The sequence below is a fragment of the Lacerta agilis genome, chromosome 1 (assembly GCF_009819535.1).
Source record: "Lacerta agilis isolate rLacAgi1 chromosome 1, rLacAgi1.pri, whole genome shotgun sequence".
Classification (NCBI taxonomy): domain Eukaryota; kingdom Metazoa; phylum Chordata; class Lepidosauria; order Squamata; family Lacertidae; genus Lacerta; species Lacerta agilis.
In genome coordinates this window covers 9,754,289-10,007,880 of record NC_046312.1, presented here as the reverse complement: position 1 = coordinate 10,007,880, position 253,592 = coordinate 9,754,289, and the positions used below count along the sequence as shown (strand labels likewise).

The 253,592-nt window shown below is 45.8% G+C and overlaps 1 protein-coding gene across 1 annotated transcript; it reads right to left on the bottom strand.

Moving 5' to 3' along the window:
• Positions 1-13,185: 13,185 nt before the first annotated feature.
• SYNE2 (spectrin repeat containing nuclear envelope protein 2) lies at positions 13,186-221,581 on the bottom strand. The gene is made up of 111 exons (XM_033172755.1): positions 221,483-221,581; positions 207,951-208,012; positions 205,873-205,968; positions 205,043-205,120; positions 203,881-203,973; positions 202,583-202,764; positions 199,176-199,372; positions 198,715-198,815; positions 197,411-197,512; positions 194,840-194,977; positions 193,451-193,615; positions 192,551-192,663; positions 191,508-191,664; positions 189,187-189,283; positions 188,327-188,514; positions 186,704-186,868; positions 185,860-186,030; positions 185,001-185,189; positions 183,938-184,141; positions 183,120-183,275; positions 182,313-182,530; positions 181,167-181,242; positions 177,972-178,063; positions 176,890-177,013; positions 174,688-174,830; positions 172,178-172,325; positions 170,044-170,630; positions 169,419-169,598; positions 166,966-167,116; positions 163,981-164,139; positions 163,160-163,321; positions 161,174-161,275; positions 159,076-159,276; positions 157,530-157,701; positions 156,737-156,849; positions 154,708-154,910; positions 153,348-153,467; positions 152,386-152,674; positions 151,171-151,340; positions 150,600-150,843; positions 148,588-148,722; positions 146,749-147,015; positions 143,726-143,881; positions 141,105-141,364; positions 137,357-139,436; positions 136,085-136,407; positions 133,800-133,944; positions 132,013-132,231; positions 131,164-131,435; positions 129,031-129,199; positions 126,766-126,921; positions 124,121-124,261; positions 122,068-122,253; positions 120,916-121,053; positions 117,849-118,034; positions 116,520-116,645; positions 115,375-115,557; positions 114,154-114,285; positions 111,475-111,654; positions 107,192-107,281; positions 105,302-105,535; positions 100,699-100,881; positions 98,485-98,613; positions 96,775-96,887; positions 95,942-96,095; positions 94,305-94,433; positions 92,536-92,688; positions 91,055-91,264; positions 88,209-88,310; positions 86,379-86,483; positions 84,121-84,321; positions 81,307-81,477; positions 81,047-81,178; positions 79,563-79,759; positions 78,451-78,583; positions 77,433-77,615; positions 76,380-76,526; positions 74,889-75,065; positions 73,189-73,344; positions 69,886-70,035; positions 68,834-69,004; positions 67,350-67,483; positions 65,002-65,203; positions 61,713-61,889; positions 60,765-60,887; positions 60,004-60,158; positions 58,477-58,621; positions 57,067-57,161; positions 56,126-56,360; positions 54,761-54,955; positions 53,833-53,958; positions 51,550-51,702; positions 46,176-46,334; positions 44,668-44,837; positions 36,836-36,998; positions 36,011-36,198; positions 34,339-34,489; positions 34,036-34,218; positions 33,075-33,212; positions 32,339-32,533; positions 30,934-31,213; positions 29,209-29,277; positions 27,531-27,670; positions 25,885-26,005; positions 24,253-24,464; positions 22,694-22,894; positions 20,805-20,933; positions 17,417-17,608; positions 17,191-17,280; positions 15,358-15,407; positions 13,186-13,977 (listed from the first exon to the last, which is right to left on the bottom strand). The coding sequence occupies exons 1-111, from the start codon at positions 221,559-221,561 to the stop codon at positions 13,752-13,754; spliced, it is 20,058 nt and encodes a 6,685-aa protein (XP_033028646.1). The 5' UTR covers positions 221,562-221,581; the 3' UTR covers positions 13,186-13,751.
• Positions 221,582-253,592: the final 32,011 nt, after the last annotated feature.

The following is a 253,592-nucleotide window of genomic DNA, read 5'->3' as shown; positions in this document are numbered from 1 at the left end:
CTATGGGAATATATCAGTTTCCATGCAGTTAGAGCAGTCGGGCAGTGTGCTTCCCTGCCCTATGGGCTGCTGAGCCATATTTTGTACCTCGGCTGCCAACTTATGCACTCTCAATTTATGGCACGAAAACTAGAGCAAGGGCAGAGAACTTGTGACTGTCCAGATGGCAGCATCTCCAATGGACATGGATGGTGGGAGTTGGCATCCAAAAGCGCCTGCAGAGCCACAGAACAAACTCCCACCAGCCCCAAGCCAGTGGCATGCTCCCACCAGCCCCAAGAAAGAAGATTCCACCTAAACATTAGGAAGAACTTCCTGACAGTGAGAGCTGTTCGGCAGTGGAATTTGCTGCCAAGGAGTGTGGTGGAGTCTCCTTCTCTTGTAGGTCTTTAAGCGGAGGCTTGACAGCCATCTGTCAGGAATGCTTTGATGGTGTTTCCTGCTTGGCAGGGGGTTGGACTGGATGGCCCTTGTGGTCTCTTCCAACTCTAGGATTCTATGATTTGCGGCAATGGAAAGGGCTGCACTAGAATCTCCCAAACTTCTGTTCTGTGTGACAGCCCTTTTTCCTGAATTAAAACTGGAGGTGACACCTTTCCCTACTCTGGCCATAGCACACAAACAGTTTGCAATGTAGTCCGTAAAAGCTGAGGCCACAATAAATCTGTTGTAACGAAAACAATGTTAGAGTCTTGCAGCCCCTCGAAGACTCCCATCATGGCTACCCCTCTGCACATAGAAACAGCTTCTCTCTCAGTCCTTCACAAGTGTGACACTTTTTGTCCTGGCTCACCTGTCTCCCCATCTCTGCCTATCACTCCCTCTTCAAATCTCGCCTGAAAACCCTAACGTTGTGCACTTTTTAACATGGCATCTTGGACTGCGGTCGCTCAGTGCTCCCTCCTATTCCAGTGCTCGTACCTTCTGCCTGTTTGCTGTGGAAGCATTGTCGGATTATGTGTCATGTTGGCAGCATGCGGCCTCCCGACCAACCCCAGTGGGGCTTCAGCAGGAGATGTGCCACCAACATGGCACCTAATTGTGCAGTCAGTGGAATGGGAGCAATCCTAGAGACGGCGACAGCCACATGTTCAATGTCACGTGTCTCCCTCACTTTCACCGTGCCTTCATCTCCTCGTTGATTATATTTCACTGTTGCTTGTTTTGCCTCTTCTCTTTTGCTTTGTTCATTCTTTGTCGGTTGTAATCAGGGATCGTTTTACATCAGTGTGATGCCCGGAACGCAGCCCATCGGCACCAAATAAACATTGTGCAAACAAGCACTGCGAGACTTTTCTCCGTAATTGGACAATGTAGCAGGTGCATGGCCCTGTTTTGTACTGTATGTGCATGATGTACATAAATTGATGTCTCTGTATACATGACGAATTACGGCTAATTGTTAGAACTGACTCGTTTTAGGAGATTGGGTCCGAAGGGAAGGTGGGGGGGGGGCTAGATGAAAGGGCCATCGGCTCTTCCATACACACAGATGGCCAGCCGATTTTGCAAACACCCCCTGACGAATCTGTGTGTGAACCAGCCCAATGGAAGTTTGACAAGATGCTGTGAAGGAATGCTTCAAATGTTTGCGGGGGGGGGGGGGAATCTGTGAAGGCCCCGGAGATTTATTCTGTTTGCTGAGCTAAAATGGACTTTGGATGCAAATATCAAATATCAAAAGGCATCACATTTTAACAAGAGGTAGGAATAAATATCCACTGGAAAAATGCAGAGATGCTGCCAGGCATTTTTGTCTCTCTCTTACCAATGGGCCTTCTGACTCTTTGTAAAGCACAGAGTTTGGGGGGGGGGGTAGACAACACAGGTTACTTTTTAACTGGGCTATGCATAAATGGTGACTCGGGGGGGGGGATTCAACTTCCTCAGAATTTTAGCTTTCATTTTTAAAACCCCCACAAAGTTTCTAGTTTTTAGGGATGTAAAGTTTTTCTTGAAATGCCTCCAGGGTGCAGCTGAATGTTTCAATGCCCTGAGTAGCACATTGCCCAGGCTCACATAGAGCAAAGCCTGAACAAGTTAAGCAAAACAAGAGAACATATGCAAATTTACTTAATTCAAATGGGTTGCGGTTGTTTTAAATTATCTGAATTAGATCCATCCCGTACACAACTCTGGCAAGAATGTTAGAAGAGGTGCAAACGCAGCTGGAAAGCTCACTATCGATGTGTGTGGTGACACAGATATCATAGTGTCATGAAGGGGGTGGTCCAATCCAGAGGAAGAATAGGAGGAGCTCAGGAAGCTGGATCTGGGCAATCCTGGAGAGTGTCCTAGCAGATGAGGGAGGTGGAACCAGGAATTGGAGAAGCGTCTGAGTCTGGGGAGGAGGCCAGTAGTCCGGGGAATGAAGAGAGGAGGGGAGAGACCAAGGAGGTTGGCAGAGGGGTGTTCTGTCCCTTGACACTGGGCCCTCCTAATCGGATATCTCCTGCTGGGGAGCTGCCACCCCACCTCAGTATCTTCACCTACCAAATGAGACTAAATTGGATGCTGAGGTGGCGCTGACCCCCATGTCTGTCTGCAAGGGCGCAAGAAATGCCAGTGCGCACCTCACAAGCCCAGCCCACTCAAAGGAGTGCCAGTTCTGCAGAGTCCTGGGGCTCTGACTGCTTGCTGTGCTGTGTGCTCCACCCAAGGGCACATCCCTTGTTGCTCTTGCGCTTAGCTATGTATTTATACCTCCAATGTACCTTGCGCCTTGCTTATGTACCAATCTGACTTATGCATTAAAGCCTTCGCCAGAAACTGAGCTAGGAGTTCCAAGTTCTTCCTCTGACCGGCAGTGAGGGCCAGAGTCTAGCGGTCTGAAATTTCAGTGAAAAGCCATTTCTGCAAATTATTACTATTACGGTATTATCGTGCTGTGGGTTTTTTTCTCCCCAGGGTGTATGCTGCATGCCCGAGTTCCTTCTAATTCCTGGATCCAGAGGGCACTCATCAGGGTCTGGATAAAGCCTTTTCTTAATCTGCATTGGCATTGTTTGCAAAGTCATAGTCACGGGCCTTTCCAGATTGAGTTTCAAAATATGGCTCCTGGCTGCAGGGCCAGATTTTGGTTTGATGAGCCCCTAAACTACTCAAGGTAATGGGGCCCTTAATATGTCCAGCTGTCCTATGTCAACAACAAACGGTCGCTGTTTTTTTGTGTTGAATATATGCTATATGGTAATTTATGGACCTAAAGCCATTTGCACATAACAAAATCTTGTATTTTGGAAATGCATATCTAGGTTTTTTTTTCCTTTAAATTTTTTAGAGTGGGGCACTATGCTGTAGCTTGTTTAGCTTATACTGTACGTAAAAGAGAAGACTCCCTGGAAAAGACCCTGATGTTGGGAAAGATGGAGGGCACAAGGAGAAGGGGACGACAGAGGACGAGATGGTTGGGCAGTGTTCTCGAAGTGACTGGCATGAGTTTGGCCAAACTGTGGGAGGCAGTGGAAGACAGGAGTGCCTGGTGTGCTCTGGTCCATGGGGTCATAAAGAATCGGACACAACTAAGTGACTAAACAACAAAACAAATCTGGCACTGCCTGGCTGGCAGGAGCTTGGTGCGATTAGTTGCCCATCCAAGCAAGTGTCCTCCCAATGTCATTGTGCACCCCCCTCCTTTTAATTCAGCCACTTGAGTGCAATGCGGGCAGGGATATGCACCCTCATGCCCATATGAAGCATGCAGAAGGCTGCTGGTGTGCACGGGTTTCTCTGGTTTAAGGGGCACGGGCAAATGTGCTTAAGAGATCACTGAGATCATGGAGAATCCTGCCCTCTTCTGATCTCTGCTTGAACCCCCCCCCCCGAGTTGCATCAGTGCTCTTTTGCTGGATAGCAAAAAAGGTGGGGTTCCCTCACACGCACAAATAGGTCTTTGGGATTGTTCCTGTAATCAGATGCCTCACCAAAGCGTATTTTACATCACAGACGGTCTCATTCAGCTGGATATTGTTGGCGTCACAAAATTGGCAGTCCTTGGGCAAGAGATCACCAGCGGGCGACCTTAATCAGGCAGGAGGGCATGCAGGTCCAGTCCAGAAAGTTCTTTGGCAAATGATGATGTGCAAACAAGCAAAACCGTGATGTTAGATTATTCTCGTTATTTTTTTTCAGCGTCAGCTTCCAACTTTTAGTGATGCAACTATTGAACAGATAAAGCTGCCTTATCCTGATTTCTGGCCTAGCTCAGTACTGTCTTCTCTAACCCTGTTGAGGGTCTCAGGGGTCTTTCAGGAGGTTCCAAGGGGATTGAATTTAGGACCTCCTATATGCAAAGCATTGTGTGGTTCCTACTGTGCTGCATACACCCTACTATGGCCGTCCACTCCAGTGTTTCCTTTCAACTGCACAATGCTTGCTAATGAACATGGAATGACTTCCAGTTTCCATAGACCTTGTCCGTGCTTCCCTCCCGCCGATGATCCCCTCCAACTTGCTGCCCTTTGGAGCTAGCTATGCAGCCACACATTGCAACATTTGTTCGGCTCTGGGGGGCTTGTGGGGGGGGGTAGACACAGGGCTCCAGAGCATGGTTGTGCCAAACAGATGAGCAATTAATCTGACAGGGAATTCTTACATCCATTGGACAGTTGCAGAAGCACATTTGCACTCCTCTTCATATAAGAAACCTGCATGGAACAACTTAAACCCCAGTGGTTTCATGATTAGTATTGTTCGAAGAAAAAACTGCTCCTTTTCCCTTATGGGGTATCCAAGAGCCTGTATAGAGTCATTAATTAGGTTCCCTATCGGTAGCAGAAAATAACAGAGGCCAACCATTGAGAAGCAAGGTAGCTAGTAAGCCTGATCTTTATTAAGTGTTGCAACAGGGTGCTCACTCACCACATGCAGGAGGCAGGAGGGACCCAAAACAATGGTGCACAAGCCCTTATAGAGACTTTTGAAATTGCCTGCCGTGTAGCCCAAGACCGCCCCTCAAAACATCATACATACATCACTGAAGGAGGCGATCTCCAACAGAAATCCTGTTTGTCAGGATACCTGATAATGGTCACTGATTGACCCAGAACAAAGATGTGCAGGAACTTAAAAAAAAAAACAACTTTAGAAACCCCTAGGCTTAGCCAGAGACCACCCCAAAAGCATCATACATGTGTCACAGAAAGACAACAGACATTTGAGTATGGCTTGTCTCCTGTCTGTCGAGATAATGCTTGCTGATTGAATTACCTGGCCAGTTCCTTTGAGTCGGTGAATTCCTTAATTCTTGAATCCAGCTCACAGACCTGCCCTATTCATATACAGAATATGCCCTTAAGACAGGATTTGAAGGATTTGTAAATGAAAGAACTACAGGGGAAGGTTTCTCCAAGATATTCCTTCTGCAGAGGAAACATTTTGAGTCATTAGGAGAGCCGAGGTGGCATTTGGGATTGTTCTGTGTGCTTCAATTAAGTGTAACTTTCTCAGGGAATGTTACAGGTAGGTAGCCGTGTTGGTCTGCCATAGTCAAAACAAAATAAAAAATAAAAAATTCCTTCCAGTAGCACCTTAGAGACCAACTAAGTTTGTTCTTGGTATGAGCTTTTGTGTGCATGCACACTTCTTCAGATACCTTCTTCTGGTTCTTCTTGGTCTCTAAGGTGCTACTGGAAGGAATTTTTTTATTTTTTATTTTATTTTATAACACAGTACCTAAAAAATGGAATGGGAAGCAGAGGTTATCACATACAGGGAACTCCCGCTTGTTTTGTTGGCTTAGCTGCCTAGGATGCTTGAAACTCCCAGCGAGTTCCTTTCATGACAAGCAATTTAGCCTCTCCATTCATGTCTGCTTTGGCTGCGCATCTTTCCTCAGAGCCTGCATTGTTTCCCTGAATTGCTAAGTGCAAGTATTTGGAAATAAGTGCCTCTGAAATTAGCAGTGCTTGTTTCCACAGAAGGGAGTTTGTTGAGGCTAGAGAGCATTCTCTAGCTCCTGCCACACATACTGACTTCATTCCTTGCCTGCAGTGTTTTGCGAAACACAAGATAATTATGAATGTGCGTCTTTGCTGTTATCACCTTTGAACTCGAAGCGTTCTTGGGATTGTGCTTTGGTGCCTTTCAAAGTACGGTGTGAGCAGGAGCCAAGTTGGGTGGCGGGGGACGGGACTCTAACCCACTCTGAGCTCTTTCTACTAATGTAGACAAAACAAAATGAAAAATAAAAAAATTCCTTCCAGTAGCACCAAGGATTTTTTTTAATTTTTAGTGTTGTTTTGACTATGGCAGACCTGCCTGTAACTGCTACTAATGTAGAGTTTGTCTTTCAGTTTTACGATTGTAGGCTGCAGCTGGTGGATAGCATGCAAACGGTGGCTTAAATCTTGCCTCTCAATTTCATCCCTGGCATCAAGAGACCCTGGATGCTTGGTGAGGGATCTCTGAAGTGTAGCAGGCAGCTAAGAGGGTGTTGACAGCCAGGAACCGGACACATGAAAGCCACATCCACAACATGCATTCAAAGCTCTCTTATCTCACACTAGTAGACCCGGCCACGCATTGCTGTGGCTCATTTTGTGGAAACAGTCCTGAGACTTCCCCGCCACTTGTTGCTTTTTCCTCTCCGTTCACCCCTCCCTGTCCCCTCTCGTCACGGACTCTCTCTCTCCTCTCTCTTTTGTTTGTGCGCGGCTTCCCTCTGACGACCCCCCTGCCTCCCTCTCCTCTCTCCTCCTGGGCTGCCTGACCCCCCCCCCACTGGTAGGACACCCCGTTTTCGCTTCCCTCCCCACAGTTTTTCCATTTGAAATGCTCCCTGCCTCCGGTAAAAATGCTAGCTCTGTCCCCTGCGCACACAACCTCGCTTTCGCCTACCAAACTTGGGTTGGTTCTCCAGAACCAGCAATGGTGTCCAGCATGCCTTCAGCTTTGCTACGTTCCCCTCCCAGTTTCTGGGCTGTTAGCAGAGCAATGTTAGCTATTTCAGAGTCACTCACATAGCAGGAAGATGGTCTGTGTGTAAAGAAGCTGCAGCAATAAATCTCCCAGGAAGCACCTTCTTCCTTATGTAGAAGTTTTATTATTTACAGCACAAACGACCCGGCATGGCTAACTCCCGGCACAGCAGAACAGAAAGAGAAAGTGTCCCAAATGCTGACTCACAGAAAAACAGCACGTCATGTGATCAGCAGTTTTAACCCTGTAAGCTCTGAAATATATCATAGCCTGTGGTCTTTGACATCCACTGGTGGGCGCTTTTTTGCACAAATTCACGAATTCACCTGGGAAAGGTGTGATATTTTTGTAATCTAGGTACCTAAGAACCTTCCCATATGCCCAAGGAATGTTGTGTCCAAATTTGAAGGCAATCGGTCAAGCGATTACGGAGCATTGCGGCTACATCGAACTACCCATCTTGAACATTTATATATATATATATAGATTAACAGTCATGGCTTCCCCCCAAAGAATTCTGGGAACTGTAGTTTACCGCACATTTTTAATTTTTTAAATTTTTTTATTAGTTTTACATGAATTTATACACAATAACTTTAACCATTTCAAATCATAAACATAAAAAGGTTCTTTCAAACCTTCAGACCTCCTCCCCTCCCTCCATGGGTTCCATTTCCATTGAAAATGTTTTCTTTTTCTTCATCTTTTACCCCGTTACCCATCTGTTATATAATCATAGTTACCAAAGTTCTTTTCACACTACAAGTGTCTCTGCCCACTGAAGTCTGGCAGAGTCTTCACCCTCCTAATGGCTTTCATGTTGGATTAATGATTTGGCCATTATTAGCTATGCTAGGCTGGTCTGGCTCATCTGCTGAATCCAGCCACGTTTGGCACAGTTTGGTGTCCAAACTTTTTTCAAGGGCTAGATTTGATGAAGTGGAGGGCTGTGAGGTTAAACTTAACCGTCCAGGGGTCCTTTACCTTTTACCTTACATTTTGAAGCACAGTAAAGTGGTGCTGTGGGTTAAAACACACAGCCTAGGGCTTGCCGAACAGAAGGTCAGCGGTTCGAATCCCCGCCACAGGGTGAGCGCCTGTTGCTCTGTTGCTGCTCCTGCCAACCTAGCAGTTCGAAAGCACGTCAAAGTGCAAGTAGATAAATAGGTACCTCTCTGGCGGGAAGGTAAACGGCGTTTCCGTGCGCTGCTCTGGTTCGGCAGAAGCGGCTTTGTCATGCTGGCCACATGACCCGGAAGGTGTACGCTGGCTCCCTCGGCCAGTAAAGCGAGATGAGCGTCACAACCCCGGAGTCAGACATGACTGGACCTAATGGTCAGGGGTCCCTTTACCTTTACCTTTAAAAGCATTTGACTCCCTCCCCTCAAATCCTAGGAAATGTCATTTACCCCTCGCAGAGCTACAATTCCCAATGAACATAACAAACTGTAGTTCCCAGGGTACTTTGGGGGAAGCCACATGCCTTAAGCGGCCTATCCATCCACATGTATGTTGGCATTTTTTCACTTCTTTGTGTTAACTATTTTTAAATGTTTTTAATTGCCCAGTGAATGTTGGTTTTAAATTCTGTTTGACTGAATTGCCTTTGACTAGGCACGTTTATTTCCCGTGCAGAACATTGGACAAGTGGGAGCAGGGTTTTTTGTTTTTTGACTGGCCAGATTAAGACCAGTTGAAACCTTGTAGCTACAGCAACTTGTGGAGGAGGGATGTATGCAAAAGAAAAAAAGATGTTGTAGAATAAATTCTGGTTAAAGGAACCAAAATTTGATGTCTGTGATTGTTGTTGTTGTTGTTCAGTCGTTCAGTCGTGTCCGACTCTTCGTGACCCCATGGACCAGAGCACGCCAGGCACGCCTATCCTTCACTGCCTCTCGCAGTTTGGCCAAACTCATGTTATAGAAGCTCCAAATTCCCTTTTGCAGCTGTTTTATCCGTCCTTCTAAGTCAGGGGTCAGCAAACTTTTTCAGCAGGGGGCCGGTCCACTGTCCCTCAGACCTTGTGGGGGGCCGGACTGTATTTTGGAAAAAAATTATGAACGAATTCCTATGCCCCACAAATAACCCAGAGATTCATTTTAAATAAAAGGACACATTCTACTCATGTAAAAACACGCTGATTCCCAGACCGCCCACGGGCCGCATTTAGAAGGTGATTGGGCCACATCTGGCCCCCGGGCCTTAGTTTGGGGACCCCTGTTCTAAGTCATCACAACAGCCATGTGTGGTGGGTTAGGCTGAAAGTTGGTGACTGGCCCAAGGTAGGAAGTGAGCAAAAACAGCAATGCATTAAGTGCACATACTCGAGAGTATTTTCTTTGTTTAACAATATTGGCAACAAAAGAAAAAAGAATTGCTGTATGTGCTCAGGGGCTTGTTTTCATTTCCCCCCTTTATGTCCATGAAATTTTATGCTGTTATAAAAGCATTAGTCTTTTAAGAAACCAGAAGACTATTTTTGTGATAACTTATTTCATGGGTTCCTTTTTTTTTTTTGGAGGGAGCCCCTATTTTAGGAACTGCATCAGGGCCCCCAACCACCTTAATCCAGCCTTGGTTGTATCCAATGCCAGTTCTACTCAAGAGTAGACCTATTGAAATTGATGCACATGACTAAATTAGGCCCAGTAATTTTCGCAAATTGATCTGATCCGAGTAAAACAACCAGATACTGCTTCCCTGTTTTTACCCAGTCTCTCATTTCCTTCCCCTGAACTGAATTTTAGATTGTAAGCTCCTTGAGGGAAGAGATCTTCCCTCTTGCCCTCTGTAAAGCAATAGACACACCTTCAACTCTGTGGATTCAAGTTGGGTTGCCAAGCAGATATACTGGGAACTGTGAAATTTTCTGAACTTACTGTTCTTGCCATTTGGGCCAATACTAAAATTAGTACGCTAATTTAATGTCACTCCTCTGCACGCAAACCCACAATTGTAAGAACTATTAGCTATCCTGATGTTGTTAGTCTCAGCATCTGGTACGGCTGACTCACGTTTGTAGCAGAGATTGTGTTGGCAGAAAATATAAAAGGGGATGAGCAAGTTGTTTCTACTAATAAGCTGTCATGGAATGGCTGGATACAGAGGGTGGTGGGGAGGAGGCACCAGGTAGGGAACCCCCCTTGGGAAAGAACTGGAAATGGGGGGGGGGTTTGATCTCTTTGAAGAAAGCGTTAACTTCACTGATACCAATATTTTTTTATTGCTGCACCTATTCCCGATTCCGGCTGGTGACATGAGCCGAAATTGACATGGATTTGCTGCTAGGTTCTGTCTGTCTGTTGAAAACCAACGGGACCAAAAGAATTGTACACCTTAGTCCTGGGATGCCGAGTTGGCTCTTGGCCAGATGGGAGAGAGCTTAGCTGGCGAAGGACAATGGCCCACAGGTGAGCTTTTCTTTTTACAGCTATGGGAGATCTGGCCGTGATGGGGGATTTGTGGCCCTATGTGTGCACCAGTGACACTCCCATAATCCTCGAGCATTTCTTAATGGATAGGGGTTTCCCATGGACTGCAAAAAGATCAAACATATCCATCCTTAAAGAAATCAGCCCTGAGTGCTCACTGGAAGGGCAGATCCTGAAGTTGAGGCTCCAATACTTTGGCCACCTCATGAGAAGATAAGACTCCCTGGAAAAGACCCTGGTGTTGGGAAAGATGGAGGGCACAAGGAGAAGGGGACGACAGAGGACGAGATGGTTGGACAGTGTTCTCGAAGCGACTAACATGAGTTTGACCAAACTGCGGGAGGCAGTGGAGGATAGGGGTGCCTGGCGTGCTCTGGTCCATGGGGTCACGAAGAGTCGGACACGACTGAACAACTGAACAACAACAACAACAAGGGGTTTTCTTTCCCCTCTTCCCATTCTGCTGAGGGTGCTCATCTTTTCTGGTGGGCACTGCTTGATCTTTTGTGAATGAACCACTGAACTGCCGGTGGCAGCTGTGGCGGAATAATGCCTGGTTCATCATGGGTTAACCTATCACTCCCATGTTAGGTAGGTGTTCCCTGGGAGGCGGAGCTAGTTGGCATTCTAAAAGGAGGGGGAACAACCTTGAAAGGCAGTTGGGGGTTTGGCAGTTGGGTGTGGAGGTTTAGAAAGAGAAACTGCGAGGTTAAGCTTTGGGGAATGGGGGAAAAGGTCCTTACCATTGCTAAAGGGAGGCAGGAAATATTATAACTAAGCTGAATTACATGAGAAGAAGATTTGTACCAGTAATAACCCGAGACATCCATGTTTTCAAGTTACCTAATAAAGTTAAAAGTGCTTAAACGTTCGCTGACTGTGGCAGTGTATCAGTACCTTAAGAGGTGTGACTAAGAGGAGAGAACAAAGCTTTCCTGTGGAAGAGGAAACCGTTTGCTTGTTCTCCTGTCATACAGAGGGCTGGACAGTGAAGCCAAGTGTGCCACTTATTTGCCTAAAGGGGAGGCAAACTGCAGTAGTTGGGAACCCTGGGAGGGAGATCCCATAGGTGGCAAGAGGTTTTCAAACGTAGAGCCCTGAGGTACCCCAGAGACAACTCCCATATGAACACTGAAGGATTCATCCTAGTTGTCAGTGAAACTTAGGGAGAGTCACGGTTGGGGAAGTATTGAAAGGGGAGGGAGTAGGATCCCTCACAGCAGCTACCCATGGAACTACCTGATCTTCCCCCAGGTGTTCATTCGATCATCTTAGGCTGGAAGGAGCATCAATGGGCTGCCTCTTCCAGTTGAGCTTCTGGTGTGTCCCTGTGGCCTTTGGCTAGTCTTTCGTCCTGCCTTGCTCCTCAGTCCCGACTAATGGCTTGCCCCAATGGCTCTTGGTTCCTGCCTTGAACCAGACGGCTGCCTACCACGCCCCGCCCTCTCCCAATCCTAGCAGTGTTCCAGGAAACTAGATTTATAAAACATCAAGACAAACCAACTCAGGACTGCTGCACACAGCCGCAGAATTTTAATGAGGGGGTTGGGAAAGAAAGAAAGACGGACTTTGTATACACAGCCAATATATTTTGGATCCAGGTAAAACCGTTTCCGATCTCTCACCACCAGCTTCACCTTAAATGTGACAAAATTGCATTGCATTGCAAAGTTAGGGCGTGAGCCCCCTGGGCGCAAGATGAGCCCTGGATTCATCAGGCGTAAGAACCAGTTTGTAGCAATGGCTTAATCAAATGGCCCCAGGAAACATGAAGGAAACAGTCCACTCCTCACCACCACAGCAACTGTTATCCAGCGATATACTGCCTTGGAACATGGAGGCTCAGTGTAGCGAGGATGGCTTATGTACCATTAAAGCTGTGCACGAGCAGAGGGTTCACCATAATGGCCAATGCTTGGTTCCCCTTTCCCTCTTTAGTTCTCCCTCTCCTATCCAGAAACCACCGTGGAATTTGCTTCACCTTCAAGTGATTGTGCCCTTCGATTATTAAAAAATTATTTTTAAAAAACATCCACGTATCTTTCTTTTGGCTTACTGTAAATTATTCAAAAAAGATTAACACATAAACATCTTTTGATTAAAAAGCCGCAAGTTTACACCATCGATTCATATACAAGTGAGATAATCAACGCTAATTGTGGTCAGCACTTTTTAAATATAAAACTATGAACAATATAAGCCACCTACATGCAGCATTTTCATTTCTTTTTATTTAAAATAAAAGTACAAAAGAAGACATGAGACAAATCTGCAGTTCTAAGTACATACAGTGATACCTCGGGTTTAAGAACAGTCCTGTTTAAGAACGATTTGATTTACGAACTCCGCAAAACCGGAAGCAGTGTCCCGGTTTGCAAACTTTACCTCAGTCTAAGAATGGTATCTGAACGGTGGAAGGGAGGCCTCATTAGGGAAAGCAGGCCTCGGTTTAAGAACGGTTTTGGTTTAAGAACAGAGTTCCGGAACAGATTAAGTTCATTAACCGAGGTACCACTGTACTAAAATCTTTGTCATGGAAACTTGTATACAGTACAGTGGTACCTCGGTTTACGAACTTAATCCATTCCGGAAGTCCGTTCTTAAACCGAAACCGTTCTTAAACCGAGGCGCGCTTTCCCTAATGAGGCCTCTTGCCGCCAGTGCCCTTCCACCGTTCTGCTTCTGTTCTTAGACCGAGGTAATGTTCTCAAACCAAGACACTATTTCCGGTTTTGCGGAGTTCGTAAACCAAATCGTTCTTAAACCAGACTGTTCTTAAACCTCGGTACCACTGTATCTATCAATCTGTCTGTCTATCTATCTATCTATGTATTTGTTAACTGGAGAGAGAGGGTTGCTAAAATACTAAAGTATAACAAGTATTTTATATATATTTATATAAAATGAAACCTTTCTTTTCACTACAATATCAAAGTACGGAAATAGATTTCTTTGCATGCAAAGCACCAGCTGAAAAATGGGGTCTCTCCGTCACACTAAAAGCTATTCTCTACAGCATTCGTCGTTAGCTAAAAATCACATTATTTCAATGCAAACATGACACCACCTTGAAAATTCATCTCCAGAGGACATTCTGGCACGGAGGCCACCAGCCGATTGATCACACATTGTGCAAAGGTATACAGTATGCGGCTTACAGTTCAAAAATATATAGAAAAAAGTATTTTCCTGTACAAAACCGGGTTAACACCTGTCTCTGCGCCCCCCCCCCGCTTTCCAACCCACCCCAAATATTGAAATTGCTAGAGGATCTACTTCTTCAGTTGTGAAATCTGATGCATTCACTGTGTGAAGTCCTCAGAATGGCAATAGCAGCACGAGAAGAAGAGCCTGTTGAGGAGGTTCATTTTGGTTGAGGTGCAAAAAAGCCCTTGGGACGCTTCAAAAGGGAGGAGGCCCATTGACAAATCGCAGCATCGGGTGGAAAGACCGGGCAAAGTTGTTGCGGTGTGCACAGCTGTAATCTTCCTCTGAGAAAGGGGGCAGGGTGGCCAAAAGCAGGAGGAGAAGGAAGAGCAACTGAAGAGGGAACGCCATTCGCAGCACACGGGACAGGAAGCCGCGGGTCTTAGGAGCAGCTGGGCTGGCACTATCCTCGTCATCCCCTCTGCAAATATGGAAGAGAATTTATACATGAAGCTGCATTCCGCTGATTCGGAATTCATCTAGCCCAGGGTTTCCCAAACTTGGGTCTCCGGCTATTTTTGGACTAGTGCGAGCCAGTGTCGTGTAGTGGTTAAGAGCGCTAGACTCGTTATCTGGGGAACCGGGTTCGCTTCCCCGCTCCTCCACATGCAGCCGCTGGGTGACCTTGGGCTAGTCACACTTCTCTGAAGTCTCTCAGCCCCACTCACCTCACAGAGTGTTTGTTGTGGGGGAGGAAGGGAAAGGAGAATGTTAGCCGCTTTGCGACTCCTTCGGGTAGTGAAAAGCGGGATATCAAATCCAAACTATTCTTCTTCTTCTTCTATATCTCCCATCATCCATGAACACTGGCCCTGCTACGGTAGCAATGCATGATGGGAGTTGCAGCCCAACAACAGCCGGAGACCCAAGTTTGGAAAACGCTACTCTAGGGTGTCAAGATCAGCAGCTACTCTGGGCTGCTTCCAGCATATATAAAAACACAACACATTGAAAGGCTTCCCTATATTCTCTACTCAGACTGGCAGCAGCTTTCTGCAGAGCTGCTTTGAGGGCCACAAACCTTGCCCCTCCATTCTGTGCCCTCCACCCTGAGACACCGGGAGGAATTTTGATGTTGTGCTATTCCAACCGTTCCATCATTGCAAGCATTTCACCTTGGCAGATGGAATGATTCCATGCTCTCTTCTTTCCGTGTGTCATTCTGGGGGTTCTCCTGATGCCCCACATGACTTTTGGGGGGGAGGGGGGGGAATCTGTTGCACAAGTGGAAGTCGTTGTGCAGAGTTTCCGCTGGTGGGCCGCAGCTGAATCCCAGCCACTGTTGTGCATCTAGCTGCATCCGGCAGACCTCTTGGTTCTAGCAGATCTCACAAGCCTAATGTTTGCCCACCTCTTGAGTTAGCACTGCACAAATTATGGACATTCGAGTGCTGGTTGTGTGAATGCAATTAATGCGTTAAGAGAAGCCATAGGGAAGGCAAAGGCTCGGGGACTTGGGGCTGCGGAGTGGGCAAAAATCTCCTGTTCAAAGGTGTTTGCATTTCCTGGAAAGTTGCCGGTAGTGGCTCCCTATGAAATGCATACAGCACCTTTGATGAACCTTTTTTTTCTGTGTCTCTGCTCCGACTTTGGCAAAGAGGGAAAAGTGCTAAACTCCCCCTTCCTCCTTTCCATGGCCTTGATCCTGCTCAGATTTCCCCGTGGCTGCTATTTACATAACAAACAGGGTGTGTGTTAATTAACGTGTGATTATGAGCACATCTAGCTTGGCCCTATGACTGCCTTCAAAATGCAACCTCCATTTTTAAATTAAAGGAAAACGTGTTCCAAAACTTCTTACCTAATATCAGCGCCGCTCCCAGTCTCCAAGGTGTTCCTTCCACCAGCCTGCTTAAAATGGAGATTTATTACGGCGTTATTTAGTCGTACTTTCCTCAAGAAACGCAAGCGCAAAGAAGCGAATCCCAAGCGACCCGGTTACAGAGCTCAAAACGCTTCTGTGCCGCGGGAACGTCACAAGAAACGTGGGTATGACGAGTGGATGCTGCTCCACTAGGAGGAATGGGGGTATCACCCCACCAAATGCAGTCTTGTCTCAGACATCTCCCCCTCCAGCTGCCTACTGAACAACCAGTCGGGGGGGGGGGGGTGGCACTGCCTGTTAGCTTCCTCCTCCTTAGGGTTAGCACCCCTCTTGTAGAAATCAGCCTGGAGAAGGATGGGGACAAAACCAGACAGGGCTGCAGACACCATAAAGCTGTGCCCCAATGCTCATTTGGCAGAGTCCGTTCAGGAGGATCACATGGTCAATGCTATCAAGAACTTCCAAGTCAGCACTGTAGGGTCATACGCCTTTGCATCCCCCCAATGGTCAGGGTGACGAGGGCTGATTCAGCCCCATAACTACGCCTGAACCCCCATTGGAATGGGTTGAGGCATAGTCATACCTTGGCTTTCGAACATGTCAGTTCTCAAACATTTTGGCTCCCGAATGACGCAAACCCAGAAGTGACTGTTCTGGTTCGTGAACTACTTTTTGGAAGCCGAACACCCAAAGGGACTTCCGCAGCTTCTGATTGGCTACAGGAGCTTCCTGCAGCCAATCGGAAGCTGCGCTTTGGTTTCCGAACGTTTTGGAAGTCAAACGGACTTCCGGAATGGATTCCGTTCGACTTCCAAGTTACGACTGTATAGGCATGTGGCTTTCTTGGGTTCCATGATCACTGCAGATGGTGACAGCAGTCACGAAATTAGAAGACGCCTGCTTCTTGAGAGAAAAGCAATGACAAACCTAGACAGCATCTTAAAAAGCAAAGACATCACCTTGCCGACAAAGGTCCGTATAGTTAAAGCTATGGTTTTCCCAGTAGTAATGTACGGAAGTGAGAGCTGGACCATAAAGAAGGCTGATCGCCGAAGAATTGATGCTTTTGAATTATGGTGCTGGAGGAGACTCTTGAGAGTCCCATGGACTGCAAGAAGATCAAACCTATCCGTTCTCAAAGAAATCAGCCCTGAGTGCTCACTAGAAGGACAGATCCTGAAGTTGAGGCTCCAGTACTTTGGCCACCTCATGAGAAGAGAAGACTCCCTAGAAAAGACCCTGATGTTGGGAAAGATGGAGGGCACAAGGAGAAGGGGACGACAGAGGATGAGATGGTTGGACAGTGTTCTCGAAGCTACTAACATGAGTTTGGCCAAACTGCGAGAGGCAGTGAAGGATAGGCGTGCCTGGCGTGCTCTGGTCCATGGGGTCATGAAGAGTCGGACATGACTGAACGACTGAACAACAACAAGGCATGTGGCAAGGGAAGAGCTTGTAGCCTGGTCTTAAAAGAAGCATTCCAAACCAGGCTTCCACAACCTAGTGTCCTCTTGACCTATTGGACTACAACTCCCATCACTCCCAGCCGGCATGGTCCGGGAGGAGGGGAACTGCAGTCCAAATGTTCTGGAAGGCATTAGGTTGGGGGGAAAGTACTGAGCAGAAACCATGTATCCTTTAACATGGCCACGAATTACAGTGAGTTGCTGGACTGTCCTGACCAAACCGGGCGAGTCAGCTGTTTGTGTTAACTTGCAATAAAGCATTTCCGGATGGAAACAAGGTGAGGAGAAGGTAACAGACTGGAGAAAAACCAGAGGTTTGGAAAAGAATTGCCAAGCAGCTTGCCTTGTTTTTATATGTGCAAGGTTTCTCTGGTCGCTGAGGACAGCCTCCAGAGTCGAGTAGGTCCGCATCCTGCAGAAATCCACTTGTGTCCTAGGAGGAGGAAAATGGAAGATAACTTTACGTTCTGCAGAGTAAGAAAAGCTTTATCTCCCAGGAGTTATGCGCCACCCTTGGGAGATACAGAACTGCATCACCCTGGATTCAAGGACATGCATCCCAGCCTCACCGGCTTTCCATGCGAGACCTTTAAATCACTTGAGACTCTTTCCAGAAGCTGCTTCAGTTTCTTCCCAATAACGTGAACCTTCTCGTGAGCTTCAACGTAATCTCCTCCACCAGATTTGACGAGCAAGTGAGTGGAAATCTCCTGCAGAGTGTTGACTTGCGGCTGCCGTTCCAGAAGCTCTTTCTCTAGTTGCTTCGGCAAGGAAATGGAAGGAAATATTGACACATGTATGATTCTGCCCTACATAGAATCAAGGAGACCACTTGATCTGTCCAGCCCAGTGCTGCCTACTCTGATTGGGCAGCGGAGCTCCAAAAGCTCTATTTGATAGCCCTGATATCCTTCAAAATGGAGATGGCAGGAACTTTCCCTGGGAGCTTCAAGCGCATGCTCTGCTACTGAAATGTTGGGCAACAGCTACCGTATTTTTTGCTCCATAAGACGCACTTTTTTCCTCCTAAAAAGTAAGGGGAAATGTCTGTGCGTCTTATGGAGCGAATGCATGGTCCCTGGAGCCAAATTGCCCAGGAGGGAAAGGCAGATCCTGCCTTTTCTGTTTAAGAAAGAGCTAAAAGCTAACAAGAGGGGAAGAGAGTGTTGAAAGGAACCCGCTCAACAGCTGGTTGCAAGAGATCGGGGAGGGAGATAAGGGAGCTAGCTCCCTTCCTGCCCCGCCCAGGCCCCTTGCACAGTAGTTCCTTTGGGAGGGCTGAGGATCCTGGGAAATTGAGTTTTTCAGCCATTTGGGGCTTTCTGTTACTTTTCCTCTTGCTTTCTATTACTTGCTGGTGCTTACTGGTTTGCTTTCTTCTTGCTTCCTATTACCTACTGGTGCTTACTGGTTTGTACTGGTTTGCTTTCCTCTTGCTTTCTATTACTTGCTGGTGCTTACTGGTCTGTACTGGTTTGTACTGGTGCTTACTGGTTTGTACTAGTTCGCTTTCCTCTTGCTTCCTATTACTTGCTGGTGCGTACTGGTGCTTACTGGTCTGTACTGGTGCTTACTGGTTTGTACTGGTTCGCTTTCCTCTTGCTTCCTATTACTTGCTGGTGCGTACTGGTTTGTACTGGTGCTTACTGGTCTGTACTGGTTTGTACTGGTGCTTACTGGTTTGTACTGGTTTGCTTTCCTCTTGCTTCCTATTACCTGCTGGTGCTTACTGGTCTGTACTGGTTTGTACTGGTGCTTACTGGTGCTTACTGGTCTGTACTGGTGCTTACTGGTTTGTACTGGTTCGCTTTCCTCTTGCTTCCTATTACTTGCTGGTGCGTACTGGTTTGTACTGGTGCTTACTGGTCTGTACTCGTTTGTACTGGTGCTTACTGGTTTGCTTTCCTCTTGCTTCCTATTACTTGCTGGTGTGTACTGGTTTGTACTGGTTCGCTTTCCTCTTGCTTCCTATTACTTGCTGGTGCGTACTGGTTTGTACTGGTGCTTACTGGTCTGTACTGGTGCTTACTGGTTTGTACTGGTTCGCTTTCCTCTTGCTTCCTATTACTTGCTGGTGTGTATTGGTTTGTACTGGTGTTTACTGGTCTGTACTGGTGCTTACTGGTTTGTACTGGTTCGCTTTCCTCTTGCTTCCTATTACTTGCTGGTACATACTGGTTTCTACTGGTGCTTACTGGTCTGTACTGGTTTGTACTGGTGCTTACTGGTTTGTACTGGTTTGCTTTCCTCTTGCTTCCTATTACCTGCTGGTGCTTACTGGTCTGTACTGGTTTGTACTGGTGCTTACTGGTTTGTAAGCAATGCTTTTCCCCCTTTACAAAAGCTGCACAAATCTGAACTGATCTTCAAAAAGCAGGGCTTTTCCCTTTGCAAAAAAGCTGCAAAACTTTGAACTGATTCTCAAAAAAACAACAACATGGGTTTTAGAGGAGGAAAACCAGAAAAAAAATTTTTCCCCTGGTTTCCTCCTCTAAAAACGAGGTGCGCCCTATGGTCCGGAGCGTCCTATGGCGAGAAAAATACGGTAATATGTAGATGTGTTTCCAGGCCCAATTCAAGGGGCTCACATCAGTGCCTAAAGCCCCAAAGCAACTTAGGCCCCCAAGTATCTGAAAGATTGCCTCCCTCCCTCAAGACCCTCTAGGATGTTAAGAGAGGGTCAACACTCTCAGAAGTTCGATCACTGGGGCCCCAGGAGAGGGCATTCTCTATGGCAGCCCTTAAGTTACAGAATCACACAATCACAGAGTTCCCACCACACATGTGCATTTGACACCCTCACTATGCAGTTTCCTTAGCATGCTAAAACCATATGAGTGACAGATATTTTAGGACCCAACCTATTCTCTTCTTGCCTGTTGTCATATTTTAAATTGATTCTAGTATTGTCTCCACCCCCCATCATTCAGCCTGGGCACTGAGGTCCAGCTCCGAGGTCATTCTGGCAGTTCCCTCCCTGTGAGAAGTGAGGTTACAGGGAACCAGGCAGAGGGCCTTCTCGGTGGTGGCGCCCGCCCTGTGGAACGCCCTTCCATCAGATGTCAAGGAAATAAACAACTCTCTGACTTTGAGAAGACATCTGAAGGCAGCCCTGTTTAGGGAAGTTTTAAATGTTTGATGTTTTATTGTGCTTTTAATTCAGTTGGGAGCCACCCAGAGTGGCTGGGGAGGCCCAGCCAGATGGGTGGGGTATGTATGTATAAATAATGATGATGATGATGACGATAATAATAATAATAATAATAATAACAACAATAATAACAATAATAATAATTGCTGTAATCTGCCCCGGGATCGTATGTTGAAGGGTGAGTCCCTACAGAGGGTGGTGAAGACAGCACACGACATCATGGGCTGTCCCCTGAGTCCGCTAGACGTCATTGCAGGAGACCATTGCCTCAGAAGAGCGAGGAACATTCTCAGGGATGACTCACACCCTGGCCAGCACCTTTTTAATCTCCTGCCCGAGGGCAGGAGATATAGAAGCATGGTAAGCAGAACCAACAGGTTAAAGAACAGTTTCTACCCATGGGCCGTGAGGCTGCTGAATGGAAGGCAGCAACATTGCAGCTGACGTTCGGGGTTGGTGGTCGTACGACAGCACACAGAGTGTAACAAGGACTGAGAGATTGTGGGGGGGGGGAGAGGGGGGCTCCTTTAATCTCACTGGAAACATGTGGTACAGTGACAATAAAGTATTTCTATTGTATTTCTATTCTATTCTAATAAATCAAAATACCACTCCTACAACGACTATCACTAACCACGACAAGATAGGGCACAGGGAGGATCTGAAAAGCAGATTACTGGCATCCCACCATCAAACCAAATGCAGCAAAATAACATTGTACCTAACAGGAGCAAGTGAACTGGTGGGTCAATCATTTCTGTATGGATGCACCAAAAAGTTTTTTGTTGTTGTTGTTTTTAACCTACCATTAATTCTCTTCGGCTCTCCTGAACTGCGTGAGGATCAGCATTCAGATCCTTGATCTGTGCTTGATGCCTCCGAACCTCTGCAACAGCCAACCACAGCAGCAGGTTATGGTTTTGCTTATGGAAATCCTGCAGAGGAAAAGCATCCATTATTAGGAGGGGCAGCAAGGGGCAGCCTCGTCAGGTCACACCTGCTGACAAAGGCCGGTTTCAGACTGTCACTATTTTGCAGGCGGGATTCGAATGCATGCCAGCAAATTCACATTGAGAGGATTTGATGATTTGAACAATCTTTTGCGACAAGGAAAGGAAATGGGCCGGAAAGCATAGGATAAGAATTGCTTGATAACGTTGTGTCAAACCAGGATGAACGCTCCACAGCCCAGGTCTACCTCTTTGGAAACTTTGCACAAACAAATCAGGCTGAATGCTCAGTAAGTAGGCTATGCAGAAGGGACCCAAATAATACAGGGCCTTTCCAACTTGGGTTGAAAGGCAGTGTAATAAAAAATTAGGTTCGGCCCCAGAAGGGAGTCCACGAACCCGAGGGAGAGCCTCAGCAGGGCTCCCCTCCTGTCAAGAGCACCTAAGAACAAATAGAGACGATACAGAATCTCCCAAAGCAAGGCGATAGCCCTTTATTAGAAAACTGCTGCAGCAGGGTGTTTTGCAAGCAAAAAGACCTCCAACAAAGGCACGCAAGCTCCTATATAGACTTTTGAAATTGCCCCCCTCCAGCTCAATACCACCCCTCCATACATTAGAACTACATCACAAATTGGGAGGGTCTGGTAGCAGTGATCTGAGCATCTTGGACCCTGCCCCCATGTCTCCTCTTGCCCTCCACCAAAAACCCATCAAGTGAAACAAAAGATATTTACATTTCCCTATTTCCCAGCCAAGTTATTCACACCCTTTTGTCTGGCACTCAGGTATCAGGATGCCAGAGATTATCACTCAGGCAGGGGGCTGCTGAGTAGCTGGAGGGGCAACCCCCCCCCCCCCCCCCCGCTTTGTTCCTGAGACAAAGAAATATTTGGTCAGTTGGGAGTCAAAATGGAGTGAGGCCTGTCTTCCTGTGCTGTTTTTCAGACATGTGGCCTTATTTGTTTTGGTACATTAATAACAATTATTATATATAAATAAAATACCTTAAAATTCTTACAACAGCAGTAATAATATGCAGCACTTATATTGTGCTTTCTTGAATGCTCAGTGCCCCCTGCATACAGTCTCTCATTAATGCTTAAAGGCAGGTCAGTATTATCAGTTCCATATTGACTAACCATAGGTGGAGGGCTGAAGTTGACAGATCGTGGCTTGGCTAAGGCCACGTGTTCACGGCAGAAGAACATTTCCTGGTTTGCAATTTAGACTGTTAGCCACAATGCTTCACGAGCTGTTCCAGGCAAAGGAGGTCAGAACTGCAGGAGGCGGCCTTGCATCCTTATAAGTAAGTTACATTCTCACTTACGTAAGAATGCTATGCAACCACGGAGTGTTCTGCAAATGGCATTTCAAAGCAGTTTCTTAAATCTACCCAGGTTGGCTTAAGAACATAAAAAAGGCTGCTGGATCAGGCCAGCGTCTAGCCCAGCTTCCTGTGCTCACAGTGGCCAAGCAAATACCTATAGGAAGCCACCAAACAGAAACTGAGAGCAATGGCAATCTCCCTGCCTGTGATTCCCAGAAACTGGTACTCAGAGATGTACAGCCTCACAACAGTGGCAGCACAACAGGGACACCAGGATTAGTAGCCATTTTTCCATCCATAATCTTCTAATGTTCGTTTTCATTGGTTATCCCCGAGTTCCGGTGTTTTGAGAGATGGAGTAAAACCTTCTCCCTATCCACTTCTTATAAATAAGAAAGCAATGGGCTGCACTGACCTGGCAGCCCACCAGGGCTTCCTGCAAACTCTTCCTCCACTCTCCCATCAAATGAGTGGCCTCCTCCCAGCGCATATTGACTTGCCGAAGCCTGTTCTGGAGCTCTTTGGATCCAGCGCTGTCTCCTTGCCTGAAGTCCTTGCTGGTCAGGTTGGCAGAAAGCACAAGCGCCTTGTAGTTATCAAAGGCTTTGAGCATATCCTGGCGGGGAAGAAGCGGGTTAAGATTCTGCGTTTAAAAATAACTTGGGTTTTTAAGCAGCGGCACAACAACACAACCGGTTTACCAGTGAGATTCCCTTGCTTCTTTGTATGCCTACTCGACTGTTCCGATCTACAAAACTGGCACTGTGGCAAGTGCCACATAATACTTGTAAGAAATGGATCTTTTACATTTTGGAACTCCCTGCCTGTTGACAATTTTTTGTTGTTGTTGTTGTTTAGGCAAGCCGATCCAGACGTGTGAAAACGCTGACTTTTTTTCACCTGCTCTCCAGCTTATTGTTGATTGCAATTATTTTGGAAGGCTTGTTTGTAACTGTTGCCTACTGACAAATTTCATAGCTTTATTCTTTTTTTTTTTTGTAAACCTCTTTGAGGGTCCCCTCCCCCCTTCTGACAAGTGTTTCAGTCTGTGCTTTTGCATTTTTATCTGTAAGCTGCCTTGAGTCCTGGTCAGGGGTGGAATAGAAATAAATATAAATAAATTACAAAACAAACAAACAAACAAGGCTGTTCAAAACCTTCACTTGGGGGATAATCCTATGAAGGCTCCACAAGTGCATTCCAACAATTAGTTCATGACCACAAGTCCATGACTGATGTGAATTACAACCTGCTGAACTTTGTAACTAAGAAGTAGCGGCTGATTGTGCTGTGTTTTATACTTAAGGTTAAAGGTAAAGGGACCCCTGACCATTAGGTCCAGTCGCGGCGCTCATCTTGCTTTATTGGCTGAGAGCCGGCGTACAGCTTCTGGGTCATGTGGCCAGCATGACTAAGCCGTTTCTGGCGAACCAGAGCAGTGCACAAAACGCTGTTTACCTTCCCACCGGAGCGGTACCTATTTATCTACTTGCACTTTGTGCTTTTGAACTGCTAGGTGGGCAGGAGCAGGGACCGAGTTTTATACTTACTGTTGTTTATATCTATATATCTCATGTTTTGGATTTTTTTTTGGGAGGGATGTTCCATTGAGACTCAGGTGTAAGAAGGCAACAAATAAATTGAATTAAGAGTAGAAGTAGCAGTGATCATGATGATGGGCCAAGGCTAGCATCCTGGCCCCACTTATCTTAGCTAAGAACACCTGCATAGAACTAGAATCAAGCAAACTTCAAGGTCTATCACCAGCCGTTAGACACGGGAGCCCAAAGGAAGAAGCTCTAGGTGTAACTGCCTTCTGCAGATCAGATTCTGGCTATCTTACCTGTGGTCTTTCTTAAGAGATTGTCCCCTGCCATAAAGAGAGTGCAGGCCTGGAAGACCTTGTCTTGACCCAGCAAGGCACTTCTTAGTTTGGCTACAGGGATTATTTACCAGGACAAATGGTGAACTCACTTTCTGCTTCTTGACTCTTTGATGGATGGCCGTGATGCTGGTGGGCGGTTCTGCCTCCTGCAACATTTCAAGCTCCTTCTCTGTTTTATCCAGCCAAGCGTTGATATTTGTGAGGTCAGAATTCAGCTGCTCCCGCTGCTGCCGATTCTGCTTCATTCTCAGCTTGTTGCTTAAGTCTTGGGCTTGAATCAGCTCCCATCTCTCGAGGCCTCCTGCGGTTTGTTGCAAAATTATTCATGGTTTTTTTATTTTATTAAAAAAGCTTTGAAGCTTGACTCAGAGGAATATTATTTCAGGCACTCACTGGGTCCCCTGAGGAAACAGATCTTCTACCCCAGCCTAGCTACAAGATCTAACATTAAGCCTATGTGAATTTCTGGGTAGCCTTTTAGGGCTTCTATCCCTTTACAATAGCGTAGCATCGGTACCTTTTAAAGACACAATCAATAGCAGCCTTCACCAACCTCCAGATATTTTGGACTACCACCCCATGTAGTATTTTCTGCCATTTCTCTTTTTTAATGATCCCATCTGCTGCTTCTGCCTTTTAGTTACTATTTTTCATTTTTACATTAGCTGCCTTGGGGCGTTTGCCTTTAAATGGAAAGGGGCGAACATAAATGCTTCAACAGATAAAATAACCGCACCTGCTCACATTCATTTATTTTTAATCTTTGACTCTCTCCCCTTCCTCTGTTTAGAGATTTTAAGTTTGTTGGAGAAGGGATCTCTTATTTATTTGCTTTCATTCCTCTGTAGGGCACCATCTATTCTACACTGATGTTATAAATACATAGAAAAAAATGAAATCCTATTTCTCACACACTCTGCAAAGAAGGAGAAGAATCATAGAATCCTAGAGTTGGAAGAGACCACAAGGGCCATCCAGTCCAACCCCCTGCCAAGCAGGAAACACCATCAAAGCATTCCTGACAGATGGCTGTCAAGCCTCCGCTTAAAGACCTCCAAAGAAGGAGACTCCACCACACTCCTTGGCAGCAAATTCCACTGTCCAACAGCTCTTACTGTCAGGAAGTTCTTCCTAATGTTTAGGTGGAATCTTCTTTCTTGTAGTTTGAATCCATTGCCCCGTGTCCGCTTCTCTGGAGCAGCAGAAAACAACCTTTCTCCCTCCTCTATATGACATCCTTTTATATATTTGAACATGGCTATCATATCACCCCTTAACCTTCTCTTCTCCAGGCTAAACATACCCAGCTCCCTAAGCCGTTCCTCATAAGGCATCGTTTCCAGGCCTTTGACCATTTTGGTTGCCCTCCTCTGGGGCAAGAAGAAGAGTTTGGATTTGATATCCCACTTTATCACTACCCGAAGGAGTCTCAAAGCGGCTCACATTCTCCTTTCCCTTCCTCCCCCACAACAAACCACTCTGTGAGGTGAATGGGGCTGAGAGACTTCAGAGAAGTGTGACTAGCCTAAGGTCACCCAGCAGCTGCATGTGGAGGAGCGGAGACACAAACCCGGTTCACCAGATTACGAGTCTACCGCTCTTAACCACTACACCACACTGGCTCTACATAAACAGAGTTTATTACACACATACACATGGGCATATCTGTATCCATTTTGATACAGATCTATCTAAAAAAAAAAATATTACAGCTAAGTTACCTGGTTGTTTTTCTATGGCTGCAATGCCACCAAGGCTCTGGCTAGATTGGGGTTCCTCGCTAGGCAACATCCCAGAGATCTCCTGCATGTTGTCCAGACTCCTGCTGCTCCGTTGCTTCACCTGGAATATAACAACATAGAAAGCAGGGAATGACACATGACACAGGCCCATGTACACTGTCCTCGGCACATTGCTCAAAAGGGATGTTGCTGCCAGAGGTAACCATGAGACAATCCATTATCTGGGTCTTGTAAATCTGTGGATTTTAATCAAACCATTCAAAGCTCAGGAAACTGAAGAGTAAAAATACTTCTGTCACACTATGCAGCACTGAAATTACCTTTGCTACTCCATCTGTCAAAGACTTTAGCACTCCTTCATTCGTCTCCCATTATCACGCCATAATATTTTTTACCTTCGCTCAGAACTACGCCACCAATGTGCAATTAGCAATATCTGCAAATCCAGCTGCTGTTTATAAATGCTTAATGGATCTTCATGAGGTAGAAGAACTCAGAGAAGCGAGGAATAAGGAATCAGAAAGTATCCTATAGTCTAAACAGTGGAAAATTGCTTTTATATAGAATCTTTCCTTAAGATTCAAAATTGAGAGTGATCCAGCAAAAATTAATATTTTGAATATATTAGACTCAGCAATGAATGCCAAGGAAGGCACTGTATAATGCAGACAGATGTTCTCAGACAGATGCTGAGAACACCACATTGAGGCATATGATGTGGGCTTCTCCAGTGACACAGTATTTTTGGTCTGAAGTTGTTATACACATCAATTTTGTATTGCCCAAATCCAGATGTTCACATCATTTTAAATAAGATTCCTGTAGTATGGGGATTAATGGCAAGGCAACAAAAGTGGAATTTGCATGCCCGTATGTTTGCTAAGAGCCTGAAAGGATAAATACTCAACATCCATTATGATCTGAAGATCTACTGACCCTGGAAACATTTCAACATATTTCATGTAGGCACCAATTATGTGTTGATAACTTTTTATACACCTGGAAGGCTTATATTAACTTACATGTTTAAGATGCATATACAGATGGCAAATGCTTATATAATGTGTAATTATTAGTGTCGCTGTATTTGTATAGTAGTTCCTTTTATTAATTTATTGCATTTGATTTCTTTCCTTCCTCTTTCCTTTGCTAAATTTGCAAAAAAAAGAAGAAGAAGATTCCACCTAAACATTAGGAAGAACTTCCTGACAGTAAGAGCTGTTCGACAGTGGAATTTGCTGCTAAGGAGTGTGGTGGAGTCTCCTTCTTTGGAGGTCTTTAAGCGGAGGCTTGACAGCCATCTTTCAGGAATGCTTTGATGGTGTTTCCTGCTTGGCAGGGGGTTGGACTGGATGGCCCTTGTGGTCTCTTCCAACTCTATGAGTCTATGATTCTTCTCCTTCTTTAGAATCATGCACCTTTCATTGCTTAAGCCATACAATGTCTCTCCCCCCTGTCCAGTGCAAATCCCTCACCTTTTACTTCTAGCAGCATAGCTTTTGGTCAGGGGTGACAGTGGTCCAAGAACATAGGGAGGGGGCACAAGGTTGTCTGCCCCTGCCTTAACCTAATGGCCAATCCAGCCCTTTTAAGCTTGTGATGTACCTGCATCCAGTAGGACTTACATAGCCTGGTTTGTAGGGAGTGCTTGTCTCTGGGCTGGTCAACAGGACACTAGGAACCATCTCTCCCTGGTTGTATGGATGTTTACGGCAAACCGGGCTTTCCGGAGAGTGCCACGTGTGAGTCTCAGAAGCAGATTTTTCTGTGGTACGACATTGAAAAAGAAATACGCAGGAAGTTAGATGCCCAACTTTGGGGTGAAGGGTTGGGGTGGGGGGATATGAATGAATTAAAAGCATTCTGCAGAATAGGGGGAAACCAAGTTATGATGCGGGGCGGGGGGAATATATATGAAAGTTTTACCGTTTTTCCTTGCAAAGCATGCTTGTTTGCAAATGTATGTCGGCCGTGTTTCAGGGGCAATGAAATGAGAGCCATGCAGTTATGGGTGGGCACGCCCCCTCACCCCACCTTCCTGAAAAGGCCTACAGAGAGTATGAGTTAACAACACCACCAAAAAGTGCAGGTGGGAAAGATGACTCTGGGAGGGAGAGCTGGTCCTCCATGGGAGAAGGAAGGCGTGGCCCTTCTCAGGCAGCAAACTTTCGGGGTGCTATTACAAGGCAGCAAACGGTGGGTCACTTAGGCTGCGTACGCATTGTCCCATTCGTAGCACACAAAAAACTACAGTAGGTTTCCCCTCAATCTGGGATTCTGCCTGCTCATCCTCAAAACTGCTTTTTATAATCTAGATCCTGCTTGTCCACAAGGGTGGGTGTGGCTACTTGATATGCAATTGGAAAACCTCCTCCTGAGGTTATCCATGCCTTTTCCTCCCTGCACATGAATGAAGGAGGAAGCGGTGATTGCCTTCTTGGCGCACGCCCACCTACAATGCCATTGGGCAGGTGTGGATAAAGCCCCGCCTACGCTTGCTTTCGAATGGAATCCATCTGCCATGAGCTTTTGTTTTCAGAATGAAATCCAGTTTCTCAATAAGCGCTTTTCAGCGAGCACGGCTAGATTGTGTGTGGACTATATAGAAAAGGGTTTAGTTCCTCTTGATTTTAAAATAAAAAAGGTGTGCATGCAGCCTGCATCTATTGTGTTTCTGACCACTGAAGCAAGAAGGGAAGCCACTTTGAACCTTCCACTCTCAAGTATCAAAATGACTTTGACCATCTCTGCTGGAAAACAGGACTCCTTGGTGACGCATCTACATCTGCAACACACAAAGTGATAGTGCAGATGAAACTAACATGGATTCTGGAGAGAAGACCAAGTGCTCATTTTCAAAGCTAGGTGATCACTCTGTTCAGCCCAAAGCTGAATGGCAGAGGAGGCCTTAAAGCTAAGCTATGATGTCTGGAGAGCGATGTTCACGAACCAGCAAGATTTTCTGTTTGGTTGGGTTTTTTTTAACCTAGACCGCACCTGAAGGCTTATAGACTCCAATGCAAATCGAAACACAAATTTAACCATCTTTGTGCTGGAGTGGAGAACTAAGGGGGGAAAAAAGCACAATCTTGACCGTTCACTAATGATGACACATGTGCAAATGGTGCCGCATTAAACAAAAATGGGGGAAAAAAGAGAGAGAATCCACCATGAGCCAACCGGAGCATGGTGTTGACACAAGTCAGGGAGCCAGACACTTGCATTATGAGAGAGGTGTAAGGGAGCATAGCGTGCGCCACAGGGAGACTGTCATGTTGAGACACATGCAGCAGCAGTGCCTACCAGAAGCTGCTTTCAATGATTTTGTGGTCATTTTAAGAAAGGCCTCGGCATTTTCAGGGATTTCTACATCTGAAAAAAGAACAACATCACCGATTGCCTCGCCGGACAAAAGAGGCTGTGAGCGCACCCCACCCCCCACCCCCACAGGAGGTAAACGTAAGAGCAGCCCCCCCCCCCCCGAGAGATCCAGTCAAAAGTTTGCATAGCCTGGCATTGCATTTGTAACAGCTGGAAAGACTCTGGGGAGCTCAGAAGGAGAGTATTAAATCTACAACCCCACACCTGCTGCTAAGCTCTATTCCCCCGCCAAAGTCTTTGATATTTAGAGGTATGCTGTTTTTTTAAATGGAGGTTTTCCTATAGTTATCGTGGCTCAGCAGATCTCCCTCCATCTTTCTGCTTAGCAGCTGACTTTCCCTAGCAGTTGGGATGGGGCAGAGCAGGGAAAACCAGCCAGCAAGAAGAGAGATGATGAGAGATAGGTGGGAACAGCCAGCCATTGGCTCCTCCTTCACCGTGCATGTGATTTGTGTCCCCCTTGAAGTTCTGCTGCAATTACACTGGGGAGGGGGGGGGCGGTATTCAGAAAACCAGGCTATGATGGGAGACGGCCACAAGACTGCCCTGATCCTCCAGAAGTCCAGCTCCAGAACTGTGGGGGCAGAGTTCACATGGTGATATATGTACAAAGCTATTCAAAGTATATGATGTGGGTTTTTTTTGCCACTGCTTCCTGCGTTCCTAGCTGCATGCAAAGAGCCCTGCTGTAAGTAGCACAGAACATTAGGTGACGATCCTTTTGGACTGCACCATGTTAGTCTACTGGAATAGCTCAGTTGGTAAAAGAAGAGACTCAGGGTTATGGGTTTGAGCCCCATGTTGGGTGAAAGATTCCTGCATTGTATGGGGTTGGACTAGATGACCCTTGTGGTCCCTTCCAACTCTACAATTCTACGATTCTATGATATGAGGAGGGGCTCTTGCTTCTGAACGCTCCCTTCCCTGCATTAGGTCAGCCAGCACATCAAAGAGGGTAATGAAGCCTTTCGCCCCAATATACTAGTTTTCTACGTGAAGGTTTTGGTTTTTAGCAAAATAGCTCAGGCTATTTCTCCGTGTAGTTCAGAATGGTCTACTCTGACTGGCAGTGACTCTCGGGATCTCAAGGAACAAGTCTCTTAACCGGCGGCTGAATCTGGGACCCTCGCCAAGCAAAGTATGCGCTGTAAAGCTGAACTATGGTTACTCTATAAAGGGATGCATCCAAAAATATATACACTATTGGCCTGTATATAAGTCTCACTTTTTTTCCAAATTCTGACCGTGAAAAGTTAAAGTGCGGCTTAAATTCGCGACCTTACAAAAATGGCTTTTACGATATTGCTGCTGAGACAGACATATGGTAAAACGGAACGGGTGTGAGTGCCTGTGGAATTTTAAGGGAGCTGCTTAAATTTGGGTGCAGCTTATATTCGGGCCAATACAGTAATACTCATCCTGCACCTACCCTAGAGTGAAGGGACACAGCCCAGAATTCTCCCACCTGTACACGAAGGGCATCAATGAATCTTGCAAGAGATGGGAAAAGTTCTTGTGCAGACATGCCTTTGAATGGTTGCATTGCTAGCAGTTCAATATTCAAAAAGCTGGGCAGCTGGGCTTTTGCATGGGTGCCAAGGTTACCATTCCTTGCTGAAATGGGAGGAATCGCTAGGATGGACTCACCTGACAGATCACTGTAATACTGTTCTTCTTCCTCGTCTTGGGGACCGGAGTCTCCGACGTCCCCCGTGTGATCCCACTCCAACGGGATGGAGTCCACGCTGACGGGAGTCTCGCAGCCCGACCTCTCGTGACCCACTGCAGGGGGCACGAGGTGGCAGAGGGACTGCTGGGGCGGCAGCACTTCCTGCATGCCCTTTCGGCACCAGGGGTCACTCTGCATCCCCCTTGCATCTTCCATGTCAGCCTCGTTTTCAGAGGTCTCCTTTTCATCTTCCAGTCCCTAAAATGGAAGAGTTATCACTGAGCAAAATTATCACTGCCCCAAATACACTTGCCTTACTTACAAGTACATTGGAATTTGCCTTCTACCAAGCCAGACCTCTGCTCTATCTAGCTCAGTATTGTAAGACCTTCAGTCTATCTAGCTCAGTTTTGTCTACACTGGCTGGCAGCAGCTCTCCGGGGTTTCAGGCAGGGGCATCTGCCTGCGGATGCTGGGGACCAAACATGGAACCTTCTGCATTCAAAGCAGATGCTCTACCACTGAGCTTTGCCCCCCTCACTTTATTAACCCCCAATTTTAAACTGAATATTTTTTTTAAAGTGTTTTTTCTGAACTGGAGATGCCGGGGATTGAACCTAGGACCTTCTGAGGTATGGTTTCCCCTCTATCCATAGCATGATTCATCGCTCTGGCCTCCTTTGTGCCAGGTGATCTTCTTATACCTCTGCCTCAGGTGTGCTTGGAGACTCTGGAGCAGAAATTATTCAAGGACCAGAACATAGAGTCTCATGCAGGCACACAAGGAAGATGCGTAGTCTGACGAATCAAAGAATTATAGAATCACGGAACTGTAGGGTTGGAAAGGACCTTGAGGGTCATCTAGTACAAGGGCCCTTATATTTTGCACACAAGTATTATTAGTTTATGTTACGCAATGCATTTATTTTAGGGGAAGAAGGCTGGAGCTCAGTGGTAGCAGGTCCCAGGTTCCATCTCCAGCACTCTCAGCTAAGGCTGGGAATCTCTCCTGTATGAAACCCTGGAAGACCAGGCTAGGTAGAACTGACCTAGATGGAACAATGTCCTGACTTGGCAGTTTCCTACGCATTTCTGCCATCATGGAAGTAAAGACAGTCTAGATGGAGCTTCCAGCTGGTCTTGCATCAAGGCACTGACTTTAGCAAGACCTGCTTCGCTTCAGAAAGGTGGCTGTTCCATCTCCCCTCAGAAAATGGCCTACGAGCGAGTATGCCTTTCTTTGTAACTCAGGAACAAAATGTGTTTCCTTAAGGCCTTTTACTCTTGGGACCCCAGAGGCTTTTGGCAGTAGGTATATTCCGCCTCTTGCATGCAAGTAGAGACCAACAAGAAAGCTAAGAATGCAATCTTGATAGCTCTTACCGGGGGCCAGGATGCCAGTCTATGCTGGAATCGGGAGACACGGCCAAACACGTCCTGGTAGTATCTGTGGACTTCTTGCAGCTCCTCTTCAATCACAACAGCATCCGAAGGCTCGCTTTTCTGAATCAGGTGCTTCCCGGACATAGTAAGCTCATTGATCTTGTCGGTGTTTAGCAATATTTCCTGCTGGAAACACTGTTTGGAAGACAGGCAAGGATGCATTGCTCAGCAGGTTAATTCCCCTTTTGGATAGGGAATGTTTCACCCTGAGGTCTGGATTCTTAAGCCAATTCCTCATATATACAGTCAGTGTGTTTTGGGGGGCATGGGAATGGGGTGCTGTGCTGCTAGTCATATCTTGATAATAGTCTCGTGGATGTCAACACAACAACAACAAAAGGGGGGGCAGACATAGTAAATTTTTGCCAGTGAGAACCATGACACACACAAAAATCCACTGTATACTGTCTTGCTGAAACCCCCCACAAGTTGGGACCGAGAAGAAAGGTTGGTCCCCATTGGAGATGAGAGACATTCAAGTTCAGAGGATAAGTACTCCAATAAATAAATAAACAAAGGTAGCTTTGTTTCTATTCTTTCTTTCGGAATGGCAGGAAGCTTAAAGGGCTTGCAGCAAATTTCCCAGGGATATATATCCAAACAGGACACAGGCAGATGTTATAGGACTGAGGGGCGGTGTGGAACTTTTTTTAAAAAAAGGAAAAGCAATACCCACATTTAGCTGCCGCATTTTCTCATCCAAGTTGCTCTCTGAGAAGTGTTCCACGTTGGTCAGCTGCAGGTCCATTTCGGTCAGCCACACCAGGATGCTGTCCTTGGTCCCCACAAACTCCTCCCATTGATTGGTAAAGTGCTAAAGGAAATCACAGAAAGCAAATACGTCGACGTGACTGTTGGCATACAGCAAAACTGCTGCTTGTTTGCCAGAAGGAGGCGTACAAGGCGCCACCCAACCGCCTTAGGGACCCCACTCCAGATTTGTGTAGGGTTTACTTCCTTTAGCCATTTCCTTCTCCTATAGATGACCTGTAAGGCAGTGGGTATGGATTGCTCCTCAGGGTTTACTCCCAAAGCCTTTCGGAGTAGAGCCGAAAGACAGGGGAGATTTGGGATCAGAGTTTTCCTTCTCCTAGATAGGACTCCCTGCCCAGGTTGAGAATAATAATAATAATAATAATAATAATAATAATAATAATAATAATATATTTATACCCGCCCATCTGGCTGGGTTTCCCCAGCCACTCTGGGCGGCTCCCAAATGAATGTTAAAACAATACAGCGTTAGATATTAAAAACATCCCTAAACAGGGCTGCCTTCAGATGTCTCTTAAAAATAGGATAGCTGCTTATTGCCTTGACATCTGCTGGGAGGGCGTTCCACAGGGCAGGCGCCACTACCGAGAAGGCCCTCTGCCTTGTTCCCTGTAACCTCACTTCTCGCAGCAAGGGAACTGCCAGAAGGCCTTCGGAGCTGGACCTCTGGGTCTGGGCTGGAAGTCCCATCTGCCCCTCACTGCCCTCTGCAGCACGTGCAGAAACCGCTTTCTTGACTGTTGCACCCGCTATTTGGTCTCATCCGCTCAACCTGCTGGAGCCTGTCTTCATCGAGGGTTTGAGCCCCACCGACTACCCTCACCTGAAACCTGACAACCGTGGCACAGTCGGCCTGTGGTTACCTTGAGTCTCCTGAGAATTGCCGTGACGCGTTTCTGGAGGTTATCCCAGTCTTGGTTGCCCTTGTGGACCATCTGCTTCAGCTTGCTGGCTGAATCGGTGCGATTCTCCCGGGCCAACCGCCGGTACTGTTTATTGATCAGCTCCAGCTGGGTCAATCGCTCGTGGATTTGTCGCTGAAATGCCTGAGGTGAAAAAAAGCAACCCTTTCGTTTTCTTATGAGCAGCCTCATACCTGGCTCTGCTCAGGAATTCAAAGAAACAAATTCGGGGGGGGGGATAAGAACAAAAAGCAGGATGTTTACCTCAAATTTCTTCAAGTCCTCCTTGGCATTTGTGTATGAAACCTCAGAAGAGTTTGGATATGCCGCTGTCCTCTCGGCTGTCTTCAGCCAGTCCTCAAAGCGAGAGTAGTCCTCCAGGAACTTTTGCCAGAGTTGCCACGTTTCTTCAATCCTAAAGGGGAAACAAGCAGCAACAGCAGCATTTACCCCCAATGTACTTCATGTGGAACAACCACCAGCCTTCTGGAACCTCGAAGACTTAACACAGCCTGCCCAATTCCCCTTCCCCTCACAGTTCATCCAAACCACCCGCCTCTGCGGTGGCAACTGGTGAGATGTCATGGGTGAAGCTCTGGTGGCCTTCTGTGTTCCCAACACCACAGGCCACCGTCACTTAGCAAGAGGGAGAGGGGTGAGAAACAGGGAGTGTGGTGCATAGTGGTAGAGTCATTTCACCATTCCAGGTGCCATCCACTGCGCCAAGCTCCCTGCACTTCACCCCCGCAGTAAATGCCAGCGACCCACATCACTGGGAAGTGATTTCTCCCCTTTGCTCTGCCCCCCACTGCTGAGAGAAGGAAGATTGCATTTTGAAATGCAGGCTTTCCCCCTCTCAACTCCCACAGCAGCAGCAGCTGGGGGGATGGTAGCTGTGAGAACTACATCAATTACAGCGTGACAACATCATTACAATTTTATTATATGGTTAAGATATACATTGCCCATATATTTTCAAGCATGTTGTTGCAATACAGATAGCTTTAAAAGAATATTAGACAAATTCACAGAGGATAAGCTATCAATGGCTACAAGCGACACTGGGCATGCTCTACAATATGCTTCTGAATGTCAGTTGCTGAGAATCACAAACAGGGTCCTGCTTGTGGGCTTCCCATTGGATCCTCTGGTGAACCACAGTGGGAACAGGTTGCTAGCCTACATGGGTTATTGGCCTGATCAAACAGGACTCTTTGCGCACATGCCTTTAAAAGGAAAGAAAGCTAAGATTCTGAATTCTGGCCCTGAGACAACACCCTGCGCTTCTTCTGTATTCTCATAGCACCAAACCACACACAGAGTCCTGATAGTGGAACACAGGATGCTGCCTCATACAAGGTCAGGCAATTTGCCCATCTAACCCAATACTGTCAAAGGGCAAGGGTTTCTTCAGGGTGTCTGAGATTCTTTAGCTGGAGATGCCAGGAATTTAGTTGGGGACCTTCCATGTTTAGCTCAGGGGCAGAGTGCCTGCTTTACAGCCCCTTCCCTCTTGTTTATCCGCCTAGGCCACATTGCTTCCTCTGACCCAGTAGCAACCTCTCATATTGAAAGAGACCACTACCATCATCTGCCATGTCAAGGATGGGGAACCTGCAGCCTTTAGGAATTAGTTGGCCTTCAAATCCCATCACCCCCCCCCCCAGCCAACAGTGTGAGGGAAGTTCAGCAACATCTGTAGGGCCACATGTACCCCATCTCTGGCATTACATGATCCTGCTATCTAGACCTTTCTGCCACTGATCTCCTCTCCAGAAGGCTGCCCATGCAACCACATCCTTTTCAGGAATGATTCCTTGGGCCTTTTGATAGATAACGGCGAACGTTAAACCAGAAAACCAAATAAAATGTTGATTTAAAACAACAGACATTCCACCCCTCCTCCCAGAAACAGAGCGGGAGAAATGCCCCTCACTTCATCCGCCTCTCCATAGACATGGCACAGATGTTTCTCCACCGGCGGTCCAAACTTCTTGTGGTCTGCTGGATGGAGTCACATTCGGTCTGGTTGGCACAGGCATCGGAATCATTCAGCAAGACCTCGCAGATGCAGAAGACAGAATCGACATCAGGGCAGTGCTGATCAATGTCCCGCTGCAGATCCTATAACCACAAACAAACATTGTAATGTATTATAAATGTCTCAACAAAACTTTATTTTGCAATCATGGTATCTGGATATAGTTTGAATGCTTGACCTGCAGGTTTATATATCATTTAATGCGTCAATACACATGGAAGTCGTTAAAACTGCAGTTGTTGTATAAGGGGTTGTTGTTTTGACTGGCGTGTAAATAAAACTATTAAGATTTTGGAATGCAGAAATAAAGTAAATCTTCAAACCATCAATTCTAGCATGTGGGGGGGGGGCACCTAAATTATATAATTATATAATTTGGCATGATTGATATTAGTAACTGTATTATAATTTGCATTGTTATAATGAGGCTATTATTGGATTATTGTAATTGAAAACTAATAAAAATTATTATCCACAAACAAACAAGCAAAATCTTTGGTTATATGTAATAGTGTCCTCTTAAAAAAATTCCAGCTTTAATGCTATGACATCAGGCCATTTGACCAGCGGGTGGTTCCTATGTCATATTGTACACTGCTTAGATAAATGTTAAGCAGTCAAGATTTTTAAAAGAAAATAGAATAAATGAACACAGAAATAAACAAACAAAGCCTCAAGACGGCCCATCTATTTCATGTTCTCTGTTTTGCTCCACCTTACCTGCTGCTCTGCAAGTCTCTTCTTTATCTCCTGATCATCGCAGGTGTCATAGACAACAGGCTTCGAAAGCTCAGATTCAATGCGTGCCAGCCAGGTGCGAAGATTACTCATGTTTTTGTTGAGCAGCTGTATGAAAGAAAAGGTCTCCTTCAGCTTCTTCACCCTGCGATCGGGGAGTCAAAGGGCAGAAAGAATGTGAGAAGGCTGTAAAACAAGGCCAACTGATGATACTCATGCTCCTTCCACCACATACCGGCAAAACCAGGTTGTACAGTTTTAAAGAGCACTTGCCAGTCTTGAACAGCAGCCCCCCTTCCCCATCCTTCACTAAATCAGACCTTTTGCAACAAGGGAAACTAACAAGAAAATGAAATGGAATGTGTAAGATAACATTTCCTTAAGCAATGCTGCATAACTTCCCCACATACAAAACAGAATGCATGCTCAATGAACTGTGGACGCTTAATAATAAGACTGACTGATCAAAGAAGGCTGGTCGCTGAAGAATTGATGCTTTTGAATTATGGTGCTGGAGGAGACTCTTGAGAGTCCCATGGACTGCAAAAAGATCAAACTTATCCATCCTTAAAGAAATCATCCCTGAGTGCTTACTAGAAGGGCAGATCCTGAAGTTGAGGCTCCAGTACTTTGGCCACCTCGTGAGAAGAGAAGACTCCCTGGAAAGGACCCTGACGTTGGGAAAGATGGAGGGCACAAGGAGAAGGGGACGACAGAGGATGAGATGGTTGGACAGTGTTCTCGAAGCTACCAACATGAGTTTGACCAAACTGCGGGAGGCAGTGGAAGACAGGAGTGCCTGGTGTGCTCTGGTCCATGGGGTCACGATGAGTCGGACACGACTAAACAACAACAACAACCATGTATATACTGCAATATCAGAGTGGCGGACAGCAACAGAAAATAAAACATAATTGGAAACAATCCCAAACTATCATTACGATGACTGGCCAGTCAAAAAAATAAAAATAAAATAAAAATAAAGTGTGGAAGTCAAAAGTGAGGGAGCCGGCTGAATCTCTGATGGAAGAGTGTTGGATGCCTGATTTCTAGAAAGGGCCAATCCAGTCTCTGTAACGCAGAGGGCAATGAATAGCGCTAAGGCAGTCCTTGTTGTATCCTGGCCCCAAAGTTGTTCAGGGGTTTGTGTATGAACACAAGAACCTCAAAGGCAAATGTTTGCAGGGTAGGACTCGAACCACTGACTTCAAGTTACAAGAGAGGAGATTCCGTCTAAACATCAGGAAGAAATCTCTTGACAGTAAGAGCTGTTCAACAGTGGAACAGTCTACCTTGGGAGGTTGTGGAATCTCCTTCCTTGGAAGTTTTTAAGCAGAGATTGGATGGCCATCTGTCCTGGATGCTTCAGCTGAGATTCCTGCATTGCAGGGGGTTGGACTAGATGATTCTCGGGATCCCTTCCAGCATATGATTCTACGAAGCCATACTTGCAACATAATCCTATGCATGTTTACACAAGAGTAAGTGTGCATCGGAATGCAGTCTAGGGTTGCAGATGCAGCAGCTGTGGGTAGAAATACCCAGCTCTCTGAACACATAGCAGACCACCCCACCCCACCCGCCTTGCCCCACTGGCATGGATTACAAAGGAGCAGATGCAAGCCAGATCTGAGGATGCAGACTTTGCAATAAATGCTGCAGAGTCCAAATACCACCTTGTAGGAGTTTGTTGCCGATGAAATTGCTTCATTAGCTCCAAAGGAAACCACAGCCCCCAAAAGCGAGAAGCAGCATGGTGTCTACAGCTTTACTCCCCCCCCCCTGCTTACTTTTGTAATGCTAAATACCTCTGCAGCCAAGTTGGCCTAATTAACTAATTTGTCACAATATGCCATTTGTGGTTCCATCGGGCCAGCCGTCCCTTCTCTAGACGTAAAATGTAAAAAACGGAAGAAAAACAAACATGGCATGTTGGACAACCAGTTTCAGAAAGGCAAGAGCATTGAAGCGCAATGTTCCTCAGCGACTGGCTGTACGGTCCCTAAAGCATCCTCTTCCAGCCAAAGACAGGGAACAAGCCTAAGACAAATACAGGTTCCAAAATCTAACTAGCAAGCTTAAACTGGTCCTTTATTGGGGAGTGTATGTGTGTAGTAGATCCCTTTTGGGTTGGAAAGGCATAACAGAGGGGTATAATCTGTTGTCGTCAGGTCCCCCCTTCTCATGGGACACAAGGACCCTGGTGTCTGGCCCCTGCTGGTTGGGGTCTCTCCAGTGCCAGTCCAACATTTTAAGCCCTGGTTATTTTTTGCAAACACTTCTAGCAACAGGCCTGTCGTAGCCACTGGAGAGCAGGTCTGAATGACTACCTCGCAAATCAGATTGGAGCTGGCATGGTAGAAGAACGTCAAACAACGAAGACTGCACTGTGCCTTTCTGAATTGTGCATTTTTTAAAAAAAAACACCTATCTGTTAGTGCTGATGCTAAAACGTGAAAAACCCAAATATCTGCATTTTTCTTTTAATAGGACAGAATAAAAAAGGAAATGCATGTTTATTCCAGTGTAAACATCATCCTAGAGGCAGATGGTTGATATACTATTTAGGTTTAATAAAAAGGGGGTGAAATTAAAACACCAATGATAATCACCAGAACAGAGCATAATTGCATCTCCAATCTTCAAAAGATACAACCGGTGAACTGGATCCGAAGACTATACAGAAAGGTTTAGAAGGTAAAGATCACTAGAAAGCAGGCCCTGTTTTTATTTTTTAATTAAGAGGTAAGGTTAATGTGTTTCCGCAGTGCCTACAGGGGCGACGTCCCTCTCCTGCCTTTGTGTGGATGGACCCCACTAAGAACATTAATTACGAAATGCAACAAAAAGCAGAGCTTTAGGTATCAAGCAAAAAATAACCAGAAGCTTCGCACATGTTCAATTCATTTACCCCCCTGAGCGCACTAATCTCCTCCTCCTCCAACGGGCGGGTGTGGAGAGCAAACAGTTAATTTTAACAAAGGGGGAGGGGGAGGGATGCCCCTGGATGCCATTTATCCTCCTTGCTAACTGCCTCCACAACCCCCCTCCTCAGTCCTTTCTGTCAAAGCCAAAGTGCACACACAGATCTCCCATCCATCCTGGGAAGGACAGAGCCCATCCCTCCCCCCCCCCTTTGCAGGCAGCGACCGCACATCAGAGACACACGTCTCTTGTTCTTACTGGACCCTTCCGAGTACCAAAAAAAAAAGCACTTACTGTTTATAAGGGAAAACCATTCCTCAGCTTATCATTCCAAAGATGCAGGGATAGCATCCGACTGAGCTGAGCACTCGGGGAAGAGGAAACCCCTCCCTCTCTTCCGCGATTGCCCTATTTAACATCGATGCCTTAATATCTCCCATCGAGAGAAAGAGAGATGAGAGAGACGAGAGCAAGAGAGAGAAAAGAGCACACACAGACCTTTCCCTTCCTCCTCCTCCTCCTCTAAGCCCCCCGGGCAGAGAGTCAGAGACTGTGTACACTCACACATGCACACTGTATCACGCTGCTGAAGAGTGAATACCACCCTGGCTCCACGTTTGAACCTCACGAAGCTGCCATGACACTCCTTTCAAATGTTTGCTGCCCACATACGGAAAACCCCTTCGAAAACAGGTGGAGGTTTTTCAGGATTTGTTGAAGCCAAGTGATTGAGATGTAATATCTCTTAGAGAAATCACACACACACCACAGGTTTTGAAAACTGGCCGACGAAAACCAAGGAAATAATCAGACTGCATAATGCTCTGCTGAAGACAAGGAAGATCGATATTTCTTTGTCGCTTCTCACCATGTCCATCTATTCTGCACACACACATAAAATCCATCTAAATTTGTGAGCCTGAGATAAGGACATGTCAACTACTTGATGGAGAGTTGCGATTCACATAGACTTGCAAACAGCTGATCATAGAATTGCAGAATTGGAAGGGACTCTGAGCATCATCTAGTCCAGGGGTCCCCAAACTAAGGTCCGCAGGCCGGATACGGCCCGAGCAGCCAATTACCCGCCCCATGACAAGCCCTGCTGCCTGCTGCTTGCTCTTATCGGTGCGGCTGCCCATCTCTGGGTTGGCGTGGCGCTGGAAATAGCTTGTGCACATGCGCAAGCATAATTTCTGGCGCACTTCTGGGTCTGCAGAGGCCTGTGCGCACGCACACAAACTATTTCCGGCGCTGCGCCAACCCGGAAGTGCACCGGAAAAAGCAAGTGCACGCGCTCCCCTGCCCTCCAGCCTGCCGCGCGATCGGTGCCAGAGGAACCGGCCCGAGGCCGGGTAAGTTTGCCAACCCCTGATCTAGTCCAACCCCCTGCAATGCAGGAATCTTTTGCCCAACAAGGGACTCAAACCCACAACCCTGAGATTAAGAGTCACAGGTGGAATCTACATACATATTTTAAAAAGTTTTGAAAATGCTTTTTTTAAAAAGCGTTTTTAAAACCACATTGACTTTTCCATAAGGCTCCCCATCCCCATTGCATGGTGCCCTTAAAACACACTTAAAACGTTTTATTTGCAGCTGTATAGCCAAGTCCTCATGCTCTTCCGACTGAGCTCTATCCTCTTGTCCTGGGAGATATTAAAACAGCACCATGCTGCTATTACGCTATCTCTCATTTGATCAAATGACAGGATCTGGTTGCCGTCCATACAGACTGCAAATCAGTCCGTTCCAGCTTGGTGCAGTTTAATGAACTTAAAATGCCATTTTTTAAATTAAATTGAGCACTCAGCAAGGCAGGGAGGCAAAAACTGGGATCTTGGAGAACATAAGTATTTCTTTAAAAATCACCCCATACTTTTGTCCATCCACAGAGTAGCATTCAAAGAAAGTTCTAAAAATCCTTGCTGCATATCGTTTAAGTAACCTTCTCCCACTTCAGAACAACAATCTGCTGACCAAACTGCCGTTGGGCTTCAGCCATGGTGTGTGCAGTTGCTACAGACAGCCAAGTGTGTGGCTATTTACAAGCTTAGCATGCCAAGACAGAGCTCCCCCCCCCACTCCCCCTTGCCCCAGACACCACCTGTTGAATCAGGCACCACCTGTTTTGGCACAGATTTTGTCTAGGTTGCTATTGTTCCAGTTCAGGTGAACTACTACAGAAAACCTAACACAGAGACGATCCTAAAAGGCAAAGGAGCTGCACCATTCTGTCAAAGCTGTCCCTCTCATCATAACTTCCACATCTCGTTTTGTGTCTGTCTTTTGGGGAACAGCCCCGTTGGGTCAGATCAACTGGTCCAGTATCCTGTTCTGACTTTGGCCAACCAGATGCCCATGGGAAGCCCCAAAGCAGCACTCTTCCCACTTGTGAATACCAGCCTCCTTCCTTGGAGGTTTTTAGCGGAGGGTGGGTGGTCATTTGTCATGGATGCCAAGCCAGAATCCCCAGAGTAGTTTAACCATCAACCCTTCCCGTGAAACCTTTGGGAATTGTAAATCCACGAGGGGAATAAGGGTCTCGTAACAGCTCTCTGTGCCTTTAACAAACTACATTTCCTGGGGTTCTTTAGGGGGAGGAGTCACTGCTGTTTAAGGTGGTATCACAGTTTTCTAAACGCATTGCAAAGTTGGGGCATTAGGTCTAGATCCTGCCTTCCTGGTTCAGCGCTAACGTGCTGCGTAATGCATGAGGGCAGAATTATAGCATGCAGGCAAGCCTTAAGAAATTAATGCAAATCCAAAGGAGGCTGGAACAGTTGGTTATAGTCCCTTTTAATCCGGTATGCCATCACAAGTCCCCAGACAGCCCTTCCCCCCACGACCCACGGAAGAATCCCAAACATTGCTGTGTGAAGCAGTCTTTCAGAAGTACCCCAGAAATTCATTTGCATTTATCACAATTAAATGCGAGCAGATGTCCGCATGTTATTTTGTTATTGCTGCTGCTGCTGCTGTTTTTTCCCCCAGATGCACTGAGTTCCCAGAGCTCTTCCTGGTTAGACGCACAGCCTACTCCAGCTGCTTGCATGCACAGACAAAGCCTCTGAGAGCGGCACAAGCCAAGCGACTACAGGCACAATGGAAGCGCGAAAAGGCCCCTTGCAACTGGTGCCATATGGCAAAGCCGAGCTTGTCTCCATGAACTACGAGAAGCATGTCAAAGGGCTAAATGGAGAGCTCACCTAATTTGCCCATCTGTCTCAGCCCACTTATTGGTTTAAGGTGAAGCAAGTTGTTTACTGCAGCGCTGTTCTGACAACAGTTTTTGAACTGGTTTTGCTGCCACCGAAATGCATCCACAATACGTCTGCACCTATCATTGTGCCATATCATTATGCCTAAATGATATAATTTAGTTTGGTTAACTATAACATGCCGTTATGGAAGAACACATGGAACCCAACCAATCAGCTGGCATTTGTAGACAATCCTGCTAATATTAAATTGTCTGAAATTTGACAAGCAGGTCAGTGTTGACGTGTGAGTTCTAACAATCCCAAATCTGTCGAACTTCCAAAAACTCAGGCATACGCAAAACTGTGGACATGCATGATACCTAAATGTTAAGGGTATTACCGGTAACTTGTCTACCTGCAAAAGGTAGAGAAAGAGATAATATATATTCATGCAGTTTGTCAGTAAATACACATGCCAAGATCATAGTATTTTGGATATAACCAAGAATAGCTTAGGCTGGAATCCTGTGCTTCAAGAAACTTGGTCATTGACCATGACGGCAGCGCCTGATGGGAGCTTTAGTCCAGCAGCTCTGGAGGAACATAGCTTACCCATCCTTGCTATAGCCACTTGCCTGTGAATAAGCTCCATTGAACTCAATGGGGCTTTCTCCTGAATAAACATACATAGGATTGCACTGTTGTATCTGAAGTGCCATGAATGGAAGGAGAAAAACATATTAATGAACTCTTGCACAACTGCTAGCAGAGGACTTCTTGTGATGCATCGCCATAATACATTGGGAATTGTGTTAAAGCATGTGAATCGCATTCAAATGAAGAAGAAGATACAGGCTTCGGCAAAGAAACTCTAATGAGCCATGAAAAGAATACCACAAAAAATAAAATAGAAAATTCTTTCCAGTAGCACCTAAGAGACCAACTGAGTTTGTTCTTGGTATGAGCTTTCGTGTGCATGCACACTTCTTCAGAAGTGTGCATGCACAGGAAAGCTCATACCAGGAACAAACTCAGTTGGTCTCTAAGGTGCTACTGGAAAGAATTTTCTATTTTGTTTCGACTATGGCAGACCAGCACGGCTACCCACCTGTAACAAAAAAAATAAAGCTTGTGGAAAGTCAAGTGCAAATGGAAAAACCTCTCTGCACGAAATGATGGCAAAGGGAAACACATCTCACTCCACTTTGATATACAGATAATTTCAGGGCTTCTGCTCCAAATCCAAGTATCTGAATCCTGCTTCAGAAGCTGAGGACAAGTCTATCCATGATGCAGTTAAATCCAGCTTCAGGTAAGTCTGGGAATGACCATCCCCTGAAACCCTGCAGAGCCACTGCCAATCATTGCAGACAATAGGAATGAGATGGGCAAATTGTTTCACTTGGTAAAAGGCAGCATCCTATATTCATATGTTCACAATGGACTATATGCTTAACAGAGAGCTGCTGTCCAGAAACCAATCACACCTGAGGAGGGCACCTGTAGACAACGCATGCATTTGCTGCATCCACACTTTACATTTTATCTAAACATCTAACAAATGCAGTGCACGAAGCATCCTGAGAACTTTGCTGCTATCTCTGCATGAGTCTTTTGTGAAAATCACTGCCACATTCTGCTTCCAGTCCCAACCAAACTCACAAAGGGCGGCCTTTCCTTCCTTACCGTCCTCCAATCACATCAAAGAGATGCTTCCAGCGATCATTAATCTTGTTGAGTTTCTCGTCTATTTCAGCGGCTTTGCTCTCGTTGCTGGCCTTGATCAGCTGCTCACCCATTTGCTTCAGATGAACTAGATTGTTTTCACTAAACAGGCTGATTTCCTCCATGCAGTCCTAACAAATAATAATAATAATAACAATTGCAAGTGTTACTACACACACAAAAAGAGATTTCTCCATGGAACAAAACAGTAATGGGCAGTGTGATAGGGCACCACCACTCACCAGACTTTTGTTGGGTGGTTGCTGGACACTGAGAGGGAGGTGGTAGAGAGGTTGATGCAATGCAAAAGCATGGGCAGTGGGGCAGGATTGGCTCTTCCAGGGGTGTAGCAAGGGGGGGTGGGGGGCAGGCCGCCCCGGGTTCCATAATGGAGGAGGTGACAAATTATCAAGGAACAATTTTTTTTGTTTTTTGTTTTGTTTTTTTAAATGCCTGCTCCGAAGGTCTTATCTTACTACACTAGGGATTATATAGCTATATATGAAATTTCATGCATATCGGTTAATATCTTGACCCTCCTCCACCAAAATAGCTGTTCACTTGGCTGTTTTCCTATGTCATGAAGGCTGAAATTTCAGTTCAGAGAACACTTACTGTTCCCAACCCTAACCCTGTGGAAAGCCATCTAATTAGACTTTAATTTGATTTTGAGATGTTTTTAGGAGGTAATTTAATTATTGTTTGATTTTATACCAATGTTATGTATCTGATGTTAGCCACCCTGAGCCCGACTTCAGCCGGGGAGGGCGGGATATAAATAAAAGTTTATTATTATTATTATTATTATTATTATTATTATTATTATTACTTGTTATTATTCCTTTGTAAGAAAATATGAAATAACGTAAAACCATTTTTGTGGGTGGGGGGGATCAATGGGGGGGGGGGGTTGACAATAAATTTTCCGCACCGGGTACCACCTAACCTTCCCATGGCTCGGGAGGGGGGGTGACATTTTTTTTTTTGCCCCCAAGTACCAATTTACCTTGCTATGCCCCTGGGCTCTTCCAAGGTGTTCTCACTTCTTGCCTCCTCGTATGCAGCAGGGACATGATCAACTAGATGTCAGATGAGCATAACACCATTCACTTTTGGACAGAAACCACTGGAGTGTTGGCTAATGTTAGGAAAAGGAAGCTGGACTTGATTGGGATGTTTGCACTGTGCAAAGATATGGCTATGGGATCCACTCCCACTAGGCTTTCTAGAACTTCCCAATTTGGTCACCTGGAGGCAATTCATTGCAGAAAACTAGAGAACAGCACATTATGGAAAAAGCAGATGGCTCAAATCAGCAGGTTTGAAGCCCACAGCTGTGGATCAGAATCTTGGGAGTGTTTTTTTCCCCCTGGAACACCCAGGTAAGCATAAAACACGATAAGCCTGTCCTCCTTTTATCTAAAGCACTTGCTAGACTGTTGCTAGGAGTTTGCAAAAAGCCTGCCTACCTTCTCCAACTTGTCTATCATATCTTCAATGCTGACATCGGCTGACTGGAGCACCTTGCTTTCCATCTGCACCAGCCAAGCGCAGAGCTCTTTATTCTTCTCGTTGAACACAATCCAGGCATTGAGCCGGTCCTCAATCTCTTGCTTGCGCAAAGAAACCTATGGAAGAGGATATACATGACAGCTGCCTTTGTTATATCTCAGGAGGCAGCCAAAACTCAAGGCTGAATATACGCATCTGTTTCTTTCCCACAATAAATGATGTCAACAAGCTGGGCTAGAAAAGGTAGAATTCTCAAGCAATCGATTCCTCCACTTTGCTGGAAAATTTTATCTTCCCCATGAATAAAAGGCAACCAAGATTGTTGACAACAATGGGATGTAAAGGTGGTCCAGAAAACACCAGATTTCCTCACACGGAGACACCAGTCCTTTTAGTTGCCAAAATGGGGGACCCTTTTTCATGTTAGCAAAATATGAAACTTGAACACACAAAATATTAAATGTTCCATGCACACAATAGCACATAAAACACAGTTTAGAGTAATGTGCATGAGCTTTGCATTCTCCCTCTGGCATTGTTTTGTCATCCACCTGGAAGCTCAAACCTTGGTTTGAGTTTAAAATCATGATTAGCACAAGCTCAGCTTTCCCCTGGTGCCCGTGACCTGGTCTGCATGAACCTCAGGCTCATTTGCTTTTCCTTCCTCTCTCCTTCTCTGACGAAACTGCAAGGAGGGTGTTGGCAACTTTCATTTCCATTATCAACTAACCACAGTTTCTTTTTGCACTTGAAATTGGAAAACTGTGGTTAGGACCAACTATGGTTAGGACCATAACTATGGTTTATTGACATAGCCATGATTAATAAATCCTAGCTTTTTTCAATTAACCATTGTGTGTTCCCCACTCCCACCCCCAGTCAGGGGATGATATAGAGTAGGTGTTGGGAAACATACAATATCCACTATGTTGCATCATATTCTGACATATTACAGAATCATAGAATCGTAGAGCTGGAAGGGGCACTTGTGTTCATCTATTCCAACCCTCCTGCAAGGCAGGAACATGCAGCTGTCCCATATAGGGATCGAACCTGCAACCTTGGTGTTATTAGCACCATGCTCTAACCAACTGAGCTATCACAATTGTCTTTCTTCAAGAGGAGGAAGACCCCAGTTTTGATCCCCAGAATCTCTAGGTAGAGTTTGTGGACAAAAGCCTTCTGAAACCCTGGAGAGCCACTGCCAGTCAGTGTGGACAGAACTGAGCTAGATGAACTTGTGGTCTTACTCACTAAAACCCAGCTTCCTACATTGCTATGATAGGTACCCTCAGTAATGCATACCTGTTGGAAATTAAAAACATCTCTGCTCAACCGGGCATCCATTGATAGCTGATAAGTGACTTTCCCCCTCTTTGTTTACTGTGGTTACAAAGTGCAGCCCCCCCCCCCCCCGGTATATTTTGATTTGTTTTAATGTAATATTTTTGAACACTACAGAAACCCTTTCATAAAACAAACATAGGATAAGTTATGTTAAATGAAGCCAAGTTAAAGCAGGCACACAGCTGCCATTTTCAGCAGCAGGTGTGTGTCGCAGGTAACCTGCATCTCCATCCTCTGAGCTGCTCATTAAGTGGACTGTTTGTGTGCTCCTATGTCTTCCTCTGTATTGAAACAGTGACTTTAGCCCTGCCTGTGCTAAACCCCTGACCTCCTGGTACCCTGCCCCGACTGTGTCTGCTCCATTTGTTTTCCTCTCTCTTCCAGCAGGAGCATCTGGCTGGTTAATTCCATGGTTCTCCAGGACAGCTGCACTGCCTAGCTTTTAAATACTTACGGAGTCTGTGGCCTTTTCCGCGAATTGTTTTCAATGCAATATGCTTCTGTTGGACACTCCGGCTTAGGCCGATCTCTCAGAAAGCAAGTGGGGCATGCTAATTGCTGGATTTTGCACCTCAAACGTTTAACGAACCAAATATTTTCACCTTAGTTGCCAGGATTGTTTGGGACTTTTGTCCAATGCTTCAAGGAATCAGGACAGCTGGCCAGTCGCAAACCTTTGAGCCATGAGAGGAAGGCCCAGGTTCTAGTTTCTGCCATGGCCTGGTTGTTCCCCCTTGGGCAAATCATTATGTCTCTGGCCTGAGTCCCCAATTTGTATAATGGGAATAATGGTGACCTACTTGTTGTGTGGCCAAAACATAAAGGAATGTAAAGCAAGTCTGAGGCATGGGCAAGTTGGGTGGGGATCTTAAAACACACACACCCATCACCACCCCGATAAATCCCATCCAATGGAGTGGAAAACTCCTCTTGGTTCTCTCTCTGAGTGGTTGCACGCTTTTTAATGCCTTGGGGGCTCCAACATAGCACTGCTTTGCAGCGGTGCTATGAGGACGAGGCCCCAGAGGCATTGTGGAAGCATGGAAGTGGCAGAGGCAGCCCCCAGGCTCCAATGCTGAGCAAAATGGTAGCAAGTAAAGGTTGTGGGCTCTCCTTCCTAGGTGATTTGTAAGCAGAGGTTGGACGGCCACCTGCCATGGATGCTTTAGCTGAGATTCCTGCATTGCAGGGGGTTGGGCTAGATGACCCTCGGAGACCCTTCCAGCTCTACGATTCTGTAATAAGAGGATCAGGTTCTCTGCTACACAAAGCAGGAGAACAATGTAGGCTGCCACCTATTTAGGACCCAGACTCACACAGTTATGGGGAGTATATCTAAGAGCCTCGGCTACCATATTTTTGGAAAAGTTGTAACATCTTTCTTTCTTTCTTTCTTTCTTTCTTTCTTAAAAGCATCATTAAGCAATTGTTGGCTTTTAAGGAATTGTTGCAGAGTGAGAAACACAGGAAAGATTTCATATGATCCACGTTTCCCGCTTTGTGTATTGTGTATTAGAGAACCTGAACTCTTAATAATCTGCCCCACATACATCCCAAAATATCCTTTCCACGTCTCAATGCAAAGAAAACCCAGGATCAAACATTGGCCCTGAAGATTTAGCTCTGTCTACAGGAAACTAGTTGTGTGTTACAATGGGTGGCCCCAGACGTCTCCATCTGCATCCACCCACTGGCAGCTGTTGTTTGTTTGTTGTTATTAAATGAATTTCAAGGCCACTTTCCAGAGGAACTATCCCACACACCCCCAAGGCAGAATACAACAAAGCAACATTTAAAATTTAAAATAGCAGTAAAAAAAAAAATCTCCCCAAAATTAACAACATTGAAACAGCAGCAGCAGCAGCAGCAGCAGCAGCAGCAGCAGCAGCAGCAGCAGCAGCAGGTAAAACATTTCTTAACTAGAACAATCATAAAATCACTTGAATGCAGACCAGAGTAAAGCAGTTTTTAGTGTTTCCCTAAAGGTAAACAAAGCGGCAACTATATGAATCTCCCTGGTAAAGGCATTCCAGGGATACAAGGATAACAGTAACAGTAATAATATTCACCCACTTTACAAGATCATTATAGGGATTACAACAATTTAATATACATGTAGCACTTTGAATACATGAAATTACCATATAGATAACCAAATATTTATTATCTGTTATTTCTTTCACTAAGGCAGCATCTTCCTATCAGTGTTAGAAACAGAGATGTGAAAGCTAGGAGCTAAATAGCACCTTAAACCTAGGTTTAGACATACTTTTTATAACAAGAATACAAAGCTGAAAATGAATGAACTGCAGCTAGAAAATTATGTTCATTTTTCACATGGTCTAGTCCTTCCCCTGCCCACCTCCCTAATATTTTTAAGAGGATCCCCCTCTCCAGTCTTCGGAGAGTAGCAGGAAGCGGGGAGGCAGAAAAAGTTCCTTCTTTCCTTCCACTCTGCAGTTTTATCTGATATCTTAGGTGCAGTACTGCACCCAGAGCTCAGAAGCTGCTCATCCTAATGAAATTCCCTGTCACAAAATGCGCCTAGAACAATGGGAGTTTCGAACGCTGCTTCCTATAGAAAGGCATGTGAGATACACACACAACACAACACAACACAACACAACACAACACAACACAACAGGTTCCACCCCCCTCTAATAGTCTGGGCTGGTCTTTGCTAACCATTCCTACTAGTCCCCAGTGGCAAGGTCATGCTGGCCATGGCTGATGGGATTTGTAGTCCAAAAGAATTGGAGTGCGCCAGGTTGGCGACGACTTGGCTAAAGAATTCGCTACTTCACAGCAGCTGCTTTTAATAAGCACCAAAGTTAGCAAGAGGGTCATGTTTCACCTGGATGCATGAAACAAGAGGCTAAAATTTGCTTACTGCCAGCAATATTACCTTACTAAGCCAGTGAATTCGCTCCCACAAGAAGCAGTATGGGCACCAGCTTGGATGGCTTAAAAGAGGGGACTGGACAAAATGTTTCTGCTGTACCTCCACTGTTGGAGGCAGTTATGCCTCTGAATACCCGTTGCTGTGAATCGTAAGGGAACCAGCTAGTATTTACAAGACTCAGGGCATTCTCAGTGGTGGCCCCCAAACTCCCATCCAATGGACTTATGCTTTGGCCCTTCCGCTCTAGCATCCAGGTGGGCCTAGATTAGCTACCTCTGCAAGGCTGCCTTTAGTAGATTCCTTACATAGCTCAAAGGCAGTTTCTCCTATCAACCTGTTCTGCTGTGCCTGGTTTCCTATTTATGCCTTGACTTGCTCCTTTGCACAGCTCTTTCCTGTTAAGTCAGTATATAAGACAAATAAATAAATGCAATGCAGTTCAAAACTGCATATGGCTTTAGAACTGCACGAATACTACTTGGGGTGCGGGCGAGGGAAATAACGTGAATAGGTTTCCAATATCTGCTTGCAGTGCATTCACAGATGTAATCTCTCTCCGAAATTAAATTTCAAAAAGTTAAGCTTCTTTTGGAGAGAGAGAGAGAGAGAGAGAGAGAGAGAGAGAGCTGCCTGCTACCTGAGAACTATGAAAATACCAGGCGCTCTGAACACTGTAATACCTTTTCATCACTTGCATATGTATTTAAGCTTTGAACAAAAATAAATAAATCCCTAGATTTCAATTTGCTTCTCCCTGTATTGCTGCATTCTAAAACAGTTTTAAAAGTTTTGAGAAGTTCTCCTGGGAACTTTGTGGGGGGGGGAATAACACAGGAGGGGGGCACTTCTTTCGCACACTTTCGCCACAATAAAACTACATCTTCAGGAAGGGAAAGAAAAACACTACCCTCAGCCCCCCCCCCCAAAAAACCAGACCCCTTTTAAGACCCCTCAAGCAAAATCTCTCCTGCCTCTTTGTGCAAAACTGGAAGGCTTGCAAGGTTCCCTCCTGCCTCCCCAGAATTGCCTTCAGAAATCCCAGCCGGGGAAACAACAACCTCCGGCCCCTATAAGCCACTTACTCTTAGGCAGAGCTCTTCCCACTGTCTGTGCAAATGCTCTACTTGCTCTTTCAGCACCATCACATCTTCCGCAAGGATGTAGTGAGCCAGGCCCTTCATGCTGCCAAGTTTGTTTGCGTTTTGGTTCCAGTTGGCCAGCGACTTCTCCAGCTCCTTCATTGAAACACCAAAAGGGGAGGGGGGGTACAACAACAACAGACCCTTTCAGAGTAAGCTCTGGGAGAGGTGTGTGTGTGTGCATATTTTTCTCCAAACCTTTTGGTTAATCCTATGATTGGCCTGTAGGAGGGGGAAGGGAAATGGGGGGGAGGAGGCGGAGGAAGAGGGGAATTTGCATATAGGAGCAGTCTGTGACTAGATGGGAAGTGGGGGGGGGGGAGAGAGGAACCGCACTGTGGCAAACTGCAAACTGCAGTTGTAACTTTCAGAAAGGGGCAGTAATTCCATCCCACATCCTTGAGATGTTTGGGAAATCCAATAAAATGAAATTAAAGAGAGAGAGAATCTGTGGTGGGGTCCCGTTCATGCAATTACTGCTTGAAACTAGTAGAACAAACCTATGCATTTACAGGTAGGTAGCCGTGTTGGTCTGCCATAGTCAAAACAAAATAAAAAAATCCCTTCCAGTAGCACCTTAAGAGACCAACAAATTTGTTCCTATGCATGTCTACTCAGAAGCAAGACAGCCCCCCCCCAATTCTGTTCAGTAGAGCTTCTTCCTGTGTATAGGATTTCCAAGGTGGGGGGGGGGGAAGGAAACATGCTTTGAAGGCTTAGCGGCAGAGTGTTTTTGTGTCGTTCCCCCCCACCACCACCACCTCAACAACTTAGATCAATTTATCGTGCCATAAAACTACACTTCCATGATGCTTCAAGAAAATGGACTTTCCAGCAGCCACAGGTCTCTAGTGTTGTTTATGTTGCTGTGAGAAACTTTTTTAAAAAAACAAAATACCAGGCCTCTTTTGGAATTTAAAAGCTGTGCGGCAAAAGCATGGGTAGTTTATACATGAGTAGAAAGTGTGCTTTTATTTAAAATACATCTCTGGGTTATTTGTGGGGCATAGGAATTTGTTCTTCTTCTTCTTTTATTTTCAAAATATAATCCGCACCCCACCCCCCACAAGGTCTGAGGGACAGTGAACTGGCCCCCTGCTGAAAAAGTTTGCTGACCCCTGGGCAAAAGCCTCTCTGAGTTTATGTGAAAGTAACTCTTCAAGATGTCCTAGGAAAGTGCATGCAAGGTAGCAGCCTCAGATTGCAAATCTGCACAGGATTCATTTGCAAATCAAGAGCCATTTAGCATTTTTGAACTCATTTCCTCAAAACACTGGCAAACAGTCTGCCCTATGCCCCAGACTACAGTTATTCTTTTTTGTCCATCTTTTTATCTGACAAGCAACAGAACTGTGTGGATCCTAAGGGGGCAAAAGGGAGCTACAGAACTGCTCCAGATATTGGAGGGAGAAGGTGAGGTTGTAACTGCACAGGTATAAACCCTTCTCCACAGGCTGGTGTTTCCCATTCCAGATCTGCCATGCTGAAAACCTATACAACCAACTTGTAAAGGAGCTTGCGTCTAAACAGAATTATACCTGTTTTTCAAAGACTTATATCAGTTTACCAAGAGTGCCCCTGCCACTCTCAAAGCAGTACTTTAGCTTGCAACCTTAATTCCAAGAACATTAGCTCTACACTAGCTCAGCATGGTGCCCCAAACCTGCTTTCCAATGCTATTTGAGAGCATCAGAAGTTGGGAGTGTGGATATTCTTTGAATCAGCATTCCTCAACCTGGTGCTCTCTTGATGTTGTGGAGCTACAATTTGGGAGCTCTAGTTGAAAACATCTGGAGGGCGCCAGGTTGGGGAAAGCTGCCTCGAATCATTCAACTTGCATAAATTTACTAGGGCGAAAACAAACGAGAAGAGAAAGGCTCCTGTAGAAATTAGGAAGTCAACAGTCAGGATAGAGGAAGCCCATTTCCCAGAAGCACTTGAGGCTTCCGCTCCTCTGGGCAGTCAGGCTGGACTAGGACCTGGGAGACCAGGGTTCAAATCCCTACTCGGCCATGAAGTTCACTAGGTGACCTTGGGTCAGGCATTGCCTCTCACAGCCTAACAGGGTTGTTGTGGGAATTCATTGAGGATGAGAGAAGGGGGAATCATGTACGACACCTTGAGCTCAATGGAGAAAAAGTTGGGTTGTAAATGCAAAAGAGAAACAATCTTTTGGTTTCAAAAGCTAAACTAGGGAAGGAATTGACAATTCAGGGTCTTCTCTACCTTGACGTGTTCCTTGGCGGCCTGAAGCTCATCATGCTGGGCTGGAAGAGGGTCTTTTATTCTTGCCTTCAGCTCCTGCAACCTGTTGCCCAAGTTTTCAGCTTGGCTTTTGCAGCTCTCCCACGTCTGTAATTTCGAAGAGGGGAAAAGCAAGACATGAAGGGAAGCCAGTTGACATTGCTTAAAAGGATGGATGAAGCTAGTAACACCTAAGCCCTGAGCTATTTTGTTGTCCTCTTTACTAGACAGGGCAACTTGGTGTGCAGAGGTAGAAATTGACACTCAGGCCTCATTGCCCGACTCAGCATCCAAGCCAGGGCTAGTGTAAGAAAATTCAGAAGCATTCAGGATTTGGGGACCATTTGCAAACACTCAGGCCTTTGTAACATCTCAGGAGCCAGCAAAATAGGAGTGGATTCAGATCACAGGTGGCGCTGTGGTCTAAACCACAGAGCCTAGGGCTTGCAGGTCAGAAGGTCGGCAGTTCGAATCCCCGTCGGTCGGCCCCAGCTCCTGCCAACCTAGCAGTTCGAAAGCACGTCAAAGTGCAAGTAGATAAATAGGTACCGCTCCGGCGGGAAGGTAAACGGCATTTCTGAGTGCTGCTCTGGTTCGCCAGAAGCGGCTTTGTCATGCTGGCCTCATGACCCGGATGCTGTACACCAGCTCCCTTGGCCAATAAAGCGAGATGAGCGCCGCAACCCCAGAGTCGTCTGCGACTGGACCTAACGGTCAGGGGTACCTTTACCTTTACCTTTTACTGCCTTTGGGACAAGCTTTGTTCTACAATCTGTGATGGGTGTGTGTCTCGAAATGTACATGTTGCTTTCATCCTGTTCTCAAGATGAACCAACACCAGCTTGGAAACTCCATTATAGGAACATGGGGGTTCCGAACTCTCGCCCGGGTCTTCTCTTATGCTAAATACCTGCAGAGTGCGCTGAAGCTGCTTTCTGATATTCTCCAGCTGAAGCTCGGTTTTGTTCCAGGTCTCTTGCACATGCCTCATGTTGAGCTGTAGGGCAATTCTTGCCTCGGGGTTTGCCACGTCAAGTAACTTCTCCCCGGCTGCCAAGGTTAAGGAGTACTTGGTCTGCCACCTCTGAAGGAGGACCTCCTTTTTCTAAAAAGAAAACAGGAAAACATGCCCAAACTGTAATCATATGAACACACAGAGACATGGCCACAAAGCAATGAAACAATACCAAACAGTTTTAGTGGAGAAATAATTCCTTTTTAAGAACCGCTGTTTGGAGAGTTTTTGTTTAAAATGTCCTCTTGGTCTGGTTTCCGCAGGATTTGTACAACGATAAAAATGCCTAATATTTATGTACCAGATTTGAAAAGACAGAAGTGCTTAAAAATAATAATTCTCCCATGACTTCCTGTATGTTCACCAATAAATTCAAGGCAATGTGTGGGGTCCCTCTCAGTCATTTTATCCTCACTACTCTTGGTGGTAGGTTAGACCGACCGTGTGACTCTGTGGGCGTGTGTGCATGTGTGTAAAGCAGGCCTCAATGTCCGGTCACCCTGAGAACTTTGTTGCTGAGTCAGGATTTGAACAGAGGTCTCCACAGTCTATTCCAAATATTCTCTCCATTGCATACACTCCTACCAGGGGCAGGAGAGGAGCAACAGCCAGGACAACTGCAGAGCAGGTAGCACATCTACAATGTTCCTGCGCTACTTTTGTTGATGCTCCCCCAGAAAGGAGAAGCTCTCTTTGGAGAAAAAGAGATGAATTAATATTAGAGGTAGCTAGAATAACTGGATCCACTGCTTTACAAAAAAAGGGAAGTCAGTTTTTAACGCAGGGGTCAGCAAACTTAAAGCTTGTGGGATCTACTTTATTTTTCCCTAGGACCCTGAGGGTCACCAACTGGATCCAGGTGTGCAAAATATTGACTTAACCTGGCGGGCATTCTCCAATAATTAAGGAACAAGATGCCAGGAGTTTGTGATCAGGACCAAAACAAACCTCTTGAGTCCTTCCAGATATATAAAAAAAGACCCTACAGTTGGGTCTCTCCTCAAGCATTCTATTTCAGCAACCTGATTTATAGGTGGAATTATTTTCAGTTATTGCTATAGTTAAGACAACTGAGAGTCAGAAATTATTTTCCATCACACTGCAAACCACCTAGATTCTGAGCTGTCTTCTGCCCACCCCTAGTTTAACGGATGTCAACAGATGCCGAGTCCCCTTTAAGTTTTCCAAGCACTAGCAATTTTGATCTTTTAAAAATGCAACACTATCTGTTTCGTTGGTTGTAGGAAGAGGAGGCCTCACCTTGACGTTGTGACTCAGATTCCCGAGTTGGTGTAGACTATACTTCTCCTGACTCTCCACAGCAGCCACGAATCCACTTGTGTGCATGAGGATCTTCTTGATGTCTTGTAGTGAAGTTGTGAATTTTTGCCATTGCTTTACGAGATTGTCAACCTCGCCCTTTCTCTGCTGAGCTGCCCGGACGATGCTTTGCCACTGTTCCTTCAGCAGGGTGAGTTTGGAGAGAAACAGGGTCCTGAAGTGGTCAGAGAATAACTTGTCAGTCATGTAGCATATTCTTCTTCTTCTTCTTACTACTACTACTACAATTTATATCCCACTCTTCCTCTCCCAAAGGAGTCCAGGGCAGCAAACACACAAACGATAGAACAATTAAAAACAATTGCACTACAGATGTAGACTGGGAACAATTTCAACTTGAAAGGCTTGTTAGAAGAAGGTCTTCCATACACACACAAAACGCAACACAGATGTCACCTGTCTAATATGTGAAGGGAGGTTACAGGTGGGTAGCCGTGTTGGTCTGCCATAGTCAGGTATCTGAAGAAGTGTGCATGCACACGAAAGCTCATACCAGGAACAAACTCAGTTGGTCTCTAAGGTGCTACTAGAAAGAATTTTCGATTTTATGTGAAGGGAGGGAATGTCAAAGGTTAGATGCCACAACACAAAAGGCCAGATTCATATATTGTTTGGAACGGACCTTTTGATAACATGCTACCTGCAGGAGGCCCTCACCTGTGGCATGGAGTGATCACCTGGGTATATAAGGGGTGAGACAATATTCTGCTCAGTTCCACGACTCACTGTTTTAGGCACGGTGATTTATTATGACACCTTCAGCCCTCCCTTAAAAACTGTTGTCGCGTTCAAGCCTTAGGAGGCACACACACCGCAACCGCACCCCAATTTGAAACACACAACCGAGCCATGTATCTCACCGGTTTTCGGCTTCTCCCGATTCCAGCACGTGCAGAGCCTTGGACATGATAGAATTAAAAGTCTGCTGGTTCACCAAGATCTCCGCTTGCAATGTCTGTAAACATCGAAGGGAGTATTTTAATGATGCTTCACGCAAAGGGAAAGATTAAAACCACCGCACGAGTATAGCCCTTTGCAGAGCCCTAATCTGCCCGGGCACTTTATTTGCAAGAGTTCTGCTCCTGCTCTTTGCAGATGTGAAATCTACACCCACAAAGTGCAGCAGAGAAGTGTTTTGAGAATAAGGAAGGAGGGAAGGATGCCTTGCCCTCCTTCTTCCCACAAAGGATAAATGTGGCACGTTTACCTTGGGGGTGGGGGGCATCTTTCAGCCAAAGGGCCACCTCCCAGGAGTGGGCAGGGCCAGAAGTCAGGGCAGGAAAAAGAGGGCAGAGCAATGGCTGTGGCCCTTACTTCTGTACATTTGAGCCAGTACTGTATTTAACTAAATAATATTTTTAAGGCAGGGATGAAATTTGGGCACAGGAGGACTAAATAATAATAAAATATTACTACTACTACTACTATTACCAACACTACAAAATTCCAGCTGTTTTCTCCCCCCCCTTAAGTAACAGTTTACTGAGCTTTCAAAGCATACAGTTCTCACTGGGTCCCCAGTGAGGCACAAAACTTAGCTCCAGAGAGCAAATCCAGTTTCACCACACAGGATATCTAAGTCAGGCACACACACCGGCAGAAGGGAGCAAGGGAGAAAAGAGGCTGGAACAACACAGGGCAATGGATGCGTGTTTTCTACTCCAATGCTTCACCTATACTTTATCAAGCCCTGACCATGCCTTCACCTATGTCCTGAAGATGCAAGTTCCCTCAGTTAGCAGAACCATAGGCTGCAAAGTTTTGCTAAGATGTACCATCCCAGATTTCAAGTAAGGAACAGCATACTCTCTCATATAAAAAGCCTTCTGCATATAGAACACTTGCAAGTTAGGGACACAATTGCTTTTTTTTATTATTCACTTGTAGTGGAGCAATGGAGACAAGTTTTTCCTACTGTCCTGAGATAGGCAATTTGTGGTAATATCACAAATGTTATGGTCTGTTTTTCAGTATACCTAAAACCCTTTGCTTATTAGGGGCTACCCCACATCTTCTTTGCGCAGGTTAACTACCATAGTGTTATCTAATCTCTCAAAAGTAGGGGGTCCATGGCATGGCTTTTGAAAAATGGGGGGGGGGGAAGAGGTCCTCATTGATTAGCTAATTGGGAACCACTGCCCTAGAGAGACCTCAGGAAGTCTAATTGGCTTGAGAATGAAACTGTATAGCTCAAGACCCACAGCCAATGATTTGCTTAGTGTGGCAAGCTTTCTGCTCTGGATCGGGGCCAAGACAGTGAGGAACATTACCTCATACTCCCTCTGCTGTTTCCGCAGCCCCTCTAGGCTGCCCGCCATATCCTCCCTCAAGACCTCTTTCATCTTCTCTTGGAACAGCACCCACTTTTGACATCTCTGAATGAACTTGTCATCTGACTGAATGCCCTGCAGTTCACTGCAATAAAAAACAAAATTCGAAATCAGTTCTGCAGCCGCATATTCTGCCAGTTACACTTTTAGTCATGCATGATTGTAGGCCAGCTGGCAAGGGTGGCTTGTGCCCATAGGGACTGATGGGGCAGAACACAGGGAGCCCAACAGTAGGTGCGGCCAGATCCAATGACTGGCAGAACTTAACATGAATCAGAAGTGTGATGCAGCAGCAAAAAAGGCTAATGCTATTCTCGACTGCATCAACAGAAGTCTAATGTCCTGCATTTATTCATATGTGGTGGCACTGTGGTAAAATTAAAAAAATTTGGACCCAAATCTTTGAAGAAATTAAGAAGAAATTGAAATATAATATTAAAAGAAATCCGGAAGCCTTTTTAATAGGTATATTAGATGATGGAATAGGAAAGGAAAATGAAAAATTGTTTCTTTATGCAGTAGCGGCAGCAAGGATACTGGTTGCATCATATTGGAAGACACAAGAAGTACCTAGTATACAAGAATGGCAAGAGAAATTATATAGCTACCTGGATTTGGCAAAATTAACAGAATTAATAAGAGGCGGTAGTAATCAAAAATTTAACCAAAGTTGGGAGAAATTTGGAGTATATATGAAAAAACAGTGCCCGAATATAAAAACTTGGATCCATTTCTAATTTTCTGTATCGGTAATAAGGGGAAGGAAAGATAAGAAGTTAATAAATTCACAAGAAGTTTGGTTAAGTGGCTGAGGAATGCAGTATCGAGTAAATTAAGCAACCCGAGAGGAGGGCAGGCGGAAGCCTAAGTAAAGTTTATAATCAGGTATTATGATTTATGACTAATTTTGATTATGATTTATTTATTTAAGTAGTGAATATTGATATGTTATTAATAGAATTAATGAATATGCATGTCTTGTTTTGGTTATAATTTTTCTTTTTCTTTTGGTGTATTATTATTATTATTATTACTTTTTATGTTTGATATTTACTTTTAGGTTTAGGTTTTTTGTGTGTGTGTGATGTCTGTTTTGTTGTGTGTTGTTTTTAATGTATGAATGTTATAATTTTCAATAAAGATTTATAATTATAAAAAAAGAAGTCTAGTGTCCTGATCGAGGAAAGTCATAGACCTGCTCTGTTCTGTATTAGTCAGACGACACCTGGAATACTATGTCCAATTCTGGGCACCACAATTTAGGAAGGGTGTTGACAAGCTGGAAGGTGTGCAGAAGAGGGTGACCAAAATGAGGGAGTTGGGTATTTTTAGCCTGGAAAAGAGGAGTGTAAGGGGAGATAATGATGGGCATCATCAATTATCTAAAGGGCTTGTAGGAACCAAACAAATGGATTCAAGTTACAAGGAAGGAGATTCTGACTAAACATCAGGAAAACTTTTTTTTACCAGCATTTCTCCAGAGCCACAGCTTTCTTTTGAGTCCATTGCCAGTTCAGGTCCTGCAGTCTTTTTGCTGTGAAGTCACTGAGCGGAAACCTAAAGCTGAATTCATTCAGACTCTCCATCTCAGGTGATAAAGCTGTGAGGACCAACATCTGGCTCTGTGAAAAAGGACAAGACAGATGAGGCTGCTGGTTTTCAAAAGTCTATCATGCTTCCTGTTGGAAGACAGGATCAACAGTTCTTTTTGGCACAATGTGCAAAACACCAGGTGCCAGGAAAGCCAAAGGAACAAGAGCCACCAATTGCTATACAAGAAGAAGAAGAAGAGTTTGGATTTAATATCCCGCTTTATCACTACCTGAAGGAGTCTGAAAGTGGCTAACATTCTCCTTTCCCTTCCTCCGCCACAACAAACACTCTGTGAGGTGAGTGGGGCTGAGAGATTTCAAAGAAGTGTGACTATCCCAAGGTCACCCAGCAGCTGCATGTGGAGGAGCGGAGACGCGAACCCGGTTCACCAGATTATGAGTCTACTGCTCTTAACCACTACACCACACTGGCTCTCCAAGGAAGGACACCAGCTAGGGAAGGTCAGAATGGCCTCAAATGAATTTTTAAAAAGGCCCGTTTTGTTCTTGAAGAACTGATTATGCTCCCCTATCTTTTCCTCCCCTGCCGCCCAGAAGGGACTGGTGTGTTGCAGTTCCAAACATCTGGTGGGTACCAGGCTGGGAAAAGATGGCGTATGAGCTTTTATGGCTTACCATGAGTAGATCTGAGTCTTCAGTGCCTTGATTCAGATTTTCCAATACTTCCGTGGACCCTTTAACATGATTTTCCAGGTTTTCCAAGCAAGTCTCAAAACGCTTCAGCTGTAAAAGGTCAAACTGAGGAGAGAAATTAATATGCTGATGTTTGCAGAGGTTTAATTTTCATTTCGATTAGCCAATCACCTTATTTATTATTTTGAACTTTTCTTTCTTTCTTTCTTTTATATGATGCTCTATGTTGAACACTGTAAACTGCCCTGATACGGGGGTAAAAATCTGTACTAGGATGCTATCTTTATTAGCCCAGCGAAACTGTCACAAAATAACGTGCTTGCTTTTGCGTTATCTAGAACTCTCATAGAATCCTAGAGTTGGAAGAGACCACAAGGGCCATCCAGTCCAACCCCCTGCCAAGCAGGAAACACCATCAAAGCATTCCTGACAGATGGCTGTCAAGCCTCCGCTTAAAGACCTCCAAAGACAGAGACTCCACCACACTCCTTGGCAGCAAATTCTCAATTGGGCTAGAAGATGATTAAAGGGGAGGGAAAAGAAAATCTTCCAAGAGTCAAGACAGAATTTGGGAGGAGGCAGCTGGCATGCAAATGAGGCACCATGGAGTTGCAGCAATGCCTTTTGGGAAAAAGAAGCTTAACAATGGCTGCTTCGCCATCTCTGGAAACAGAAAAATGAGCTGTCTGCTGTTCTTAGGTGGAAATTTATTTTGCACCTGATCAGCTGGTGGGCCATCTAGTAAAAAACAGCACAGATCCTGCAAGCCTGAAGCCTGCCAATTCATGGTGCGGGCTTATAAATTTGTATGGCCAATGGCCTTTCCCAACAAATACATTTGGAAAAAAAATCACAGATTCCTCTCTCTTCCCACCACCAGAACCTGTTGACATGTAGGAGTTAACAACAAAGCGACCCACTCAGAAGTACCTCAAACTCATTTTCTTTCAACTGCAACATCTTCTCCAAATAGGAGATCCTTTGAAGTGGCTGGAGTTTTTCTGGAAGAAGTGGTTCTGTGGGCTCAGCCAGCTGAGCTATTTTATCTGCCAGCTCAGAAACGGGAAGAAAACTTTCTTTGATGTTCTGAAGGTCCAGTTTCAGCATCTGGAAAGAAAGGAAGATGCATCAAGAGAAAGAAACGAGGGCTCCTGGGTTATGGTGTTGGTTGCACTCTCATACTGATGTGTCCGCCCTCAGACCCAGATGTTTCCCTGTCCCTGGGCACAGTAGGACAGAAAGGAATTCACTTTTGTGGTTTGGAGTTCTCCAAATTTTGCGATGAAGTTCTCGTTTCCAAACACGTTATCAAAATGTGCATACAAACGACAGGATGAAATTCATTTGGAAATGTGTATTTTGTAATAAAATAGGCTCAGGATGTGTGTCATGCACCGGTTGGATGCAGAGGAATGGTGGGAGGAAACAGCTGGGGAACCACCAAGCGAAGAAGGCTCAGAGCTCAGGGGATGGTGGTGGGACAGCAATGAGTGGGCAGAGAGAGAGGACTGGGAAGAGGTGGTTTCGGAATCTGAGGGGGTAAATAGGGCTAAGTGAGCTGAGAGAGTCCGTGGCAGAGAGAAGTCCAGAATCAGAGGCAGAAGTGGAAGCAAGAGAGTGGGAGAAGAGAGGCCAAGAGGCAGAGATTAGTCTGGTTGGTGAAGAGTCACGGGTGTCTCCTACCCCAACCTCGCTGTCTCCCAGAACCAGAAGAGGCATGAAAAGGGTGGAGGAGAGCTTGGCTGCATGCAGGCGCAGTCTCTGATTGCTTGGGGAAAGCCCTGGAGAGGAGGGGACTTAGATGGCTGTGAAGAGCTGGGGCTTTCAGTCTTTCATGTGGTAAGACCCACAAGGAATGAGCTGCTGTGCTCATTAGGCCTGACTCTCTAACAAGACTGTGGAGATCATGTTTTTGCTAATAAAGAACTAAATCTAACTTTGATCAGAGTGGTTCAGGATGGTGCTGTTCTCTTATAGAACTGCAAGGAGGAGAGAAAAAGGGAGGGGGAAACCTGGCTGGATGCTGGAAGTGGAGAATTGTGACAAGCAGCCTTAAAGGTAGTGGAGGGTCAGTCAGGCTGTGTACCTGAGATTTCATGGGCTGCAATCCCTGCGCACAGATGATTAACATTACAAACAGAATTAAGATACGCATCGTACTCCTTGGTAGTTCTTTATCCGGGTGGGTGGGTGGAGATTTGGGAACATCTCTTCTGAAGTGTGTAATTTAATACAATTTCCACTTAACACCAGTTACCTAAAAAATCGTGCTTTATGGATGAGAATTGCAGCTGTGCTGTTAATGGGCATAAAGTAAGTCTAAAATGCTAATTTACTGCCATTAAGGACAAATTTTGCCAATGTGACTAATGCATGCCTGGCATCCAAAGCCCTTTTCTCTTCGCGGTGATGCTCTTTAAGGCCAAATGAGCCCGTTGCTTCAAAAACGATCCATTTAAATTTCTTCCCATTAGGCTTTGCATACAATTTATTAAGGGCACAAACACATTTCTATCCGCTCACGGGGGGAAAAACGCAAGCATAACTTTAACACAAGTCCTCAATCTCACCTAAAACTGTTAGCACAGGGAAAGGGTTAGACTTAAAAGCACATCAAGTGCCCAATTGGATTCCTAGCAGTCATTCACAACTGACAAGGGGTGTAACATACCTCCCCATCCATTAGGGTTCTTTCTCTGGTATTATTCTTCACAAAAGGAAGAAGAATAGTTTGGCTCTCCTCCACCGATATCGGGAAAGGGCTATTAGCACCGGGTGGATTTAATAGCTGCTTCATTTATGACAAAATTATCCTGGTTTTTCTTTGTCAGCAAGAGATACAAAACTGCCTCGTAAAAAGCCACTTCCATGTTAGAAGAAAGCCGAAACCCTTCCATCTCTGAGCTACTGGAGAGTTCTGCTGAGGCCTTCTGTTCAAGAAGACAATGAAACACTTTCCCTGAGGCTTGCGGTGCCAACCAATTCACCTAAGGCAAAGAAGGGTCCTGATCCGACAAAATTGCTGACATCTTTTGCCTGAGCCCAAGAAGCTTACCTTGGGGCAGGGGAAGAAAGCATTAAAGTATCTAGGCTGCATCAACAGAAGTTTAGTGCCCAGATCAAGGGATTGAATAGCCCCACTCTAGTCTGCCTTGGTGGACCATACCTGGAACACTGTGTCCAGTTATGGATTTCTTTCTTTCTTTCTTTCTTTCTTTCTTTCTTTCTTTCTTTCTTTCTTTCTTTCTTTCTTTCTTTCTTTCTTTCTTTCTTTCTTCCTTCCTTCCTTCCTTCCTTCCTTCCTTCCTTCCTTCCTTCCTTCCTTCCTTCCTTCCTTCCTCTTCCTTTCTTCTTCTTCTTCTTCTTCTTCTTCTTCTTCTTCTGAGACCCATCCAGATGGGCGGGGTACAAATAATAAATTCTCCTCCTCCTCCTCTTCTTCTTCTGCGATCACTCATAGCCGAGTAAGATTGTCTTCCATAAACACGGTTTTAACAATGAGTCCGTAAGTGACTATGGAGGCAAATTCTGGATACCCACATCCTTCCACAGTGGGGACATTGGTTCCCGGGCAGGAGTTGATCACGGTGTGGATTTGCCAAGCGTGCCTTCCTCTGAGCACGTTTCTCCCTTGCATCCTGAGTTCAAGTGTCTTCAAAGTCCATGACACCTTTGGTAAAGGCTGTTCTCCAACTGGAGCGCTCGCAGGCCAGTGTTTCCCAGTTGTTGGTGTTTATACTACATTTTTTTAGATTTGCCTTGAGACAGTCTTTAAACCTCTTTTGTTGACCACCAGCATTACGCTTTCCATTTTTAAGTTCGGAATAGAGTAGTTGCTTTGGAAGATGATAATCAGGCATCTGCACAACATGACCAGTCCAGCGAAGTTGATGTTGAAGAATCATTGCTTCAACACTGGTGATCTTTGCTTTATCCAGTACACTGACATTTGTTCACCTGTCTTCCCAAGTGATGTGTAAGATTTTTCAGAGACACCGTTGATGGAATCTTTCGAGAAGTTGGAGATGGCGTTTGTATGTGGTCCATGTTTCACAAGCATACACTAAGGCTGATAGCACAATAGCTTCGTAAACAAGCATTTTGGTTTCCCTGCAAATGTCCCGGTCCTCAAACACTCTGCACTGGCAGACAGAGCATCTCTTTCTCATTCTCCACCCACTTTCTAGGCAACCGCACCATGGAAATCCCATTAACCTACCTTCACATCCTCGACCTTCTGCATAAGGAAGCCCATCGTATGACCTGCAGCCACGTCTGCCAAAAGGGAACCGTATTGCTCTTCATACTTGTCCACCTTGGCCATGACTTCAGCATGTAGATCAATGTAAGATTCCCAGGGTTGTAAAGATGCTTGTGCTCTGTGTAGGTGATCTTCAATTTCTTTGTTCATCAGTGTCCATCTATAAAAAAAATAAATTAAATGCAGCATTATAGCAAACACTTCAATTACCTCTCACTTTCCTTAAGAGCACATCTACCTGGCCTTCCTACGGTTTGCTCATACTAGGGAAGAGCACTGAGTGACTTGCTCAGCATCGGACTGGGAAAATGTCTCGTGCCACGGTTGATGGCCGTGTGTTCTGAAGTGTGGAGGGGACTTATTTTCTTTCTTTAGGCGGATAAATGCATGGAGCTAAAATGCGCCACATCACCAGGCTGCTGATCACAATATTTTGCATGTGCGGTATGTCTGCCAGAAGCCTCAAAGGAAGTTAAAGGTAAAGGACCCCTGACAGTTAAGTCCAGTTACAGATGATTTGGGTTGCAGCGCTCATATCACTCTATCGGCTGAGGGAGCCGGTGTTTGTCCGCAGACAGATTTTCTGGGTCATGTGGCCAGCATGACTAAGCCGCCTGTGGCACAACGGAACACCGAAACCAGAGCAGCGCACGGAAACGCCGTTTACCTTCCTGACGGAGCAGTATCTATTTATCTACTTGCACTTTTTGGCATGCTTTCGAACTGCTAGGTGGGCAAGAGCTGGGACCGCGCAACGGGAGCTCACCCCGTCGCGGGGATTCGAACCGCTGACCTTCTGATCGGTAAGCCCAAGAGGCTCAGTGGTTTAGACCACAGCTGGCTCCTAATGCCCACCTTAGACAAGATGCCAAACTCATCTGATGGGACTTCCAAAGATTAGCTTCCCCGGTGATGGGAGCACCAAACTTGAAAATGAAACAGGAAGCACACAGGAAATCAGGAAAGGGAAAACTGTGGCCTTCCAGCTGTTGCAAGAATGCAACTCCCGTCATTACCTGGCCATTGGCTATGCTAGCTGGGGGGCAATAGGTGTTAGGGTTCAGCAATATCTAGAGGGCGACAGATTCCCAATCTATGCATTAAGCCATCAAGATGGCTTGGAGAATAAGCCGCCTAGCTCTGGCTTTTAGAGACTGAATCTCGCTTAAGCTCTGATCAAGGTTAAACAGTTTTTATTTGCCAAGGCATATGATGTTGTGATGCTGGTTAGTCTGCTGTATTGCTTTAGTTGCCATTAAACTGTCTATTTCTAAAACAAAGGTTTCGTCTTACTGCTTAATTATATTCATGTTTTGGTGTGATTAATTGTATATCACCAGGGTATATGACTGTATGCCTGAACACGACATGGCAACTGTGTTTCTACTGCGCATCTGGACACACCTACTAAATGCCCTGGTTCGCATGTAACAGTAAGCCAAACTATGGCTAAGCATGAATGTGCAAGCGTTTGGGTACTCGTGGTAAAAACTACAGCTGCTTCAGTTTCCCTGCTGTTGCACTACTTAGAGCTAAGCCATAGCACACACAGTTGCTATGTCTGTGCATTTCACCAAAGGGTAGAGATGCAGGCGAGCAAGAGCTGGATTTTATATTCCCACAAGCAGGATATTAACGATGGCAGGTTCCTTTTTCCAAGCACTCCGAAACCTGGGCAGCAGCTAAAAGCGTCCAATTTGAATGATCTCTCCTCCTCCCACATCCCATCCTGAGACAGGCAGCAGATGCAGACTCCATGGAATCATCATCCTTTAGCTTTTTCCTCCAACATCCCTCCCTCCCACTGCTGCTTTGTTTGCTATGTAGCCTGATGAAGATCTCTGCAGAATACAAAAGGTTGCACACTGCTTTGTGGCCCATTGACTAGCCTAATAAAAGCCTTGTCCAATATGCATTTTGGAATGTTGACTGATGGCAGGCTGATTATCACTGGGTTATTTGGGCTAGTGGCGATCAGCTTAAGCCAGTGGTTCTCAAACTTGGGTTGCCAGCTGTTGTTGGACTACAACTCCCATCATCCCTGACTACTCGTCCTACTAGCTAGGGATGATTGGAGTTAAAGCCCATCAATAGCTAGGGACCCAAGTCTGAGAAACATTAGCTTAAGCGTATCCACAGAACAACCACTCTGATTCTGGAGAGCAAGGATGACATCAGTAGAACTGTCCTGCTCACCTCAAAGTTAAACATTATGCAGCAATTGCCACTGCATATGAAAGCAATGACTTGCTGGGGCCAGACAACAGAATGGTTAACAAGCAAAATATAAAAAAATCTTATTGTACCTTCTGCGTGCCTCTTTGCATTTCTGCTCAATAATCTCAGAAAATGAGGGATCACACAGCTTCTTCAGGTTACAAGCAGCCGCTTGGAGTTTAGCCCAGATTTCTTCATTACTCTCTGCTTTATCTTGAAGAGACTGTGGGAAAGAAATGCCACATGGCTGGTTGTGAGTGCAGAGACATTCGAGGAGGCGGTTGTTGATATGCTAACCTGCATCTCTCCTCCCCAAGGGACCACATTTTAAAATTCTAAGCTGCCACAAATACACTGCCAGCTTTCCACTACAGGTAGGTAGCTGTGTTGGTCTGCCATAGTCAAAACAAAATAAAAAATAAAAAAATTCCTTCCAGTAGCACCTTAGAGACCAACTAAGTTTGTTCTTGGTATGAGCTTTTATTTATGCTTTTATGAGATATCTGAAGAAGTGTGCATGCACACGAAAGCTCATACCAAGAACAAACTTAGTTGGTCTCTAAGGTGCTACTGGAAGGAATTTTATTTATTTTTTATTTAGCTTTCCACTAGTAAGTGCTGCTGCTGCTGCTGTTCTGGTGAGATCTCACTCGCTTGCTTCTCCCAAGCTTGGAGAAGGGAGAAGAATCTATCAGACCTTGCACCAACTCCAGAAAGACTTGGAATACAGTGAGAAAGACTTCCCCTGCCCTCCTCCAGGCTTAAGAATGAGGGAATCTAAATCTAACCCACTTTGCACTTAAAGGGGTGGGGGGAGAGAAGATCCAAGACCCAGCACGAAAAGACATTGTGCTCCAGCCCCTTCAGCCACTTCCTAGCAAGGCTTCTGTGAGGGCTGCATATTATCATCTCAGTTTTGAACAGGCATGTGTATGTGTGTTTTGTTGTGCATACATTCAGTGCAACTTTTTCCATTATCGACAGTGGACCAGAGTGTTAATTTGCTTCTGTTGTACGGGACACGTAAGGCTTCTTTTAACTTGTTTTGGAGAAGACCAAAATCATCTGTCTGAAACGGGTCAGCTCACTGAATTCCTCATTGCAAGACACAGCATTCTTTATGTGCAGCATTTCAGATGATCTAACCCACCTTGACTTCAAACAAACCATGGTGATATGTGAAAGAGCCTTCAAGAACTCTTGGATACCCCTTCCTCTCCTTGCACACTGTAACTTCCTCTCCCTTTTTCCCGTTTTGCCCAGGTGAACTGGAAAAAGCATGGTTTATGAGTTTCCTGCAAACTCATTTGGAAATGAGGTACTGATCCTGGTGTCTAATCCAGTTTTGCAGGGCCCATGCAAACCATAGTTTGCCCATTTCATCTGAGACAGTAAACTATTATTTGCCTTAGACAGGAAGTGTGGAAGAAGGCAGGATAAGGCTAAGTGTGTGGGTTTAGGCGTCCATCAAGGCTCAATCACATACCAGTAAACCATGGCTTGGCGTTGCATCTGAAGCAGCCCTTTGTCTTTTTAGGAGGAGCATTTACGACTGCTGAAATGTGAAACATACCTGGAGATTTTCCACCTGGGTTTTTAGTGTCTCGAATGTAACCACGGGAGTCTTGCTAAGCTCCAGGCAATACAAAATTCTTGCAAGCATCAGTCTGACTTCATCCCAAGCTTGATCATAAATCTGCCACTGCTCTAAAGCAGACTCTGTTGAGGTCTTCAGCAGTGCAACCTGCAAACACCGGGCCCATGCTTAGACATGCAGACGCCATTTCTGCTTCGCAAAGTACACTTTTGAGATTACATATCAGGACACTTGGGAAATGTCTAAGGGGCACCCCACTGTTAAACACTAAGAGACACCCACTGTTCAGTGTTTTATTTTAGTACTTCCTTTCTAACACACGCTGGACAAAAAACACTCTAAGTATTTAACAAATTAATATATAACTGATTTCAGAGGGAACAGCGCATGCTTCCAACCAGATGTTAAAGGAAGGAAAAACATATCTGTGTATGGCATTAAAGTATTAGAATTATTTTCATTATCATCCTAATTTGAGGACAAAGCTCTAGCAGAGCTCATTCTAGGACGCCTGGTTAGAGGATGATATGCAGGAATAAATACACCGGGTTTTACACTTGCTGCTGACACCCCAGCAGGAAAACTCACGGATTCAGCAGCGCCTGAAGGGTTTTAAATTGCAAAAGGAACAGACAGCTCAGCTGTGAGCTCTCATTCCATGGCAGCTTAAATTTGCTAAGAAAAAATATTTTCTATTGCCATTTTAGAAATTTGGCACAGCCCTGCTTGCCAGCACCAAACAGGATTCAGGGAACCATGACAGCTAGTAGAACTCACCAGGTAAATGTCTAGGCACGCAAGTGGACTCTTGAGTTCAAGCCTGATCGCTGCCATGAGACCACTAGGGAGGGACCATAGCTCAGTCCTTGGGCAAGACACCCCCTTGCCCCCCTGGGGCCCCTCCCCATGGGAGTCTATTTCCTCACTGCTATTTTCTGATCCTAGCATGGCAGGAGTCAACTGAGCAATCTTCAGGAAGCCACCAAATATTAGACATAGGCAAAGGGAAAAAAGGAGAAAGTATCGACCTGGCTGGCAACTCTGGTCCTCATTTCATCTAAATTGCTGGTTCTCGGCATTGCCCCCACAGGATCCTCAGCACCACCTCCTAAAACTGGGTAACTCTGCTTCAGCTCATCCAGCTCCTTAGATTTAACTGCAAGCTGGTTTGCCAGTGCCTGGGGAAAAGGAAACAGGAGAGTATGAGAATTCTTCTCTGTGCATAATTCATCTTTCAGGACCAGACACCAGCTCTAATTCTTAACCATCAATGCTAGGAAATCTGTTTTGGCTGCGGCGAACAGAGGGCCTAGAAACAAACAAAGCAAAGGCAAAGCAGACAACAACAACAACAACAACAACAACAACACCCCCAAAACCAAATCACAAATTGGGGAGGCCGGTCGGTTTTGGAACTCTTTGATTGTGGACAACCCAGGGAGCCTTTGTGGTGTTATGGTCATAGTGCTGGACTAGGACCTGGGAGACTAGGGTTCAAATTCTTGCTTAGCCTAGCAACTAACTGACTGATCTTGGGCTAGTCACTGTCTCTCGGCCTAGCCTAACTCACAGGGTTGCTGAGAGGATAAAACGTGGAGGAGAAGATCCCATGTTTTATCGTGTTTTAAATATTCTGTTGGGAGCCACACAGAGTGCCTGGGGAAACCCAGCCAGATTTTTTTTTTGGGGGGGAATATAAATAATAAAAGATGATGATGATGTATGCCACACTGAGCTTCTTTGAGGAAAGGAGGGATAGAATTTTTTGGGGAGGGGATTATCCTACTATATGCTACAGTAAACAATTTTCTTTGCCCAACTGCAGAAAGAAAACTTTGACCCAGTGGCGGAGCTTCATTCTCTGGCACTGGGGGCGGGGAGCAGGCGGGGCGGGGCTGGCATGTGTCCCGGGGCGGGGGCGTGCTGCCCAAAGGGGCGTGACGCGCATGCTGGGGGCGTGGTGCGTCGCCCGCAGGGGCGTGGCGCACGTTCTGGGGGTGGAGTGCGCTGGCTGCGGGGCACCCAGTGCGGGCGGGGGGGCAGCCGCAATGGAACCCCACTGGGATCGTGCCAATGGGGGTGGTGCACTCCCATCGCCCCCCCTTCCTCTGCCCCTGCTCTGAACCCCAAACCTCCGCTGGAGAAGAAAAGGCTAGGGAGTAAACCCTACACAAATCCAGACTGGAGTCCCATAGGCACCTTGTACGCCTCTTTCCAGCAACTCCTGCAGCCAAGCTGATGCCAAATGTATTGCTCTGCTTTCCTTTGGACCACATCAGTGAGGCTGAGAGGGGGGTCTTGTTGTCTGGGCAGCCCAAGACCTCCATACGCACTGCCCAGACTTGCGCCCTGGGATGGCAAAGCTGAAGAAGTTTCCATAGGAAATGTGGAAAGCACAGCAGCATTTGATCAGGGGGAGGGGGTTGGCATTTTGAGGCCCTCTACGATCCTTTGCTCCTCCCTGTCATCAGCATAAATCATGCAAATAAGCACACCTTGCTCGTTTTGAATATATGATACAAGCCATATAGGCTTAGTGTAAAATGTAGTGGCTATTATATTATTCATTTATTTTCCTGCAATGCTTATACAAGTGCTTGAAAATTAAAAGTCGGTTCCCCCCCATTTCCCTTGTTTTTGCTTTTTTAAATAGTCGTCTTCAAGGATGTGGAAACATTCTTCCTGGCTTTATTTAACTTTTCCCTTCCCCTTCCCCTTCCTCTCTCCCGTAGTGAGTGTACCTGCTCACTAAGAGAGTTCCAATCTGTCCTTTTATTTATTCACCACGCTTCTTGCTGGCGAGTTGGAATGAATCCCTTTTGTCCCTCAGCTTGGGGGGGGGGGGACGATGCGAAAAGGCTCCAGAGAGCTTTAGTTAAAAAAACACTGTGGAGAATAAATAGCAAAAACTACCCACTATTTTGCAACGAGAGAGAAAAGGGGTAACCATGGCAATAAAACGAAAACAAAAGACTGTACCCAGGAGGGAAGGAATATCGTTGCAAATGCGGATTACCCTTATTGTCTGGAAAGTAATAAGGGCTCATCTGTCTGACCAGTCCAAAATGTGTTCTTAGAGCATTTTAGCCCTTGCAGATAACAACAAGAAGAGTTTGGATTTGATATCCCGCTTTATCACTACCCGAAGGAGTCTCAAAGCGGCTAACATTTTCCTTTCCCTTCCTCCCCCACAACAAACACCCTGTGAGGTGAGTGGGGCTGAGAGACTTCAGAGAAGTGTGACTAGGCCAAGGTCACCCAGCAGCTGCATGTGGAGGAGCGGGGAAGCGAACCCGGTTCCCCAGATTACGAGTCCACCGCTCTTAACCACTACACCACACACAAGTCCTCTAGGCCTCAGTTAAGAAGGCATAAGAACAAACGAGCTGGACCCTTCTAGTCCAGCATCCTGTTCTCAGAGTGGTCAACCAGATCCCTGTGGGAAACCCGCAAGGAGGACCAGAGCACAAGATTGGCTTGTTGGCTCCCAGAAACTGGTATTCAGAAGTGTTGCAGCCTCCGGCTGCATAGCCACCATGGTTAGAAGCCATTTTCCTAATCCTCTTTAGAAGCCATCCACGAGCTGTGTTAAGAAGGATTTTCTTTTATCTGTCTTGAATTTTCCAACTTTCAGTTTCACTGGATGCCCGTGAGCGGCGAGAGAGTTCCACCATGTCAAAGTGAGGTTACAGGGAACCAGGCAGAGAGCCTTCTTGGTGGTGGCGCCCGCCCTGTGGAACGCACTCCCATCAGATGTCAAGGAAATAAACAACCTTCTGACTTTTAGAAGACATCCCTGTTTAGGGAAGTTTTTGAATGTTTGGTGTTTTATCGTGTTTTTAATATTCTGTTGGGAGCCACCCAGAGTGGCTGGGGAAACCCAATGGGCGGGGTAGAAATAATACAATTATTATAATAAATTATTATTCCTCACCTTTTCTCTAAACTAAAAAATCCAACAACCCGTTGCAACCCATCTTCAGGATTCAGATTACTTATTATTCGACAGCAACAAGAATATTGATTTATAAGCCGTCTTTCTGAACCAAGTCCACTCAATTTGGATCAGAACACAGAAATCTGAACTAGCAGCCCCACCCAGTCATGAAACTCATTGACCTTGGGGTAGTCACTATGATCTTCAGCCTAACCTACCTAACAGGGCTGTTGTGAAAATAGCATCAGCAGGGGAGAGGAAGAACCATATACGCTGCCCTGAGCAGTTTGGAAGGAAAGTGGGATTTTTAAAAATTATTTTTTATTAGGGTCAGGCGCAATAAATCATGTGAATCTGAAATTCCCAAATGCAATAACGAGAACAAATGTTTAACCTTGCAGTCTTGTGCCGTGTCCTGGGCAAGAATGGAACTTGCTGGCTTCCCTGCTTGCTTGAGCCTTCTGCTTTGTGCTTCCAGCCAGCTGCCCAGGGACTGGGCTCTGCTCTCCTTTTCATCAGCTGATTCCAAAATGTGCTCCAGCTCCTTTATCTGCAAAGATTCCAGCGTGGAAATTTAAGGATGATTTGATTCGTAGAGGACAGAAAGGCATCTGGGGTTTTGCCCAAGTGTCTCCTCTCTGCTGATGGAAGGCACTTTGGCAGGGTGGACAAAAATCAATGATTAATTAAAAAAAAAATCAGATTTTTTAAAATTTAAATTGGATTTTTTAAAATTTAAATTGGATTTTTAAATAAAATTCTTTTGAAGGAAAAAATCTTTCCAAACATAGTTTTCTATTTAAGTAACATTATATTCCAAAGGCTATTCATCAGGAAACAAGAATTTGTTTTAAGTTTTTCATGTGTGCTAAAACTCAAGTCTGTTGTTTTTTTAATTGTTTAACCACATCAGTTAACAAACATGGATGCATATGCTATAACGCTATTGTTTTAGTTAAATACATTGTTTAAACTGTTATTAAGGAAATGATTATTTTTCTCCTTCCAATAAAGTACAGCAGAAAAGTTGTCCAAATATAGACGGTTAACTTATTAATCCTCACAATAATTTCTTAATTATCCGTCTATGTATTTCTAAGAGTACAACCAAATTAATAATTTTTGATACAACTGTAAAAACTACTCTGAAAACTTATTATTCCAAAAATGAAACCTTCATCCGGTTGTAAATATGAAGATTACACCACCTTGAATGAGTCTTTCTGTAAAATAATAATAATAATGATTTAAATCAAGTCTTGCTGACTAGTGATTTAAATCATGATTTAAATCAAGTCTTACTGACTAGTGATTTAAATCAAATCCACCCTGCACTTTGGTTCAGTGGAGGCTTCCGCCATGGCATGGAGAGGGAGGCAACTCCTTCACCTCAGCCATTCCTGCTCCCCCCATCCAGTAGCTGGAACACCTTGGGAAGAAGCAGGGGAGCTGACAGGTGGAAAATCACCTTCCTCTCCATTCTGCTGGAAGAAGCCTCCGCTGGATCTAAGTGCCCTCTGTCATTGGAGGGACACTGTTGGAGATAGACTTTTAAAACACCCTCTTTGGGAAACCACCAAAGATCATCTACAGTTTTTGCATCCCATATTCCCGCAACACATGGTGGGTGGGTGTGTGTGTGTGCCATTCCTCACAACGGATGTACTAAATTGAATGCAGGAAGCTGTAAATTTTGGAATCTTCCAAATGCACAGATATTGCTTGTTGTGTAGATTGGCCTGGTGAAATTGTGGGAAGAGCTCCTACACAAGGATTTTCAAATCTAGGTGCACCCATGCCCAGCTAAGTTATTTGGTACCTGAGGCAGAAAACCCCACAAGCACCTTTCCCCACTTCCTGCCAGTAAAATACAAATAAGAGCACATTAAATAAACTATTTTCTGCCCTTTCAGGACACCCCAAAATCTGCTCCCCGAGGCAGCTATTTGACTGCCTAATGAAAGGGCCGGCCCTGCCTCACAGTGTTTCAGGGGGCTGCGCTGGAGAAGAAGTTGTGTTAAGACTTCTCCATGTGCGGCTCTGGATCCACAGGACTCGTTCTCTGTGTAAATGAACTGCAAAGGATGAACAAACCTTTCCGCTCAGAGAGCCTCTCAACCGGTGCCACTGAAGATTCATTTCACCGAGACGCTCTGCGAACACCGTCCTCTCGTAACGCTTGTTCTTGACATCGCATGTTGTCATCTGCAGCAGTGACTGGTTAACATAATCTACTACCCCCTGTTTGAAGTTCATTTCCATCTCGTATTCCTAGAAAAGTAAATTTTGTTCTTCAGTCGTTCAGTCGTGTCCGACTCTTCGTGACCCCATGAACCAGACCACGCCAGGCACGCCTATCCTTCACTGCCTCTCGCAGTTTGGCCAAACTCATGTTAGTAGCTTCGAGAAAAGTAAATACAACCCCGTCAAAACAGAAAAGAAAATGGCATTTCCCATGCAGAAAACGCCATTACCACTTAATTTTATGGCATTTGAAATGGTGTTAACGCATAGAGGAACTATGACCCATAATCTCTGTGAATGTTTGTCCTTTGCTAATGCTTAAAATTAATGCATAATTTTGAATTATGGTGCTGGAGGAGACTCTTGAGAGTCCCATGGACTGCAAGAAGATCAAACCTATCCATTCTGAAGGAAATCAGCCCTGAGTGCTCACTGGAAGGACAGATCTTGAAGCTGAGGCTCCAATACTTTGGCCACCTCATGAGAAGAGAAGACTCCCTGGAAAGGACCCTGGTGTTGGGAAAGATTGAGGGCACAAGGAGAAGGGGACGACAGAGGACGAGATGGTTGGACACTTGGACAGTGTTCTTGAAGCCACCAACATGAGTCTGACCAAACTGCGGGAGGCAGTGGAAGACAGGAGTGCCTGGCGTGCTCTGGTCCATGGGGTCACGAAGAGTCGGACACGACTAAACGACAACAAAATGCTTTAAAAGTGTGGGCTTGTAGGTTAATGCACTTGCTAGCTCACTAATCCATCTGGGCAAAGATGGCATTTTCTTCTTGGCTTTTATATGCTTGAGAATCTATCTCACTGCACACTTAATGTGCATTTAGGGCTGCTCTGCTGTGACGGAATGTTACTGCTACCAAATGCACTCACAGGTAGCGGACAGTTGAAGAGCCTCGTATGGCATCTGTGAAGTAAGTGGGGTGGGTGGTGGGAGACCCATTGCAAAAGCATTTCTGGGCAAAAAGTGGCACAGTACCAGATGGAAGAGGTGCAGCATGTGTTCTGGATGCAGAAGGTCCCAAGTTCAATCCCTGGCATCTCCAGGCGGAGATGGTGTTTTGCAAAAAAGGCGAAAGCAGGGAGATGCCACAGTTAGAAGAAGTCAAGGCACCTGTGTGCAGTGGCTTTTATTCGTAAAATGCAAGGCACCCTTTACCCCAGGGCTTCAGCAAAGCTCTCCTTGTGCTCATGACTGGGCTCAGACAGTCAGACCCCAATTATAGGGTGACTGGAATAGGCCACACCAGGCAGATGCGATTCCCGTTTTGGATTCTTGCATTCTTGTGAATCAGCTTCTAGGACTCTCATTCTTCTAGTGCCCTACTCACCTTGTACTTCTTAAGAAGGCCTTTCACTTGGCATGTGGGACTCTGAGCATTCACAGGAGTTTCAACTCTTCTTTCTTGCTCAATCTGGTTCATCCGGTCCATTAATTCTGCGATCGCCTCATGAGACGGCAGCTTTGCCAGCTGAAGCTGGTCAGAAATTATGCAACAACGACAAAGGTAATACTCAATACCCCATCCTTCTGACTGGGTTGTCCCAGTCACTCTGGGTCTCTCTCGCTCTTTCTGTTTACAAGGAGGGGCTATGGATTCTTAAACTGTAGAATACCCTTAACCAAAACCCAGAGAAAACTAAAGGGATTGGTTTGAGATACAAGGTCTACTGATAATGGGAAGTGAGGGTGGATAGATGCAATGCATGCATGAACAGACTGAGGGAGGGAAGGATTGAGTCCTTTAATTAGCCGTTTCCTGACTGTATGTTTCAAGCTGCAATAGGGGCCCCCACAAGACAAAATGCTCCCCCATGCAAACAAGCAAAAAACAAATTCCCAGCACATAGAAACCCAGCATTTCAGGGAGGATTATAGCCTAGCCTTCTCCTAAATATGCTAGTTTTCTATGTGCAGGGATCAGGGTGCAGGCATGGTCTTTCAGAATGCCTAGCAACATTCTCAATGAACGATCCCTAACGCTCACACATTTTAAAAAACGCATGAGTTGGCAAGCGGGGACCAAGTATAGGAAGAGAGTCTACATTTTTAACTTTTAGGACAAGATTATTACTGCAAGTCAAAGCCAAAGGAGAGATATTGGGCTCTTATTTCAGTGGGACTTTAGCACACATGCCTCCCACTTTTTTTGATGGACTGCATCCTTGAGTTATATATAAATGCTTGCAATCAGTGACACATACAGAAGGTTAAGGAGGCTGCAATAACAGTAGTATTTAACACCTGGGTTTTGCTTTAGTAAGAAGGCACTGAATGCAAGAATGATTGGGCCACATAATTCAGCACTTTGCAATGAATACCCACAGCAGCCTATAGAGGTATTCAGGCCTGGAGGTTTTGGTCTTCTGATTTGCTTTTTTACCTGGAGAAACTTCTCCTGGATGCTTGGCAATTGAGCGATCAGGTCAGCCCATCTCTGGTCATACGTCGTCAAAGCTGACCGCAGCACTGCTGCATCGGATTGCTTAAGAAGCAAGAGCTGATTGCCAGTGCTTATGACTGATGACTTCAAGGAAGATTTGTCATCAACCTCTGTAGAAAATGCCTAGGAGTTGGAGAAACAATTTCACACGGGCATGACTTTCAAAGAAAGAAAATAAATGTACTGTGGGAGGGGGAAGAATAGATGCTGCTCTGATCACAGTGCGTTGGCTGCATTGCATCATGGAGCCGGTTTTAACTGAGAAAAGTTATTCCCTCTTTTTCACTCAAAAACTGAGAATGACCACGATGTAGTTCACAGTGACAGAAGCAAATTACAGAGACCATTCCTTGCTCGGCCATTTCTCTTGCTAGGTGACGTTTAGCCTGGCACCATCTCTCCGTTTGGCCTACCAGGCAGGGCAGATGTACAGATAAAATGGGGAAACCAGGTGTGTCATTGTGTACAGTCTGCCAGTTCCCTGGTATTTCTTTCCAGCTCTTTGAGCCAAGAGGATCAGCCCTTACTTCCTCCCCCTGGGCTGTTGATCAGATGGCCATGAGAATGTGGGAATGGACTTGCTCCGGGCTTCCCTGTCCTTTTCAGCTGCACCCCTGCTTTATTTACTTCCTGCATGAATGGAGGCATCAAGGAATGGTTGCCCTACACATCACCCAATGTAAGCTACCCTGGGCCCCTTGGAGGGACCGTAGAGTACAAACTCGACTGATACACAGAACTTGCTTTTTCCTTTAGGACTAACTGCAGTTGTTAACAGTCATCAACAGGTTTTCCACACCCATCAGCCAGTCACCCATTCCCACTACCCTTCTGAGTAATACCCCTCCTCACTCTACTTTGGCTTGATGGACTACGGCAACTTTTGTGTTTTTAACAGTGCAAACAAATCTACACATATCAATTCAGCTGGAAGCCACAAAAACACTGTTTGACTTACAATAAAGTCGCGTATATTGTTTCTGACAGTGTTCAAGTCCTGGGAGGCATTGAGCGACTGCTCCTTCCAGTCACGAATGCGCTGCTGAGCAGACCCCAGCCAGATTTCCAGCTCCTTTGAATCCCTGTTGTAGCTGCGAAAAGAAACCAAAGCTGGCATAATTCAGACTGAAATTCCCAGGTGTCAGAAAAGGTTATTTATGCATGCAGCAACTGCGGCCCGTGTTTTGTTAGCCCCCAAATGGAAAATGAGCGAGGTCCCAACCAAAGAAGATTGGCAACTTAAGTCGACAGAATATGCACAATTTGCATACTTAACCTATAGAATAAGGGAACAAGAAGAACATACGTTTAAAGAAGACTGGAAAACGTTTATTGACCATATGGAAAATAATTGTGTACAGCTGAAAACGCTGGTAGCATTAAGATAAATTCAACAGTGTAAATAAGTTTTGATGGATGCAATAATGGAATACTGAATGGTATAGTTTTTGTGAAATATGCAGGTATTTTTATGATATGTAAAATGAACCATGGAAAGAGAAGAAGGGAAGTCACTGATACCTTAAGGATGTTTAAATCAGTATTTTAAATTGTAAAACAGAAAATTTGATAAAAACCATATAAGAAAAGAAACAAACCAAAGCTACAACTAGAATAAACGAAAGATCACAGCAGTCTCCACGTTACAGGTGGTGAAGATGGAATAAAAGCGTTAGGGGAAATGTTAAAATAAATGTCCTCTACGCAGTCATGTTGAGCTATTGCTTGCTGCTGCAATGACTGCTCTGCAGCAGCCGTGATGGAAATGCCCCTCTCTCAAATAGCAACAAGGACAAAGTAGGACCAGGTGTTTTTGTCTATGGAATGGATTATTCCTTCAGCTGGGCAGTCTTCCTTATGGCAGGTGAAGCCTATGGGTGAGAATGATGTAAAATGCCCAGTCCACAAGTTTTTAGGGCTTACTGTGACTGCGGGAGGCAGTGAAGGATAGGCGTGCCTGGCGTGCTCTGGTCCATGGGGTCACGAAGAGTCGGACACGACTGAACGACTGAACAACAACAGTGACCGTAAAATACTAGGCTGAGGAACCTAGGAAAGTACTGCACCTACCTGGACAAGAGTTTGAGCAAAGTCTCAAGTCTCTGTAGCTCATGGGCAACTCTTTTGGAAAGAGAGGTCCACTGGTCCTCCAGCTTCTCAATCTGGACCTGCAATTCAGGACAGCTCACGAGCCCCATCAGGTTCTTCCCTTCCTTCACTACCTGGCAATACCCGGGCTGCTCTCCTTCCATTTTCATTTTGATTTGCTAAGAAAGAGCACAAAGATGACGCAGAGTTATAATGAGAGACAAGAGTTAGAGGCTGTTGGCTTTAGTCTCAGGCTTGCCATTCATTTTGGTAAGGAATAACAGCATGGCTGAAACAAATTATATTTATCAACCCCAAACAATTGCGTAATTTCAAATGAACCAATTGCTGGCTTCTGTGTTAATGAAGGGAAGAGCGTGGTAGCTCGGTGGTAGAGCACATATATTTCATGCAGAAGATCCCAGGTTTGTTCCCTGGCATCTCCAGGTTAGGAATGGGAATCTTTCCCTGGGAAACTTTGGAGAGTTGATGCCAGTCAGTGGGTCACAACATGCTGCCTTCCGGAGGTTGTTGGACTGCAATGCCCATAACTCCCTGACAACTGGCCACATCAACTGAGGAAAATGGGAGTTGTAGTCCAACAACATCCAGAGGGCAGCACTAGCTCAGAGTAGACAAAACTGAGCTAGATGAATGAATGGTCTGATTCTGTACAGGGTAGCTTCCAATGTTCCTAAGGAGAGGGGCTTTGATTCCTTCCTGTATCACCCAGCCCTCTCTGGTTCATCTTGTTCAAACCATTAGAGCTGATTGATGCCTCATTTCCCCCTATTTTCCCATTTTCCTCAAAGCCTTTACTTTGCATTGTCCACCCGCTTAATTTTCCTGGAAAAGGTTCTGAATGCCCCTCATGCTCTCCAACAGCAGATGCCTTCTTCATTCCAGCTTCCTGCTGGACACCTGGAAACTGAACCACCCTGGAAGTAAGGGGCCAACCCCAGCTGCGTCCCCACAAAGCCCCACCATTTTCTCATGCACCCCCAAATCCTAATGAGCCTCTACCTTAGGGCACTGCTATAATCCCAAGGGCTAGAAAGGTCACATGGGCTGATGGGTCAGGGGAGGGGCTACACGGTCGTGGGCGTGGCCAGAGCTGCGGGTGGGCGGTGCTTGGACTGGTGGCAAGTGGAACGGTTCACACATTTATTCATTTGCACATGCACAGTGGGGGGAGGGTCCCTTCTCGACACACACCCTCTACAACGCAGTCACGCCACCCAGTTCGCCAAACGTGGTTTACACGAGGAGAAAGGTGTGCGAGCTTCGAAGAGTGCACACCTGGCAGGGAGTCAGCGAAAGTGGAAGCGGGAATGTGGCGGCTTGGGCAGCTGCATAAGCCTCGCCAAAGGCCTCCAGAGCTTGCCCGAAATTTGACAGCGCGTTTCAGTCCATTGATGACAACAGGCACAAGGTGGGTTACCAAGATTCAGGGGACAGGCAAGTACCTGAAGAAGCTGAGTCCTTTCCATCAGCCTTTCTTCTGTCTCTTCCACCAAACCCACAGAAGGCACAGCGGAGGACCACGCCTCAAGTTTTTGGCAGAAAGACCCATAGCCGTCATCAAATGCTATCCAGTCCTAAGGGAGGAAATGCATTTTTAGCAGAACGTGTTATATTTAGGTGTCTCCCAACACCATTGTGTAAGAACCACGTCTACCGCAGACATATTTTTACTCCACACACACACCTCATTTTATCCCCTTACCTGTAACAGTCTTTCCAAATAGGCTCCGTGCTGGACTGCTTGCTGTTCCAAACATTTGTCTTCCTCTACCAGCTGACTCCAGGATTTCCCTCTCTTTTGTAACGCTGAAGGTGCCACCTTTTCGGAACACATCTGCACCAGCTGCCTGTGGGCCTTGTTGCAGAAAAAGCTCTGGATTTTAAAAAAAGGAAAGCCGCACTGAGGATAAATCAATGAATTCACATTTTAAAGAAACAAAAAAAACTATTTCCTTATAGGAGACTTTTATCCCTTCTTGTTGTTGCTGGTGGTGAAGGAGCAGCTGAATAATCAGGCAGGAGGGAGAGGATTTGGAAGCTGAGGGTTAGTTGGGCAGTGGGAGGAAGTTTGGGCGGTTGCAGGGGATGCTGACGGGGGATTGGGTCCCGTTGTGCTTTCTTAATTTTGAAAAGAAGAAAGCTTCGTTTGATTAAATGTATTACAAATTAGTGGGGACGAGTGATCTGGCCACCACTAATTTTAAAAAAAAAAATAGAGCCACATATTTTTTTTTTTGCGAGCCTAAGATCTATTGATCACGCAGAGCAAACATACCAGTTGAGCAAAGATAAGGAATCTCTGGCTTAGCAATGCAAGCCCACAAATGTAAAAGTTTAGATGCTGTCTCCCACAAAGTCAAACTATTGGCCTATCTTGCTCAGTCTTGTCTACAGCAGGGATTGGGAACTTGCAGCCTTCCTGGAGAGCCAGTGTGGTGTAGTGGTTAAGAGTGGTAGACTCGTAATCTGGTGAACCGGGTTCGCTTCCCTGCTCCTCCACATGCAGCTGCTGGGTGACCTTGGGCTAGTCACACTTCTCTGAAGTCTCTGTCCCACTCACCTCACAGAGTGTTTGTTGTGGGGGAGGAAGGGAAAGGAGAATATTAGCCGCTTTGAGACTCCTTCGGGTAGTGAAAAGCGGGATATCAAATCCAAACTCTTCTTCTTCTTCTTCCAATACATTTTTGGATTCCAGTTTCCATCAACCCCAGCCAGCATGGCCAGTGGTCAAAGATGGCAGGCGCTGCGTTCCAACAACATCTGGAGGGCAGCAGGTCCTCCCTCCCTGGTCTACAATGACTGGTACCAGTTTTCCAGGATTCAGGCAAGAGACTATCCTAGCCCTACCTGCAGACTGAACATGGGACTTTCAGCATCCAAAGCAACTGCCTGGCTGCCTGACCTGTGACAGGGCCTTTTCAGTGGTGGCTCCTTGGTTGTGAAATGCTCTCCTTAGTGAAGTGTGCCTGTCTGTCATCATTATCACCTTTCAGGAAGAATCTAAAAACATTCCTGTTTACCCAAGCGTTTGGGTTCCCGGCAACCTCCAGACCACCGGGCGGAAGAATATTTAAATTGTAATTTATTTTAAAAGGTTGTTAAACGTAACTACTACTAGATGGTTGGTTTTTTTAAAAAAAATTGTAATTGTTTCAGAATGTTTTAAATCTGCTTTAAAATTGTTTTTGCTTTTTAATTTTTTTTTATATTGGTTTGCCTCCCTGGGATCCTTGGAGAGGAAGGGTGATGTATAAATTCCATAAAATAAACAAACAAGATGCTCAGCCATTGAACTGCAGGCTTTCCCCCCCCCATTTGATCAATATGGAGAACCATTTGTCACCTTAATGCCTCATGCAAAGCTGTATTTTCATCTGCAATGCACTTTCCTTTCCTGTCCACTTGCACCATTTTCTACTCTGAAGAGGCAAAATTGCAGCCTCTTTCGTCTGATGGGAAGCAGACATGACTAACTGCTTCTCTTAACTTAACATTCAAAACAGCCGGGTAGGAATCGTTTCGTGTTTGTGCCATCTTTCTCTTGGGCAGTTTGTAAACATTAATCTTCATTAGCAGCGCTGTATTTTACGCCTGGCAAAGTAATTACAGCACCGGCTGGATTTTTCTGATTATCCATATTGCAATACACACACACACACACCCCACCCCACAAAATACCTTTGCTCATTTGTGATGCCAATTATGTTAAGAGCTGAAAGTGGGAAATAAACATGAAACCCTAAGCTCTCCCTTATTTTACTGCTCTGTGGGAAGCGCTTCATGTAGTCTTATACATTTCGTTCCACATACTGCTTTCTCCCATCACAGGGATGGGAGAGAGGTTAGATTCAGTTCGCTTTTAACAGCAAAACGTATCAAATACACACTTTCAGAAGCGACTTGAGAACCACAGCGCAGCCATCCTTCGAGATTTGCCCTCATCCGAATTTCACAACGCTGTCCTCCAACCAAACAATGTTTGCAAAAATGAATGTATTTGGGGTAAACGTGCATAAAAATGACTATATTAGGAAAAATTAGCAGGGAAATGCATGTCAACGGGATAAAATGCTTACAAAAATGTGTGACATATAGCCAAAACTCCACTATTGAGAATTGCAATGTTTAATTTTGCAAACCACTTAGAGGTTTGCTTGCAATCAGGTGGTATATCAATTTTGCTAAATAAAAATACAAAAATTCACACTAAAATGCAGAATGATTTTCATAAGGATTTTTTTAAAAAAAACAACTTGCAAACCGCTGCAGAAATGTGGAGAACTGAATTTAAGAGTGGGAAAATCAGAAAGGCGGGGGGGGGGGGACTGATGGCTCCTTCCATCCCTACTTCCAAAGAACTCAGGGTGGGATACATCAGAAGTCCCAGGCAATCTCCCATTTCTAATACTTTGCTTCAGATTTTTGTTTGCTACTAATCTCAAGGAGTAATAGGAATCGATATTATCTGGAAATGGAGAAGTTATTTGCTCAAGTTATTTGAGCAGAAATCCAGTACCTTGTGGTTTTGTAGATGAAACTGTAAATTAGTTCGACTGGTAGCTTTTAGCTTGATCTCTTGAGCAACTTTCTCTCGCCCAAGATCTGCAAGCTCAGCTAATCCCTGCAGCAAAGCTTCATATTGTTGTTCGCTAATAAGTGGAGAGGTCAGCTCCTTCTGTTTGTCTTGCAGGATCTCCCAAAGGTCATCTAACACATCCTGGAATTGAAACAAGTTTTAATTAATGTGTTTCTTTTGGTTGTTTGAGTTGAAAATACCGGATTAGCAACCAGAGCTTAGCCCAGTAGATCTAATGATACGTCGATAATAGTCTACAATCTTTTGTTGTTCAGACTGGTCAAGCCAAGAGCTGTAGTCATTGCCCCCAGGACCAGTCCTCTCCAGACAAATGTCCCTGGCCTTTATAGGAACATAGGAAGCTGCCTTATCCTGATTCAGATCATTGGTCCATCTACTCAGTATTGCCAACTCTGACTGGCACCAGCTCTCTAGGGACAATCCCCAGTGCTACCTGGAGTTGTCAGGGATTGAATCTGAGTGCAGAAAGGATGCTCTACCACGGAGCTGCGGCTTCTTCTGAGGAAAGTGCCAGTGATAGGTGTGCTGCGCTGGGTACCACTATATGAAGGCTCCTCAGGTGTCTTCAGGCAGCCATGCCTAACCACCCCCGCCCACCTTTCCTATGTAGGTATTGCAGCAAACAGAAAAATGACCCCTCTCTTGGAAATCCTAGTGCTGCCTACCCTGCAAGCTTTCTGGTTTGAGATCATCAAGTATGAGTAAGGAAAATGCAGCATCAGATTTGGCCTTAAGACTGCAATCTTAATTACACTTAACAAGGAGCAAGCCCCACTGAACATAGTGCGACTTACTTCCAAGTACACCTAAGTTTTCATTATGAAATTGCTTTAAAAAAAAGATTGAAGGCTTGAAGTGAAGTTAAATAAGACTCCTGGGTGCTTTTAGCCAAGAACTGAAAGGTTATTTTCAAATTATGGTATCTTCCTATATATGTAAAACGTAAGGCTGTTGTCATGCTGCGATTCCTGTAGCTGCCAACAGGCAACAATGTCAACTCCAGCGAGGCAACAGAATGGTAGGCACGCAGCCAAATCTTTATCAGCACTGAGCTTTTGGTAAAGTCAGCTTGCTGAAATAGTAAAGCCAAACCTTCAGCAAGGAATCATATACAGGCATGTGTCCCGGTTCTGCAAAGCAGAGTCTCCTATGCCTGGAAACCATCTCCTGGGCCTGAATGGGGATGTAGATCCATCACTTATGAATATGTACCCTCCACTACATTGCTATTCTCATCCTGGCACTCAACGAACTTGCTGGTGTAAATCTGCAGTCATCAATTGCTGGTTCAGGGCCAGGCTGCTTAATAACGGCATCGTTTGCTTAAATTTGGGGGCTTGCTCCAGGAAGTTTCGCAACATTTAATGTTCTAGGAAACACACGTTTCAAATAACTATACATGTTTCAAATAACTGCTTACATTCATTTTTAGCAATTACCGTATATCGCGGCGTATAAGGCGACTCGGCGTATAAGACGACCCCCCAACTTTTCATGTGAAAAAAGAGTTTGGGGTATACTCACCCAGCCCGGGCTCCATGGTGGCTGAGGTGGCGGCGGTGGCTGGAGCGGCGGGGAGAGCTTCCCCCGCGCCGCACAGGCGATCTCACAGCGGCCTCCATGGTTGCTGAGGCGGCGGCAGCGGCGGCTGGAGGGGTGGGGAGAGCCTCCCCCGCGCTGCACAGGCGATCTCCGCGCTTGCCGCCCAAGCGCACAGCGGCCTCCATGGCTGCTGAGGCGGCGGCAGCGGCGGGGAGAGCTTCCCCTGCGCTGCACAGGCGATCTCCGCGCTTGCCGCCCAAGCGCACAGCGGCCTCCATGGCGGCTGAGGCGGCGGCAGCGGCGGGGAGAGCCTCCCCCGCGCTGCACAGGCGATCTCCGTGCTTGCCAGCCAAGCACACGGCGGCTGAGGCGGCGCACGCACACACGCAGCCAGTGGTGGGGCGGAAATCCACATCACGTCAATGATGTTGCCGGCGTACAAGACGACCCCCGACTTTAGAGAAGATTTTTCGGGCTTAAAAAGTCGTCTTATACGCCGCGATATACGGTATCTTTTCTGGCCCTCCCATCCGCTTTGAGCATTCCCTAAATGTTGGGACCAGCTGTATTTAATGTTGCTCACTTCCACAGATACTGATAGTACTACACACATGCTATTTACTCGGGGTCTTTACCTCTAGTTTATGCACGTCATGGATTAGGGCAACAGGGACGTGACCTCTTAGTTTAGCAGTCTGCATCTCAAAGTTTTGCATTTCCAACTCATGGGCGTCCAGCCTCTGAATGAAAGAATGAGATGATTTGAGTTTAAGGCTGCGCTCATTGGCAGCAGTTATATTTCTGGTCAGCTGAAGGTCCCAACAGTGCTTAACAAACTTGCAAATTACATCTGTCAAGTAGAGGGATGAAACTGTAGCCCCAAACACAAACAGGAAGGAAGGAGAGAAACAGGCAAGAAAAAAATCACATCTAGTAAATCAAAGTGGCATCACCGGAGTGGGTTTTTGTCTAGAAAAAAAAGAACGTCTTAATCTACCGGTACTAGAGGCCACACCAACAAAATGTTGCCGATTGGAGTGCTTCTCATCAATGTTCCAGCAACCAAGCATACACTCTTCCTTCATAGTCTGTTTCCCCTTTTCTCCATTAACTAACAAATAATATTCTGTGTCTGCTGAGCAGCGTCAGTCTGCATTGGGCCATTCTGGAGAGTTGTCTCCTTGGTTTCTGCCAAAAACTTTTTTGTACCTCTACACACCTTGAGGAGGTATCTGCCCAAGGATACTGACTCCTTCCCCTCTTGTTTTTGTAGCTTTTTGTGCTTATACAAGCTTCGGTGTCTCCATCGGCAGGCTGGTACAGGTACAGCCCCTTCTCATTTCTCAGTTACGCTTTTGGCTACAGTCTTGTTGAAACTCACTATTCAAAGGAGTGTAGAGTGTAGCCTAGACAGGCAGCTGCTGCTGCTGTGACACTTTTTGCCAGGAAAGGATTAGTCTTTTGTGCCTTTTTCGCAAGCGCAAAGAAATTTGTATACTTAAAAGAACCTTGAGGCCAATGTTACGCATTGTACTATTATCAGCATTAAACCAATTTATAAACCCCTTCACAGCATTGATGCTTGATCTGGATGCTTCAGTTGAGATTCCTGCGCTGCAGGGGGTTGGACCAGATGACCCCCGAGGTCCCTTCCAACTCTACAATTCTATGATTCCGTGAAGCAGTAGAAATGGAATAAAAAGCCACAGAAATATAAGCTCTAGAAATGATAAAATCAGCTCACCAACTGCTGAAACAGAGGTTCTCAAAGGGTGTGGCAGGAGAGGGTGGCAAGGGAGACGGGGAAATTCAAGGACAATCAAAGAAACATTTCAGTGTAGTATTGTATTTTTATTTTATTTGGAGAATATGGATATCTTTTCAAAATGAGAGCATCAAGCGATACTGAGGACAATCCGACTTGTGAGTCAGAATCACAAATCCAGCACTACTATGAGTTTTATTCTTGTTTCCCAATGTATTTCTCATCAAAAAAATAATAATAATTCTGTGTGTAGCGCGAGCAAGTTTTTGTTTTGAAAGTGTGGCCCAGAGAAGAAAGTTTGAGAATCACACTGCTCTAAAACAATAAAACCATCTCTACAAATTCTAAAAACAACAACAATGAAACGAATTCCATCAGATGCAGAGCTGATCTTCCCTAAATGACTGCCTTCCTAAACGAACAGGTCTTCCGCAGGTGCCTGAACGCCTCTTGATAACTGGCACTGAGAAGACAGGACAGCAATGAAGCTCCGTCCTCACAACCCTACAGGCCGCTACTGCCCCCAGAAACTGGTCCGAACACAGAAGCTTATGGAAGCACGGTCATTACTGTTACCATTAAGCTCAGGGGAGAAACAAAACCGTCGCTCCAGTTTTGGAAAACAAAACTGCAAATAAGAGAAATTAGGTAAAATTGTCGAGTGATTGTACCTTATATTCATATGTTCCCGTTTAATTACCTGGAGCTGATCAGAGATACCGTGTTCACTCGTTGCACCGAAGGACTCTTGCAGTAAGGTTTGTTTCATAATCAACCTACCATACAATCGTCTGATTTCATTCTGTGACGGGGACAAGCGAAAAACCAAAGTGAACCCAGCGGTACACGATGCAGAATGAAAGGATAATTAAACCGCAGTTCAACCGGGCTATTTAATCAGCATCATTCTTTAAATACATACATATGCACAGAGAAAGAGAGTGTCCTGGAATTACCTGTTCTTGTAATAAAATAAAAATAAAATAAAATGATGCCCACTTTTGTAATCACCGACTAATCTGCATCAGGCGTGGGCCCATTAGGGAGGTCAAGGATTAAATAATCCCTACAGGAGATATGATTTAGCTCAGCGGTAATGAAGGACTGTCTCAAATTTGAGACTAATCCAGACAAGCTTCTTTGTAGGCAGTGTGTGTGTGTGTGTGTGTGTGTGTGTGTGTGTGTGCATAGTGAAACTGAAGTTTACTATCCTAGCCAACAGACATATCTGCTCCCTCTCTAAGGCCTGGCTGAATACAGTAGTACCTCTGCTTACGTACTTAATTCGTTCCGGTAGTCCGTTCTTAACCTGAAACTGTTCTTAACCTGAAGCACCACTTTAGCTAATGGGGCCTCCTGCTGCTGCTGCGCCGCCAGAGCACGATTTCTGTTCTTATCCTGAAGCAAAGTTCTTAACCTAAAGCGTTATTTCTGGGTTAGTGGAGTCTGTAACCTGGAGCGTATGTAACCCGAGGAACCACTGTATTCATATGAGTGTAATAATAGTAATAATAGTAATAATAATAATAATATTCTTATAACCTGTTCATCTGACTGGGTTACCCCTCCAACAAAATACAGAGGGGAATACAACCAAACAAACAAAACACATCAAACATTAAAAGCTTCCTGAAACAGGGCTGCCTTCAGGTGTCTACAAAAAGTTACATACATTGGAACCTCAGTTTTCGAGTGTTTCAGAACGCGAACGCCAAAAATCCAGAATTAAATGCTTCCATTTTTGAACGTGCCTTGAACGGCTTCTGCTGTGTGTTTTTCAATTCTCTCCATTGAAATGGCCGACAGCCCTTTGCGCCTCGGTTTTTGAATGTTTCTGAAGTCTTCTGGAATGGATTACGTTCGGAAACCGAGGTTCCACCGTAGTTGTTAAATGTAATGTGTCCATAAAACCCAGGGCCGTCTCATTCATAGGGGCTAGTGGCGCGGCGCGCCAGGGCGCCGGGCCCCCCAGGGGCGCCCCCGCGAGCCCGCCGGCATACCGAGCGCCCCCCTCCCCAACCCGGCCCCGCCCCCACGGGCGAGCTGTCGGCCGGGCGCTCGCGCGCCGGCGGTGCAGCCGCTGCCGCCCATGCCGCTCCCGGGAGCACCGGAAGGGCGCGCAGAGCCCCGCGCCGCTCCAGCGCAACACCCCTCATCCCCCGCTTGCCCACCCCTCCGAGAGGCGGCAAGCGCGGGAGGCGGCACCCCCAGAGGAGGGCTCGCTCCAGAGATCCTGGTGGCAAACTCATCTGGGAACGGCGCCTCCCAACTCGGGGCCACTTTTCCGCGGGGAGTGAAAGGCGGCACAGTAAAAACAATGGCTCACGGGGAAGGCAGCCGCGCGCTGCTCGTCCCTTAGGGGAACCTAACAGCTGGCCGCCCTCGCCTCCCATCCCGGGAGCACTGGAAGGGCGCTCGCCGCTCCAGCCCCACCCCCCTCATCCCCCGCTCGCCCACCCCCTTCCCAAGGGCCTCCTTAAGACGGCTATGGGTGGTGGCGGTGGAGAGGCGAGATAAGAGAAGAGGCACGATGTTGTGCCGGGGTTATTTGTCTTCGCTGGAGAGGCTGGCGGTGGGAGTGAAACGGGAATCACGTGGGGGGGGAGAGAGGAGATCACGACTGTTTTCCAACAACCCAAGAAGAAAGTGTGTGTGTGATTTTTGGTTTCTCTCTCCCCCCCCCCACGGGTGATCTCTTCCTTTCGCCTGCGCGCTTCCTCCTCTCTGTCTTTTACCCTGATGGAGAGTGGGTCGCTGAGAAGGTCTCCCTGGTGGCCGTAGTTTCCCCCCTCCCTTCCTGAAACCAAGGCGATTTTGAGGGTGAGCGGGAAAGGTGGTTTGAGGCAGATCCGGCCAAGGCGAGGCGGCCGTGCTGAGCTTTCAGCTGCCCGAGCAGCTAGCCAGGGAGGTCAGCACGCCGTTTTCTGGTTTTGCCCTGCTTTTTGGGTGTGTGCTAGATCTTCCCCACTGCACCTTACGAGAAGGCTGTTTACCAATGGGGGAAAGGGGGGGAGCTGCACCTGGCGAGCTGCTGCCTGCTTTGCAGCAGATGAAGGTGCAGGAGCTCAGTGAAGGGTCCGTGAGTGAAAATGGAAGTCCCAAGCTTGGGGGGGGGCGCCGGAGGGATTGTTGAACCATGGCGCGGGATAGGCTTAAGACGGCCCTGATAAAACCCAATGCACGTACCCCAAATTACAGAATCAAGTCTCCTATTATATGATTTCAAATGAAGAGGCCCTTGCTTTACTGAAGAGTCCCCCCAAAATTGAGTTACAGGTAGGTTGGTCTGCCATAGTCAAAACAAAATAAAAAATTAAAAAATCCTTACAGTAGCACCTTAGAGACCAACTAAGTTTGTTCTTGGTATGAGCTTTCGTGTGCATGCGCACTTCTTCAGATACCCCCCCAAATTTGATTGTGCATAATGTAAATTGGTGCAACATCATTTAATGGAGGGGGGATTGCAGAAATATGGCATGCACCTCTCTTGTGAGATGCAACTTAGATGGGCACTAGAGAATGGAAAGGAATACAATTGGGAAGTACCTGATATTGACTGTACTGGTCCAGCTCAGCTTTTATGGACTTGCTCCTCGAAGAGGCAGCTGCTTGGGTCGACTGCAGCCACGACTGCAAGTTGCTAAAACACTCGGAGAATCTATCAGCGTTACCACCAGCAGAGGCAATGGACTTCAGAAGGTCATCCTTTTTCTCACCAATATCCGCATGAAGCTTTTGCAGCTCTGCGGAGAGAGTCTGGAAAGAGAGAGAAAAAAAGAAAATGAGAAAGAGGCCGGCAAATATGGTTTTGTAAAAGGAATGGCAGGAATTCATCAAATCTAAAGTAAAAAGGACCGTATAAGAATACAACCATCCACTACTTTTGAGCTTGGTCACTTTGTGTTTTCAAGCAAGAGACCTGGGCTTTTTGCCTGTCGTGACTTTAGCTTGCACTGTGAGAAGGAAGGAAGGAAGGAAGGAAGGAAGGAAGGAAGGAAGGAAGGAAAGAAGGAGGGAAGGAAGGAAGGAAGGAAGAAAGAGCAAATCTTGGGGTTCCCCCAGGCATGCTAATACTACCATCTCAGTTACCCATTTTTAGGTACAATCTTGTTGCCACTTAGCTAAATCAGCCCTTCTTCTTAACTTTACCACTGCCACATCCGCCTCCACTAACCAACCCCTTGAAATTCAGAATAGCCTCAACAAACTGGGGCTCTCTGAGTGCTGTGAACTACATATCCCATCAGTCCTGACCAGCATGCTGACCAGTGCTGTGAACTACATATCCCATCAGTCCTGACCAGCATGTAGTCCAAAACACCTAGAGGGCCCAGGGTTGGTGCCGGCCACTTCAATTTTTAACTGGCCCCAGCCAACTCTCTACAGTGGATGGAACTGCAAAGTTTGCAGTGAAAATTGCACACACACACACACACACACACACACACACACGGGAACCCCCGCTTACATGGGGGTTCTTCTCCAGGACATGCGTAAGTCCGGTCCAGTCCGCCATCACCCCATTCCACCCCACCCACTTTCGGCACCAAAGAATAGTGTGTTGCCTCTATGATCAGGAAACTGGGAGTTGCCTCTATGATCAGGAAAGCAGAAATCAATCCAATCTGGATATTATTATTTTTACTCTATATTATTTTGCTGCAATTTCTACTATTTCACATAAATCATGTGGGGCCCTGAGGCTACTGTCGCTCGAATACCTTTATCCAGCAACCCTCAAAATTATCTGGCATTCTCCAGTCTTTCAAGCATATCTTTACAATCTCGAGGGTTAAAAGACTGATTTCCCTTCTACCTTTCTTTCAAACAAGAGCTGGTATTTTCAGGAAGCCGAGTCTTGCAATTTGCAACCGATGACACGAGACGTGCTTTCTCTGTGCAGAACTGTGCGGTACACACGGCTCTGCTCTTGAGAAAGCCACATACAGGTATCAGCCTTTGCCAACCTGGTGCCCTCCAGATGTTTGGGACTGCAGCTCACACCAGCCCAGACACTCCTTGTTTACCTCATAAAGCATCTGTTGCACAGGAGCTTCTTCACTGGTGAGTTCACACGTGTTTAACATCTGCTCCATGTCGTTCAGGCAGCGGCTGATTGCCAAAAGCAGCTCAAGGAGCTTCTGGTCCAAGCTTAAGGAAACTTCCCCCGTCATATTTTCCTGGAAGATGTGGAGATGCTGTTTCTCAGTTTTCTCTGAAGGCTTCATTCATTCATTCATTCACTCACTCACTCACTCACTCACTTACTTACCGGTAATTTTCCCCAGACCGCATGGCTGACACAAATGAAAACAATTGCAGATAAAATGCAAAAAGCTAAAACAAAACAAAACAAAACGCCTCTCACCCCCAAGCCTTCATAAGTCACCACTGCCTTTAAACACAACAACCAGCTTATTATGTTTATTAGGCATTCATTTTCACTTATTGTCAAGCACCTTGGTGGCTTGCTGTTAGGCAGAAAAGGGTGTAGGTGAGCCTTGAGGCCTGACAGCAGCTGTGGCCTGCTGGGTGTTGGACAATTTCAGATAGGCAGCAAAACATGGAGGGTATTAATGGAATGTTGCAATTTGGGGCTGGTCTATGGTTAGATGAAAGAGAGAGAGACGGAGAGAAAGAAGCAAGCAATGGAATATACAAGAGTATAATGTACTGGAAGCTTTCAGCAAAAGGGTGGTATTGTCATTTCAAAGCAAATCAATATGTGAAATGCAGCTCCCACTCTTTTGGCCTTGTTGTCCTTTTAGGGTTGCCTGCTTCTTGGGAGGAAAGCAATGACAATCCTAGACAGCATCTTAAAAAGCAGAGACATCACCTAGCCGAAAAAGGTCCGTATAGTTAAAGCTATGGTTTTCCAAGTAGCAATGTATGGAAGTGAGAGCTGGTCCATAAAGAAGGCTGATTGCCGAAGAATTGATGCTTTTGAATTATGGTGCTGGAGGAGACTCTTGAGAGTCCCATGGACTGCAAGAAGATGAAACCAATCCATTCTTAAGGAAATCAGCCCTGAGTGCTCACTGGAAGGACAGATCCTGAAGCTGAGGCTCCAATACTTTGGCCACCTCATGAGAAGAGAAGACTCCCTGGAAAGGACCCTGATGTTGGGAAAGATTTTGAGGGCACAAGGAGAAGGAGACAACAGAGGACAAGATGGTTGGACAGTGTTCTCGAAGCTACCAACATGAGTCTGACCAAACTGTGGGAACAAAATAGGAAATTCTTTCCAGTAGCACCTTAGAGACCAACTGAGTTTGTTCTTGGTATGAGCTTTCGTGTGCATGCACACTTCTTCAGATACACAGATACAAACTGTGGGAGGCAGTGGAAGACAGGAGTGCCTGGCGTGCTCTGGTCCATGGGGTCACAAAGAGTCGGACACGACTAAATGACTAAACAACAACAACAACAACACACTGCTGGCAGAATACCCCTACTATAGAAACAAAGTCTCTTACAACCACCCTTTCCTCGAGCTCCTGTTCCCCACTCCCCCCAGGGTCAAACTTTTTAAAAAGGTAAATTGCAGACGTTAAGACTCCAGATCTAGATTGGGAGCCTGGCGTGTCAGCTATGGGGGCTTTAAATCTCCCCACACCCCATGGCCCCCATATGGAACATCCCCTCTATGCTTGCTCTTTAGCATTGGGGGGAAAGATCCCGTTTGCTCTAATGGGATTTCACACAGACACACACATATCAATAAAGGCTCTGGATCTTGCCCACCAGCCACGCCAGCAATTTATGTAACTCTGGGGGGGGGGAATGCATTTAGTACCTGTGTCTGAACAGACGCTTCTTGGCTCAGATTGCCAAGCTGTGCCGTGTATGTTTTCAGCTCCTCGACGGTTGGAGTTCTCACACTCGCTGTGGCACCCTTGGGTAGAATATTTATTTTGGTAGAGATCTAACATTTGGAAAAGCAAAATGTGTTTGGACGAATGCTCCAGATTAAACTCATGGTGATACAGAATGTTCTTATAACAGCAGCAACTAGCTAGCTAGCTAGCTACAACATAAACCAATAATAAGTTCACCATCTTGGAATGGACACAGAAGTGTCCATTCTTTGTAGGTGGCTTGAAATCTGCTCACAACAAGAGCCTAGCATCTGCTGTGCCCGCACTGATATGTGCCAGCGAACATGTCTACATATGGCTGAAGCTCTGTCAGTGTGCGTTCTAGTTTTTCAAGGCGATAAACCCAACTTGGTAGGCACCTCTGAAGGATTTGGGAGTTTCAGCCTTCCTGAAATCCTTAGACATAAGAATGATGGTTTAACATGAAGAATAGACCCTCCAAACGTTTGTCATGTAGGTAATGGAACTAATATCATTCCGTTGTTCCAGACAGTAGGGCCTGAACAAACAAGTTCAAATGACAAGAACTGGGATTTCAACCAAAATTAAACAAGGATTCTCAGGTAACAAGCTGATCGCCAGCAGAATAGACTACCTGGGATGGTACAGGACTCTCCTTCGCTTGAGGTTTTTAAGCAGAGGATACTATAGCTATGGATCTCCTGCATTGGCAGACTAGGTGATATTTCGAGGTGCCATTTTGATCTGTGTCTTGTTGCCCTCTCCTTCTCCAACATGGGGGCAATATTACTGACCTATTTCAAACGCTTGCTATTAAAAAATCTGAAAGTCTTAGACACACCACTGTTGATTGTGTACATACTTGTCTCTTTTGTCTCACTGTCACCTTTTGGTCACAGGGGTTTTGCAGATTTGTGAAACCAATCCCCCACACACAGATGACTGGGGCCCAGTGCAGACAAAGCATGTCCTTATGGCTAGGAAGTTGGCAATATGCCACAACTCTCTCTTTCTCTCAGGCTCCATCTGCACTAAACATTTAAAGCAGTATCATACTGTTATAAACAGCCAAGACTTCCCCCAAAGACTCCTGGGACATGTAGTTTGGTAAGGGTGCTAAGAATTGTTTGGAGACCCCATTTCCCTCCCAGAACTACATTTCCCAGAGTTCCCTGGGGTTGATTGTTAAACCACTCTGGGAATGGCAGCTCTGTGAGGGGAACAGGGTTCTCTCAATGACTCTCAGTTCTCTTGATAGGCCAGTGGCCTATGTAGACCAGCATCCTGTTCTCACATTGGCCAACCCGGTGCCTGGAGGAAGCCTGCAAGCAAGGCATGTGTGAAGCAGCACTCTGCCCACCTGTGGCTTCCAGCTACTGGTATCCCCTCTGACAGCAGAGGCAGAACATTTTCCTAAAGATACTGCTGCAAAGGGTTGGCGCAAAGGGTCAAAAGGTGTATAATACTGAACCAAAGGAATTTGCTAGCTGTTGAAGTGCCACAGCTCTTGTGTTGTTTTTTTCTGCAACAGACTAACACAGCTACTCCTCTGGAAATTGTTGTTATTATGGGATGGGCAAATTAGTATACTAACCTGAGATTCAGGGAACTGACAGTGAGGAGGGTTCACCTTGAAGAGCAGCTCCTCCTGCAAATGTTGCCACTTGTCACCTGCTTGGTCCGTCGGAATCAGACCAAGGAGCTCACTTCCTGAGCTGGGTGCCTCGTGACTAGATCGGCACGTCAGACTGCCATGATCAGGAGATAAAATAATCGAGAGAGAAACCAACAGCTGTCAGTATAATACTGTTTATAACGCAGTCTGGTTTACTTAACCTGCTCTAAGAGAGGAAGTATCCAAAATCTGGGCTTTCACTAAAGCTGACAACCTGAACCCAAATATATTTATTTGATTTCTTACACATCCTATACCCTAAGGTCACAGAGCAGGTTATCACAACAAAACATACCATTATAAAGCAACCATAAATCAATGAAAGTGTAAAAAAAAACCCTATTAAAAACAGTTCCATTTATTTATTTTATATATATCCACCTTCTTTCCTCCAGGAGCTCAGGGGGATAGACTACAACACCCATCATCCACAGCCAGCTTAGCCCAATGGCCAAGGATCATGGGAGTTATAGTCTACCCATATCTGAGGGCCAAAGGTTGAAGAACACTGGTCTACACATACAGGCAGTGATTATCCAGGTTTTCAGGCAGGGGTCTCTCCCAGCCCCAACTGGGGATTTCTGGGGACTCAATTTGGTATTGACTTTCTGCATGCAAGGCAGATCCTCTCACAACACAACTCTATGTGTGTTTTCACAAAAAGCAGTTTCCTTGCCAACTTTGGGAGTATGTTGTTGTTGTTGTTGTTGTTGTTGTTGTTGTTGTTGTTGTTGTTGTTGTTGTTGTTATACCTTGCTTGCAATTCCAGAGTTTTGCCATCTGCAGATTGCGGCTGCATCTTCTCCATGTACACATCAATGAAGTCAACAAGATTGTTTTGTTCTGATAGCTGCAGCAGCAGCTCCTGCAAGTGAGGAAGAGAAACAAGAGGGGAAACTCAAAACGTGAAAAACTGGGGTTTTCTGAAAGCGACGTCTTGCCCCTTTTCACTGTCTTGGTGGCAGGAGCAATTTGGCTCAGATTGGGAGCCCTGAGGGCAGGGCACTGGTTTCCTCCTTTACTAGGATTTCTACACAGAGAAGGAAGCTGAATACAGTTGCTGTTGTTAATCACGATGATAGCAACAGCTTCGTACTTATGACCCCCTTCACCAGCAGGCCCCGTGGCTGGTTACAACAAACGAATGTTAAAAATGAAAAACAGTTAAAAGAGGTTACAGTCACAGGAATAGGGCATGCCCTGAAAAGACACATCTCAGGTATTAAAAGGCAAGGGTAAAGAGGTGCATCTTCAGCATTTACCAAAAGCTGCATAGTGAAGATGCCAGACATGTCTCTTGTGGTGAGGGCACTCCAGAATCTTGGGGTGCCAAAGAGAATTCTCTCTTCTGGGCAACCCACCGGATTTCTGAGGGAGATAGAACTCCCAAGAGCATGGGTAGGCAAACTAAGGCCCGGGGGCTGGATCTGGCCCAATCGCCTTCTAAATCCGGCCCGCGGATGGTCCGGGAATCAGCGTGTTTTTCATGAGGAGGATGAATCCTTTTATTTAAAATGGATCTCTGGGTTATTTGTGGGGCCTGCCTGGTGTTTTCACATGAGTAGAATGTGTGCTTTTATTTAAAATGCATCTCTGAATTATTTGTGGGGCATAGGAATTCGTTCTTTTTTTTCTTTTTGAAATATACTCGGAGTCCAGTGTGAATTTCATGCTCTTTATTCAGCTCATAGTAGTGAGGAATGCAGTTCCCCCAAAACGTTTGCTTTATATACACAATTTACACAATGGGCCCCACGTGATTGGCTAATTCCGGGATACTCCTGTATGCCAATCAGAGTGTGGATTCACTTCCACCTGGAGCTGGATTGGGTGGCTCCTGCGGACCAATCAGACTGCTGCAATCTCAATCCTATTGTTCTGGGACCAATCAGACTGCTGCAATCTCAATCCTATTGTTCTGGGACCAATCAGACTGCTGCAATCTCAATCCTATTGTTCTAGGACCAATCAGACTGCTGCATTTTGGATCCTATTCAACTCAGTACATAACACTTTTCAAAATATAATCCGCACCCACAAGGTCTGAGGGACAGTGGACTGGCCCCCTGCTGAAAAAGTTTGCTGACCCCTGCCCAAGAGGGTCCTCTCTTTGCCGAACTTAACAGTGTATTTCAGCCTCGGTAAAATAGGAATGTTTTTAAATTCCTCCTGAAAGTCAGTAAAGAGGTTGACAGACGCCCCTTGTCAGGAAGAGAATCTCATAAATGGGGAGCAGCCACCAGAAAGGCCCTGTCCTGTTTCAACACCAACTGGTGCAACCACCAACAAGGCCTCATCTGCTGAGCATCGGACCGGAGATGGTTGATACTGGGAGAAGGCGCTCGTTTAGGCACTTACGTGTGAGATGTATACGAGAGGCGGCAAAATTAAATAAGGCAGAACAATAGACAGCGAAACTATCTTGCCATGTTGTGGAGGAGGGGGAAAGGGAGCCGATTTACCTGCTGCTGCTCTAAACCATTCTGCCTACTGACGAGAGGCTGGTCCAAGGTAAGAAGCGGGAATGTGTCAGAGAGGTCAAAATAAAAAGGCTGAGTGAGCTCCTCAGAGGTGTTTTCCTCAGGGCTGATCTGTAGAGAGAGGCACACAGGTCAAAGGAACTTTTTAGGATACGATTGCAGCGACAGAAAGGTGAAGGAAGGTGGGAGCGCCTTAACATAGTTTTTTAATGCTAAATTTTGAACTCGGACACAGATTACCTGAGCACAAATAATGAATTGGCTTAGACAATTTAGAGGTGAAACTCGAAAAATTAGAATATCGTGGAAAGGTTCATTTCTTTCAGTAATTCAACTTAAAAGGTGAAACTAATATATGAAAAAGAATAAAATCAAAAATTCCTTCCAGTAGCACCTTAGAGACCAACTAAGTTTGTTCTTGGTATGAGCTTTCGTGAAAGCTCATACCAAGAACAAACTTAGTTGGTCTCTAAGGTGCTACTGGAAGGAATTTTTGATTTTATTCTGTTTTGACTATGGCAGACCAACACAGCTACCTACCTGTAACTGGAACTAATATATGAGATAGACTCATGACATGCAAAGCGAGATATGTCAAGCCTTTATTTGTTATAATTGTGATGATTATGGCGTACAGCTGATGAGAACCCCAAATTAACAATTTCAACTTTGGGGTTTTCATCAGCTGTGCGCCATAATCATCACAATTATAACAATCAAAAGCTTGACATATCTCGCTTTGCATGTCATGAGTCTATCTCATATATTAAACTCCAGCAGCTAATGAAAACAATTGCTTACATAAATGGACTTTTCCACGATATTCTAATTTTTCGAGTTTCACCTGTATATACCACTTACAGATGTTTTGGGTGGGGAATCTCTAAGTGGTTTACAAAATCAAGGTCATAAATAAAGATCCATTAAAAAAAATCAACCTAGAAAAACTCCATGTTATAAAATATCACACAACTATCAAGGAGCCTGCATTGTTTGGAATCCTGGCTAGTTAGGCTTCCAGACTGTGGGAGCCTCTACAAGCATTCTAACCATTATTGTTATTTATAGGATTTGTTGAATTATCTTGCCCGTGGCAACCCAAACCGACTTAAAACCAACCAAACAGGTACAGGGGGCTTCACCTCCAAATCTGAGAAAGGCCACACACAACATGGCCAGTGTAGGATGTGAGGGATCCTATTCCCTCCCCTTTCGATACTTCCCCAACAGTGACTCTCCCTAAGTTTCACTGACAACTAGGATGAATCCTTCAGTGTTCATATGGGAGTTGTCTCTGGGGGTACCTCAGGGCTCCACGTTTGAAAACCTCTTGCCACCTATGGGATCTCCCTCCCAGGGTTCCCAACTACTGCAGTTTGCCTTCCCTTTAGGCAAATAAGTGGCACACTTGGCTTCACTGTTCAGCCCTCTGTATGACAGGAGAATAAGCAAACCGTTTCCTCTTCCACAGGAAAGCTTTGTTCTCTCCTCTTAGTCAAACCTCTTAAGGTACTGATACACTGCCACAGTCAGCGAACGTTTAAGCACATTTAACTTTATTAGGTAACTTGAAAACATGGATGTCTCGGGTTATTACTGGTACAAATCTTCTTCTCATGTAATTCAGCTTTGTTATAATATTTCCTGCATCCCTTTAGCAATGGTAAGGACCTTTTCCCCCATTCCCCAAAGCTTAACCTCGCAGTTTCTCTTTCTAAACCTCCACACCCAACTGCCAAACCCCCAACTGCCTTTCAAGGTTGTTCCCCCTCCTTTTAGAATGCCAACTAGCTCCGCCTCCCAGGGAACACCTACCTAACATGGGAGTGATAGGTTAACCCATGATGAACCAGGCATTATTCCGCCACATAGGACAGGATTCCTCACCCCACCCTCTTCAACAAAACATTTAGAATTGTGTTAACAAACTGATTGCACAACCAGAGAGGTCTCCTGCAGCTGCTCGAAGGGGTTTGAGACTTCTCCCTGCAACAAGACGTGGCAATGCGGGCTGCTCCTGTTCCTAGCCAGTCAGCCATGCCCCTTTGCGGAATACTCCATTCCAACACGTATATAGCAAGACTGATATGAAAGCTTTGCAAACTGCAGCATGCGCATGCCCCGGCATCGCCACACCAACACATGCGCACAACAGCGACTCTCACGGTGGCCTTGTTTCTCGCGGTTTTGTTTTACCTGCTCTTCTGTGCTCTTCCCTTGGAGCATGCCCTGCACTCTTTCCAAGTTGCACTTCACATCTCTCAGCTTCGAAGACAGGCTCTCTGCCTCCTGTTGGAGGCCAGGGCCCTCACCGGTGTGTCTGTCTTTGCAGTCCTCCAATAGGTGTGCCACTTTCTGTTCAATCTCTGATAAGATAGCCTGGAAATTCAAGCAGTTAATCATTCATTATTATTTTTTTAATCACCGCAGAGTTTACTTACTGAAAACACCCTAAGCTCACATTCTGTATTACGGCAAAGGTTGGTAACAGGAACGTTTGGGAGGGTGAATCCAGAAGTGACTCATTTTTCCTTCTCCCTTGGGACAAAATCATTTATGTATTTGTGGTGGGTGTTAGAGGAGGAAGAGACAAACAGATACTTGCAAACTGTTCTGCAGCAACTTCAATACCCCTGTAGTCTTGTGGAAGACTAACCCTGTTAGACCATTGCAGCAAACAAACACCAGCAGAGGCCCGGAGCGCCACAAACGTTAATGCCTTAATAACTCTGTGTTTGTTTTCAAAGGTGCTCCAAGTCTTTGTTGCTTTTCCTGTAATCTCTGACGCAACCAGATACCGTTTTGCCCTAAGCAAGCCCAAATCTAATTAAGTCGGCATTCAGCCTTCCCATCCCATCTGATTATACCGAACTGCAGGCTAGGATTTTGCATTTCATTTATCTTTTCCTTTCTCCCCCCCCCCCCCCACCGCACTTTATGTTATTAGCTTAACATACAGACAACTCATGAGTCCTCCTGATTAAATCTGAAAGTTTGCTTACTTGTTTCACGCTACTGTTCATTTTGAAAGTTTTTTTTCTAAACAACAACAACAACAAAAACTCCTTCCAGTAGCACTAAGTTTGTTCTTGGTATGAGCTTTCGTGTGCATGCACACTATTCCTCCTTCCCTTAATTGTCCAATACAGCCATTAGCATTCCTGTTGGTGTGCATTACACTTTATAGAATAACATTTAACAACATGACTAAGGGATGTGTAATCCTCACAATGAACTTGTGAAACAGTGTTTTAACAATTTGCTCGCTTTTAAGCCTGCATATGCTTCTGTTGATGTTCACTCTCTTTTGCTTAAATGCTTGTTGTACATTGCTCTGAGCTACTTTGGGAAAAGGGTGATTCTTAAATAGCCTAAACCAGAGGTTTTCAACCTTTCGGGGTTCACAGCTCCCTTGACGAACTACATTCTTTTCTGCGGCACCTCTGAAGGGGCTCAGGAGCCCAGTTATGTCACCCCTTGCCAGCAGAGTTGGCAGCCCCTCACCTTCATCTCTTCTCCCCTCTCCTTGGGAGTCCTCCAGGCAGCTGCTGCTTCCACCCCTGGTCTCTGAACTGCACCCCCCCCACTGCCCCACAGGGGCCCAGGAAGCAAGCACCCCCTGACCAACCCCAGAGGCACCATTCACCTGGGGATCTTGTAGCCAGGGCTGCTGCAACAAACAGCTGTATAAGCCTTTGGGAGGCAGAGATGTAAGAGGGCATCTGACTTTCACAAGACATCTGAAGGCAGCCTTGTTTAGGGAAGTCTAGAGAAGTTTTGATGCTTTTGAATTATGGTGCTGGAGGAGACTCTTGAGAGTCCCATGGATTGCAAGAAGATCAAACCTATCCATTCTCAAAGAAATCAGCCCTGAGTGCTCACTAGAAGGACAGATCCTGAAGTTGAGGCTCCAATACTTTGGCCACCTCATGAGAAGAGAAGACTCCCTAGAAAAGACCCTGATGTTGGGAAAGATGGAGGGCACAAGGAGAAGGGGACGACAGAGGATGAGATGGTTGGACAGTGTTCTCGAAGCTACTAACATATGTTTGGCCAAACTGCGAGAGGCAGTGAAGGATAGGCGTGCCTGGCGTGTTCTGGTCCATGGGGTCACGAAGAGTCGGACACGACTGAACAACTGAACAACAACAGAGAAGTTTTTAATGTTTGAAGTTTTATTCTGTTTTAGTGTTCTGTTGGGAGCCGCCCAGAGTGGCTGACGAAACCCAGCCAGATGGGCAGGGAATAAATAAAATAATAATAATAATAATAATAATAATAATAATAATTATTATTATTAGTAGTAGTAGTAGTAGTAGTATTAGTATTAGTATTATTATCCCTACATTTGCATGAATTCAGGGCTGGTGAGGGGAGCCAAAGTGAAGGCAGGTTTCACAACAGCAAAGTATCAAAGACTGTCGATGCTCTCCTTTGCATTTTGGATTCACGCTCACGAGAATGAATTCGGTATCAGTATATGAGACACCCACAAATGCAGTCAAACTAATTTAGGTGCAACCACTCAGCACACTCATGTTCTCCGGATAGGTCTCCATGGTGTTCTTTCTGTTGGGGATGAAGATTAAGGTCTTAAGCCGAAGAAGAAAGAAGAGGAATTAAGCATTTTGGAAGCAGAATGCTGGCTAGAGGGTTTTAGGCTGAAGCTTATGAAAGGAAAGATAGAGAAGACTGTAGCAATATATGCTACAATCAGGGGAGAACATTCTCAAAAGGGGCAGAAGGGGAAACAGATGCTGGGTTGCATACACACTATTCCTTTAAAGCAGGGGTAGGCAACCTAAGGCCCGTGGGCCGGATGCGTCCCAATCGCCTTCTCAATCCGGCCCGCGGATGATCTGGGAATCAGCCTTGTTTTTACATGAGTAGAATGTGTCCTTTTATTTAAAATGCACCTCTGGGTTATTTGTGGGGCCTGCCTGGTGTTTTTACATGAGTAGAATGTGTCCTTTTATTTAAAATGCACCTCTGGGTTATTTGTGGGGTATAGGAATTTGTTCATCCCCCCCCCCAAAATATACCGGTAGTCCGGCCCCTCACATGTTCTGAGGGATGGTGGACCGGCCCATGGCTGAAAAAGGTTGCTGACCCCTGCTTTAAAGCACCTGTGAAGCATGTTCAATCCCTTAAAGAATTCTGGGCATTGTAGTTTGTTGCTGGGAATCTTAACCCTGTCGGGGGGGAAACTACAGCGCCCAGAATTCTCTGAGCGAAATAATGAATGTGGTATGTGCATTATAGCGTGTACACAGTCCCTGTCCTCCAATCAGCTCAGCCCATCTTATCGCCTAGCGAGGCATATGATCCATGGCATGGTAGCACATCTCTGGCACCTCACTGGAACCAGAATTGCACTTTCCAGAAATGCTGCAGAAACCAACCCCCTCTCCCTCCTTCTTTGGCAGCTTTACAATTCTGGAGATGAATTGGGTACGGGCTTGTTTTTTTAATTGGTTTCCATATGGAACACAACATGCTTTATTTGCAGCTGAGTCAGGTTCAGTTGAGTTTCGTTTTAGAGAGTTTATTTGTCATGCAAACATGATTTGTACATCTGAAATGTAAGGAACTCCCGCAGCCTAAGGGCAGAGGTGTGCATTCTCTACTGTGAACTGGAAGAAGAACCCCCACGCTTAACTTTAACAAAGACATAGTTTAAATTTTCCGCCAAGAAAAACTGCATGCTGCTACTGGTATGAATGTCTGTGCAAATTATTCTGTTCTAAGCATCGTGAGGAGAGGGAGGGTGCATATTGAGATATGCAGGGTACTATTACGATTATTATTAAAATTTCTATACCGCCCTTTATCCAAGGCTCACAGGGAAGTTTACAATATAAAAAGGGCATGATAAGTCCTGCTGCACATCACTAGAAACCCTGCTGGCTTTGGGAGATTTCATTAGGCACTGTCCATGCAGTTTAAAGCAATAAGGACTAGAAACTTGGCGTTGGTTTAAAACGAAAGTTGGGATTCTGGGGAGGTGAATGCTCTGCCTTCATGGCCCTTCCCAGCAGGTGTTGCAAGCTAGCACTGGAGGTGGGAGGATGCAGCAACTAACCGGCCAACAGCAGTCTGCAAATGCTGGCCATTCCACAGCACTGTGTCTGCACGGTGCTGACCTTTGTCCCCAAAGAAAACACCAAACAAACCATTGATAAGAGCTTAGTGCCCCCTTCCCCTCGGCTGCTGCAAAATGGCATTTCATCCACCACCAGTCCTTTCCAATGCCACGCTTGCCAGCGGACATGAATATACAAGGGAGTGGGAGGCCTTTGCAGGGGGAAAATGCAGTATGGGGAGTAATTAGCCACCCACCAGTCTCCCTTTGCTGCAGGAAGCTGTTTCCCTTCAAATCTGGGCTGCTTTCCAATCTCAGAGCCTGGCTGGAGGGAAAACTGGCGGGCGAGAGGGTGCTTGCAGGAGGAAATGCACATATATGTCCCTGGCTGGTGTGTCTCTCCTGCTCTGGCCCTGGCCCTGCATTCACTTGTGGTTGGGTAACATAGCCTGTATTTGCAGGTAACTCCTAGGGCCTGCCTAGGTTTGGCAGACAAGAACCCAGCTGAGGACATGGGGGAAAGCGCCCTTCTCTGTGTGCCCCTATACGGAATCCAGCCAGTCCCTGTTTACTGCAGCAGCGTCACACACAAAAAAAGAGTCAGAATCAGGAACGGCGAGGCTGCAAGCATTATGTAGGCGCACCGAAATGAGAGGCAAAGGTGATGTGGCTTACGAAACTGCTACAGCGACCTTTGGCCCGCTCAGCTCAGCTTACCTGGCATGCAACTAGACGCTGCTCCACTGTCTGTTGCATTTGGCGGGTCTGGCCTCCTGATCCCAGGGACTCTTTCGTTTGGTCTAGCCACCGTTCCAGCTCAGCAATTTGTGCCTGCCACACATGGAGGAGCCGGGCAAGCTCTGAGTCAGGCCTACCGGCACCCACAGGCTCCTCTGAATCTCCCAATAAGCATTCGGCAGTGTTTGTGACTCGACTGAAGGAAGCTTTGCCCTGTGGGGAAGAAGAGCCAAAGGCTGGAAGATCTGCGAGCGTGAAAATAGCTAACGTGCTCTCGGAAAGCAGCAAGAGCCGGGCGGATTAGGGGAGAAAAGAAAGGAAAAGTAAGCCCAGGTGCCAGCCGAGAGTCCCGTGATCTGGTGCAACAGGTTTCTTAGCAGCCGATTTGCATTTGCACAGGTAGACCTCAGCTCGCACAGGAAGTCTGCTGACTCACAGTTCATTAGGTGGCTATCCCGGCGGGACACGCACGCACCAGAAGTGTTTTTTCTGGTGCGTGCGGTTAAGATTCTACGCTCTGCACTTCAAAGCTGGTTTACATGCCAGCATATGACTTCTTTGTGCTGCTTTTGAGGTTTAGTATGAATAAGGATTTGGGCTAAAATTTTAAAAACATAAAATAAAATTAGGAAGGAAGGGAAGAGAGGAAGGAATATTTTCAGCCCTGCAACTATAGAGATAGGACTGATTTATTCCAGGTGGTGTCAAACTACAACTAAAATGCAAACAAAAGCCAATTTCCCCTCAATTCCTAACCTGATGGCAGTAGCCTTCTTCACTGCTGTTTCCCAGCAACAAATATTTACAGTGCAACCTTACATATGTCTACTCATGTCTCAGTGATTTCAGTTTGGAGCTGCCTACCAAGTAGGAGGGTACAGGATTGCAGCATCAGAGCTCTGTTGACTCCGATGCATAGAACTGCCGTGAATTTATCTGATCCTCTTTTTTAAACCACCTGAGCTAGAGGCAATCGCCACATCTAAACTGTGGAACTCCCTTCCCACAGAGGTGTGTCTTGGCACACCTTCACTGGACAACTTTTAACAAATAAGCTTTGCCTTGGCTTTTGACACTTGAGAGGTATATTGTATACTTCTCTGATTTTAAGTGGCTCAAAACTGCTTTTACTATTGTGTAATATTGTGCTTTAATAGTAACAATTTGTTTTAATCATTCTAACCCGCCCTGGGAACTTAGGTGAAGAGCAGGCAATAAACTGTAATAATAATAATAATAATAATAATAATAATAATAATAATAATAATAATAATAATAATAATAATATCCTGCGAACAGCAAATTCCATAAGGAAACTACATGGTATGTGAAGAACAAATTCCTTTTTGTCTGCCCTAATTTCTCACCACCAAGGCTTGAAAGAGAGAAAAAAGTTGTCCCTGTTTACTTTCTCCTGTGTATAAACCTGCATCATGTTTGCCCTCGCTTGTCCTTTTCCTAAACTAAAAACATAGGTTAACCTTTGATGGGATGTTATGTAGAGAATCAACATTTAGGCATGATGGATTATTGCATAGGCTTTCTCTCTAATCCAGCCTTCCCTAACCTGATGGCCTCTGGATATTATGGATCACAACTCCCATCAGCCACAGCCAGCATGGCCAATGGTCAGGGATGATGGGAGCCGTAGTCCAAGGCAGCTGGAGGGCAAGCGATTGGGGACATTGGCTTAAATCCTATGACTGTACGTACACTGCACAATGCAGCCTATATCTGCCTTCAGGTTCCCTCATTTCATTTTTTATTTCAATTTGCTGGTATAACAGGTAATCTGATCGTGATATTTTCAACAGCAGTTTTCTGGTAACAATCTGATAGTTTTAATGGACCAAAAATTAGCACACCTACCCCGCTTTGACTGCCAAGAGCCTCACCACTTCCTGCTCTTTGCAGAGACAAAGAAATTAACTGCTGGTCAGGCTCCTCAGCACCCACAGCCTGCAAAGAAAAGAAGAGACGAAGAAATGTTTTTTCTTTGATGGTGTCTCGGGGTACCTTTTTTAAGCCTGAGAGCCACATTCCCTTGTAGGCAACTTTCTGGGGGTGCCATTTGCCAATGTTGAGTGGAGCAAGAAGCAGAACTGGGGAGACTCTTAACTTTGCACAAGAAGCTACATTCCAGTCATGCAAAAGACGAGTGTCTCATCACACTTCCCAATGAGGCAGAAGCCTTCCAGGAAGGCATGGCTCGTTTTCTGTTTCATCCCAAACCTGTAAACTATTATTTGCAGTGTTAGAACAGGCCAGGATATTTAGCTATGGTTTGACGTTCACTAGGTATTTGGGCATGTTGCAAATGTGCTAACCACAGTTTCCCAGTTTGTGTGATACAAGAAACAATGGTTAGTAGGAAACCTTTTGGTTTGTTTCCTTGCTTGCAAAAAGGAAGGAACAGAGGGGCTATGCGCATGGCCAAAAGGCTCATCCATAAGTTGGCTTACAAAGCCAGGATATGATCCTCCATAAACAGTCTTCTTGGATCAGCATTGTTCTCAACAATTGCCCCCCTGCCAAACTGACAAAAGAACCAACTTTTTTTTAATCACTTCACGTCCTTTCACACAAACACACCCCTGCTCACAAACTTGCCAAAAGAGGCGGCATTCTCCATTGCTCACGGAAGCTTTCACAAAAAGCTCCCCTTTTTAAGCTCTGAGCTATATGTGATGCCTTTGTAAAAACGATGGAAACAAAATATCCTTAAATATATTTAGGAAAATTCAGCAGCTCCTGTGATAACTAAAATGGTTGTCCTAGTACACGGTAAAGAATTTTCCACCAAACTCTGTGAAGCAATTAGTCACTCTTTGAAGAATTAATCCAACCAATTCTGCATTATACTCACTTCATTGTGGAATGAATTGTCCTCAGCTTCTTCGACCAAGGAAGGGAGAAGAGACAGCGACCCTCGCTTTTTCAGCTAAAATGTACACACACAGATACAGCCCAGTTATTTGTAGTTGCGAAAAGGACTTTTCATTCAGTCCTCCTCAAAGTTCAATGTCCAGCCAGTTTCTCATGAGTGTAAAGCTCCAATTAATCCAGGCAAATTAATAGGGCCTGAGCCAACCAAAAATTAAAGTGCTTTTAAATCCCATAGATTTCAACAGGGTTTAAAACTGCACCTACCTTTCAAAGTCAACAGACCTTAAATAAAATACGCTGGATCCATGCCCAGTGCAAAAGAGCACAGTCTCAACAACTCTGATTAACGCCAAACCATCTAGCAATGTGGTTTGTTTACACAAGCCTCCCCCAACCTGGAGCCCAACAAATGTTTTGGACTACAACTCCCAAAAGGCACCACCAGTGTTGGCATTCCACCATCTCCTGAAGAAAACACCTGCTTAGGCAAGCATTTCCTCGAAGTCAACTTCTGGTTTTATTGTTTTGTGCCCTTTTTAAAACTGCTTTCACAGTCATGCTTTTTCATTGTTGTATATTTTGTAAATTTAGCACATTTCAATTGTGGATGTTTTTGATGCCCCAATGGAATTGTCCCTGTGTATTTTAATTATGTATTGGTTTTATACTTGCAAACCACTTAGAAGCCGTTTTGGCATGTAAGTGACATAATAATTAACAAGAATAATAGCTGGAGGCGAGGAGAGATGTAGTTCAAAATGTCTGGAAGGCACCAGTTGGGGAAGGCGGGTTAATATCAGTTCTCTTACGCAAAAAACGAGACCGGGGTGATCTGAAAGACCTCTGCTAACCAACCCTGCCATTCATTTTCCCATTCCAGTGTAATAAACCAATAAAAAACAAATGCTGTTACGAACCATGAATGACCCATGGCAATCAAAGGGAGTTGGGTGGGATGGGAAAACCGGCTGGCTGGCTGGCTGCCTTAGGATGGGGTAGGGAAAAACCTTTTGGGGCCAGTGGACCAAATCGCTATCTGGTCCCACCCCTGCAGGCCAACTTTGGCAAGTGGTGCAACCCACGTGCCAGTCACCGGATGCCATGATGCTGTTAGATGATTGACAGGTGAGCTATCCCACCATCCTGTCAAGGTCCCTTGTGCAGTGCTTCCTAAGTACCCGACAGCCAGCTGATTGTCAAACACCTATGAACTCCTAGTACTAGAGACTTATGACCTTAACTGGCAGGGCATGTGGGCAGGGTTCGGGGAAAACAGGCCTGTGGGCCAAAATTGGTTCACAGGTGAGAGCTTCCCCAGCCCTGCCTTAGGATAACCACCACTGATAACAACTTCCACCTTGTAATCATGTAAAACAAGCATTTTTGTTCTTTTTATTTACATTTTTAATACAGAGGCATATATATATATATAATCTCACATTCCCTTCCCTCCACCCCACAATTGTACAGCTTTCATACCAATCTCAACGTACAATACCTGGTGACTCCCCTTCCACCCTTTTCCTGGTTTCTTTATTTTTCTATTATATCGGGTATTCCAAATTTTTAATCTTCAAATTTCTTCTGCTGTTAAATTCTATTAGCTCCTAACTCTGCTGGTTTTACTCGAAAAGTGCTGGGTTGTTTACTTGTTTATACTGGTTCTTAAAAGATTCAATAAATGTTTTCCAACCCTCCTTATATTCTTTATCGTCCTTTTCTCTTTCCCTGTTCGTTACGCCTGCCAATTCAGCATATTCAAGCATTTTAAAGTGCTACTCTTCCTTGGTTCCCGTTCTCCACCTTTGTGCCTTTAAGATTCTAGCCGCAGTGGTGGCATATAATAATTTTTTTGTTTTGTTTTGTAGGGACTTGTGTTGTTACCATTCCCAAAAGGAATGCCTCGGGCTTTTTTGGGAAGGTTTATCTGAATATCTTTTTTTGATTCATTGTAAATTACTTCCTAGAATTCCCTGGTTACAGGACCAGGATCCTGGGGAAAGGATCCCTCTACTTCAATGCATTTACAACATTTACCCTTTCTCTTTTTTAAAACATTTTCGCTAGTTTGGCAGGTGTTAAATACCAGCAGTGGGCCATTTTCATCGTATTTTCCTTTAATGCGTAACACGCCATAAAATTCGTATTTACCATCCGTAAATTCTCCCACAGCTCATAATCAACGTTATGACCCACATCCTGTGCCCACTCAATCATACTTGATTTCACAAATTCCTCTTTTGTATCGCACTCTATAGAAGCAGTTTGTACATTTTTTATAATACTTTTACTTCTGTATCAAATAAATCCCTTGTGAGTTGGGACTGTTGTTCTGCAAATCCAATTTGTTTGTCCATCTTAAACAGTTTGTTAATCTGATGTATCTGTAACCAACAAGCATTTTGTTTCCTTTCTGAGTCCACAGTTGCAACGTATAAAACTATCGATACCTTTTCTGAGTGGCATGGAAACAATTGAAAAATAGAAACAGATAGCCCAGCAGCGAATTTCCACAATATTGAAGGGTGGAACTACAGTTGTACCTTGGTTTTCAAACAGCTTAGTCCTCGAAAGTTTTGGCTCCCGAACGCCGCAAACCCGGAAGTGCGCGTTCCGGTTTGCGAACTATTTTTGGAAGGCGAACGTTTGACGGGGCTTCCGATTGGCTGCCAGGAGCTTCCTGCAGCTAATGAGAAACCACGCTTTGGTTTCTGAACATTTTAGAAGTCCGTTCGACTTCCGAGGTACGACTGTAAAACCCACATGATTAAGAATGATGGCTCCGTTCCACCTCCAGTATGCCTCTGAATACCATTTGCTGGGAACATACAAGTGAGACTAGCACCCATGCCTTGCTTACAGGCTTCCGAGAAGAGGCACCTGGTCGACTACTTTGAGAACAAGATGTTGGACTGGATGGGCCATTGGCCGGATCCAGCAGCCTTCCTACATCCTTACCACCAACTCTATCTCCATGTTTATGTTTTGTTCTTCCCCAGTTCCCCGCATCATACACTTCCCCAACATCTTCCATCTAATAACGTGGAGCTGAGGGAGGAGAAACGTACAAACTAATGACCCTTAATACAAGCTACGAGGGAGCTGGGGATATACACAACACAAAGACGCCATTTTGGGTGGCAAATGGAACTGAAACTCTGGTAAGAAGTGGCTCTGGCCTAAAATAACCAACATCTAGAAGGGCTTCCTCATTTCGCTGCCCATACTCCTACAAAACTGCTTGAAGAGATACCGTATTCACCTACCTGCCAGTCAGCATCAGCTCCAGGTTCCTCCGGCTCCGGGGATTCCAAAATGTCCTCTAGCTCAGGCTGCTCTGGCCTCTGGTATAGCTCTGCCAAGGAATTCTTCATCCTCGTGAGAATGTCCTCCTTCCTCTGGCAAAGGAGGGTGATCCGTTGCTTTATGTCTTCCATCTCCTCACCCTAAGGAACAACGATGCTCAGATGTGACTTTTTTTCACGGGGGTGGGGAGGGGAAGCGCACAAACGGAAGGAAATAGCAAATAGTTTATGCCATCTTACTGGAGCCCGATCTCCGCGGTTCCCACTGGCTCTCTGTCTTACGCGGAAGTAGCGCCCCATTGCTGCTGAAAACCAGAGCAAAGGCCTCAGCATGAAAACAAGAGCCTTCTGGATGCGTCTTCGGCCGGCCATGGCTTGCCAGGCAATGTGGAGCTTCAGTAAAGAGCACCACTCTGGGTGGCAAATGGACATGTGAGGCTTGCGGGAGCAGAATTCCTGGAGGGTGAATGCTCAGGAGTTCTTCCTTTGACAGGCTCAGTCACTAATCTAAATAGGTCAACTATAATACACTAGCACTTCCTGAAAGTCTGGAAGGTGTTTTGTTTTTTTGTTTTTGTTAAACAACATTTCCCTCCTATTCCAAGTGGCACAAAACCAGGAATTAAGGAGTCTGTGTAGTTTTTACACAAGAAGCCGGAAAACACCTCAAGAAAATGCAAGCAGGCATCCTTCCCTGTCTCTGCTTCTCTGTTCCTGTGTCCTCACCGAACAGATTATTTGTGTGTAGGAAGGAATCATCCTAACCACCAGGCAATTATGCAATTTAATTAGGGCTTTAGTATATACATTGCAATACTGTAGGTGCGAAATGTGACACTGTTACTAATGTTGCTGTAATTTGGAGAGCCAAAAGGTGTTAGTTGCATGGCCTGGTCACTTCCTTTCTTTTCCACCTATATAGTAGACTTGCGTGTTCTCCTGTGTCAAGCTAATCCACTTGAGTCCCCATTTCTTGCTTAACAGCTCCTCTTTGGCTGCTCACTCAGGAAGAAGAGTGTGCCACCCCACCATCTGGTATAATTTGAAATGGCTGCTACAGGCTTATTAAAGCTGGCACTGCATGGGCAGGAGGGCTTTTGGCACAGGGCATTCCCTACCTGACCAGCACTTCCCCTGCTGCTGTGCCCTTGCAGGATGGGATCCCGCTGTGTTGAACTGACACTCAAGAGCGCAATGGGCCCAATGCTTACTAATGTAATATCCATGCATCTGAAGAAAGTAAATGTTAAAACTGTTTTGTTTTGTTTTTTGTCTGAATCAAAATTCCAAAAATTCTGGGATCTGCAACAAAAAGCTGAAGCATGGAGTGCTCCTCCCTCCAACCCAGAACCTCTTTCAGAACATTCCATTCTGTTTCTCCCTTACATACTCAGTTTTAGCTCCCTCCCTCAACTCTGCCAAGAGTCAATCATCATTCTGGACCCTTTTTACGTCCCTAAAAATATGTTGTGTTTCTGAGAACTTCTGATTTCCCCCTAAGCCTGTTTGTTGCTTCTCTTTCTCTGTGTGTGGTGACATTTTGGCTACATTAGGATCCACATTCTGAGAATGGGTATTAATATTAGTATATGCTATACAACATGTACCAGAATACTAACCTAAGTCCAAGTGAATTCCTAGGAAACTACTTTCTTGTACTTTTAATTAGTATTATAACTTTAAGTCCATTTTCAATTAAACTGTTTCATCCTTTGCCAGTTCTCCCAAACCCTTAGCAAGATTTCATTTTATCACATTCATCTGTTTCAACTCACACACATGTTGTTATTTTAGCAGCTGCCAATAAGTTTGGGATCAAAAATCTATTCCAGTGCTGTGGGTTAAACCACAGAGCCTAGGGCTTGCTGATCAGAAGGTCAGCTGTTCGAATCCCCGCGATGGGGTGAGCTCCCGTTGCTCGGTCCCAGCTCCTGCCCACCTAGCAGTTCGAAAGCACATCAAAGTGCAAGTAGATAAATAGGTACTGCTCTGGTGGGAAGGTAAACGGTGTTTCCGTGCGCTGCTCTAGTTCACCAGAAGCAGCTTATTCATGCTGGCCACATGACCCGGAAGCTGTATGCCGGCTCCCTCGGCCATTAACGCGAGATGTCCCTTTACCTTTACCTTTAAGCTTCAAAAGAGAATGGCTGTTTCATTTGCCTGCTTTTTTAAAGAAAAGAAAAGGGTATATAATTTGGCCATGTTTTCTATTTATCTCTGCATCATCTTCTCTGCAGCTGACTCTTCCAACTGGAAAATTTCCAATTAGGAAATTTTCACCTCTTTCTGGAACCGCCCCTTCACATTGTTTACAGTTTTGAGTCTGAAATGCAATTAGTTTCTGGCAGGCTAGATAAATGTAAAAACAATTAGCACTCTGGGTGGTTCCAGTTAATTTATGTGGCAGATGCAGAAGTGGGGAGGGAAGGACTCTGGAAAGAGCCAATGAACACACTGGAACACACCAGAAGAGGAATGATGAAAGGGCAGGCAACCTGTTGTCATTGGGACTACAACTCCCATCATCCCTGGCAACCAGACACGCTGACTGAGGCTGATGGGAGTTTTAGATACTGCAGTTAAGTTCAGAGCACAGCAGGCATCCGGCACAGATGGAGGAGGGTGGAATGCAAACCTCACCTCTGGGTAGGAGGCAGCCTGAGCAGGCCATGGGATTTCTGTAGCCAATTCCTCCAAGCCACCCCTCATGAACTGGAACTGCTTCAGGGAGTCTATTTCTTGCTCGCTCTCTTCCAGCTCTTTCACAATGGGCTGTAAAACAATAATTACTATTAGCTGTTTTGAAGTGGGAGGAACACATGGCCCCGTAACCTAATAAACCATCAAACACCCACACCGCACAGCCCATGTTCAGCTCATAAAGGATGAGTCAACACATTAAGGAAAGTAAAACAGAGAAAGGGGTGGAGTTGCTTCGTAGCAGGTCAGGCCACCATTCAGCCCAAAGATTGTCTACACTGAGTGATGGAAGAACTTCACAGTTAAGTGTCTGCAGAGACAACTGCATTTGCTCATAGAATTACGAAGGACAATATTTCATTTGCTGCATTAGGGAATACAGGGTTGCCATTTTTCAGAAAGTAAAAACCAGGACACCCCAAAAGAGTTGTTGAACTTTTTTTTAGGATGACCCCAAATTGGTTGAACTTTACAAAAAAAAAAAAATTCCTTCCAGTAGCACCTTAGAGACCAACTAAGTTTATTATTGGTATGAGCTTTCGTGTGCATGCACACTTCTTCGGATTGAACTTTCTTTTACAAAAACACCAAAAAAGGGTGCTTTTTCGATTGACTTCTCTAAGATCCAGAACAAAGCGCCACCTTTCAGATATTCCACCTTTGAAATCCCTGTAATGTCCAGGAAAATCAGGATGTATGGTAGCCCTAATATCGATGGTACTACAGATGAAGTATTCAAAACAGGCAGAGGGAAATCATTGTTGAAGCAATGAAGAAAGAAGCAGCAGCAGAAGCAGCTGGACTGCCCAGATGTGGATCTGTATTGTAGAATGTGTGATGTGCAGCCATGATTCATATCTGAACTATACTGCTTAGGAGAAGTGACTGTGTTTCTGAATGGGAAAACACGATGTGTTCTTAAGCCAATTGCGGAAACTGAAATGCACACGATGCACAACTGTGAAGTTAACTTTAAAAAATCCAGGCATTTCCAAAGTTCTGTGCCTTGGGTTAAATAATCAACGAAAACAAATGCAGAAGACCTGATGGACAGGTGGTTTGTTCAGTGACTGTCACAATCTTGTCCGGTCACAAAGAAATTACTTAACATGACAGGATGTTTTCTGACACTCCAGCACCTATGTCGTATTTGGTTTTTACCTCGAGCACTGCGTTTTGTTCCTTGGTAATACTTTCTAAGGTCTTCAGCTCTTTCAAAAGTTGCTTTGTTCTTTGGAACACAGAGAGGGGTTGCATCCTCAAGCCTGGTAACCTCAGACTCTCTTTATAAGACTGGATTTCAGCAACTGCCTTCTGCATGGGGCTGATATGGGCCATTATAACCTGAAAAGGTAAGGTGCAGGATCAGTGCAACGGTATGAAGCTTGAATGGGTTGGTGGGGGTATAAAATAATGCTCAGGACGATCAGAACATTTCACATACATGATCTCGGAAAATATTATTAAAGAGGAACACATATTGATAATTTTAAAAAAGAGGGTTAACTTGAGTTTTCAAAAAACATGGGAGAAAAACTGTGCATGCAGCAGGTCTCAGGTTCAATCCTTGACATCTCTATAACTGGAAATGGCAGGGATTGAATCAAGCACCTTCTGAAGCAGGGGTCAGGAACATTTTCCAGTCAATCGCCCACCTCTCAATCACCTGCCACCATTATGACATCAGGTGACAACTTCAGCTAATCAAAAGGAGCAAAGCTGTCTGTAGAGGAAAACATGGACAAAGCCGAGCTTGAACTGAGCCCCTCTGAAGGTGAATGGTTGATTGGCATTGAATGCATGCCTTCAGAGGGGCTAGCTTTCAGAGTGGAAAGCAAGCCCTTACGGATTTTCCAATAGGAAATCCCTTAGTGCAGCCAATTTCAGAGAGGCTCAGTGTCAGTGCCAATCAGTTGAGCCCCACTTGCAAAGGAACAACCAAGAGCACAATTTCAGCTCCTGATTGCTCCTTTACAGCTGTGTTCTTACCTGCCCCACATATGACATCACTTATGACGCCAGGTGTGTAGTAGCTGGGCCTGGTTTGGGGCAAATGGCTTTGTGGGCCAAATCAGGAACCTTAGCAGGCCTCTTTGAGCTCACGGGATTGGGGGTTCCCTATGTCTGATCTGAAGGACCAGGTAACCAGGTGATTGGAAAGACCCACTGCCACTCTCCCAGGTGAGCTGATGCCAGAAAAAGGAGGCACTACCAATCTGGATATGCAGATAATCTAAGCTGACAGGTAGAAAGCAGCTTAACATTTTCCAATATTAATTAATATCCACTTTTATGAGCTAACTCACCTGGCCATGTTTAAGACGCTCCTTAGGAGAAAGATCGAGTGTGTCTTCTGAAGGGGACAAGATAGTCTTAATTTTGTCCACATCCTTCTCCATTTTTTTCACTTCAGATTCAATAGCTTCCACCTCCTACATTTTGAGAAACATTCTTATTAGTTGTGGGATTGTCCGCCAAAGACTATTAACAGCCAAGCAGAACCCTCGCAAGTGTGGTAGCACCAGGTCCCTTTTATTCATCTTTAAAAAGCTTCACGTCCCATGAGCACCATTCCAGGTGACACCCGTTTTCCTGGTACAGCCCTCATCGAATGAGGCACTACAGTCTTGGTTCAACAATCCTGGCTCTCTCGCAAGAGGCACAAACATACCCAAGACCCCAACAGCCATGTTTGTTAAAAAGGAAAAAGGAAGGGAAGGGAAAGATGGAAGAGGAGTGTGATGGATCAAGGTCATAGTTAGGGGCTGTTTAGAGACCCATGGAGTTTTAAGGGTTAATGGAATCCCCAGTTAGAGTGACAGACACCCTTGGGAGGCGGGACATTCCGCTATTTAAAAGGAGGGAGCAGCCGTTGGTTGATGGTGTGAGAGGGTGTGAGAGGGTTGGAGAGTGGTGACTGAAGAAGGAGGGTGTGGGGCGAGGTTAGGTTTAGGTTAGGTAGGAACGTTAAAGATGTGTTTATGTTGATGTTGATGAAACAAAGAATATACACTGATAACAAACTAAGCTTATGAACCTATACTGAAACCGCTATGCTCTGTACTAAATAAAGATCTCTTGTTTTTGAGCCAAGTCGTCATTCTTTTGGTCCAGCAGGTTATATAAGCTCTTGAGGAGAGGAAGTCAGGAAAAGGGCAAAACTATTCTGAAAGGCGATAGTTTGTGTCTTAGAGTTCCCTCAGGAGGGGCTAGTGGGCGAAAAACCTGGGATTGCCACAGAGTTGCTAAGAGGGCTTAGTCAACTGGTATAGTGAGGGGATCTAACAAAGAGAGGCCCCGAACTATAGGCAAAAGAGAGGTTAAACCCCAAAGCCCAGAGCAGTGGAAATAACCGGCCACGGCCGCTGGACAATAAAACCCCTGTTACTAAGAAATTCCCAGTTTATTAAATAAAGGGAAAGACAATAACAGACGGACCTCAAAGGGACAGGTGGGGTGCATGTTAATTTGACCCAGAACACCTGAGTAAAAACATAACTTAGTAACAAGGGGAGAGTCTGAGGTGGAGGTTCGTCGCATAGTGCTTCAAGAAAATAACTACTGCATTGTCACCAAGTACATCTATATCCTGCAAAATCAAAGAGAATCCATTCTCAAGAGAGGCCCACACTTACATCGGCCAAGTGCTGGATATGGGGAAGAATCTCCAATATCTTCTGTTGCAAGGCTTTAACTTGCTCATTTACTTTGTTCAGCATCTGCACTGTGCCGCCAGTTTCAATTAAAGAGGAGAACTCCTCCAACTCCGGATAAATTGCACTGAGAATGCTTTGCTTTTGTTCCGAATCTTCGAATGCCATCTAGGAAGGGGAGGGGAGGGGGAGACAACAAAGTTTTGACCCGAAAAAAGGAGGAGGTGGAAGAAAGATTAACATACATGAAAATGCACTTTAACGTTCAAGAAAAATAGCCTCACAATTCCTGAATCCTGCAGATGTGTGCGGCATCAACGGGCATTAATCAACAGGCATTAAGATGAAAATACGGAGCGCAGGAAGACCCCAGTTTTAATGGGGACCATGGTGTGTTAACCCTTCTCTCCCCAGGAATGCCCTCCTATGAAAATCAACCCCATCCTGTGCATTTTCAGATCAAACATGAGTATGAGGCATATATTTTAAGGCTGAGGACACTTCCTCACAGCAATTTCTTGTGGACTTGATGATGCTCCGTGGATGCAAATTATTTGAACAGTCCACACAACATTGTACTTCTCTTTTTTTCAATTTTCAATTTTATTTTAAACTTGAAACAATAACATTTCAAATAAAAGAAACACACAGGTTGGTATCAACTCCCCTCCCCCCACTTCCATGGTGCATTTTATGACTTTCTTTTCCACTGCATTTTCTAATTTCTCTCTCTCTGCGTATGTGTGGTGTGTGTGTGTATCCTCATCTTTACAGGTGAAACTCGAAAAATTAGAATATCGTGGAAAAGTCCATTTATGTAAGCAATTGTTTTCATTAGCTACTGGAGTTTAATATATGAGATAGACTCATGACATGCAAAGCGAGATATGTCAAGCCTTTGCTTGTTATAATTGTGATGATTATGGTGCACAGCTGATAAAAACCCCAAAGCTGAAATTGTTAATTTGGGGTTCTCATCAGCTGCACACCACAATCATCACAATTATAACAAATAAAGGCTTGACATATCTCGCTTTGCACGTCATGAGTCTATCTCATATATTAGTTTCACCTTTTAAGTTGAATTACTGAAAGAAATGAACCTTTCCACAATATTCATTTTTTTTGAGTTTCACCTGTATATCTTGATATTTTTTCTTACTGCCGAATTTATTCTATTAGCGTTAATTTCTTAATATGTTTACAATATGTCTCTAAATATTCCATAAAACATTTCCAATCTTCCTCAAATATTTTTTTTATCCTGATCTCTTATTCCATTTGTCAGTCTTTTGTCACTAATAAAGTGCAAGTGTCCCTGCATCCAGTCCCTGAGTTCGTGGGATTGCGCTACTGCGCATGTGCCCCATGGACAGCCGTTGGGACTTGGAACGCAGAGACGCTCTGCGCGTGTTCCCGATGTTGCTAGGGCAACAGGGACGCTATGCGCAGAGCTGGCTTGCGGCTCTCGCATTGTTGTTGTGTCTGTGACAGAGAAAGGAAACTTATGGGGGGGGGAGAGGGCACCTGGCCGGGGAGGACAACCAGCCGGGCGCGCGTGTGAGGTGTTGTTTTGAGGGGCGGCGGCAAAGGCAGGGGGGAAAGAGGCGGCAGCAGCAGCAGCAACAGCAGTGGCGGCGGCTGTTTCAAGGGGTAGAGGCGGGCAAGCTGAGGCACCTGAGCGGCATCCGCCTCTTCTTCCTCCTCCCTCTCTCCACCCTCTCGGTGGTTTCGTCTTTCTTTCTTTCCTCCGCCCGGAAACTCACAGGCGAAGCAGCCACATTGCCTCAGCCCGAAGAACCTGGGCTCGTTAGGGTTTCAGTTTAGGGTTTCAGTTTTGAGGGTTTTCATTTGAATAATACATATATATTGTTGTCTAAGTTCACCAAGTTGTTTGGGGACCCTCACCCCATTTTTCAGTTAAGTTTGAGTTATTTCTTTATTATATTATTACCCGTCCCTCGTTTTAGGGATTTAGTCACGGCTGAGTACTCGATACTTTTTTTCCTTGGGTTCGGTGGCAGCGGCAGGTCCCCTGAGGAGAGCCGGGAGCCCGCGCTTTTCCTTGGCGCCTTTCCCGCCCTCCCGCGGGTCCTAGGAGCCCTCTCCCCCACGCCTTACCTCCACCAGGTGAGTCCGCCTCCCTCCTTCTCCTCCCTCCTCCTCCTTCTGCCGAGCTGCCGTGGGATTGAGACGGATTTTGTAAACTGCAATTGCCATGGTAATGGCCAAAGCAGCAATGACTGTTATTGAGATTCCAGCGATGGAACCTCCTGGCAGTTTAGAATGATCCTGGCCTTCCAAAAGCAGAGCTGTCTCTTTCTTATCAGTGGCTTTGGCCAGCCTCTAGCTCCCGCTTTCATGTGTGTGCGTGGGCACACGGCGGGTGCGCGCTCACGTGGACATACTTCTAAGCGGCCGTTACAAGTGGCGGCGGGCGAGCAGTCTGTTTTAAAAAATGTTTCACCACATATGTTCTAGCGCCTGTTAATTTAACGGGTTTAAAGCACTAGTTTCTATATATTCTATTAACTTTGTCTGCCATTCTTCCTTTGTTGGTGTTGTTTCTTCCCTCCAGTTCCAAGCATACACCATTTGTGCTGCTTTAGTAGCATACATAAAAAGAGATTTATGAGCCCTGGGTATATTTACATCTGTTTTGCCTAAAAGAAAAGCTTCTGGGGTTTAACAAACGTCTTTTTAAACATTCCCCCCCAACTCATTATATATCATTTCCCAGAAGTTTTTAACCTTTTTGCATGTCCACAACATTGTACTTATCAAAATGCCATCCTATTTTCCACAACTGCACCCTGACTTAATCCAGATTTACTGTTGGTGCCTTGACAGATTTTCTGTGGAAACAGTAAATCTAGATTAAATGATGGCGAGGGGGAATATGGGGTGGCATTTTGATTTGGATAATGTCATAGGGAGGCTATACGAAACTTGCAAGTGTGAGCAGCACTGAATTCACAACCAACTTGCACCCCATGCAAGACTTTGCCATCTGGGCTTCTCAACTTAGCCAAGCTGATTATCCACTTACTTGGAGTGCATCAGCATGCTTGTTCAAAGCTTTTGCAGAGTCACTTTTAGCTTCCTCTGTGAGCAGACGGTTAGTGTTTTCAAGCCAAACCTGGGTGCTCTTCAGGAGTTCTTCACATTCTTCCATCTTGCTGGTAGCCTTTAGCAAAAAAAAACGCCGCATTATCATTTTTATATTAGGCTGAACGAACGAAGCCCTGGGATTGTTGAAAGCTGCTGCAAAGCAATTCCAATAAGCAATGCAGCTGCTCGTAACACCTACGGGGAAATTAGCCTTTTAAGACCATAGGTTTCCATTCCTGGTTTAGAATATGAGAGCTGGGAGGACAGGGGGAGGGAGGGTGTATTAACAATATGGGGGAAATTTGGATACAACAAAGAGGGATATTAGCAACATTGGATACATGTGTTTCTCCCACTTTGCGTGGACAGGCGGAGTCCCCCAAACCCCAGGCGACCCCTGAGCGGAATAATGACACAACACAACGTGCTATGGGATTAAACCTGGCCACAACTTTATTAAGATTCAGATGTAGGGAGACCTTGGCTCAAGCATTGGGTGTTTTTCCTTCCCAGCCCCCCAGCTGGGGATCTGGGAAATTGCAGGGTTAACCAGAATGTCTGGGGATTGGGCTAGCTCTAGAGAACGTATATTCAAGCAGATAGCCCGCCCCCCATTTTGCCGCCACTGGTGGGGGAGAGCAATGACAACCTCTTGGCGTATGGACAATGCCTCCCCCCCCAATACCCCTTTAACGGGGAACCCTGTTATCGCCGCCACACTGGGGGCGTGGAGTGCCCCCCCCCATTTAGGAAGATGACTAAAGGATTCCGCCCAAGGCCTGAAACCACTACTCACTCACCGCCAAGACTACCTACACCTGAAAGATGCTTCGCAATCCTCCAACCATTCCAAAAGGCCATGCCTAATGTCACTCATCCAATAATCGGTACCAGTGGCTAAAAGATGCTTCGCAATCCGCCAAACTTTCTTTGTGTTGTCAAATGTTTCCAGCTCTGCATTACTATACCATACAGGGATCGAACTTTCAACCTTGGCATTATCAGCAGCACGCTCTAACCAACTGAGCTATCCACGTTGGACATTTGATTAGCCAGGTCTGCCTTCCCATTGTCTCCAGCCATCTCTTACCCTGTTCAAGTCTGCAGTTCTGCGCTCGGCCCGCTGAGAGACTTGCTGGTATCGTTGCAGCGGAATCATCCACCGATCCATCAGCTCTTGACCCTGCTGGCCAGGATCTTGCTCCACGAGGTCTTGAATCTCGGAATCCAGTTCGTTCATTTTGTAATGCCAAAGGTCCAGCATGTCCCAGATTCTCTGCGTGTAGCAAAAAAACAGCACACCCATGAACCAAAAGGGGCTTTATTCCTGTTTGTGATCCGTTTGGAGACACTTGCAACAGCAATTAGGGACGAGACAAATGTAAACAGGAGTAAGAAAAGGTGATTGCGAAGATGACAGTAACAGACCATCAAGCTCAGTTAGAACTGAAGAATGAAACAAAGTGGTCTCGGAATTATTAGAAGACAGAAATAATTAGCACCCAGATTTATTTTTTTAAATTAAAAAAAAAACGGTTGGAAAACAAGCAGAATTTTGGGGTACAACTTATTTTAAAAATAAAAAAATTAAAAACTACTACAGTGCTCTCCCCACTCCACCAGTTTGGAGGAGTTGGGAAGCATCCATTTCTGCATTTTTGTGTTTTTATACTGCACCTGGCCCTGTGATCCTTGGATGAACATATATAAATCAAAGAGATTGAAACAATTGGGCACATTTTGCTACACTGCTCATTATACTGAGAGACGAGAAAAGAGTTAATTGAACCGCTCCTAGTCATACAACTCGGCCGATCAGGAGAAGTTTACACCAACTATCTGCTAGCTGACACAGATATAGAGACTACTAGGGTTTTAGCTCAATATTGCTACTTGGTGACAAGAATAAGACATGCCGTGATGAAAGCAATCACCAAAGATAAGGATCCCAAGTAACCCATAACAGTCGGAGAGGCGACAGAGACTCAGCTTTTAATAGCCACGCTTTTAATAGTCAATTTTAAAATTGTGTAATATTCAATATTATTATAAGATATAGAAATTTAACTTATGAATTGAATTGTATTATTTTTCTGCTGGTCTTTGACCGTATTAAAGTTTTACTTACTTATTACATATATAAATTTTATAAATAACGATAATGATAACCACAGTTACTCATTTTGCCCGAACTGAGACAAACAATAGTTACTTCTTCAACTCTGTTGTTTTCTGAACAACCCAAGATCAAGCCACAGTCTACAATCCAGGCCAGTTCAGACAAACCATAGTTTACAGCTCACGGCGGTTCATAGATTGGATGGAACAACCTGTTATTAGTAGGAAATGGAAGCAGTGGATTCTAATCTGGTCGATGCAACTGTGGAGGGTGGGACCTGGGGAAGGAGCAGGTCTGCTACACATCACACCATCTTCTACAACCTAGGGCTCCCCAGATGTTGCTGGATTACAACTCCCATCATCCCTGTCCACTGGTCATGCTGGCTGGGACTGATGTGGGTTTGAGCCCAACATCATTTCGAGGGCATTAGACAAGGATGGGAGAGCCAGGGGGTGTAACAGTTAAAGAGTGTTGGACTAGGACATGGGTAGGCAAACTAAGGCCCAGGGGCTAGATCCGGCCCAATCGCATTCTAAATCCAGCCCGCGGACAGTCCGGGAATCAGCATGTTTTTACATGAGTAGAATGTGTCCTTTTATTTAAAATGCATCTCTGGGTTATTTGTGTGGCCTGCCTGGTCTTTTTACATGAGTAGACTGTGTGCTTTTATTTAAAATACGTCTCTGGGTTATTTGTGGGGCACAGGAATCTGTTCATCCCCCCCCCAAAAAAAAAATATAGTCCAGCCCCCCACAAGGGGGCAGTGGATCAGCCGCCTACTGAAAAAGTTTGCTGACCCCTGGACTAGTACTTGGGAGACCAGGGTTCAGATCCCCACTCAGCCGTGAAGTTCACTGGGTTACCTTGGGTTTGCCACTCTCTGTCAGCCTAGCCTACCTCCCAGGGTTGTCGTGAGGATAAAATGGGAAGCGGAGCCCTGTAGGCCTCCTTGGAGTAAATGTAGGATATAAACGTCTTAAATAAACAGACCTAAGCAACACCCTTGTTGAGTCATTAATACCTTCTGGATTTCTTTTGCTCTTGCAGTGCTGTTGCTTTTCTGCTGCAGCATGTTTTCAACCGCTTGCAGGCCTTTGCTGATGTCTTGTATTTTTTTATCTGCCGTGTAGTGTGGGGAAAGCTTCAGGGATTCAGTGGTGACCTAGAGTGGTTTAAAAACAACACCTATAACAAAACGAAAAGTCCTGCAATGGAAGGGAGAGAAGAAAGGAAACACAAACACCAAACTAACACAGGACCTTTCAAATTACGTTCAGGTTTCTTGCCTTCTTTGAATCACAATAATCTGGAAACCACCGACAGATCATTTTAAACAATCCTATATACCTTAAACCACGTTCCAGGCAACCTCTGTGTCATCTTTTTTCTTTCTATGCTTCCTACATCTATCTGTATGTGGAACGAATCTGCCATCTCTCCATTTTATGAATCTCTAGAGGTTTGGGGAATAAGATACATAATCATATTATCCTGCTGAGGGTTCTAAGAATTTAAGGAGAACCTGGCTGCTGGATTAGGACAATATATAGACTATATTATAAAGTCCAGCATTCTGTTTCCCAACCAGAGCCTCCTAAGGGAAGCCTAGTAAGGTAAAAGGTAAAGAAAGGTAAAGGACTCCTGGACGGTTAAGTCCAGTCAAAGGTGACTATGGGGTGTAGCGCTCATCTTGCTTCAGGCGGAGGGAGCCAGCGTTTGTCCACAGACAGCTTGCCGGGTCATGTGGCCAGCAGGACTAAAGGCTCAGTGGTTTAGACCACAGCACCACCCCTGCTGATGATACAACCTTGATGGCAGAAAGTGAGGAGGAATTAAATAACCTTTTAATGAGGGTGAAAGAGGAGAGCGCAAAATATGGCCTGAAGCTCAACATCAAAAAAAACTCAGATCATGGCCACTGGTCCCATCACCTCCTGGCAATTAGAAGGGGAAGAAATAGAGGCAGTGAGAGATTTCACTTTCTTGGGTTCCATGATCACTGCAGATGGTGACAGCCGTCACAAAATTAGAAGACGCCTGCTTCTTGGGAGAAAAGCAATGACAAACATAGATAGCAGCTTAAAAAGGAAAGACATCACCTTGCCGACAAAGGTCCGTATAGTTAAAGCTATGGTTTTCCCAGTAGTAATGTATGGAAGTGAGAGCTGGACCATAAAGAAGGCTGATCGCCGAAGAATTGATGCTTTTGAATTATGGTGCTGGAGGAGACTCTTGAGAGTCCCATGGACAGCAAGAAGATTAAACCTATCCATTCTTAAGGAAATCAGCCCTGAGTGCTCACTAGAAGGACAGATCCTGAAGTTGAGGCTCCAGTACTTTGGCCACCTCATGAGAAGAGAAGACTCCCTAGAAAAGACCCTGATGTTGGGAAAGATGGAGGGCACAAGGAGAAGGCGACGGCAGAGGATGAGATGGTTGGACAGTGTTCTCGAAGCTACTAACATGAGTTTGGCCAAACTGCGAGAGGCAGTGAAGGATAGGCGTGCCTGGCGTGCTCTGGTCCATGGGGTCACGAAGAGTCGGACACGACTGAACAACTGAACAACAACAACCACCCCTGTTCCTTGGGAAGCCAGGAAGAAGGGCATGAGAGGGCAATAGGACACTGTTGCTGTTGCTTTCAGCAATAGATATGTTAATTGTGATTAGCAGCCTGCTCCTCCATGAATTTGCCACTCCTTTCAAAGCCTTAAAAAGTTGGTGGCCGCCACTGCCATTTCTTGTGCAAGCAATTCCATAGATTACCCATGGATGGTGTGAAGAAATGCCTCCCTTTTGCTTTTCTGAATCTCATACTGTTTATTTTCACTTGATGACCCCACTGAAGAAGAAGAAGAAATCATTCTTGCCACTTCCTCCATACCATGCACAATTTTATAAAACTCTGTTTCATGACTCCCTGTTACTTAAACTTCACTAGAAAGGTCAAATTACTGGACTATATTGCAAAAATGTAAAATCAAACGAAGTTGGCAATTTTCATTTTTAAACAGCAAACAGAATGCATATGCAACTAAAATTATTGGTCTTTTCTACGGTCCTTGTTCTTTTTTACCAAGCAGTAAAACGCATTAGCTTTTTAAGTCAACTAACGTTTTTAAATAGAAAATGCTATGACAATCCATGTTCACATTTTTTTGAAACCTGAACATGCAAAGCACATTTTAGGGATTAAAGAACAGCCTGAACTCCCCTTAAATTGCCGCCATGTCGCAGCTAAGCAGGCTGCCTAGAATCTGCCTGACAAATTAGCCAATGGTTTTGTAAATGTGGGAAGACTGAAAGGTGGTATAGCCTACTGGTAGAGTATCTTGTTTGGTATGCAGAAGGTCCTCGGTTTGATCCCTATCTTCTCTAGGAAGAGATGTCTGCCTAAATCCCTGGAAAGCTGCTGCCAGCCCGTGTAAACAACATTGAGCTAGATGGAGCAATAGTCTGACTTCATATAAGTCGGCCTCCAATGCTATTCCTATATTCCATGGTCTTATTGTTGAAGCTACACAGTTGCAGGTCAGGACAATGCCTTAACCAGAGACCATAAGCCACCCAGGTCTTTCCAAACGTCAAGCAAAAAGTGCATGCAAATAAGCCGGAAATCCAATATAAACTGTTCTGAGCATCAAAACAAATAAATGTGGCTTTTACCTTTTCTTCTAGCTCTTGCAAAGTTTGCTTGCAGTCTTCCAAATGAGTTTCAATCTCAACGGGAACTATCGTATACATTTCAGTGTATTTGATACGTAACTTATCCATTATCTCCTGGAGAATTTGCTTCTGACTGTCAATGGCTCTCTGGATTTCCTAAGAGGGAGAAGGAAGCAATAGCAATTGTTAGGGAGGGGAGTCTCCACTGTGGTTAGCAAGCGGAATGGTAGTTTTGGTGCCGTACAAAGCCTCATTTTGACTAGGCAGGCAAGCAGGTTAAACCTGAGAGATGCTCACGTTGTTTAGTTGGATGGTGCTTTTCAATTCACCCAAGAATAAATTAAACCTGATACCATTCCATTGTCCTGCCGAGGCATATTGACAGATGAAATAATATATTATTAGCACAGAAAATACATCTGCGATTAATCCTCGCGGGTTGGTTTTGGTGCATGTGGGAAGAAAACCCTTAAAACAACAACAACACATATTTACCAAATGAAGTCCTACCAACAATAACATTCAACAAAAAGCAACACAGCTGGTATATTTAACTCTTGTGTCCATTCTAACGAAAAGATCGGAGGAAAAACAGCCAGTCCCAGTTCTGCATGAAGAGTATCAGTTTCATGAGCTAAAAGGAACTTGACAGTTGTCTACTATTTGTGGTCCAGAAATTTAATCTGATCTACATGGCAGAAACAACTGAAAAGAAGCAAATTTTCAGCCAAATTTCTAGGACGTTTTACTTACAGTGTTGCTCCTAAGGCCAAGGCACCTAAATACTGAGCTTTGAGATTCGAATCAACGTATTGTACAGTAAGAGAAGGAAAGTGGAAAGTAAGGGCATTTGTTCACCTAATAACCTACAAAAAAAGACGACACTGCATATTTCCATGAATAAAACCATGTGAACCTTTGTGTGGCCAGGGGCACTGATGTTGATTTATACAAGTGCCTCTCTAGTTATGCCTGCATAAGATGCAGCTTCTATCTATTACCGTATCTTTGGCCACACTCCCGCTATACATTTAAAGCAGTATCAAATTACTTTAGAGAGTCATGGCTTCCCTCAAAGAATTATGGGAGTTGTAGTTTGTTAACGGTGCTGAGAGTAGTTAGGAGATCCCTGTTCCCCTCATAGATCTACAGTTCCCAGAGTCCTCTGGGGAAAAGGGATGGGTTGCTAAACCACCCTGGGAACTGTAGTTCTGTGATGGGAATAGGGCTCTCTTAACAACCCTCAGTAGCCTGTTCCCAGGATTCTTTGCAGGGGAAGCAACAGCAGCTTAAAGTGGTGTGATACTGCTTTGAATGTTTGGTGTAGATCAGTGGTTTCCAATTAGGGGTCAGGGACCCCTGGGGGTCCGCAGAATACGCCCAGGGGGTCTGCAGCCCCATCCCTTGCCTCCCCCCCAACAACTAATTTTTTGTCATTTTTGCATGGTAATATCACAAATTTTACGGTCTGTTTACGTGCTGTGCGTTTTTTCAACATATTGGCCAAAATCGGTTTTGAAATCACACTGTGATAACGATTTCAACCTGGCAATACACAGCAATATATCGCTCCTTGCAAGAAGGAAAGCAGGGCAGCCGATTTTGAGGCACTGCTGGTATTGCACAATGGATGGAGAACAGGACAGCTGTATATATCAGAATATTGCGATGTTTAGCTGCTGATATATCACGATGTTGCAAACCAGATATCGCTCGGCCCTAGTCCGTTTTTCAGTATACCTAAAATCCTGTGCTTATTAGAGGCCACCCCATATTTTGTTCCAAATTTTGTTCCACGAGGGGGTCCGTGGCTTGGCTTTTGAAAAAATAGGGGGTCCTCAGTAATTAGCTAATTGGGAACCACTGGTGTAGATTGATTTTGGTGCTTCCAGACTTTGCAGGCGGGATTCAATCAGATACAGGGATATTCACAATAAAAATTGCACTCCTACACAACAAACCCACTTTGAAAATGTTTTAGATTTTTTTTGCTATAATGAATGGGATGGGGAAACCCTCCGGAAAGTGTGGTATAGCTATTATCTGATACAATGCCATATGCTTTATTATCAGTTCTATCTCCAGTAATAAAATTGTATTTCTGACATATCAAAATAGAAATATTAATGGATCATTCGCTGATTTCAAAATTAACACTGAAGGCTCAGGGAGGGAGTCTGGAATAATATCAGCACCCCACCTATGAAGACCCCACCCTGTACTTGTGTTGCAACCACAAAGAATGACAGTGGATGTTTTACCAACCTCAAGTTTCGCTGTCTTTTCATTAAGCGGTTCTAAGTCTGTTTCGTGGAGCAAAGATTCAGTGTCACGTAACGAAGCCTTCAAAGCGCTGATCTCCTCGTTCACCTTGTCCCGCTCTTCAATTTCAGACTGCACAGCATCCTTTTGCTTTTGAGCCTTTTGGAAGAGCCTGAGAAAATTGCAAGTCGTAATATTAAGGGGAGGTGTCAAGGGAAGCTAGAATCTGGGTTCTGGCAAGCTCCTAATATGAGCACATTACCTGGTTTCTAAAGGTCCTAAACTCAAGCACAGCCAGGGGTGTAGCAAGGGGGGGCGTAGGGGGCGGACCGCCCCAGTTGCCACAATGGAGGGGGTGACAAATTATCAAGGAACAATTACTGCCCTACTAGGGCGCTTCATTAAAAACTTTTTTTAAAAAAAATGCCTGCTCCAAAGGTCTTATCTTACTATACTAGGGATTATATAGCTATATATGAAATTTCATGCATATCGGTTAATATCTTGACCCTCCTCCACCAAAACAGCTGTTTACTTGGCTGTTTTCCTATGTCGTGAATGCTGAAATTTCAGTTCAGTGGAGCACTTACTGTTCCCAATCCTAACCCTGTGGAAAGCCATCTAATTAGACTTTAATTTGATTCTGAGATGTTTTTAGGAGGCAATTTAATTATTGTTTGGTTTTATACCAATGTTATGTATCTGATGTTAGCCACCCTGAGCCCGACTTTGGCCGGGGAGGGTTGGATATAAATAAAAGTTTTTTTATTATTACTTGTTATTATTCCTTTGTAAGAAAATATGAAATAACATAAAACCATTTTTGCAGGGGGGGGGGAATGAATGGGGGGCGTGGCAAGAAATTTTCCTCACCGGGTACCACCTGACCTTCCTACGCCTCTGAGCACAGCTTCCATTTCCACTCACTGAAAACCGCGGAGCTTCTTTATCTTTTAAACCAGTGTTCCTCAATCTTGGGTCCCCAGATGTTTTTGGCCTACAACTCCCATCATCCATAGCTAGCAGGACCAGCGGTCATGGATGATGGGAGTTGTAGGCCAAAAGCATCTGGGGACCCAAGGTTGAGGAACACTGTTTTAAACTATTACCAAACGATGTCTACTTAGAAGTAAGTCCCACTGAGTTCAATGAGGCTTACTCCCAAGTAAGTAAATTTGGGATTGTGGGCTTAAGGATCGTCATACGCAATCAGTAGTGGGTAGTGGGGCAGTGTGAGTGGGGATGTTTTGATCTACCAGCTGCCCCATGCCATGCATTGCTGCCATTTATCGGGAGGCAGGGAGAGGCAAAGCAGTGGGGGAGCTCGGCATGGTGCGGCTGTGGCGGCAAGAGCCAATCTGATGCGCCTGCCACCGTGTCCACACCATGCCAAGCCCCCTGCGGCCTTACCCCTCCTCCTGGTTAGCGACACGGTTTTAGGAAGCCAGGAGAGCAATGCTGCACCAACCCACCTGCTACTGCACATAAATACGCAATGCGTAATTAATTAATTGGTTAGATTTATCGCTTTTAAACTAGGCCCGAGGAACCTGTGGCTCTCTAGATATTGCTGGACTACAACTCCCATAATCCTTTACCAATACTGGCTGGGGCTGATGGGAGCTGGAGTCCCACTGCACCTGGAGGGCCACAGGTTTTCCCTGCTGAAGAAGAAAAAGAAGAAGAAAAAGAAGAAGAAGAAGTGGAGGAGGAGGAGGAGTTTGGATTAGATATCCCACTTTATCACTACCCTAAGGAGTTTCAAAGCGGCTAACAATCTCCTTTTCCCTTCCTCCCTGACAACAAACACTTTGAGGTGAGTGGGTCTGAGAGACTTCAAAGAAGTGTGACTAGCTCAAGGTCACCCAGCAGCTGCATGCGGAGGAGCAGGGACGCGAACCCGGTTCACCAGATTACGAGTCTACCGCTCTTAACCACTACACCACACTGTCTTACAATTACAATTGTGCTTTACTGTGGGAAGGTGTTTCCTTTTATGTGTCCTGAATTTCCCACATTTGGCTTCAGTGGAGGATTCAGAGTCTTAAGTCTCATGAGAAATGAAGAATGTTTCTCCGTCCACTTCTTCCAAGCCAAGCATAAATGTGTACGCCTCAACAATTTACACAGACTTACTCTTTCGTTCGATTCTGCATGGTATGGATTTCATTCATAACAGGAAGGCCTCCTCCTCCCTCCGCAGACGGACATTCGGGGACCCTGAGAATGCTCCTGACACGTTGAAGTATTAAGCGCAACAACAGTTTCTCAGCATTCACACTTTCTCCATAAATGTTTGTACATTCCAGGAATTCTTCCAGCTCCTCTTTGGTGGCCCTCTCCATTTCTTTCGTGTTTTCGGGCAGTTCTTCCTGAAGATTGTCTAGAATGATGCTTTCTCGTTCCATCTGAAGAAAGAAGAAGATAACCACCAGGGGAGGGAGAAGGAAAACAAGATTATGATCCTTTGCGCACTTACTTGCAAGTGGCACACATTCAACACACAGTGGGATCTATTTCTGAGAAAGCATGCATAAATGATTGCAGTTAATAACACTTATTTTATACAGAATGTAAAACAGCCATGATTGTTTATTGCTCTTAACAGAATTTCCCTGCGTACACTAAGCGCATTTACATTATACAAGAGGGACTTCAAACTAAATGTTGCAACATGGAACGCTCCTGTTTCAGCTGCTCCGTTCCATCCCCCCTCCTCATCAGTTCTCCATTTCCCTCCCGAAAACCAATCAGCATTTTGTGCCACTGAGCATGTTCAGTCCTCAATCAGCTGCTTTTTTAAAGGGAAGTCCCCCCCCCCCGCTTATTATTTTTGTATTTCTGCAAACTTCCCTCCTGCACGTGCTCTGCCACTGAGCTACAGTCCTATATTTGAGATCAAATGGAATTAAAATAGCTTGTGGAGCATCAAACCTGGAATAATCACCTGGATGAGCTCTCCCCCCCCCCACACAAATGACTCACTTCTTCAATGACGGATTTCCATTCCTGGTTCTGTTCTTCACATTTTCCCTCCCATTCTTTTGCAGCGTCAAGCAAACAAAGCCACTTTAGCCACAAAGCCGACACAACGGTGTCGATCAGCACACAATCATTTTCGCTGCACATCAAAACCAGTTGTCCCGATTCCTGACGCAACTTCCTTAGATCCTCTTCGATTGAAACCAGTCTGGAGGACATCATCTTTAAAATAAAGAATTAGCGTAAGCAATTGGATTTAGTGAAATATTTTCTTTTTGTTTGTTGTAAGATGTCTTTCCTATTTTAAACCCCATGGTAGGTCTCCAAGGGCAGCTTACTTTTAAAAAATCAAAACACATAATAAAGCTAAAAGACAGTAAAAACACACATAGCAAGCACAATAAACTAAAATATAAAATTACTGTGCCCATATATAACATTAAACCATGGTTTGTTTTTACCACAGTTTGTCCATCAAGCCACGTGTAGTCTCACATTTGAGCAAATAAGGCATGGCTGATTTCTCCAAATGTGGTTTGTTTTCCAGCTGCCCATGCCTTGTGCCTCTAATAATTTGGTGAGCATCATAGGTGGGTGACCAAACAAACAAACCATGGTTAAGCAAAGCTTCTGGGTTTGGACAGAGAGCAGAACTGTAGTTAAAGCAAACCCTGGTTCATAAGTCAACAACAACTACATCTTAATTTGTTCCCAAGAAGCAACGCTGGGTTACTTTGTAGGGCTCAGTTCAGGGGTAGGCAACCTAAGGCCTGTGGGCCAGATGCGGCCCAATTGCATTCTAAATCCCAAGGACGGTCTGGGAATCAGCATGTTTTTACATGAGTAGAATGTGTCCTTTTATTTAAAATGCACCTCTCGGTTATTTGTGGGGTCTGCCTGGTGTTTTTACATGAGTAGAATGTGTGCTTTTATTTAAAATGTATCTCTGGGTTATTTGTGGGGCATAGGAATTCGTTCATTGCCCCCCCACCAAAAAAATATAGTCTGGCCCACCACATGGTCTGAGGGACGGTGGACCGGCCCACGGCTGAAAAAGGTTGCTGACCCCTGGTTCAAGCAGTCAGACAAACCGGACTTTGGCTAAACAAACCATGGTTATGATTAGGGGTCGGCAACCTAAGGCCCATGGGCCACAAGCGGCCCTTGGGGGTCGTTTTACCAGTCCATGAACCCCCGCCACCCACTCGGACGCCTCCTGTGCACCGCGCTAAACCGGCGTGGAGCAGAGCAGGAACCTCCTTCTGTGACGCTGGCTGGCTTCCCATCAGCTGCAGGAAGCTCCTGGAGCCAACGGGAAGCTGTGCACACCTCCTCTGTGCCGGAAGTAGCACCGGAAATAGCATTTGCGCATTTGCGCATGTGTGCATGTGCACGCACACTGGCCCACCGCGGAGTCTGCAGGACCGTGAACCGGCCCAAGCCACAAAAACTTTGCTGGCCCCTGGTTATGACTAATACTCAGCCCACAACCGCCTCCCAAGGGGGACCAATTTAAACAGCAAATGGCTGTCTAAAGTTGTGCATTCCACAGCTATTGTGTGGGGCACATAATAGACTTAAGGCTCTCGCAGCCAATTGCTTTCCGTTAAAGCATAGACTTGCTGCTGCTGCTGTTGCATCTATGTTTAGCCATAACAGTGAGCAGCTTCATAGGATTATTGTTAAAGATTATTTACACTGTGGGTGGGTGTATGCGTGAAGTGCTTTGAGGACTGCAAAAATTCATGATCATAAAAACATGCCACTGTGGTGAAGAAGATTGTTCTCACCTTGCTTTGTTCTGACTGCTCTAAAGCTTCTTTATAAGACACTGGAATATGGTACAAAGATTTCTGAAGCACCCTTTCCGCATCGTCGAGATTAACATGTATCACCTCTTTGGATTTTTTGAAGCGGCTGTATTTTTCCAAGCATCTGTGAATGCAACAACATTAAACAAAGCAATTAAAACACATCCGTTTTCCCCCCTCCAATCGTGGAAAGATCAGCCCAAAGGTTTTAACCAGTGGCACAAACTAAATGTATATACAAAAGAGATTTTTTTTAAAAAAAATATTATCCAGTGGTGGCTTTGCACTTCTGCTGATGCAAGACGGGATATGTGATTTTCAACAATTCCTCTTAACCAACACCTGGCTCGTTCTTGGCTACATACAGCTTGTAATTAGTTGAGGACAGAGCATGACAACATATCCCAGTTAGGAAGCTAAGCCAAACCTCGGGTTAGTGTAGCTTGGCATGGCAGCTAAAAGGACCAGGGGAGGAGCAAAGTGGCAACAAACCCATTTCTAGGAGCCCACATGTTTGTAGGGTCTTGCTAAGCCAACGTTTGGCTTAGCGTACCCCATGAACCCACTCACTATCCCTGGGCCTAGCAGACCCCACCTGCCCTGTCAAGCCCTACCTTCTCAGACAAGGCACCGTCTCTTTGTTTGAGCTCAGAAGCAGCATGCACAAATGGACATCCAAGGAACAGATGCTGGCAGGAGCTATGGCGGAGCCCATGTGCCTATTCCCAGGCAAGTCGTTTGTTAACTTTGGTGCTTTACTGTGAGCCACAATGATGCACTCTTGGCATCTGCCTTTTCCTCGAGAGGCAATGGAGTGCGCCTCCGGGGGTAAAGTAAAACTGCCGTGTTAGCATCGCCAAAGTGACCTCCCTGGCGTGCAAGCCTGGGCAGCGTGTATGGAGGTCTTGGACTGCCCAGACAACAAACTCCCCTCTCAGCCTCGCTGATGCGGTCCAAAGGAAAGCAGAGCAAAACGTTTGGCACCAGCTGGGCTCTGTAGGGTTTACGCCTTAGCTTTGGAGGCACTGGAGGTTTAGAGTCAGAGTTTTCCTGCTTCTAGGTCAGCTACCTTCCCAGGTGGACGAGCCCCACCTGCCCCTCACTTCCCTCTACAGCAGGGCATAGGCAAACCCAGCCCTCCAGATGGTTCGAGACTACAATTCCCATCATCCCTGACCACTGGTCCTGATGGGAGTTGTAGTCCCAAAACATCTGGAGGGCCAATTTTGCCTATGCCTGCTCTACATCATGTGCAGAAACCGCCCTCTTGACCACTGAACCCACTATTGGTCTTGTCCATTCAATCTGACAGAGCCTGTCTTCGCATACAGCAGGCACGTCCAACAGGTAGATTGTGATCTACCGGTAGATCAGTGGACGTCTCTGGTAGATCACTGGCAGATCACTGGCTCCCCCCAAAGAAGCTCAACAACTTTGCCCCCCCCAAATACTCATTATTTTAGCCCTGCTTTGCTTCCCTCCTCCCTAAAAAAAGCTCAATAACTTTGACCTGAACCCCCCAAAACAGGGCTTTCCTTCCTAAAAAAAAAAGCTCAGCAACTTTGACCTGAACCCCCCCAAAAGGGAGTAGATCACTGCCAGTTTTTAACTCTGTGAGTAGATCGCTGTCTCTTGGGAGCTGGCCACCCCTGGCATACAGGGAAAGTCCCTAACTCACCGAGGAATTGAGACCCATTAGCTACCTTCTCCTGCTTTAACGGCAGGGTGTGGCCGCTGTTGCATGCTGACAGCTTCTAGGAGCCACAGGTCAGAGCTGAGTGCAGAGTAGGGGCCAAAAGTGGACACACTATCCCGGAAGGAGTACAACATGTCCCCCACCAGAGGTACTACCCCTGGCCAAGATTATATTACAGCAGGGGTGAAGAACGTGGGGTCCGGGGGCCCAAAGCACCCCCTACCACTCTACCTGATCCTCTAACTCACCACAGGCTACACGCCTCCCCCCCCCCCACTGGCCCTTGTTTGCACAATGAATGTGTCATTGAACCCTATAAGATTGCCCCTTGCTTGCCTAGATGGAGGAGATTTAGAGAGGGGGGTGGTGCATGTAGAAACCAGCCTACTGAGCAATTCACATTTATTGCTCTCCCCATGTTTACCTCTGGCCCCATGTATCAATTGCATGTGGCCCTTAGGTTGCCCAAAAAGGGAATGTGGCCCTCAGTGTGAAAAGGTTCCCTCCAGCTCCTTGCTTCAACTCTCCACTAGCCAGCTTTCTAAAGCGATGAGAACCGACTACCTACCTCTGCACATCCGATTTTCTCTTTCGCTCCTGCTCTCTTGCTATCAGACTCTTAGAAACGAGGTCGCCGAGGGTTTTTTCCAGTTGCAGTTTGGCCCGTGGTTCGATTATGCTTTCCATCGTGGAGGTCAGCGCTTCTACTTGAGACATCGCAGACTCAAATTCTTCTTGTCTCTGGCGAGAGAGGAGGCTGGGCTCTTCTAGCTCATCCAGAGTGAGCAGAGGAGCGGAGAGAAGGGCTTCACGCTGGCTGAGGAGGTCGGCAGCCATTCGGACGGCTTCTTTGTAAGACTTCACAGTCCCCAAGGCTTCATTTAAGCCACTCTGCACAGGTTAACAAAATTGCATTTTTTAAAGGCAACTAAAAAATGCCACAAGACTGCATGAGTGAAAAATACACACCTTTTATTTCATATGCTACTCTGCCCTGATGCCACAAGACCTGCCAATATAGTTGGGCTCCAGATTAAGTCCATTTCAGAGATTAAGTTAACGCAGGGGCCGGCTGGCAAGGTTTACCTCACCTGGGCCAGTTCACTCCCATGGAGATCGCTCCGTGGGCCAGATCGCGGGGACTCGCCGAGCGGGAAGCTCGGTTCGGGGGCGGCTCATGGGCCATATAAACAACCTCCATGGGCCGCTTGTGGCCTATGGGCCACAGGTTGCCGACCTCCGAGTTAACGTCTAACTAGTAGGAAGGCCTTTTCAGTTGTGGCCCCCAAACCTAGAAATCTTCAAGCTAGTAGATTTAATTGTGTTGGCTAATGCCTCATAAGAGTCTGGACACAAACTTTTGGTTAGCCCGACCTGCCTTTTCGGTGGTATGCTTCTGTCTGGCCCCTGGCTCAGCAAACAATAGGAAAAATGAAAACTAATATTCAATGTGGTATAGTAAAGTGAAAAACCAAGACAAATAAGAACAGCATGGAAAACATGCATGCAAACCCCAGCAGTCAATAATCCCTTTGCTATTGTAACCTGCCATTTATCAAACTCTTCACCAGGCATCTCAAAAGTTAGAGATGGTGACAGGTAAAAGTTGTGTGGCAGGTGAATATTCCACTCAGGGACCACCATGTGGTCACATCTCCTACTTTATACAGGACAGCCCCCCATTCGAAGGCCTGTCAGGCAGTTTGTTACTAGAAGCTGTTGCTGTTCAGAGAAAACCAGCACTAATCTAGAGTAGGCCAGAGGAGCCAAGCAGCGTAGGCCAGAGATCTGCCTCTGCAGAAAGGCCAACAGGGTAAACAAGATATCTAGGATTACTCACTTTACGTGCGGCAATGTCAGATTTCAGCTGTACTTTCAGGCTCTGCAGTTCATCCAGTTCCCTCTGCAAACTATCAGGGAGGGAAGATTGTCCTTCCTGAGCCCCCCTCTTTCTATTAATTAAATCTTCAGCAGCGCGAGATTCTACTTCTACAGCATCTTCAATCACTTTACAGTACATATTTTCACATCGGATCGTCTGTGTTTCCAAGTCAAGTAGAATGGGCTCCTGGAGCTCGGATTTAATTTGCTTTAAAGCTGCTAAACTGTGACCCAGCTTGCTCTGGAAACCTTGCTCGTGTCCGCATTTCTCTCGAACAGCCGTTATCTTAGATTGGATCACTTGTGCCAGTCCATCTATTTTCACGCCCAAGCTCTTTATTTGCTGCATCTTGGCCTCCTTGAGAGAAGGACCAAAGGCCTCGCTTTTGCCTAACAGCCTGAGTGCCTCCTGAATTAAGTGCCTGGCATGCTGCACTTTCCAACTTAAAGTCTTTTCTGACATCGGACTGGTTTCAGAGGCAATAGAGTCGGAGCCGTCTTTTAAAACATCACAGTGTTTCTGTATAATGGAGACGAGAGCCTCAACTTCTGCGAGTGCTGTACTGCACCCATCGCCCTCTGCAGAACAGTTAACCCTCTGCTCAAGCTTACGTTTCAGCTTGCAACACTCGCCTTGCAATTTCTCAAGGTCTGGTACATCCCATTTCAGATGCAGGCATTCCCAAATCTCCTTGTACTTTTCTAAGTGCGACAAACTTGACTGGATGGCTACTGCTCTCTCTTTAAGGACAAACAATTTACCCTTAATGTCTTGGTCCACACCTGCCTTGTCCAGTTCCAATTCCTCACGCTGGAGGCTGCGAAGATCCTGCTCCAATGACATCAGCTTCCTTGTGACTTTTTCATAGGCATCCACCTTGTTTCCTGCTGTATGGCGATTAATCTGGTTTAGCCTGTGAGCTCTTTCAGTTCTGCTCTGGAGGCTTCTCAAGCAGTCATTGAGAAACAACTGCTCAAAAACATTTAGCCCCCGAGGGGACGCATCTACAATACCTTTTGCTTCCTCGATCTCCTTCGCAGACCTTTCTACCACGGCGTGCCAATGGTCCATTTCTGACTTCAGGCTTGTGTCACCGGCACCTGGCCTGGATATTCTCTCTGCTTCTTTAAGTTTCGCTTGCCATTTTTCGGTGTCTGCAAAAAGCTGCCGTCTCTTTCCGAGCTGAGATTCCAGCCGCTCCAGCCGCTCAACTAATGTCGGAACAAGGTCTTTGTAGCAGGTTTGCAACTGGTCCAAAAGGAGGGCAAGGGCAGAAGCTTCGCCCGATTCCAACTGGGGAGCAATGCGCTGCGCCTCGTCAACCAGTTGAACAACACCTGCCTTTTTCTCCTCGGCGGCACCAATCAGAACCTTGCAGCTTTCGATTTCCAACATCAGATCGTCCGGGAAAAGTGCTGCCTTCCCGTCCAGGTGGGGCAACGAGACTCTGGCCCACAAAACAGCCTCTTCAATCTTCTTTGTGATGTCATACGCCTGAGGATAACGGCCACTTCGTTGGGCATTTTCCATAGGGGTCAGCTGCTCTAGTTCCTCCACTCGAGTCTGCAAATCATTTATTGCGCTTTCCAGAGCTCTCTTCCCTGTGTCGGTCCACATCCTCTTCATCTGCATCTCTGCATCACTTTTTAACACAGAAACACTATTTTTAAGCGTTTGTAATTCTGTGGCCATCAACACCGAGTGTGCTTGGTTGTGGGCGTCCACACCTGTTTGCAAACAGTGCTGCTGCTGCAGCAACTTTTGGAGCTCCTGCGCTTTATCCATGAAAACCTTAAATTCATTGGCTTGTGCTGCAACCCGGATCTGCTTCCTTTTAAGTGTGTCTTCCATTTGTTTCCACCACTGTTCTATCTGAGCCACCTGGCTTTGGATTAACTCCTTGTCCATCCTGGTCAGGTGTCTAGATAGGTTTCCTTGTTCAGCCTTCAGCTTTTCCAAAAGGATTCTCCCTTTTTGTATAGAATCCAAGCATTTCTGGATATTCTGCAGGAGAACTGTGTCTTCCGACGAGGGTACCCTTCCGAAAGAAAGGAAAAAAAGGAGTAAAAATCTATTTAACATTTTGAAAGGCTATTTTGCTCAAAACACACCAGCTAAACAAGCTACTCAGAACTATATTTCACAGGCAGTAACTAGAGATCAGCGAGAAATTCTGTCCAGTTTGCATTTAAAAGAGTTTCGGTATACAAAAACCCCACCTTCCATCCTTTCTTTTCACCCCACGACGTATTTGGGGCGATGGAAATTGCATTCCCCCTGTATCGCCCTTGGGAATGTGGGAGTGCTGGGTCTCTCTTGCATCCCCAGAGCCTCTACCCACTTTCCCCTGTGAACTCTCCCCCTCCTCGCTGGACGTCTCGCCACTCCTTTCGCTACCAGAGGAGGAGCTGCTGGCAAGGTGGGACTGGGGCTCTCTGTAGCATCCGGAGAGCCCTTCCACCACCTTGCGCTGCATTGGGGACAGTTCCCTGACAATATGCTTTGAAAAAATGTGCATATTCGGCAAATTTTTAATATAAAACATGTGCTACGTGAGGAGAAATTCACGCTAAAATGGTGAATGTTCAAAAGGACTTTAAAAAATAATAATATCATGAATGGATTTAGAAATGTGGAGAAGTGGATTTAAGGGAGGCGTGGAATGAGAAACCAAAATTTAGATTTTCCCACCCCTACCACTAACTAGATACCAAAGGCCCAATTTGTATTGAATTTTAGTCTTGCATGCATAGGACTGAAGCTTTAGTCAAAGACTCAAGTAAACAAATCAATTAAACGTTTATTGATCAATTGAAATACACACCTTCCCCCAGTTGCAATTACTTAGGGTGTCAGGTTTTACATTTAGTTTTTGATAAGATGGTACAAAATCCAACTGCCCAAGTGCAACACCACTGAAAAGATCGCCGGCATTCATGTTTTACCCAGTCCTATGCTAAGGCAGAAAGATCTCCTGACCCATCTTAAGAGGCACTGACCCAGAAACTGCAATTAATCCAGAATGCGGCAGCTAGACTGGTGACTGGGAGTGGCCGCCAGGACCACATAACACCGGTCCTTAGAGATCTACATTGGCTCCCAGTACGTTTCCAAGCACAATTCAAAGTGTTGGTGCTGACCTTTAAAGCCCTAAATGGCCTTGGTCCTGTATACCTGAAGGAGCGTCTCCACCCCCACCGTTCAGCCCGGACACTGAGATCCAGCGCCAAGGGCCTTCTGTCGGTTCCCTCACTGCGAGAAGCAAAGCTACAGGGAACCAGGCAGAGGGCCTTCTCGGTAGTGGCGCCCGCCCTGTGGAACACCCTCCCATCAGGGGTCAGAGAGATAAATAACTACCTGACATTTAGAAAATACCTGAAGGCAGCCCTGTTTAGGGAAGTTTTTAATCTGTGACTTTGTATTGTATTTTAATATTTGTTGGAAGCCGCCCAGAGTGGCTGGGGAGACCCAGCCAGATGGCCGGGGTACAAATAAATAATAATAATTATTATTATTATTGTTGTTGTTGTTGTTGTTGTTGTTGTTGTTGTTATTATTATTATTATTATTATTATTATCTGCCTTATCCTTTTAAGTGGAAACAGCAGAGATCGAGCCTGGCAACTCCTGCCGGCAGAGCATTTACTCTGCTACTGCATCCGGCAAGTTGGTCTAGGTGATATAGAAATCTGCCCCATGTACTCACGTTTTCAGGTTTTCTTTTTCCTCTGAAAAATGTTTCATTGAAGACTGGACAGCGGCGAGACATGCTTGGTAATTATTCAGTAAATGAAGCTGTGCCTGCTTGGCCTTTTTAGCAGACATTATATCCTGCAGTAGGCTGTCCCAACTAGAAGCCGCCACGCTGTCTGAATCTGGCACACCTGAGCCGCTTCCTTCTGCAGTGGTCAAGCATTCTCCTTCCCACAACGAAGAAGTTTGCCTTTCCAGTAGAGTGCACAAATTCTAGTCAGAAGACCAGGAAGAGAAGTTTTAAAATGGAACGGCCTCGTTTGCACATCATGGTAAGACATACTTGCTAATCTCACACCATTTTGCTCCTCCTCTCTAGCATACAGAAGAAGCAGACCATGATCTTAGGCTCAGCATCACTTTGAGGATCATGGTTTGTTCTGCTCCAACAAACCATGTCCAGTTAGCCAAGAACAAACCTTGCCTACTTATCGTGTTTCGTTTGGAGAAAAACCCACCATGACCCTCGGTTTGGATATAACGCCAAACCCACAGGTCATGGATTGCTTCTCCTGCACAATCGTGGGAAGAAGCAAAGCAGTCAATCTGGGCACCTTTACATTAAACCATTAACTCATTTGCCTCCTGAGAAATCTCTATGTGGGACAAGAAGCTACAGTTAGAACTGGATATGGAACAACTGATTGGTTCAAAATTGGGAAAGGAGTACGACAAGGCTGTATATTGTCTCCCTGCTTATTTAACTTATATGCAGAATACATCATGCGAAAGGCTGGACTGGATGAATCCCCAACTGGAATTAAGATTGCCGGAAAAAATATCAACAACCTCAGATATGCTGATGATACTACCTTGATGGCAGAAAGTGAGGAAGAATTGAAGAACCTTTTAATGAGGGTGAAAGAAGAGAGCGCAAAATATGGTCTGAAGCTCAACATCAAAAAAACTAAGATCATGGCCACTGGTCCCATCACCTCCTGGCAAATAGAAGGGGAAGAAATGGAGGCAGTGAGAGATTTCACTTTCTTGGGTTCCATGATCACTGCAGATGGTGACAGCAGTCACGAAATCAGAAGACGCCTGCTTCTTGGGAGAAAAGCAATGACAAACCTAGACAGCATCTTAAAAAGCAAAGACATCACCTTGCCGACAAAAGTCCGTATAGTTAAAGCTATGGTTTTCCCAGTAGTAATGTACGGAAGTGAGAGCTGGACCATAAAGAAGGCTGATCGCCGTAGAATTGATGCTTTTGAATTATGGTGCTGGAGGAGACTCTTGAGAGTCCCGTGGACTGCAAGAAGATCAAACCTATCCATTCTCAAAGAAATCAGCCCTGAGTACTCACTAGAAGGACAGATCCTGAAGTTGAGGCTCCAGTACTTTGGCCACCTCATGAGAAGAGAAGAATCCCTAGAAAAGACCCTGATGTTGGGAAAGATGGAGGGCACAAGGAGAAGGGGACGACAGAGGATGAGATGGTTGGACAGTGTTCTTGAAGCTACTAACATGAGTTTGGCCAAACTGCGAGAGGCAGTGAAGGATAGGCGTGCCTGGCGTGCTCTGGTCCATGGGGTCACGAAGAGTCGGACACGACTGAACGACTGAACAACAACAACTGCAACGTGCCATCATTTTAATTTACAAACATAAGGTTGGGTGGCTCAGTAGTGTGATTCGGTATAAGGCATCTTCCTACTTTCTGATATTTACTATTTCCCCCAGTTTGGCATTAAAAAATCATAATAATTTAGCATCAGGACTGGCACACCTTTTGCCCTTTCAGGGAAATGACAGGGGAATGGTGGGAATTTGGATCCAATCCATCTGAGGCCTCATCTAATACGTTCCCAGAAGGCCCAAATTCTGACCAAATTGCCGTTGGAATAGAGCAATGGTGAGAGAGCCTTCTGGCACTGTACTGGGGGTTGTGGGGGAGAGAGAGAGAGAGCGAGCAAGCTCTAGCCACATGCCTTCCCCTCTGCTAGCAAAGAAGCATGCCTGTAGCAACCTATGGCCCCTCACCTGCATTCTGAGGGAGCATAAGATTGCTCCATAAAAGGTTTAATCTAATGTGCCTTATTATCAAGGTTATTGCGTTATTGTACTACATTATTTATACCCTTCTGTGAATTGCCCCAAAGCCCAAATTGGATGGAACATAGTATTGGGGGGGGGGGGAGGCGGCTGGAACATTCACATCCCCTTCTTGATGATGCAGGATTGCACCATGCCTAAGTAGCCTCCATGTCACTATGTGCATGCGATAGAGCAAAAGGGTGAGGGGGTAGCAGGCACTTCATATGTAGCCACAGATTAATGAAAGGGTATATGAATTAAGGGCTTGTTCACACCTGCTTATCTCGTGCCTGGAAAGTATGGATCCGAGCCATTTTACATTTGTCCCATGCATTCTAGGGACGAACCTGAGCAGTGTTGCTTTTGCCCTGCTACTGCTTTTCCCTGGGAAAACCCACTATTTACTGCTAAATTAGAACAAACATCAACCTGGAAAAAATGTGATTGAGGCTGGCTCCAATTCAGTGGTAAACAGTGGGTTTCCCCAGGGGGAACAAGCGGAAGTGTGGTTGAGCCCCGAATCTCTCCTTTCCATACCTCTATTTCCCTCAGTTGACCATTCATCAACACAATGTCTAACTCTGCAGCCGAGATTTTCGCTTTCTTGACCTTTTGCACCATCTCTGCATAATCTGCAGTTGCCTGGTCTTCGAGAAGATGACCCCCCTGCGAAACCATTTCCATCTCAGAGCCCTGGAAACACAAACAGGTAATCAGCACGCTGCTTTCATTTGGCTCACTCTGCAACTTAGCATTTGTTTCTATGTGATTCATCCAGAAGTTAATCTCAAACAGAAGTGCTGCTAGGTCTCAAACACAGCCGGAAGCCAGATCGTCCGGGAAGAAGTCATATCCTTCTGAACTTCAGCAAACAGCTTCTTAGAGAAAGAATTTCAAGCTCCAAAGTGATTGCACCCACTGAATCCTCCTGGGCAGGAAAAAATATATAAAGTGCTTCCTGTTCCAGTTGAGTCTTGCTTGAGTGACAAAGTGCTCCTGGACTCTGCTGGTCTCTTCTGTCCTTAGTCATTCTTTGGGTCTGACCCAGTCCCACCTTGCTCTTTGGTCCTGACTATCGTTTATTCATTTATTGCCCTCCCTTCATTCTAAGGGCATTGTATAGTCAAACCTCAGGTCCCAAACGCCTCTGTTTTGGAACGTTTTGGCTCCCAAACGCTGAAAACCCAGAAGTAAATGCTCAGGTTTTCGGAAGCCAAACGTCCGACGCGGCTTCCGCTTGAGTGCAAGAAGCTCCTGCAACCAATCAGAAGCTGTACCTTGGTTGTAGAACATTTGGAAGCCGAACGTGCTTCCAGAATGTCTTATGTTTGACAACTGAGGTTTGACTGTACCTACTATATATTTAGGAAGCTAGGGCTTGCCGATCAGAAGGTCAGCAGTTCAAATCCCTGTGGTGGGGTGAGCTCCTGTTGTTCGGTCCCAGCTCCTGCCAACCTAGCAGTTCGAAAGCACATCAAAGTGCTAGTAGATAAATAGGTACCGCTCTGATGGGAAGGTAAACGGCGTTTCCGTGCACTGCTCTGGTTCACCAGAAGTGGCTTTGTCATGCTGGCCACATGACCCAGAAGTTGTACGCCGGCTCCCTCGGCCAGTAAAGCGAGATGAGCACCGCAACCCCAGAGTCATTCCCGACTGGACTTAACTGTCAGGGGTCCTTTACCTTTACCTTTTACTATATATTTGGAAAGTTATTTATTTGCTCTACATTTGGACACCTCTTAGGATATCACTGGTCTTTAATCACTGGTTGAAAAACTGCAGCGTCTTTATTTGTTTCTTAGAACTCCTAAGCAACACCAGGTATGAGGGCGCAGGTAAATAATACTATCAATATATAAGAATCCCTGATAATGAAGAATGCCGAAGGATAAGAAAAGAGGAAGGAAATACGAAGCAAGACCAGGGAGTGTTTGCATTCACATGCAAAATTGAACGTAACCATAGCAAACTTCCATCTTCCCCAATAATGCAATTATGGTAATTTTTATCCATTTAAGCAGATACGACAAACTGACTCTAAGGAGAGGCCGCACAGAGCTGCAAAATGCATAAAGTGCAATCAACTGCTAAAATACTTAAGTGGGGAAATTCTATCTAAATGGGATGCAAAACCAAAGAAAGGAACAAAGAAACTAAATTGAGACATTCAAGCAAGTGGTTACGATAAAAAGATGCAGAACTGAAGACTAATATTTGCCAGTCACATAATGGCTGCTAATGTATGGCTCTTACCATTAATTGGCTAATTCATTACACTAACGATAGCAGCAAGCTTAATATATTCATTGCTCTGTAGGTGATACTTTTGAGGAGCGGTCGCTAAACATCTGGTTCACTGGAGGAATATAAGAAGAAAAGAAGAGCCTGCAGGATCAGGCCAATGGCCCGTCTAGTCCAGCATCCTGTTCTTACAGTGACCAAGCAGGTGCCCATGGGAAACCAGGGAGCAAAACATGAGCACAGCAGAACTCTTTTCCAGCAACTGGTATTTGGAAGGGTTGCATCTTCCAACTGCGGAGGTAGAGCATAGCCACCATGGCTGGTACCGGTATCTGCTGTAAGCTTTACCCCCCCCCCCCCACGAATTTGCCTAATCCTCTTCTAAGGCCATCCAAGTTGGTGGGCATCACAGCCTCCTGGGGAGCAAGGTCCATGGTTTTGCGTGCGTGAAGCTTCTATCTTCGTTCATCTCTCCTAAACTGGCCAACCCTCAGCTTCATTGGGTATCCACGAGTTCTTTCCACGAATGATGCCGTGTTTTGCACTCAGAACTTCCTGCCAAGACTTTGCTGCAGGAGGCGGGTTCCTTCACGGTTTCAAAGATGCATAAGAGAGCAAGAGAGAGGCTTAAGCCCCTCCAAAATATGATACTGGGAGCGCTCCAAATCATCTGCCCATGGATGTACACAGAAAATAGCAGATCTAGCTGAAAGGCTACATGCAGAGATATGCAGTGATCATTGTAATGCACCCCTAGTTGTTGTTGTTGTTATTGCAATAATTATAAGATAACTGTAAAATCTTAAAACAAAAAAATAAAAATAAAATTCCTTCCAGTAGCACCTTAGAGACCAACTAAGTTTGTTCTTGGTAAATCTGAAGAAGTGTGCATGCACATGAAAGCTTATACCAATAACAAACTTAGTTGGTCTCTAAGGTGCTACTGGAAGCAATATTTATTTTTATTTTTTTTAATATGGCAGACCAACACGGGTACCTACCTGTAACTGTAAAAATCTTAGAAGGTGTTTTAATCTTAGAAGGGAGGGGGCGTGGCTGTGACCATCATGAAAGGACCGTGCACTTCTGAATTTGCCACTACATGACCGGATGGGAGTTGTAGTTTAGTAACACCTGGAGGGCTGTGCTACAGTTCACAGCGCCTCTGCCTCCCTCCGTTACTAGAAACCCGGGGAGAGAAAGTGCGAGGCTGCAGGAGCTCCAGATAAACGGCTGTATTGGCTGAAGAGCTGCCCGTGTTCAATAATAGCACTTAACAACATCCTTCAATGAAGTTGTGCAACAACAGAGATTATTACCTTGCTTTCTGGTGATGGATTTGTAATGGACGAAGGAGCAGGGTCAGTCCCCATTACTTTCCCATTCATTAACGGCAAAGTGATTGGAGGCACTTCCAACCGGCAATGCGCAGCTTGCAATTTCTTTTGATAACCAAGCGATTGCTGCTGAACCTCGTTGAGAAGATTATCATCAGGAGGCATTTGCTCCGATTTTGGCAGCGGCTTTCCACTCTTGCCTGTCAAGCTTGGGAAATTGTGGGCTTCTATCAAGCTGCCTTTTAGCCCCTGATAAACAGAAATGGGGAGAGGTGGGGGGGGGAGAGAGAGAGAGACAAGAGAGAGAAAGGGGAGGGGGGAATCTTAACCTTCTCGGGACAGAAGTTACTGAAATGTCAATTGCTTTCTTAATGGAACCAACTTCTATAGCAAAAGAAGAATAGGCCGAAGGGGTGATGAAGGTCAGGGGAACGGAAATTTGCACAGAAGAATTGTCACCCTTTACAAATACTGTGAGGATGGAGCTTGTTTATAGTAGCTCTTGCAAAGCTTGTGAATGTGTAAAGTCCCTCTCTGGTTGCCTTAATCCTGCCACTTCTCTGTGGGGGTGCTTGGGATCTTCAAGTGGGAACTTTGAGCCAGCAGTTTAAGGTGTCTGCTAAAAAAGCAGATACTACAATCTCAAGACTGCAGAAACAGAAACAGGGGCGTAATTAGCCTGTCATGTTAAACCAGTTTCACATTTGCGAAATATAAGCCGTACCCCGAAAATAAGCCATAGTGATAGGTGCAGTTCTGGTGGGTGGCAAAAGCCCCTCGGAGACCCCCCTCCCCACGCCAAGCAGCATCTGCCCTCAGGAGCCGGTGGGGATGGCGGTGGGTACGGGGGCTTTGAAAGCGAAGGAGAGTCTGCTGGCCTGCGTCCTCTCTTTCTCTCCCCGTGCTCGCCAGGCCCCTCTGGAGAATGCCCTCCTCCCTTCCTGCTGAGGGGAGAGCCGGAGGCTGGTCAGCTGCAAGGTGCAGAGCAGGCAACTCACCCGTTGTTGCCTCAGGGGCCCTGCTGCTGGCGGCTCGGAGGAAACGCCGCCATTGTCCCTGGCCCAGCTGCCTCCTCAGCCCCTCTCGCGCCCCCTCGCAGGGAGATAGCGAGCAAGAGGCGCACACAAACAGACGCCTCTTGCCTGAGTCCTAGCCCGCCTGCTCCTCACGTGCAGGGAGCCAGCGAGCGAGAGGCACATGCACAAACAGACACCTCTCACCCGAATCCTGGCCCACCTGCTCCTCACGCACAGGGAGCCAGCGAGTGAGAGGCACATGCACAAACAGACACCTCTCACCCGAATCCTGGCCCACCTGCTCCTCACGCACAGGGAGCCAGCGTGTAGGGAGCCAGCGAGTGAGAGGCATGCACAAACAGATGCCTCTTGCCCGAGTCCTGGCTCGCCTGCTCCTCGCGCGCAGGGAGCCAGTGAGTGAGAGGCATGCTGCTCCTGACGTAATAAAAAAATAAGACACCCCCTGAAAATAAGCCATACTGTGGTTTTTTTGAGAAAAAAAAATATATATATAAGACGATGTCTTATTTTAGGGGAAACACGGATAGCTCGTGGTCTACCTTTCTCCAGCCAAACCACAAACTGAAGCCAAGGGATCACTCATGGTTTGTGTGGGGGAAAGAAACCAGGAGCCTGGGGTTCAGGCCACACAGCAAACCAGGCAATGGTTTTGTTTCCCAGCAGCAGCAGGAGAGGAGCAACTTGTGCCTGCTCCTTCACGACTGTGCAGGCTGGGGCCGATGGGAGTTGTAGTCCAAAACTGCCAGAGGTCAACAGGTTGACATGCAGCATAAACTTGAGTTACCTTAACAACCAAAGCTGGTTCCTCTCCAGTGTCAGCTGACACAGGACTTGACAATTGCTCATAATTTGTCAGCCATTCCTGGAAAAGCTGTGGAGCTCCTCCTTCCGTTTGACTGATAGCTCTAAAGGATTCCACCTTTGGGTGACAAGAAAATGAGAGAATTAAAGTCAACGAAGAACCGGCAGCAAAAAGGCAGAATAATAATCATATCAACCAGGTATGACAAGGGAGAGGAGTCTAGAATTATTAAGGCACAAGCAAAAATAAAAAATAAAAACAAAGAATCATTGTGAGCAATTCCTTGCCAGCGGAATGCAACTGGGAGATTGAGTCAAAAGCAAGAATGAACAGTATTTTTATTTATCTATTTTTCTAACAACAGGCTTGCAACCCACTCAACTTTTTTGTGGGGTGTGGCCACACTCCCTTTCACACTGTTAGAATAGGACAAATCTAAACATCTCCAACTCTGACTAGGTGATCTTGAGTTCGCCTGATCATTGCCTAACAAGTTATACTTTTGCAACACCCAGTTCTCATATTGCAATGCCCTATTCCCAATTCAAGGTATTTGGTCCTAAATTGCTTGGGCCCCAAGTTTTTCCAAAAGCATCCTTTCCCAATATCTTGCACCTTACAGTTGGCAGGTGAGGCCTTGTTGGCAGTGCCCCCGCTGCAGGCTGCATGGTTGGCATTGTGACCCAGTTCCTCACTTGCTTCAAGCAAAGCATAGTTAATGTAAGCCACGGTTTCTTAGGTCAGTCAGCATGACAAACCACGGCTAAACAAAGTGGAAATTTCCTAACTCCTCCTCTGAGCTGCATGAAAGGAAGGGAGCAGCATGTGAAACTGAAGCACTAAACTTATGTTTAGCATGATGCGCAATGACTAGAACACAAAAAATAGATAAAATAGGCTAAATGGACCAAACAAAGAAAAATCTGATGCCAGAAAAGACATAAGGTTTGGTACCATGGAGCCCCTCTGCAGAGAGAAGTCCACCAGAACAGCAAGAAGACTGTTTCCTGTGGTCACCTCTCTCTCACTTCACCTCCAAAGATGGGAGACTATTTTGCATTTTACTTAGCAACAGCAAAACACACTTCTTGATTGCAAACAGAACCTCTAAGTGGCTTGCAAAAAAATAAAAGCAAACCAAATATTAAAATTGACCATTAAGACAGAGTTAAAAACAGGAATTCAAAAAAAAATCACCAAAAACTACAATAAGCTAAAATCAGATGGACAGGGTTGCCTGGACACAAATGCTTTTAGCAGGCATTGAAAAAGAGTACAGTGAAGGCAACTTCCTGATGGCAAGATGCAAGGAGTTGCAAAGTACAGGGTTCGCCACACCCAAAGATTGATTTCTTACCATTGCAGAACAAATATGTGGCAGCTGCAGCAGTGCCAGTTCTGCAGATCAAAGGGGCCAAGTGGGAAAGGCGATCCCTCAAATAAACTTAACTAGGTGGAGCCACATGGGACGTGGGTGGTGCTGTGGGTTAAACCACAGAGCCTAGGCCTTGCTGATCAGAAGGTCAGCGGTTCGAATCCCCGTGACAGGGTGAGCGCCCATTGCTCGGTCCCAGCTCCTGCCAACCTAGCAGTTCGAAAGCACGTCAAAGTGCAAGTAGATAAATAGGTACCACTCCGGCAGGAAGGTAAATGGCGTTTCTGTGCGCTGCTCTGGTTTGCAAGAAACGGCTTTGTCATGCTGGCCACATGACCTGGAAGCTGTACACCGGCTCCCTCAGCAAGTAAAGCGAGATGAGCGCCACAACCCCAGAGTCGGACACGACTGGACCTAATGGTCAGGGGTCCCTTTACCTTTACCTTTAGGTGGAGGCACTAGGTCAAATGACCAGTGGGTCTTTTGATATAGGCTCACATTAGAAGGAAAGGGGGGATATGGAAGCCCATCCTCTAGGAATCCCGTCTCAACTCAATAAGAGCTCAGAGAGAGACAGAGAAGCTACTCTGATTTCCTTTTGTAGTGGGCACACATTCTATCCCATAACACTTACTGATCCTCCTTTCTGGCTTCCACCAAGCACTTCCATCAGGCTGATATTGGGAGCATCAAATGAGATCAGCAGTTCCTCTGCATCTACCTTCTCTTGGATCTGCACGTCATGTCTGAGCACAGTACTCTGGACGTTCCCGGCCTCTCGTTCTTCCACACGGCCAAGTTTCGCTTTCTTCTTCCGTTTAGTCTGTGGTTCAGCCTTCTTGTCTTTCATGCACTCAGCTTCTCTGAAGGAACAACCCAAACACCATGAACCTCCTGCTTGTTTCTTTCACACAGAGAAGCTTCCAGAACACTCTTGAATAAATTAAAATAGGGAAGCTCTCTACACATCAGAATCAATACTATCTGCACTAAGAAATGCAGACAGCCTATACATGAGACAGAGTTGGGTATTGGTCCAGATACATGTTTACCACCTCAGAGACCTCTGATTCCTGAGTGAGAATGTTCTATGCCAGGGAACGAGAAGCAAGAGACTCAGTTCTACCATCTCTTTCAATCGTATGATATATTTCCTTGTGCGGTCTATGTTCCCTCCCCATGTTACCAACCTTAGATATCCTCTGGCCATTTGAATGGTGCTCTCCCACTGGTTTCGGACATCAGAAATCATACGCTCAACAGCGAGATTCTTGCTCCCATTGTTGCTCTTCACGTGTTCCCCGAAGCACACAATATTTTGTAGTTTTGCATCACCCTCATCTTTCAGCTGTAAAATCTCCTGCGTTGCAAGAAACAGCATGGGGGTAACTGGTTCCACACACTTGTTTTGCTTTTTAGGTTAAGCCTAATGTTGTAGCTACAATAAAGAGCCGCACTGTAAAAGTTAGATGCTACTGCAGCCCGGTTGCCAAGTGGCTCATGAATGGAAGAAAAAGATGGCACCAAAAATGAAGAAGAAGAAGAAGAAGAAGAGGAGGAGGAGTTTGGATTTGATATCCCACTTTATCACTACTTGAAGGAGTCTGAAAGTGGCTAACATTCTGCTTTCCCTTCCTCCCCGACAACAAACACTCTTTGAGGTGAGTGGGGCTGCGAGACTTCAGAGAAGTGTGACTAGCCCAAGGTCACCCAGCAGCTGCATGTGGAGGAGCGGAGACACGAACCCGGTTCCCCAGATTATGAGTCTACCGCTCTTAACCACTACACCACACTGGAAAAGGAATATTGGGGCAGAGGGGGGGGGGAAACAAAAGTGCAGGAGGGGACTTCGCTGCCCTCAGCAGACTTTCAGCATTCCCTTTGTAATTATGGGCAGGATGTCCTACAGGAATTATGTGAACTATGTCAGTTCGCAAATGCTACAATTCTCAGAGTGATTTAGCAGTACGTCCCTTTCCCCAGGGAACTCTGAGAATTGTGGTTCTGTGCAGGGAACAGGGGTGTCCTAACAACTCTTTACCACCCTTAGTAAATTACAGTTCCCAGGGGGGGGGAATGCATGACTCTTTAAAGTGGTATGATAACTGTTTTAAATGTGTAGTGCAGATGGGGCCCAAATCAGAAAGAACGCTCAATAAAGACCAGGTATAATTGAACCCCCACAAAAGCCTTATGAAGCCAAGCCAGGATGAATGCTCAAATAAACACATTGTTCGGAGGATCCCTGTGTGCCATAGTGCTGCAAATATACATCATGATGCTACTACCGGTATGTCAATTCACAAACGCAGGGTCCAGACTGGAGTCAACTGAGCGGGCAGTGAGCAAAGAGGTTCAAGGGGAACAGTATCACATCACGCAATGTGAGTTGTCTCTTTTAGTACCTTTATTTTCTCCAGGCTTTCTTCAGGCGCTGCCTTGGATTCCTTAGAGCTTAGGCCTAAGACTGTGTCTTTCAGCCTTTGCACCCAGCGGATCATATTCTGGCCAAGTTCTTCAAAATTATTTTCCTCTGCAGAAAGTACCTGGGAGACGTCAAGGCTTTTACAGACACAGGTGAGCAGCGTCTTGTACCTGTCGACAAGCTGAGGGGTTACCAGCACGACTTCCTCCTTAGATAAACCAGAGTCCCTCAAAGAACTTGCCAGCCAAGCAAGAGAATCAAATGACTCTCTGGGGGAGGAAAGAAAAAAACACACACACACACACACACAAAAATATTATTTTCTTTTGCAACATAAGGGACCATAGGTGAGAGGTAAGGCTCATATTTTGCATGTGTGTTGTCAACTGTTGGGCAGCTCTTGCTGAACATTTAACTCATTCAATAAATTTATTCAATGAGGGGTTTGGTGGGATTCGGGGTATATTTATCTAAAAGAATTTATTCTTGGTGCTTTAAAAAACATTTTAAAATAATTGCTTCAGTTTATTCATTTATGTCGTTTTTACAACTGCAGCTTCAGCCACACCCACATTTACTCTTAAAAAAAAATATTTATCAAGTTTAGGGGCTTTTTTGTCATTTTTCTGAATTATTATTATTATTTTAAAAAATACACCCCTCCCCCAGATTTCCGGAACATTTTGCCGATTTGGCTGCCCGAATCCCGGTCTTGTCTGGGAAAATCTGGACGTTTGGGAGCCCTAACTTTGGTATATTGCCTCAGGAGCATTTACCATGGGGCAATGTGGCCCTCAAGACTCAAAAGTGTTAGCTGCCACAGTACCAGATGTCTGCCGATACCAATCAGAATCAATAGTGGGCAACTTCATATGATCTGTTTATCCCGTATAGCTGGCCAAAGTAGTGAACAAATATTTAAAAAACCTAAAGGCAGGATACCTCTGTTTTAGAAGAATTTGATAAAAATGCTCCAGCCTTGGCTTCCCTTCTTGATTCTCTTGCCATTTCTTTTCCTGAAGGCTTAGCCATTCCTCTAAGCTACGGAACAGATATTCAAGTCTGGGGGGGAAAATATGTAAGGAAATAAATACAAGGATTACATGAGAACAATTATACAGCAATTTAAGGCAAACGCTGTGAAAGGGTCTTGCTCCCAGTACCAACTTTTAAGGCACCAAGTCCAGACCACTTTATTTATCTAGATCATTAATGGTGGGTCTGGTTTCTGCTCTTCCACTATTGCTTTTCACAGTTGCAGTTATCATGTTGCGTTGCTTACAAAAGAGAGGGCAAAGCAGGATTGACTATGGGTGATTTCACAGAATCATGGAATTTGTAGAGCTGGAAGAGACCAGGAAAGGTCATCTAGTCCAAACCCCTGCGATACAGGAATATTTTGCCCAACGTGGGGCTCAAACCCATGACCCTGAGATCCAGAGTCTCATGCTCTACCGACTGACTTGACATAGATTGGCAAAGATTGCTGGCTTTCAATTGCTTAATAACAACAGCAACCAATTTCTCCTTCCCCAACATTATTCTGTATACAAACTAGTTATATGTCTCACATTACAGTCATACCTTGGTTGTTGAACGCCTTGGTACTTGAACGTTTTGGTACCAAGGCGGAAGTGAGTGTTCCAGTTTGCGAACGTTTTTTGGAAGCCGAAAGTCCGGCGCAGCTTCCGATTGAGTGCAGGAAGCTCCTGCAGACAATTGGAAGCTGCACCTTGGTTTTCGAACCATTCCAGGAGTCGAACGGACTCCCAGAACGGATTAAGCTCGACAACCAAAAAGTTTGACAACCAAGGTACCACTGTACACATAACTGATATATCGAAAAGACTTTACAACCTGAGAAAAGAGACAATGCACATGTTTTTATAAACCAAGAAAATATTTTAAAACAACAACAGCAACAGCAAAATGAATTGATTCCTAAAGTTACACGGCTGGGGTGGATGAAGGAAGTTTGTGGGTTTTTCTGTAGAGGTACTCAAAATCCTTTAATTCTGAGTTTTGGATCTTGGGATTCTATCCAAAACAAACAAACCCCAAAGTCACTCCCCCAAAGCTGGAACCTGACCTCCCCTGGCTTGCATCTCCTTCTCTGTGTGTGTGCACACCCACATTTGTGGGTTTCTGTTGTTGCTGCCGTTTATTGTTATAATATTGTGTGGGTGACCTTGAAGACGACGTAATCGCAAGGTAGGATAGAAACGTCTCAAATAAAGATATAAAAGGGCTGTGTTGGTGGTCCTTAAAATAAGCTGGGCCTTAGTGCACTTGACCTTCTTACCTAGCAAACTGCTGCAAAGTGACGTGGAGCTCCTTCTCTCTCCCCTGACACCTGCTGATCACGCTTTGTAATTCTGCTTCTTGGCCCTTCACCCATCTGCTCATGTGGCTGATGTCCACTTCGGGGAAATAGCTCTCCACCTGGCTCAGGAGTGTTTTCACCTCCTGGAAAGCACTGCCTTTGCCTTCAAAGGTTAGGAAAGTCTGGACAAAAATAAACCCAAACACAAAACACAATATATGTGTGTACGCGCGCGTGTGTGTGTGTTTCAGCTGGTGCAGAATTCGGCGTCGAGGTTGCTCACCGGGACAAGACAGTTTGAGTGTAGCCCACCGATCATGGCCCAACTGCGCTGGCTGCCAATTAGTTTCTAGGCCCAACTCAAAGTGCTGGTTTGGACGTATAAAGCCTTAAACAGTTCAGGACCGGCCGCGTCTCTCCATATGAACGGACTCGGACCCTGTGGTCATCATCGGAGGTCCTTCTTCATATGCCATCTCCATGAGAGGTCTGGATTGTAGCAACACGAGTATGGGCCTTTGTGGCAGTGGTTCTGTGTATGGAATGCCCTACCCAGGGAGGTTTGGCTGGCCCTATTAGTAGTGGTAGTGGTGGTGGTGGTAGTAGTAGTAGTTGTTGTATACCACCCTTCATTCATAGATCTCAGGGCAGTTCACAACATAAAATTACAATCCAAAAACCACAAAACACATAATAAAATTACGAACAATAGCAAACCAATAGACCCCCTCCTCCCACAACACATTTAAAAGGGCATCCAATGTCAATCAGCTCAAGGCCTGGTTGAAGAGAAATGTTTTTGCCTGGCGACTAAATGTGTACAATAAAGTTGTCAGCTGAACCTCCCCAGGAAGAGCGGTATACGCCTCCAACAGATGTTGTCTTGCAGCTTCCGTAAGTCCTGGCCATTGGTCTTTCTGGCTGCAGCTGATGGGAACTGGAGTGCAGCTGGATCCCCACTCCTGCACTATGGGCTGGCTCACACATTCATGTCTATCACTCTCTGACTGTAGCAACAAAGGATGATTTGCAAATGGACCCTGAAGACTAAACACCCTGGAGAAGCATTTCCACCACCACCCAAAATCAAGCCAAGGCTTTTGACCAGGACTAAATTCTCACATTCAACGTGGGCCGGAATTACACTGCATGAATACCCATACCAAACTTGCTGTCAGAGTGAGAACCTTTGCGTAGCCAAAACAGCACCACCCACCCACCCTCAAGACATCAATAGGTGTGGCAGACGAGCTACTACAGCTGGCAGACAAGCAAATAACCTTTAAGACAGAGCTTTATAAACTGTGTGTCACAGCACGTTGGTGTGTCAGCTGCAGCGTTTAAGTGTGTCGTGTGACCCTCTCTCTGCGCTCTTCTGGGGGCTGGAAAGGGGTTAGTTTTAAACCACCGGTTTGCTGGTAAAACTGAACGACTGTGTTGCGAAATGATGGACGTCTAAAAAGTGTGCTACCAACATGAAAAGTTTGGAAAGCTCTGCTTTAAGGGGAGGCAGCCCTAATGGAAAGAGGAAACGCCAACACAGCTCAAAGAGGATTAAAGCAGGATGTTGTCCAACTGTTTGCAGGGGGCGGGGGGTGTGGTTGGAAGAGGAAAATCAGCAGGACACTAACACACACATTAAAAAAAATTAAGGAGAGGGGCACAGTAGCCCAATGAGATTGATCATGCTCAGTGTTTTTCAGTTTCTCAGGGAAGGGGGACAGAAAAATGAGGGAGAAAGATCAAAAGGAATATCACGAAAAAAGGGCATGGTTGTTGGAACACTGAACAGAAGCAGCCCACATGTCAATATTTTGTCGCAAGTTCCACTTGTTAGAGTAAATGTGTGTCTGAAAAGCTAGATCAAATCTACATGTTCAATTACCCTCTCTCCCTCTGTAGTGAAAAACTGGTGCATTATGGCTATATATAGGTGCCCCCCCCACATGCCATTTGGAGGAACACTGAACTATTGGATGCAACACCAAGTCCAAACCTCGTGCCTTACCGCCAGCCGCTGAATTTTCTCTTCCAATATCTCTTTTGTTTCTGACGGATCAAAACATTCCTTCAGATTTAGCCGGGTACTACTGAACCAGTCACAGAAATCCTGACAATGGTCTGCAGAAAGAAATATATACATATATATATAAAGTGAGACGGTGGACCTCCTAGAAGATAGAAGAAGAAGAAGAAGAAGAAGAAGAAGAAGAAGAAGAAGAAGAAGAAGAAGAAGAAGAAGAAGAAGAAAAGTTGCTGGAAACTGCAGGAAGGGAGAAGAAGAGAAGAAGAGTTTGGATTTGATATCCCGCTTTTCACTACCCAAAGGAGTCTCAAAGCGGCTAACATTCTCCTTTCCCTTCCTCCCCCACAACAAACCCTCTGTGAGGTGAGTGGGGCTGAAAGACTTCAAATAAGTGTGACTAGCCCAAGGTCACCCAGCAGCTGAATGTGGAGGAGCGGGGAAGCAAACCTGGTTCACCAGATTACGAGTCTACTGCTCTTAACCACTACACCACACTGGCTCTCAGGAAGAGAAGGGATGTGTAAACAACTGCCACAGTGCTGCCTTAGTTGAAAGGAAGAACGGCACTATGGCAGCTGTGTTAGGCTCTGCCGTTTCTAGACCTGTCTCAAGCATCCGATCTAGGATACTTCAGACATTCAAACAAACCACACTTTGATTTTCTGTGATGGTTGAAACCGGCCAGTGTGTGAGTAGCTGATTAACGTAAATAAAGGATGTCTTTTTATTTTTATTTTTTAAAGGGGTTTCTAGAAGTAGTGTTTATTTTACTTACAGTTCAGGAGAGTCATAAAGTGATCCTGGAACATTTGCATCTTGGAATCAAATAGATCAGTGACACTTTTGAGTTGTTTGTTTAATTCAACCACCTCGGGGTTCAAACAACTTGTCTCTTTTTCAAGTAACTTCACATGGTGTTTTTGCTGAAGAATCTTCTGGTGTATCTCCTAAATTAAAATACAGAAAGAAAACAATCCTTCTTTAAAGAATGCTGATAGTATTCATAAGCTTCCTGTCAGCGTGTTTCAGAAAGCAATGACCGGTAGGCAGCTCCAACGACCTATCAAAAATGGCCCATTGGTGCTGGTGGCCAAATCCAGTTCCTCAACTCTGCTTTATGGAAATACACTGTGAAAGGATTGGGCCCTTGTTTCTTTCCTGCCCTTGTCCACTCAAAAGTGCCAGCTTCTGCCTCTTCCCCTGGGCACTTATTTTCCTAACCACCCCAACTTTCTGGTGATCCGCCATTTTGTAGAATAAAAATTCCAGCCATGGAGCCTTCAACATTTAAGGTGTCTTTCCCTTGAAGAGGAGAATGGTGGTATTCACATTCAGCCACCTAGCCCTAAATCAAGGAATCACACAAGGGATCTGGTTGTGGAGGACAGTCCTGCCAGTGCCATGATAGCAAGCAGTAGGAGATGGCTTTTTGTTTATTTTTCCATTTTCTTAGTGTTGTTGCTGCTATACCTCTGCGTTGGATTTTGCCGTCGCAAAGCTGCTTTTGGCTAGGCGAGGCTTGGGAAAGCGGTCTAGAAATACTTTAAAATAAATAGCTAAACAGAATCCCTGCGCTCAGAAATGCTAGGGACAAATAACAGAGAGTAGTCATCAAGTTCACAAAAAGTAATAGCTCCACTTTTCTTCTGCGCTAGTCCGAACTCGTGTGGAGTCCTGTGTCCAGTTCTGGGTGACACTTTTAAGAAGGATTTCCCAGAAGGAAATGAAAACAGGTTCAGAGGAGTAGCAGCAAGGATGTTCGATGGTATCAAAGATGTCCTAAGAAGAAAGGCTGAAGAAACTATGTTTAACGAAGAAACAAGAGTGGGGGAGGAATATGGGAGAAGTCTTTAAGTACCTGAAGTGCTCTCACTAGGGATGTGCAAATCTGTCAATTGGATTTATTTCAGTTTCTTGTTTTTCCAAGTCTTTTGTTCAGTTCCCCACATTTCCACGTTTGCATTTTTTTAAAAAAAGTCCTCATGAGAATTTATCAGCATTTGGTACGCTATTTCGCCTTATAATACATTTTTTTTTGCAAAACACATTTTTCCTAATATAATGCAGGGAAGAGGAAGGGGAAGTTCTGCTGTGGAAGAAGAAGTTTGCCACACAAGTGGAACAGTAGTGTAAATATATCACCCTCTGGCCCTGCTCCCAAACCTGTTAAAACCTGTGCCAGCCCTATAAATCTTTAGATTCCTTTGTTAGCATTAGAGAAGTTCTGAATACAGTTCGGAAGGCAGCCAGAGACAATACCGTTGGTGTTAACCAAAGACAAGTGAGAGACAGAGTAGGTGTTTGTGTGTGTTTTAGAATACCTCCAATTTAGCAAAAATCCCCAAGGTGTTAGAAGGAGACAATGATCTGAGAAGCGATTCCGTCATTCCAATCTGCGTCTTGGCCAGGTCAAGATCTTCTTTCAGCTCAGCTGTGTTGCCATTGAGTTCAGTGCGTATTGACTGGTTCGGTAAGTGCTTTATTATTAGCTCCATTTTGTTCAAAAGAGATGATTTGATGACCTGAAAAAGGGGGGGGGGGAAACAGAGGACTTGCGTAAGAAGGTAAAAAGAGCCCGGCTGGACCGTCTAGTCCAAGCATCGTCACAGCAACCGACCTGGTGCCTGCAGGAAACCCACACGCAGGACCTGAGCACAAGAGCAACACTCTCCCCTCCTGTGGTTCCCAGCAACAGGCATTCAGAAACATTACTGCCTCCAACTGTGGAGGGGGAGCATAGCGAGCGGCCACTGGTAGCCTTATGTGATGAATCAGGTCATAGTTAGGGGCTGTTTAGAGACCCATGGAGTTTAAGGGTTAATGGAATCCCCAGTTAGAGTGGCAGACACCCTTAGGAGGCGGGACATTCCACTATTTAAAAGGAGAGAGCAGCCTGATTGATGGTGTGAGAGGGTGTGAGAGGGTTGGAGAGTGGTGACTGAAGAAGGAGGGTGTGGGACGAGGTTAGGTTTAGGTTAGGCTAGGAACGTTAAAAGATGTGTTTATGTTTATGTTGATGAAACGTAGAATATACACTGATAACAAACTAAGTTTATGAACCTATACTGAAACCACTATGCTCTGTACTAAATAAAGATCTCTTGTTTTTGAGCCAAGTCGTCGTTCTTTTGGTCCAGCAGGTTATATAAGCTCTTGAGGAGGGGAAGTCAGGAAAAGGGCAGAACTATTCTGAAAGGAGATAGTTTGTGTCTTAGAGTTCCCTCAGGAGGGGCTAGTGGGCGAAAAACCTGGGATTGCCACAGAGTTGCTAAGAGGGCTTAGTCAACTGGTATAGTGAGGGGATCTAACAAAGAGAGGCCCCGAACTATAGGCAAAAGAGAGGTTTAACCCCAAAGCCCAGAGCAGTGGAAATAACCGGCCACGGCCGCTGGACAGGAAAACCCCAGTTACTAAGAAATTCCCAGTTTATCAAACAAAGGGAAAGACAATAACAGACGGACCTCAACAGGAGAGGTGGGGTGCGTGTTAATTTGACCCAGAACACCTGAGTAAAAACGTAACTTAGTAACAAGGGGAGAGTCTGAGGTGGAGGTTCGTCGCACCTTACCCTCCACGAATCTGTATAATCCACTTGTAAAGCCAGCCAAGTTGGTGGCCATTGCTGCCTCCAGTGGGAGGGAGTTCCACAGGAGAACTACTGTACTTTTCCATGTATAAGAAAATATTTTTTTTAAACTGTAAAATAATGTTCAAAATTGGGGGTCGTCTTATACACGGCAGATGGTGCAGGTGGGGGATTGGTTGCAGCCGCTAGCAGGAGCTCATCAGCGACGGTGTTGTGTGTGATTGGTGGCTGAGGCAAGGGCTGCTTTGGATTGGGTGCCGCTGCAGCAATTGGTTTTATGATCGGTGGCTGTGGCAAGGTCTGATTTGAATTTGCTCTTGCTCCTGCGATTGGGCGTCCAGTTGCTGGCAGAAAGCTCAACAACTCTGGGCCATCTCCCCCCCCCATTTTCTTAAATTGGGAGTACCCAAAAATAGGGGGCATCTTATACACGTGTGCGCGTTATGCATGGAAAAATACGGTATGTGCTGTGTGAAAAAGCACTTGCGCAGTGCAACATCCCTTCCCTCTCTTCTCCCTGCATGCCCCCACCCACTCCACAGGGTCAAGGTGAAAACCCAGAACAGGTCTGAAGGAAGAGAGAGAGAGAGAGAGAGAGAGAAGTTCTGATACACATGTCCTTTCGCCAATGAGACAGTTTCACTGGGTAAAACCCTAAGTATATTTACTAGCGTTATTCTGCATTTCTTCATATGCACAGGTAGAAAAAGAAGGTTGCGATCGTTTCTCCCCTTCTCAACACCAATCCCCCTGGTGGCAGGCATCCTATCTATATCGATACATAACCTCCTGATGAATCGTGATCGCAGTGACTGCCCCCTTCTCCCTTTCACCTGCAATTCAAGTGGGGTCTCGTAGCCATTGAGGAGATCCTGAATTTCATCCACCTTTGCATCAAACTCCTCTAGATTCTTTCGTTGGGACTTCAAGCCAGCCTACGAAGAAAGAGGGCGAAATTGTCTCACAAGTTTTCACTTCCGTCCCGCAGATCAGAAACAAACGGCCACACGGATCGCTTATAAATCTTTCGAGACATTGAACAGATTTTTCCACTTGGCGTGAGGTTGAAGAATCACAGGTAAAAATGGAACAGGATAGAAAACGCGATCGTTAAAAGGTTGCTGGCATCCGTCTGTCTCGAGAGACAACGGAGTGCGTCTCTGAAGGTCAAGTCAAACTGCTGGAGAATCACAGCACCTTCTGTGGATACAGAGACCAGGAACTTGTAATTGCTGCCTCCCGTGTTGCTTCTGCTGCGCTGGCAGCACCAAAGTGACATGTTCAGGGAGCAAGCATGGGCAGTGCGCATGGAGGTCCTGGGCTACCTGGATGAGAAGACCCCCCCCCCTTGGCATTGTGGTCCAAAGGAAGCAGAGCAACATGTTTGGCACCAGCCGGGCTGCAGGAGTTGCCGTAAGGAGGCGTGCAGTGGTACCTCTGTCTACGAACAGTCCTGTTAACGAACTATTCAGGAAACGAACTCCGCAAAAACGGAAGTAGGTGTTCCGGTTAGTGAACTTTGCCTCGGAAGACGAACGGTGGAAGGGCACCGGCAGCGGGAGGCCTCAGTAGGGAAAGCGCGCTTTGGTTTAAGAACGCTTCGGTTTAAGAACGGAATTCCGGAACAAATTAAGTTTGTAAACCGAGGTACCCGCTGTACAAGGTGCCACCCAACTGCCTTAGGGACCCCACTCTGGATTTGTGTAAGGTTTACTCCTTAGCCTTCCCTTCTCCCGAAGATGTCCCACACAGCACTGGGGGGGGGGGGAATGTGATTAAACTGCATTAAAACGTAATCAAACACTAACAGAATTAAAACAGTATCATGGATACATGCTTTAGGGTGTGCTTAAGTCCAGGAACGGCAATGGTGTGTTTTCATACACCATGTTGCAGAGACCCAAACAGCTCCGTTCTACACACTTAAAAAAAGAAAAAAAGGAAAGCATTTCCAACACAGCACTTAGGTTGGAACTCTAAGGCCGAAGACCAGAGGGTGAGGGGAATCAACAACTTCAACTGCAGGGTAAATTGCATCGTTCCAAACACCATCTAATTTAGAACCAGTCAACGGCATTAATTAATAGGCAGATAGATTTCTATGTTACTAACTTAAACCAACTGGAAAGCTCAGTTGGTTCTTAGAGCGTGATGCTGATTATTTTATTTTATTGAATTTATATAATGCCCTATACCCGGAGGTCTCAGGGCGGTTCACAGAAAAGATCACAATATATAAAATCAAGATAAGAACAATAACCCAATAACACCCCCCCCAAAGGCACATTTTAAAAGGGTATAGGATATCAATCAGGTCAACTAAAAGACTGGTTAAAAAGGAACGTTTTCACCTGGCGCCTAAAGGTGTATATTGAAGATGCCAGGTGAACCTCCCTGGGGAGAGCATTCCACAGACGGGGAGCCACTGCAGAGAAGGCCCCGTTCTTGTGTTGCCACCCTCCAGACCTCTCAAGGAGGAGGCACATGAAGAAGGGCCTCAGAAGATGATCTCAGGGTCCGGGCAGGTTCATTTGGGAAGAGGCTGTCCTTAAGGTATTGCGGTCTGGAGCCGTTTAATAATGCCAAGGTTGCAGGTTCAATTCCCGTATGGGATGGCTGCATTGCAAGGGGTTGGACTAGATGATCCTCGGGGTCCCTTCCAACTCTGCAGTTCTATGGTTCTATGAGTCAGGCCACCGGTCCACCTGGTAGCGGCTCCCAGGCTTACCTGGAGATGCTGGGGATTGAATCTGGGGACCAAGTCAGGTGCTCTGTCACGGAGCCACAGCTATTCCCCATGCCTCCCCCATCGACCTTACCTCCAGCTCTGCCAGCTCCTTTTCAGTCAGGCAGCCACCGTCCAAGTTCTTCAGCTCCGCGTTTAACCACTCCTCGATCGAACTGGATAAATTAAGGAGCTTGTCCCACAAAGCCAGAGCTCTTTCCAGATTTTTGCAGTAGTTTTCAGTCCATTCATTGACCTTGCAGGTCAAAACAAGGGGGGGGGGGAGATCAAAGAATAAATATTTCCAAGCGAGCACCTTCGTCAGCAAAACGAGCGTGAGATGAAGTCAGACACATAAACAAGAAGTGGGGGAGGAGGGGAGGTAATCCGTTGGATGGAGAGGAGACGGTTTCTTACCAAATATGGCTTAAGACGTTATGACATCAAATACAGTGGCAACCCTCCAGGCGCTAAAGACAGGTTTGGCAAGGTGGTTTGGCTCATCAGATCCGAACATCTCCCCATTATGTGTCCCAACTAGTCCCAGACTCAAGCAGACCCAACATCTTCTTGCACTTGTAGAAAAGCATTCCTACAGCCGATCCCTAAGATTTGCACTACTGAAATGTTTCCCGGAGGGCTTAGCATTCTCAAGAGGCGCAACCTATTAAAACTGCTTGTCTATATCTCCCAGAATTATCGCTTACGAGAGACCATGCCCGACACCAGACAGAAAGCCCTGCAGAACTAAAAAACTGACACCCTGGACCCGCTCTCCTTTGTCCGCCCCCACCCCCCGTTTAGGAGTCTCCGGCATGTCGCATTTAATTCATCCGAAATATTACTTGCGAGCCAGATTCAATTACTATAATGCACAACAGATCAGAGCGCCCTGATCATTTACTTTTTACATACATCCAGCCATCTGTCCACAATTGCGTTAGCCTCATTCTCGAAGGGAGGGTCCTCCAAGCTTTTCATTTTGTTCAGCTGGGACTGAAGGCTTTTGCCGATCTGGTTTATTCTGTCAATGTCTTCGGAATGGTTGTTGAATTCTTGCTTTACCACGTTGACCTGTGGGAAAGTGATAACATGCACCCGTAAGCACATTGCATTTGGGGCAATTTAAACAGGAAAAACCTTGGGTGCCTATCCATCAGAAATACAGTGCTTTTGAAGTTACTTTTAATATTTGTAATCATTTTTTTTAAAAAAGATAAAAAATAAGAATCAGAAATGAAACAAACAGATACCATTAAGAGCAAAGAAAAATACTTATTTTTACTAACATTTTGTTCAGAATAAGGTCTAAACCAGTTACAGGTGAAACTCGAAAAATTAGGATATTGTGGAAAAGACCATTTATGTAAGCAATTGTTTTCATTAGCTACTGGAGTTTAATATATGAGATAGACTCATGACATGCAAAGCGAGATATGTCAAGCCTTTGCTTGTTATAATTGTGATGGTTATGGCGTACAGCTGGTGAAAACCCCAAAGTTGAAATTGTTAATTTAGGGTTCTCATCAGCTGTACGCCATAATCATCACATTTATAACAAATAAAGGCTTGACATATCTCGCTTTGCACGTCATGAATCTATCTCATATATTAGTTTCACCTTTTAAGTTGAATTACTGAAAGAAATGAACCTTTCCATGATATTCTAATTTTTCGAGTTTCACCTGTATGTTATCTTTCAGACAGGTTTTGCGGTTCTGCCTTCTCCCTTTTTAGGAAGGCATGACTCGTCAGCCTGCTCACTGTAGACAAAATTCCATTATTTGTTTGCCTGCTCATTTTGTTTTTTTAAAAAAATTGTATCCAGCCTCAAGCTTTTCCCATTCTAAAATTTCTAGGCTGCTTACAGTACTACTGAAAACAACAAAAACAGAGCATTAACACAGCTGTTTAAAACACATTTTAAAAAGAGAGAGAAACAAAGCCACAGTAATCCAATAAAGAGAACCTCAAAACTGCAACACCAATCAATTAAACATTAACATCAGGCACATAGCTGTCAACTTTTCCCTTTTTTTAAGGAAAATTCCCTTATTCCGAATAGGATTCCTCGCAAGAAAACGGAAAAGTTGACAGCTATGATCAGGCATCAGTCACATGATTCTGGTTTCCGGATTAATTTACACAAGATTTTGGAAGGGGAGGGGGGGATACTCTTGCGTTATGGAGCATGTGCATGTTTTATTGTAGTTGCTTCAGATATTTTGTGCAAATGATTCTGGAAGCTACAGTCGTGTGAAATAAGAACTGACTTTCTGAATTTTAAAATTGGAAGGCCTATCTTTGGATGTAAGTGTGCGCCATAATCTAAACCAGTAGTTTCCAAATGCTGGAGACAACACGGCACCATGCTTTGCCTTTTAACTTTCCATCTCAGAACTCTACATGGCTGCTTGTTTGTGCACCGATGGAGCACGGCCACTGAAACCCTGACCTCTAGCGTCTGGCGATTAGACAACATTCGTTAACTAGGTCTTTGTTTTCTGGCAGACAATGAAGTCTGTTCTGCACTAGATACAACCGGGCAGACGGTGAGAAAGTAGGGCAAAGGGCCTGGCGCAACAGATAGCAGCGAACCCGCTCTCCTATCCTTTCCATGGGGAAAATAACGCCGGGATTATGCAACCTGGCTGGTTTCTTCCCTTGAGAGAGAGGTGTGTGGATTTGGGCGCTTGACACTTATTTTTAAAAAGAAATAGCTTTAATTTAAACCTATAGGACAGTTCATATGCGGGATTGGTATTCATGTGTGTGTGTGTGTGTGTGTTTGTATTTGGAGAGGCATATAATGGCTCTGGGAATTTGGGTGGCACTGTGGTCTAAACCAGTGTTTTTCAACCACTGTTCCGCGGCACACTAGTGTGCCGCGAAATGTTGCCTGGTGTGCCGTGGGAAAAATTGAAAAATTACTTTATATATAGTCATTATAGGCACAGAGTTAATTTTTTTAACATTTTCTAATGGTGGTGTGCCTCATGATTTTTTTCACGACACAAGTGTGCCTTTGCCCAAAAAAGGTTGAAAAACACTGGTCTAAACCACTCAGCCTCTTGGGCTTGCCGATCGGAAGGTCGGCGGTTTGATTCCCCCATGACAGAGTGGGCTCCCGTTGCTCCGTCCCAGCTCCTGCCAACCTAGCAGTTTTAAAGTCCACCAGTGTAAGTAGATAAATAGGTACTGCTGTGGCAGGAAGGTAAACGGCATTTCCGTGCGCTCTGTGGTTTCTGTCACGGTGTTCCGTTGCGCCAGAAGCGGTTTAGTCATGAGCCGGAAAGCTGTCTGTGGACAAACTATGGCTGCCTCGCCCTGAAAGCAAGATGAGCGCCACAACCCCACAGTCACCTTTGACTGGACTTAACCGTCCAGGGGTCCTTTACCTTTTACCGTTACCCATAATGGCTCTCCTGTGTGCCTTTATCCCTGCATCACTGTCACTGCAATATTTCAGCCTACACTTAGGGTCACAAAACTCAAGACCAGGGGTCATATGCAGCACTCCAGCCACTCTTGGAATTCTCATCAGGACACACATACCCCCTATGAATACTGGTTGCTGGATGCAACAAGAAGGTGGAGCTCGGGACCTACCTTCAAGCTTCCCTTACACTTTGAAGCAGAAGTGGACAACCTGTGGCCCTACAGATGTTGATGGGGCCCCCCCTGTCAGTTCCACACAACATGGTCAATCATCAGGGTTGATGAGAAATGGAGCCCAACAACATCTAAGGTTGACTTCTTTCGATTTAAAGCCTACCTTTGCAACCATACAAAGCCGTTTCTTATTTCATTGTATAAAGAAATGAAAGCTAGGATTCCGTGGCCACCATAAAAAAATTGTGCAGCTTCATCTCCATTTGCACGGTACCGCAATAAACTCACCATGGCAATTATCCTCTGCAAGTTCTCTTTCCCCATGTAAGACACTTGCTGAGACAAGGTATGTTCTTGCCTCTGAATAATGCCTGTCAGACAGTTTTTGCAGCTGTGATATTGCTTCAAGAGCTCCATCACTCTTGCACAGTGTTCCTGCCTATTTGAAAGAGAGCAAAGCAAAAATAATTGACGCATTCGCAGCATGGTCTAAGCCCGAAGGCACTCGTTTTCCAATTCAAGGGATCTGGCTTTTAGAACAGAACCCAAGCAACATCTAGAAGGTCACAGATTTACAGTCTTGCTTTGCAGCCACAGGAACTAGAAACTTGCTTTTAAAAAAATGAAGCAAGGCTTCATTTGGAACAGGAAGATCTTTTAAAGTATTTCCTGACCAAGAGGATCCAGTGGACATCCATCCAGCTCCTGGGAATTTGAGCTTTATGTAAAGGAGAAAGAGATAGCACAGGGTAACTATTCTACGGTAGAGATTCAACTGCATACCAGAAATTTAAGTTCCCGCAATTGAGATAGATCAAAGCATTCTGGCACTACAAATCCACTTTCTTTTATTAAAAAACAACAACAGAGCTTTTGCAGTAAAGGAAAGTTAGGGGGGAATTGTGCGAAAAAAGTGGGCGACTCTCAATTGATGGGAAGTTAGGTTTCCATCAACTGGCAGCTTTTAATATGGAGCAGAATTCCATTGTACAGTCTCCTCTTTGCATGATGGCATAGTGCATTCCCTCTAGCCCAGGGTTTCCCAAACTTGCGTCTCCAGCTGTCTTTGGACTACAATTCCCATCACCCCTGACCACTGGTTCTGCAAGCCATGGACGATGGAAGTTGTAGTCCAAAAACAGCTGGAGACCCAAGTTTGAGAAACCCTGGTCTAGAGGGCAAGTTGTGTGGCAATGTCCCTCCCCTCCCCGAGGAATTAATGACACAGAAACGTTATGCAAATTTTAATGGGTGTAAAGGCCACAACTTTATTGGTTACGGATGTTGAGCGGTATTGGCTTAGGCGTTGGACCCTATCAGCTATATCTGACCCCAACCCGTGTGTGGGAAGTCATGGAAGGGTTAACCACCAGTAAGGAACCCCAGAGATGAACATCACCCGGAATTCCCCCTGTGATCACCATTAGGGGCGTGCCTTAGGCCCTCAGCTCCCAGGGCTTCGGACAGGGCCACGCCCCCAGAATCCTTTAATGCAGGCACGTCCAACAGGTAGATCGGGATCTACCGGTAGATCACTGGACGTCTGTGGTAGATCATTGGCTCCCCCCCAAGAAGCTCAACAACTTTGGCTCCCCTAAAAATATGGTCAACATTTTAGCCCTTCACCCCCCCCCCCAAAAAAAACAGGTCTTTCCTCCCTCCTCAGAAAATAACAACTCTGAACCCCTAAAAATGGTCCTTCCTCCTTCCTAATAAAAAATCTCAACAACTTTGACCCGAACCCCCCCCAAAAGGGGATAGATCACTGCCAGTTTTTAACTCTGAGTAGATCGCAGTCTCTTCGGAGATGGCCACCCCTGCTTTAATGGAATACCCTTCCATTGAGGGGCAGCTGATGACGCTACCTCTCCTCCCCACTTCATATGGAAATTTTCCAATGCCTAACCACCAAACCAAGAGTTGTGATGATTGCTACGAGGTAGGTGAAAAAACCCATTTGGCTAGTCCAATTGGGGAAAAGTCCTACCAGGCCCCCCGGCCAACCAAGGCGACCAACCGAAGTCCATAGCAAGGTCAAAGCTAAATCTAAGGGTGGGTGGGCAGGTGAACCTAACCAGCTGGGGGAAGCAGGATGAAGAGGGTGAGGTTTCCACCCGTTGCTAGTTTAAAGGGACTAAGACATGCCCCCCCAGGCCAACCAGATTGGTCGGCCTGCGGGAGGCGCGGGAATAATCTACCAATCACGCAGGGGCTGGGCTCAGCCCCTACGTGCGTGATCGGGTCGTAACGGTCGCAAATCCACCTCCTGCTGATGCGGAGGTGGCACTGTGATCTCCCAGCAGGTGGTTTGCTGCTGCTTACGAGGGAGAAAGGGAGAGGCAAGGTGGCAGCCAGGCCAGCACTGAGCATTGAGAGCCAGTGTGGAGTAGTGGTTAAGAGTGGTGAACTCATAATCTGGGGAACCGGGTTCGTGTCTCCGCTCCTCCACATGCAGCTGGTGGGTGACCTTGGGCTAGTGACACTTCTCTGAAGTCTCTCAGCCCCACTCACCTCACATAGTGTTTGTTGTGGGGGAGGAAGGGAAAGGAGAATGTTAACCGCTTTGAGACTCCCTCTCTTCTTCACTGCAAAAACTCTTCTTCACTGCAAAAACATGGGCTGAGCCAATATGGTCCTTGCCCCTACCACTCTCCTCCCTGTAAGCAGCACTGCCAGGAGGTCAGTTAAGAGCCGCTGGCCCATCCCACTGTGCATGAAATCACACAAACTTAGCCTCTCACTTTTCGGCAATGGCAAGCTTTGTCTTCTTCCACAAGCCCTCTGTGAGTTTCCACTGCCGCTTGACTTCTTCCCCCTGGCCATTGGCGGACCGTGAAAGCTGGCTGGCGACTTCATTCAAGGACCTCATCTCTGCAGCAAGGCGGTCCAGCTTCTGCCTCAGTTCGCTGATCGACTTCAACCTAGAAACAGGAACAAGTAGCATCAGTTTCTGTCACCTGTGCTGCTGGGTATTTAGGGTGTTGGTTGATACAATTTCCATGCCACTGCCTGGTATAAAAGCTCCTATGTGTACCATAGGGTACCTTCCTGTTTCCTCAGTTTTGTGATTAAAAACAATGAACCCTAACATGGGCATAGCCAGGATTTATTGGGGGGGGGGCAGGCTTTATGTTAGGAGAACAGAACCAAGTTATCTGCAATACAATTGGTCAGTTAGTTCAGTATTTCTATTTACTTATTGGATTTTTTGGGGGGGAGGCAGCTGAACCCATGAACCCTAAAGAAATAGTCATATAGACACCCCTTTTCTCTTCACCTAACCCATTTTCCATTTCCCCAAGGCAAAATATCTTCAACTTTATTTGAATGAATCTGAGAGAGAGAGAGGAAAAAGAGAAACCTCACCTTTGCTGAACAGCAGGGATCGTTGGCTCCCTCAGGCCTATTCTGCTGATCTTAACATGCACGTCTTGGATGTTTTTAAAGAGATCACTATTCTTCGATGTAAATTCTTTCTGAGCCTCCCTGTTCTGGCTGATGTCTTGTTCCTCCATGCACCCAACCGCAGGGTTTTCGTTTACAGGTAATGCAGCGACGAGGTCTTCGCAACACAACTTTTTCACGCTTTCGTCATCGTCGGTGTAAACGAGGACTTGCTTCAACCTCTCATCGAGAGATCTGGCCTCGCTTTTTATAAGAGAAACCTCCTGCAGCATAGCTTCCCCGGGTGATCCTGGGGCGAGGCTGAGAGGCACAGAGGCACCCAAAGACTGTTTCACATGCATCAGCAAAGACAGAAAAGTTTCCATGTCGTGCAGGATTGTCTCAATGACCTGCATCTTGCAACCCAGCTCTCCCAATCGCACTTTGTATTGACCAGCGACTGCGCTTGCTTCTTCCCAGTCTTTTGGATCAACCTCTGTTCTTTGATGCCTGCCTCGTTCTAGCAAGCCACACTGTTTGGTACAATTTGCTATAGATGCCTGCATTTTCTGAAATAGCGAAAAAACAGAAAGACAGTCACGGGATATAATAACCAAGGAAAAAAGTATAAAATACTCAGCCGTGACAATCCCTAAAACGAGGTGAAGGTGTAGTAAAGATATAACCCAAACGTAACTAAACGCAACTCCAAAAAATGGGGTGAGGGCCCCTAAACAACTAAGTGGAATTAGACAAAAATATATACAACTCAAATGAAAACCCTCATAACTAAAACCCTAACGAGATGCCGGCTCTTCCTCATTTCACTGGATAAGAGTCTGTTTCATCAGAGGGAATGAGTTTTGTTATCAGAATTGTTTAGGTTAGCTAACCTGAGTTCAACTAACATGAAATAGTTTGGGAGGATTCTCCCCCTACTGCTCTTTATTCTTTTGGTTTGACTTTTGTAGCTTTCTGTATTTTCTATAATTAATTTCCCTCTGAGGAAACAGACTCTTATCCAGTGGAACGAGGAAGAGCCGGCATCTCGTTAGGGTTTTAGTTATGAGGGTTTTCATTTGAGTTGTGTATATTTTTGTCTAATTCCACTTAGTTGTTTAGGGGCCCTCACCCCATTTTTTGGAGTTGTGTTTAGTTAAGTTTGCATTTTCTGAAAAGCAAGGGATTGCAACGGCGATAACAGAAACTGTGCTGTAAAAAAGGAGTACTTAGCATCAAGTCCATCAGATGCAGGGGTTGGGCTAGAGGGCTCTCGTGGTCCCATTCAACGCTATGATTTTATTATCTGTCAAGCGTAGGGGATGAGTGATGGATGGGACCCATAGGAAGAGCACAGGCTTTGCATTCCCTGCAGGCCCCTAGAAGGTTAAGCTCTTGGGCATCTCCAGGTAATAATAATAATAATAATAATAATAATAATAATAATAATAATAATAATAAATTTTTATTTATACCCCACCCTTCCCAGCCAAAAACCGGGCTCAGGGCGGCTAAAAGGTAAAAGGGTCAAGTAGCCAAAATAGCACTTAGGGAGTTCTCACCATCCTGTGTTCCTCAAACTTTGGTTCCCAGCTACTGTTGGACTACAACTCCCATCATCCCTGACCACTGGTCCTGCTAGCTAGGGATGATGGGAGTTGTAGTCCAAGTTGGGGCCCCAAGTCTGAGAAACACTGTACTAGATAATGCTGGGCTAGGCAGGTGAATGGTTGACTCAGCATAAATAGCTCAAACAGCCCCTCTTCCCACATAAACCAACCCAGATCCTGTGATTGCCATCTGAGACCCTTTTCTGTGTTCCTCCTCCATGCGTGGTCTGAAGGGTGGTGACACAGAAATGGGCCTTTTTCAGCGGTGTCTCTCTGCTTCCAGAATGCTCTCCCCGGGCACCATCTTGGTCTATTTTTAGGCACTAGCGAAATACTTTCCCTTTTACCTGGGCTTTTGGCCCTTAATTTGAAGGGCTTCAAGTATATGTGGCCTCTCTTTAGTGGGGCAGGATCTACAGGGGGTTTAGAAACACACCTACTGGCCCAATCTGGGAGCCCTTCATTAAGCCAACATGAGACTCCAAGGAAGAATAATAAGCACAAACCTTCACTTTCTTGAAGGGAAGGCTAGTATTATTTAGCATGCTCTGGGGAATGTCTCTCTGTCGGAGCTCTTCGTCCGCGTTGCACAGCTGAACCCATTCGCTTTCAATGGGTGCTAGAAGGGCCAAAACAGCCCTTAAAGAGTGAATCCTACAAAACAAGAGGATAAATTTGATCAGGAAACATAGAGAGGAAATCAGTTGTGGCTCAGTCATAGAACACCTGTGTCAAGGGCGCTTCTCAGCATGGCAGAGAGTTACATGTTTATTGTCATAGACAAGACTTACAGTCACTTCTAGAAGAAGAAGAAGAAGAAGAGGAGGAGGGGGGGAGTAGTTTGGATTTGATATCCCGCTTTATCACTACCCGAAGGAGTCTCAAAGTGGCTAACATTCTCCTTTCCTTTCCTCCCCCATAATGAACACTCTGTGAGGTGAGTGAGGCTGAGACTTCAGAGAGAAGTGTGAGTAGCCCAAGGTCACTCAGCAGCTGCATGTGGAGGAGCGGGGAAGCGAACCCGGTTCACCAGATTACAAGTCTACCGCTCTTAACCACTACACCATACTGGCTCTCTGCAGCTCTGAATACCTATGGACAGCAATCTAACAGCTAGGCAGCTATTCCCAGGTCTAGAGAGCAGTTGCAGCAACAGGGGGCCACTCCCCCTCCGCCGGTTTATGTACCTTCCCTCGGCAGGCTGAGCGCACGAAGCCAGAGACTGCGCCTGCGTTGGAACTTCCCCTGCTCTTCCCTTTTCAGTCCTCTCCTGGTTCTGGATGGTGCAGGAGATGGTGGGCAAGAACCTGGCCCTCCACTTGCTTGACCTGCCTCTTCTTCTGACCCAACTTGTGCTCCACCCTCCAGCTCTGAAGGATCCCCCCTGCCTCAGACACTTGCCTCCTGCTCAGTACACTTCCCCCCAAACCACTGGCCCCCTCTCACAGTTCAGACCCCAGCTCCCCTTCCCCTGTTCCACTCTCATCAGCATCATGCCAATCCCTGGCAACCTGCTTTGCATGCAGAAGGTCCTAGGTTTAATCCCTGGCATCTCCAGGTAGGGCTGAGAGAGAACCCTGCCCAAAACGTTGCTGGTCACTGTAGACCAGGCATGTCCAAAGTCCTAATCCGGCCCACCAGATGATTTAATCCGAGCCCCCTGGGCAGTATATGTCCTGGGGTTAAAACTGTAAAAAACAACAACTCAACAACTTCAATCCTAAAAAAAGTTCAACAACTTTAGTTGGCCCTCACGCATGTTCCCTTCATCAAATCTGGCCTTCTTTGAAAAAGTTTGGGCACCCCTGCCATAGACCAATACGGAGCTACACGGACTATGGTCCAGATCAACATAAGGCTGGTTCCTATGTTCCTTCCTACATGTCTCCACCTGTGATACAATGGAGAAATAACCAGTGCTGTCTGTATTACAAAACCCCACGACACAGAATTTGCCATTGGGCATACAAGAATCTGAGTTTTCAATCCCCACTCCCCAGTCCTTACGAATGCAGTGCTTTTAAAAAAGGGTATGGGGCATTGGGAGGAGTCACAGAAGCTCTACCTACAGATAAGGAATAGATTTATCTATCTACCACAGTGGGGGTTAGGCGCTGTGGTCTAAACCACTGAGCCTCTTGGGCTTGCCAATCGGAAGGTCAGCAGTTCCAATCCCCGTGACGGGGTGAGCTCCCGTTGCTCTGTCCCAGCTCCTGCCAACCTAGCAGTTCAAAAGCATGCCAGTGCAAGTAGATAAATATGCACCGCTGCGGCGGGAAGGGAAACGGTGTTTCCGTGTGCTCTGGCTTCTGTCACGGTGTCCCATTGTGCCAGAAGCAGTTTAGTCCTGCTGGCCAAATGACCCAGAAAGCTGCCTGTGGACAAACGCCAGCTCCCTTGGCCTGAAAGCGAGATACGCGCCGCAACCCCATAGTCGCCTTTGACTGAACTCAACTGTACAGGGGTCCTTTACCGTTACCCTTTTAGGCTGCCTATCTCACTGCCCTTCCCCATGATTTGCAGCAGGGAAAGCAGGAGGCAAAATAACCACAGGAGCTGCAGGAAAATGGCCATAACTCCATTGCAGGGCATGTGCTTTTCACGCAGAAGGCCTTAGGTTCAAACCCCTCAGTCCGCAATGAATACAACCTCCCCCCACCCACTTTCTCATGGGGACAGCTGCAGGAGGGAATCAGCACAAGACTCAAGAGGTCACGTATGCCATAGCGTGCCATCGATAATCTGACATGTATGCCTATATTTATTTACAGGGCACACTTTTCATTTTTTAAGAAGATACCAACATGGCAACGTACAGCATGCAGAATTGCAATAAGATCAACGCAATCGTCAATTTAAAAACGGCCGGGGAAAGAAAGTCATGTTTCATATTTATTTCTGCAGAAGTCCCTGGAGTGCAAACCACCACCACCACCCATCCTTGGTTACTGGTCCTGTATGCTGGGGCTGAAGGGAGTCCCAACAACATCTGGAGTGAACATCTGGCGGGCTGTACCTCTCCTTCAGAGCATTCCAGGCTCTGTTCCACTCTCTAAGCAGCTCTTCCTGAGACTCATCTGCTGTGACCGAAAACTTGCCTAGCAGCAAAACCACCCTTTCAAACTGTTTCCAAGAAGAATTGCCTTCGCTCTCCAAGGCCTGAAACAAGAGGAAGAAAATGCTGGTGACAGAATTAACAAGAGATGCAAAGGTTAACAAATATAAAATGTTAACAAGGGGTTTAAATGTTAATGGTAACGTGGCAATTGTTCAGATATAACATCCACAAGGATAAATATGCATTGCATGACTTGGATGTTGTCGTTTTATTCTGCTATGCAGCAAACACTATAAAGCTGAACAGCAAGCCTATCGAAATGTTTTATTAAACCTCCAGAAAGTGATATTTCAGTTGCAGACCACAGTTTTCATGGTTTATTTTAGTCATTCATATAAGTATTTTTTTAGATTAATTTTTTTATTGATTTTTTACGTTTTAGAATAGTCACTTAAACAACCTTAAAAGTATCAATGACTTCCCTTCCTCTCTTTCCATGGTTCATTTTGCACAACATAAATCCCTGCATATTTTATATAAACTAAACCAGGGGTAGGCAACCTAAGGCCTGTGGGCCAGATGCGGCCCAATTGCCTTCTCAATCCGGCCCACGGCTGGTCTGGGAATCAGTGTGTTTTTACATGAGTATAATGTGTCCTTTTATTTAAAATGCATCTCTGGATTATTTGTGGGGCCTGCCTGGTGTTTTTACATGAGTAGAATGTGTCCTTTTATTTAAAATGCATCTCTGAGTTATTTGTGGGGCATAGGAATTCATTCATTTCCCCCAAAAAAATATAGTCCAGCCCACCACATGGTCTGAGGGACGGTGGACCGGCCCATGGCTGAGAAAGGTTGCTGACCCCTGAACTAAACCGTTCAGTATTCCATTTTACATCCATTAAAACTCATTTACGCTGTTGAATTTATCTTAATGCTGTCCACGTTTTCAAATAAACACAATTTTCCTCCATATATTCAATAAACGTTTTCCAATCTTCTTTAAACGTATGTTCTTCTTGTTCTCTTATTCTATACATTAGGTCCGTGAGCAGCTCATAATTCATCAATTTTAGTTGCCAATCTTCTTTAGTTGGGACTTCGCTCATTTTCCATTTTGGGGCTAACACAACACAAGCCGCATATATATAAGTATTTCTATACTGCCAAGTCATAAGTGACCAGGGCAGCGTGATGCATTAAACACCCACAAAAACAAGATGGATAATCTTTACAGTGATTGCCTAATAACAAAATAAAATGTTAAAAGAGGTGCAAAGTCTTGTCTGTCACCACAGAAAAGGCATCAAGAGATAATAATAATAATAATAATACCTTTATTGTCATTGTACAACCTGTGTACAATGAAATTAAACGAGCCTCCCTCCCCTCCCCCAAACACTCAATCTCTTATCAAACCACACACCACCTCGCAAGTCAATTTCGCTATGTTATTTTTCGTTCAACAGCCTAACAGCCCACGGACAGAAGCTGTTTTATTGCCTGTTGGTACGGCTGATTATACTTCTATATCTCCTGCCCGAGGGTAGAAGATTAAAGAGGTGATGGCCGGGGTGTGAATCATCCCTGAGAATTTTTCTCGCTCTCCTAAGGCAACGATCCCTTGCGATGTCATCTAGCGGACTCAAGGGACAGCCCATGATATCATGTGCTGCTGTATTCATCACCCTCTGTAGAGACTTTCTGTCTGTGGCTGTCAGGCCAGCATACCACACTGTGATACAATATGAAAGGACACTTTCTATTGTGGACCAGTAAAAGGAGTTCATCAATTTGTTGTTTAACGTTATTGTTTCGCAAGACCCTGATGAAATGGAGTCTCTGTTGGGCCTTTCTGACCACCTGAGTTTTGTTGATTTTCCAAGTGAGGTCCTTACTAAGGTGAAAGTCAAAAGCAAAGAAGGATTGGCTGCCAAATCTCTACTGGAAGAGGGTCCCACAGCATGAGACCAACTACGCTAAATGCCCAACTTCTACTCAGGCCTCTATAATGTGGGGGACAACCAACAGAGGCCCTCTGTATGATCCCAGTGATCAAGCTGGGATATAAGGGCTCAGGTGATTCCTGAATGCAGCACTGCATAGCCTCTGGTTAATCCGATATCAGTCTAACTACACAGTAGGATTTTTGATATTTACCTCCAGCTCTTGCAGCTTATTCTGAAGGCTGAAAATATCTTTCACGCCACCAGGAAAAGCAGATGCTGTTTTTTCTCTGATGGTGTTCAAGCAAAGCTTCAGATTATGTCTTTCTGCATTGTAGCTAGAGAAAAAAAACAACTATTATTATCGTCAACCACGAGGAAGATTCATAACCCACCCTTCGACTAGGCAGATACCAGAGCAGGGTGCAACATATAAAAATATAACGCACAATGATAAAATTATAAAAATATAACTCTGCAAATGACAGAAGCAATGGAAAATACACAGCAGACTAAAATATCACCAGCTAACTAAAACATACATCATGCTGGCTGGAGCTGATGGGCTTTGGAGTACAGTAACAAGCTAGAGGGCACCAAGTAGACCACCCACCTCTTTTTTCCTAGGCAAAATAGGTTCAACAATATATGTCAGGCATAAGAAGAATGCACTTTTCCTGTGATTCTTCCTTTTTTTTTTTTTTACTCATTTCAAAACACAAGCAAGCCGTGAACCAAAAAGTCAAATTAAGACGATACTGAATGCCAATTTTGTTTCATTGATTAGGAAAATACAAATATGTGATGATGATGATGATTTATTGAATTTATATACTGCCCTATACCCAGAGGTTTCAGGGCGGTTCACAGAAAAGATCAACTTAAAAACCACAGTATATATAATCAAAGTAAGAACAACAACCCAATAACACCCCCCCCCCAAAAAAAAAGCCACATAGGATGTTGATCAGATCAGATCAACCAAAGGCCTGGTTAAAAAGGAACATTTTTGCCTGGTGCCTAAAGGGGTATAATGAAGGCACCAGACGAAGTTCCCTGGGGAGAGCATTCCACAGAGGTGGGGCCACTGCAGATAAGGCCCCGTTCTTGGGTCGCCACCCTCTCGAGAAGGAAGAGGCACACGAAGAAGCGTCTCAGAAGATGACCTCAGGGTCCAGGAAGTTCATATGGAAAGAGGCGGTCCTTGAGGTATTGTGGCGATGATGCCACTTTGCTCCTGATACTTTTGGTATAAATTTATTCATTGCCGCTTCCACATTCTATACTGGGCAGTACCTCTTTTGTAATTCCTTCAGAGACAAGTCTCCATGTTTTCCAAACTTCTCTGCACTCTGAAGTTTCTTTTCTAGTTCCATGTCTCCTGGACCCTGAACAAAATATCAAAATCTCAGTTTCAATCCATCATAGCAAATTATAAACATACATGTAATTTTATTAGAGCTTTTTCCCCAGGTCGGGGGGAGGGGGGAGAAGAGACAACACTTTCACGATACTAGACTAGAGGCTTTATTTAAAGAGGTTTTTTAAGGTTTTTAAGCCATACGGAAAATTTCTGCCATACACTTCCCCTTCCCAATTCAGAGTCCCCTACATGTACTAATGAACACATGGTGCTCTTGAACGTGGAAGTTTTTCCCATTAGTTTTAATGTAGAGGATGACTGGGAAAAGTTATGGAAGGAAGGTATTAAATTTACAGCTAGCAATGTGTTGAGAGAGAATATTATGAAAATGATATATAGATGGTATTTGACACCAGTGAAGTTAGCTAAGATATATCATGGCACAAGTAATATGTGTTGGAAATGTAAAAATTTGGAAGGTACCTTCTATCATATGTGGTGGACATGTTCAAAGGTTAAGGCTTTCTGGGAGAAGATTTATAATGAACTTAAAAAGGTAATGAAAATTACTTTCAGTAAGAAACCAGAGGCCTTCCTATTGAGCATGACCAATCATGAGATACCCAGTCAAGATACAGTGTTTTTTATGTATGCCACAACAGCTGCTAGAATTTTACTCGCAAGATACTGGAAAGCTGAAGAGCTTCCGAAAGTAGAAGAATGGCAAATGAAGTTAATGGATTATATGGAACTCGCTGAGCTGACCAGGAGACTCCGAGACCAGAGGGAGGAGAAGGTGCAAGACGTTTGGAAGAAATTAAAAAATCGTGAAAAATTAGATATTTGAAGCAGAATCAGTGTATATAAGTGGCTTAAGCTAGATGATGATAGGTAAAATAGTGCATTAGAAGTAATGTTTATGAATGGTTTTTTAATGACTAAAGTTATGTTTCTTTTTTATATAGTGGGGTATATATGATAAGTTAGTATTTTGAAATTTTATTAAAATAGTGGTGAATGTTAAGAAATTAGTTACAAAGTTACTAAAGTATAATAGTATTGAACGCAGCAGAGAGAATGGGGGAAGTCCCTAGATAAGATTTGAAATTAGAATTAAACAATTATTCTCAGTGTTCCAGTGTTTGTTCGTAGGTATGTATAAGCTTTCTTTTATCTTTTTTGTTGTTGTTTTTTAATATGTCTGTCATGTTTTTAAACTGTATTAGTGTGTTGTATTGTGTATTTGTTGTTTAATGCGAAATCGAATAAAATCTTATTTTTAAAAAAGTTTTAATGTAGAGGGAAGCTCTGTACGCATGAAGAAGCTGTTGTACACATGAGTAGTGGGCATCTTTAGAATAATAATAATAATAATAATAATAATAATAATAATAATAATAATAGTGACAGCCATTCTTTCTGCCCAGAATGCCCAGGAATTGCATTGTGTTGTTAGGGGCGAAAGGGTTACCAGAAGAGGCGGTGAAGCTAAAAATACAACTTAGGGTGGCATGGAGGGGTGAGAACCACTGTGTCACCATAGATAAACCCCTGAATTTTGAATAGTGTTTTTCTTTTTATTAATTAAATTTATACCCTGCATTTCCTCTCCAAGGAGTCCAGGGCAACAAACAGATGTACAATTTAGAAACAAAGCAAAAACACTCTAAAATTGTTAAGGCATTCTTTAAAAAAAATATGTTTGTTTGTTTGTTTATTCATTTTATTTTAAAAATTTCTATACCACTTTATGTTTTTAATAAAAACCTCAAAGCGGTTTAGAGAAGAGAAGAGAAGAAGAGTTTGGATTTGATATCCCGAAGGAGTCTCAAAGCGGCTAACGTTCTCCTTTCCCTTCTTCCCCCACAACAAACACTCTGTGAGGTGAGTGGGGCTGAGAGACGTCAGAGAATTGTGACTAGCCCAAGGTCACCCAGCAGCTGCATGTGGAGGAGCGGGGAAGCGAACCCAGTTCACCAGATTATGAGTCTACCGCTCTTAACCACTACACCACACTGGCTCTCTTTACAGCATATTAAATCAATGAAGCAATAAAAAAATAGCCGGGCAATGTTCCTCCGGCCTCATGAGGAGCCTCTTCAGTAGGGCTGGTGAGTCTGGGCCTCGCCCCCTAGGCCAGGTGGAAAGGGCCTTGCAGGGAGCGGCCTTCACGCCCCACAGCCAGGCGACGTTTATAACATGCACATATAACAGTAGTGTACTGCAAGTTAGGGAATGGGAAACCGCCAGCCCTTCACATGTTGTTGGACAACAACTCCCATCATCCCTCACCACATCATATTGGCTGGGGCTGATGGGAGTTGAAGGCCAAAAAGGCTCCACACTGCTAAGGCCAGTTTAAAAATGCTTCAAACAAATGCATATATGAAGATATAGCAAAGCGGATGTAAGGAGTTTCAGTGGTTGCTCATGAGAAATCAGCCAAACGCAGAACTTCTAAACACTAAGTTCTTTATTGTGCAGATATTTACAGTGGAGCTAAAATAAAGATGTCCAGCTCATCCCTCTGCAGAGTCCGGGAATGTCCGTTTCCGGTTCTTTGTCCAGCATAAAAGGCGCGGGATCCTGAACCCCCTCCTCCCCCCTCTACGTCCTTCCTCCCTGCGAAAACGGGGTGACGGAAAGGGTTCTTCTCCCCCTCTATCCGCTTGGTGCAGAGGCTCTCCATCCCTGTCACAGCACCTGCTCCGACTTCCTGTGTCCATCTCCCCCTCCCCGCTGGAAGACCGGTCTCTTCCCCCATTGGAGGAGGATGATGAACTGCTCAATGGAGATGGGGGTTCACTGTACTGCAACTGCCCCGGGATCTCTTCCCGCTGCAGCGAGGGCGGTTTCCTGACAGCGGGACTAGAGCAAACATGGGGAAATCGCTGGGAAGCACAGGTCACCCAAGTTTTTTGGGGGGGGGGATTCCTAATGGCAAGTGCTATTCAACAGTTGAACAGTCTGCAGCAGTAAGTGGTCTCCCCAAAAAAGTATAAATAAGAGCTAGAGTACCATGGATACTCTGGGAATTCATGCTTGCATTGCTGAACCTACTCTGATTCATTGGGAGTACATGGGAAGCATCCCTAAGGAAACTCTAGGAGCATATCCAAATGTCTTACCCTTTCAGTTGAAAACCCATTGCCAGGATTAAGAAATGATGTCTTCTCTCCATTGGCAGAAGCAAGGGCAAACTCTCTGGATTAAAATGACAACAACAACATCAGCTTGGTAAAATGCAAAACAAAACAATTCCTGTATTGCAAGGGGTTGGACTAGATAGATGGCCCTTGGGATCCTGTCCAACTCTACAATTCTATGATTCTATGAAATGACAATTGCATTTTTTCCATTTATTATGTTCATCAGTGGTTTACAATCCAGGCATCAATACGCTGGGAACAATAAACTCTGAATAACATTTTTAAATGAATGTATAAAAACACAGCTACATGAAAAGTACAGTTGCCCTAAGAGCAGAAAATTTGCTATATGAGTAAAATTTGCTAAGAATAAAATATCTGATATATAATACGGTCCACATGCACAATCACTGAAAATGGAATGCGGAGTTTCCCAAAGTCACTGCAGCCAAAGTATACTGTAATTCCCTGCACTCACCTGCAAATTAAAATTTGACATACTTGTTCGTACACCCAAAAAGATTGACTTCCACAGCCAAATTACATCTGGCAGACAGTTCTGTGGTTCTTCCACCCAACAGCTGTTGTTGGTTTTGGGGGGGGGATAAGTTGGGTCAGAAGTTTCAGGACCCTGGAGAGCTCCAAATGAGCAACTTGCTCCAGTAAAGAGTGGAAGCAGACTTCTAAAGCTCCTGCTCTCAGCCTCTTTCTCTCTCAGGCTCCACCCTCTTGTGACTAACTGTATAGATTCTTGAAGGGCCAACCCACTCATCTCCAGATCAGCACTCCTCCATTCCTTGGTGAGCTCCTGTGGGGGCATCTGGTTCCTGAGGCTCAGCGCAAGATGCCCTGAGGATCCATGCTCTGACTCTACAGATCCAGGAGGTTTTTTCCTGGGACTCGTGTGCCTTGGCCTCGCCTGGTCTAGCTCCTTTGCTGGAAAGTCTGCAGCCTCTGACCCAGAGTCTTGGCTGCTGCTGGACCCTGGCATCATGAAGAATAATGCATATAAAAGCGAAGAAGGACCTGCCTTCTGTGGATCACCTGTTATGTGTTTGCAGCTGAACACAATCATCTGGGAAGCCCCCATGAAGCAGTACCAAAGTGTCCATTGGCAATACCCACCCTCTCTTGGGTGAATGGCTATCGGCTGCCATAGACAACAGCTCACTGTGAACAGCCGACGCATGCCGCTGAAGCTCTTCCTTCTTCCGCTCATATTCTACGACCGGTGTCTTCTTCTCAGCCTGCTTTTCTTCCTCCGTCATGTTCTTGCTCATGGTTTTCAGGGCTTGCAAGGAAGTGTGAAGCTCGCCCAGGACACCTTGCTGAGAAAATATCGCCTAAACAGATAGAGGGATACAAAAACCACACTTTTCGATGATTTGTCAAGACACACTTCTTTACTCAGACTTTTGATTGGGCGGGGGCCTACCCTCTCCCTGCATTCATAATACACACTGCTGCAACTTGGCTCTGTCGCTTTCCCCTAAGCTGTTTTTTGGTTTTGTTTCATGATTGTGCAACTTGTTCTGATGGTGACATTTCTGTAACCCACCCTGGGACCATTCAGTGAAGGGAGGGCTGTAAGTACTAAAACAAAACAAAACAAAACGGCCTGCAGCAGTTTCTTAAGGTAACCCACATCTTGAGAATCAAAGAGAAAAGAATACAGTCGTACCTTGGAAGTCAAACGGAATCCGTTCCGGAAGTCTGTTCGACTTCCAAAACGTTCGAAAACCAAAGCGCAACTTCTGACTGGATGCAGGAAACTCCTGCAGCCAATCGGAAGCCCCATCGGACGTTCGGCTTCCAAAAATCGTTCGAAAACCAGAACAGTCACTTCCGGGTTTTGACCGTTCAGGAGCCGATTTGTTCAGGAGCCAAGGTGTTCAAGATCCAAGGTACAACTGTATTGGTTTTATGCAATACCTCATGTTCTGCAATGAGCCCCTTCGTCTTTCCCGCTTTGAGCAGCTTCTTTTCTTTATTTATTTGCTTATTGAGTTTTGAAAAAGCATTATTCAGCTTCCCTCGTTCGATTTCCATTTTTAATTCAACATAGGATACGATTTCACAGCGAACTGCCTGCAGAATATGGGAGACATGTTCAGAGACGACGGTAACAAACAAAGCAAACAGGTTAAGAGGGGTATTTTGGAGAGGATATGGTGGAGACAAGACAGGTTCTACCCCAACCATCTTCCAGGGAAATCAATTTATTGTTTTTCTATCCCAGATTTCCTCCCCCAAGGAGATCAAGATGGCATGCATGGTTCTCCCCCTACTCACTTAATCCCTGTGAGGTAGTTTAGGCTGAGAAGCGGTGACTAGGCCAAAGGCCACCCAGTGAGCTTCCTGGCCAAGTAGGGAATTGAACCCTGGTCTCCCAGGTCCAACAATTTAATCACCAGACTGGCTGTCTAATCTCTCAGTCCTAGAGGACAGATAGGACTGATAATACAAAGATATTCAGAAAACTCCACTGCACATTTAGCCAGTGCATGGAGGAAAGAGTGGGACCATGCCTACTAGTTCCGCACACCGACACCCGTGGCCATCCAGTGATGCTTATAATCAACCTCAATCTTGAACTCAGGTCTCCCTGAACCAAGCTGCTAACTAGCTCCCACATCACACCAGCTCTGTCAAAAAGGCCTTTAGAGCATCACACCTAACAAAAAAAAACATCCCCAAGTGGCTTCTCTGTGATTAAAATGACTCTTGGTCTCCCAGGTACATTTTCTCACCTCCCATCTCTCGCGAACGTCTTTGCTCTTTTCCTCCACCGCCGCCTTTTCACAAGCGGGCAAAATGTCTTTCAATTGTTCTGCTGCTCTCAAAAACTTGCGGAGGATGTTGGTATCCAAGATGCTAAAAGCTTCCTGAAAGAAGGGGGAGGCGGGGGGGTATAGCCTAAGATTATAGAATAATAATAAAAACACACTACCTGTCTAAAAATAGATGAATGCCAAGGACAGGGGGCAGCCAAAGTGGTATGCTCTATAACTCCTGTCAGTCCGTCCGGATAGCCAATCCGGATAGTCCCAGATGGTAGGACTGGTAGCCTGGCATCTTGAAGGGGCCCCTTTCCAAGCTGGCAGTATTACAGAACTGTGCTGGGATTGAATGGCAAAGGAACCGATTTTGAAGGAGTTCATTGAGCCCATCGCTGGGGGACAAAGAGCCCAATCTTACTGTTTGTGGCCCGTTCCTCAAGCCCAGCATCACCAAACAGCACATTCAGGCAATGAACTCCTATTATAGTTCTAACATGGAAGACGCCATTTTAATTTCGCTTCCACAGAGCCCTCAACTTAGCATGGACCCAGAACATTGGGGGGGGCAAGTTAAAATGGAGCCTCCAAGCTAACTAGTGCTGATCAAAATGTTAGTTCACCAAGGCCCACTCATTTTGCCCTACCTTGTTTACCACTTGGGGCAACAAGGCCATCACTACTACAACTAGGGTTGGAGAAGAATTTTGCCTGGTCTGTATTTTTAATTGGACCAACCAAATTCACACCTTCTGGACCAAGATATGGATCCGAATGTAATTACCCTTTCAGATTTTGCCCTACTCCAAATTTTGTGATACATGCCAAAATGCATTTTAATAATGTGTATTTTGCAACAATGTGTACATTGAGATAAAATACATATTTAAATACAGCATTTCATACAGATTTTTTCCCCCAATGGACACATTAACGTGGAAACAGAATACAACAGACTTATAAACAAACACATGTGAAACTGACATGAACCGGAAAGGATCCATCTCCATCCATCCTTAAACACAAGATGAATTACGTGGTAATCAGTAACGGTTTGCCTCACCTCATGTCTCGAAACTGGTCCCTCAGACCTGGCCTTTTGGCCAAGGATTTGCATAGCTTTTAAAATAGACGCTTCAAGCTCCTTGTGAGCATCTTCGAAATTTAGCTTAACCTCTTCTTCTGATAAAGACTCGTCCGGTGATAGTGAACCGGCATCAAGTGTCTAGGAAATAAAAAAAAGGCAGGGAAACAATGGAAGCTGCTGTGTGAGGAAAACAAGGCTTTTTATTCACATTTTCCAGTAAAAATTGGTTTTCTGAGGAAACTGTCTTTCCAGATATGTTAAGGCAGGATGATTTGCTCACTCCCTCAATAGTCAAGGCCTGAAAGCTTCTTCTGTTGATGCGGTCTCTGCAGGGGTTCAAACCCACTTCAAAAAGAAAATAGATTGGGATATAGGGCAGCATCCTGTAAAAAGGCTGGCTGAGTTCAGGTGCAATATAGAGGCTATGTGTAGCCTCGATTCAGGATCATCCCCCCTCCCGTCTCATCAACTAGACAAACCTCTCCTGAACCTGGGTTTAGTGGAATCCATGGACTGGCCATAAGTTCGCAATGGGCCTAGAAACTTAAATGTCATATCATAAGAGCATAAGAACTGTACTTCTCATGTTCTCTAGTGACTGGCATAACACCTAAGAACTTGAAAGGTGCGTTTAGAAATCATGACTTGTAGCCACGCGTGTCTCAGCAACTTCAGAGGTCAAACCTAAACTTATCTGCCACTGCAGCACCAATGCAGATGTATCTGTGGGGCCCAAAAGCAGGACTGGTCTCCCCAGAAGATGTAGGGGACCCCACTCTCCCACTCCCGCTGTGTACAGTCACGGCACATTCATAGACTTTTGAACCACAGAACTGGAAGAACGAGGGCTCTTAAGAACCTCCTCTGAGCTGTCCACTGCAGGGTCATCTGGTTCTGCTGTTGTGGGAGAATCCATTTTTCCATTACTGCCAGCTGCCAGCTTCACCTCTTCCTCTTGCATTCCCAGCAATCTCATCTCCTAGGGACATCAAACGTCACTTGTTATAATCCCCCAATTATTCAATTTCTACCAAACACCAATTAACACTGGTGTTATCAATAATTCTGATAAAAATAAAAATCCTAGGTCGAGTCTCACCCTAAAATTTATCAGAATATTTGATTCTGTTTTATTTGTTTAGGTCTTAATGGAGACCATGGTTTTCTCTCCAATACAGGTGTCAAATTAGTATAGCAAGGGAGGAGTGGGGAACCTCTAACCCGCCAGATATTGCTGAACTACAACTCCCATCAGCCCTAACAAGTGTGGCCAATGGCCAGGGTGGTGGGAGTTGTAGTTCAGCAAAACTTCTGGAGAGCAAAAGTTCCCCATGCCTGCCTTAAAAAGAAGTATCATATTAAGAACATTCACTGCGTTTGGACCTTTCATGGGACTGTCACAGATAAACTGTAACTTTGTGCACGCCAAGGCATTTTGGCCTCATTCTTTACTAATCTGCAAAAGAAATCTGCTGAGGATTAACACCTCGTGCATCTGAGGAAGTGTGCTCTGGTCCATGAAAACCTATGTTACAATAAATCCGTTAGCCTAAAAAAAATATTCCACGTTGCATTTTTATGCTTTAGGATATCATAAAGCTAACAGCAACTCCACAAGGCTTTTTTTAAAAAAAAAATCTGTGACAACTCACAAACTGTGTTTTCTTTATAAGCTTAGCCCATTTTCTGTTCAGTTTCTTCAGCTCACTGGAAACGGCTGAACCCACTTCCTCGTTGCAGGATTCGATCAAAAAGTTCCCTGCTTCATTGACAGATCCGTGCCGGGAGTTCCAGGCAGCCAATACTTCTGTGGGAACCTAGTACACAACACAACACAACACAGTAAGCCAGCATCTCACATGCATTTGACGTCGGCGATTTCAACCACACACACTTGGCTACATCTCCCTATACTAGCCTCTCTCTCTCTTCCTCTCTTCCGCCTTTCCACAAACATGTGCCTTCCCTGGGCAAGTCCTGCTCAGCATAGTAGCTTTGGGAGTGGCGGAGATGGTTTTGCAAGAACTCACAAGGCAATCCAACTTCCCGCGAGTGCAACTAACTTTCGGGGTTGGTGTGTTGTGCGAGAAACACACAGAGAGCAATTAGACCGAGTGTTTGGGAGGGGGGAGGCTCGGTTAATTTCATTGCAACAGGTTGTACATTAACAATAAAGGTATTATTATTATTATTATTATTACTTATTATTATAATTATTATTATACCTGCTGCTCCCACCTGCCAATGGTGCCCTCACCGTGATCAACTCCCGCCCAAAAACCTATGTCCCCACTGTGGAAGGACATGTGGATCCAGAATTGGCCTCCACAGTCACTTATGGACTCACTGTTAAAACCATGTTTATGGAAGACAATCTGACTTGGCTACGAGTGATCGCCAAAGAAAGAAGAAGAAACTGAAAAAATAAACCTATGCTGCCAATACTCGTGGTAAATCAGTATACAATAAGCAGCACAAAAACAGCACACACAAATCTACCAAACCATTCCACGTATTGAATTCTATATTGGTAGTCCAATCAAAAAGAGAGGACAGGGGACAAACGCCGGCACACTGTCTAATTTTTGTGCGTCACATCTTCAATATTCCATCTGATTGGACTTGCTTTCATCTATTAACATCTGTGCGTATCATCTGACTGGACGACCTATTTTCATCAATATCTACAGGAGCCTGGCTAAAGACATTTAAAGGCTGGAAATTGTCCTGTTGTACTAACTTGAATGAGTTTTCTGTTTGTGGCTTCTTTGTTTGACTTCTTGCATTGCTCTCTTTTTGATTGGACTACCAATACAGAATTCAGTACGTGGAATGGTTTGGTAGATTTGTGTGCGCCGTTTTTGTGCTGCTTAAAGAAACAAGAAGAAGAAGCTTGCAGGTTGCACCAAACAGGAAGAAAGGCAGAGAGCTTGAAACGGGAAGAAAGGCAGAGAGCTTGAAAGCTACTTTTGGGCCAGGTCTACTTGAAGCTTCCAGATTTCCTCCGACCTCTGATCCTTCCCCTTACCAGCTGCCTTACAGAATGCAGCTGGCTAACCTTGGAGCGGCTTTGTCTTCCTCCCATAGAGTTGGGCTTAAACACATTTCCCACCTACAGCTCAGAAGGCAATTTCCGTGTATACATGTGAGCCTTTGAACCAAACCCCTACGTATAACGTTGAGTTGGCTGTCCGTCACATTTGGTGCTCACAATACTTCCCCAACCATAAAGTGTGTGAATCGACTGTAAGAGTCAGCAAGAAATGCAAACATACATTCGGAGGGTGCTCTTTCCGTGTGTCATCCAGCCAAGCCTGCAGCAAGCGGATGTTCTCCGTATAGGTGTCCCAGGACGACAAAATCTTCCGCAAGGTCGCGTTCACGTTGTCAATGTACTCGTTGCATCTGGAAACCTGAGATTCTACCGTCTTAAATAATTTACTTGCATCCTCGGGATCAGCTCCTAGAATGTTAAATAACGATGCTGTCATTACCCATGGCTACAGTACATGCAGGACTGCCTTTGCCCAGATACGCCAACTCGACTACTTCAATCTGCAGAACTGGTACATAATAACTGCTGCATAATATTTGTTCCAAAATCGATTTTTGGAACTTTGGAACTCCCTGACTATTGACATCAGGCAGGGGCCTTTGGTGTATTTTTTTCAGGAATTGCTTACAACATTATTTTTTTTAGGCAAGCTTATCCAGACATGTAGAAGGAACTTGTGCTTTATTTTTTTAGCTATTGTTGATTTTAACCATCTTTTAAATAATTTTAATACCTGTCTTTAGCTGTTTTTTTAAAATAATAGTTTTAATTTTATATTGATGTAAACCACTTAGAGAGGTGTGTTGGTTTACAACTGATCAATATATATATAAAAAAATCTTAAAATAAAAAGAAATTACAGCAGAGCAACGAGACTGGTTCCGACCCTGGTTCATTATCACAAAATGACACGACGATGTGAGTCACCATTATGCCCTTTTTACAGATGGGAGAACTAAAAATGGAAGAGAGCAACTTGCCAAAGCCAGGATCTGCTCGGTGAATACTTGGCCTAAGATTTTAACAATACAAGATGATAGGAGTCCAGATAGAAGCGTATTTACGCTTTTGAGGTCTTACCCAGATTAGAAGTGGTCATGATCCTGTTCTGGCTCTCTTTGCATACTCGAAATGTGGTTTCCAGCTGACTAAGAAATCCTTTTTCTTCAATAAAACCCTGCCCACACAAACAAACAAAAAATAAGCAAAAAGATGGATTAATTTGAGAAATGCTTACCAGTACAGAGATATGGAGATAATCGAGTTTGCGATTTAAAAAATGAACAAACCATTATTTTATCTCTTTTTAAAAAATTATTGAAACTCACCTTACTGGTTCAATTATTTTGCACTGCATCTTCTTTGGATAATTGCTTTTGCAATTGAAAGGGAGAGTTTAGAGGATTGGCTGTTAGTTGTCACCTTTCTTTACTGATTATTATTGGATTGTTATACATTTTACAGATACTGTTGCATTTGTACATATGCCACAATGGCAATCGGTAAAATAAAATAAGAGAAGAATGGAATATTTTGGTTCCTAGGTGGAAGGAAAATCCAGCTGGAAACCAAAATATTTTCGTGTTTGTTTGGCATCCCCTCGCTCTTCTCTATCATATCACCTATTTTTGGCGCTACAATGGTCAAGGTGAGTCTTCTCATCATGAAGGATGTGGTATTTACACCCCAGCTCTGACATGTCAGTCATGTGGGCTTCCTAAAAGGTACAGCGACTGATATATAAATAGTGATGTGCTTTCAACACTTGCTAAAAACAAAACAGAACAGAATCCCAGGATTCTGCTGACCACTGATAGCAGCTGTCCCTTCATCTTTGTGAGACTGCGGCTGTTTCTAATGCTCTAAGGCAGAGGTGAGAATCCTTTCCTCAGCCCAAGCTCCGCGTTACCTTCCAGAGAATGTCCTGAGGCCCATGTGCCATTGATGGCTGCGGCCTAAGCCAAAAGTACCCGCAGCAGACCATGTAAATTTTACCTTTCTGCGGTAGGCCAGTTTTCACACACACACACACACACACATACTCGCCCATCTCTATCCTTCCTCAAAATAAGCAAGAGGCATTATCAGGATCCAGGAACAGATTTCAACTAGGCAAAAAATCTTGGGGTGCAAGGAAGGTCTCTGGGGTGTGGCCCGTGGGTGTAATTTTGAGGGGCTCCGACAGGAAGGCCTAAGCGGGTGCGTTTGGCCCCTAGGCCTGAAGTTCTCCACCCCTGCTTCAGGGTACTTTAATATTTTTTAATACTGTGGCAAAATGCCTCGACATTAGGTAGGTAGGTGAGTGGGTAAAAGGAAGTGTAGAAATATTTTAAATCGGGGAGGAGGGCCACTTTGGGCCAGGGGAGCAGATCTGAAAGCAGCCAGCCCTCTGCAGGGTCACCCACCTGCCAAATCACATGATGTTTCACGATATCAGGGGCATCTTATGATGTCAGGTACAGAGAAACTTCAAGCCACAGCGTCAGAGGATGAACTGGATTCTTCCTTTGCAGCTGCAGCTTGAATTTAGTGCCCCCTTAGGGCGCTCATGATTCCCTCTCCGCAGCCGCAGTTTCAATTCCGTACTTTTTGAATTCAAGCCGTGGCTGCAATTCTAGAAAGCTTTTATACCCTTCTGAACAAATAGGACAAATCCATTGAAAACTTTGGCAGGTGTCACGGACGGTTTGATACAGAGTGCTGAGGAGAGAGCCACCCCCCGCCCCCACCATCACCCCTCAATAAATGCTTTGGCACATCAAATTGCTGTCAGGGTTTAAACCTTGCAAAAAATTGCCTAGGCTCCCTTCTTTGGGGGGGAAATATGGTTGTTTCCCCCGCAACCAGCCTTCTGTTAACAAATTGCAGTTTTGCAGTGACATCTGCTGGACGCTCAGACCACATCATAATGACGCCTGCAAAAAAAACCTTTTTTGTTTAGGCAGCCGTACCTAGACACAAAATTTTATTATGTATACTTGTTCTTATATTCTGTTGATTTATCTGCATTTGAATAATTTTTATTATGTATACTTGCTTTCAAAGTTTGTTAATTTAAGTGGTGCTTTCATACACACAGACACACTTTATGTACAACATTTAGAGGTTTATTTCTTTTATTAAGCAGTCTACACATTTTGTCAAATAAATAAATGTACCGTTTTTATTCCGGCCTGAAAGCTGCTGAATTCGACAACTGCGGCTTCACACCAAAAAGCTGCGCAGCTGCACTATTCAATAGGCATAGAGTACTTCTTAGCCCCATTTTGCAGATGAGGGCAAGGAAGGACTGAGGCTTAGCGTTTTTGAATGGGAGGACATCCCGATTCGTGCCACAATCTCTTGGCCGCTGTTCTACGAAACTAGCCAGCCAGCAAATGGAAACAGCTTATGGTGCTTACATTCCAATCTGACAACAGCGACTCCACACTCTCCTTGGTCCCATGCTTGATGTGCCAGATGTTAAGCTTAGATACCAGTTCCTTCAAGATAGCCGTGCAGAACAATTGGTGGTACTCCACAAGATTGCTGAAATCTGCAAGCTGGATGCTGCTGAACCTGAAAGGAAACCCAACATCCTGATTAAGAAAGAAGGCAAAACCGGCAAATGCGACCGGCACCATGCAAGAGATGCTCCATTTGCGAGCACCTCAAAAAGTCTGAGTGCCATTTTTTTGTGCCTGGCTGACACTCGAGGATTACTGAAATGTTTGTGCTTTGAAGCCTCAAAGTATTTGTTAAGGATAGACGATATGTTAAGGAGCTTAACAATAAAGAGTCAAGTGTTTTGAAAACTGAAGTAAGGCACCAATATTTTCATTGTCAACACCAAATTAAACATGTATTAACCATTTCTGCTAAGAATGTGATATTAACAATGTGCCATTTACGTGAATTGCATATTAATTCATGCTTATCAAAATAATAAATTAAAATGTTGTTGACACATACACCCCTGGCAGTGAAGAAGAAGAAGAAGAAGAAGAAGAAGAAGAAGAAGAAGAAGAAGAAGAAGAGTTTGGATTTGATATCCCGCTTTATCACTACCCGGAGGAGTCTCCAAGTGGCTAACATTCTCCTTTCCCTTCCTCCCCCACAACAAACACTCTGTGAGGTGAGTGGGGCTGAGAGACTTCAGAGAAGTGTGACTAGCCCAAGGTCACCCAGCAGCTGCATGTGGAGGAGCGGGGAAGCAAACCCAGTTCACCAGATTACGAGTCTACCGCTCTTAACCACTACACCACACTGGACTAGACTAGACCTCCTGTTTTGGCACCCACAACCCAGGTCCCTGAAGCCATTTGGCTCCTAGCTTTTCTATCCCAGTTTCTAACACTGATAGGAATGTGCAATTATATTAATGGGTGGATAAAGCTGCTCTGCATTATCTGCGAGGATGGGGAACAGTTAACAGGCTGATAAGAGGAATCTGACAGTGACAAACCTTCTTCTCATCTCTTCCAGTTTCTGCGGCGGCACCAGCGGCATGCCTGCCTCATCTCCATTCTGAAAGGACTGCAGCATCTCCAAGTGTCCTTTGAAATGGTCCATCAGGCTCTGAAAGAAGCATCGCTCCATTCACATATTTCGCACCATCATGGGGGAAAAGAGCCATGTGCTGTGGCCAGCTCTTCCCAGAGTTAATTCGTCACTGGATTCGCCACCCTTGGTGTAGACCAGCGTTTCCCAAACTTGGGTCTCCAGCTGTTTTTGGAGTTCCCATCCAAACAATCAGTTCCCATCATCCCTGACCACTGGTCCTGCTAGCTAGGGATGATGGGAGTTGTAGTCCAAAACAGGTGGAGACCCATGTTTGGGAAACCCTGGTGTAGACAGGTATAAGACAGCTTCCTATGTTCCAAAGTTGTTGCTTTTTAATGAATTTCTCCTTGTGAGCATTACAACGGAAAGGGCATGGCAAACCACACTCTGGCTGCAGAATCATGGAATGTGCAAACCAGTACTACGCCTGTGTGCCTGTGTTTGTGTAGCAAAGCTGAGCATATTTTTTATGATTTTCAATTTTATAGGTAAAATTGAAAATCATAAAACCCCTGACCGTTAGGTCCAGTCACGGACAACTCCAGGGTTGCGGCACTCATCTCGCGTTACTGGCCAAGGGAGCCGGCGTACAGCTTCCGGGTCATGTGGCCAGCATGACTAAGCCGCTTCTGGCGAACCAGAGCAGCGCACGGAAACACATTTCAACAATTTTACAATCATTTTAACATTTTGAAACTCGACTTCCTTCCCCCTCTTTCTGCGGTTCCTTTAATTTTTTTTTTATATTTTCTACAGGAGCGTATGTATTTTTTAAAATCCTGTTTTGTTTTCCGTAACCAACCTGGGTGGACCTCATTTTTCCTTCTAGGGCAGCCATGGCTTCACAGTGGTCTTGAGAATCTGGTAGATCTTCCGCCAACTGGCGTTCTACCTCTTGCAGCCAAAGCTCAATTGCATCTAAAGGTGGAGGCAATAAACCGTCCAGCTTTGCTTTCCATTCATTCATCTAGGAAGGCAAAACACAGGTGTACATGAAAGGTTCTGTATTTGTTTTATACACACACACACACACACACACACACACGTTCAAGTTAACAAACAAACTAGGCTTTTAAACCAGGTGGGTCTGCTCCATCCTCACAGCGCACAGGTAGGAACGTCTAGGAAGGCTCACGTGTCATTATGCATACAAAACGTGTGAGATGCAGACAATCCTGCAGAACCCAGAATACGTCCGTTTTATTGCTGAAATGATTTTTGGCAGGGGCAACCACTCAAATTTAGGGGGAGGGGAAGCATTTGGGGGCCATTAGGGTCACCTGCTGGCCTGATGCATATCACCCAAAAATCTACCAGTATTGGCATGGTGGTAGGTGCCCAGTCTGACTGGCTGAGTCCTACGAGGAAAGGCTGAAGGAACTGAGTGTTCTTGGCCTGGAAGTGAGAAGCCTGGGAAGGAGAGACAGCACTCTTCAAATCCCTGAAGGGCTGTCACACATAAGAGTGCAAATGCATGTCCTCTGTGGCCACAGAGGGCAGAACTGCATCCCATGGGCTCTAAGTTACAGGTGGACAGATTTCGGTTGAACACTAGGAAGAACCACCTTGGTGGTAAGAGCGATTCAGCAATGGAACCCATTGCTTCCCTTGCTGAAGATTGTGGAGAAGCAGAGAAGTCATCTCTTGGGGATTTCTAGGTCTGAACGTCTTGCATGGAGCAGGGGGTTGGGCTAGCTTAGGGGCGGGGAACTTCTTTCAACCTGAGAGCTGCATTGCCTTAGGAACAACCTTCCATGGGGCACGTGCTACTGGTAGGTGTGGCCACAAGCAGAAGTGGGTGGGCCAGGAAGAAGGAAGAGATTTTTCTACACATGCTTCTCCCCAACAGGCAAGCAAAGGACCTTATCACAATTGAAGGAGACATTCCTGAAGGACACGAGAAGGACATGGAGCAGGGCCAGTGAGAGGTGAGGGGGGGGGTCTGGGAACAGTCCCAAGGACCAGATGGAGAGGCCTGGGTGGCCACATTCAGCCTCCGGACCTGAGGTTCCCCAACCCTGGACTCGACAGGCAACAGTGTCCCCTCAAACTCTATGAAGATGTGATGCCCTATTTACACCACACTTGAAAAGCACGAAGAAGCATTTCCTGGCCCATCCCACCAACCTAGACATGAGCAAAAGACTGCATGAGCATAAACTGCAGTTGCCTCAAAAATACTTCAAATGACCTGAGAGGTTAGGCTGTCCCATGCATCTTTCATCTTTAGATAATCTCCACTCGGCTCTGATGCTTTTCTTTTAGATGTCAGGAAGGACTGAAAAGTCTTTTTCTCCGCGTTAAACGATTCCATAAATGATAACATCTCCTAGGGATAATTAAAAAAAAGAAAAAGAAATTCAGTTTCAGAAACTTTTAAAGCAGGATTAGATCAATAGACAGAGTATAGATCTCTCAACAGCTATTAGCTATAACAGTCAAGAGTTTAAGAACAGCTCTGCTTGGCCAGGTCAATGGCCCATCTTAATCCAGCATCCTGCTCTCACACTAGTCAACCAGTTGTCTATGAGAAGCTTGCAAGCGGGAACTGAGCACAACAGCTAGTGTGGTGTAGTGGTTAAGAGCGGTTGGCTCATAATCTGGTGAACCGGGTTCGCTTCCCTGCTCCTCCACATGCAGCTGCTGGGTGACCTTGGGCTAGTCACACTTCTTTGAAGTCTCTCAGCTCCACTCACCTCACAGAGTGTTTGTTGTGGGGGAGGAAGGGAAAGGAGAATGTTAGCCGCTTTGAGACTCCTTCGGGTAGTGATAAAGCAGGATATCAAATCCAAACTCTTCTTCTCCCTTCCTGCAGTTTCCAGCAACTTGTATTCAGAAGCATACGGACTCGTGACATTCTGTTGTGCTCAGGTCCTGCTTGTGTGCTTTCTTGTACTCCTGCTTCCAACTCCTTAGCCTTTTCTTCTCCCAAAGATATCCCACAAGCCAGTGTAGGTTTAGGACCAGAGTTTCCCTTCTCCTCCCGATCTGCTCCAATACTAGGCAGACAATGCTAAGCTAGATGGAACAGGGATCTGGCACAGTTTCCTATGTTCCTATGATGGCCACTAGATGGCTCAAAAAAGGGGGACACAAGAAATTAACACAAAAGGCCATCAATGCCTACATTGGTTCATGGAACCTCCAGATTCCATGCCCACCTACGCTGCCAAAAGCAGAATGCCTCTGAATACCAGTTGCTGAGAATCACAGGCTGGCAGAGTGCCACTGCTCTCAGGTCCAGCCTGCAGGCTTCCCACACACATCTGTTTGGCCAGTGTGTGGACAGGGAGGGGCTTTTGGCTTGATCCAGCAGACTCATCTTATGCTATCGGGGTGCAATAATGGGTGAGACGTGGGAGGCGCTGTGGTCTAAATCACTGAGACTCTTAGGCTTGCCAATCAGAAGATCGATGGTTCGAATCCCCGGGACAGAGTGAGCTCCCGTTGCTTTGTCCCAGCTCTTGCCAAGCTAGCAGTTCAAAAGCACACCAGTACAAGTAGTTAAAATAGGCACCGCTGTGGTAGGAAGGTAAACAGTGTTTCTGTGCACTCTGGTTTCCGTCACGGTGTCCCATTGCGCCAGAAGTGGTTTAGTCATGCTGGCCACGTGACCTGGAAAAGCTGTCTGTGGACAAATGCCAGCTCCCTCGGTTTGAACGCAAGATGAGCGCCGCAACCCCATGGTTGCATCCAGGGGTCCTTTACCTTTTACGCTATTGGGGTGCTGTCAGGAAACCCCCCTCCCCGCGGCAGGTAGCATCCCGGGATCGTTTGCAGTACAGGGAACTGCCCCCTTTGTTCACCAGTTTGTCATCCCCCTCCTCTGGAGGAAGTGACCATTCCTCCAGTGGGGAGGGGGAGTTGGAGGCAGGAAGTCGGCGCAGGGGCTGTGAAGGGATCGCAGAGCCTGAGCACCAAGGGGGAAGCGGGGAACAGGGACACGTTCCCGCGCCCCGAGTTCGCAGACAGGAAAGACGTGGAAGGGGGAGGCGGGGGTTCAGAATCCCGCGCCTCTTTTGCTGGACAAAGAACCGGAAGGTTTCATTCCCGGACTCTGCGGAGGGATGAGGTGGACGTTTGAACTTTTGCTCCACTGTAAATATCTGCACAATAAAGAACTTAGTTTTAGAAGTTCTGCGTTCGGCTGATTTCTCATGAGCAACCACTGAACGTCCTTACAGGTGCAATCATGGGTGAGGGCTGCAAGAGGGATGTTCTTATGTTCTTATCAACAGCAACTAGTCACAGTGGCCATGTGCTACCTCCAATGAGTGGGACGGGTCCTGCTTGCCGGCTTCTCAGGGGCATCTGTTAGGCCACTGTGAGAAAAGGATGCTGCACCAAGTGGAGAACTGTCTGGTCCAGCAGGACTCTTCTCCTGTTATCATAAAGTTATGCTTATATTTCCCACGGCTAACAAGCCCCTTGGAGATTTCCGACTCTGCTGTGAATGATGGATAGGCTGCAATATTTGATCATTTTGTTTAATATGCTTGTGGTTCTCCCCTCGGTGTTTTGAATTTGTTTCCTGGTTTCTAAATTGTGTTATACATTCCGATATGCAGAAGCTTAACGTTTTTACAACACTGAATGAGCACATTGTTGTTGTTGTTTCTTTCAGGAAGGGAAAAAAAACAGTTCCCAAAAGACGGAACGCTGAAACTTTGTTTTACAAATGACACACACAAAAAATCACCTTCAGTTATTTACTTTGCAATTGCTACTATCTCTGAAGGTATAAGTCTACAATGTTACTTACTTGGAACTTCTCGTAGAAGGTCATCGTTTCTGTCTCCGACATCAACCTTGCTAACTTCTTTTCTTGAGTGTTCAGCCAACTCAAGGTCTGGTTGACTTTCCCCTGGGAAACAGAACAGAAAGTTGCCGTTTCTGTTTTCTTTTGTATCGTTCCTCCTGACAATTGCAGTTTGCATTGTTGCAAGAATATGCCAAACATATTCCCAAGGCCCTTTCCCTTGGCAAACTGCTTCAGTGCAAACCTAGGGAAACAAATGCAGCAATCCAACAGTATTTTGGAAGGTGTTTATTAGCTTTCCTTAAGTTATATGTTGCTTTTAATGCACATGCTGGGGGGTTTTTGTAAGTCGCTTTGAGTTACTTTTGGGGGGGGGGGAATTAAAAATAAAACAAACAACAACAATTTCCAGTGGCTCCCCATTTGTGGAAAGCTCTCCCCAGAGAGGCTCGACTAGCACCTTTATTTTAGACTTTTGGGGGCCAGGCAAAAACGTTCCTCTTCAGCCAGGCATTGGACTGATTAACATCCTATATCCTTTTAAATGTTTGTGTGGAAGGGGGGGTTACTGGTTGCTTTTGCTTTTATTATGTACCGTGTTTTCCGCTCCATAAGACACACTTTTTCCCTCCTTGAAAAGTAAGGGGGAATGTTGGTGCGTCTTATGGAGCGAAGAGCATCTCCTCCGCTGCTTGCTCCTCCTCCACCACCCCCGCCTCCCGCTAAAGCAGGCTTTGGCAGGGGGCGGGCGGCGGGGCGGGCGAGCAGCAGCTTCTCCGCTACTGGGCTGCCCCTTCCTCCCCCCGCCCCCTTCACCGGACTGGTCCCAGCCTTTTAGAGGAGGAAAACCAAGAGCTACATCACCCTTATGCCAACCCTCCAGGTTGCCAGCAGTGGGCGTGGCCAAAAGTGGGTGTGGCCACCCTACACATTTTCCCATGCACGCATACCCAGGCAGACACACGAGCACACATTCCATTGATCTGTGCAGATCAGTTGAGAAGGGGGGGGGGTTCCTTTCCTTGTTCCATTCATCAAATGATCAATCTGACGATTGATCAGGAAGAGGGCGATTCCTACCCTCTCAGGTTGTTGGATTCCTGTAACCCCAGCACTGGGTCTACTATTTATTCATTTACTGGCAGAATTTTGGGCACCAGGGGGAAAAAATGTTTTGAGGGTTTGACCCTGAACTGGGGTCAGTTCCCCCTGCTCTATGGATGCTTAGAGATAACTCAAGACTTCGGATTCCAAAGCAAACAGGGAACTTATGAGGCTTGGTCCAAAAACGACATAGGTCACCATACCTGCATCTCATCTTCAGCCACAGGTAGACTTTTGAAATATTGCAGAAACTGAGCCACGTATGTCATGATGGATTTCTCATCTGGACTGACGACATCAACATCTGTAAAATGCCAGAAGCTATTAAACATCTCAGCACCCAAGAGGGTCTAAAGGGAATGAGGCGGTCTTTCAGATATTTGGAGCCTGAGTCGTTTGGGGCTTTCAACACATGTCCACATGAAAGACACACTGGAAAAGAGTCAACATGTGAACAAAAAGTTTCCTGTATTATGAAAGCACCTGTTTAGTCATCTCAATCGGCTTGGTCGTATTTATTTCCGTTCACAGATTTTGGTACACTTCCCCTCCCAATCTAGCACATCCATATTGAAAACAGGGTCAAAAATCTATGCCCGTGAAAACACAACCGACACTGTTATGACTGGAGACACTCCGTTCTCGGGCACAATGGAAGGTTTACCGTCAGGCTCAAGCAGCCGGGGTATATTGAGTTCTGTCTCTGCAATTCTGAAGGCCTCCTCTAGGTTCTCTTTGTTGGGTCTATCTTTCGCTCTCTCCACGTCGACCAAGTCCGGCCTCAAGGCGTGAATGATGGCCAAGAATGCCAACCCATTCCTCCAACTGGATTTGAAGTCTGCAACGCTGATGGAGCCATGCCTGTGCCGAAAAACACACACACAACCAAATGTCTCTTAAGTTATTCCTGTAAGCAGTGACGCTGTGCTGCCAACCATGCAAGTAACCCCCCCTCCCACCAGCACCCTATCTATTTTTACAGATAGACATAATAATAATAATAATAATAATAATAATAATAATAATAATAATTTGTACCCCGCCCATCTGGCTGGATTTCCCCAGCCACTCTGGGTGGCTTCCAACAGAAATCAAATACAAAAATATCACACATTAAAAACTTCCCTAAACAGGGCTGCCTTCAGGTATTTTCTGAATGTCAGGTATTTCCTTGACCTGTGATGGGAGGGCGTTCCACAGGGCGGGCACCACTACCGAGAAGGCCCTCTGCCTGGTTCCCTGTAGCTTTGCTTCTCGCAGTGAGAGAACCGCCAGAAGGCCCTCAGCGCTGGATCTCAGTGTCCGGGCTGAATGATGGGGGTGGAGACGCTCCTTCAGGTATACAGAACCAAGGCCGTTTAGGGCTTTAAAGGTCAGCACCAACACTTTGAATTGTGCTTGGAAACGCACTGGGAGCCAATGTAGATCTCTCAGGACCGGTGTTATGTGGTCCCGGCGGCCACTCCCAGTCACCAGTCTAGCTACCGCAGTCTAGCTGGCACAAGTATCACACTGTCTCTTAACAACAGTTAAGGGATGGGGAGCAAACTGTAGACCCATAGGTGCCCTCCCTAACTTACCTCCTCTCCCACCCCGCAAGGGTAAAAACCTTCCTTGATTTAGAATTACATCTGCACCGAGGTTAACCCAAGACTCATGCTAACCAGGGTTCCACCAATTAACCAAAGGTCGAAGTGAGTTCAAAAACGCAGGTTTTGGGGAGAACCTTGAAGGCTTTAAAAGGGGATTAGACAAACTAACGGAGGACGAGGCTATCCATGGCTACGAACCATATGATATCAGTAAAGCAGAATTAGCTCCACTGCTACTGCACAATTATAGTATCTAAGACATGCTGAAGAATATATTACCTGCCCTAAATTGAGCAGTCTGGCAGGGAAGGGGCTCAGTTTTAAGAATGGGAGCCATTGTATTATACTTTCCGCCCGGTGGCAAATCTATTTCGAGGCAATTACAGATAACGTTTGAAAGAAATGTTCCCAGTGACTTCCTACAGCACATTTCTTTCCTAGAAAATGCAGCCATGCCGAGAGACGTAGGCATGAGTCAGAATGAGTGCTGACATAAAAACGAGTTGAGTATTGTAGATATGCAGGAAGGAGGACAAAGGCTAAGGCAGCGCGGGGTGAAATCGGCGATCTCACTTGTTCAGAATGTCAGGGTTTGTTGGCAGAGCGGCCGGCATTGGCCCAAACTCACTTGAGGAGTGGAAACCACTCAACCTGTCAGACTTTCTCTTTGTTCTTTGTCCTGTTATTCAACTCCACCACTGTTGACCAAATCAACTTAAAAGTTCTTTGGCTAGGCTAAGGAAAGATCTTTGGCCCCACTGACCGGCCTACAAGATCAGGCCGCTCTCTTTGGGGAAGGGCTGTATGTAGCTCAGCGGCACGGCACACGCCTTGTCTGCAAAAGGTCCCAGTTTCGAATCATGGCGTCTCCAAGAAGGGCCGAAACAGACTGCCGAAATTCTGGAGAGAAGCTGCCAGTCGGTGTAGACAATACTGAGGTAGATGGACCACTGGTCTGACTCAGTAGTAGGCAGCTTTGCACGCCCTATTTATATCAACGATGAGGACTAGAATCTCAATATTGTTTTTAAAGCAAGTGCCATAACCTAGCGGCCGAGCAGCTCATTTGCATGCACCCACAACATCTGCGCCTCCACCAGCAAGCAGCAGCAGGAGAAGAGGAGTAGCTGAGTCATCTGCAAAGCAGGTAAAACTTTTGTTACCATCTGTCTGCTTTGCTCTGCAACTGTTCCCCTCCTGAAGGGAGAAGATTACGGACAATCCCTGGAGGACACTGCCAACCCCCAGCACTGAACTGGGTGGGGTGGTGGGGTTAAAGGGGGGAAACTGTGGGTTTTAGGTGAATGGTTTTTTGGACTACGGGAAGTTGAGGCTTTTGTTTATTTTTGTTTAACAAAATATAATAGTTTTAAAAAACAAATACCGTACATCTCAAAAATTGCACGTAGAATCATAGAATCATAGAGTTGGAAGAGACCACAAAGGGCCATCCAGTCCAACCCCCTGCCAAGCAGGAAACACCATCAAAGCATTCCTGACAGATGGCTGTCAAGCCTCCGCTTAAAGACCTCCAAAGAAGGAGACTCCACCACACTCCTTGGCAGCAAATTCCACTGTCGAACAGCTCTCACTGTCAGGAAGTTCTTCCTAATGTTTAGGTGGAATCTTCTTTCTTGTAGTTTGAATCCATTGCAAATGGATACATTCCAAAACATAATAATTTTTTCTTTGGTTTTTTTTTTTACTCCCCCACCCCCATTTTCCATGGTGTTTTTAATTTCTTCCTCATGCTGTACCCTATCATCTCCGTCTTATATCATAATCACCATACAATAAACTCTTGATTCCTTCTGTTGCTCATGGTTCAAATCCTGCTCATGAATTCAACATACTATAATACTTCTTTCATATATTAATATGTTTATTTAAATATTTAAATGGTTTTTTTGTTAATAAGCGGGCCTCAGTATTGTTTTGCTTATCATTTGATTATGGTTTCTTTCATGGATGTTATGCTATATGAAATATTAATGTATATTATTATTATTATTATTATTATTAAAATTTTGTATACCCTATACCCACAAATCTCAGGACAGCTCTCAACATAAAATCACAATATAAAAACGTAAAATATGTAATAAAAATAAAATAACACCCCTCTCTCCCTAACATATTTTGAAAGCATTTCCCCCCTATGGTATATGTATTGTCTTCCTTCCTACCTTCCTTCCTTCCTTCCTTTTGCTGTAAGCCACTTGGAGACCTTTTGGAGGCAAGCAACTAGTAAGTGTAATAAAGGAAAATGAAATGAATCTTCAGGTAGGGCTGGAAACCTGTCTTAAACTCTGGAGGGCTGCTGTGGATCAATGGTCTGATGCAAGGCAAGGCAGCTTTCTGTGTTCCTATGCATCTCAGATTGGTGCAGAAAACAGGATGGAATGGGCTTGCAGGTAAACGCATGCAAAAAAAACCCAACACGGTTTGCAGACGGACTGATACAAGCGACCCTACATACGTTGCACATTGCTCCTTGGCCCACAACAGAAGAGCCTTCTTTGCAGACATCTTCCACCGTTCCTTCGCTTTTGCATTTCGTTTTGCCGGTGGGCTTGCTGTCGGCGATGAGTCCACGGCACTCGTACTGTCCGGGGAAGGATGACTGTAGCCACAAGCAAGAGTCCGGGCCAGCTCTTCAATCTACCAATGAAGAATGGGGGGGGGGGGAACAGATTTATTCCACAGTCATTGGTAAGAGCTAGGGTAAAAGGTAAAGGGACCCCTGACCGTTAAGTCCAATCGCGGACGACTCTGTGGTTGTGGCGCTCATCTCGCTCTATAGGCTGAGGGAGCCGGCGTTTGTCTGCAGACAGCTTCTGGGTCATGTGGCCAGTGTGACTAAGCCACTTCTGGCGAAACCAGAGCAGCGCACGGAAATGCCGTTTACCTTCCCACCAGAGTGGTACCTATTTAGCTCTACTTGCACTTTTTGGCATGCTTTCGAACTGCTAGGTTGGCAAGAGCTGGGACCAAGCAACGGGAGCTCACTCCGTCGTGAGGATTCGAACACCAACCTTCTGATCAGCAAGCCCTAGGCTCTGTGGTTTAGACTACAGTGCCGCCCACATCCCAAAAACTAGGGTGCAAAGTCCTAAATCAGTGACAGACCTTGGGGTCTTGAATTTCAGCAGCGCCTTGTGTGGCCACCAAAATCTGGCACACACACACCCCTGCCTCTCACCTTCCATTCTACATAAAAGTTCTGGTGGCCCCTATGTTGCACACCCAATGCAACCAAACTGGTCGCTCTCCCCTAAATCCATCTTTGCTTAAATGACTTGGGCCCGTGTACCTGAAGAATCACCTCCACTTGTGGTTTAACAATCAATCCTTCTTCCCATGGAACTCTGGGAATTGTAGTTCCGTGTGGGGAATAGTGGTCTTACCTAATAACTCCCAGAACCCTTAACAAACTACAGTTCCCAGGATTCTTTGAGGGGAGGAACCAAAGGCCTGTTAAAAGTGTTAGAATGGTTATTCAAATAGGGCATGGTACGTTGGTCATGTGGGATTTGATCTGCATGTCAAGGCAACTTTAAAATGAATGAAAACTGAAAACTGAGATGGTACAGTCCTCTCCTAAGGGCCATTTCACCTCAAACACCTAGGCATAGCTTTTCAGATGGCATGATCACCGCTCTCCTCCCCTGACACACCGTTCCGGGGTGTGTGTGTCTTCTTCTCCCCATCCCCTGAGCCAATTTCGGCAAAAACTAACTTGGGAAATCTTTCTTCCAATCCTGATCAGCTACTCACGTGAAAATGCAATATGATTGTCCAAATCAAGCCGAGCACAATGGACGGTTTCCCTTCAATGATATCAGCAACATGGATGTTGATCAGCTTGATCTGGGAAAATAAGGAATTTCTTATAGAACAAAGAAAAGGGAAATGAAGCACTGTTTTAAAACAGCTCTTGTGGGATGTTTAAAACTGCAATGCTGTGTGTGTGTGTGTGTGTGTGTTTAATCACAACCCAACAATGGAGTTCAAAAAGAAGGAAGAAACAATATGGTATATATCGGACTCCTATGAAAACATCACAATCCAAATCCACCTCTAAGCCATGCACAACAAGTTGTTTCTCCCTTTATTTAACAAAACCTCTATAGTGCTTTGTTGTTGTTGTTGTTGCTGCTGCTGCTGCTGCTGTTGTTGTTGTTGTTTAAGCCTCTAAGCAGTTTACAAAAAATATAAAACTTTAAAACTATGGATAAAAAAACAGTTAAAAACAGGTATTTAAAAATAAACAGAATGATTAAAATCAATGGTAGCTAAAAAACAAATAAATAAAACACATGTAATTTCTACAGTGTCTGGATAGACAATGTTTTCCTGGACAAAAATGTTTTAAGCAGTCGCTGAACAGAGTACAGTGAAGGCACCTGCCGGATGTCAATAGACAAGGAGTTCCAAAGTTAAATAGGTCAATACCCAGTTTGCAACCCCCAGCTTGCCAAGCTGCAATCCAGCAAAGTAAGTTACCAAAAAAATAAAACAAAAAATCATGCACACATTTGGTTGATAATGTAAAAGGGGTATGTAAGCTGCAGAGAGCTCATAGCGAACCTAGATTTTGTTCATTCCTATCTATAAAAGTGTGCATTACAGCATCCTCAAGACCAGACCCTTGCATTGACTGTAGTTGAGATCTATAACAAACACTTTAGTGGAATTTCCTGCTGGAAATAACTATAACTTACACATCACTGTCAAACCAATAGTTAGGTAAATTCAACTAACAAATATACCAGTTACGTTGTGGGTATATTTGGAAATAAATATAAAGCATAACAGCACATCCAATTCTGTTCTGAAGAATGTCACTGCACAGCTTTGTTTTGAATGTGCTGTTCTCATCTTCTTTACAACACTTGAGCAAACTCAAAACCCTCTTTGTGGCTGGAGTAATACTGACCGATCTGTTCTTTAGGAACGTCAACGCATTTTCAATGTTGCTTCTGCACTGGAAAGTGTTAGATCCTTTCTCACGTGACTGGAGAGAGAGAGAAAGAGATGTAAAGAAGCTTTTAAAGATGTTACAAAGTTACTACAGTATATTTGAAATGAACGCAGAAGAGAGGGTGTGAGGAAGTCCACCAAATAAGATTTGAATAAGTTTAGAATATTTTATTGAAATTTTTGTTTTGTGTTTTGGTTTAATTAGATGTATTTTTGTATGGTATTTTTTGTATTGTATTTGTAGTTGTTGTGTAGTTGTATTGTTTATGTGTATTTAGTTTATATTTATTTCTTTGAAAATTCTAATAAATTCTATTAAAAAGAGAGAAAGAGATGATGCAAACAAAAAAACCAGGCTCCAGATTACAAATTGCTGAGTTCGAATAGCTCTTCTCATGTTCTTATATTAATTTCGCAGAATATATTCTGCTTTTGCGGTTTAGAAATCTCAACAATTTTTTGAGAGTGGGCAAGGAAGGAGTTGACAGAATATAGTGTGGGAAAGGGAGGAAAGTGTCAAGACATTTCCAAGCTTCTCCGAGCATTCTTAAGAGCTAGAAACTTGGGGTGTTTTATTGAAAGAAAGTTCAGAACCTCAAGGTCCTTAATTTGGTACGACAAAGCTGAGTTTCTATCTGCATGTCAAACTCACACCGGGCCCAGCTGCAATTTGCCACGTTACAGGAAAAGAAATTCAAGCATGAGGACTGATGGGCAATAAATAAGTTCAGGGTTTTTTTAATTGACTTTAGACAAAAAGAATCACATGCAATGGGGCTACCTTACCATTTGTTGTCCTGAGAGGACCTCCAACAGATCCAAAAGCACATGTCCCTCCCTGATGTCCGTATACAAGTCCGAGACAAAGGAAGGTGGTGAATGCTGCAAAAATATTTATCATTAAGCATCCTTTCTTATTCTAATATTTATAGCCATACATTCAAGGGGGACATAGTAACACAGTATCTATATATTTATAAATGTTCCCATTGTGTGCACGGCGGACACCAAAGTTCTCCGTAACCGCTGGACCAAAGCACATCAAATTAGTACAAAGCGTAACATGACCATCAAGGAAGGATCTGGCATCATATTTTTTTTAAAAAAACCCACACCCGTCATGCCTAAAATATAGAATAAAGGCCAAAAAAATTGGCACACGCATTAGACATCACCAGAAAAACAGCGCCCTCTAGCGACAGCTATACTGGTACTGCAGGTACAAAAGCTAGACCTTGGCTCCACAATTTGATGTCATGCCTGGCACTGCAGCTAATACAGCTTCCCCCTGGCAGAGCTCCGTCGGCCATTTGCAATATCACAAACTGGTAATTGAAAAGGGGGGGCCAAAAATAGGGTAATTGAAAACGGGGGGGGTGCCTCAAAGAGGGTAACTGAAAAGGGGGGTGCCACAAAGAGGGTAATTGAAAAGGGGGGCTGGAAAGAGGGTAATTGAAAAGGGGGGGACGAAAAGAGGGTAACTGAAAAGGGGGGCAAAAAATAGGGCAACTGAAAATGGGGGTGCCAAAAATAGGGTAAATGAAAATGGGGGTGCCAAAAAAGAGGGTAATTGAAAATGGGGGGGGGCCAAAAAGAGGGTAATTGAAAATGGGGGGGCAAAAAAGAGGGTAATTGAAAATGGGGGGGGCCAAAAAGAGGGTAATTGAAAATGGGGGTGCCAAAAATAGGGTAACTGAAAATGGGGGTGCCAAAAATAGGGTAAATGAAAATGGGGGTGCCAAAAAGGAGGGTAATTGAAAATGGGAGGGGCCAAAAGAGGGTACGGTAATTGAAAACGAGGGGGTGAAAATAGAGTAATTGAAAACGGGGAGGTGCCGCAAACTAAATCAATACAATCATTTTAAAAAACCATTAAAAAGAACCACAGCAACTAGTATGACATAGAAACCTAACACTGCAATAATAAGAGCAGTCAAAAACTTTACCCCCTCAATGAGAGCTAGGTCACGGAAAACCTATTTGATCTCGGATACCCCAAAGACCCTAAGCAAATTTCAGCAACACGTTTGTCCTGAATTCTTTTCCCATGTGCCCGTCTGCTGAAATTCTGCTAGCCTTTTCATACTTTTCTCCAACTTCTTGTCCCTTTCTTGGTGAATTACCCTGGTGAAATTCAGCTATTCGAAACTGATCCGATGCACTTCGGCTAATTTCAGGTGGTTGTACAGAGTGATGCCCTACCTAAGTCATTCCCAGGACCGGATTTACGTATAAGCTAAACAAGCTATAGTTTAGGGCACCACTCTCTTGGGGGGCCCCCCAAAAAATTTTTAAAGGGAAAAAAAACTGGATGTACATTTCCAAAATCTAAGATAAAAAACAAATGAAATAAAACCTACATAACAGCAACAGTGTTTTGTGTTGTGTAGGCTCCTATGATGTAAGTAATGGGCCCCACCTGCTAGCCTGCTCCCTAAAATATCACTGGTTTGCTATTATTATTTCATGTTATAGCAAGTTCCTAGAGACTAGATTATGAGTCTTTGTAAATTGTGTCTCTAAAGGAACTTTTGTTATTGCCAAATGCCAATGTGTTTGCATTATTAAGTTTGTTATGAATAAAAAAATCAATTTAAGTTAGACCTTAATAATTATTTCACTATTGATATAGTTCTTAATTGCATTTCGGTTCAACAATTACTTTGATAAAATACGTATTTTGTTGTGTGCAAATGTCTTTAGGTACCTATTAGGTCCATAAATTACCACACAGCATATATTCAACACTAAAAACAGCGACTATTTGTTGTTGACCAAAGACAGCTGGACATATAAAGGGCCCCATTACCTTCAGTAGCTGAGGGCCACATCAAACCTAAATCCGGCCCTGGTCATTCCCTTACCTTTTCCAACTGCGAGTTGATCCAACTCGTGAAGGTCCTCTTTTGCGTGTTCTCCTGCTCCACTATGTTAAAAATAAAATAAAATTGAAGAATCACCCATGAACAGAGAAGATAAACATACTTTTAAATAAATATTTACAGCAGATCTGGGGAGCTTGTGACAGGCAGGTGTTGCAGGAAAATATTCACCTCCTCCTTCTCTGCGCCTTGTGCTGATCTGATACCTGCTCCTCACACACACTTCACAAATTGTGGAACAACTGTAATATTTTCCCCCCTAAGCTGTTACTGAAAAAGCCCCTCATTTCTACATCAATTACTTTGATAAAATACATATTTTGTTATGTGCAGGTGGCTTTAGATACCTATTAGGTCCATAAATTACCATATGAAGACATCTGAAGGCAGCCCTGTTTAGGGAAGCTTTTAATGTTTGATGGATTACTGTATTTTAATATTTTGTTGGAAGCCGCCCAGAGTGGCTGGGGAGACCCAGCCAGATGGGTGGGGTACAAATAAAATAATAATAATAATAATAATATAGCATATATTCAACACAAAAACAGCGACAATTTGTTGTTGACAAAGGACAGCTGGACATATAAAGGGCCCCATTACCTTCAGTAGCTTAGGGCCTCATCATACCTAAATCCAGCCCTGGTATAGACAGAAGTTAAGCTATCCCTGTCCAGATAGGGTGTAGCTGGGCCACCAACTGAAGCTGATGGAAGGCACTCCTCGCCACCGAGGCCACCTGAGCCACAAGCATCAGGATGAGGATCCCGCACAGGGCCGTCACATCCATAGGGGCTAGTGGCACGGTGCACCAGGGCGCCGGCCCCCCCAGGGGCGCCCCCGCGAGCTGGCCGGCATACCGGGCGCCCCCCTCCCCGCCCCCACGGGCAGGCTGGCGGCCGGGCGCTCGCGCGCCAGCAGTGCCGCCACCGCTGCCCATTCCACTCCTGGGCGAGCTACGAGCTGGCCGCCCTCGCCTCCCATCCCGGGAGCACTGGAAGGGCGCGCAGAGCCCCGCGCTGCTCCAGCACCACGCCCCTCATCCCCCGCTTGCCCGCCACCAGGGAGAAGGCTGAAGGCAGGAGGAGGCGATCGGGCGCGCAGTGATCAGCACTCCCTCCCGGGGCGGTGGGAAGGAACCCAAGGGGTCCCGAGCGGGGCACAATCCCTGGCGGCCGCCGCTCCTCTGAGCGCTTCTCCAGCCTGCCGCTGCGCAGGACTGGAGTAGGGCGCGGGGCGGCGGGAAGGAACCTGAGGGGTCCTGAGCGGGCGCTGTTTGCCAAAAGATGGGGGGGCGTGGGGGCGCCGGAGAGATCCCTGCACCACGGCGTCAGATAGGCTTAAGACGGCCCTGATCCCACAGTACCCCCAAAGCTACGATCCCGCTCCTTCAGGATCTAGGGAACCACCCACTAACAGTGCCTCAAGTCTTATCTGGATTGAGCCTCAGTTTGTTGGCTCTCATCCTGTCCATTACCGAGACAAGACAACGATTTTGTGCCATGTACGCAGGTTAGATCCAGATTCAGTTAGCTAAACGGAATTCCCTTTCAAATCAATGGGACCCAGATTCAACCAACTTGGGTTTCCACCACGTACAACACAAGCTGTAATCCGAAACATACTTGAAAGGAAATAAATCCAACTGATCTCAGCAGGGCTTACCTCAGACAAAACATGTTTACAGAGTCTGGCTACAAGTGTCTGCTCCTGATAATCAATAGTGCTTAAAGTATTTTACACACAGAAATGGAAAGCCCTTCTTAATCGCTTTGCTAGCTAGACTGTTGTCAGAGCCTCATTTATTTATTTTTTAAACCTCCAGGAAGTCTTGAGGCAGCTATGGAGGTTTGCATTTCATTTGCATGTCGTCAACATTTGTTATGCAAAGAACTGCAAAGGATTATCTTGTTCCCAGTTCAAAGCAAAGGATTAAATTATTAGCAAAGCAATTCTCGACAATGGAAGCTGGAAGTTCATGTTTGGTTTCTGGCATTAGGCGGCCTGCTGCAAAGTGGGCTTTTCAGTCCCAAATGGCAAAAAAACGAAAAACACCCTCACCTGCCTTTCCACCCACTTGGGTAAAAGATACAGGTAACAGTATTACCTCTATATCTCCCTGTGCAGGGGAGTACCCAGGATCAAAACTGGGGGGGGGCAAGCCATGGTCGTTCAGGTTGTGACATTTCAGCACAGAAAGGCAAATGAAACCAAAATTTTAGGAAAATTATATATAATTATAGCAGTGCTTTATTACGGTAGTTATTACAATTATTTGCTTGGAATTTTTTAAAATTTTTATTCTAGTTACATGTCTTATACCAGGGGTGGCCAACTCCCAAGAGGCTGTGATCTACTTTCAGCAGTGATCTGCCCCCGTTTTTCGGGGTTCAGCTCAAAGTTGTTGATCTTTTTTGGGGATGAGGAATGCCCCGTTTTTTAGGGGTTCAGTTCGTTTTTAGATTACTGACCACATTATGTAAACAGCAAACAAAAACAGCTTCAAAAAACAGAAAAACTTTCCCCCTCAAACAGAAAGCCCCAAATGGCTGAAAAACTGTTTCCCAGGATCCTCAGCCCTTGCAAAGGAACTACTCACCATGCAAGGGAACTCAGTTTCCAAAGCTCCCTTGCAACGATCAGCCGGCGCAACACACACACACACACACACACACACACAGTGTCGGCCAAGAGCTCAATTGTTATTGAGATTTTGGGAGAGGGAGAAAGACCAGTAGTTGAGCTTTTTTAGGAGAGTTTTTTTTTTCTTTTAGGCTGCCAATAACCATATAACCATTTTATTTTATTTTAGCTTCTGGGGGGGGGCAGTTGCCCCCTACCCCCCCCCCCCCGGTACGCCCATATACCCTGCGGGTGGAAAATCAGCTGGGACTGAGAAGGTGAGGTGGGAAATGTCTGGAGGAGAAAGGGTTAAGCAGCCCCTCCATTGCCATTGCCACTGAGATCATATCCACAGTCTCCTCCTTTCCAGGGAAAATGTTATACAGGATGTGATTGCAGATAACAAATTGTTCCTTGGCATTCTCTTCCGAGAGAAGATAGTAAAGAATAGAATGGGTTGTATCTCACCTTATCAGCACAAAGATTTCAGGATGAGCAATGGAATGTTAACCCCTCTTCTCCTCCCCTGTGCCCCCCTAAACCTGTTCTAGGGGTTCCCCACAACCCTCTGGAGCAGATATGCAGAGGAGGGGGGGGTCCTGTTGCAAAAGTGGAAATCCTTGCCCTGAAGGGATGCATTAGTAATTGAATGCTACTCTGCCAGACCTCAAACTTGGATTAACCACCCAGGTAAAAGGGGGGGAGGGGGGCTGTTAAGGAAAAATAAACTCAGTACTAGGGATGAGAAGAAATACAATTCAGTACACATTTAAAGCAGAATTTATCAAATTTCCAGTTTCTGAAACAATATTAAAAGTGGGGAAACAGCCACCCTTCAAAATTTGCACTTCTCTGAATTTTGTGCTTCAGTTTTCCAACCTGTCAGCATTTATACAAATGGACGCTAGGGGAAATTCTGCTTTAAAATGAATATATGGCAGCACCTTGGTTTTTGAACATAATCCGTTCCGGAAGACCGTTCGAGTTCCGAAATATTCGAAAACCGAAAACTCAGTACAGAAGCCTCAAAATGGAAAACTCAAAATGGAAGCCGCGTTTCGGGTTCAACTTTGAAAATCGAAATGTTCGTCAACGGAGACATTCGAAAACCGAGGTACCACTGTATCCATAAAAATAGCATACAAAAATGTGTTACATTAAGAAAAAATGCTTGCAAACATGTGTGCATTAGACAAAATTGTGGACAAAAAAATATGGATTTGTAGAACCTAGGATACAAGGTAAAATGTATAGGCACTTTCAGTGTTTTACTTAGCCATCCTCCTGGGAACATTCCTGCAGAACCCTCAAGACTCCGATGGTCTTGACTAATCTCAAGCACTGAAAGTGCCTGTACATTTTGCTTTATATCCCAGGTTCTGCAAATGCTAGAAACAGGTTCCTAAACAAAAACGAAAAGCTGGGCATCTGGGAATTATGGTTCACTGGGCTGGGGCCGACCCCTTACCCTCCCCACACATGGATGTCTGTGTCAGAGGGCACCGACTGCAACAGAGAAGGCACCATCTTGGTTATAATGCTGTGGAGGTATTTGGAAGGCAGCCTCACTTCTGGGAAGAGGCAGAGAGCATGGCTGCATATCCACCTTGATGCATATTTAAAGAACATTTCCTCCACAGCAAAGGATCCTGGGAACTCTTAGTTTGTTAAGAGTGTGGGAAATTGCAGGTCTGTGAAGGCTAAACTACAGTTCCCAGTATTATTTTGGTGATGCAATGCACTTCAAACGTGTGGTGTGGATGTGACCCAAGTTGCAGGGATGCGGGTGGCGCTGTGGTCTAAACCACTGACTCTCTTGGGCTTGCCAATCAGAAGGTCGGTGGTTGGAATCCACCCAACGGGGTGAGCTCCCATTGCTCTGTCCCAGCTCCTGCCAACCTAGCAGTTTGAAAGTGCAAGTAGATAAATAGGTACCGCTGTGGTGGGAAGGTAAACGGTGTTTCCATGCGCTCTGGTTTCCATCACGGTCTTCCGTTGCACCAGAAGTGGTTTAGTCATGCTGGCCACATGACCCGGAAAGCTGTCTGTGGACAAACGCTGGCTCCCTCGGACTGAAAGTGAGATGAGTGCCGCAACCCCATAGTCGCCTTTGACTGGACTTAACCGTCCAGGGGTCCTTTACCTTTTACCTTTACTTAACAGGCAATCAAAACAAAATTTAAAAATTCCTTCCAGTAGCACCTTAGAGACCAACTAAGTTTGTTATTGGTATGAGTTTTCGTGTGCATGCACACCAATAACAAACTTAGTTGGTCTCTAAGGTGTTACTGGAAGGAACTTTTTTATTTTGTTTCGACTATGGCAAACCATGGGACCAGAGTCCCGTGGACTGCAAGAAGATCAAACCTATCCATTATGAAGGAAATCAGCCCTGAGTGCTCACTGGAAGGACTGATCCTGAAGCTGAGGCTCCAATACTTTGGCCACCTCATGAGAAGACTCCCTGGAAAAGACCCTGATGCTGGGAAAGATTGAGGGCACAAGGAGAAGGGGACAACAGAAGACGAGATGGTTGGACGGTGTTCTTGAGGCTACCAACATGAGTCTGACCAAACTGCGGGAGGCAGTGAAAGACAGGCGTGCCTGGCGTGCTCTGGTCCATGGGATCACGAAGAGTCGGACACGACTGAACGATAACAATGGCAGACCAACATAGCTACCTACCTGTAACTTAACAGGCAATACAAAATAAAAAATAAAAAAATTCCTTCCAGTAGCACCTTAGAGACCAACTAAGTTTGTTCTTGGTATGAGCTTTTGTGTGCATGCACACTTCTTCAGATACACTGTTGATTATTCTGGGTTTTCTTCCCTGCTCTCTCCTTGATCTTAGTAAGTTATAAATTATAATGTATTTCTCTCTCTCTCTCTGTGTGTGTGTGTGTGTGTGTGTGTGTTTCTGGTTTTACCTTGTAGTCCTACTGGGTAGAAAGCAAGGAGCATGGTTATACAATAATCAGTACAACTAACAGTACAATCCTAGGTATGAATACTCAGAAAGAAGCCCTAGCAAGTGTAAGGAGACTTCCTCCTCCTAAGTAAGCATGCAAAGGATTGCAGCCTAAGTCAATCACCGAAATTGCTCGTCAGTTCAAACAGCTGACTCAGCAGGCAGGGAGAATTGGTACCATCCAGCAATCAATTTTTATCTATCTAGGGCATTTGATGCCATTTAAATAATCACTGCAGCTGCTCCCACACCACAATTCATTTTCAGCACGGTTATATTACTCTTTCCATTCTGCAACTACTCCAGGGCTTAATAGTTTTCTACAAAAGCTCAGATCCTCCCGTCACGTGATTCATTAAAAAGGACTTTTTTATGACTAAAGGACAGATGAATGGACCCTTTGTGTCAGGAGATTTTAATAAGGCTGGAAATGACCTTGGATTTATCTTGCCCTAGTTGTTTTCACGATGTAACCGACCTAAAACAAATACATTCCATCGCAGCTTCATGCAGCTCTCCCTTTGCTCCAGCTCAGGACCAGAGGCAAGGCACAACAGATCAGGCTGTGCACCTGTCCATTTAAAAAGCGAAATTAAGGAAAGATGGCGTTGTTCTATTTCTCTCAGAGCTGGGCCTCAGTGTCCGAGCTGGACGATGGAGCTGGAGACGCTCCTTCCTAGGTATACAGGGCCGAGGAGCTTCAGGGCTTTAAAGGTCAACACCAACACTTTGAATTCTGCCCGAAACATACAGCAGTACCTCTGGTTGCGAACAGGATCCGTTCCGGAGGCCCGTTCGCAACATGAAAAGCCCGCAACCTGAAGTGCCGTATCTGCGCAGGTGCGCGGCACACTTTGGTGCTTGTGCGCATGCGCGATTTAGCGCTACTGTGCCTGCGCGAGCGGCGAAACCCGGAAGTAGCCCTTTGCGGTGCTTCCGGGTCACCGCAGGACGCAACCTGAAAAAACGTAACATGAAGCAAACGTAACATGAGATATGGCTGTACTGCGTTATCCCAGCTCAGAGGTCAGCAACCTTCGGCTCTCCAGATGTTTCGGACTACAATTCCCATCATCCCTGACCACTGGTCCTGTTAGCTAGGGATCATGGGAGTTGTAGGCCAAAACATCTGGAGAGCCGAAGGTTGCCTATGCCTGTCCCAGCTTATGCTGTAGCTGCACAATGTCAAGCTTTTATTTAGCGTTTATTCTGATTTGGTTTTGGGGCAGTTATACGGCACTGAATATTCATCCTTTTTTTTTGGACTGCAGGGTGTTTACAGGGTATTCCCATTATTCATTAGTTCGTCTCACGCGTTTCAATGCATCAGCGCATCACTTTCCAAATAACAAGTCCACCTTTTTAAAAATAATAATAATAATGGTGTGTTAGGGCACCAGAGTGGCTTAATTTCCACTTAACTGCACCAACCTACAGTTCTGATATGCATAGGAATCCCTCCGGCAAAATACTGACATTCTGGAAGTTCCTGAAGCCATCACTGCTGCTTGGCAACATTTAAAGTGGGGACAGAGCTGACTGAATTTGGGATTTTTTTCCTGTATCATGTGGGCTTCTAGCACTGCATAACCCTTCCCCGCTAAGAAGGCGAGAGACGAAGGCCACAGAACAACATCCATCCTTATCTGCCACACAAAGATTTGCAATTATGCCCTCTAAGAACTGACGGAATGGAAGTAATGTTTTGTGATCTTGTTATTTCTGTAGCTGGGCCAATCTGACAACAGCGCAAGATCAACAGTGTGATGTAACCTCAAAAAATAAAATAAAATAAAATTATTCAGCTTTTTCACCTAGGGGCACCCACCTTCGAAAACAATGATTTGATTTCAACTTTTGCAAACACACGTTTCTTTTCTGCTGTGCGTTCTCGTTCCCTCTCTGGGGTGGAGGCTACGAGCCACCGTCTGTTCAAGTGCCTGCTTCGATAGCTAACTTCTCTAAATGCCTGTCAGAATTGGCACCCGATCATGAGAATTAAATAGGTTAAGAAGGGGGAATTACGCACTGGCAATAGTGTGCAAATTGGATCAGAGCGCGTGGAGACTAAATCCTGCACAGGCTTGCTCAACCAAAGCTCACACCTGCTGCCCCCTCCTCTGGCACTCCAAGGCTTAGTAGCCATAGGAACAAGAGGAAGGAAGGTGTTTGATGGACGGTTTGATCAGTCCCTACAATCCCTCAGCCACTCACTCCCCTGGAGAACTCTTGCAGGACAGCAAAAGGCTGCGCACAATGGCTTGGATTCGAAGGCCCCGTCTGCACCCGTAGAGCTAAAATTCCCATACTACCCTGGGAAGAGAGATTATCCAGCTGGCAGGTGGGGAAAGATTCTTACCTGGGACCCTAGAGAGCCCCTGCCACTCAGCGCAGACCAGGAGTGGGGAACCGTTGGCCCTCCAGCTGCTGAACTACAATTCCCATCAGCCCAAGCCTGGGCAATGGCGAAGGGGGATGGGAGTTGTAGTTCAGCAACATCTGCATGGCCAACGGGTGACCACACCCGGCACAGGCATTAGGAATCTGGACAAGCCAACAGTCCGGTTCAACGTAAGGCAGCTTTCTGGGTATGTTTTTGTTCCATCTAGCCTGAGAAGCAAGGCTGAGAGACCCAGGTCCTGCTATGCAAGGGAAAGTGTCATGTCTGCTTTGCTCCACCCACTTTTGCTGCCGGCCCCGCCCACCGATGGCATGCAGCCTCAGAAGGCTCTAGAATCGTAGAGTCGGAAGGGACCCGAAAGTCATCCAGTGCAGCCCCCTGCAGGAACGTTTTGCCGAACGCAGGGCTCGAACCCCTGACCCTGAGAGTCGGCGTCTCACGCTCTACCGACTTAACTATTAGGCATGAGAGAATGCAGCCCGAAACCAAGAAAGGTTCCTCACTACCACCCCATGCTGGAAGCCAGAAAAAAAATTGGGGCGAAAGCATGAAAAGGCTTGTTGAGAAGCGCTGAAGGGAGAAGGCACTTCCACAGGTGCAGCAGGAGAAAATTAAGGTTCCCAGGAGGTAGAGCGTTAGACTCTCCATTTCAGGGTCATGGGTTCGAGTCCCGCCCTCTGGGCAAAAAAGATTCCTGCATTGCAGGAGGTTGGACTAGATGACCCAAGTGGTCCCTTCAAACTGTACGATGCTATGATTCTATATAATCTAGAGCAGGGGGGAGAAGCCTCGAGCCTTCTCAGCTTCTCTATGGACTTTGGACTATTCTCAAGCCTCCACAACTCTCCTTGCCACCTTCCTCGGCTGTACTTGCCTGGCTGAAATAGGAACATTGGAAGCTACCTCATGAGCCAGACCATTAGTCCTTCTAGCTCAGTATTGCCTACACTGACCGGAAGCAGCTCTCCAGAGTTTTAGGCAGCAGTCTTTCCCAGCCCTACCTGGAGATGCTGGGGATTGAACCTGAGACCTTCTGCGTGCAAGGCAGGTGCCCTTGCCCTGTGTCTTTGAACTCTGATAATACCTCTTGTTTGCTGCTCCAGAGAAGCGGACACGGGGCAATGGATTCAAACTACAAGAAAGAAGATTCCACCTAAACATTAGGAAGAACTTCCTGACAGTAAGAGCTGTTCGAGAGTGGAATTTGCTGCCAAGGAGTGTGGTGGAGTCTCCTTCTTTGGAGGTCTTTAAGCAGAGGCTTGACAGCCATCTGTCAGGAATGCTTTGGTGGTGTTTCCTGCTTGGCAGCAGGTTGGACTGGATGGCCCTTGTGGTCTCTTCCAATTCTATGATTCTATGAAGATTGCTGGGGGGGGGGGGGTTTGCAGAAACTAGCATGCTGTGCAAATGTCAAATTTGCACCCATTGCTATGCCCACTTGTGCCTCGGACCCTGCCTGCCCTCTGGCAAGCGGCCCCCAGAAGGTTTCTCAGGAGGCAATGTGGCCCTCGAGGTGAGAACAGTTCCATGCTCTGTTGGAGACTCTGCCTCATTCACTTAGGAGTAGCCATCGCTGGGGAAGTGAAACTGTGTCTGTGTACCCACTTTAGCCATGAGTTCACATGATGAGAATCCCACCCATCCCCCAGCAAATCCTTTCACCTAGAAACCTAGTCTGCCAGGGTTGCAAGCAAACCACCTACTTTTCTACCTGCAGGGATTTTCCATTGCTGCGTTGATTTGCAAGAGGACGAGGCCACAGAATCAGTTCCATTCAGTATTTTTTTGCATTCCTCAAGCTGGTTGCATAGCAGCCCAGGAGAATTCAGAAACATGCTGTGACTCACTATGGAATTTGTTACCTGTTTCCCCATCCCTGAGACTTATCTCTACATTTCTGTTGAAAGAGGAGGGTGCGGTGCCCTTTGTTGGCAAAGGAGCCACACCTGAAACTATTTCCCTTTCTTGAAAAGGAAAGGAAAATCTGGTATTTAAACAACGGTGTAGCTGCTGCGCCAGAGCAAACAGGTTCGGGGATTGCTGTTATTTGCACGGGGATTTGCGCAATCATTTTGGCCATAGAGTTTGATGTTTGGCCTTGGCTTAGATGAACATGAGCGTGTAGGAAGTTTTAAGTGTTTAAAGGAAATCAATGCCAGAGAATAAAAACCGACCTATTCCCACCCTTTCAAAAACAGACGGAGCATCAAACTCCATCACTCAACAATATTGTAATAAAGACCCATGGATAAAGTACACTGGTCCTCCATGCTGTTGCCCAAGCAGTAGAACATTATCTTATGTCTCAGATTTTTCTCAGGATGCAAATCAAGGCAGAAAACAAAGGTGCTGGATGGGCAAAGCGTGGTGCAGTGTTTAGGACGTTTGACTAAGACCTTGGGAGACCAGGGTTCAAATCCCCACCCAGGCACAAAGTTTGCTGGGTGACCTTGGAACAGCCAGTCTCTCAGCCTAGCCCTACCTCACAGGGCTGTTGTGAGGATAAAAAGGAGAAGGGAAAGAGCCACATACAAAACCTTGGGAGGAAAGGTGAGATATGAACATAACAATAAATGCAGTCGTACCTTGGTTTTCGAACAGCTTAGTTCCCGAACGTTTTGGCTCCCTAACGCCGCAAACCAAGAAGTGACTGTTCCGGTTTGTGAACTATTTTTGGAAGCCGAACATCCGACGGGGGCTTCCTCGGCTTCTGATTGGCTGCAGGAACTTCCTGCAGCCAATCAGAAGCCGTGATTTGATTTCTGAACGCTCTGGACGGGGGCTTCCGCAGCTTCTGATTGGCTGCAGGAGCTTCCTGCAGCCAATCAGAAGCCGTGTTTTGATTTCTTTTTTCCCCCCGTGTTTTGATTTCTGAACGTTCTGGACTTCTGGAACAGATTCCGTTCAACTTCCAAGGTACGACTGTAGTCTGAAATGCTTCCTAACTGAAATGCATTAAGGGGAGAGGGGCTGCAGGTTCGATCCCTGTAAGGGACAGCTGCAAATTCCTTCACTGCAGGGGGTTGGAACCACATGTTCCTTAATGTCCCTTCCAACTCTATGATTCTATGAGATCTCGATCTATTAATGTAGCCACTGCCCATCAAAGAACTGGGTTATGCAGCCTAATGGACTAACGATATAAAACAGTTTCATCTGTTCGTACAACTTTGGGGAGAAATGGTTGCTGTTGCTCAGTTAATGTTTACATGCGCATGAAGCTAGTTACAGGTAGGTAGCCGTGTTCGTCTGCCATAGTCGAAACAAAATAAAAAAAATTCCTTCCAGTAGCACCTTAGAGACCAACTAAGTTTGTTATTGGTATGAGCTTTCGTGTGCATGCATAACAAACTTAGTTGGTCTCTAAGGTGCTACTGGAAGGAATTTTTTTTTTATGCGCATGAAACTTCAGCTTCAATCCAGCTCCCATCCCAAGCCCCATGGGTAGCATAAGCATGGATGCGCATAGACACCGGTCTTTATAATGATACACTTTTCTGTTTCGGGGGACCTCTTCCCGCCACCATTGCTGCAGGGGAGAAATCCGAGACACACAATTCACAGGACCGCACTTTGCATCTCGTTGGCTCTACCCGAGAATCCCAAGGCTGGGACAACACTAAGGTTCTGCAACTTCAGAATTAAATCACAAGCATCCCAGAGCATCAAAATTTCCAGTGCCTTTTCCTGAGCTAAACAGGCGTCATGCCCCTCCAGGCAAAAGAGGGTGCTGGGGCTTTTCGTTCAAACAAGGTAAAAGAGAGAGAGCGAGAAGGAGAGTTTGGGAAGGTGGTTTGGCAGACAAGAGCTTGTTTTGATTGGTAGCAAGGAGCAACGGTGACTGAGGTTGCAACATGGCCTGAGCAAATCCGTTCCCTTGACAGTGGCTTACAGCAACAATGGAATATTGCAAAGGAAAACATGAAGGAGTAGTGATAAAATCTGGCCCTCCAAAATTCAACAGTCATGAGCTCTGGGAGACCTCTGTGTTTTACAAGCACGCTTGAAAAATCTCTCAAGCAATTGTTACCGGAGCCGGCAGGCCAAGCAGAATAAAACTAAGCAGATGTCTATGTTAGCATTGCCAGCTGACCATCAATAATGTCCTGGACAGCTCTTGGATTTTTAATAGCCGCCTGATCTATTATTACCTTTGTTGTGCAGATGGATGGCACAGGATGAGACATAAAATCATAGAATTGCTGAGTTGGAAGGGACCCCGTGGATCATCTAGTCCAACCCCCTGCAATGCAGGAATATGCCGCTGCCCCATATGGGGATCGAACCTGCGACCTTGGTATTATCAGCATCACACTCTAACCAACTGAGCTATGCCAACATCCAACAGTTGTGTCAAAAGGCCAACCCAGTGAATTCAGTGAGATTCTGAACCAGGGACTTTTCTACTCATGGTTCGTTCACTCGAGTACTGAATTACACTAATTCTACGAGTCTAGTTTTTACTTGTCCTCTTTTGATCCCACCCTTCCCCCAAGGAGCCCAGAGCTGTGTGACTGGTTCTTTACCCCCTCTCACTCACAAATACTTCACCCTCACAACAACCCTGTCAAGTATGTCAACATTAGGAAGAACTTCCTGACAGTGAGAGCTGTTCGGCAGTGGAATTTGCTACCAAGGAGTGTGGTGGAGTCTCCTTCTTTGGAGGTCTTTAAACAGAGGCTTGACAGCCATCTGTCAGGAATGCTTTGATGGTGTTTCCTGCTTGGCAGGGGGTTGGACTAGATGGCCCTTGTGGTCTCTTCCAACTCTATGATTCTATGATTCTAAGTAGACCAGGCTGAGAGAATATGCCTAATCCAAAATCACACCAGTGAGCTTCAAAACTGAGTGGGGATTTGAACATGGCTCTGCTCCTAGTCCCAGTGGCACTCTAAAAGAGATTTCAAATGGATTTTTTTGTATTTTTTTTTAAAAAAGCACAGATATTCTCTGAGGAGGTGGAAATGCCCCATAGAAACATTCCCTCAAAGATGACAAATGAAGGGCCTGAAACAGTAAGTATCTGGATTGCATCGGAAGCTGCCTTATAACTAACCAGGCTGCGTATAAACTATGCCTTTCAAGCACATTCAATGTACATTATTTCCCTCAAAGAATTCTGGGAACTGTAGGTGGCTCATAATGAGAGTTACAATTCCCAGCAAAAGGTACAGTCAATCTAGCTCAGCACTGTCTACACAGACTGGCAGCAACCTCTCCAGAACTCAAGACAAGGGTCTCTCCCAGCCCTACTTGGTGTTGCCAGGATTGAACCTGGAACCACCTTCACACAAAGCAGGTTTCTCAACCACTGAGCTATGGCCCCCGATACCAGTTTCTGTGGAACAGAAGCAAGAGATTTCTGCTTGTGTGATTTCTGCAGGTACCCGGTTGGCTCCTGAACGAAGGAGGATGTTTGCAGGAGACGGACCATCGGCCTGATCCAACACAGATGCTCTTGTGTCCTGATGAAACTACAGCTACAGACGTTCCCCTCACCGAAACTCACACGGAAGAACTTACCTTGCAGTGAATACTGGAGATCGTCGAAGTCTGCGGAAGATTGTTCTTCGTCACCTGGCGGTATTTGAGGAGATGCCATTTTCTCAAGACCTGGGATCACTGCGCATTCCAGCTGCCAAACTGGGGGGGGGGGTTGGGGGGTTGGGGAAGAGGGAGGAAACAGAAAAATAAAGTTAGTAGATAGGCACATTTGGACTCCACCTTCAGAAAAGACAGCTTGTGAATCACCCTGCAGCCTTAACACACATGCTTGCTTCTGTTTTTCAAGATTTTCTCAGATTATCTGGATCAAGACTATGCCTCCTTTTTGAATCGTAAAGCAGCTAAAGCTATTCTTCTGGGTCCTATTCATGCCTATTTCTAACAGCTGGCTAACCTCCAGGTCTGGAAATCCCATTGCTGGAATATGCAGGAAACAGATCTGGATTCAAAGATTCACGGCGTTGATTTGCAAGGGATGCAAAAGATTTGAAAGGTTGACGGTGTCTCCTGGGTACTTTGAGGCTCTGTGTTCCTGCCTACCCTCAGGGATGCTGCTTTTCTTCTGCGTCTCCCTCCCTCCCACCCACCCACCCCCCCAAAAACCCCAACCACCGCCCCTCATTACATCTTTCGCTTTGCAAAGTTCTTTTCTTGCTCAGCAATTATTGTAGCGGGTTGGAAGCAAAAGTCGCTGAGCCCACAGAAGATTAAAATGCAACTAAGAAAGTGATGTTGCCTGACACACCGAGCACCATTGTCCTGGCTCTATCTGTATCTTAGCTACCACAGTGTACCCCTGCAAGTTCCAAATGCAACAGAGTTTATTTCTTCAGCCCTGAACCACGGCGACCCTTTCTTCTGCAAAGGCGGCCTCATCCATCATGCGCAACCTCAGTGTCTTCTAAAATGTATGTAAAAGGCTCGTGCGCGTGACTGCAATAGGTCTGCTCAGCTGCATGATGAAATTTTATATATTGCGCATATATGTACACACACACAAACACACACACACACTGGGGGGGGGAGTGAACAAGAGCCAAAGAAATCCGACCTTCACCCAACACACACAAAAGGTAATAAATTTACAGCCCTCCGCATTGTGGGAGATGCCCAGCTCACAGTGTGTGTGTGTGTGTTTTTTTTTATAAGTGATTGCTTCAGATCTAAATTCCTGGTGCCTTGAGAAATGTTTAAATGTATTTTAACATTTGATGGAAGCCGCCCAGAGTGGCTGGGGAGACCCAGCCAGATGGGCGGGGTACAAATAATAAATTATTATTGTTATTTATTATTATTATTATTATATAATATTAATATTAAAGACCCTGATGTTGGGAAAGATGAAGGGCACAAGGAGAAGGGGACGACAGAGGATGAGATGGTTGGACAGTGTTCACGAAGCTACTAACATGAGTTTGGCCACACTGCAAGAGGCAGTGAAGGATAGGGGTGCCTGGCGTGCTCTGGTTCATGGGGTCACAAAGAGTCGGACACGACTGAACAACGAACAATTATTATTATTATTATTACCCCTTTGCTTCCATTTACAGTGGTACCTCAGGTTAAGAACTTAATTCGTTCTGGAGGTCCGTTCTTAACCTGAAACTGTTCTTAACCTGAAGCACCACTTTAGCTAATGGGACCTCCCGCTGCTGCTGTGCTGCCAGAGCACGATTTCTGTTCTTACCCTGAAGCAAAGTTCTTAACCTGAAGCGTTATTTCTGGGTTAGCGGAGTCTGTAACCTGAAGCGTCTGTAACCTGAGGTACCACAGTACTCAGTCCCACGATAGGCTTTAAAAATGCCTCCAGACGAAAACATGATTTCGTCAAACTTTGGTAAGAGCTGTTCAACAGCGCAACGGTCTCCCTCGGGAGGCTGCAGACTCTCCTTCCTTGGAGGTTTTTAAGCAGAGTTTGGATGTCCATCCGCCATGGGTGCTTTAGCTGAGATCCCTGCATTGCAGGGGGTTGGACTAGATGACTCTTGGGGTCCCTTCCAGCTCTACAACTCTATGATTCTATGTTTAAAAAAGCAGCGGCGCGATCCACAGTTGACCGACAGGACTCCTTGCTTCAGGATATTTTAACGTAAAAAATGACGAGACGGGAGGAGCGCATGGAAGGCAGACCTGTCAGTGGAAACACAGCTTGGTGCGGGCGAAGGACAAACCTCTAGTACACTCTGCGTTCAAGGAACAGAGGCTGAGAGATGGTGAAATGCAACAGCCTGGCTGGAATGTAATACTGGGGTCGTGGTTGGCACCTTGGTCTAATTTAATGTCAGGGTCCTTTCCAACTCTGCAATTCTATAATTTAATGTAGTCTAGTCCTCAGTCTAATTTGAAAAGCCCTCTGCAAGTGGTCAGTTCACATCTCCGGCCAGAGCAACCAGACTCTCCCCAGGCAGGCAAAGAGAGAGAGAAAAGAAGGTGGAAGAAAGAGAGGGCGATGGGCTTATTTGCTCTGGTGCTGGCTCCGCCATGAATGTCTTCCACACAGGGGCGTCGCTAGGGGGGTGCGGTGGGGGCGGTACGCCCCCGGGCCACAGGGGCGACAAGCAGCGGGTGGGGGCGACAAGCGGCAGGTGGGGGTGACAAGCGGCGCCCCTCCCGCCACTCCCCACGCAACGCCGGTCACCCTGGGAGCAGCAGCGCTGCACGGACGGGGTGCTCCCTCGGCCGTGCGCTGTTGCTCCCAGGGCGACGGAGCGAGCGGCGGCGCGTGGGGGTGACAAGCGGCAGCCCCTCCCGTCATTCCCAAGCACTGCCGCTCCCTCCGTCACCCCAGGAGCAACAGCGCACGGCCGAGGAAGCACCCCGTCCGTGCAGCGCTGCTGCTCCCGAGGTGACCGGCAGCGTGGGGAGTGGCAGGAGGGGCCGTCACTTGTCACCCCCACGCGCCGCCACTCGCGCCGCCCCCCCGGAGCAGCAGCGCACGGTGTGTGCGGTGCTGCTGCTCCTGGGGCAACGGAGCGAACGGCGGCACGTGGGGGTGACAAGAGGCAGCCCCTCCCACCATTCCCACGCGCTGCCGCTCCCTCCGTCACCCTGGGAGCGGCAGCGCACGGCCCGACGACGGAGTGCGCCTGCACGCACAGGCGCACTCTGTCGTCGGATCGCCGCTTCCACAGCCTCCTTTTCAGCCGGAGAGCTTAAAAGCGAGCTCTTCGGCTTAAAAGAGGGCTGCAGAAGCGGCGCCGGCACTCCCGGAAACGCCCTGGGGGCGGAGCGTCATGACGTCACAATGTGATGTCACGACGCCCCGCCCCCGGGGCGTTTCCTTTGCCGCCCCGGGTACCGCGGAGCCTTACTCCGCCACTGCTTCCACACACCCCAAGCACCATGCAGCCCTCAACAGATAAGGTTGTCCAGCCCTGGTTTAGTGCTACGTGTACAAACCACAGGCTCATTCTCTCTTCTCCTCTGTCACAACTAACCAAAAGTTTTCAACTAACCAAGGTTACTTTCAGTCGAAACTAGCTTGTTCCCCTACACTATAGTTAGGACTAGCCACAGTTTGTCTGGGTTCAGACGTAAGAACCGTGGCTAGTCCTAACCACAGTGTAAGGGAACAAGGCAGTTTCAAACCATAAGATTATGACCCTGGCTTTCCTCCCTAAACCATAGTTAAGACGAGCCACGGTTGTCCGTTCTGATGAAACAAGTAACTACAGTTAATTGAAAACAATAAAAAGGCATTCCTTATACTAGTGAGTCTCCTTGCGATGGGATGGAGAGCCATCTCAAGGAAGCAGTGTGTCACAACGAACTGGCAAGGTACTAGCCCATAGCTCCTGAAAGAAGAGCAACTTAAAACTCAGAGGTTGTGGATTCATGCCTAGACCTCTCTATTTAAACAAAAGAAACATTCCTAGCAACTCACTGTTAAAAATCAGGACAGAAGCAGATTTTGGGAAACTTCCTGGGCAGATGTGGGAGGGCTTCGTACGAGTGGCTTCCAGTTTCATTTTTAATACTGAACAGAGAGCTGGCCTGCTTTATTTCTGGACACACTGGAAGGCGGGAATATCAAGTTGCTGCCAGCAATCCTTACACAAAAACTTTCCCCCCCTATTCTGTTATAAACTTAGGACCAATATGGGCACACAGAATATTGTACTACATGATGATACTGCCTATGAGGGAGAGGGCATATGTCAGTGTTCTGCTAATAATAATAATAATAATAATAATAATCTGATCCTAAACCTCTGCTGCCATGCAGGACATTTTCAGAAGAAAAGCCTCAGGAGTAAAACCTACATCAATCTGAAGTGGGGTCCCGAAGATGGTTGGGTGGCGTCTTGTACACCTCCTTCCATCAACTCCTGCAGCCAAACTGCCCAGCGTCTTGCTCTGCTTTCCTTTGGAAGTGAAGGGGGGGACTTGTCATCTGGGCAGCCCAGGACCTCCATACACACTTCCCAGTCTTGTGCCCCGGGAAAGTCACTTTGGTGCTGCTAATGCAGCAGTTCTATCTCCACCCTGGGATGCAATTCTGGGCTGCATCAGTAGGAGTATAGCGTCTAGATGAAGGGAAGTAATAGTACCACTGTATTCCGCTCTGGTCAGACCTCACATGGAATACTGTGTCCAGTTCTGGGCACCACAGTTCAAAAAGGATACTGACAAGCTGGAACGTGTCCAGAGGAGGGCAACCAAAATGGTCCAAGGCCTGGAAACGATGCCTTATGAGGAGCGGCTTAGGGAGCTGGGTATGTTTAGCCTGGAGAAGAGAAGGTTAAGGGGTGATATGATAGCCATATTCAAATATATATAAGGATGTCATCTAGAGGAGGAAGAAAGGTTGTTTTCTGCTGCTCCAGAGAAGCGGACACGGGGCAATGGATGCAAACTACAAGAAATAAGATTCCACCTAAACATTAGGAAGAAATTCCTGACCGTGAGAGCTGTTCGGCAGTGGAATTTGCTGCCAAGGAGTGTGGTGGAGTCTCCTTCTTTGGAGGTCTTGAAGCGGAGGCTTGACAGCCATCTGTCGGGAATGCTTTGATGGTGTTTCCTGCTTGGCAGGGGGTTGGACTGGATGGCCCTTGTGGTCTCTTCCAACTCTAGGATTCTATGATTCTATGCACACTCCATTGTTTCTCGCGACAGATGGACGCCAACAAAACTGGCCATCCCTACACCGCAGGGAGAGGCTAGGAGAGCCTGAGACTCCCTGCCCCTGCAGTAGCTTGTGCTATGAGAAGAGAAGAATGCCTTGAAAAAGGAAATTCTTTCCAGTAGCACCTTAGAGACCAACTGAGTTTGTTCTTGGTATGAGCTTTTGTGTGCATGCACAAGGCGTCTTGGATGTATCTATGACTTCGTGCCTCCTGGAGCTGAGAAGAATCCTTGCGCCACTGGAGCCCTCCCTCACTGCCAATATGCCAGTGGTGATATCATACTGAGGGCAGGAATAAGCATGCACGTGGCTTCCCTGGCAGCCTCTGCTGCAGCTGACAAACATGCCAGAGGCATTGCCATCACTGTCAATCAAGCCCAGTCCTATCCCTCAGCCCAGGCTGACTGGTTTTAGGGGGGAGTGGTAATCCCAGGAGGCAGCATTAACTGTGGAGAGGATGCCTGCCCCCTATTCCTGCCTGCCTGAATGGGCAAGTAAATTCTTGAGAAAACGCTTTTTCCATGATGTGTGTCGCTGCCCTCTGCAGGAGAGCTTCTCCTTCCAGTCCACAAAATATCAGAAGGCTGCTCCACAGTAACTCTGAGCAGGGCTTTCAGTGTGGTGGCCCCCCACTTTCGTACAACAGTATCTCTGTCAAGAAGATGCTTCAGGCAGCCACTCCAGAAACACGGAGTGGCATTTGGAGGAAGGAAGTTTTTTATATCTCGACAAGCTTTTCTAGCTGAATGAAAAGGTGTTCATCTTGTACAGCTTTTAAACATCAGTTGTTGTTTTTCATTCTGACCACGAGGCCGTAATGGCTCTCCGGAGTTTCACGCAAGGGCCGTTTCCCAGTCCTACCTCGAGATGCCAGGGCTTGAACCCGGGACGTTTTGCATGCAGAGCAGACACAACCCTTCCTCAACATACCAAGCCAAATTTAGCAGCAATACAAGCCTCTAGCCTGGGATTCATAAAACAGGGTTGTGAGCTCAAGCTCCGAAACAGGACACAACATATGGAACACCACTTGCGCAGGATGGGTAGATATTATATTTTTATTCTGCTTTCCCTCTTAAGAGCTCGAGGCAGCATAAACAGTTTTTGCCTTCTCCCACTTTATTCTCACAACAAACAACCCTGTGAGCAGTGTTAAAAACTCGGGTATATAAGGGTTACCGTCGCCAAAAAGGAATGCCTAGCTGCCATTTTTGAGCCAGACGGTTCAAAGGTCGTGTTTTCCGATACAACTTATGGGTTCCTGAAATTCATTCTGATTGTGCAGATAAAACACAACAGACAGAATTGTACAGGGTGTGTTGCTCCTATCCGAAAACAGTCAAGATCCGAGGATCCCTAGGCATACACCTGCAGGCGATGGAGATGTCTGGCGCCCGGGCATCTTTACTTGGCCGCAAGGGGCTAATAAAAAGGTAAAGCGACCCCTGACCATTAGGTCCAGTAGTGCTGGGTGCAAAACGCGCCTGGAAAATTTTGAATGCTGCCTGTAAAGCAGGTATTGCTGAGAGCAAGTAGCCCAATTTGCCACCCAGTAAGCTTTACATCGAAGGCTGATCGCCGAAGAATTGATGCTTTTGAATTATGGTGCTGGAGGAGACTCTTGAGAGTCCCATGAACTGCAAGAAGATCAAACCTATCCATTCTGAAGGAAATCAGGCCTGAGTGCTCACTGGAAGGACAGATGCTGAAGCTGAGGCTCCAATACTTTGCCCTCCTCATGAGAAGAGAAGACTCCCTGGAAAAGACCCTGATGTTGGGGAAGATGGAGGGCACAAGGAGAAGGGGACGACAGAGGATGAGATGGTTGGACAGTGTTCTCGAAGCGACTAGCATGAGTTTGACCAAACTGCGGGAGGCAGTGGAAGACAGGAGTGCCTGGCATGCTCTGGTCCATGGGGTCACGAAGAGTCGGACACGACTAAACAACAACAACCACAAGCTTTACATCTGAGGAGGAACTTGAACCAATGTCTCCCTTAGTCCTCAACCGACATGCTCACTATTGCAGCTGTCTGTCTGTCTGTCTTCCTGAGAAAAGCATAATTCCAAGTTCTGTACCGGCCTGAGGGAGGACTGTGCCTCAGGGACCAAAAGGCCAGAGGAAACACCAATTTAATAATTCGGCATTTGCCAAATTTGAAATGAGAAACCATGGCGGTGACCTTTCCAATGAAACAGAAAAGTTGGCGGGCGGGCGGGGAAAGAGAATACATATTTCTTTTGTGATCATTTGAACAAGAAGGTTAGCTGTCCTCCTCGCACGGGAAGAAATATGGACGTATGAATCAAATATAAATAAAAGAGCAAGGTTTTGTTGACTCCAAAAAGCGAGAGAGCCTTTGAATCACCATATGTTTGGCTTGGAAGCCTGCCACGGTTGTATAAATAGACCCTCTGCTGGAAAACCTACGGCGAGAGAGAATGCTTGTCCAGAAAGTAACACAGATCCCAGAGCAGAAACCCTTTGCTCACGGAAAAACAGTGATCCTCATAGAATTAGTAATAGTGTTTGTGCATATCACATCTGCCTCCCCTAAGTATTTCACACCCATCTCTCTACAGAGCCAGTGTGGTGTGAGAGCCAGTGTGGTGTAGTGGTTAAGAGTGGTAGACTCGTAATCTGGGGAACCAGGTTCGCTTCCCTGCTCCTCCACATGCAGCTGCTGGGTGACCTTGGGCTAGTCACACTTCTTTGAAGTCTCTCAGCCCCACTCACCTCACAAAGTGTTTGTTGTGGGGGAGGAAGGGAAAGGAGAATGTTAGCCACTTTGAGACTCCTTTGGGTAGTGAAAAGCGGGATATCAAATCCAAACTCTTCTTCTTCTTCATAAACAACCTCAAATCCTGCCACAGTCCAGTATGGCCGCAAGACAGGCTTATGCAGGTGAGAACAGGTCAGACTACAGTCCACATTGGCAAAATACATTTAAAGCAGTATCATATCACAGGCACGGCTTTCCCTCCCCCCCCCCCGAAAGGATCCTGGGAACTGTAGTTTGTTAAGGCTACTGAGAGATCTTAGGAGACTCTTGTCGGAACTACAACTCCCAGAGTTCCCTGCGGAGGAGTTGACTGTAAAAACCACTCTGGGAACAGTGATGCGAACAGGGGTCTCCTAACAACTCTCAGCACCCTTAACAAACTACAGCTCCCAGAATTCTTCAAAAGAAGACAGTGGCTGTTTAAAGTGGTATTGTTGAGATTTAAATGCATGGTGTGAACATAACCTACATTTTCAGGTTGGAGGGACATGCACCCATGCCAGCTCCTAAGAAACAGATGTGAGGGTCTCAACTTACTGCTACAGCCATTATAACATATCCCCTCCAACACACAATATTTCAGGGTTTTTGCTAGCTAGGCAAATCTATCTGAGCTCCCAAGTACTGTATTTTTTTTAAGCGATTTGAAGACTAGAAAACAAAGCAAAAAAAAATGCATATAAATATTAATGCATATTTCAAAAGATGTAAGAGGGGAGGGAGGCACAGCCGAGAGAGATGTAGCAACAGATCCCACCACCACAAATGCGAAGAATCAAAACGTCTTGGAGCACGACGGAAAGCACTTTCTAGGAGCATAAATGGTTCTTTCCTGCCCTTTGCATTGTTGAGTCTGTACCGCGGCATGATTTATAGCCTGTTTGTGGTAGTTAACAGCAACAAGGAAATGTGGTAACGTTTTGGGCTTAAGAGAAAAATTAAGAGGGGACATGACAGAGGCGCGCACGGTTATGTGGATAGGGAAAGGTTTTCCTCCCTTTCTCATAATACTAGTACGGGAAACAACCAAAGCGGCCGAATGTTGCGAGATTCAGGCAGACGAAAGAAAGTCCTTCACACAAGTGCAAAAGATGTCGCAACGGCCACCAACTTGGGTGGCCCCACAAGAGAAATCAGACAAATTCACAGAGGTAAAATGGTCAGAGGCTCTAGGGTCGCGCATGGCCACTGTGAGAAAAGGGTGCCAGAGTAAACAGGCCATTGGCCTGATCCATTGACCCAATCTTCTTGTGTTCCTATCTTTCAGGGGTATGGCAGGATACATCCTTTTTATTTTCTCTGTCGGACGAACAACTTTCGAATTTGTTCTAGTGCGTTTTATTCAATGCGTTTGGCTTTAAATGACTCACAAACTGTTCGGAGTTTTATACTGTTATAGATTTAGGGCAAACCCTAGTAATCAATAAATTCTCGGGTTGCATATGGGGTGGGAAGGGAGAAATATAAGCTGCAGAAGGATTCCTGGGTAGCATGGCCAAGGGAGGGACATTAAGGGAACCATTGAGGGCCAATGAGGGCCCATTGAGGACTTGCCACTGTCCTGAGGTATGAACAGAGTGATGGTGATGGGGTGTGTTTTTGAAGGAGGGTTGTTGGGAGGAAGAAGCAGAAAAAGGAGGGCTGAAATCCATCTTGGAGGGAGGCAGCTTGAAGGCTGCCTGTGGAAATGTGTATGCTGTAAGATCTGGAATCCCTCCATGCAGACTGAAGGTGTAAATCAGGGGTAGGCAACCTAAGGCCCATGGGCCAGATGCTGCCCAATCGCCTTCTCAATCTGGCCCACAGACGGTCCGGAGATCAGCGTGTTTTTACACGAGGAGAATATGTCCTTTTATTTAAAATGCAACTCTGGGTTACTTGTGGGGCCTACCTGGTGTTTTTACATGAGTGGAATGTGTGCTTTTATTTAAAATGCATCTCTGGGTTATTTATGGGGCATAGGAATTTGTTCCTCTCCCCCCCCCCGCAAAATACAGTCCGGCCCACCACATGCTCTGAGGGATGGTGGACCAGCCCATGGCTGGAAAAGGTTGCTGACCCCTGGTGTAAATGAGCCAGTGTGGTGTAGTGGTTAAGAGCGGTAGACTCGTAATCTGGGGAACCGGGTTCGCGTCTCCGCTCCTCCACATGCAGCTGCTGGGTGACCTTGGGCTAGTCACACTTCTTTGAAGTCTCTCAGCCCCACTCACCTCACAGAGTGTTTGTTGTGGGGGACGAAGGGAAAGGAGATTGTTAGCCGCTTTGAGACTCCTTCGGGTAGTGAAAAGAGGGATATCAAATCCAAACTCTTCTTCTTCTAAATGGGTGAATAAACCATATTTCTTGAAGCACGACACTCTCCGCCGTGTCTTCCATTCTACAGAGGGACACGGGCCCTGTGTGTATGTGTGCCTGGGAACCCATGGGCTCTTGCCACCGCTTGGCAGAGAGAGAGGCAGGCACCCAGATTTTGCAACAATATATTTGCAAATTGGCTTATTTATTTGCAGAGAGCATTTTCTTTTTAGAAAGCAATAAATAAAAGTAATATAGCAGCAGCAGTAGCACCACCACCAAAGGAATGCCATAAAATAAAGGAGGAATGAGCAGGGCTTCCTCTACTCTCCTCACATGCAACACTGCTCAAAAACCAGCTTATTTACAAAGACAGGAAGGAGGAGGAGGCCGGCAATTAGAGTAACATTAACTTGGCTGGTTGACAATCCCAGATAAAGAAGGAAATCCAGCCTATTTTGAACAGAAGTGCCCATTGCCATTTTTTTTTAAGGGGATTTGATGCTTTCAGCTTACCGATCCCAAACAGAATGGTTTCTGCTCACCAAAACATTTGGGAGAGAAAACAAACATATTTTCCTTCCCAAAGCACATCATCCACGTTTTGTGGCCTGAAAGGTGCTTAGCAAGCCCCTCTCTTTTGCAATCTAAAGCAGCTATCAGAAAATGGGTTTACTGGACCCTTCGTGGACTCAGGTGGGTCACCAGTTGTGCAGCATCCATTAGGCCTTGCTGCCTCAACGGTATCCCTTTAAAATGCTCAGAGACAATTATATTTAGGATGGAAGGAGAGGTTTTAGCAGTGTTTGTTGGTTTCTTTCTTTGCCCGGAAAAGCACGAGGGGAAAAACACGTTAATGAGTTTAGCTGTCTGGGTTACTGAGGATGGGGAATGACTGGCTGGTCAAGGACTTCAACAACAGAACCTGAGTGTTCCTTGATGGCTGGAACTCTCTCTCCCCTGCCTTTGAAAAGTGACATCCTTCAGCAAGTAAGAGGGAGAAGCAGTTTTTGCTGCAGCTAAAGTTTTGGGAAAGAAGTTTCACTATGGTTTGGATCGATAACAAGTCATGTACTCCCTCCTTTTCCATCATGGATTCAGTTTAACGGAACATTTCCTGGTTTGGTCAAAGCAGTTCACTGTGACATCCAAAGTGGGAAACCGTGGTTAACAGGATCGTTCCAAAACAGGATTTCAAAGAATGATCAAACTGTAGTTTGGAGGGATTGCTCAAACTGCAATTTCCCTGTTCGAGTGTCATGAAAAATGAGGACATTGATAAAACTTTGCTTGTTCGTGTTATTGTCCTTTATTTGTAAAAAGTCTGTTAAAAATGAGCAGCTTTCTTAAACCATGGTTCCTTAAACTATGGTTTATTCAAAACCAAAAGGGGAAGCTTTCAATCTCTCCCTACACCTACACACACAAACCATTGCAAAGGAGAAGGACATGGAAATGAACAGAAGACGCTGCCTTTTACTACTCTCCAGGATTTCAGACATGGCCCTCTCCCAGTCCTATTTGGAGATGCTGGGGATTGAATGCAAGAACTTATGTAAAGAAGATGCTCTTCCACTGAGCTTTGACCCTTCCCAAAATCTCCTGCTAATGTCAAGTTAATGAATGGTACAGCTGCAGAGCTCAGTGGAAGAGCTGGCAACTCTGATTGGGCCTTTCCCTGCAAAATATGATGGTTAGTGGACGAAATCTTTCCCATCATTTTATGGGAAAACTTCACTTGCTAAGTTTCTCTACATCCATAACACAAACTTGGGAGGAGTGGGGAAATAAGTCTCGAGGAGTCGTCTCAAAAGAAGTTCATGCATTACAATTAATGCTGTTCAGAGAGGCCTGTATTTTCACGCCTGTTTTCAAATTTCACCACTTCATTTCATCTCAAGTCTGGGCAAGATGTCCTCCACATCCAAAGCCGCTAAAGGAATTCCTCATTAAGGCAGGGCTTTTTGGAGATCCCTGCCTACAAGTTTCTAACAGACTTCCATTTTACATGATCACGGGCTCGTGTAGTTCAAGGCGTTACAACATAGCTAGTTGTAACGCAGGCAAGTTTAAGAGGAACACGAAGTCTGAACTGAGTGGGCATGACATGCGTGGAAACGACATGGGAGAAACATGAGCAAACATCGCTCGCTTCTGCTCTGAAATGCACGGGGCGCAAGCCAATGGAGAGTGCCAAATTTTTATTAAAAATTTTTTTGAGATCGTGAGGTCATTGCCCAGTAATGCAGCCAGCTACTTCAGTTGCTGCGCACTCATTATGTAATGCAACCCAAAAAGCTTAAGAAATATTGGGTCGCCTCTGTTGTTGTGTGTGCAAAATTCCACTCACGCAATGGGACTTCCTTTCCTTCTACCCACCCCCCTTCACAATCTGCTTTAGAGGATCTTCTAACACTCAGGAGCAGATTTTAAGACTGCAAGGGGGGCAAGGGGGGTAACCGAATGGCAGAAAGTTCCATTGCACAAACAGACATCTGCTTCACAAGCAAAACAGCTGGATGTGACCCTTTGTATTAACAATTCTATTATGATTAATAGTTATTAATTGTGGAGGTATGTGACAAGGGGTGCATTTGCCAATCCCTCAAGAGGAACAGCAACCTCAGCGTTCTACAGGAGGGCATTTCTCTTTTTTTTAATTTAATTTTTATTAATTCATTTTGTTTAACAAAGAAGGAGAAAAAAAGGTAACAAAGTATTACAACTGCTATTATATGATATTACTGAATAAAATTTAACATCCCACATAGTCGTATCTGTGTCTTATTGTCTATATCTTAAGAGAAAACTAAAGGTAAAAAAAAAAAATTAGAAAAAGGAAAAAAAAAATTCAGCCAGGCATATAATTAGATAATCCATACATCCACTTACTTATACATACCTATATATGCCTAGACTCTCTTACCTACGTATACATAACAAACTTAACTTGACAAACTTGACTTGACAGGAGGGCATTTCTCGCCCTGCAAATCAAGAGTCTCTGCCAAACAGCTTCACAGGCAGAGAGACTGTGTGCAAAAGAGGGGTAGCATGAGACTCGTAATCTCAGAGTCATGGGTTCGAGACCCACATTGGGCAAAGGATTCCTGCATGGCAGGAATTGAGCTTCAAGACCCTCGTTGTCCCTTCCAACTCTAAAGGTAAAGGTAAAGGGACCCCTGACCATCAGGTCCAGTCGTGTCCAACTCTGGGGTTGCAGCGCTCATCTCGCTCTATAGGCCAAGGGAGCCAGCGTTTGTCCGCAGACAGCTTCTGGGTCATGTGGCCAGCATGACAAAGCCACTTCTGGCGAACCAGAGCAGCGCACGGAAACGCCGTTTACCTTCCCGCTGGAGTGGTCCCTATTTATCTACTTGCACTTTGACGTGCTTTCGAACTGCTAGGTGGGCAGGAGCTGGGACCGAGCAACAGGATTCAAACCGCTGACCTTCTGATCAGCAAGCCCTAGACTGTGGTTTAACCCACAGCGCCACCTGGGTCCTACAGTTCTACAGTTCTACTCTGCAGTTCTACAATTCTGTGAAAATGTGGGGGAATAGACTGTTATTATGATGACTATTTTATTATTAGGCTGTCAGTATTTTTTTCCCAAATGTTTTTATCACTGATGTTCTGTGCTCCTACCTGGAAATGCAAGGGATTGAACTGGTGAACTTCTGCATACAAAGCACCTGCTCCACCACTGAGCTACACACCGCCCTGTTCAGGGTGTTTAGCATCTGGCAGGGGAAAGCAGCTGGAAGGAAGGCTGGAGGAGGAAAGTGAAGCGTTGGGAAATGGGTTTAGCTGCCAGCGCCTCCTCTGACATTACTCTGCCCTCCCCTAAGGCACTTTCCCCCTTTTTTGGCATAGCCTTTGGTTCTCGGCCGGGATGTCTCCATATCCTGTAGCCACTAATAGTCAGCACAGGTGAGAACCTGTAGCAAGACCAGCTTGGCATCAGCTCCAAGAATGAAACAACAGGCATGCACACCAATACCCGATGAGCTGCCAGTCTTGCCCATCTGCCTATTTTTCTGGCCAACTCTGCTTTTTAAAATTTTGAAACACACACCGACATTCGTGAATTTCACACACACATCGCACCTCATTAATTTTATTAAGACGTGGGAAACTGCTCCAACCGAAGGTTTTTTTTGATGGTGTTACTAGAGGCTCACCCAATTAGTTTTATGTGCACGTCATGCTTCCAACCTCTCCTCCAAGAAGCTCAAAGAAGCCTACAAAGTCACCTTCCTATCAGTATCATTTTTGGGTGCCATGGGCCAATGTCGTTGTGGTCCTGGCAAGATCTGGATCCGCATTTTCTTACTGCGCTGTCTACCAAAATTAAAGCTTAATTTGATCGCCAGGGTTTTTTTGTGGGCGACAGCATACAATCATGCAAATTCGTTTTACTTCTACCTGATTTGACTTATATCCAGACCTCATGAGAAAGCAGAGAGTGTGTCTGTGTGTTCGTTCTCTCTCTGTGTTGGAAGGGAGAGTGACCTGGTAAGAAGGAGGGCAGGAAACTATCACAGATGAGGTGCCCGTGCCATTCTCTCACAATTCTTTATGTGCCAACAGGCCCCCCCCCAAAAGGTTGGTGACCCCTTGTCTAACCACTGTGCTGCACTGGCCACCAAACTTGCAAAACCATCTTTGCGAGAAGTTAATCCTGGAGAGTCATGCAAAGGCTTGGATTGGGCACAAAGATGCCAGTTTCAGAGCGCCCCATTGCTCTAAATGTTCCACCTGCCTTCACCCTCTGCATTACAAAGATGTCCGCAAACATGACATGCAAGGCTGGCAACATCAACCCCGCCACGTGGGAATCCCTTGCGGATGGCTGCAGTGCCTGGAGACAGAGAGACAGGTCATGCATCCATAGCTGTGACTAGGAGGGAGGGAGGGAGGACGGAAGGAAAATAATCGGTGCACTGAGAGAAGAAACACCATGGTGCATCTGCAGCAGAGCAACTGGAGGCTTTCATTTGCCCCTTCTGCAACAAAACATGTCTCTCCCGTATCGGTCACTACAGCCACAGCAGATGCTGCAACCTTCCAGCCCAGGGGTCAGCAACCTAAGGCCCATGGGCCAGAAGCAGCCCGCAGAGGTAGTTTGACCGGCCCACGAGTCACCCCCAAACTGAGCTGCCTGCTTGCATGCTGTGCTAAACTGGCGCTGTGCTAAACTGGCACCGTAAATCGTGTCTGCGCACATGCAGACACCCGAAATTGTGCCTGTGCATCCACCGACTTCAAAAATCGCGGGCGCGATCCGGCCCATGGAGGGATCTCCGTGGGACCGATCCGGCCCAGGCAAGACAAACCTTGCTGACCCCTGTTCCAGACATTTGACTTCACCCCCAAGGGCGCACTCCTCCACTGCCGCCGGGGACAGGTGGATGCCAAGAACTTCACCCTCAGCCTCTGCCAGGCTCTGCTTGTGAATCCCACACTAAAGCATGAGTAGAAAAGGCTTCCCGCAAGAAACACACACTCCTCTTTTGAGAACCATCCCCTGAACAGTATCCAGCCTTCACTTTACAGCAGGGCAGGGCACTTCTTTTCCTACAAAGGGTGACTGACTCACAAGAAAAGTTCACTGGGAGCCACAACCAATGGTGAGTGGAGCCAGAGCCAATGGTGGACAAGGTTTGCAGCTGATCCCTAACCACAGGCCCTGCGCCCCACCTTCGGCACCCACATTTTATCTCAGTAATCCTTACAACAGCCCTGCATGGTAGGGCGGAATTACTGCTCCAGCACTGCAGGTGAAGAGGTGAGGTTACGAGTGAGTGGCTTGCCTAAGTCCACCTACAGAGTTTGGGGCAGTGGAGAGGCTCCAGCTGGGAGCTACACCTTCAGAAGAGCACACCTGTGGAGGTGGGCTGGAATAATAGTCTCTTCTCCCTTGTTAACGTAGGATTCCCCCACTTTAACCCACTCTCAATCTTCCCATCAGCAGAACTGGAGAGCTGAATGCAAAAACATTTTGCAGAATGAGGGATGGGTTCAAAGCACGAGAGTGATGGTTATCCATTTCTTGAAACTTTGTTGTTGTTCAGGGTCTTGAAACCTAGGATGAAACAATTTAGACCTCAAGCAGCAGTTCCATGGCCTCCTCGGAGCTACAGTTTTGATTCGCTAATCATCTGGCATGTTGTGCCACACCTACCATACGTACCTCTAAACTATTTTGTTTGCCGTTTCACATTTCTGGGATCCTCTAACCTCAAGAAGAACGGACAGACTCGGTTGCTTTTTAAAACATTCAAATGCTTCATCCAGCATTTTATTGCTGGTGTTTGAGTGCTTTAAACTGCATTTAAATTATTGTTTGTTTTAAATTTCTCTAACCACCCTTGGGAGTGGGGTTTGGGGTTGTTGTTGTTTTGCCCTGAAAAGTGTTAAATATGGATTTAATGAATCAGGTTTCCCTAACTTCACTGTTGGCAAACCAAGCAAATCTCTCCTTTCTTACTCCACCAGCACCTCCATGCACACAAAAAAGCAGAATCCGCCTTCCTATACTGGAGCTGCCGGCTGTAGCCTATTTAAAAGACGCTCTCTTTCCTGGTCCTTCCACTATGAAAAAAAGCTGCATCCCCGTTGCATTCTCCCGCCTACAAACTTCCATGACACAAACAAACACCGCTAATCTCAAAATGTCGCACGCGTCTTTTGTTATTGGGGCAGCTGCCTCCTTGCAGCCCCAGCCCGCCCCGTCCTAGATCCCTGGGCGGGTTTACTCCGAGGGATTCCCCCGAGCAGAGGCGCCCAGGGGCTGCAGTCCTCCTCCCGCGTTCACGTCTTTTCGGCAGGGGAGGAGGGGAAGGGAGAAAGGTGGGACGGACACCTAGGGAAGAACAAAGGCAGCGGCAGACAACAAAGGGGGCCAGGTAGAGCAGGCAGCCAATCACATCGCGGAGGCGGGGGGGGAGGTTCGCCTAACAAGTGGTGGCCGCGCGCGGGGGAGGGAGGCGCCTCGCCGCGGGAGAAGGAAACCCCGCTCAAGTCGCGCTCTTCGGTCCCGATCCGCGCGGGCTACGCTCCCCAACACCCGCGCCAAGCTCAGGCCCGATGGGGGTGGGTGGGGTGTGATGGGGGAGAGGGAGAATGACGAGGGGCTTTCCATCCCCTGCCAGCCTTTTCCTTTCTCTTTCAAATCCCACGGGAACAAATGGCTCCCGCCTCCGTTGCCGCCCGAGCTCTTTTTTTCCCGCCCAGGCGCGGAGGGAGAGGCTCTCCAAAAGGCGCCCGAGAGCAGCAGCAGCAGCAGCGCTCGCCTCTTTCCCTCCGGAGCCCAGGAATCTGGGGGCACAAAAGGGGGGGGGTGGCTTTCGGGCCGCTGCTTCCTAATCTCTGCCGCCCGGAACTTCCCAAGTATGATTCTTAAAGGACGCATCAATAACTGCCCTTCTCTGATAATTCTATTAAAAAATAAAAACAAATCTCCCCGTCCCTTCTTCGCTCCAATCTCTGCCAAGCCTCTCCCCCCCCCCCGCGCGCTCTTTTGCTTTCGCTTTGCTCCAAAAACTTCGCCAAAGGTGCGCGCAAGGAGCTGGGTAAATCAATTCTCCAAACTCCAAGCTATCCACCCATGCGAAGATTGTGCCACCACCATCAACGCACAACGCGCGCGCGCTCCCAGCGCAGAGTTCCGCTGCTGCTGCCCCGAGCAAGGCCCTCTCCTTTCCCCCGCTGCTGGTTCAGCGACGCCCGGGGACCCTCCCCAACCGCGGACTCTCCTTTACGCGCAGAGGGAGGAGAGAGAGAGAGAGAGAGAGAGAGAAAGAGTAGGCTCACTTTTCTTTGCGCGCGCGCTCCAGCCCGGGGTCTGCAGGGGGCAGCCGCTCCGGATCAGCTGGGGAGGTCGTTGGTGGGCGGGAATGGAAGAGCGGGGCTTTCCTTGGCGCCGGAGTCCTTCTCCTTCCCCGCCGCGCCGGGGGGTTTCCGACTCCCTCTGCCGCGCAAACCACGCCCCGGAGCCGGTCCCGCTCGGCCCGATCGATCGCTGCCTGCGGTTCTCCGGCGGGATCGCGGCGGCCGCCCCGGATGGAAAGAAGGGAGCGCGCGGGGGTTGGAGCGCCGCGCCTCGCCTCGCCTTGGCCGTCGGCCCGACAGTCCGCCCCCGGGAGAGAAGGAACAAGGAGGCTCCCTTCTCGCTCCCGGCCTAGTGTGCAGTTCCCCGCCGCCCGCCTCGGCCCGGCCAGCGCGCAAACAAACAAACAGCACGTGGCGGGGAAGGCCGGGAGGAGGAGCAGGGAGGGCACCTGCTCGGAGCGGGCTTACTTGGTGGTGAGCGGAATTGCGCACCGTGGGATTTGGGCCAGCAGAGAAGGACGTATGCGCTCTGCGCGGATTTTGCGACCGATCCACCGGCGGCGGCCGTGGATTGTCCTTGGAAAGGGAGGCCTGGATGTTGCGCAGGTCTTTAAAAAGTAGGGGCGCGGGACAGCCTTGTCACCTAGGAACAGGTGCGCGCGTGTGATCCAGGAGCTTCTGAATTACAGCAGCGTGAACTTCTGCAATCGGGAAGATGGTGCAAAGAGAAACCTTTGAAATCCCAGCTCACGCAGTTCTGATGCTCAAAGGAGATAGCCACACAAAGTAACTTGGGAAGCTGGCCATAAACAAGAAGCCTCTGCCATTGAGCTTGGATCTAGTCCTGTTATAAAAGACTTCGAAATATAAACACCTCTCAAAATATCTTGCCCTCCACCAGCACATTTTTAGCACCTAGATATGGTAAATGTGATTGCCCTGGGCAAACGGGTGGGCCTTTCCCCCTCCTCACCCTTGCAGTGGTGGGTGGGTGTGAACTGGAAGCGGGCTGCAGGCAGAAGCTAGGAGGCAGATCCATGCTTGCTTTCTGCTAGAATCCAAGGCTGTGAGAGAAGCAAGACCTTGGGGTCTGCGCACCCCACCATTGTATGACTCAGGTTGCATGTATGTGTGAATAAACCGAATATCACAAAGACAACCACAGTCTCTGCGGTCCCTCATTCCAAGGAAATGAACCTTGGATTGCAGGGGGCTGGACTAGATGACCCTAGGGGGTCCCTTCCAGCTCTATGATTCTATGACACCCGGGGTAAGCTGCTGTAACCCCTGGGATCTTACACCGCTTGGAGATCGGGGTGGCGTGCAACAACATATTATCTGTCAAGGGTGCTTTAGTGATTCCTATATGCCCCTTCCATTCTCTTACATATATCTGAGGTGGGGAATCTGTGACCCATCAGTTCTGCAATGCTCTGAGCGGAGCTATTTGGCATGGGGGGGGGGGTCTGGCAGGGCAGGATCAGGATCAGGAGTCATGAGTTAGCTGCTGAACTAAAAAGCCGAAAGGAAGAGTACCAAGAGTTCCCCTTCCCATGTTAAGCTAGCAACACTGACCTTGCGAGACCAGCGATGTGTTAGCATGGTGTTTTCATAGAATCATAAGAGTTGGAAGGGACTCTGGGGGTCATCTAGACCAACCCCCTGCAATGCAGGGATACGCAGCTGTCCCATACAGTCATACCTCAGGTTGTGAACGTGATCCGTGCAGGAGTCACGTTCACAAACCGCAGCGCTGCATCTGTGCACGCACATGATGCGATTCTGTGCATGCTTGTGGCGTCATTTTGCGCTTCTGCACATGCTCGGGTGCCAAAACCCACAAATAACCTGTTCCGGTACTTCCGGGTTCGGCACGGTCCGCAACCCAAAAACGCGCAACCTGCAGCGTTCGCAACCCGAGGTACGACTGTACATGGATCAAACCTGCAACCTTGTCATTATCAACACCATGCTCTAACCAACTGAGCTGAGTTTCATTTTGTTTATATGATTGGCAGAAATATATATATATATTAACTGCAATTTTAACGAAGGAAGGGGAAAATTATTAAAGACAGGGAGGGGAATAAGAAAACAATATATGAATAATACTAATAGTAACAAAAAAAATACTACTATCAGTTCCCATTATGGATATGGATCAGTACTTTCATCTTAAGTTGACCTTGGTGGCTAGGACAGCCTTCTACCAGCTTCAGATGGAAGATCTACAGCCATTTCTGGACCAGCATAGCCCAACCAGTGTCATCCGTGTGCTGGTAACATCCAGGCTAGATTACTGCAATGTACCCTATGTGGGGCTGCCCTTGAGGCTGGTCCAGAAGCTGCAGCTGGTGCTCAATGTGGCAGTTCAGTGGAGCAGGATATTTCCAACACTACCCCACCATGGAAAGAATTGCACTGGCTGCGTATGAATACCTGAAAGATTGTCTCGGCCCTTAGATACCAAATGAATCCCTGCTCTCTGCAGACGATGCCATCATCATAATCAGGAGGTACATTCTACCCAATGTAGGGATCAAGCCAACTCTTTTCCCTCTGGGAAGACTCTTACTCCTTGATTTCAGCAAATCAGTAATGCTCAACCCTATTAGCTCCTTGTCATCTCACTCAGTGTCTTCATACACCGATATTTAGTAGCCTCAGTGACTATTGTGGAGCCTCCCAAACCAGTTCCTATGGAGGTGAGCTAACGGGATCACCCTTTGGCATACCAAGTTACTGGAGAACCAAGTCCAAACACCATCACAAACACACACACATTCCACTAAGCTTAGCAGAAAGCTGCAGTCCAAAGGACTCCTGTAAGACCAACACAGAAACAAGTTTTCCCAGTCAATATCAACCCTGGTCCATTAGGGTGAATGGAGCAGAGTTGTTGTCATGGGCGTACCCGGGGGGGCAGCTGCCCCCCCCAAGCAAAAAAAAATTAAATGGTTATCGGCAGCCTAAAAGGGAAAAAAAAGCTCAAGACTGGTCTTTCTCCCCCTCAATAACAATTGAGGTCTTCCGCTCTTGCCGAGGCAGTTGGCTACTCTGTGTGTGTGTGTGTGTGTGTTGCGCCGGCTGTTTCCCCCTTCCTCATGCCGACAAAGAGCTGGCGTGCCTATCAGAGACCGGATCCTAGCCTGCACCCTGCTTGGTCAAATGGGGATGCAGACTGAGACTTGGACAGTGTCAGGGGGCGAATTCATCGTTGCCGGGATTCATCGTTGCAAGGGAGCTTGGCAAACTGAGTTCCCTTGCATGGTGAGTAGTTCCTTTGTGAGGACTGAGGATCCTGGGAAACTGAGTTTTTCAGCCATTTGGGGCTTTCTATTTGGGGGGGGGAGTTTTTCTGTTTTTTGAAGCTGTTTTTGTTTTTGAACCTAAACTACCATGGCTTGCCCCCCACCCTAGTTTTGATCCTGGGTACACCCCTAGTTGTTGTGTCATAAAGATTAGGGTTTGAAGGTTTGTTTTTGCAACTGCTATGGGCTTTGCTCAAAAGATGTGGCTGGTTAAAAACAGCCAAATTTGATTCGACGATTGTTTTATTTATTTGAAGCCAAACTCTATCCCAGCAACTTCCGCCCCACCCAGCTGCCGCAGGAGAAAGTTACAGCTGCAGGGAGCGGCCAGTCAGAACCTGAGAGCTGCCTCACCTTAGCAACCACTGGCGCTAATTATATTCTGACTCTGCAGAAAGGTGGTTTCTCCATCTGTGTGGGTGTGTATTTCACTTGGGGTTTTTTTCCTGCTGACTTCTGGCATTGCCTTACAGTTATTATTATTATTATTATTATTATTATTATTATTATTATTATTATTTGAATGTATATACCGCCCTATACTTGGGGGTCTCAAGGCGGTTCACAGAATAAAATCAAGATATAAAACCACAAAATGCCTAATAAAAATTAAAATAACAACAACCCAGTAGGCCCCCCCCAAAGAAAACACATTTTTAAAAGGTCATAAGATGCAAATTGGATCAACCAAAGGCCTGGTTGAAAAGGAACATTTTTGCCTGGCGCCTAAAGGTGTATAATGAAGGTGGCAGACGAACTTCCCTGGGGAAAGCATTCCACAGACAGGGATCCACCGCAGAGAAGGCCCGTTCTTATGTTGCCACCCTCCAAATCTCCAAAAGTATACATATATACACACGCACACACACACACATATATATGCATTATTCACCATACTGAATTATCCATTTTGTCATAATAAAATATGAAACTTTTAGCAAGTCAAATTAAAAGGACACTAAGAAATGTTACAGGTAGGTAGCCGTGTTGGTCTGCCATAGTCAAAACAAAATAAAAAATAAAAAAAATCCTTCCAGTAGCACCTTAGAGACCAACTAAGTTTGTTCTTGGTATGAGCTTTCGTGTGCATGCACACTTATTCAGATACACTGAAACAGAAGTCACCAGACCCTTATATATAGTGAGAGAGTGAGGAGGGGTATTACTCAGAAGGGTGGTGGGATTGGGTGATTGGCTGATGGGTGTGGAAAACCTGGTGACGACTGTTAACGACTGCAGTTGGTCTTACAGGAAAAAGCAAGGGGTGAGATGGCTAAGGATAGCTTTGTCATGTATAATGAGATAAGAATCCAATGTCTTTGTTCAGACCAGGTCTCTCCGTGGTTTTAAGTTTGGTGATTAGTTGTAATTCAGCCACTTCTCATTCCAGTCTATTTCTGAAGTTCCTTTGTATTAAGACAGCTACTTTGAGATCTTGTATAGAATGTCCTGGGAGAGTGAAGTGTTCTCCTACTGGTTTCTCTGTCTTGTGATTCCTGATATCACATTTATGTCCATTTATCCTTTGGCGTAGGGTTTGGCCTGTTTGTCCAATATAGAGAGCTGAAGGGCACTGTTGGCATTTGATGGCATACACAATGTTAGAAGATGAGCAATTAAATAGTCCTGAGATGGTATGTTTGATGTTGGTGGGGCCAGTAATGGTGTTGTCTGGGTTTATGTGGCAGCAAAGTTGGCATCTGGGTTTATTGCAGGCTCTGGTACCAGTGTCCATGTTGAGTCCTGTTGTTGTATTATTGTGGGTGAGGAGTTGTTTGAGATTGGGTGGCTGTCTGTAGGCGATGAAGGGTCTTCCTCCCAGAGCTTGAGAAAGAGAACTGTCATTGTCTAGGAGAGGTTGTAGATCTCAGGTGATGTGTTGTACTGTTTTACCGGTAACTTGGGAGCTGTATGTGATTACTAGTGGTGTTCTGTTATTTTCTTTTTGGGGTCTGTCTTGCAGCAAGTTCTCTCTGGGTATCAGTCTGGCTCTGTTGGTCTGTTGTTTAACTTCATCAGGTGGATATTTTAGTTCTAAATAAAGGTTTGCTGTACTGATTGATCTCTTAGGTGAGAGTCTCTGTCTGTAGTGTTGGAACAGATGTGGCTGTAACTTAGGGCCTGGCTACATACAATGGATTGTTTGGTATGTTTGGAATGGTAGCTAGAAGCATGTAGATATGTTTGTGTCAGTCAGTTGGTTTACGGTATAAGGTGGTGTCTATGTGTCCATCCTGTGTTTTTATAGTAGTAAAAATGTATTTCTTGCGTAGGATTGTAGCGTTAGCCACTTACTACCCTAAGCAAGCTCTCGGGATCGCTTTTGTTCTCGGAGGAAACAAGCAGGTGGTGATGCTGAGCCTTTCGCACAAGCAGCATCCCAGTCAATGCCTCCTTTCACAGGAGAACTGGTTTTCAAAGGCATCCGGTTCCCGACGCAACGTTTTGGTGGGTCTCCAGGTCTCGCAGCTGTTCCATTAGCGGCACCGGGACAAAGCTGCAAGCTTTCTCTGCCTTTTTCCGGCGATGTCTGCCTGGCCTTGACTTCCATGTGTTGCTGCATTTGGGAGAACCCTCAGGCAAACCCTGTACACCCCTCTCCTAAGCCTGCTGGAGCAACCAAGTCAGAGAACAGCAGTTGCAGCAGTGGAGAGCTCTTTCCTAGGTGTGGGGCTCGGCCGGAGTGCAGCAGTCCTGGCACCATCTCTGCCAGGTAGAGAGGCTTGGAGAGGCACATTTGCCCCCTGGGCGTGAAGTCCCTAACCCCCTTAACAAACATACCCCAGGGCCCCACTGCAAAACTATGACCGATCCTGCAGGGGGCCTCTTCCAACTGTCCCCAACGTTACAGCCAAGAGAAGATTCAGGAAAGTGACTCACTTTCTGTTCTAGGAAGCAGCAGAGATGGCTGTGATCAGAAGAGCTTCAGCGCTAGCTTTTCAAAACCCCGGAAACGCACGGTGCTTTTTGTTTCAATTGTGATTTGCCCAATAATTGTTCAGCGCTAAACGTTAGCCAGGATGACAAAGTTTTCCCAAGATGCTAACGAACATCAGAAAGTGAACTGGCAAGGAATTGAACAGTCTGTTAATGCTACTGCTTGGGTGTTTAATGGATTGGTCTAAAAAAGATAAATTGATTGAAAACACTTTCAGTATAGGCTCAAATTGTGCCAGTGATTGTCAGGCAGCTGATCTTTTTTTAAAAATAAATAAATGCAAGATTATTATTATTATTAAAAATGGATATCAATGTTAATGCAATCGAAATAAAAAAATAGTCTAGTAGCACAAACTAAGTTTGTTGCTTATACCTAGAATAATAATAATAATAATAATAATAATAATAATAATTTATTTCTACCCCGCCCATCTGGCTGGGTCTCCCCAGCCACTCTGGGCGGCTTCCACCAAACATTAAAATACATTTAAAATATCACAGGTTAAAAACTTCCCTAAACAGGGCTGCCTTCAGGTATTTTCTAAATGTCAGGTAGTTGTCTATTCCCTTGACTTCTGATGGGAGAGCGTTCCACAGGGCGGGCGCCACTACCGAGAAGGACTATTTTTTAATTTTTAATTTTGACTACCTCAGACCAACACGGCTACCTACCTGAATTGTTAATGCAAGTGCTTATAAAAAGTGTTCCATTGGCAACCAGCATCTTACAAAGGATTATGCCTTCCGTTTCGTACGTCACGCTGCAGGAATGCCTCTCCTGGGACTCGGCCTGCTGTGACAAGCACGTCTCTATAAACAAAACGTGTGCCTTGCTTCAGAAACCCTCTTGTTGTTGTTGTTAATTAAATTTGTATTTTTACCCAAAGATCACAGGGCCTCTTGCAACATAAAACTACAAAGTAAGAACACAAAATACATAATGAAACGAAAACAATAGTCCCCCTCCCACAAACATATTGCATATTTTACCCATACGCAGATTTAATTCCTGGAGTAATCAGTTCAATATGTCCTTAGAGCCCGCATGTAGTCCTGGTCTGAGACATAAAATTGTGCCCTTATAGAAGACCCTCTTTCCCAGGCAAACATCTGAAGAAGTGTGCATGCACACAAAAGCTTGTACCAAGAACAAACTTAGTTGGTCTCTAATGTGCTACTGGTTTTCCCAGTAGTGATGTATGGAAGTGAGAGCTGGACCATAAAGAAGACTGATCGCAGAAGAATTGATGCTTTTGAATTATGGTGCTGGAGGAGACTTCAGAGTCCCATGGACTGCAAAAAGATCAAACTTACCCATCCTTAAAGAAATCAGCCATGAATGCTCACTGGAAGGGCAGATCCTGAAGTTGAGGCTCCAGTACTTTGGCCACCTCATGAGAAGAGAAGACTCCCTAGAAAAGACCCTGATGTTGGGAAAGATGGAGGGCACAAGGAGAAGGGGGCGACAGAGGATGAGATGGTTGGACAGTGTTCTCGAAGCGACTAGCATGAGTTTGGCCAAACTGCGAGAAGCAGTGGAGGATAGGGGTGCCTGGCGTTCTCTGGTCCATGGGGTCATGAAGAGTCGGCCACGACTGAACGACTGAAGAACAACAACAATGTGCTACTGGACATTTAAAAATTTTTTTTGACTGCGTCAGACCAACATGGCTACCTACCTGAATCTCTCCTTGGTGCAACCTTGCCCAGCCAGGTGCCTGTGGGATGTAACATAAGGAGTCAAGTACAACACTTCCTGTTTGCCCAGAGTGGACACACAAGGGGATGTTACTCCAGCCAGGAGGACTTCCTGTCACACCTGGTCTGGAGCTTCCTCCCCCTGCGTGTAACCAGTTAGATGGGCATGACCCTGGGAGACCCCATAAAAGGGCCGGTCACGCAGCCTTCTTCCTCTTTGAATCTTTTGCTGCTTTCTTCTGATACTGAAGCTTTTGCTGTCTGCTGGCTCTCAGCCAGCAGCACATGGGCTCAGTCCCCATATGGGATGAACTCAAACTCTAATCTGTAACCATAAGCTAAAGCCTGCCTTCAGGGAACCTACCGTGAACTGAATGTAAGTAAACTTCTTATCATTATTTTAAGAAAAGACTGTTGTGTCTTTATTCTTTTTTGAAGGGATGAAAGGGGAATTTAGCAGGAACAAAACCCAATCTGGACAAGCCAGATTGGATTGCTTAAGTAAAGAGATTCAAATGAATCTACCAACTAGCTTCCTGCTATATACTGGGGAATGTACTCTGCTATGGACTCACTAGCGTGAGCGAGGAAAGATAATATTTATTTATTTATTTATTTAATCACTCTATCCTCTCCTACTATCCACAACATTCCCACAGTGCCAACTTCCAGATGGCTTGGACTACAACTCCCATGAGTCCAAGCCGTTTGGAAGTCGGCACCAGGGCTGAGGGAAGGCTGTATTGGAGACCCAAACTGCTGCTTTCCCATCTATAACACCGTGGCGCCTTCCAGCGGCTGTTGGGACTACAGTTCCCATCATGCTTGACCACCGTCCATGCTGGCAGCATCGCATTGGCTGTCCCTGATCTATACTCACGGCCAGTGCTGCGACCTACCACCCTCCTCCAATTGTAAAAGCACTTGCTGCCTCTTGACAAACTACAACTCCCAGGATTCTTTGCAGGGACTGTGCGCTTTAGATTCATGGCGTGCATGTAGCCCTTAATGGCACAACCTGAATTTGCTAGTATGTGATGTAATCCCACCCCAAAATAGCAACAGTCTGGAAGTGAACAGAGAGGGAGGAAATGGGGCAGGGCAAGCTGGAGCCTCTCGTTCTGGCTCGGCCACTGTTGCTTGTTTTTATTCTTTGCAGCCCAGTGGATATATTTAGCAACTGGCTATCTGTCCCATTTTGCCTAGGAACAGCTCCAGTGTATTTTAAGGCTGGTTTCATCTTCTGCATGACTGGAGAATCTCTTGCAGAGCTTTCCAAGATGTTCCCACCGTGTCACATTACCAAGGAGGTTCCTGAAGGATTTCACTGTATAAATGTCACCCAGGCGCGTTCAGGGTGTAGTTTCTTAATCAATGCAGTCAGGATGGATAAAGGTGGTTTGTTTTGTTTTGTTTTGACTTGGTTTTACTGAAGCAGCTAAAAGGGGAGGGAAACATGCTTTTGAGAAGTTAGGGGTGCTAAGGTGGGTTTTTTTGAGCTAGTTTCAGCAGCAACAACAAAAAGTTCTGGGACTTGCTTTAATTTTTTTAAATGTATAATTCAACAAAGTATTAATAAAAATAAAAATGTGCACCCTCCACACCCAAGACCATTCCATTGTAACTATCCAACCTCCCAAAATTTCAACACTTCTTGAGATGGTTCAACCCCTCTTTGTTTTAACAGTACAAAATGTACAAACACCTTCCGTATCTCCTCAAAATCCTGCATATTCCACGTCTTACCTTAGCAGCACGTGTCCATTTATTATTAATGGCTATATCCCACACTTCTTTATACGACTCTTCTATTTTATATTCAGGGATAAAGGGTTTTAACGAGGCTCTGGGTTAGCAAGCAGACTGGGAAAGCAGCTTTGAGGGGTTTTGGGTTTTTTTTTCTACAATCAAGCGGAATATAAATTTAATGAAATAAACCATGGGTTGCCAACTTCCAAAAGACTGCGATCTACTCACAAATTTGTTGAGCTTTTTTTAGGAAGGAAAGCCACCCACATTTTGGGGGTTCAGGTCAAAGTTGAGCTTTTTTAGGAAGGGAAGCCCTGTTTTGGGGAATTCAGGGCAAAGATGTAGAGCTTTTTTTAGGGGAGCCAAAGTTGCTGAGCTTCTTTGTGAGGAGCCAGTGATCTACCAGTGATCTACCACAGATGTCCAGTGATCTACCAGTTGGACATACCTGAAATAAACAAACAAATAATAAAATACAGCCTCTTGAGGGACGATGCAGATTTTGAAAACTAGACCTCAGTGTCCAGGCTGAACGATGGTGGTGGAGACGCTCCTTCAGGTATACTGGGTCGGGGCCATTTAGGGCTTTAAAGGTCAGCACCAACACTTTGAATTGTGCCCAGAAACACACTGGGAGCCAATAAAGATCCTTTAGGACCAGTGTTATATGGTCTCTACGGCCATTCCCAGTCGCCAGTCTAGCTGCTGTGTTCTGGATTAGTTGTAGTTTCCGAGTCACCTAAGGTAGCTCTGCGTAGAGTGTGTTGCAGTTGTCCAAGCAGGAGATAACCAGAGCATGCACCACTCTGTCGAGACAGAGCGGGCAGGTAGGGTCTCAGCCGGGATAACAAATGGCACTGGACAGCTGCCCTGGACACAGAATTGACCTGTGCCTCCATGACAGCTGTGAGTCCAAAATGACTCCCAGACTACGTACCTAGGAAGCGCTGTTTCCATAATGCACTTAGAATCATAGAGTTGGAAGAGACCACAAGGGCCATCCAGTCCAACCCCCTGCCAAGCAGGAAACACCATCAAAGCATTCCTGACAGATGGCTGTCAAGCCTCCGCTTAAAGACCTCCAAAGAAGGAGACTCCACCACACTCCTTGGTAGCAAATTCCACTGCCGAACAGCTCTCACTGTCAGGAAGTTCTTCTTTAGGTGGAATCTTCTTTCTTGTAGTTTGTATCCATTGCCCCGTGTCTGCTTCTCTGGAGCAGCAGAAAACAACCTTTCACCCTCCTCTATATGACATCCTTTTATATATTTGAACATGGCTATCATATCACCCCTTAACCTTCTCTTCTCCAGGCTAAACATACCCAGCTCCCTAAGCCGTTCCTCATAAGGCATTGTTTCCAGGCCTTGGACCATTTTGGTTGCCCTCCTCTGGACACGTTCCAGCTTGTCAGTATCCTTCTTGAACTGTGGTGCCCAGAACTGGACCCAGTATTCCAGGTGAGGTATGACCAGAGCGGAATACAGTGGTACTATTACTTCCCTTGATCTAGATCAGGGGTCTGCAACCTTTAAGACACAAAGAGCCACTTGGACCCGTTTCCAAAGGGGGAAAAAACAACTGGGAGCCGCAAAACCATTGCGACATTTAAAACAAATATAACGCTGCATATATTGTTTCTTACCTTAATGCAATAATAATAAATAATGTATAGGAGCCAATGCAAAGTATAATTAGTAAAAACAACAAGAATAAGTTCTTACTTTTTTGCATTGACTCAGGGGCGTACCCAGGATCAAAACTAGGGGGGAGGGGCAAGCCATGGTCGTTCAGGTTGTGACATTTCAGCACGGAAAGGCGAATGAAACCAAAATTTTAGGGAAATTATATATAATTATAGCAGTGCTTTATTACAGTAGTTATTACAATTATTTGCTTGGTTTTTTAAAATTTTTATTCTAGTTACATGTCTTATACCAGGGGTGGCCAACTCCCAAGAAACTGTGATCTACTTTCAGCAGTGATCTACCCCCGTTTTTTGGGGTTCAGCTCAAAGTTGTTTTTTGGGGGGTGTGGTGGGTGGGAGAGAGGGCTTCCCCTTCTAAGATAGGTTGGCAAGCAAACTAATAAAGAAAGAAAAAGGGGGGTGGGAATGGAAAAGTGGGGTGGAAAAATATAAATTGGGGGTGGGGTGGGGTGGGGAGAATATCTATTAAAAATATGTAGTAGTTTAAAAAATAAAAATAAAGGGGGGAAATCTTTTTCTTCTTTTTCCTTTTTTTGAAAACAAAAACAAAAGGGGAAGAGAAAAGAAAAAGGGGGGATAGAGGGAGAAAAGCGTAATAATAAAAATTCAAATAGAGTGGCTGCAGCAGCTGTGGGGGGTGTTTGTTTGTTTTTCGTTTGTTTGATTGTTTTAAAAATGGGATTTCTCCCCTTGGATTAAAAAAGGAGGGGAGGAAGAAAAAGAGAGGGGGGTGGGAGAGCAAGGCAAAAAGCCCAAAAGCAAAAAACAGGTTGGGGGGGAGGAAATCACTCCAGGCACTGCAGCGCGCCGGCCTCGGGGCTCCGGGCCCCCGAGCCGCCCTTGGGGCCGTCTTGAGCATGTACACCGCCCGCAGCGAGCGCTGGTGAAGCACCGTTTGGCGGAGGTTTCAGAAGCAGCCCGGACGTTTTCGCCGCCGCCGCCCCAAAGCAGCTCTACTTCATCCTGTCGGCGACCATCACCGCCCTCCCGTCACGGCGACGCCTGGCCCGCCTGCTCCGCCCTCCGCATGGCCGCTTTGAAAAGGATTCCGCCCGACAGGGGCCGCTCAGAACAGGGGCCGCTCCAATCGCCGCCACCACCTCCCGCCGCCTTTATTATCCTGACTTTTCTCTCTCTCTCTCTCTCTCTCTCTCTCTCTCTCTCTCTCTCTCTCGATAACTCGCAAAGCCCAGCTCCTTCTTCTCCCCGCCCTAACGCCACCCTCATTGGCATGTTCCCCTCAAACAGGAACAGGCATCCCGGCGGCTCATTGGCCGGACGAAGCATCGCTCTCTCGTACCCGCCTCCCGCCTTCATCCTCTGTGGCTACCTCGGCGGTAAGGCCCCGGCTCCGAGCCTATGCGCCAAGGCCTCTGTCCTGCCAATCGGCACGCCGAGGTGGTAAAAGCTCAGCCCTCCCCACACGCTTATTGGTGTGAAGAAGTCGCTTCCTCTCTCTGGGAGTGGTCAAGGTGGACATCAATCTTGGGACATCAATCTTGGGTCTGTCCTCGAGAACCCCGAGAGGGCTGAGAAAGACCGCCCAGCTGTTCAACGTTGATGCGGATTATTCATGGTTTTTTTGGCCCTTTTTTGCCGATAACCATTTAATTATTATTGAAAGGGCATTGAAAGGGGGCATGCCGGAGCCGCGGGAGACCTGTCAGAGAGCCGCATGCGGCTCCGGAGCCGCAGGTTGCTGACCCCCGATCTAGATGCTATACTCCTATTGATGCAGCCCAGAATTGCATTGGCTTTTTTAGCTGCTGCATCACACTGTTGACATGTCAAGTTTGTGGTCTACCAAGACTCCTAGATCCTTTTCACATGTACTGCTCTCAAGCCAGGTGTCACCCATCCTGTATTTGTGCCTTTCAATTTTTTTGCCCAAGTGTAGTACTTTGCATTTCTCCCTTCTCATTTCTCACTTCACAAGAAACTTGCTGGAAAGATGCCTGGACACAATGATACAAGGATCTGGAAGGCTTGCCGTACTGGAAATGTAGTACCAGCTGTTCCTGCCCAGACAGGGTGCCACTAAACCCTTTATTTAATTCATATCTTTTCCAGCAAAAAAATGGCTCCCAAAATCCATATAAAGCTAAAATAGCAATGTTCTGTGTTGGTGGGGTGGGAAGCTGTTGGGGACACAAACCAGCTTCCAGGTTCTTCCCTCTGGGGAAGGGGCAGGGGAGAGACAGAGAAGCAGGTGGAGGTTGGAGCTGATAAAGAAGGCAATCCTTAGGAGCAACCGTTCCTTCAATCTGCAGAGTCTCCTGCTCCCTGGCAACTGATGGCATCGTCCAGATGGCATTGGCTCTTCCCTGCAGAAGGAGGCGGCGGCAGCAGCAGCAGCAGCACGTGAAGACGCCAACTCACAAAAGCAGTCCTCCTATTGATCTGCAGGCTCCTCTAACTTAGGGATGAATATACAGTATGAAGTAAGTGTCCGGTTCTTGTCAATGCCTCATGTGTTCATTCACAAGTCCCAATTCCATTTTTGCATCATTCAATATTTAAAAAAAAAAAAAAATGCACAAAATTCACTATTTTATTGCATTTAACCCTGTAGCTTGCATTTTTACAAACATGTTACCCTTTTAAAAAATATGCGCTCTGTACATGTTCTAACCTAAAATACACATTTTGGTGCATTTTTAAGCAAAGAACAATATGGTAAAAT

Excerpts from the sequence above, each read along its gene's own strand:
- SYNE2 (XM_033172755.1), bottom strand. The coding sequence starts at position 221,561 with ATGGCATCTCCTCAAATACCGCCAGGTGACGAAGAACAATCTTCCGCA. Across the intron at positions 199,373-202,582 it reads GCCAAGGAGCAATGTGCAAC|GCATGGCTCCATCAGCGTTG; the intron begins GTATGTAGGGTC and ends TTTTCGGCACAG. Across the intron at positions 76,527-77,432 it reads TCCAGGAGAAGTTTCTCCAG|CTTCAGCTGGCAAAGCTGCC; the intron begins GTAAAAAAGCAA and ends ATTTCTGACCAG.